The 288,358-nt window shown below is 42.3% G+C and overlaps 3 protein-coding genes, 1 non-coding gene and 2 pseudogenes across 11 annotated transcripts; 3 read left to right on the forward strand and 3 right to left on the reverse strand.

Moving 5' to 3' along the window:
- Nucleotides 1–74,469: 74,469 nt before the first annotated feature.
- On the reverse strand, nt 74,470–213,240 carry EFL1 (elongation factor like GTPase 1). 4 transcript variants are annotated; one of them, XM_030930671.1, is made up of 20 exons: nt 213,091–213,211; nt 212,170–212,279; nt 211,555–211,622; nt 204,456–204,540; nt 191,475–191,608; nt 190,622–190,759; nt 188,524–188,738; nt 181,059–181,182; nt 179,255–179,331; nt 178,402–178,538; nt 177,675–177,797; nt 175,405–175,504; nt 170,294–170,445; nt 169,705–169,871; nt 164,755–164,893; nt 108,578–108,709; nt 102,384–102,531; nt 96,129–97,087; nt 82,969–83,153; nt 74,470–74,809 (listed from the first exon to the last, which is right to left on the reverse strand). In XM_030930671.1, the coding sequence occupies exons 2-20, from the start codon at nt 212,258–212,260 to the stop codon at nt 74,621–74,623; spliced, it is 3,363 nt and encodes a 1,120-aa protein (XP_030786531.1). In that variant the 5' UTR covers nt 212,261–212,279; nt 213,091–213,211; the 3' UTR covers nt 74,470–74,620. The 4 variants fall into 4 exon arrangements, 3 of the variants coding, with proteins under 3 accessions (XP_030786531.1, XP_030786532.1, XP_030786533.1); XR_004057320.1 differs by having other exon boundaries at nt 74,476–74,809; nt 96,115–97,087; nt 213,091–213,240; XM_030930672.1 differs by lacking the exon at nt 213,091–213,211 and adding an exon at nt 212,611–213,003 and having other exon boundaries at nt 74,476–74,809.
- On the reverse strand, nt 118,682–118,845 carry LOC115897950. Its single transcript, XR_004057723.1, has one exon. It is a non-coding gene; the product is annotated as a U1 spliceosomal RNA (small nuclear RNA).
- A 15-nt stretch (nt 213,241–213,255) lies between the features above and the next one.
- On the forward strand, nt 213,256–222,999 carry SAXO2 (stabilizer of axonemal microtubules 2). Of its 5 annotated transcripts, none has more exons than XM_030930675.1 (3): nt 213,256–213,409; nt 216,025–216,204; nt 222,025–222,999. In XM_030930675.1, exons 1-3 carry the CDS (start codon nt 213,357–213,359, stop codon nt 222,248–222,250), a joined length of 459 nt encoding a protein of 152 aa, XP_030786535.1. In that variant the 5' UTR covers nt 213,256–213,356; the 3' UTR covers nt 222,251–222,999. The 5 variants fall into 5 exon arrangements, 2 of the variants coding, with proteins under 2 accessions (XP_030786535.1, XP_030786536.1); XR_004057323.1 differs by lacking the exon at nt 216,025–216,204 and adding an exon at nt 213,616–213,771 and having other exon boundaries at nt 213,271–213,409; nt 222,025–222,116; XR_004057322.1 differs by lacking the exon at nt 222,025–222,999 and adding an exon at nt 213,616–213,771 and having other exon boundaries at nt 213,271–213,409; nt 216,025–216,158.
- Nucleotides 223,000–234,168: 11,169 nt separating this feature from the next.
- Nucleotides 234,169–236,044, forward strand: LOC115897521 (stabilizer of axonemal microtubules 2-like). The gene is given in 3 exon segments (XM_030930674.1): nt 234,169–235,759; nt 235,762–235,874; nt 235,876–236,044. Coding segments are annotated over 3 exon segments (969 nt in total). The 5' UTR covers nt 234,169–235,026; the 3' UTR covers nt 235,999–236,044.
- A 4,175-nt stretch (nt 236,045–240,219) lies between these two features.
- Nucleotides 240,220–246,953, forward strand: LOC104671291 (annotated as a pseudogene).
- Nucleotides 246,954–268,669: 21,716 nt separating this feature from the next.
- Nucleotides 268,670–280,278, reverse strand: LOC104671290 (annotated as a pseudogene).
- Nucleotides 280,279–288,358: the final 8,080 nt, after the last annotated feature.

Consider the following 288,358-nt stretch of genomic DNA (forward strand, 5'->3'; position numbering starts at 1 on the left):
TACACAATCATGGTACATTTGCCAAAACTAAGAAATTACTATTGATATAATATGCCTGGGTGTGGTGGCAAACGGCTGTAATCTCAGCACTTTAGGAGGCCAAGGTGGGTGCATCACTTGAGCTCAAGAGTTCGAGACCAGCCTGGGAAACACAGCAAACCTCGTCTCTACCCCCCTCCCCCTACCAAAAAATTAGTCAGGCATGGTGGTGTGCACCTGTAGTCCCAGCTACTTGGAGGCTGAGGTGGGAGGATTGCTTGAACCTGTGTGGTTGAGGCTGTTGAAATTGTGCCACTGCACTCCAGCTGGGGCAACAAAGTGAGACTCTGTCTCAAAAAACAATGGGTATATTACTATTATCTAAACTACAGATTTTATTTGGATTTTTGTGAATAGACTATAGTCTTTACCCTTTAACATTAAGAATTTCATGTTACTCTTAAAAATTTGAATAAGTTCTTTATATTTTATTTGATAAGTACCCAAACATAAGTCTCTCTGGTCATATATACTCCCCCAAATCTGCTGTTAAATGCATCCTGTTTTCTGACCTTACTCCCTTTACTTTCCTCCTTTTCAAATCTTCCCTCTGTGTCCTCTAGAACAGCAGTCCTCGACTTCTTGGCACCAGGGATCAGTTTTGTGGTAGGCAATTTTTCCATGAACAGGGTTGGGGGCAGAGTGGGGATGGTTTTGGGATGAAACTCTTCCACCTCAGATCATCAGGCATTAGTTTGATTCTCACAAGGAGTGCGACACCTAGATCCCTTGCATGTGCAGTTCACAATAGGGTTTGCACTCCTATGAGAATCTAATGCCACCATTGATCTGACAGGAGGCGGAGCTCAGGCAATAATACTTGCCTGCCACTCACCTCCTGCTGTGCAACCTGGGGGTCGGGGACCCCTGCTCTAGAACATGCAATTTGTTCTGCAGTTAAATTCCTATGTACTCCCTCCCCTTCATTAAACACACCCTCTACCCCTCTGCCTACAGCCCTGCTGCCACCTGGTTCTCCCTAAAGGACAGGACCTGGCCTGAAACTCTCTCAGGAGCTTTCTCTCTCTCTCTCTCTCTCTCTCTCTCTCTCTCTCTCACACACACACACACACACACACACACACACACACACACACACACACACACAGGACCTGGCCTGAAACTCAGGAGCTTTCTCTCTCTCTCTCTCTCTCTCTCTCTCTTTCAGGACCTGGCCTGAAACTCTGTCAGAAGCTTTCTCTGTCTCTGTCTCTGTCTCTGTCTCTGTCTCTCTGTCTCTCTCTCTCTCTGACACACACACACACACAGGACCTGGCCTGAAACTCAGAAGCTTTCTCTCTCTCTCTCTCTCTCTCTCTCTCTCTCTCTCTCTCTCTAGGGACCTGGCCTGAAACTCTCTCAGAAGCTTTCTCTCTCTCTCTCTCTCTCTCTCTCTCTCTCTCTCTCTCTCTCTCTCTCTCACACACACACACAGGACCTGGCCTGAAACTCTCTCAGGAGCTTGCTTTCTCTCTGTCTCTCTCTCTCAGGACCTGGCCTGAAACTCTCTCGAGAGCTTTCTCTCTCTCTCTCTCTCTCTCTCTCTCTCTCTCTCTCTCTCTCTCTCTCTCTCTCCTCCGTCTCTCTCTCTTTCTCTCCCTCTCACAGAAACTGGCCTGAAACTCTCTCACGAACACTCTCTGTCTCTCCCCACCCAACACCGCCCTACCTAGTGCCTGAGAGTAAGGAGTCAGTAGATGTCTTCCTTTTTTAGTGATTCTTCATCATTCAACTTGAGGATGTCTTCTTTAATCTGTGAAGACGCTTCAGAACCAGTTCTTCACTCTGATGTCTACACTTGCTCCACTGAGATCAAATTCAGCCTACTTTGGTTTCTGGATCATAGCTTTCTTGTCTGTCTCCTTCACCACCACTCAGAGAAGATAACCTTGACTAGGACTTTATAGAGATTTAGAAATCATCAGAAAGAACTGACCACTTCTCAAAAAACAACACAAAAGATGGAAACAGCCCAAAGATCCAACAGTGGATACGTAGATAAACAAATTGTAGTATATCCATACAACAGAATATTATTCAACCATTATGTTACTTTTGTAGGGCTGCCAAAATAAAATACCCCATACTAAGTGGCTTAATCCACAGAAATTTATTTGCTCATGATTCTGGAGGTTGGAAGTCAAAGATCAAGGTGTTTTCAGGTTTGATTTCTTCTGAGACCTCTTTCCTTGGCATGCAGGTGGCCATCCTCGCCCTGCGCCTTCACATGGTCTTCCCTTTGTGTGTGTCTGTGTCCTAGTCTCCTCTTCTTATAAGGACACCAGTCATGTTGAATTAGGGACCACCCATATGACCTCATTTAACCTTAATTACCTCTTTAGAGACCCTATCTCCAAATTCAGTCATATTCTGAGATATTGGGAGTTAGGACTCAAATATGAGTTTTGAGAAGACATAGTTCAGTCTGTAGCAACCGTAAGAAGGAATGAAGGAGTGAAACTTGTTATAACATGAATGACCTTGAACAAAATTGTGCAAAGTGAAAGAAGAACCAGACACAAAAGGTCACAGATTGCATGATTCCGTTTATATGAAATGCTCAGAACAAGCAAACCCATAGAGATAGGATGCAGATGGGTTGTTCCAGGAACAGAGGAGGAGGGAAGAATGGGAAGCAACTGCTTCATTAGTACAAGGTTTATTTTGCGGGAATGATGAAAATGTTTTGAAGCTGAATAAAGGTGATGGCTGTATGGCATTGTGAATGTACTAAATGCCACTGAGTAGTTCATTTTAAAGGGTTAATTTTATGTATGTGAACTTTGCCTCAATGAGAACCATGCACATTGCTTCATTTCCCAGGACCATCCTCCTCTTGTCATGATGGTAGAGCCCCGTCCTTGTCCTCTTCCTTCTGTCCCTGGCCTGTCTTCCTCTCTTCCTCCACAGGGATCTTGCTTGATCATTTAAGCTCTCTCAAACTCAAGCTCTCCCTCTCCCCTGTATCTTCAAATTCCCACTCTTTTCCCCACTACAGTGTCAGCATGCTCCAGTCTCTCCTGCTTCGTGAATAATTTTCCCCCCTTCACTCTGCACCTACGCTATTCCTGCCCTACCTCTCTGTCCATTCATAAAAAGATTCTTGAAAGAGCTGTCAGCCGCCTCTCCTCTCTTCACCCCTAAATGCACAGAGCCATTCTGGCCTCAGGCTCCACTTCACCGAAACAGCTCCTTCCATTAGATAGCACCCTTCGTAGCACCCTTCAGGTCCAGCCTAGCTTTCACTTCCTCTGAGAAGTCTGGAATCCCCCAAGTCTGGGATGAGTTATCCTGTTGTTCCCAGAGCACACCATGTGTAATTCAACTTGGGCACCTGTCATCCTCCACTATGGCTGCCTGTTCACTGCCTGTCTCTCTTTCAAAATGGCCAGCTGCTGAAGGGACGCGCATCTGCACTTTAAAAAATGCTGTACAAGCAGCACCAGGAAGCACTTGGTGTGTTGTATACATGGAGTGATCACCCATACCTTTCTAGGTGTCCCAGCAATACTTATCAAATAATCCTTCATTGCCTTCTTATTCTAAAATATTGAATATTATATTCTTATATTTAGCTGGGTTTATGTGTAGATATTTTATTCTGTTCCATTGATTTATATTTATTTGTTTTCAATGTTTGTAAATGTATTTTAAATATAAAATTTTTAATAATTTCATTGTAAATGTTTCTTCCCTCTGTCTTTTAAAACAAATTTTGGAATAATGTTATATATTTCCAATAAGAGATCTCTTGGCTTTTTAATTGTGACTATATTCAATCTAATAAATACGTCATAAGTAAAAATCATTTTCCAATAACTTTAATTTTTATTTTCGTGGGTACATACATGTATAAATTTATGGGATACATAAGATGTTTTGATACAGGCGTGCAGTGTGAAATAAGTACATCATGGAAAATGGGGCACCTTCAATAGCATGTAGCTTTCCCATATGAAGCATACTATTTTTATTTATTTAAATCTTTATTTATACCATTCAATAACATTTTATATATTGTTTTCTTTCTATGGAGTCTATAGATAAACTGGGTGCTGAGTGCTCCTTTCATTATTTTGCTTTGAAACTTCTTTATATATATTATATGTATATATTCAATCATGTGTAAAATATTTCATAATAAAAAATAAGATGCCAGTCACATCTCAAGTATTTATTCCTTTGTAATAAAATACTTTTATTGAATTTGCAAAGGTGGCTATCTTTAATAATTTCCTTCAAGTGTATTCACTGCACTGTATTCAGAATGCTTCTTTGGAGAGAGATATATATAGTTTTCTTTGAGACAGGGTTTCACTCCCATCACCCAGGCTGGAGTACAGTGGTATGATCTCAGCTCACTGCAACCTCTGCCTCCCAGGCTCAAGCAATTCTCCTGCCTCAGCCTCCTGAGTAGCTGGGACTACAGGTGAACACCACTGTACCCAACTTTTTTTTTTCTTTGTAGAGATGGAGTTTTGCCATTGTTTGTCAGGCTGGCCTCGAACTCCCGGCCTCAAGCAATCTTCCCACCTTGGCCTCTCAAAGTGCTGGGATTACAGGCATGAGCCACCGTGTCTGGCCTCTTTGGACATATTTATTGTTCATCTAATAAGGTATGATATTGTGTCCCCTGAAATGATGACATCCTAGTTTCTCTTTCCAATATTATACTACCCTTATTTATTTCTCATGTCCAATTACGTTGCCTGTTCCTTGTATTGCTTGAATCACTCCTCCCCATCAGTCTAAGATGTAGAAAAAGCAAATCGAAGATTCTGATGGGTGTGTGATCTAAACTTAGTCAAAGGCAAAAGAGCAGTTGAGAGTCTGTGGATTCTTTATTGATGATGGCGCAAAGGAGGAGCGTTCCCAGATGACGGTCGGGCAGTTGTTAAGAAAGCGTTTCTTCCATTTCCACTGATACAGACGTTAGGCTGTTAAATCCATGTTCAATTTTGACAAGAAGGTTAGTCTCAAAATCGGAACACTAAGCAGTATACAAATATGATTCTAGATTTCATTTTTGTACTAAATGTTCTTTAATCTCAACAGCCAGAACTGTTTGTTTTTTAAGTTACCAAGCTATTTATGAATTAAGAAAGATAGACAAATTATCTTCTGGCAATAAATATCTCCTGTCTGTTTTGAAGCCCAGCCTATCCACATCCTCCTGAAGAATGCCTAATCTGCAGTCACCTAAATTGCTAGCCTCTCTGTGCCTCAGTTTCCTTAAAAAGTCATTGATTAGATGACTGTCATATACTTGCAGAAATGTTGATATACATTGAAAATACACTTCCTGTTGGTATTAGCTTAATCGATAAACTGATAGATTGATCAATGGATTTTTGATGACACCAAAACAGGGACAGTTGTTTCCGTAGGTGTGATTGCCAGGGGTTAATGAAATGCCATGTGAGGCACTAAACTTAAGGCTCACTAGCACTAGAGCTTCAAGGCTAGTTTTTCCTTTTAAATAAGTACTGAGGTCTAGGATTTCAGAAATCACTACTTGAACACATCAGTAAACATCACCTCTTTTGTGAAGCCTTTATAAGTGCCCTTTGGACATAGAACTTCACCTCCCTTCCTGAAGACCACTTTGTATATAACTCGATGACTTCACCCTCCACCCTGCATAGGATCATCTCTTTACTAGCTGCTTTGTTCCCACAAGACTGTAAGTGCTCTGTAACGCGGTGCCGTGGCTTACGACCTTTCTGTAAGGCTGTAAGCCTCCAGCGGTGTCCGGAGCCATGAGGCCCGGAATTAGCTGACCTCTGTTGCTTGATCTCCGCAAAGCGGAGACAAGAGGGCACATTCCCGGGTTCTTTATTTACAAACCCTTCCAGCGCGCGCCCAAAGCTTTTCCCGCGCGCGCCTAAGTTTCTCCCGCGCGCGCCAAAACTGTTCCCGCGCGCGCCAACCTTTCCCGCGTGTGCCAACCTTTCCCGCGCGCGCGCAAACATTTTCCCCGCCCAGGAAGATATGCAGCCCAGGGCGCAGGCGCGATCCCGTGCCCGGGAAAAGTACAAACCCACGGCGCATGCGCGATTGTAATTTGAGAAGACCTGGCCCCCCGTCACCGCCCTGGCCCAACCTCTTCCCCTGCCAGCCTATATAAGGCATGACCCTACACTCAATAAACGAGACTTGATCAGGCTGTTTGTCTTGTCTCCATTTCATGTGTTTTCTTGTCTCCTCCATTCCCACTCCCCCTTCCAGGGCCCGTTCCACTGTCCTGCAGGTCGGGACACCTGGCGCCCGAACAGGGACCTGGACACGGGGGAAAAAGTGAGGAAGAAGGCACTAAAGTCGGCCGAAAGTGAAAGTGGAAAGAAATTCCTCCGGACGTCGTGGGAGCCTGCCGCGTTGGAACCAGAGGTGAGTAACAGTGTCTGATTATGGGACAAGAATTAAGCCAGCATCAAATTTATGTAGGGCAATTAAAAGAGGCTTTAAAAACACGAGGAGTAAAGGTTAAAAGTAATGATTTGTTTAAGTTTTTTTGATTTTGTAAAAGAAACCTGCCCTTGGTTTCCACAAGAAGGGACCATTGATGTAAAGAGGTGGCATAGAGTGGGAGACTGTTTTCAAGATTACTATAGTACTTTTGGACCAGAAAAGGTTCCGGTGACAGCTTTTTCTTATTGGAATCTAATCAGAGATATAATAGATAAAAAGGAAAAAGAAAAAGATCCTGAGGTAATGGCGGTGGTTACTCAGACTGAGGAAATATTAAGAGGCAGCTCCCAAACCAACCTCGAAAAATCCATACCTAATAAAGAAATAGACCTTATATTGCTACAAAGTGACGAGGAAGAGGCTGGGGTCCCCTCAATGACAAATATAGAAACATCAAATAAGGAAAAGTTCAAAAAATACCCAGTTTTACCTACAACTAATGAAAGCAAAAGTAAAAATAACCTTAACTGTTCAGAAGTAAACTGGGATAATTTAGAGGAAGGGGCAGCAAAATATTATAATTCTGACTGGCCACAAACTCTTACTTATCCCCCTCCCTATAATAAGGCTTCTGCCCCCGCAGTTATGGCAGTAATAGACCCAAAAGAGGAGCTTAGAGAAAAAATTGCACAGCTTGAAGAGCAAATAAAGCTCGAAGAACTACATCAGTCTTTAATCACTAGATTGCAGAAATTAAGGACAGGAAGCTGAGAGCGTTCAATACCCTAAAGGAATAGAGAAACCCTCTCACCCTCAGAGACCTGGACAGCATGTCCCAAAAGGAAGGTCGCTTGGTAGTAGGGATAGGGAGGATTCCTCTCCTCGAGATGTTTTTCCAGTAACGGAAACTACAGATACGCAGGGTCGAGCCTGGAGACACCACAATGGGTTTGAATTTACTGTAATAAAAGAACTAAAAACTGCTGTCTCACAATACGGAGCTACTGCCCCGTACACCCTGGCCATAGTCGAATCTGTGGCCGAAAATTGGCTCACTCCCATAGATTGGAATACCTTAGTTAGAGCAGTTCTTTCCGGAGGCGACCATCTGATTTGGAAGTCAGAATTTTATGAAAATTGTAGAGATACGGCCAAGAGAAACCAACAAGCCGGAAATGGTTGGGATTTTGATATGCTAACTGGCTCGGGTAATTACACAGAAACCGATGCTCAGATGCAGTATGATCCTGGACTGTTTTCTCAAATCCAAGCAGCAGCTACCAAAGCCTGGAGAAAACTTCCTGTTAAGGGGGATCCAGGAGCCTTGCTCACGGGGGTCAAACAAGGACCTGATGAGCCTTTTGCAGACTTTGTACATAGACTTTTAACCACAGCCAGCAGAATATTTGGAAATGCCGAGGCAGGGGTGGATTATATAAAACAGCTAGCTTACGAAAACGCTAACCCGGCTTGTCAGGCAGCAATCAGACCTTATAGAAAGAAAACAGACTTAACAGGTTACATCCGCCTCTGTTCAGACATAGGGCCCTCATATCAACAGGGTTTGGCTATGGCTGCTGCCTTTAGTGGACAAACCGTAAAAGACTTCCTCGCTAGTAAAAATAAGAATAGCAAGGGGTGCTTCAAGTGTGGAAAATTGGGACACTTCGCTAGGGATTGTAAGGGAGAGCTAGCTAAGACCTTAGAGGCAAAAGCTCCAGGCCTCTGCCCTAGGTGTAAAAGAGGAAAACATTGGTCCAACGAATGTAAATCTAAAACTGACAATCAAGGAAATCCCCTAACACCTCAACAGGGAAACGGATTGAGGGGCCGGCCCCAGGCCCCGAAACAAGCTTATGGGGTGGTCAGTTTTGTACCAACCAACAACAATCCGTTTCACAGCTTAGTAGAGCAACCCCAGGAAGCACAGGATTGGACCTCTGTTCCACCTCCCACACAGTATTAACCCCTGAAATGGGACCCCAGGCCCTAAGTACGGGTATATATGGGCCCCTACCCTCAAACATGTTTGGATTAATCCTGGGGAAAAGCAGCGTCACCATGAAAGGCCGACAGGTCTTTCCAGGAATAGTTGATAGTGATTATATAGAAGAAATCAAAATCATGGCCAAGGCTATTGACAACATCATTATCATTCCTCAAGGGGATAGAATAGCACAGTTACTCCTGTTACCATTGCTAAAAAGAGCTAATAAAGTCCAACCGCCCCTAAGGGGAAAGGGAGGGTTCGGATCCTCAGACATCTACTGGGTACAGCCCATTACTAATCAAAAACCCTCTCTCACCTTGTGGCTAGACGGAAAGTTATTTACAGGACTGATAGACACAGGGGCCGGTGTAACAATTATTAAACAACAAGATTGGCCCTCCAGTTGGCCCACTTCAGAGACCTTAACAAATTTACGAGGAATCGGGCAAAGTAATAACTCTAGACAAAGTTCCAAATACCTCACCTGGAGAGATCAAGAAAGTAATTCCGGTCTCATTAAGCCATTTGTTATCCCTGATTTGCCTGTTAACCTTTGGGGTAGAGATCTTCTCTCCCAAATGAGGGTCATGATGGGTAGCCCAAATGATATAGTCACTGCACAAATGTTGGCTCAGGGCTACCACCCTGGAAAAGGGTTAGGAAAAAGAGAAGATGGCATTTTACAGCCAATCCCAGCCATAGGAAAATTGGATAAAATGGGGCTTGGAAATTTTTAACCGTGGCCATTGACATGCCTGCACCCCAAAAATTTGCTGATCCAATCACTTGGAAGTCAGATGAACCCGTTTGGGTTGATCAGTGGCCACTAACCAATGAGAAGCTTGCCGCTGCCCAACAGTTAGTGCAGGAACAATTAGAGGCAGGACACATCACAGAAAGCAACTCTCCTTGGAACACCCCCATATTCGTCATAAAAAAGAAATCTGGAAATTGGAGACTCTTACAAGATCTAAGAGCAGTAAATGCTACTATGGTCCTTATGGGCGCCTTACAGCCAGGGCTACCCTCTCCGGTAGCAATCCCTCAAGGATATTTTAAAATTATCATAGACCTTAAAGATTGCTTTTTTACAATTCCCCTTCATCCTACTGACCAAAAACAATTCGCCTTTAGCTTACCATCTGTAAATTTCAAAGAACCAATGAAACGATACCAATGGAAAGTGTTACCTCAAGGTATGGCCAACAGTCCCACCTTGTGTCAAAAATATGTGGCTACGGCCATACACTCAGTTAGAGAGACATGGAAACAAATGTATATTATACACTATATGGATGACATTCTTATAGCAGGAAAAATGGGAGAACAAGTTTTACAGTGTTTTGCTCAACTCAAGCAAGAACTAACCACAGCGGGTTTACAAATAGCTCCAGAAAAAATACAACTACAAGACCCTTATACATATTTAGGTTTTCAAATAAATGGACCTAAAATTACAAATCAAAAGGCCGTTATCCGTAAAGATAAGTTACAAACCCTCAATGATTTCCAAAAGCTCCTTGGAGACATAAATTGGCTTCGGCCTTACTTAAAACTCACCACAGGAGACTTAAAACCCTTATTCGACACCCTGAGAGGTGACCCCAACCCTAAGTCCCTTAGGTCGTTATCAAAAGAAGCTCTTTTATCACTTAATAAAGTAGAGGCGGCCATTGCTGAGCAATTTGTTACTAACATAGACTATTCACAGCCATTAACCCTTTTAATATTTAACACAACACTAACACCTACTGGTTTATTCTGGCAAAATAACCCTATTATGTGGGTCCACTTGCCTTCATCTCCCAAAAAGGTATTACTCCCCTATTATGATGCCATAGCAGATTTAATTATTCTAGGGAGAGACAATAGCAAAAAATATTTTGGAATTGAACCCTCTATGATCATACAACCTTATTCTAAGCCACAAATCCATTGGTTGATGCAAAATACTGAAACGTGGCCGATTGCTTGCGCCTCTTATGCCGGTAACTTAGAAAACCATTACCCGCCAAACAAGCTTATTCAATTTTGTAAGCTACATGCTTTTGTCTTCCCTCATGTCACCAGTAAAACACCTTTAGACAATGCCTTATTAGTATTCACTGATGGGTCATCCACAGGAACTGCTGCATATACCTTTGCAGACACCACTGTTAAATTCAAAACCAGCCATACTTCAGCTCAGCTAGTAGAATTGCAGGCCCTAATCGCAGTGCTGTCAGCCTTCCCTAATCAGGCCCTTAATATTTATACTGACAGTGCATATTTAGCTCACTCAATACCTTTACCTGAGACCGTAGCACAAATCAAACATGTGTCAGACACAGCCAAGTTATTTTTACAATGCCAACAATTAATACATGACAGATCAACACCTTTCTTTCTTGGACATATTAGAGCTCATTCAGGATTACCAGGACCTCTATCCCAGGGCAACCAACTGGCTGATATGGCAACTAAGACGGTAGCCATAGCTACAAATACAAACCTAGCCCAAGCACAGGCTATTCATGTCTTACACCATCTTAATGCTCAAACTTTGAGACTGATGTTTAAAATAACTAGAGAACAAGCAAGACAAATAGTTAAACAATGTCAGACCTGTATAACATACCTGCTAGTCCCTCACTTAGGAATTAACCCAAGAGGACTAGTTCCCAACATGATTTGGCAAATGGATGTCACTCATTATTCAGAATTCGGTAACTTAAAATACATCCATGTATGTATAGATACATTTAGTGGATTTATACTGGCCACCCTACAAACAGGCGAAGCTACCAAACATGTGATAGCTCATTTACTACACTGTTTTTCCATAGTTGGAAAGCCTAAACAACTAAAAACAGACAATGGTCCTGGTTATACATCCAAAGCCTTTCAAGACTTTTGTCTTAAATTACAAATAAAACACATTACTGGAATTCCCTATAACCCTCAAGGACAAGGAATAGTTGAAAGAGCACACCTATCCTTAAAAACCACCATTGACAAAATAAAAAAGGGAGAATGGTACCCTACTAAGGGCACCCCAGAAATATCCTTAATCACACACTTTTTATTTTAAATTTTTTAAATTTGGACAACCTGAACAGATCAGCAGCCGATCGATTTTGGCATTCCGAGTCCAAAAAACAATTTGCCACGGTTAAATGGAAAGACCCCTTAGACAACACATGGCATGGTCCAGACCCAGTGTTAATCTGGGGAAGAGGCTCAGTTTGTGTTTTTTCTCAAACTCGTGATGCAGCCAGATGGCTACCAGAGCGACTGGTAAGACAGGTACCTAATAATAACCAATCCAGGGAGTGATTTTCTCCCTGAGAGTACTCTTTTCCTCTATTGCAGAGATGAACTTCAACTACAAGCCCCTCTGGACCATGGTGCTGATTTGCCAAGCACTCCAGGTATATGCCGGCTTTGGTAATCCCCATGAGGCCCGTAAATATATACGACAATGATACGGTAAGCCCTGTGATTGTTTGGGGGGATATGTGACCTCCCTTCCAAATACATACATCTCAGCTGTGTCCTGCTCCGCTTACACAGCATACCTGTCTAGTGACTCTCTTAAGTGGAGGTGTGTGTCAACCCCAAGGATATTTAGCGGAGGGGATACCACAACCTGCCCTTGTGACACATTTGAGACTGCTATGCATAGTTCCTGCTACACTACTTATTTAGAATGTACCTCTGGCGGTAAAACATACTATACTGCTATCTTAACAAGATCTAGAACCCCTACTATAGGGGCCAATAGTGTCCCTACAGTTGTAGGAAGTACCAATAACCTTATATCAGCTGGCTGTACTGGAATTGTAGGACAGCCTGTCTGCTGGAATATTCAACCCCCTCTTCATACCTCTGACGGAGGAGGACCACAAGACAAGGTCCGAGAAATTAGGGTATACAAAAAACTTGAAGAGTTGCAAAGGTCCCTGTACCCGGAAATTCACTACCACCCCTTGGCCTTGCCCAAAGCCCGAGGGAAAGAGAAAATTGATGCCCAGACCTTTGCCCTCCTCACGGCTACTCATAACCTGCTTAACAATTCCAACTCTAGTCTGGCTGATGACTGCTGGCTGTGTCTGCAATCAGGAGATCCCGTTCCTCTTGCCATACCCAGTAATAACTTAAATTATACATCCAGTACCCCTTGCACCATAATTCCTCCCCTTAAAGTACAGCCTTTAGAATTTCCTAGTTCCTCTTGCGTCTACTCCCCTCCCCTTAATAACACTTACGACCTCGATGTAGGATTCAATCAATTCAATAATTGTTCCACCATAGTAAATATTTTCCAATCGCTGTGTGCCCCAAACAGCTCGGTTTTTATATGTGGCAATAATAGGGCTTATACCTATTTACCTACTAACTGGACAGGACGCTGTGTCTTAGCCACACTTTTACCTGACATAGACATTATCCCTGGAGACGAACCTGTACCTATCCCAGCCATAGATCACTTTTTAGGAAGAAACAAAAGGGCAATACAATTTATCCCCTTACTTGCAGGATTAGGCATAACTGCTGCCGTAACAACTGGGGCTACAGGCCTAGGGGTTTCTGTTACTCAATACACCAAATTGTCTCGCCAACTGATCTCAGATATGCAGGCCATTTCAAGTACTATGCAAGATTTACAAGATCAGGTAGATTCTCTGGCAGAAGTAGTGCTCCAAAATAGAAGAGGCCTAGATTTACTAACTGCAGAACAGGGAGGCATCTGTTTGGCTTTACAGGAGAAGTGCTGTTTTTATGCCAACAAATCCGGGATCGTCAGGGACAAAATCAGGCGTCTACAAGAAGACCTAGAAAAACGACGAAAGGAAATAACTGATAACCCGTTTTGGACTGGGTTCCATGGACTCCTTCCCTATCTTATGCCATTCCTGGGCCCCCTGCTTTGCCTATTGCTTTTACTCTCTGTAGGACCTTTGGTTTTCAATAAGCACATGACATTCATTAAGCAACAAGTCGAGGCTATCCAAGCGAAGCCTATACAGGTCCATTATCATCACCTAGAACAAGAAGATCGCGGTGGTTCATACTCACACCCATTATGACCACCTTCCCTATGCGCTGAACTGGACAGCCAATGACGGGTAAGAGAGTATCATCTCTCACTAACCTAAGACAGGAGGGCCGTCATAAGCTACTGCCTAATCCCATGACGGGTACCAGTGATGAGATGCATTACTCCAACCTAAGACAGGCGCAGTTCTCGAGGGACAATCTTCTAGCCATAATTATATATAAAAAAGGGGGACCTGTCCGGAGCCATGAGGCCCGGAATTAGCTGACCTCTGTTGCTTGATCTCCGCAAAGCGGAGACAAGAGGGCACATTCCCGGGTTCTTTATTTACAAACCCTTCCAGCGCGCGCCCAAAGCTTTTCCCGCGCGCGCCTAAGTTTCTCCCGCGCGCGCCAAAACTGTTCCCGCGCGCGCCAACCTTTCCCGCGTGCGCCAACCTTTCCCGCGCGCGCGCAAACATTTTCCCCGCCCAGGAAGATATGCAGCCCAGGGCGCAGGCGCGATCCCGTGCCCGGGAAAAGTACAAACCCACGGCGCATGCGCGATTGTAATTTGAGAAGACCTGGCCCCCCGTCACCGCCCTGGCCCAACCTCTTCCCCTGCCAGCCTATATAAGGCATGACCCTACACTCAATAAACGAGACTTGATCAGGCTGTTTGTCTTGTCTCCATTTCTTGTGTTTTCTTGTCTCCTCCATTCCCACTCCCCCTTCCAGGGCCCGTTCGACTGTCCTGCAGGTCGGGACACAGCGGGCACGGAGAGGCTGCCTGGATAACTTTTACTAAATAAATGAGAGTGAGTGGGTGGGTGAATAAATGAAGTCAAACCTTAGTTCTGTGGTCTAGAGCTGCACTGTCCAATACAGTAGCCACCAGCCACATCTGGCCACTTAAATTAAAGTTCGTTGAAATTAAGTGCAACTAAAAAGTCAGTTACTCAGTTGCACTAGCCGCATCTCAGGTGTTCAACAGCCATACGTGGCTGGTGGCTACCATACCGAACAGCACCGATTACAGAACATTCCCATCATCTCCAAGTGCTTTGGGACAGCACTAGTCTAGAGGAAACCTTGTCTTTATTAGACACATACATATGCACACAAGAGTTAGAAGGGCATCCCGTGGAGTTACCAGGAGAGTCACCTCACCCCAACAGCTTTCACTGAGTCATTGACACATAAGGCATTACTGCTCTTGCCTGGGGGAAGGAAAAGTTTCTAGAGGAAGTTAAAGGGGATCCTGTGTTCCTAGATCCCTTCTACTCTCTATTTCAAACATCTCAGGGAACAAAATGCAAAGCAAGACTCCGCCACTGTGACATTGGACAGGATTTCATTTCTTTCCCAGAAAATAAGGCTTTCATTGTATTCCCATTATGCTATACTTCTGATTTATGAAGGGAAACCCCCATGTCTCATATGTTAAATCATCTCTACTTATTTAAGGCTGGGAAGGGGCTAAAAGCAGTGGGTCCACAAACAGGGTGTGACCACCACAGATGCCTGCCTGGAGAGCCCTCATGGAGCCCATGCATTCCCTGCCCATTCCAAACACTCTTTGTTGGGTGATGTTTGCGCAGATGTTTTCAAACGTTCTGTGTCTTTGTCCCTGGAGCTTGATCTTAAGCTCTGTTCATCCACCACCCCACCTGCTGAAGGTCTGCTCATTCAGGGCAGATGCCTGACCACCAAAACGACAGCCCTCTTTAGCCAGTTATGACTGTGCTCAGACATCGCCAAACCCTCCCATTCCCTTTTTGGAAGCAATAAGCAATGGTTAATGTCTGCACAGTGTGTGGGATCAGAAAACCCCTGAGGCAGCAGCTAGATTCTTAATAAAAATTCACGACGGCCCATAGAAGCAGCAGCTTCTATGAATGGAAGGTTTCACATGAAAAAGACCTCAGAATTCTACTCAACAGCAAATGCCATATGAGCCAAGAATGGTCACAATCTTAGGCTGAACAAATAGAAGGGAACATCTACATCAAGAGAGTAATTGTTCCACTATGCTTGGTGCTAGGAAGATCACACCAGTGTAGGGGTGGAAGCAACACTTCAGAGGGGTCTAGAGAGGAGGACTAGTTAGAAGAAAAATGGAAAAGATGGTCAGAAACCATTATCTTTGGATGTGGAAAACATCTTAGCTGAGATTGCTCTGGACAGAATAAGCATTCAAGAAAACTCATCAAACTGAAATGATGATGCAGTGGATGTCAACCAACAGGACGCAATCTGGCAGCTTTAAACTTAAAGTTCTGCTTTTGCATTCCAAAAAGTGTATTTGTAATAGTAGGTGCCTAAGAGTTTCAGATGACCACAAATTCATCATAAGGCAATGGCACAATTTGAAATGTTAGAAATAAAATCACATGCTGGGCGTGCTGGCACATGCCTATAGTCCCAGCTACTCAGGAGGCTGAGGTGGAGGATCACTTGAGCCTGAGAGGTTGAAGCTGTAGTGGGCTATGATTGAGCCACTGCAATCTAGCCTGGATGAGAGAGAGAGACACTGTCTCAAAAGATACATAGATAGAAAAATAAATAAATAAATAAATAAATAAATAAATAAATAAATAAATAAAATTGTAGGCCAGGCATGGTGGCTCACGCCTGTAATCCCAGCATTTTGGGAGGCCAAGGCGGGTGGATCATGGGAGGTCAGGAGTTTGAGACCAGCCTGGCCGATATGGTGAAACCTCATCTCTACTCAAAAAAAAAAAAAAAAAAAAAATTAGGTGGGCGTGGTGGCACCCTCTTGTAGTCTCACTTACTTGGGGGGCTGAGGCAAGAGAATCACTTGAAACCAGGAGGCAGAGGTTGCAGTGAGCCAAGATCACTCCACTGCACTCCAGCCTGGGTGACAAAGCAAGACTCCATCTCAAAAAATAATAAATAAATAAATAAAATTGTAAATGTCCATTACTGATATGGGATGAGCAGGGGTGGCTAACAGTGTCCCCTGTACCTCACATTTGTCAACCACATCCGGAGAACACTGAAGACCAGCACTCAGTTCCAAGTATCACCTTAAGAAAAGGGCTCAGAGGAGTGCAATCAGGGTGGTATGGGCTGGAAGTGTTGAGTCTGGGGGGAAATTATTAAAGTATCGGTAAGTCTCCACAGATCTTTTAAAAGTCAACTTATAAGGGGGTGAGTAAATATACAATTTGATTTTGACAATTAACTGTTCTTAATTGAGAGCTGAGCAAAGAAAAGAGATATTCCCCCTCTTTTCTTCATGTTAGAGGCACTGTGCTAAAGGCATGGATAAGTCCATTTAGTCCTTAGAATAACCCCAGCAGGTAGGTGTATTATCATCATTTATCATCATTTTATACATGAGAAAGCTGCTTATTAAATATTAAGTTCAAGGCCATATAGCTTGTTAAGCGGCAGAACTAGGATTTCAGCTAGGATTTGTCATTTGCCTGACAAATGACAGTCCCCTTCCTCCAGGAAGTTTTCCCTGATTGTGCCTTAACCTGTCTCTCCCCTGCATCATCTTTCCCCTCAGACTCCTTTCCTTTCTCCTTTACCAGTTCCTCCTTCTGTCTCCATCCACTTCCCATGGTTCTGACCCCTTGTCCTCTCCCCTCCCTAAAACCCACCCAACTTTCATCTCTCTCTGGTGGTGAGTCCCAACATTTTCTCCATAGCTGGCCATCTGCCAATTCCTATTTCCACATTCTTACCCTTTAGTGCAGAATTTTATGACTGGTAGATGTACAAGTTATCCAGAATGACTGAACAAATTAATCAGTATTTCTAGAACATCTACTAGGTTGAGAGTGTCCAGGAAACAACCAACATTAAAAAAATAACAACAACAACAAAAAAAAACAGGCAATAATCATTTGATTGTTAAATAGTGTGCTCTATGCCAGATTGGCTAGTATTCAGTCCCTGACTTCCAGGAACTCCCAGTCTATTGGGAGAAAAAAGACAAAAACGTGCTAACAAATAATTTTAGATTTCGTGGAGTGACACAATAAGGACACCAAGGGGGAAGACCAAGGGCTTGCAGAGATGTCAAGGATAATCTTCTGGAGGACTTTGAGAGGAAACAATGTAGGGAGGGCATTCCAGGCAAAGTCTCATTGGAAATAGAGGCTATGGAACTCTGGGCATGAGACCTGCACATCTCAGAGATGTCAACACAAATGGGGTGATATCTGGTGTTAATCACAGGACTCAAATTGTCAACTAACAACTAGCATGGGTGAGGAAGGGGTGGTGAGCATTGAGCACACGACCCCCGTCACTCATGCCTATTATTAATTGAATCTGTGTATTAGAATAAGCGCCCACAGAACGTTTGGAGGGAATTTTGATGGTACGTGCTGATTAGTTGGAGATGCACACTTCATTCTAGGACTGTATATTATGGGAATACTCATTGTTCATTCCAGCATTTTTTTTTCTTTTTCTTTTTTTTTTTTTTTTTTTTTTTTTTTTTGTTTTGTTTTGTTTTTGAAATGGAGTCTCACTCTGTTGCCCAGGCTGGAGTGCAGTGGCCCGATCTCAGCTCACTGCAACCTCCACCCTCCAAGTTCAAGCGATTCTCTTGCCTCAGCCTCATGAGTAGCTGGGATTACAGGCACCTGCCACCGCACCCGGCTAATTTTTTTTTTTTTTTTTTTGTATTTTTAGTAGAGGCGGGGTATCACCATCTTGGCCAGGCTGGTCTTGAACTCCTGACCTCATGGTCCACCTACCTCAGCCTCCCAAAGTGCTGGGATTACAGACAGGAGCCACCGCACCCAGCCCACCTTTTTCTTTAATAGTGGAACATTAGAAACAATGCAAATGCCTTCCAATAAGGAATGACTTAATAAATGATCAAACATTCATACAATGGATTATGATGCAGCTGATAAAAAGAAATGAATTAAATATGGATATATCAACTTGGAAAGATATCCATGATATGTATTTTTTAAAAAACAGTTGTAGATTAGTATGTATAGAGGAATATTGTTATGTTTGTGTGTTCATTTAGAAAAGGATCTCAAAAGATATGTCTCAAACTGTAAACAATGGTAGACTCTGCACCTGGGGAAGTGAAGTGGAGAGAGGGGAGACTTTTGCTTTTTACTGTATAGGCTTCTGGGTTGCTTAAAGATTTTGCAACAAATGTGTAAAACTTTTGTAACATAAAAAAAAATGAAGCAAATACGAAGATGCTAGCCTGTAATTAAATTAAGTAAAATAAAATAAAATATCTGCTCCATTTCTTCTCCACAAGGGTCTCCCATCTGCTGAGTCTGAAGAGCCTGAACTAACAGCAGATGAGGAGGCAGAAACTGCAGCAGGTGACGTCACTTCCTTGGTGCTTCCCATGGCTGAACTGTGGTGAGCAAAGCCAAGCCTTGCAGCCCCAGTTGGAGAGGGCCAGGCAAGCAGAGCTAGCCCAGACTGATGGATCGATTTTCTGTACTTAGACACGCCCCAATCCTTGTCCTTCCCTTTGCCAGCCAGCCCCCATTTCAGTAACTGTCCCCCACACCCTCCATCCTTGTCCCAGGATGCCAAGCAGGCCTCTGCCTTTTCCCTCTAATGTCACTCTTGGGGCCTGATCTCTTCACTACACTGGAAGTCTTTCTTCTTCTTTTTTTTTTTTTTTTTTTTTTTTGGAGATGGAGTCTCCCTCTGTCACCTAGGCTGGAGTGCAGTGGTGCTATCTTGGCTCACTGCAACCTCCGCCTTCCAGGTTCGAGTGACCCTCCTGCCTCAGTCTCCCGAACAGCTGGGACTACAGGCACCTGCCACCACGCCTGGCTAATTTTTGTATTTTTAGTAGAAACGGGGTTTCACCATGTTGGCCAGGATGGTCTCGATCTGCTGACCTCTTGATCTGCCCGCCTCGGCCTCCCAAAGTGCTGGGATTACAAGCATGAGCCACGGCGCTCAGCCCAGAAGCCTCTCTTCTTACCCTGCACAGATACACACAGAACATCAGAAGCTAGAACCACAGTATTAATGAGCTATTCACTGTATAAACACACAGGCAAGTAACACATATACTGGAGCGATGCCTGGGGATACACAATCTCTGAGCAGCTACACACACTTAGGAAACGCACCAAAAAAAATTAGGCTTCTTTCCATAATGTTTTCCTTGTAGCTTCTTCCTGGAAAACACAAAAGGGTCATCTCAGCTTTGGTCCGGACATTCCTTTTGCCAAGTCTGTGCGTGAGAATCTGCTGCATGTGGATCTTTCTCCTCACTCCCAAGCTCAAGTCTTTCTTGCTTGACTACTTATGGCTAAATTAGAAATATAGTGGGTCTGGTTTGGGAGGCTGAGGTGGGAGGATCACCTGAGGAGTTCGAGACCAGCCTGGCCAATACAGTGAAATTCCCGTCTCTCCTAAAAATACAAAAAATTAGCCTAGCATGGTGACGGGCACCTGTAATCCCAGCTACTTGGGAGACTGAGGCAGGAGAATTGCTTGAACCCAGGAGGCAGAGGTCGCAGTGAGCTGAGATCACACCATTGCACTCCAGCCTGGGCATGATAGAGCGAGACTCCACCTCAAAAAATTATACACACACACACACACACACACACACACACACACACACACGCCTGGGAGGAGCATGAAAAATACTTGAGACCACATGTTGGCCCTTCTAACTAGAAAATATTCATTTAGTGTTTGCATCCATTCCTGGAGTCTTTTACATGCATTCCTCTCCTGCATTTACTCGCGACTCTATTCCTCCTTCTATGTCAATACCTCCTTTCCATATAGCAGTCACTCTCTAGGCTTCTCTGTGCACTTGAATTTCTTTTCTTTTTCCTTCTTTAAAGAATGTTTCAGTGGCTGGGTGCGGTGGCTCATGCCTGTAATCCTAGCACTTTGGGAGTCCAAAGTGGGTGGATCACAAGGTCAGGAGTTCGAGGCTAGTCTGGTCAATATGGTGAAACCCTGTCTCTACTAAAAATACAAAAATTACCTGGGTGTGGTGGCGAGCACCTGTAGTCCCAGCTATTCGGAAGGCTGAGGCAGGAGAATCGCTTGAACCCGGGAGGCGGAGGTTGCAGTGAGCCAAGATTGCACCACTGACTCCAGCCTGGGCAGCAGAGCAAGACTCCATCTCAAAAAAAAAAAAAAAAAAAAAAAACAAGTTTCAGTTAGACCCTTTTAAATGAAACAAAGAGGGTCTCAAAATTCTCACCGACTAAAGTCACCCAGTCCCATTAGTATTCAGATCTAGCTCCAAAGTCATCCCAGCTGATCAGCACTCAGAGCCTCACTAGTTATTAATTCATTCACAACCTTGACCACATGAAACTGGTTCGCAAATTTTCATCTCAGAACCTGCATTGCACTCCTGAGTGAGTCGCAAAGCTCCACTTCTCCAGCAGGAGACCCTCAACAATGCGGCACTGCCTTGCAACTGTGAGGGAAACTGTCTTCCCATCATCCCCCTGAGCAAGCACATAAAATAGCCAGAGAAGAAAGGGAAGAACCAGTCTAGGAGCATCTGGGCATCTGGACAGAAAGGGAACCCGAAGCCCCAGGAGAACAAAGGAACTCATCTGAAGTGAAAATACTACACAAGAACCCATCGTCTATCTGGTCATCTAATACACGTCCACCTTCAGTGTCCAGCAGGAATGACAGACCGAACCCTTACATCCCTTACCTGACGTCATGCTCACCTCCCTGTGCCTGAGCTCTTAGACGTTTGAGATGTGGCTGGGTGCGGTGGCTCACACCTGTAACCCCAGCACTTTGGGAGGCCGAGGTGGGTGGATCACAAGGTCAGGAGTTCCAGGCCAGCCTGGCCAACATGGTGAAATGCTGTCTCTCCTAAAAATACAAAAATTAGCTGAGTGTGGTGGCATGCGCCTGTAATCCCAGCTACTCAGGAGGCTGAGGCAGGGGAATTGCTTGAACCTGGGAGGCGGAGGTTGCAGTGAGCCGAGATCATGCCACTGCATCACAGTCTGGGTGGGTGACAGAGCAAGACTCTGTCTCAAAAAGAAAAAGAAAAAAAAAGGAAATTTGAGAGGTGATGTGTTCAGAATTCTCACCTGTTTAGAGCTAGCTATGCAGCCAACTGGCTATTTAAGATGTGGCCAAAGCTGCAAGTGAGTAAAAAGGTTTCTGAGCAGCCAAGATATTAAGAAACAATATATATTTCATCCACTGAAGCTTAATACCCATATTCAAAGGTGAGCCTCCCAACCTCTCACCCAGAGCCCATGCATGCTTGCATAACAGGCCCAGACTGGAGTGCAGTGACGTTATCATGGCTCACTACATCCTCAACCTCCAGGGCTCAAGCAATCTGCCCACCTCAGCTTCCTGAGTAGCTGAGAACACAGGTGCACACCATGCCCTGCTAATTTTTTTTTTTTTTTTAAGAGACAGGGTTTCACCATGTTGCCCAGGCTGATCTCAAACTCCTTGAGCTCAGCAGTCCACCTGCCTTGGCCTTCCAAAGTTCTGGGACTATAGGACTGAGCCACTTCTCCCAGCACTTTTTTATTTTTTAATTTTTAATTATTATGGGCATATAATAGGTGTATATATTTATGGGGTACATTTGATTGTTTCCTTTGCTGTGCAGAAGCTTTAGAAACCTTTCTTTTTGCTTCACCATTCTTAGCATGTGGATTTCATCTTCAAAATCAACTCATAATCACGAAATGGCTGCTGAAATACAAGTCATCACATCTAAATTCCAGTCAGCAGGCAAGAGGAGAGGGAAACAGCAAAAAGGCATTCTTCTCAATCCCTTTCAAACAGCTCAATTTTGCTTACATCTCATTTGCCATGTCTCTGTGCAAGAAGAATGGGAAATGGAGCTTATTACTTCAAACCCCAACAATACAGAGGCTCTGTTGGCAAAGAAAAAAAAGTAAGAGATATTGGGGAGGCAACTGCTACAACCAGACGCCATGGATGATGTAGAGATAAGTAAGACACAGCTCTGCTTTCAAGGAGCTCAGGCTTTAGGGAGAATACTTTCCTCCCAAATGGTTAAAATAACAATTATTTCTCAAGACACGAACTTTCATCAAAATGAAGAGACTCAGTAATTTAGTGCAGCTCTTTCCCAGAAGGTTCATGACTGCTGAGACTTTTGCTGAGTTTGCTTTGTTTGCTTTGTTTTCATCAGAATCACATTTCTTCTATGGAATCTGCCCAGGCGCTGCTCCCGTCCAGCAGCATTTACACTCCTCATAACTATGGGATAGGAAATGGGAGAGTGTCTTAATGATAGCAAATATCTACAGCAGTTGTCAGCCAGATTTCCTTGAAAGACAAATGGCATGCAGAGGCAAAAGGCATTGTATTCCTGTCTGTCTGCCCCACCGCCCCGCCCCTTAGGCTTATCCTAATCTTAGTTAGGTTGTGAGTATCAATGGCTGTCTCTTCTTTTGTGGCAACTTTATAAAGAGAAGAATCCTCCATGAGGGGTGTAAACCCTCTGAGTATGCATTATGCGGCTCCAACTCCAGACACACAAGAGACGCATTTTTCTCTCTCTGCCATTTTGAGTAAATTTGAGGTTTCCTTAGATAAGGTGAATGTGGTACACTTTGATGGTTTTCTGTCTCAGAGGAAAGGGGTGGATTTTAAGCTGGTTTCTCCTATTTCTGTCTTGGCCAGAGGTAGGAATTTCCCTTGAGTAAGATAGGAATAGAGGAAGCCAGCTTAGACTCCAACCCAAACCACCTGAACCAGTGGTGAATACCTCACTTCTGGCACATTGTACCCCTGCCATTCACCTGTGCTACCTGCCTCTGATTCATCAGGTCCATCCTGTAGGTTCAGTGATAGGAAGCCCTGGAGAAAGAGTAGAGTGCCTGGGGCACATCAATGAGAAGTGGGAACTGGGGACACAGGAGAAACATGAGCAGAGTCCAACCAGACACCCACGCAACTTTGAGAATGAATCACACATCATAGGAGATGCATCTGACCCATTTTTCATTCATTCATCTTTTAATGAGAGCATTCCTGCTGGGCAGCAGATCAGCCATTAGACACACAAAGTCCCTGCCTTTGTGGAGTGGGGAAGAAGGTACAAGGAGAGCTTGGTGCCCGGCTCAGTCCCTCATGCCTGTAACCCCAGCACAGGGGGAGGCCAAGGCAGAAGGATTGCTTGAGTCCAGGAGTTTAAGACCAGCCTGGGCAACATAGCAAGACCCCTTCTGTAAAAAAAAAAAAAAAGAAATTAAATTAGCCAGGTGTGATGATGCATGCTTGTGGTCCCAACTACTTGGGAGGCTGAGGTGGAAAGATCACTTCAGCCCAGGAGATCAAGGCTGCAGTGAGCTACGATCATACCACTGCACTCCAGCCTGGGCGACAGAGCAAGCTCCTGTGTGGAAAAAAAAAGAGAGAGCTTGGTGGGAGCTCAGGGAGAAGCCCCACACTTGGACCGATGGTCACAGAAGCCTTTCTGGAAGAGGTCTCCCAAACTGGGTTCTGAAGAATGGATGAGGCAAGCAGAGAAGGGAGTGAGGCAGAGGTTTTGTGGATCAGTTAGATTGGAGTCATGCCTCCAACCAGCTGAGAATACATGGATCTGGGTCAGGAGAGAGTTGGGGAAATGTCCCAAATCCTACCTTCCTTTGCTGCACCCCATAGCTCTGAGGACAAAATGTGGTTGTCCCTGCAATAAATACACGTAAGTTTCCATTCATGAGCAGAAAGTGACATAAGAAAGAATGAGAAGCCTTAAAAAGATAGGGGGGCATTATCTTTGGAGGTTTTCTTATCACTTACAGCAGGGAAACAAATCCTTTTCATATGCACTTCTTCAGGAAACCCTGACAGGTACTAACTGTATTTGACTCATAGTAAATCAGAGCACAGGAGAGGAAAAGTGACTTTCTCAAGGTGACCCAGCCAATTACAGACAAAGATGGAGCCAGGTTTCGGTTTTCCAATTCATGGGTGAGGCCCGACACGGGAGTTTAAACTAGTGGTTAGTTAGCACAGGGACTATGGAGTCAAGTGAATCCAGGTTTGAATCTCAGCTCTACTACTTACTCATCTCCCGGAGCCTTAGTCTTGTTGTCTGCAAATTTGGGATAACAATTCCACCTTCACAGAGGGATGCTGTGAGGCTTGAGTGAGATAATACATGTCTATAATGCACTTCAGACTGTGCCTGGCACTTGAAACTATTCCATCATTGTTGTTGTTATTCAGTAAAACACCTGGAGGGGGCCCTGTTGAACAGCTAATCTTAGGAACACAGCATGAGGACTGGGAGTTAGATGGAGGGCCAGTCAATGGAGTGCAGACTGTGGACTTGCTTGTTTTTTCTTTTTCTTTTTTTTTTTTTTTTTTTTCTTTTAACCCCAAACATCAAAAACGCTGAGTTCATCCTCCCTCCAAAACTGAATGCGAGCCAAGTCCTGGTCCACAACTGGGGGTTGAAGGAGAATTTAAACCACCCTCTGGTGGGCCTGACTGGTACTTGTACCAGCGTGAGACACCCATGGTGGATACAAGCCGGGCTGCTGGGTTTTGGGCCCTTTGGGCTCAGTGACTTAGGCCACACTTTGCAGCCCTGCTCTTCCTCCTCCCTTGAGCACAATCCAGCCCCTCCAGCGGTCAGACTCTGCGGCCCAGGAGTGGGGCAGCTTTTGGCAGGAGATCAGAGCTGTGGCCTCAGGCAGGGGCATGGACAGGAGCAGGCAGGAGAGGTCCCAGCCATGGGTGAGGGAGGTGGGAGGGAGGGAGAGACATCTCTCTGGGCTCTGCAGAGCCAGTGCCCAGGCAGGCCAAAGGTTTGACTCAGCCCGGCTTCTTCTTCTGGGTCCTCATCACGTGTTTGTGGTCTGGACCACAGGCCCCAGGGACGACAGTGTTTGACCGTGAACTACACACAGACAACTCCTCCATTCCATTTCTGGTAGAGTCCTGTAGGATTTCTTGAAATCTCGTTCATGTGGTTGCTATGAACCAGACACTCTTTCAGTTCTAAAGTTCAAATGTAGCTTTTTCTTTAGAAAAAAAAAACAAAAAAAACCCCAAAAAACTGCCACAATTAAAAGTGAATTTTGTTTCTATATAAAGGAAAAACAAATAGTGCCTTTTAAAAAACCATAGCCCAATCTGGAACCTGAAATATGAGACTGATATGTAAATATGCATACCCTCTTATAAAAATAGGGTGGTTTTGGTTTATTTATTTTTCCCCCTTCATTTGTTGAATGTCATTGAAAATCCACCAAAAGCCACCCTGTAATGAGCAGAGTGAGCACAACACTATTCACACCTCTCCTTGTTTACAGCAGATAATTTTTTTTTTTTTTTTTAGACGGAGTCTCTTATTGTCACCCAGGATGGAGTACAGTAGAGCGATCTTGGTTCACTGCAACCTCCGCCTCTCAGGTTCAAGCGATTCTCTTTGCCTCAGCCTCGCACGTAGCTGGGATTACAGGTGCCTGCCACCACACCCAGCTAAATATTTTGTATTTTTAGTAGAGACGGGGTTTCACTATGTTGGCCAGGATGGTCTCAGACTCCCGACCTCGTGATCCACCTACCGTTGGGATTACGGGCATGAGCCACCATGCCCAGCCAGCAGACAATTTTTAATACAGGGAATGGATATCGAGCTGCTGACAGGGACATGGTTTGTTTTTGCAAAAATTATCCAGTTACCCATTTTTTATTCTCTAGTGGGGAGGTGAATTTCCAAAGTCCCAAACAGCTGAAGTGGCCTGAGGGAGACAGTACTCCAGGATCTACCAGAGGGTTTTGAACGAGGGGCACATGGGAAAGACTTGGAGGTCTGTATCCTCTTCAAATTGGCGCTGAGATTGTGCTTCCCCCAGGTGGAGACTGGGAACTTTCCCCTCAAAGGCGAGGCCACTGCATTGCATGGAGCTCAGGTGCTGTTCCCCACTTCTTCTCTGTGTGGTTCTGACCTCGTTATTTAACATTTCTGAGTCTCTGTCAAATGAGATTGCTATGCACTCAAAGGTGTGCTACAAGGACTAAATGAAAACATGCTTGTGCAGCCAAGAAGGAACGTGGACACTCACTGGGTTACTCATGGAGAGGAGTCAATTCTTGGCCCTCTGGTAGTTGGGACTTTCATGTTTTTTAAATCTCAAACAGATTTGAAAACAGGAGCAAGAATAATCAGGAGCAGGGAGTAAATGAAGAAAAGGGAGCATCTTGTAGTGCCAAAAAGAAAGTGATCATCCACACACACACACACAGAGAGAGATGGGAGTATGCAAAGGTGCAATGGAGCCCATTGAAAGACCCCCCCAGGGTCAAAGCAGGAACAGTTTGAACAAATAAATCAATAAAGTTGCATTGGATTATAACCCAAAGCATACAATAAATACCCATGAGTCCGTACCATTGTAAATACATGACTGAATAAATTAATAAATTTATTAACAATTTAATAAATTTAGTAATGTGCAAGAGACAAATTTACCATGCAGGCGAATTCTACAGAACCTTTGTGGATACTCCATTCTTTAAGAGATAGAGCGTGATTCCCCACCTTGCAAGTGTGAGTTGTGTATGGGGGCTTCCTCCCAATGCGTACAGCCTGGAAAGAGGGGATAAAAGGAGTGACTTGACAGAGAAGGAAGCTGACACGCATTCCCTCAGCCAGACTCTCCAGGCCAGCATCCACAGTGATAAATCATGCTGATAGCATGCAGCTTCTTTGTGGCAGGATGAAAATGACACTTTACCTCTGCCATCTTCCTTGAAAAAACCCATAACCCCAGTCCAAGTGGGAGTAAATCATCCAATAAATTCCAGCAGAGGGGTGGCCTACAAAATACCTGACCAGCAATCCTCAAAACTGTCAAGGTCTTCTAAAACAAGGAAAGTCTGAGAAGCTGTCACTGCTATGAGGCGCCCAAGGACACCTAACAACCCAATGTGGGATCCTGGATGGGAACCTGGCACATGAAAAGGACATTAGGTAAAAACAAAGGAAATCTGAATAAACTGTGCACTTTAGTTAATAATGATGTATCAGTAGAATCGTATTAATTCTAACAAATGTACCATACTGGTATGTAAGATGTTACTAACAGGAGAAATTTGGTGAGAACAAAAAGCAAGGTATATAGGAGCTGTCTTATCCGCTCAATTTGTCTGGAAATTTAAAACCGTTCTAAAAAACAAAATCCATTAATTAAAAGAAGAAGGAGGAAGTGAAGGAGAGTTCATTCTTTCTTTTGACATGTCTCAATAAAGGGTTGGCCTGAGGGAGGCCATGGCCAACATGCCAGGTGAGGCGGGCTCAGACGAGGGAAGATGTGATATCCTTATATACACCAAAGTTGTGGAAAGGTGGTCAGACCTCTGAGGAGAGCCAGGGAAAGGAGCCTGTGTCAGTGACCCAAGTCCACAGACTGTTTGCTTGCCTCATGTTCAACATCAACACACAAGGCGGAGCATTTTGGGGTCATTAAACGTAATTCAGTAAAGGAGGAAAATGTCTTTGCCATTTATAACCATAATGCTCTTCTAAGGAAGGGACATCCTGTCCTATAAAGATCCTTTTGTTCAGCCAAGCACCTCCATGGATTCAGATATGCCTGGAGCCAAATTTGGAAGATAACAGGAGAGATTGGAAGAGAAGAGAGAGGAAAAACCTAGCAAAGTGGCAGAAGGCTGGGGGCTCCACAGATCAAGGGCAGTGAGAAGGCTCCTGGGAGACTGGTTGAAAGGGCTTCTGCAACAGGACTCTCAAAGGTGTGGCTTTAAGTCATTTGCGCTCAGTTCTACCACGTGAACTTCCTCGGTGGCCCACAACCCATCAATACATGTTCTGTTGACATGACAGCCCAGGGCATCCCCATTTGCTGGGTTGGGCAGGGAAACAAGGCAAAGAGTTTATTTTGGTGCCTATTGGGGTAGAGATAAAGAAGCAACTGCAGGACACAGAGCAGGAAACAATAATTCAGTAGGTGAATTCACAGAAACTGGCTATCGGGTGAACAGAGGTCCCCAGGGGCCGTCTGGCACATCTTCGGGGAGAGTTGAGCCTTCTGTGTATCCTTCCTGGAAGGGTTTGTATTGATCAAATAGAGAGCAGAGGCCAGGAGATGCCAGCTGATCTGGGCTGGAGGACACGAACTCAGTGCAAGGGGACTGGGTCTATGTGGTCAGCATGGCTGGGTATTCCATGTTCACATGGGCCTGTGGCCTTTCCGGAGAAGATAGGAGCCTGGAACTTGCAAATACACAACTCTCAGAACAGGCCGGGTGTATTGATTGGCTCGCACCTGCAATTCTGGGAGGCTGAGGCAGGCAGATCACCTGAGATCAGGAGTTAAAGACCAGCCTGGCAAACATGGTGAAACCCTGTCTCTACAAAAAAATTAGCTGCATGTGGTGGCATGCACCTGCAATCCCAGCTACTCTGGAGGCTGAGGTGGGAGAATTGCTTGAACCTGGGAGGCAGAGGTTACAGTGAGCTGAGATTCCTCCACTGCACTCCAGGCTGGCTGACATAGTGAGGCTCAGTCTCAAAAAAAAAAAAAAAAAAGAAAAAAGAAATAAACGAAAAGAACAGGCCCTGCACCTAGTAGGTCTTCAGCACACCCTAGTTCCTCTCCCACCATAGCTCTGCCTAAAGAATGCACCAGCCTGAGTCGTCCCAGAGAACATGGTGCAGTGCTGTTTCTGTATCTGGGTGTGTGTTTGCTGTTGCTGACAATCAACTCTCGTGGGTAACAATTGAACACACTATTCACTAATTAACACCCCCCAGAAAATATCTGTTTTTCTTCTTTCTGGTTGATTTTTGAAAATGGACATCACTAAGTAGCTAAACTGATGGTGTGTGTTGTGCGTGTGTTGGCAGGGTGGGGAGTAGGAGAGCAGGGAGGTACCCAGGAGCAACTGATTTAAAATCCCCACCACCACCTGCACCACACTGCCTGGCACATAACGGGCATAGGTTAGGCTTTCAGTAACTGGTGGCTATTGTTGTTGTTGTTGCGAGGAGCCACTGGAGGGTTGGGATGGGAGATGGCAGGGAACAAACACCAATGCTTCCATGTTGAAAGGTTTACCGATGGCAACGCAAAGGACGGCAGAGAGCTCTGGGAAAGAAGGGGCCCTAGAGAATCAACAGTGGTTCAGAGTGGGCGGCCACAAGTCAAGGTGGAGGAGGTCAGGGCAGATATGAGTGAAGATGAGATGGAAATGACAGAGAGCCATGATTAGGGGACAGGGTCCCCAGGCGGCTGAGAAAGGGAGCATTTGTGGTGTTTGGTGCCAACCACAAAGCTCAGGTGTGGTCTTACCAGCTCCCAAAACAGCCCGGCAGGTCAGCACCTGGGTCACACTTCCTGAGGTTCAAAGCCCTTTTTATAGATTCTTCCCCTCCACATACCTCTCTGTACCTAATGACTTTTTACACATGTGGCTGCTAAGCCAGGGCCTCTGTCCCAGCATGGATGCAGTTGTCAGCAGCAGGGCAGCGCTCAGGCCCATCAAGGTATTTGCCGGATCCTAGCTCTGTCTTTCTGTATCTCATCCAGCCCTCAGGGAATCTGTGAACTCTGTCCGCTGACAGTCAAAGAGCACCTCATTCTCTGTAATGAGTTACTTCAAAAGTTCCCCCAACTTTCAACTCCCAAGCAAAGAGGAGCCTGCCCTCCCAGGCTCATGTTGCAAAGCCCTAATGGATCTTCTGGAAATTTTTTGGCTAGAGAGCTCTCCACACTTGTCCCCTGCAGAAAAAAAAAAAGCGACACTATTAACCTTTGGGGTCAAATTGTCAGTAAGGAAATCTCAGGCATTAGAAATACAGTGCTAGTCTCCTCCTGTCTGCAATATGTGATATCTAATATGTACCATGTAGGCCGGGCGCAGTGGCCACACATGTAATCCCAACACTTTGGGAGGCTGAGGCGTGAGGATCACTTGAGGTCAGGAGTTCAAGATCAGCCTGGGCAAAATGGTGAAACCTGCTCTCTACTGAAAATACAAAAAAATTAGCCGGGTGTGGTGGCAGGCGCCTGTAATCCCAGATAACGGGGAGGCTGACACAGGAGAATCGCTTGAACCTGGGAGGCGGAGGCTGCAGTGAGCCAAGATGGCACCACTGCACTCTAGCCTAGGCTACAGAGCAAGACTCTGTCTCGGAAAAATATATGTGCGTGTGTGTGTGTGTGTGTGTGTGTGGTGGATATGTAATACTATCAAATATAATATGTAGCATATAATGTGTAATACGTAACACATAAATGTAACCGTGTGTGTGTGTGTGTGTGTGTGTGTGTGTGTGTGTGTGTGCATCCCAGGAACTGGCATATACTAGGTTCTCAACAAATATAACAAGTATTATTTTTTAATTCAATCAAATATACTATACCACTTTTCTTTACAATAAAATTTTTCTACAGCAAGAGAAATTCCAGCTCCCTGTCAGATCTATTATTATGCACTTTACTCATTGTGAGGAGTTCTTAAGTTCTAACAAGGTAAAGAAGGTCTACTTTAGTGAAAGAATGAAACTTCCTTACTGTTCACTAACCTACATCTCAATTACCTCACAACACATTTGCAGCATGTACCCTGTCAATGGTAGGGAAGAGGAAGGTGTGACCACAAAGATCGAGGAATCTAAGCTGGCCAAGGTTTGCTTCTTTACAGCTCACCCTTCCCAGCATTTAAAAGGAAGGCAAGTGGGGTCTAACCCATAGCCCACGCTGTTGGTCCTGCTCTTTGTTGGAGCATCAGTCTCACGTCCTCAGTACCCTCTGTACTTTTCCAAAACCACCACCACCTGAATATATTTTTTTAGAACTTCTCTAACATTGAGCAATGGGGACACTGGGTATTGTCAGTTTTCTTAGATTTCAAAGGAAAGTTTCAAGACATTCTCAGAAGCAAAAGATGGGGGGATGTGGAGGAGGTCAATGTGATTTCAATTCCATGGTTAGAAAAATTATGAAGGAGATAAGAACATAAAGGATACAATACTGAGCATGGAGTTTCCTTCACTCCTAATGATGGTGATGGAGGGTGGCATGGGAGTGGAATTGTCCATGGAAACACAGAGATTCTCAAGAGCATGGAGTAAGGGGCAGTGCCGGGACATCCAATCCAAGTTGCTGTCTATAAGCTCGAAGCCTTGAGTCCCCTTTCCTTCAGTACCCAGATGTTCACATGGATTTAATAGGAATGATTCTCTAATCTATGCTGGGAATACTAGCAGAACATGCCCCAACTTCTTTGAAAACCCAAGGAGTGTCAGTCAGCAGGAAGGGGGGCCAAAAAGAGCTGAGGAGAAAGATCCCCTACCCACCTGCCATTCTTCACTTGGGAAGGCCAATCCTGCAGGGAAAGAAGGTAAAGGAGCCAGCAGAGTCCTTCTCCTGACCTTGACTCAAAAAATAAATGGAGGTCGGGCACGGTAGCTCATGCCTGTAATCCCAGCACTTTGGGAGGCCGAGGCAGGCAGATCACCTGAGGTCAGGAGTTCGAGACCAGCCTGGCCAACATGGTAAAACCCCGTCTCTACTAAAAATACAAAAATTAGCCGGGCGTGATGGTACAAGTCTGTAACCCAGCTACTCAAGAGGCTGAGGCAGGAAAATCGCCTGAACCCAGGAGATAGAGGTTGCAGTGAGCTGAGATTGCACCCCTGCATTCCAGCATGGGTGACAGTGAGATTCTGTCTCAAAAAAAAAAGAAAAGAAAAAAAGTAAAGAAAAAAGAAATGGGATCTTGGAATCCTGAGTGAGGAGCAAATCCTAAGCTCGTGTTGCCTCCAAATTGGTGCTTTGTAATCTGCTTTTGTGGCATGTACCATTGAGAACATCTCCCTATGTCCATAAATGTATATCTACAACATAATTTTTAATTGTATGAATGTGCCATATTTGATTTAATCAATCCACTAATACCAGACACAGATTTCCTCCTAATTTTTCACTATAATATATAGTGCTGCCAAAAGTCTGACAAAAATATCCTTACCCATTCGTCTGATTACTTCCTTAAGAAAAACTACACATGGAATTACTAGATAGGCACATTGATAAGACTACATTTGAAAGACCGTATTGCTAAATTTCTGTCCAGAAAAGGCATAGCATCTTACAATTGCATCAGTGACACAGGAGAATGCCTGTTCTCCCCCCATCCTCACATTCACTGAAAGGGACTTACCATTTAAGATAAAAATGCTTGCCTGAGATTTTCGAAGTGCATATGCATATGTCCTTTGATATACGAACTGCTCTTTTAGGAAACTACCCTAAGGAAACATTCTTATGAGTTTACAAAGATATATGAACAAAGACATGCAATGCAACAGTGTGGTGAATAACTAGCCAGTTTCTGCTATAGAGTCCCTTTGGCTACTGGCTAAGAGACATCCCGTCTAAATCCTGTTACCTTGTCTTTATCAAGGATAGCACTAGTTTTCCCACTTCCTCATATTAGTACCATTAGTGTCATTATTATTAGTATGTAGAGCTCAATTCTTTTCCTCACCCTCCATATTCAGATGCCAAATAGTAATGCTTCCATTGAAATACCATTGGTATGCTTTGCACAGTCCTGCATTCCTGGGGCAACCGCCCTCATAGCCTTTGACCCCAGGCTCCCTTATTCAATCAATCAGATGTATCACTCGCAAATCAATCTTTCTTAAAAGCAGCTTGTGACACACCACATCTTGGCTCAAAAACTTTTAGAGATTCCCTATTTGTCACCATGTGAAGTCACTGTCCTGGCTCTCCATTAACATTACTCAGCTCTCTCCCCCTAACCCTTCCCCAGCCCTCCTTCCTCAGGCCCCAAGACTAGAATCTAAGAAGCCAGCATCCAATCTATTAGCAAACAAACCACACCTGTGAACAACCTTGGCTCTCCCTCTCTCCCCACCTTGTTTCCTCCCACCTCCACTCCTGGCCCTAGCCATTCTGGAAAGACCTGGAATACTTAAAGCATTTTAACATCTTAAATGCAGGAAGGGAAGGCACTATGAAAAGCAGACATCCAATCCTGGCTGAGGCTTGACCTCCCTATCCTTGGTGCCCAAAGTTATCTTCATCTACTCAGCCTAGTTTCAAATTTCATTTCCTGACTCTGATAGTACACCAATTAGAAATTCATGTAGATGGGTCACAAATGTTCTTTTACGTGTAAATACTTTCCAGAGGGTTAAAGTATGAAGAACTGAGAATGAGGTTGTTAGCTTAATCAGAGCTGACTTCAAACTCAAAGCAGCTATCCCATGGACTTGGGGACTGGTGAGGGTGTGCTGGGATGCCTGGTGGGCGAAGAGTAAGGTTGCCTTTGCACAGCAAGGAAGACCTAAGGGATATGATAGGGTGGGGGAGGGGAAGGAGCCCCCCCAAAAGAAAGAGCATAGAAAGCAAAGCAAAAGGATGCCAAAACTTATTTTGCTTACATAAAAATTTCACTTTACAGGTTAAGCATGAATCCAGAAAAGGAAACGGAAATCCTCTTCCTAGTCCTCTTTCCTCTCTTTTCTACCCTGGGTACCAGGAGTGCTACAGAGTGGGACAGCTCAGGCAGCTGCAGGTCCTGGCTTCTTCCTCACCCAGGCAGTGCAGCATCAACACAGTCACCACAGAACTCCTCTTCAGACAAACAAATGAATTTTCCAACCCAGTTGAGTGCACTTTTCCCAAGTGTGCGGTGAAAAAGCTAAATGACACTTTGTGAATGGGATCCTTAAGCTACATCACACCAGGCACTTGGTTTTGTCCTTATAGGTGCAAATGGGGCTGGAGTCATTTGATGAATTCTGAATGTTCTAAGGCTACTTTTCTGGAAGGGTAAACGGAATCTTTTAGATGCCAAGACCTTTTAGAATAATGACCCCATGAGCAATCTCAGTTTATTTCAGAGGAGGAAACTGAGGTGCAAAGGATTGAAGTAACCTTCCAGAGGGTACACAGCTGGTGAGACAAAGCCTGGGCTGGGTCCCAAGCCTGCCTGACTCCGGACTCCCACACCCCACAGTGATACCAGAATCACCCTGAAAATGGGAAACATGCTGCAGCTGCTGTCCTGATTCTAGCCTCTGACCAGGAGAGCTGGATTGACTGGGAAGCCAGTGAAGCTAAGTTTCAGGGCCCCTGTCTGCCCGAGGCCTCTCCCAAGGCCCCGCACCAAAGTTTCTATTTGTGACTTTGTTTTCTTAGAAAAAACTCCTCAATTACATGAACCTCAGGCCCTACAAAAGCCTGGATCCACCTCTGCTGACAAGTAACTCCTTAGAGGACTTGAGTTTTAGAAGGACAAGCTCTAAAAGCATCTCTAGATAGCCTCCAGAACCCTGTTGGTGTGACTCTGTTTGGAACTAGGTACAGAAGACCCCAGGCAGATGGACTGGCCTTTGGAGATTAAGGAAGACATCCCAAAGCAGCTCAAATGATCTCTGGTGCCTGACCTTTGAACATCCAGTTTATAAACACATCCAAAGTGGTTTCTTTCCTGTCTTCATTTGGGAGCTTCTATAGACTTCAAATCCCATTTGCGTGGCCCAGGCCCATCGATAACCTCCGCCCACTCAGTCCATTGTCTTGTGGGACCAGAAGCCTGAGGGGCATCTCCAGGTTAAGGAAAGGGGGTCGGGGAATGTGCAGAGGGAGGGACAGCAGGAGGAGAGAAAGACGTGTCTAAAGATCTGGAGTCAGACGTCATCACGTGTGTGTGGACACTGGAATGAATTTGGTGTGAAGGAAGCTGAGACTGAGACTGGAGGGGCTATGTCTTAGCCCATTTGGGCTGCAATAGCAAAAATGCCATAAACTGGGTGGTTAAAAAGCAACAAACATTTCCTTCCTTCTTTTCTTTTCCTTTCTTTTCTTTTCTGTTTTTCTTTCCTTCTTCTTTCTTTTTTGAGACACAGTATCATTCAGTCACCCAGGCTGGAGTGTAGTGGCACCATCCTGGCTCACTGTAAGCTCTGCCTCCTGAGTTCAAGCCATTCTCCTGCCTCAGTCTCCCAAGTAGCTGAGATTGCAGGTGCCCACCGCCACGCTCTGCTAAATTTTTTGTATTTTTTGTAGAGATGGGGTTTCATTGTGTTAGCCAGGATGGTCTTGATCTCCTGACCCCGTGATCCACCTACCTCAGCCTCCCAAAGTGCTGGGATTACAGGTGTGAGCCACTGCGCCGGGCCAAGCTGATTTATTTCTTACAGTTCTAGAGCCTGGGAAGTCCAAGACCAAGACACCAGCAGATCCAGTGTCTGGTGAGGGTCCACTCTCTGATTCACAGATGGCTTCTTACTGTGTTGAAAAGGCAAGTGAGCTTTCTTGGGCCTCCTTGATAAGAGCACTAATCCTATTCGTGAGGGTGAAGTCCTCGTGACCTAATTATTTCCCAAAGGCCCTACCTCTTAATACCATCATGTTGAGGTTTAGGATGTCAGCATATGAATTTGGGGATGTGGGATGGGTGGGGGGTCCCAGACAGCAGTCTGGCAGAGGGAAGAATATGAAGGGACTTTTACATCATGTTCAGGGGTTTCAACTTTAACCCCCAAAACGAGGAGCAACTTAAGCAAGGGAATGACATAAAGTAGTCCTCCCTTATCTGTGGTTTCAGTTACCTGTAGTTTGCTGAGGTCCAACAATATTCAGTGAAAAATTCCATAAATAAACAACTTGTACGTTTTAAATTGCATGCCGTTCTTAGTAGTGTGATGAAATTTCATGCCACCCAGCTCCATCCTGCCCGGGATGTGAATCATCCTTTTGTCCATCGTATTCCTGCTGTAGACATGACTCAACCCGCCCATCACTTAGCAGCCGTCTGGGTTATCAGATTGACTGTCATAGTAGCATAGTGCTTGTGTTCAAGTAACCCTTATTTTACTTCATGGTGGCCCCAAAGTGTAAGAGTAGCGATGCTGGCAATTCAGATATGCCAGAAAGAAGCTGCAAAGTGCTTCCTATAAGCAAAAAGCTGAAAGTTCTCAATGTAATAAGGAGAGAAAAAGAAATCATATGCTGAGGTTGCTAAGATCTACAGTAAGAATGAATCTCCTGTTTGTGAAATCATGAACAGTGTATTGTGTTACTAGTTCTGTTTTGGTATTAGTTGTTGTTGTTACTCTCTTACATGCCTAATTTATAAATTAAACTTTATCTTAGGTAGGTTTGTAGGTATAGGAAAAAACATGGTGTATGTAGGGTTCAGGACATCCACTGGGGGTCTTGGAACGTATCCTCTGTGGATAAGGGAAGACTATTGTACTATTTTATTTCTCATTTTGAGAAGACCACTCTGGCTACAGAATGGAGACTGTGGTTCAGTAAAGAACATGGCCATGCCCTGCACCATGATAATGCTGGCCTACATCCAGGCAGAGGCAAGGGGTGGGAAAAGTGGATGGATTGGAGCACACTCTCACCACCGTGACCCCTGGAGTTTTTTGTGTTGAGAGGGATTCCAGGAACCAGTGTGTGGCTGGAGGGTGGCCAGTGGGGGAAGTTCCTCCTGCCGTCTCTACCTTCCCCTTCTCCCTTTAACCCGGGTGGCTCTACTTTGATATGTTCTCTGTGTTAGGGTACCACACAAGTTTCTGTTTGAGAAGGAAAAGCCTATTTCTAAATGTAAGTTTGGAAAAACTATTGGTTTGGGGGAATATTCAGGAGATAGATGAGAAAGGACTTGGTGATTGTGGATGAGTGAGGGAGGCAAGGTGGGAAGAATGACAGGGGAGGAAGGGGGTGCCATTCACTGTGTGGGGAAATGCTACAAGAGGATCCAGATGGTGGGATCGGGAAGGTGATGTGGAGTCAGTTCCAGACTTTTGCCCTGTGGGACCTCAGTAAGTGTTGGAGTACACTGCCTGCTGGGCAAGGGAACCAGAGTGGTGAGAGGTCATGGGGGGTGCTGGGGCAAGAGGAGCTCATGTGTCAGGGGGATGTGTAGTGGTAAGCTCCCTCCAGGGCCTCCTGAAGAACTCACATTTGGCCCCCAGGAGGAGTGGCCCATGGGCTCTGGCTACCAGAGGTATCCCAGCCAACTGGGAAACTTCAACAGCTCAAGGTAGGTGAGGGAATGTAGTCTCCTTTCCTCCACTACCTCTACCCTCTGTCCTGACCTTGACCACTCAGGGGCAGAGGCGAGCAGAGGAGGAGGGTAAAAGCAGAGCATGCCATCTCCTTCCCCTCCCACCTCCTTCCAGCCAAGGCCAGGACAAGGCCAGGGCAAGATGAGCTCTCTGTTAGATAGGAAATAAACACTGCAATCTGGACCAGATGTTTTCATACTTACAGGTACCCAGGGAGTTTTGAGATCTTCCAAGATGCCATCAAGGAACTGAAAAGTGCTGTCCAGCTGCAGTGGGGGTTTTTTAAAGGTAGTTCCAGGTCTGTACCCCACTGAGTTCAGACTGTCCAGGGAACCACTGACATTGTTACACATGTGTACTTCTACCTCTCTCTCTCTGAAGTATTATTTCATGTTAAATATATCTTAATATAATTATAGTTATGTTAAATGTATCTTAATATAATTAAGATAATTATGTTAAATGATGTTATGAATATTAAAATTATAATTTAAATAATATTCTAATATAGACAGACATTTAGTTTCTGAACCATTTGGGACCACGTTGAAAACATCATTTTCCTTTATCCCATTTTCCTTCAGTGCCAGAGGGGAGCAGATCAGTGAAAGGTTGTGGGTGGATGCTGGGCCCGGAGCATCCCCATTTCCTAGAATAAGAGAGTTCTCTTCCTGTAATCCCAGCACTTTGGGAGGCCGAGGCGGGAGGATCATGAGGTCAGGAGATCGAGACCATCCTGGCTAACAATGTGAAATCCCGTCTCTACTAAAAATACAAAAAATTAGCCGGGTGTGGTGGCGGGCGCCTGTGGTCCCAGCTACTCGGGAGGCTGAGGCAGGAGAATGGCGTAAACCCGGGAGGCAGAGCTTGCAGCTGAGATCACGCCAATGCACTCCAGCCTGGGTGACAGAGCAAGACTCCGTCTCCAAAAAAAAAAAAAGGATAGTTCTCTTAAATAACTACAGCACCAACATAGAAATCAGGAAATTTAGCATTGACACTATTAACTAATGCATAGCCCATAAACAAATTATATCAATTGTTCCAATAATTTTTGTTTGTTTGTTTGTTTTGTTTTCTTAGGTGGAGTTTCACTCTTATTGTCCAGGCTGGAGTGCAATGGCATGATCTCAGCTCACTGCAACTTCCACTTCCTGGGTTCAAGCGATTCTCCTGCCTCAGCCTCCCAAGTAGCTGGGATGACAGGCATGCACCACCACGCCTGGCTTATCTTGTATTTTTAGTAGAAACAGGGTTTCTCCATGTTGGTCAGGTTGGTCTTGACCCCCTGACCTCAGGTGATCTGCCCCCCTCGGCCTCCCAAAGCGCTGGAATTACAGGCATGAGCCACCACGCCAGGCCCCAATAATGTTCTTTATAGCAATTTTATTTCCTGGCTGAGCATTCAAGCCAGCATCCCCCATTGCATTGACTTTTCAGGTCTTTTTAGTCTCCCTTAATCTGGAATTGTTCCTCAGTCTTTATCTTCCATGACCTTAGCATTTTTAAAGAATATAGTCCAGTTATTTTACAAGACGCCCCTCAACTGGGGGTTGTCTGACATTTCCTCATTATTAGATCCAGGTGTTGCATTTTGGGAATGCAAAATCCCTAGAAGTGATGTTGTTTTCTCAGCACGTCATAGCAGGATGCAGATGAAGTGGGCCTGCCCCACCATGGGGTTCACCACCTGGTTAAGGACAGATTTTTTTTTTTTTTTTTTTTTTTGAGACAGGATCTCACTCTGTCACCCAGGCTGGAATGAAGTGGTGCAATCATGGCTCACTGCAGCCTCAAACTCCTGGGTTCAAGCAATCCTCCTCTTGAGTAGCTGGGACTACAGGCATGTGCCACCACACTTGGCTTTTTTTTTTTTTTTTTTTTTTTTTTTGGTAAAGACAGGGTTTCCCTATATTGCCCAGTCTGGTCTTGAACTCCTGGGCTTAAGTGATCCTCCCACCTAAGCCTCCCAAAGTGTGTGAATACCAGCATAAGCCACTGTACTCTGCTGAAGGACGGATATTTTTAAAGAAAATTCAGATCACACTGAATATGCTGTTTTATTAACTCCTTTTTCACTTACATTATTCTAAATATTTGGCAGGTTTTAAATATTCTTATAAAGCATCATTTTTTTTTTTTTTCGTTTTTGAGACAGAGTGTCTCCCAAGCTAGAGTGAAGATCTCAGCTCACTGCAGCCTCGACCTCCTGGGTTCAAGCGAACCTTCTGGTCTCAGCCACCGTGAGTAGCTGGGACTGCAGACGTATGCCACCATGCCCCGCTAATTTTTTGTACAGACAGGGTTTCACCATGTTACTCAGGCTGTAGCATCATTTTAATAGCTGCATAATTTCCATGGTGCACACATTGTGTTTACTAATTGTAACTCCTATTGTTTTGTCAAATTTCAACATTTTGCCAAGTTTTGCTACCATTAACAATGTTGCACAGAACATTTTTATAGATAATTCTTTATGTCCATCAAAGATTATTTCCTAAGGGAAAATTCCTAGAACTAGAATTAGTAGTCAAATGTTATGCTTTTTTTTTTTTTTTTTTTTTTAAGATGGAGTCTCGCTCTGTCACCCAGGCTGGAGTGCAGTGGCGTGATCTCAGCTCACTGCAGCCTCCGCCTCCAGGGTTCAAGCAATTCTTCTGCCTCAGCCTCCCTAGTAGCTGGGACTACAGGCGCCTGCCACCATGCCCAGTTAATTTTTGTATTTTTAGTAGAGATGGAGTTTCACCATATTGGCCAGGCTGATCTCAAACTCCTGACCTCATGATCCACCCACCAGGGCATCCCAAAGTACTGGGATTACAGGCATGAGCCACAGCACCTGGCCCTGGTTATGCATATTTTTAAGGCTAAATAGTGCCATTAATAGGGCCCTGCCACATGAGCATTGTTCAAATTTCCACTCCCCATACTAGTGTACGCAAGGGCCCATTTTGCCATCTGCCTCCCTTTCACATAAGGTTTGGTCATTTTCCAAAATCTTTTGTTGCTTTAATTTGTGTTTCTTTAATTAGAAAATTTGACTTTTTTTTCATATATTTTGAGCCATTTATGTAACTCTTTTTCTTGAGTTTTCTATTTATATCCTTTGCTTGTCTTTCTGTTGAGTCTTCCTCTTTTGTTAAAACATATGTAGATTTCATGGTTACTACTGTACGAAAACTTTGTAAATTCAGTTTTGAGTTCTTTGCTGACTGAAGAGTCCTGTGCTTTTTGTTTTATTTTTGTTTTAATTTCCACATAGCATTTCCTTTACTGGATTTGTAATTAATTTTTCAAGTTGTATCTTCTAGAAAAAGAGCAGGACCTGGAAGCAGGAGAGTTGAAAGGTCAAGAGCACAAGCTTTGGGGTCAGGCAGACCTGCTGCTGAGTCCTGGCTCTGCTGGGGGACTTTGGTAGGGGTGGGGGTCCCACGTCACTGGGTCTCTGTTTTCTCATCTGTAAAGTAGGAGATAATAGTAGGGTCCTGGTGAGGACTAAGTGAGACACTGTGTGCAAAGGGCCTGCTGCACGGCCCTCAGTCAGCGTTGCTTGCGACGATTGTTCATTATTGTCACTCAGTCGCCTGAGGGGAACATTCAGAGAGACTTATCAGCAGGACATGTACAAAGGGGACAGAAGAGCAGATGCAGCTTCCAAGAGTGAGCTGCTGAGGATGAGAGGTGGGTTTCTCAGGGAAGCTTGAGGGTGGGCCAGGTCCGTGGCTTGTTGGGCAGTGTCTAACATTGGTGTGCTGCAATGATTCTTCTAGACGTTTAGTCACAGGACTGACACTGTGCTCTCAACCCTGCTAGGCTTGAAGTTAGGGTGTCTGAGTGAATACATAGTTGTCATTTTGATGGGTTCACTTTCTACGCTGCACAGACGACATTGTCCTTTGGTGACATTCAATAGCTTCTTAAGGTTCCTAGATGTAGATCTGCAGCTGTGGACTTGGAGTTTTAACCTAAGTCAATAAGCACTTATGGGCCTCTAAGTGGTGAATGAACTTGGAAAACACTGAACCTAGTGTGCAGCACATAGTAGGTACTCATCTGCAAGATACTTCCCTTTTTCCCTCCCTCTCTCCCTCCTCACCCTCTTCCTCAGGACGCAGCCGATGACCTGAAAGAGCATAAGCCAATGTCCGTCCCAGCTCTGGTCCTGCTTCGTGCCTGCCTTGTGATATTGGGCAAGTTGCTCAACCCTGGACTTCTCCTTTCTCCTCCATAAAACATGGCTTTGGGAGCAACTTGCTCTCCAAGGGCCATTCCAACTCTAACATTATAATTTTATCATATGGAATTTGGCATAATTGGTTATCTCTGAACACTTACACTTTTTATTTTTGAGATGGAGTCTTGCTCTGTTGCCCAGGCTGGAGTGCAGTGGCGCAATCTCAGCTCACTGCCAGCTCCGGCTTCTGGGTTCATGCCATTCTCCTGCCTCAGCCTCCCAAGTAGCTGGGACTACAGGCGCCCGCCATCACGCCCAGCTAATTTTTTTTGTTTTTTTTTTTTTTTTGTATTTTAATAGAGACGGGGTTTAACCATGTTAGCCAGGATGGTCTTGATCCTAACCTCATGATCTGCCTGCCTCGGCCTCCCAAAGTGCTGGAACACTTACACTTTTAGGGTATTTGTACACATACACGAACCAAAACAAGAGGCAGGAGGTGCAAATAGTCCCACGAACAAATGCTCCAGGATGTTGAGGAGACATCCTTCCCTTGAACCTCTCTTCTCACCCAACCTGCTTTCCAGACCTTCCTTCCCTCCTGGCTAAATGCCCTGTAGAAGCGCTAATGTGTCTGTGTGCCCCTGGAAGCCAGGCGTTCCCTGGAAGCACAGCTCTACTAGTTAACTACTTGTAAGACCCTAACTATGCTGATGTTGAGGAAAGGGCTGAATTCTTTCCAGCCCCATGGTGGAAATTTAAAGAAAATAATGTGAGAGCTTCACGGATAACTGCACATTCATCACCACAAATGGTGCCATCCCAGAGACAAATATGTAATAGTTCAGAACTTGGGAAAATGGCCCAGGACTGAGCCATGCTAAGAATGGGAGCAATTTGGCTGATACATAGCTGCCCTGTGGTCCATCAGGGGAAAAAAAAAGGTTCTAATTACCCAGCCACAATCCTGTATTTAGATGTAAAAGGGAGGAAATAGCTGAGCTCTGTTCTAGTCACAGACATGCCAAACAGGTCAAGAGAAAAGCCTTCTGCCCAGACCACTGCTGAGCCCACGGCTGGCCTGGGCCCAGGCTGCCCAGCCGATGAGCCTCAGATGGACCTCCAGAAGGCCACAGAGGCCCCACTTTATCCTCTGCCTATTTTGCCAGGACATTGGCCTCAGACAATTTCCTCCTCAAAGTTTCTTCACTCTCTTTGGTGTTCTGTCTCATGCAAATCTGTTGGGGATGGGAGGAATTAAGGACAGGGAGATCAAATGACAACCCCTGCCTCCTCAGTGATTAAATAAAATCAGAGCTCATCCATATGGCAGCGGCACTTCTGACCCGGTCCAGCATTCCTCCCTCACCCTGTGCTTTCTGAAACTCTCATGCATCTTCCAAATGTCACCTGCTGCCATGAGGTCAGCATGGATGAGGGTCAGCCTGGATTTCCCATTCTACTAGGCTGCCAAAGTAGTAGAGACAAGCTTCAATCCTAAGATATTTAGGACCTGACAAATACCCCATCTCAAGAACTTACAGACTTTGGGAGGCCGAGACGGGCGGATCACGAGGTCAGGAGATCGAGACCATCCTGGCTAACATGGTGAAACCCCGTCTCTACTAAAAAATACAAAAAACTAGCCGGGCGAGGTGGCGGGCGCCTGTAGTCCCAGCTACTTGGGAGGCTGAGGCAGGAGAATGGCGTAACCCGGGAGGCGGAGCTTGCAGTGAGCTGAGATCCGGCCACTGCACTCCAGCCCGGGCGACAGAGCGAGACTCCGTCTCAAAAAAAAAAAAAAAAAAAAAAAAAAAGAACTTACAGAAACCTCAGCATGGACAGCCTGGAGTGAAAGGATGCTTACTTCCTAGGAAGGGCATTTCTTTCTGCTTGGGAAATGCTCAGCTGTGCCTCAGTTTCCTTTAGTCTTCCTCTGAGCTTCAGGTGCTTGAGACTGAGAGGCTTTCCACACTTCCCAGAAGGGGCAGACTTGACGGTACTCCTTGAGCAGCTATTGCAGATCCTCACCTCAGACAGTACTGATAGAAACACCCACACCTGCTCACAGGGGGTCTGGGCCTTCCTAGTCAATCATCTTCCCTTTGGGGTGTAGAGGTTGGAGAATGAAACAAAGATTGCATAGCCCTGGTGAAAAGAAAAGGAGAAATTCAGGGAGGAGGAATGAGGGATCCTCTTTCTTGCCTGTGGGTGTTAGCTTGCCTCCCAACCACACTGACACTTGCTGTGCCATTGATTTGACTTTTCTCCTATCTCAACAATAACAAATCATTAAAAAATCAGTTTATCAAAAATATAAAATGGAAACACATGTGCGTGTGATATTTTCCCCTTTTCACAGCCTAACAAAGTAAATCCCATCTCTGGTCACTGTCGCCCTGCCCTTCCTTCCTTGGGAGCTTCTGGGTCTGCCATTTTGGTTTCTGAGCTGCTTCTCTTCTGACAAAACATGATTCTGTCTTGAAGAGGCGAAACAATCGCAAGAGGGCCTAGCTGATTTTTTTTTTTTGAGACCGAGTCTCGCTCTGTCGCCCAGGCTGGAGGGCAGTGGCCGGATCTCGGCTCCACTGCAAGCTCCGCCTCCCTGGTTCACGCCATTCTCCTGCCTCAGCCTCCGGAGTAGCTGGGACTACAGGGGCCCCTCACCACATCCAGCTAATTTGTTGTCTATTTAGTAGAAAAGGGGTTTCACTGTGTTAGCCAGGAGAGTCTCGATCTCCTGACCTTGTGATCCGCCAGCCTCGGCCTCCCAAAGTGCTGGGATTACAGGTGTGAGCCACTGCGCCTGGCCAAGCTCATTTATTAAATACTTAATTGCATTTAGAAAGGGGCAGGAAAATTGTTTATAGGGGATAAAGAAGAGATTGAGAGTGGGAGTGGGAATAGAAGGGAGGGAGTGACAGGCCAACCGGAGTTGGGTTCAGAGAGAGTTTCTCTTGGTTGTTGGGGTGAGAAATTGAGAAAGAAAGAGAAGCTTTTTTTGTTTTTTTTTTTTTTTTTGAGATGGAGTCTCATTCTGTTGCCCAGGCTGGAGGAAAGAGAGGCACTTTAAGGTGGCTTTGGGATGTGACAGTTGTGAAGAGCCAAGGTAATGGGAAAACAGAATGTGTGGGTTGTGAACCTCTCCTTCAACAATCTTTGAGGGTTCTCAGTAAAGATGCAGAAAGAAAACTCAATCCCTGACCAATAGTGCTCATCAAAAGCCACCTCCAGAAAAATCTTTAAAATGATCTCCTGGCAACCTCCCATGTCTCTGAATTCCCAGTAGGTAAGTCACATCTCAGTCCCTAGAGTACACTCATCTCTTCAAAAGTGACCCATGGCCTTGTGGCATTGGGCTGGGGCTGGGTTGAGCAAAGAGGCCTGCTCCCTGCATGCTCCACCAGTTCCTCATGACCTGGGTAACACATCCAGGAGAGCTAAGCCTCCAGAAAGTGTGTCCTCAGTGAGCTTTGGAACCACTGTTAGACAGATAAGGAATAATAGCAACAACAGTAACAATAAAGGGCTCTTATGATGTGCTAAGCATTGGGCTAAAGGCTTTACTCTCACCTCTCAGTCCTTACAAAAGCCTGGAAGCAGGGATATTATCTCCTCTTACAATGAGGAAATTAGGGCTCAGAGACGTTGAGTGAGTTGTTCAAGTTCACCCAGCTTGTAGATGGTGACATCAGGATTCAGACACTGAACTCTCTGACTCTAGTTTCCAATTGCTTATTCATTTTGACACAGGAGCACACTCATCCCCTATCCATTTCTTGGTGTGACAGATGAGGAGGCCCAGGCACAGGGAGATTAAATCACAGTCCCAAGGTTACACACTCAATATTGGTGGCGATTGGACTAGAACCCTTACTTCTTGGCTTCCTATTTGCTCTTTTATCACAGCACCCTCCTCTTCCTATCCCCTGCCTGAGAGATTGGCCTAAAGCTTGAGAGCTCTGATTGGATGGGCAGGGAATAGGGTGGGACTGTGGAGCAGGATTTACCCTGGGGGATGAGCAGCCCAGAGAATGTGGGTTCAGTGGCAGGGAGGGATTGAGATGTGCCCAGATTGTCTTGGTTTTTCCCAAACCTTTCCAGTTTTAGCACTGAAAATCCTGCTTTCCAGAAAACCTATCAGTTCCAGGCAAACTGGAACTGTTGGTCCCTCTACCAGGGCCTGAGCTGGCAGCAGCTTCCTGATCTTCAGGACTGAGGTCAAGGCTTTTCATAACTGAGGGGTCTTTTAGAGCCCCAAGACCTGACTTGGGACAGCCAATGAGATGTCAAAAGGTTGCCCAGGCCTTGGCTGGAGGGATCAGTCATCCAAGTCAGATCACAGTGATAAGGATCTTAAGGGCTGGTGGGCATTTTAAGCAGCATTTAGTTCAACCCACCATTTGAAAGATGGGGACCCTGAAGTGCTAAACCCTCTCCTGAGATTCTGCAGCACGGGAGGTGTAAGAGTGGGACTAGGTCTCCCAGGAAGCCAAATCCTCTGCTTTGCTTAACATGTCATATGGCTTTCCTTAACTTCTCATGTGTCTGGAGTAGTGGTTCTGAAAGTGAGGTCACTGGACCAGCGGCATCAGCATCACCTAGGAGTTTATCAAAAATGCAAAGTCTCTGGCCCAAACCCACCGAATTGGAAGCTCTGGGAGTGAAGCTGAGAGTTCTGTGTTTTAATAAGTTCTACAGGTGATTCTTGATGCAGGGTCAAATTTAAGAATGTCACTCCTAAGGCATGGGTTTTCCAGAAGACTGACCTCCTCTGATATGGTTTGGCTGTGTCCCCACCCAAATCTCATCTCGAATTGTAGCTCCCATAATTCCCACATGTTGTGGGAGGGACTTGATGGGAGATCATTGAATCACGGAGATGGTTTCTCCCATACTGTTCTCATGGCAGTGAATAAGTCTTACAAGATCTGTTGGTTTTATAAGGGAAAATCCCCTTTCATTTGGCTCTCCTTCTCTCTTTGTCTGCCACCACGTAAGACGTGCCTTTTGCTTTCCACCATGATTGTGAGGCCTTCCCAGTCACGTGGAATTGTGAATCCATTAAACCTTTTTCTTTATAAATTACCTAGTCTCTAGTATGTATTTATCAGCAGCGTGAAAACAGACTAGTACATTCTAAATGGCAGTATTGTAAGTTTTCATGCTTTTCCCCAAGTCCAGCATGGGACCCTGCTAGGGGCTGAATGTTTATGTCCCCACAAAATTCATTTGTGGAAATACTAACCTTTAAGGTGATGATATAAGAAAGTGGGGCTTTTGGGAGGTAAGTAGGTCATCAGAGTGGAGCACTCAGGAATAAGATTAGTGCCTTTATAAAGGAAGCCCCAGAAAGACCCTCATCCCTTCTATCATGTGAATTTACAGTGAAAAGATGGCTTTCTATAAGCCAGAAAGAGGGCCCTCATCAGACATAGAATCTACCAGTGCCTTGATGTTGGATTTTCCATCAGAAAGAAAGAAAGACGAAAGAAAGAAAGAAAGAAAGAAAGAAAGAAAGAAAGAAAGAAAGAAAGAAAGAAAGAAAGAAAGAAAGAAAGAAAGAAAGAAAGAAAGAAAGAAAGAAAGACAGAGAGAGAGAGAGAGAGAGAGAGAGAGAAAGAAAGAAAGAAAGAAAGAAAGAAAGAAAGAAAGAAAGAAAGAAAGAAAGAAAGAAGAGAGAGAGAGAAAGAAAGAAAGAAAGAAAAAAAGAGTGTCCTCCCTGAGGGGAGAGGAGGCAGGGCCCACTCTCCAAAAGGGGCATCTGTTCTATGACTGCTCTTTATGACCAAATAGAGATTGTTAGGACAGCATAGAAAAGAGGCTAGAGGAAGTGGAGGAACCCAAGACAGTAGAGAAAGCAGGCAGAGGATGGAAGCTGTTCTAAGTGATCAGATCCCAACCCAGCCAGGCCTGGCCCCTGACTGTTTCATGCCTTGCTGTGAGAGCTCCTGAAGCTGCTGTCCTCAGGAAGTGTCACCTGAACAAACTGACCACCAGGGAACATTATTGAAAGCAACTTGCCCAAACAGATCAATATTTAATTTCTAATGAGCAATATTCAATTAGATCCTTGATTTGACTGATGTCTGATCATTCGCCTGTAACCACTGCAGGCCCTTTGCTCCCCTCGGGGGCCAAAATGCAGCTGATATTACAGCCATGATAACCTGAGTGTTCTATCCCATAGTCTCAATCAAATAGTAAGGCTTAGGGCAGTGGTTCTCAACGTGGATGAATTTGCCCTCAAGGGGATGTTCCACAGTGTCTGGGGATATTTTTGTTTGGCACAACCAAGGGATGTTACTGGCACATAGCGAGTAGAGTTCAGGGATGCTGCCAAACATCCTACAATGCACAGGACAGCCCACAACAAAGAATTATCAGCCCAAAATGTCCACAGTGCTGAGGCTGAGAGGCACCGCCTTAGGGCCTCCTCTGTTTGTCAATTACAGTTACCTCTGTGATCGTCTCCCTGATCATCTCCAACTGCATGCACTCTTAGAAGCATCCCTGCTCAGGCAACACCCACACTCCCATGCTCACATGCACACACACCCCTTCACAGCATTCATCACCTACAATAATGCAGTCCGAACCCTGCAACTGTTTTTGTTTTGTTTTTGAGACAGAGTCTTGCTCTGTCACCCAGGCTGGAGTGCAGTGTCACCATTTTGGCTCACTGCAAGCTCCACCTCCTGGGTTCACGCCATTCTCCTGCCTCAGCCTCCCAAGTGGCTGGGACTACAGGTGCCCACCACCACACCCAGCTAATTTTTTGTATTTTTAGTAGAGACAGGGTTTCACCGTGTTAGCCAGGATGGTCTTGATCTCCTGACCTCGTGATCCGCCCACCTTGGTCTCCCAAAGTGCTGGATTACAGGCGTGAGCCATGGCGTCTGACCAAACCCTGCAACTGTTTAGGGCTCTGCAACCCCTGGGCCCACATGCCTTTCCAACATTTCCCCCCATTTCACTCTACTCTCTGAACTGCTGTCCCTACCCCAGTGACTCTCAAACTGGAGCATGCAACAGAACCACCAGGAGGATTTGTGGAAAATGCAGCTTACTGGGCTCCATCTCCAGAGTTTCTGATTCCGCGCAATTTGCATTTCTTCAGACAATGCTGTGGACACTGGTCTGGGGACCAGACTTTGAGACCCGCCATCCCACATCAACTTGCCCTCTTCACCTCTGATCTTGGCGTCCGGCTGCTCCTGCCCAGAGTACCCTTGTGCTCACATCTGAGTTCCATCCTTGGGGTCTGAGTCTAGTGCTACCTGCTCTACCAGGTTGTCTCTGATGCCCAAGTGGAAGAAATGTCTCAGCCGCTGCACTTTCTCAGCACTGTTCACCACTCTGTAGCAATTTTTTTCTTCTTTCATTGACAATTTATTATTATTATTAGTTTTAGACAGAGTCTCACTGTTTCCCAGGCTGGAGTGCAATGGTGCAATCTCCTCTCACTGCAACCTCTGCCTCCCAGGCTCGAGCCATTCTCCTACCTCAGCCTCCCAAGGAGCTGGGATTATGGGCACGTGTCACCCTGCCTGCCTAATTTTTGTATTTTTAGTAGAGACAGGGTTTTACCATGTTGGCCAGGCTGATCTTGAACTCCTGACCTCAAGTGATCTGCCCTTCTTGGCCTCCCAAAGTGCTGGGATTACAGGCATGAGCCACAGCCCCCAGCCTCACTGACAATTATTTTAAATCATGCTTTACCAATCAGGCACACACAAGAGGAGGAGCTGGAGAGGGTTTAATGACAGGGACTATTTACAAAGGTGTGGGCAGAATTAAGGGACATTAACAAGGATGACAAAGCACCCCAGAGCTAACTGTTAGAAGTCAAAGCTACTCTGAGGGCTAGGGACAAGAAGCAGCAGGCACTAGAACCAGGAGAGGGTCACCTGACTGGAGCTGTGGCCTTGAAAAAAGAAGCACAGAGGTTGCCAGATGACAGCCTTGCAGGTAGGGAGCTGGGGGAATAAACACCCTGGCCTCTCTCTCCTCCTGCCCTCTGATGTACTGTGGGTGCCTCCCACTGACTGAGCCCAAGAAAACAGGGTAGAGAAACCTCATGATGATGCCCACACAGGCCAGCCTCCTGGGGCTCAGAGCAGGTAGAGAAGGGCACAGAGAGATCTCGTGGGGCAAACAGGGGGTCTCCAGCATCCCACCTTCCTCCCTACTACCCAATCCTAGAGTATAGAACTATGTCAGAATTGCCTCTGAATCTATGACAAGCCCAGGACCTCGTATCATATAACAGATTATTAATAAATATTTGAGGAATTAATCATTTATCATTAGCTGGTGTGCATGTCTGCTGATGAATTCTCAGACATTTTGTGGAATGTGGTCACTCAGAATATTCTAAGAATGTTCCCAGCACCACAGGAAAACCTGCCAGCCAAGGCCCCATGACATGGCTGGGAAAACCAGCTTGTCATTTTTCCCAACTCCATACACCCATTTCTCACTTATCTATCACTTTGTCGTTCAAAACAAAGAATAGAAAGTAAGGAGTTGCGATTTTCTCAGCTTTCAAGTAATCAAAGAAAACACCAAGGAAAGGAATCAACAACAAGGGTATCAATGTTTTATAAGTGAAATATAACCAAACTGAAATGAAAGGGGGAACAGTGACTGCAAAACATATTTGCATTAGAAATCACCATCGGTTTACATCCACAGAATTCTTATAAACATGTAAGGAAACAACTAGAACTTAAGACAGAAGTGATCTACTCTGGCACTACTGGCTACCATTTATTGAGCATTTACTATATGCTGGGAACTGTCTAAGTGCTTTATGTATTTTATCTCAAATCTCACAGCTAGTGTTTTAACTATAAACTATTATCATTTCCACATTACAGATGTTGAAACTGAAGCACTAGGAAGTTAAGCAAATTGCTCAGGTTCTTCTATCCAGAATTTAAATCCAGATCTGCTTAGTCAAACACAATTCTCACTAGAAAATAGGTAGTTAAGAGTCAAAACACGAATCACCAAAAAAAAACTCAGATTCAATGACTGTACAAGTGCCATTTTAACCTACAAAATGAGCAAAGTGCTTTTTAAAAAGTATTACGAGGCGCTTCCGCTGCTGAGGAGGCACTGGTGAAAGGTGTACTCCCATAGCTGGTGCCGTGAACGATGCTTTCGTATAAATAGTGGCTTCCTCCAAAGGGTTGGGGTGAGGGTGGGGTACAGCATCCATCAGCTGACTGAGTTTATCAGAGACAAGATACAGTTCTACTGAAGACTTGGGACTGTGTGCCTCAGGGTCTAGAGCCCAGACAGAGGGCACTGCTGCATTCAGAGCTGTTTCCTTTCCCAGAAGACTCGCTTCATCTGCTCCCAAGCCAGGCTTTCACTGACCTTGAAAAGGTCACCCTGGTCCCAAGGGTGACAGACATTGAGCAGGTGGAGTGAGGTAGCAGGGGTGGAGGAGCCACCTTGAGAGCATTACGCCCACCGCAGGCTAGAGAAGTTCCCTGTCAGGAATGCCAGGCACCGCATGGGGCCTCTAACCTTCCCCATTTGGATGTCTGGAAGCAACACAGGGGCCGAGTACATTCACTCCCTCTCTGTTATCTCCCTGCTTGATGCTGGCTCTTTTTCTATTCTTTTTTTTTTTTTTTTTTTTTTTGAGATGGAGTCTTGCTCGGTCACCCAGGCTGGAGCGCAATGGTGGTGATCTCAGTTCACTGCAACTTCCCCTTCCCGGGTTCAAGCAATTCTCGTGCCTCAGGCTCCCCAGCAGCTGAGACCACAAGCACGCACCATCACACCCGGCTAATTTTTGTATTTTTTAGTAGAGAAGGGGTTTCACCATGTTGGCCAGGCTGGTCTCGAACTCCTGACCTCAAATGATCGGCCCGCCTCAGCCTCCCAAAGTGCTGGGATTACAGGCATGAGCCACCATGCTAGGCCTATGTCACCTCTTTATTCAGCAGACTACAGTCCTGTGTTTCAATCCCACCTCTGCCACTTTCACTCTATTCTGTCTCAGGCAGGTCACTTAAGCTCTCATCTCCCTCCTCTACAAACACAAGTGCCTGCCTCACAGTTCTTTTTTTTTTTTTTTTTTTGAAGTGGAGTTTCGATATGTCACACAGGCTGGAGTGCGTGGAACGATCTCAGCTCACTACAAGTCTGTCTCCTGGGGTTAAGCGATTCTCCTCCCTCAGCCTCCTTAGTAGCTGGGACTATAGGCATGTGCCACCATGCCTGGCTAATTTTTGTATTTTCAGGAGCGACGGGGTTTCATCATGTTGGCCAGGCTGGTTTCAAACTCCTGACCTCAGGTGATCCGCCTGCCTCAGCCTCCCAAAGTGCTTGGATTACAGGTGTTAGCCACCGCCCCCCGCCCTGCCTCCAGTTCTATCATGAAATAACATACATGAAGTGTTTAGCAAGGGCCTAACACATTACAGGGACTTCATAAGTACCAGTTTCCTCTCCTACCCCATCCTTATTTTTATCCTGTCAACAAATTAGGGCAAAAGCACCTCTGTGGGTCTTCATTTTATATGATAAGGCCCACCTTTTTGGGGCTTTAACTTCCCTTACATTTTTCTGATAGGGCCAAGTGACTTGCTGGAAGCTGCTTCCAGCTCATGAAGTCAGCCGGGGGCCAGGCAGGGCAGTACGGCAGGGCTCCACCAGAGGGGAGCAGAGAGCTGGGGCTGGGGCTGGGGCTGAGCAGGTGAACCTCAGCAGCAGAAAGGAGGCAGACGTGGCACATAGGCTGGGGGAGATCTCCCGGCTCTATCATTAGAGGCTGAAGGTTTGGGGGTGTGGACTGGTGTCACTCAACTGAGGACCCCAGAGGCAAAGACTTACATGAGGGCGAGTCTTGAGTCAAACAGGAAGTATTCCAGAGTCTAGGAAAAACCTTCTTTAGACCAGGGAATAATCACAATAGCTGCTATTGATTGAACATGTTGCTCTAGAAAGGCTATGTCCTTGGGGGATCTTAAGTCAGTATATTTTCATCCAAGGTGATGGCTAGTGCCAAGCCTAGTAGACCCCAGCCCTAAAGTTCTTCTAGAATGTAGAGAAGATACCCTAGCAGTCAAGGGGATTGCAGCCTAGGGAAGGGAATGGCATGAAGAGGAGATTCTTCCAGACAGGAAGGGGAAGTAGAAATCCTCCTATTTCCCCTTGATGGACCATGGAAGGGAGAGGGACAGAGGAGGAGAAGCAATGGCTGAGACACAGGTATCGTGGCTTCCTTGGCCAAAGTCCCAGGATGTGGTGGAGTGGGGTGAGGATGTCTTTTTTTTTTTTTTTTTTTTTTTTTTTTGAGACAGAGTCTCGCTCTGTCACCCAGGCTGGAGTGCAGTAGCGTGATCTCCGCTCACTGCAAGCTCCACCTCCTAGGCTCATGCCATTCTCCTGCCTCAGCCTCCCGAGTAGCTGGGTCTACAGGTGCCCGTCACCTCGCCCGGCTAGTTTTTTGTATTTTAGTAGAGACAGTGTTTCACCGTGTTAGCCAGGATGGTCTCAATCTCCTGACCTCGTGATCCACCCACCTCGGCCTCCCAAAGTGCTGGGATTACAGGCATGAGCCACCGTGCCGGTCTAGGAAGTCTTGAGGTGACAGATGTCTTGAGGTGATGCCACCAGTGGAGGGGTTTGTGTGTGTCATCTGGGCTGGGACTCTGGGTAGAGACCCCATTGTATGGAGCGGCCATCTTTACATGGAGCAGCCAGAATCAAATGGAGACCCGACTGGGTGGGTTGGAGAGGTCCGAGTTAGAGTTCCACAGCTTTCCCTTGGCATGGAAGGGGTCAGAAGAGCCAGTGGAAGGGACCTGCCATGCTAAGGGGCAAAGTGATCCCACGATGAAGGCCACAGAGTGTTTAACTTGGTAAGGGTCAGGTGGAGGGTGCATCTGAGACTCAGAAGGCCGAGCACAGTGGTGAAAAGCTGGGGTGGGGGCAAGTCAGTGAGGGAAGAAGACAAATTTCAGGTTCATCTCCATACTCCGGGAGAGAAAAGCGGGAAGTAGCCCATGGACCAGGCATCCCTGCCTCTACCTCCCCCTCCTTCTCCAGTTCTAGCCACTCCCATTTCCCCTTCACTGTAGCCACACCAGACTCCAGCCCTCAGTGCTGCCTTGCTGCCTTCAGCCACAGGGCCTCTGCACCTCCCTTCCCTCCTCCTGTCACACTCAGCTTCCTAGATCTTCTTGGCTTCGTCATTTTCCTCTCTCTCATATTCTCTTTTATAATGTTACTCATTTTCTTTGGTTGTAACTTCTGCATTTATCTTTGCGGTTCTTTAACACCTGCTTCCTCCACAAGATTTTAAGCTCCACAGGGGCAAGGGCTGTGCTTGTTTTCTCTTATCATTTTGTGCCCAGCCCCCAGCACAGACACTGGCAAGCTATAGATCCTCAATCAGTGTTTGTTGAATGACTGGATAAACAAGTAGCGGAATAAATGAATGGATGAATGATCTGTGATGGTTTCTTTGCAGGGCAATGAATTCTCCATTCATTTTCAGAGATGTGTCCAGCACCGAAGGTCGGGAAGGCCAGAACAGTAATGGTGCAGGCTCCAGCTCTCACGGAAGAGAGTTGGTCTTTCCCCATGTCAGACTTGCTCTGCCTTTACCTCAAAGTCAGGGCAGCATTTTCTTTCTCAGATAAAGAAACTGAGGATTTCTAGAGTCTTTGGGTTTTGTTTTCAGCATACAGGAAGAGTAAGGAGGACAGTATAATATTCTTTGGAGAGGTTGTATTTTAAAATACAGGCTCACGCCTGTAATCCCAACACTTTCAAGGCTGAGGTGGGTAGATTACTTGAGGTTAGGCGTTCAAGACTAGCCTTGCCAACATGGTGAAGCCCTATCTCTACAAAAATACAAAACAATTAGCCAGGCTTGGTGGTGCACACCTATAATCCCAGCTACTTGGGAGGCTGAGGCAGGAGAATTGCTTGAACGTGGGAGGCAGAGGCTGCAGTGAGCTGAAATCATGACACTGCACTCCATCCTGGGCAACAGAGCAGGACTCCGACTCTAAATAAATAAATAAATATTAAAGTAAATTATCATTATCATGACAATTTACCCCCAAATACTTCAATTGCACCTCTAAAAAATAAGCATACTTCCCTACTTCACTTCACTCCTAACAAAATTAACCACAATTTTCCTTTTTTTTTTTTTTTTTTTTTTGAGACAGAGTGAGACTCTGTCACCCAGGCTGAAGTGCAATGGTGCGATCTCGCCTCACTGCAACCTCCGCCTCCTGGGTTCAAGCAACTCTCCTGTCTCAGCCTGCTGAGAAGCCAGGACTACAGGTGTGTGCCACCACGCCCAGCTAATTTTTTGTATTTTTAGTAGAGACGGGGTTTCACCATGTTGGCCAGGCTGGTCTGGAACTTCTGACCTCAGGTGACCCGCCTGCCTCAGCCTCCCAAAGTGCTGGGATTACAGGCATGAGCCACCAGGCCTGGTCAGTTTTCTTCATATCATCTATCTTGGTTCGTTTGTGCTGCTATAACAAAATACCTGAGACTGGGTAATTTATGAAGAACAAACATTTATTTTCTCATAGCTCTGGAGGCTTGGAAGTCCGAAATCAAGATGCCACCAGGTTTGTGTCTGGTGAGGGCTGCTGTCTGCTTTCAAGATGGCACCTTGAACAGTGAGTCCTCTGGAGGGGTGGAACACTGCATCCTAACACGGCAGAAGGTTGAAGGGCAAAAAGGATAAACTCTCTCCATCAGACTCTTTTATAGGGGCACCTACTCCCATTCATGACTCAACCACCTCCTAAAGGCCACATCTCTTACTACTGTTGCATTGGGGGCTATGTTTCAACATCAGTTTTAGGGGAGACAAAAACATTCAAACCATAGTATAATCTAATACTCAGGCCCTAATCACATTTCCCCAGTGGTGCCTAAAATGTCTTCTCCAGTTGGTTTCCTGGATGCAGGATCCAATCAACATTCTCACCCAGAGCAGCTCATTTTGAAAACTAACTCAAATGTCTTAATTCAGACCATATGCTTCCCAATGTGGAATACGGAGAGAACCAGACGTCTTCCATTTACATTTCAGCAACCTCAGTCCTTTTTCAAAACTGCCTTGTGCGGTGTGGTGAGCAGGTCCAGGAATGAATAGCCACAAAGCCTAGATATGCAGTGATGCAGGGCTCTGCAAACACTCCAGGCGCCCAAAGGCAGTCACACAGAGCAGGCGACATGCAAGCTGCACCGCAGAGGAGCAGAGAGATGAACCACAAAGAAAGTATTTTCTCTTTCTACGTTTCTGTCCTGGAGACCTCACAGAACAGAACCTGGAGACTACTCCAGATGGCGCTGCCCTAGGCAGGGGGCAAGAGGCATCAATGTGAGTCCAACCCTTGGAAAGCCACCCACTTGAGGGAAAAAGTCCCTTCTCCATCCAGCTGTTAGTCCTCATGAAGCTCTGTAGGCTCAGCCCTGTCCGGCCTTCTTGCTGGAGGCCTGGGGCCAGGCAGAGAGGGCTGCAGACACAGGCAGGTGCCACCACAATGTTCTGGTGTTCGGGTTGGAGCTATTCACATGACCAGCTGTGCCAGGAAAGTTTTTTGTTTTTTAACTTGATGGAAATGTTGTGGTTTTCACATTGTCTTGGAACAAACAGGAGGATGGTTTATCGTCCCGAAGAATGTATCTGCCGAATTGTCCTTTGGTTGATTCTCTTGGGTTTCCAAGTTATGCCTTTTCCCGTTGGGCAGCTGAAGGAGCACAGCTTCTCCACTCACCCCGTCTTCGGTTCCCTTGTCTCCACTGTCAGGAAATTCCACCCTAAATACCCTAACCCTCTCCCTGTGATGATGGGATTTGCACAGACTGATGGGCACAGGACTCTTTCCAGTCACTCTCTGTGCTCCAGAAAAACTGAAGGCAGACTGGAAACATATAAAATACCTGCAGGAGCCCCACTCACCAGGTGAGGACAGAGGCGGGCATTCACAAGGCCATGATTCCACTTCTGCTTTGGGCCATGGTTACCATTAGGCACATTCCCCTAGTCCTTCAGGACAGAGCCCTTCAGGACAGAGCGCCAGGAAGCCTGTGGGAATCAAACAGGATGGGAAAACCTCTCTCTCCCCTCCTTCCGCCCCATTTAGATCCAGATACTACCTCGTCGCAGGGGCCTGTCCTGTGCATTGCAGGATGTTTAGCAGCTCCCCAGACTGCACCCACTGGATGCCAGTATATTTCCAGACAATGCCAAATGTTCCCTGGGGGACAAAATCACCACCAGTTGAGTGCTCCTGTTTTGAGTCTTAAACAAAGGACCCATTTGTAACACCAGGAAAGTTCCAGGACCACTCACACCAGCTGAGCGGAGCAGTGTTGGGAGAACCTCAAGCCAGGCATTCTCAGTGTCTTGTTCTGTGGAAGGGAAATGCAGAGCAGCTGCCAGGCCAGGTCTGTCTTTAGCCCTCCATTTCCCTCTATTCACATAGGGGAAGCTGTGCCAGAGCCTGGGCTTATGATCTGGAGGAAACAATACTGTCACTGAGACAGGATTGATGGGGCATTTTCCTTCTGGAAGTGCTGATCCATGAATCATTTCCAAGCAAACCACCCACGGCATCCCCACTCCCTCTACTCTCTCCTCCTCTCTTCTTTCTTATATCCTACCTCCCCAGCCGACATCTAGCCTAGGCCTCTAACTCTGTCCACCCCTGGGCTTGACCCCACACTGGACAGTTTCTCTGGTCACAGTTAGAATAGCCACGAATTGCCCTCATGGGCCCTCCCACCACTTTTACTGCTCTGTTACCTCCTTCTCATTTCCCCAGAGGGGCTGCAGTGGGGTGAGAGCCCTGCATTAGAAAGCCAAAGGGCCTGGGTCTGAATCTGAACTTTACCAATCACCGGGCAGGAAATTCAAGTCATGCATGGAAACCCCTTAGCACAGTGCCCAGCACACGGAGCAGTTCTTACATGTCAGAATGGGTTTTTCTCCCTCCCCCTTCCCTCTTCATCTATCTGGGATAGTGAGGCAGCCCCTTCCTTAAGAAGCACAGGAAATACCCACAGGATTGTGAACCTGGTTATGTCTGCAAATGCCACCCCAAGGCCACTCTCCTCCTCTCCCCAACCATTGCAGGATCCACAGCAGGCTGCATTCAGGGTTCCAGATGCAGCCAACGATGGAGAGCCTACTCAGGAGGAAGAAGGAGTGAGAATTAAAGGAGGTGGGTCTGAGGGGACCAGGGAAAAGACACAGGAAGTCAAGAGAAGCGGTTCCTCTGATAAACCCTGCTAGAGGAGAAGGAAGATGGTGCTGGTGGCCTTGAGAATCAAGGGCTGAGAAACCAGGCTTGCTAAGTGTGAGCACCTGGAGAGGAGAAGCCCCTGGAATAGGGGGAGGGGCCACACACACTCCAAGCCTCCCCCATGGACTCCATATCAGGGGTTAGACTGGATGACTCAAAATGGACCATTTTATACACTCTTCCCATCTTCTGTGGGTACATGAATGGCCTTGGAGGAAGCACTGTTGGGGCTTAGACCATATTCCCTATTCCTTCCAGCATGGTGTTGGTGGGTATTACCCTGGGTATCAGAAACGGGAAGCGGTTGATTATTATTTCCACTGAGGTGAAAATGCAGGATCTCCTAGAGGAGGTCAACCTTCTCTAAAGCTTAGCCCTCCTTTTGTGCCTTCTTCTTGCCTCTCCCAGTCCCTCCTGCCACGAAACCTGCTTTCCACCTCACTAAGAACATCCGGCCTTCTTGTTCTCTGGCTTCTCAGGCCCCTCATGGCCTTATTCGTTCCTCCGCTACCTGGGCCTCACTAAGCAGCCTAGACTCACTTGCCACCTCCCACCCCACACCCTGGCTTCCATGACCACCCTGTCATCTCTGGCCTCACCCTCAGCTCCCCCTGCCAGGTGCGACTTATTTAACCTCTCTGTATCTAGTTTCCTCAAATGAAAGGTGAGCGCTCATGCCAGACAATTGTCAGGAGGTACTGGCATGCCTGCCATGTGGTAAATTATCAGTGATTTTGGAGTATTAATTGTTAAATGCAATTGTCAGGAGGCATTGGAATGCCTGGCATGTGGTCAATTCTTAGTGATTTTGGCGTATTGATTGTCAAATGCTTGGTTCAGCGCCCAGCGCCTCAGGGCTCAGTGCATGGCAGCTGCTATTATTGTGTGAGTTCTCTGATTTGCCAAGAGCGAGGGCAGCTAGTGCTTTTGGAGCCAGCCTTGTTTTTACACACAATCCATGGGGAAGACTCTCCTAAGATGACCCGAGAGAATGACAAACTTCTTGTGTTACAGCAAATAATGCATTTTCTGGTGTCTTCAACCCCTTGACCTGGCTGCCTTGACCATGGGTGCAGCCAAAATCTGAGAGAACCAAATTAAAAACAGAGTGAATTAAAGGAGGAATAATTACTTTCTACCCCAATTTTAAAAGTTCAACTTTATAGATAAAGATAAGGAGAGAAAAACCAATAGTCAAATAATCAGTAATGCTTGCTCCTCTGTATCTGTTTTCCATGTGAGAACAAGAATTTGTAATTATAAAAAGACTTGATCAAACATTTTCCTATTTGGTGAAAGATGGCAGCCCCAACATCATAATCTATGGGGAGGCAAAGTCTGAGGCCACACTGCGTATGGCTGGGGCCTCACCTGGACCACTCTGGATTCCAGCATCCATGCCACCTGCCATGGTTCATGACATCCATTCCTTGGAACATTGGGGAGTAGATTCCAATTGACCAGTGTTAGGATCAGGCAACTGAGAGGCTCACAAGGGCCCTCTGTGATACAAGAACATAAATGATGAGACATCCCAGGTCTCTCTGATGCTAGCTGTGTGAGCAATTTTATAAACCAATCTGTGCTTTGGTTTTCCCATCTATCAGAAGAGGTTATCTGGAGTTATGGTGACATTTAACAGAGGCAATCCACGTAAAAAATAAAGTGCCTAGAATGGTATAGAGCATAGGGTAGGAGTTCAAAAATAATATTTAGTATCAATATTACTAGTCTTATCATAAAAGAGCTGACTCGTAATGTGGCAGAGTAAATACATTTTGTGTGAGACAGGCACATATCTCAGAAAGACCCTCTATTGTTGGGAATAACCCCCCCCAAATCTGGCCACATACTGGCCCCAAAACTGGCCATAAACAAAATCTCTGCAGCAGTGTAACATGTTCATGATGGCCATAACACCCACACTGGAAGGTTGTGGGTTTACCAGAATGAGGGCAAGGAACACCTGGCCCGCCCAGGGTGGAAAACCGCTTAAAGGCATTCTTAAGCCACAAACAATAGCATGAGCGATCTGTGCCATAAGGACGTGCTCCTGCTGCAGTTAACTAGCCCAACTCCTTTAATCGGCCCATCCCTTGTTTCCCATAAGGGATACTTTTAGTTAATTTAATATCTATAGAAACAATGCTAATGACTGGTTTGCTGTTAATAAATATGTGGGTAAATCTCTGTTGGGGCTCTCAGCTCTGAAGGCTGTGAGACCCCTGATTCCCCACTTCACACCTCTATATTTCTGTGTGTGTGTGTCTTTAATTCCTCTAGCACCGCTGGGTTAGGGTCTCCCTGACGGAACTGTTCTCGACACTCTATAATATTAGGTAACATCAGCGTGCTCTTTTCATCTCTGTCCCCGCCAAAACTGTGTGAGGGTATCAGTTCTCTAAGATCTATATTTCTTGTACATAAGTAATGTTAAAACTCAGATGGAAGTCAACCAAGGGTCATTACATTTCATTTTTATTTTAAAAATTTTTTTGAGATGGAGTTTCACTCTTGTTGCCTAGGCCCAAGTGCAATGGTGCGATCTTGGCTCACTGCAACCTCTGCCTCCTGGGTTCAAGCGATTCTCCTGCCTCAGCCTCCCGAGTAGCTGGGATTACAGGCACCTGCCACCACACCTGGCTAATTTTCTATTTCTGATACGGGGTTTCACCATGTTAGGCAGGCTGGTCTTGAACTCCTGACCTCAAGTGATCTGCCTGCCTCAGCCTCTCAAAGTGTTGGGATTACAGGCATGAGCCACCATACCTGGCTGGGTCTCTACATTTAATGAGAGAATTGTGTATTTTCCCAAAAGTGGTTAAGATTTGGAAAGCATACCATTTGTGTAAGCTGAACTTTGCCAGGCCACACTCTCATGGGGAAACAGAAGGAATGCCATCCCTCTGCCTCCTGCCTATCTGCTATTGCATGACCTTTAGTTCTTGGAAAGGGGGCCATGATTTTTGCTCAGTTCTCTGAAAGTATCTTAGAGGTGAGTCTCTCAAAGTATAAAAATGGAGCTGTGTTCTCTAGAGCACACGGTGTGTTGAGACCAAGCTGTGCTCTGGGCAGATGTGGAAGAGGTGGCCTCTACTCTCTCTTGGGCTGCCCTTTGTATTAGAGGAAGGAAACTTCACTGTCTCATCTCCCAGGGGCTCAGAGATTTCATAAGGTAGCTTTTCAGTGTGTGTTTGCAGCCTGCAATGAGTTCAAAGAAGGTTGGGCCAGGAGACAGATCTGAAAGGCAAATCCCAGGTGAGCTCATGAGAATCAGCAAGAGAGATGGCAGGCCTGACCCCAGTTTCTGACTTGTTAGGTCTGAGGTGGAGTTGAGACTATACCTTTCTGATCTCCTCTCAGGTTATGCTGAGGCTGCTGATCAGGAGACTACAGCATCTTTGGAGAACCCCTGGCCTAGGACTTTATTATTGCATCAAAGTGTCTGCCCAAGTTCTCTTTCTAGAGAAGACCTTGGGATCTGGGGCACATGCATGCAAGGGACCTTAATTACTCTCATTCTTGAAGATGCAGAGAGCTTGGTGAGGAGTCAGCGGCCAGCTAAACTGGCTGCTTGAATCCTACAGCTGGTGACAGTGGAACTGGATATGGTGTGCATGTATGTGATTCTTGGAAACCAGCAAAGGAGATGGTGCGTTCCACTGAGGGTGTCACCCAATCGGGATCTACAGCTGTCGATTTTCAGATGTGCTCCAAAGACCCCCTAGGGGTTCCACGGACGCCACCAGGAGCAGCCGACTACTTTTGGGCCCCGGTTTGAGAGTCTTCAAACACGGCAATTCCACTTTGACAACTTTTACGTTGGAACATCCATGTTAGGTTTCTTCTGCAGAAAGCACTTTGGCTAAGTCAATCAGAATGGCCTGGAATTCGGTAGCCTCCATGTGTGCCCATTTTAGGAAAGAGCAGACATCACTCAGCTTTCCATATGGAAGGGGGTGGAGGTGGCTTAAGTTGACACAGGGAAACGAGGAGGACAGGTTCTTGTCTGTGCAGCCAGGCCTCCCGGGAACCTAGGGGAAGAGTCACGAGGTGCCAGGATTGGGAGTGCAGCATGGCCAAGTTGCTGGGAGGCAAAAGTGAAACGTGTTTAGGGTTAAAGGAGGCCAGAGGACTCAGCAGCAGGAGCTGAGCACATGGCTTCAGTCTAGTGACTTAACAACTCTCTCCACCTCTTCCCGGGACGCTTCTCTTTTCTCCCTGTTTCTCTCTTCCAACTGGCTAATTATCACTAGGCTTCCCCATTCAAATTCCTGAGAAACACGGCCAGGGCCTGTTCATCAGCTTTCCTTGGTCTTTCTACTTGTGACACAATCCTGTGGCTCAGAATGCAACCACTCCTGTGCCAGAAGAACCCTGGGGCTCCCAACCCCAGCAGAGGCTGTAGAGGGGCCACAGATTTCCTTGGAACGGCAGCAGGTGATATAGGCAACTGGGACATCCTGTCTGTGAGGGTTCCCAGGCATCGTGACTGACCTGCCTGAAAGCCTGACTGGCATTGTGCTGGCCTACCTAGGACATTCAACTGCTTGCTTGCCAGGCTCTCAAGGCCTTCTTCCTCTTGATGCAGTTCCAACAATGTCCATACCTACCACAGCCTATTTCACATGCAGATGCCGGTACACACAACCCCTCAGTTGCTGGTTGGTAGGATCCATAAGTGATGGTGCGGGACTACATTAGTATTTTATCTTACATAGTCATGCGCTGCGTAATGATGTTTTGGTCAACAATGAAGTGTATATACAATGGTAGTCCCATGAGATCATAATGGAGCTAAAAAATCCCTGTCACCTAGTGATGCCATAGCCATTATACCATCGCAGTCCAACACATTACCTTGTCTATGTTTAGATTCACAAACACTTACCTTTGTGTTATAATTGCCTACAGTATTCAGTACAATAACATGCTATACAGGTTTCTGCCTAGGAACAACGGGCCACAACATATAGCCTAGGTGTATAGCAGGCTATACCATCAAGGTATGTCTAAGAACATGCTATGATGTTTGTGCAATGATGAAATTGCCTGAGGATGCATTTCTCAGAATGCGTCTTATTTATTTATTTATTTATTTATTTATTTTGAGACGGAATCTCACTCTGTCACCCAGGCTGGAGTGCAGTGGCACGATCTCAGCTCACTGCAAGCTCTGCCTCCTGGGTTCACGCCATTCTCCTGCCTCAGCCTCCCGAGTAGCTGGGACTACAGGCACCCGCCACCTCGCCCAGCTAATTTTTTTGTATTTTTAGTAAAGATGGGGTTTCACTGTATTAGCCAGGATGGTCTCAATCTCCTGAACTCGTGATCCACCTGACTCGGCCTCCCAAAATTCTAGGATTACAGGTGTGAACCACCGCCTTGTCTTCAGCTGAGACAACCCTCTGTAAAGTCTTCCAGAAGCCCCAACAACAACTTTAATTGACATTCCATTAGCTGCCCAGGTTAGGGTGGGCAGCCTGCCTGTATCCCCATTATTAAGTGATGCACAACTATATGATTCTTTCTGATTACCAAAGTAATACATGTTGGATGTGCAAAAGTAAAACTGTATAGAAAAAAAATTATGTAGAAAGAAAAAGTGCTCCCTAATTAAATCCATAGTTGATAAATTCAATAGGTTTGTGACTATGTCTTCAGAGTTTTTCTAGGCATTTTATTATTTTTTAGAGATGGGGTCTCACTATGTTGCCCACGCTAGAGTGCTGTGGCTATTCACAGGTGTGATCATAGGCACACAACCAGCCTTGAACTCCAGGCCTCAGGTGATCCTCCTACTGCAGTCTCCTGAGTAGCTGGGGCTGTAGGCATGCACCACTGCACCCAGCTTCTAAGCATTTAACAATGTGTGCATATATTATAAATACATAATAAAAATGAATTCAAACAAAATATAGTTTGTAACTTGGCTTTTTACATTTCAATATATCTTTAAATTCTAGATCATTAAGTAGAGATCTCCCATCTTTCTAATGGCTATTAGTGATCCACTGTTCAAATGTATCATAGTTTAAGCAAGTCTCCACTGAGAGACATTGGAGTTTTTCCATTTGGGGGCTATTATACACAGCCTGGTTTGGATATATCTGTGTTGTGTACATGGTTTTGTAGGAGAGACTGCTAAAAAGATGGCTAGCTTAAAGTGTATGACCATCTTACATTTTAACACACATTACCAAATTGGGCAGGGCCTCTTACTGACGCTGTTTGTCAGTCAGAGCCTACAGTTGCCAACAATATCTGCTCCTCTCTAGCTCCCTTGATATCATGTCCAGTTGTTAATCCTCATCCTGCTGCTACCTATGGATGGACTCAATGGACATTTAGCCAATGCTACCACCATATTATAAAAAATAATGACAGTTGGCGAGGGGCGGGGGGAGGGGGATCTCCTTAGAAGGAGCTACAGATACAGCAAGGAGCCAGATTAAGCTGTTCAGAACTGATGCCAAAACTCTTATCTTAATATTTTCTTTGGAAATTGAGATTCCTTTTAATAGTTAAAGTTGCAGGTCTGAAAATATTTTGATCATTAAAAGTGAACCAGACTAAACTTTTCAGGGCACTGCACAGAGCAAATATGAAACCAAGAGCATGATCCCCGAATACGCTTTCTACAAGCTGCTATTTTAAAATGTTAATTTGTCTCACTAAATCCTAGTAACTGATTTTGAAGAGCCTGGATAGAGTCAGATCTGAGTTAACAACTGGGCTCAATGGGGCAAAGACTGCTGGTTAGCTAATAACTATGCTGCCCTTCTCCCCTCTAATGAACTCTAAAATGGACATGTTTCCCAACCTACTGTGCCCACCCTAACCTGGGCAGCTAATGGAATGTCAATTAAAGTTGTTGTTGGGGCTTCTGGAAGACTTTACAGAGGGTTGTCTCAGCTGAAGACAACCTTTTTGCCCTTCCTACCCAAAATATGGAAGTAAAGTTGAGGGCTCCAGTAGCCACCAGAAATCACAAGCAAACTTGAGGATGGAAGCCGTCTGTAGGGCAGTGTATCAGAAAGACAGAAAGAACCTTGGTCCCTGATGACTGTGTAGTCAGTCACCCTACTAGTTTTGAACAGCCTCCGTCAGATTTATCCTATATGAGAGAAACAAACATCTTGCTGAAGACTCTTACTTGGGTTTTTGTTCTATGCAGTCGAACAGAATTCTAGGTGATATATTTCTCTACTTACTAGGTTGTGTGACCCTAAGAAAGGTAACTCCATCTCTTTGGGCTTCAATTTCTGGAGATTGGGTAATAAACAGTGGCCACCTAATGGGGTGGCTCTGATAAATGAGAGGACATGTACTTAAGGCAGTGGTTCTCCAAGTTGGTCTCACATTAGAGTCATCTGTGGAGCTCTTAATCTCTTGATGCCCAGGCCATACCCAAAAACTCATTGAATCTGAAATTCTGGCAGTAAAGTCCAGGCATCAGTGATTTTTAAAGCTCCACAGGTCATTCAAATCTGCAGCCAAATTTGAGCCGCACAGGTTTAGGAGACCTCAGGCTGTTTATTGCCGAGGTGCAGGCTTGCTTGGCCTTGGCTGATGGGTTAGTGGGACAGGACCTAAAAAAGTCTATTTGTTGGGGATTCTGAGGAACCTTCTGGGAGAAACAGATACAATGACAAGGTGGCAAACAATTGGTTGAGTAATAGAAGGGAGCAATAATTTTGAGTATAGCTGATGATACTATTTGAATCTGTCCCAAGTTGGGCTGTAAGGGCACCTCTCTGGATTCTAACAGAGAGCAGGTGCCAAGACGCCAATTCACTCAAAACTCCACAAATCCTTGCAACACAGTGCCCACTGCTTTGAGACTTCACCAATAAAATGCAAAGGGGAAAAGATTTAAAAAGTCCATTTCCACAGCTCTGGCAGCAGCATGGGATAGCAAAAGCTGGCAAGGGACTGGGGTGCAGGTGAGAAATAGTGAAGATGTCACAGGTTGGGGAGGGGTAGGAGCAGTGGTGCCCCTTCAGAACAGTGCCCGGAGAAAGCAGATTTGATCATGAGCCTATGTGAGACACCCTTGGGAGCCCCCTGAAATATTTGGGAGTGGGAGGAAGGGGCTGGAGGTCCTACATTAACAGGGCCATTAGGCCAGTGATCTTGTCAGACTGGTAAATTCAGGTTACATATGAGTAGGGCTCCTTGCACATTACTTAGGAAATCTTAACCTTTTCAGGGGAGGAAAATAGCTCTCAAAGAGAGAAGCCCAGAGACCAGGAGGTCTCAGACTTGACAGTACTTCTGCCTTTTTCAGAGAAAAAGTTGCCCAGTGATCACCACTTTTTCTGTATTGAACTCCATTCCAAATGCTAAATCCTATTAATTTGGAAGAACTGGGGGTGGGGTTGGCAATTAAAAAAAAAAATACTTCGAAGCCTCTGAAAATGGCCAAATGAATTCACCTCTAATTGACATTCTCAAAAGTGAAGTTGTTTGAATAAAAGAAAATGCCTTTGAAAGAAAAAGTATATGAAGTGGAAAGTGTGTATTTTCAATGATCTCACATGAAACACATGACAGAAAAATTCTCCCAGCACTGATTTTTCTAGATATTTTCTTTAAAAAAAAAAAGATAAAAGAAGGAAGGGGGGTATAAAAACTCACAACTAGACAGCTCATAAGGTCACTTTTTTTTTTTTTTTGAATTAGGGCAAATAAAAAAGGAAACATCTAAATCTGATGTTCAAACAACCTTTTCCGTTTGATCCAATCCTTTCTCCTTAAAAGTACTTTTATAAGTGCCCCAGATCTCTGAGCTGGTAAAGACACTCCATTCCTCCCTTTCTGGTCCCTACTGGGTTTGAAAGGCAAACAGCTCCTTCCTTTGTCCATCAATATTCTGCCCAGAATGAACACTATATGGATGCTCTTTAAAAAAATTAAATAGATCTTTTTGCCAGTTCTCTCACCTTCAGTTTGAGAATCCCAATCCTAAAACAACCGTGTATACATTCAGAAAGACTTAAGAATTTCTATATCTACTGTGAAGTAAAAGAAAATTAATTACCCAAATGATGCTTTGCAAATTTTACTTAACATGAGACTCAAGATGAATAGTGTGCATTTTAATCTGTAAGTCACGAAGTAGTTAAACATTTCAAAAAGTGAAATATATTATTTTAAATGTCAACTGAAATCTCAGCAGTGGTTCTCAGACTGGAGCATGTGTCAGGGTTACTTGGAGGGCTTGTTAAAATACAGCTTGCTGGGCCCACACCCAGAATTTGATTCAGGAGATCTGAGGTGAAGGCTGAGAATCTGCATGACTCACAGGCTCCCAGGTGATGCTGATGTTGCTGGTCAGGGGATATCGCACTTTGAGAACCCTGCTTTGTAACTTGTCCACACTACTCAGACTTTTCCCTCAGTAAGAGTCACATATTGGGAGAAGCACTGGAATGCGAGCCAGGAGACCTGTGTTTTTGATGTAGTTTTATCTGACTACATGTATATTCGTAGCCTAGTCACCACACTTCTACTAGGATTTGCTAAGCAAGGCACAGAATGGTAGGAAAATTTTTACACTCAAGCGGCTTTCAAATAAGTAGATGGGGTAAGACCCATACACAAATCACTACTCCACTTATCAGAACATGGTGGATACCATAAAAGAGATAAAAATAATATGGGCTTCAGATAAAGACAAGCTCAAGTTTGGTTAGCCACAGGGAAGGTGACATCCTAATGAAGATGGCACTAGAGACAGATTTTGAAAGATGAAGAGGAGACAGGGCAAGGGTGTGGGGACAATGGGGAACCACCAGACATTTTTTGGCGGGCGGGTGGCATGATCAAAGGTGTTATCTTGGTCAAGACTCTTCATTACTTGTGATGGACAATTGAAATTGATTTAAACAAACAAAAGGGGGAACTTATTGTCTCATGAAACTAAAAGTCCAGGGGTAAGGTACAGAATTCAGATGCTCAAAACAATGCTATCAGAAATTGGTCCCTCCTCATCTTTCAGCTCTACTTTCCTATGCTAGCTTCCTTCTCTAGTAGGATCATGTCACGTGACAAAGATGGCTGCCAGCAGCCCAGGTGTTTTTATTGACATAGCAGTTTTAATTAAAAACTGTGGTACGGCCAGGTGCAGTGGCTCATGCTTGTAATCCCAGCACTTTCAGGGGTCCAGGTGGGGAGTTCACCTGAGGCCAGGAGTTTGAGACCACCCTGGCCAACATGGTGAAACCCCACCTCTACTAAAAATACAAAAATGAGATGGGTGTGGTGGTGCGCGCCTGTAATCTCAGCTACTCGGGAGGCTGAGGCATGAGAATCACTTGAACACGGGAGGTGGAGGTTGCAATTAGCTAAGATTGCACCACTGCACTCCAGCCTGGGTGACAGAGCAAAACTCCTTCTTAAAGAAAAAACAAAAACAAAACAAAAACAAAAAAACCAAAACTGTGGTGCCTCTTTCCCAAAAGCCCTGAGGCTGACACTCCCTGGACCATCTTGGGTCACACATTCATTCCATTGAGGCCAAGGAACTTGAATGACTGTCCAAGCCTGGATCATATGCAGGTGTGGTATGGTCAAACCCATGCAAACCTCATGGACTGAGTAGAGATGATGTGATTTCCCGAAAGCAAAGCAGGGTGCTGTTTCCAAAGGGTCTCCCCTCCTGCCTACTGCACAGGAGAAAACTTAAGAGTTACTGTGGATATGAATAACCCAAACCTAGGATCCAACAGGTATCGAGGGACCCCTATTTAACAAAATGTCCCTCCCAACTCTCAAGTCCTTTGCCAATGGACTTCGTACAACTTGGCATCGGTCCCTTGGAGTCTGGTCTAGGGCAGCTCCCTGGGCCTTGTCCCCTCTTACAGTCTCTCTTCTCTATAGCAGCAGACGTCCTGCAGGGTGAACTGTTCATTTTGGGGGTGGGGTGGGCACGTGCAGAGGCGAGCTCCTCTAGACTAGGTTTTGAAAGCCATTTCTGATGTATCTGTTGCCTCCAAATGTCCAATCAGGCCAGGGCAGGGGCCGTTCATCCACTGTACAGATTTACTCCCTCAGCCTTGAAGCCCACTGTCACCTTCCTAGAAGGCTCTGGTCCTTCCCTGTCACTGTGCGTGCTGCTCATCAGGTTCCTCCTGCTGGGCTCAATTCACTGGGCACCAGGATGCCTGTGCTGCCCCACGTGGTGGGTGCCCTGGGGGCTGTTCCTGAGTGACTGCAGCACCCACACTTGCTGCTTTTCTATGAACTGCTTCCTCTATGGTTCCCTGTCCCTCCTGTTCTTTGAAAGGAGGGAGGGGCCACAGTGGCAGAGGTGTTGAAGAGGTGCAGGGGACTGACTGAGAGTAAACTTTGGCTCTGGCAATGAAGGCAACAGGTGCCTCCAAGAAAGTCAGTGTGGAGGAATGGCTGTGTTTGGCGGGCGTGGCTGGATGGGGAAGATGAAGATCAGTGTGTTGGTGAGTCTTTGGACAGACTGGTATTAGGGTCCAGAATGGAGAGCAAAGAAAATGAAGCCAAAATGGGGTTAAAAAGTGAGAGAAATGGTGGGCTGGCAGTTGTGGGAAGACAGGTGAGAATGGGGCACAGTGGAGTTTAAACTTTCCAGGTCTGAGGCGAGGTCCAGAGTAGGCATGGGTGCTGCTTCCAAAGCAGGGGGGAGAGAAATGGAGTTGGGGGTAGGGTTGGTTCAGGAACTGGGAATGCCAGGGAGGGCCACGCAGACAAGAAATTGTTTCTTGTTCAACACTTGCTAGGTCAAGCCCACATGGTGCTGCTAAGCACTTCCCAGGAGCTCCTCTTTCAACTGTCACCAGTGACTGTTGGGGATTCACAAGGAATGAATGAAGGGCAGCTGGCAGCCCTGTGTGTACGTGACACTGGCACGGGGTGGGCGGGCTTATTTGCTTTGTTTTGAGTAGCAGGGCCACTGTCCAAAAGCCAACTGCACTGGGGTCCTGAGGTAGCCAGTCCCACCTGCTATGCCTTGGGGACAGACAGCTCCTAATCTGACAGGGGCATTGACTATAGTGTAAAATCTGACCTCTAGGAAATGCAATGGAATAGAGTGTAGGCCATCCTCCTTCCCAGGCCTAGACTGTTCAAGGCTAGCTGGACAGGAAGGCATCATTAGAGAAAAATAAAGTAAATATGTGGTTTGAATTTTTGTCACACTAGATTAACTGATTCTTTAATTGGTCTGAATTCATATACCTTCTCAGTGCATTTGCACTGCCTAATAATTGTAATAAACACAGCAACAACAATTCTTTTTAATATATTGGGCACCATATGCCAGGTACTGTGTCCTAACACTGATTATTTCATTTACTCCTCCCCATAGCATATGGGGAATTATCCCCTATCTTAAATATGAGGTATGTAAGGCTTAAAGAGATTGAGTTGCCCCGTGTTGGCTAGAAGTGACAGAACCCAGGACTCTCTTGCTTCTCAACTCTTGTCTCCTTGTACCTGATCCCATCGCTATATAGTACAACATCAGGGCTTTGTGGCTCAACTGGAATGTTTTCCTCAAAAAGACAACATAACTAATTCTTTGGAAAAAGTTCTACAATTTGAAAATAGTGGAATTTGTAAATTAATAAATACAAATTCAAGATCATTGATTCTGCAAAAAGGCAGAAGCTGCAGCTGAGGTAAAAAGGCATTTAAAACTGCATATTAAAGGTTGATTCTTTCGATGAGATCACAGTGAAATCTGGGACAGGAGAATTAGAACTGTTATGTCTTTTTGCCATGAACTTGAATCATACAAAATAATCTTAGGCATAGGCAGATCCAAATACCTGGCAGAGATGTATAAAACCCACAGGCTAAATGTGATTCCCCAAGCCAAACAATCCCAGCCCTTGAGGGTGGTGAGGGTGAGGTGGACCAAGGGAGGACCTGTGGGGCTGAATCCAATGGCCTGGCTCTCTGGAATTTCCTCAGTAAGGCCAGAAGGCCCAGAGGACCTGCGGCTGGTAACAAATCCCATCCCCATTATTCACGATCAAGTCTGTGCCCTCACCTCTGGCCCAGAGATGTCCAAGTTGGGAGGCCAGGCCCTTTCTGGCATTTCTGGGGGAACCTTTATTTCTCTTCCTCCCCCTCACTCCTTCTCGCCCCTCTTCTTTGGTAGGAGCTACCTTGGCTCCCTAAAGGCTATTGCAAATGGCTCTGCTTGTGACCTGCAAGACGGATTTGCCACAAAGTGGAAAATTTATTCCTAAAACTAGAAGATGCCCTCTGGGCTGCAGGCCCTTTATACATAAAATAGGATCAAAAGAAGGTCTTAGTGCTTCCATGGTCTGTTTCATCCGTTCATTATCTTGTTTTTAGAACCTGATCTAAATTATTGTCTTTGGCCAGGTGCGGTGGGTTATGCCTGTAATCTCAGCACTTTTGGAAGCGAGGTGGGCGGATCACTTGAGCTCAGGCATTTCAGACCAGTCTGGGCAACATGGCAAGACCCTGTCTCTGCAAGTAATATAAAAGTTAGTCAGGCATGGTGGCATACGCCTGTAGTCCCAGCTACTAGGGAGGCTGAGATGAGAGGATCACTTGACCCTGGGAGGTCAAGGCTGCAGTAAGCTGTGATGGCACCACTGCCCTCTATCCTGGGCAACAGAGTGAGATCTTGTCTCAATAAACAAACAAACAAACAAACAAACAAATTCTTGTCTTTATTTTGATGAACTGTTTTCTAGCTCAGAAAGCGTATAATGTTCTTTGCCTTAATAAGCCTGGGCAACAGAGAGAGACCTTGTCTCAATAAATAAATAAACTCTTGTCTTTATTTTAACGAATTTTTTTATAGCTCAGAAAGTGTACAATGTTCTTTGCCTTAATAAGAAAGGAAGAGTTTGACTACTTAACAACGGAAGACCTTCTAATTCCCAGATTTGATAATCTATTCACCTGAAGGGCTTTGACTCCTGGGACAAGCTTGCCATAGCTCTGAGCCTTATTTGGCTTTTCTAAGGTAGGAGAAAAGAGATCTTTTACATCCAGATTTCTATTCTCAGCTCCAAGTACAAAGGTTAACCTGATTTCTGAAATCCATTATTTTTCTAAACTTACCGGTCAGTAAAACTGAGTCAGTCCAGATAATGATTTTGAACCTTGGACATTGGTAGCTTTACCTAAGTTCAAGGCACAGAATAGAAATAAAGATGCCCCCAAGTCCTCCTCTACCATAGTGAATATTCAGCATCTACTGATGACTTCTCTGATCCTAACAGTATCAGGCAATAATCATGGGAATCTTTGTGTAATGCACTACAGCAGGGCTTACCAAGAGGTACAATGGAATGAAAAATGGGAGCGTGGGCTGTGAACTTAACTTTCACCAGGCTCTAATGAATTTCCTTACCCCTGTTTCATACAAGTGTGAGTATCAAATACATATAAAAAGTCCCTGACCTGGAATTCGAGACCAGCCTAGACAGCATGGTGAAACCCTATCCCTACTAAAAATACAAAAAATCAGCTGGGCATGGTGGCACGCACCTATAATCCCACTTACTCAGGAGGCTGAGGCAGGAGAATTGCCCTCTCTGGTGCCAAGCATTCTTCACTAAAGTTCCAATAGAAGGGAATTTTCCTTCCAGTCTATGGAAAATCTGACACAGGAAACAGCCTCCCTGTCAGAGGGCATTGGTGATGGTCTCCAGACTGCTTGCAGCTCATCCTCCAGTAGGGGCTGGAGCCCAGGCCCTTCCCAGAGTCTCCTCCCCTCACCCACCGACTCCAGGGATGGCTGGGAAAAGGCATTATGTTGGTGTTGTCTATGCCTGTCCCCTGAGTAGAAGGATAGCTACCTCTGGACCCCAATGCAAAAAATTCTCCAGGAGTGAGAGCCCTGGTTTTGTGGCTTCCTCAACCTAGCCTTCCTCACTGTCTCTGAAGCCTATCTATAAATGAGTATACAAAGCCAGCCCCTCTGTAAAAGCCAGCCCACTTCTACTTGTGGACTGACAACATTTTGGTTGGGTTCTACTGAATTCAACAACAGAGGCTAGGGTTTGGACATGGCATTGGACACAGTAAAAACGTAGTCTTACTATGCTGTCACAGAAGGGGACAGGGTTTCAATGAGGTCTCATCATGAATTACACAATAAGGTAGATTATTTAGACGGTAGATTGGCTCTATCCCTTGGTCTGCCTCTTTGTGGCCACTTTCCTGCTCATTATTATCTCCCTCAAACATGGAGAAGGAAGAGAGACAATCTCTCAACTCGAACATGTCACTTCCCCCACACTGGCACATCTGTCAGGGCCCAATAGACTGCAGAAAGAGGATCTTTTTCTCCAACTTTTTCTGGGTTATGCCTCTTTTCTCTATTAAATGCAAAATTTGCTGATCTAAGTCTAAGTATACATTCTATAGCACATCTGGCAGTTTGAATGATGTTATTTACAAATGCTATAAATTGAAGTTTTTCCTATGTTATCAAAGTTTTCAAATAAACCAATAGATGATATAACTCTCCTAAACTAACTCAGCTATTATAATCTGTTGAAATTAAACAGACAGTAAATTATCCAGCCACATTTTCCCCAAAGTCTAGGTCAACTAGATTTGACTAGCTATGCCAGGGCTCTGAAGATTTAAAGATAAAATGTCTACAACTAGTGTTTATTAAGAAAACTCATTGAAGTATTTTAAAAACAAAGTCTGGTCTGATAATTTTATGCTATGAAAAGGAATCCTTCTTTTAAGTGGCTATAAAAATTATGCAACATCAAAAAATATAAAATCTATTTTTGTCTGAACTGCATTTGTTCCTTATATGAAGATCATCCTGAAGGAGGCAACTGAGATTTAGAAAAAATATTTACAATAAAGCCATAACCTCATGCACATTAGCTAAGTAAGGCTAAAAGGAAATAGCAAATAAAATTATAGAAATTTACCTTTTTTTTTAAAAAAAAGAAAAAGATATACGGATAACTCCCATTAATACTGATTTAAATAGGAATGATAAAATTTATGAGTGGGTGTAAAAGCAGAAGATTTACAGGCTAACTATTGAATATGATACTGTTTTGCTAGACAACACCATAAGATGGATGAGCTGTAACGGTGACTTGGTTTATCTAAAAAGCAGCTGCTCTCTCAAGTATGCGGTCTTTCCAAACAATGTTAAATGCTGTGATTCACTGATTAAATATGAAATGTTTCCACTCTGAAATTCACACATGATGTTTATGTGGACGATGTATTCAGAATTATGACACTGTGATGACAGGCAGAAACAATGTGAGTCCCGGAGTGGCTGCTCAGTGCAGAGGAGACTGCCCACTGTGGGTCTGCACATCACCTCCCCACCACCAAGTGGGTAGCCCTGACCACACATCTTACTGCTGGGGTTATACACAGGGCAGTCATAAATCATCACTGCAATATTTATAACTTCTTGCCTTGAACCAGAACCAATTAAAAACACACTTGGAGAACATGTTCTCTAACATCCTCTTTAAAATATTTATATGGATCAACTTTATTAAAAGTGAATAAACAGAGATAATGTGGCAAAAAGAAATTTTCCCAATATTAAACCCTTGATGATACTTTTTAATTCACTATAAGGAAAAGAATCCACCAATAGTAGATAGCTACTTATTTTTGCTGAGTGTCCTCTGCTTTTCTGCATGCTCCACAATCTTTTCTTCCACATAGAGCCCCTTCCGCTTTCGTACTGCGTTCATGTACTTCCGGGCCTGGTTCTCAGAGTCAGCCTTCTCCCCGAAGTGCAAGTACTCCTCCTCAGTAGTTGGCACCCAGAAGGGGTCACTGGGAATGATCTTGTAAAAGAAGATGACAGAATGTGCAAGGTTAGGCATTTTTAATTTCAAACCTTATTCACTGAGCTCCCCAATTCATATAGTCTTAGTTAACGAAAAAAGTTAGGCAAAGAACAGCTAAGCTTGCTAGGAATGGTAGGTAGTAAGTATGAAGAATTGGCCAGGCGTGGTGGCTTACACCTGTAGTCCTAGCACTTTGGGAGCCAAGGCAGGCGGATTGCCTGAGCTCAGAAGTTCGAGACCAGCCTGGGCAACAAGGTGAAACCCTGTCTCTACTAAATTAAAAAAAAAAAAAAAAAAAAATGAGCTGGGTGGGGCGGCATGTGCCTGTAGTACCAGCTACTTGGGAGGCTGAGGCAGGAGAATCGCTTGAACCCAGGAGGCAGAAGTTGCAGTGAGCCAAGATCGTGCCACTGCACTCCAGCCTGGGCGACAGAGTGAGGCTCCATCTTAAAAAAAAAAAAAAAAAAAAAAAAGTATGAAAAATCATGGGAGGTGTGAACAAATGGAAGTAGAGTCAATAAAACTTGTAACATACATTATTATTCTTTGCTCATAATTCCAGTTCATAACACTAAGGAAGAAAACTATTAATTTTTAATAATATAATTTTAAAAAGCTTTCATTTTTGCTAGGATATATCTGAGTGTTAATATCTTTGCCATCAATATTTTGCCTTTGTCCTCAACCTCAAGAAAGATCAACACATGTAACTACACTCTTACTATTATTACATATTTTTTTTATTGAAGAGACAGAGTTCTGCTCTGTTGCTCAGGCTGGAGTGCAGTGGCGCAATCATAGCTCACTGTAGCCTCAATCTCCTGGGCTTAACAGATCCTCCTCCCTTGGCATACCAAGTAGCTAGGATTACAGGTGTATGCCACCATGCCCAGCTAATTTTTAATTTTTTTTCTGGAGGTGGTGGGTGCATGACATTGTGAATGGAAAAAATGCAGCAAAATGTTTACTTTAAAATGTTCAATTTTGGGGGAGGCTGAGGCAGGCAGATCACCTGAGGTCAGGAGTTTGAGACCAGCCTGACCAACATGGAGAAACCCCGTCTCTACTAAAAATACAAAAAATTAGCCAGCCTTGGTGGCGCATGCCTGTAATCCCAGCTACTTGGGAGGCTGAGGCAGGAGAATCTCTTGAACCTGGGAGATGGAGGTTGCAGTGAGCTGAGATCACGCCACTGCCCTCCAGCCTGGGCGACAAGAGTGAAACTCCATCTCAAAAGAAAAAAAAAACGGTTCAATTTTAGGTTGGATGAATTTCACACCTCAGTATATTATTTTTAAAAAGACAGACTTAAAGAAATTTCCCTGAATACAGAATACGGCACAGAGAGATGGAGATTAGAAAAAAAAAAAAAGTCTGAAAGGAAAGTCAAAAGCCATCAAGTATGTACAGGGTATATCTAACAGGAGTTCTAAAACCAAAAAACAGAGAACAGGATGAGAGTCTTCAGATGGAAAAACTTCACTGAGTCTGGACCAAGATAATAAAATAATCCACCCCTTGTGACAGTGTTGAAATGCTGGAAATCTGTGGGCACCTGCATCTCCTGAGGCTCGATTCTGACCTACTAGACACTATAGAATGGGAGGTGTGAGCCACAACTATGCTTCTTGCTCTTGAACAAAGGTTGGAAACAAAGCAGCTGCCTGTGTCCTGGTACTGAGGCAGGTACTGAGAAAATCAGAGAGAAAAGCCAGATCATCTAGAGAAGAACATGAATCAGACCAACGAGAGGCTTCGCATCAGCAACAGCAGTTGCCGGTACACAATGAAGTCCTTCAGAGTGCTAAGGAGCCCCAGTGTGAGCCTACACGTCTTTATCTAGTTAAATAAACCATTATCAGCGAACCAAAAAAAGCCTCTGTTGGACAGACTTTAAAACATATCTCATGGACACTCAACAAAAGAACTAGAAATATCTTTTAGAAAAGAGTCCCTGAAGGAAAGGGCAGACAGTAAGAAGTGGGAACAGCCAGGGGGGCACAGAGGCATTATCAGCACTAGAGTAACAATTCTGGTGGGTGACAACAAGTCTACAGAAGCAGTGTCTTGAAGGGAACCCCATTAGAGGTTTGGCAACAAGGGGCAGAAAAGGAGACAAGGTCCAGGAATTGGGTGGGGGCGTGGGTAGGTAGAATGGCAGACAAGGGCGAATGGATGGAATTTAGACGAGAAACTGCAGTAAGAAGGAGGAGTGGGGAGGAAGCTCGGTCCTGTGGACCTGGCCATCTGAAGGGGTTCTTCTGGGTTAGAGGGTGTGTGCTACAATTTTGTGGGCACAGCAGTTCCAGAGACTCAATTCTAATTCACTAGCCACTGGGCTTAGGATAGCAAGGCTCATTCTAGACCATTCACCAGCAGACAATGTCACCATGATACCAGCCGGGCTGAGTCAGTGTGGGCTCAGGGCCTGGGCAGGAGGAAGGGAGGGAAGGTGGTTGCCACTCAAAACAGCCTGACTGGTCAAAAGCCACCCACCCAGGGTGAAGGTAGGTGTAGCTATGTAGGGGAAGCATGAGGGAGCCTGTGGTAATGGAACAATTCTGTATCTTGATTACATAAAACTACATATGTGATACATTTTTATAGCACTACAGACACTATAGCACTACAGCACTATAGCACTACAGCACAAACTCCCATGAATATACAGAGCAGAAGAAAGGGAGCCTGCATCTTTGATGGTGTTCCTGAGCCATGGATCAGCCCTAGTTGCTTAAACAATTACTATTCTGGCATTATGGTTCTTGCAGCTGAAAACACTCATCATCTATCAACTGATACAGGGTTGTTGTGAAGACTGAAGAAGATATATGAAAGTCATATGGTAAGGCACCTGGCACATCCTAGATTTGTCTGGCTCCAAAGCCTGCCCTTTGCCATGTTTGCAGACTGCCATGAAGACTGAGTTTAGCCAAACATAAATTGCACAATGGTACTAGCTAAGTCAAGTGCGTATATTATAACTGGTGAAACCCGAACAAGCGCTATGGGTGTATCAATGTCAATGTACTATAAGAGATGGTAACATTGGGGAAGGAGGGGTGAATGGCGCATAGGACCTCCTTGAACATATTTTTTGGTAAAAACATATGTTTGGTAATATATTTTTTGGTAATTTTTTCCTATGAAAAAAAAAACTATTGTAATTTTTTTAACACTTTTTTTTAAGACACCCGGCCACAAGTTATCATTCTCTTTTGTCTGAAGGTAAAATTCTCAACATTTGTAAGAAACACAAACTATTTTCAGAATTGGTTATTCTGCTTTGCTGGTGGGAGGACAGGGTGAGACGGGTGGGGTCTGTTCCTCATATGTGAGGAAACAGGCAGAGAGAATGCAATGAGTGAGAAGAACCAAGTGAGTCTGTCTGGAATCAAACCCACAGAGTGAGGAGTAGGGGGTTGGCACTTCACTGAATCGAGGAGCAGGCACTGAGGCCAGAGTGAACGTGGTGTGAGGGTTAACTGCACTGGCTCTGGAGCCAGGCAGTTTCCCTTCAATGCCAGTTCTCTACTCGCTTAGCTGTGCGATCTTGGGCAACTTATTTCCAATCATTTATACCTGGGTTCTCCTATTTGTAAGGATGGAATGTTAAAAGTTCTAATAACATATGACTAGATGAAGACATCTTCACTACTTTTGCATCTGTGTGGAGAGCCTGAAGCCACCTGCCTCAACACGCCCAACGAACTCTGAGGACAGGGGAGATGGAGTAACACTAGAGAGCTTGAGGCTGGTTTTGAATTTCCTTAGTGGAGCAAAGAAAAAGCTACCCTTTTATGGTTGTCCAGCTTGTGCTCTACAGAAAGGCCCCTCCAGGCCACAGAGAGGGGCTTGATATCAAACTGAAGAAAAAGGTGTTTTTTTTTTTTCTTTTTTTCCCTCACTTCCTCACCCAGAATTCAGTGGCCTAGAGTAAGAATGTAGTTTTGCAACCCAACAGCCTGAAGGGGATGCCATTTTCGAATCATAAGAAGGCACCCAAGTGCAAACTGTTGCCCTAGGCATTAAGGGAAAAGAAAGCCGAGAAGGAAAAAGCTCTGGGTGCTCCATTTCAATTTTTTGCCCAGTTTTCACTATGATTACTGCTGGCAGGTGGAAAATACCATGTCCAAAATAAACTTGTTTGGTGGTATTGTAATCACTTCACCCGGTATGAACTTTAGCCCACCCCTCAGGGTAATCTCAGTAATAAGTGGCAAATCTTGAGGTTATGCTGACATATATGTACAACAGCACTGGTTGGTAATATTTTTTCTTTCTGTGTCTGTTATTAGCTCCTTTTCTTCCTTTTTCATAGAAGGGTAAAACATAGAAAGAGAAATTATGAGATTGCTGACTTCAAAGGTTTCCTCATGGAAAAATGCCTGTAATTTTATTTTCTCTATTTTTTGAAGCACTTTCTCTCAAAAGCTCTTGATTGTAAATTATATGGTGTGGTAGAATACAAATGAAAAGAAGTGCCTTGGAGTGAGAAGCCATATCTCAACAACTGTGTTATTTCTAAACCTAACTATGGGGGAAAAACCAAGACAGCCAAAAAACATCAGATCAATGACATTTAATTATAATGTAGTTTTTAAGATTTCAAAAATTTGAAGCTTTTGGGAACAGGACCATGACAGGTGGCAAGGACGTGGCAGAAGGATGGTACAAAACTGGGGCAAAACTTTTCTTGAGAATATTTTTCTCTCAAGTTATTAAGAGACTTATTTTTAATAACAAGATGTAGCTAAGTCAGAAAGTAATATTTTTTAAAAGTATTAAATGTGTAAGATCAATTTTAAGATTTTTTTTTTTTTTTTTAATTTCTGAAGGATAAAGGAGACAGACAACCATCAAGGCTTTCAGGTAACAAAAACTGCCTATTTGGTAAAATCTTGCTGTTTTTATACTAGTTGTTCCTAAACATCCATTCTCTACCTTTCTTTGGTAATAGATATTTCAGGTAGGCTTATAGCCACCTAGATTCAGAAGGTGGAAGGTGGAGGCATACTTTTCCTATAAGGAGCTAGACAGTAAATATCTTAGACTTTGCAGGCCATATATTATTTCTATCACAGCTACTTTACTCTGCTTAAAAGCAGCCATAGAAAATACATACATGATTGGGTACAGCTGTATTCTAACAAATTTTATTTATCAAAACAGACAACAGGCCATAGACCTAAAGACTACACTTCCCAGCCTCCTTCTTAGGTGGGGCCTTGTTAGATGTGGTCAGATGACTGGTTTTGGGCATTGGGATGAGGGTGAAGTAATGTGTGCAAGATTCAGTTTGTGTCCTTAAAGGGAAGGAGTATATCTTACTCTTCCTCATCCCTATTCTTATTGGCTGGAATGCAGATGTGATGGGGGAGGTAGAACAGCCACTGTGGACAATCAATGGGAGCCAAGTGTTGAGAAAGGCAGCAAGCCAGAAGGGGCCTGGGCTCCTACCACAGTGAGCCACATGTCAGCCCTAGTCTGCCTCCCTAGACTCAAAAGAGAAGTAATCTCTGCCTTATTTGAGCCACTATATTTTGGGATCCCTTTATTAGAGCAGTCTTACCTGCTTCCTAACATATCAGACAACTAAGAAATGAAGGGAACATCATACATTTTTCTAAAAAAATATGCTTTATAAAAATTACTTTTGAGGATAAGACTGACTATAAAATGATGAGATTTTAAAACAAAAAAGAATCTACAAATTCAAATGAATCATTCTTCCAATAATGATGCCGTTCAACAGCTTTGAATGCCTATTCGGGATCTGCATTTACAGACAATCCCAGTGATTACTTAACCTATATCCTCTTTGTTCTGAGCAAACATACTATAACCCAGTTTTATGCACAAGTGTTAATCAAGGCCATCTTCATGCGATGGACTTCTCATCTCTGAGATATTCAGAAGCATGACTTGTTAATTCTGAGGGCAGTTTGCAGCAATGGTAATGCCAATGAAGAAAGCATTCTCCCTCTCAAGGTCATTAGGTCGAAGTGGACTGAATCTCTCTAGTTCTAAATATCATTTAGCTGTATTGCTTTGCAATCACACATCTGGTCACTAAAACCTGTGGTAGAGGATGTTGTAATGATGTTTTCATTAGAGCCATCAGTAATATATTTACACTACAGACATAGTTCCTATTTTTCAGGCACTGCCTTTTAAAACCCATCCCTTACATTTCTCACTTGGTTTGTGTTCTTATATCAAAGCTGAATGCCGAAAACCAAAACCAAAACCAAAACTAGAAAGTTAGAATTTTGGATAAATGAGAAATTACTACCCACAAGCACAGGAATTAAAAAACAAATGTTTGGTGGGTACTGTTTTCTACATAATGAAATTCAGCAATATCTCATCAGATATGATAAGCCAGCAAAGCCATCAAAACACCATTAAGTTTTCAGAGAAACATGCAAAAGTCAAGGAAAGATTCATAGTAAATTACTGTTAAAACCTAGAGTTTGTACTGACCAAAAAAATGTAACCTAAATCATAGTATTAACCTTGGTTCTGCCAAACATTAAGAATGTGACTTTTTTTTTTTTTTAAAAAGAGGAAAAGCAGACACAATGGAGTGCTCTCGACTAACAACTTCACTTGCATCAGTTTAGATGATATGAACTTGTTGAATTCAAATCAAATTTGCCCCGTCCAAAGTCAATTTTTCTAAAGTGCCACCCTTCTTTACTTCACTGATTCACTTGATTATAAATTTTGTTTTAAAAAGAAAGTTCTCCCTCAATTATTCTCATTTTCCATTCTCTTCTAAATTTAAACTCTTCTTAAAGTGTTCTGGAAAAACGGACCCATCAGGCTAAAGAAAGTGAGAAAGATAACAGCTTAGCATTGAAGCTAAATCATGAGTTTTGCTGAAATAGAGTTTAAGAAAAAAAAACCACGGATTATCTGTGTGAAGCCCCGTGCAATGAATGCCACACTGCTGAGAGCAAGCCAAAAGGAATGTGGTATAGACTCAGAGAATGATCTACAAGGAAATAATCTACGCATCAGCAAGGGCTGGTCAGCCACAATGTCAGGCACTAGGTTACATATTTGACCTAGGGGTGAGGAAAACTCAGGGAGGGTCCATGATTTGTCCAAATAAGTAGAAGAATATTTGAAACCAGGACTTTCTGACTCCAAAGTCAATGCTACTTCCATTACCTTACAAGCCTTCATGGTAAAAGGGAATAATGTGAAGTCATTTCAATTCTCTGTAAACAACAACAAAAACTGCTTTCTTAAAACAATCTTTCTACTTACATGCTTGAGTTTACAATTTGATTCCTGACCTTAGGCTTTTTCTTGAAAAGCAAATTGTTTTTTGCACATGCCCTGCAGTTTGCTTTTACCAGCCTTTTCTCATGCGGCACCTTCTAATTGAATGTCCTTCTTCTTAGCTGGTTAACGTCTACTTTACGGATATGTTCAGGATGGCTGGTCTGACCTTACCTTTACCTCTTGTTATTATTTTTTCTCTAACTTACAATAGTGTGTTCACAATCTTTCCTTCTCCCCCCAGCAATGTGGATCTGTTAAGTTTTCCTTTCTGATTACAGATAAGGTTTGCCTTTTCATCTACCTTTACCTACACTGACAATGAAGGGTTCTGAATAGCCGTTTCATTCCATTCTCATTCCACAACACCTGAAAGCCATGGAAACCTTGAATCTCCATAATGGGGACTGAAGAATACACAATACATAATAATTTAAAGCTACCCCTTGCAAGAAGTGTAACTGTTCCCCTCTAAATGCTGTAAATATTTTTTTTTCCCCAGAAGAAAATATTCTTAAAATTTCACATTCAAAAGGCCTGTGATTTTCTTCTAAAAATCTAAAATATATATTTGGATAAAAAAGGATTAAATTTTCAGCATCTTAAATTTTATATTGAATAAAAAGAACAAACGAGAGTGAGTGTGTGTGTGTGTATATATATGTGTGTGTGTTTATTAAAAAGCACAGATGATCTCAGGCTCATTCAATCTGGATGAAAAAGCCATTTGCTTTCTTCTGTCCATTTGAGCCATAGGAATGCCAAATGGCATTATCTGTGTTGTTTGCTACTCTTTGCCTCTTCCGTAGTGAATGGATCCATAGATGAGAAGGAAAGGAATGAATGGGAACTTGGATTTTTACCTCCCAATGGCTGAATACCAGTTGCGGGCTGGCCAGGCCACTTGTCCTCTTCCTGATTTCATCAGCAAAACCAAAGCTTTCAGCAACAGGCAGCACAGCCTTGATGATGAACATGTCTGTTCCTTCTTTCATTTCTTCTTGAAGTACTCGACCTTCTCTCTTTGACAAGACAGCATAGACTCGACCTGTAAAATCATAAATATTTTAAAATCATGAATCAGTCATATGGCTTGAGCCACACCAAGACATGATTACCCATATACTCTGTAACAATCCACTAATGATTAAATTCGTTCTCAATAATTTTGGTTTACAAAAGTAATGAACGCTTTTTAAGTGTTTATTTAAAAAGCATGAGATTTTTAGAAAAATTAGAAACAAAAAATAACAAAAATTAAATCACCCCAAACTGCACTGCTGCTCATAGACAAACTCCACAAAACAGCATGAGAAGAGGGAGATTTGTAAAAGGACCTTTCAATGTGGTTTCACCTATGAGCTATCTTTGGGTCTAAAATGCAATGATATGAGTGTGACTGGGCTTTGTTAAAGTTTATTAAATATTAAAATATTTTAATAATTATGAGACCTTATTGATATGCCAATGATAATTAAGATGGCATAGGCTATTTGGGCTTAGTAGGGAAGCAACTGGCATTTTTATACCAAAAATTAAAACCACACACATAAATATTTGCTCATAGTTTTCTTAAACTGGTAATATTTAAGTGGCATGAGTATTAAGTGTTTTATTCCCCTGAAAACTGATAGGTTTGGAATCTTTAAGGTCTGGTAACAATTTCTAGTGCCACAGCACAAGAATTCCACTAGCAAATTCTCTGGGATGACTCTTTTAATTCGTCTTTAGGCACAATTCTGCCTCACACTCAGGAGGGAAACATCTTCCCCTCTGACTGGTGTTCTGTATGAGTGTCTCTGGGAATGCAATATATTCTTTCAACTAGTAAGGAGAAGAGACCCTGCAAAGAATAGAGATACACTGAAAATCAAAGACAATGATGTAACCAGCAGATACTCTCACTAAAGCCTCCTCTTTCACCTGCTGCCTAAAAAATAATTTTAGTTACATAAGTGATCTATTGCATATATTATCCTTAAACATTTACAAGACTGCTGTTAAGCAGAGCTAAAGTATCCTTTGACCACCACTGAGTCCTGGACCCTACTCTCCTAACTGCCAAGGTGATGAGTCTGGAGTGTCCACGACCCACTCACCTTTATTTATTTATTTTTTAAACTAGAAACTGAGGACACAAAGCCAAACTGTCTGACTCCCAAACTTTTCTCTCTGATTCAGATTTCCCCCTAGTGGCGGTTATTAGGAAGGGTAATAGGAAACAAATGGCAGAAAATCTATTGTGTCACAAGGCCTCAAGGAAAAAAAAACTAAACTCTCTGATAAGCCTTCACCATGTTTAGGTTTAGCTTAAAAACAAACAACTTAACACTCCATTCGTAATGAATGGTACCCCCTTTCCTCTTGTCTACTTCCCCAGCTAGCTATTACATTTTCTCCTTCCTTGCTTCCTCACATCTCTTAAACAGGTAGCTTCTCATTTCTTCACTATGTGCTCTTTCGTTAACATCTAGGCTCTCCTGTGCTCCAGAAAACTGCTTCCTTGAAATTACACAATAATTTTCATATTCCTAACCTAAATGCTTTTTTTCTCAATTTTCATTCTCTGTGATTTCTCTGTGGTATCTGAAGCCACTGATTAGTATCTCCTCTGTCAACTGTCTCCAATCTTACTATTATTCTCCTTATACTCCTGGCCTTCTGACCATCATTCTCTTTATTTCAGTATCTCCTGAACTACTTCTTATGGATATTCTTTGAAGCTTCATACTCTTTGAACAAACTCTCTACTCAGCAAGCCAACTAATTTATAATTTGTGTGGTTTAAACTAATTTTATGCCTGGGACTCCTAAGACCATCTTATCTAAGCCAGGCCTCTCCTTGGATCTCCAATACCACTTTACAATGGATGCCAGGGCATCTCTGCTGTGAGAGCCAACTTCCTTTTAAAATTAACACATCTGGCCGGGCGCGGTGGCTCAAGCCTGTAATCCCAGCACTTTGGGAGGCCGAGATGGGCGGATCACGAGGTCAGGAGATCGAGACCATCCTGGCTAACACAGTGAAACCCCGTCTCTACTAAAAAATACAAAAAAAAAACTAGCCAGGCGAGGTGGCAGGTACCTGTAGTCCCAGCTACTTGGGAGGCTGAGGCAGGAGAATGGCGTGAACCCGGGACGTGGAGCTTGCAGTGACCTGAGATCCGGCCACTGCACTCCAGCCTGGGTGACAGAGCAAGACTCCGTCTCAAAAAAAAAAAAAAAAAAAAAAAAAAAAAAATTAACACATCCAAGAATTTATTATCCACTTCAAAAGGCAACTCCACTCTCCCTATTCCAACCATTTCCCCATCATTCATACCAGAAACCTCATAGTTACAGAATCACACAACAGTGGGATAGAAGGAAACTTGAGGGTCAAGAAGTTCTACCAAAGTAGCTGTTTAAGCTCTCCTTGTATACTCTAAAACTCACTTCCTCCCAGGGCAGCCCATACCATCTTTGGATAACCATAACAGCTAGAGAATTCTTGAGTCCCAAATATGTTCCCCTGAAGTTTCTGACAATCAGTCCTAGTTTTTATCACATGTGACAAGTTTAATCCCTCTCCCACAAATTATCCTGTAAGCTACTCAAAGACAGCTATCTTGTCTTCACTTTTCCAGGCCAATCTTGCAGTGACTACACCTGTATTTCCTGTTTTATCGTGGCCTACTTGAACTATTTGAACTACTATGATTTATCTACATCCCTCTTGGTATTTGGTACCTGGAAATGAAAACAATACTTCAAGTACAGTCTGAAAAGCTCCCAAAACAGCAGAATAATTATTATTTTCATTAGTGATCCCTTTTAGTTATATATTATTTGAGATATATATAAAAAAAATCTTACCATAACACCTAACATGTGTGAACTAGTAATCTTTACTCCCCTATCTCATTTGAAGAAACGTTTTAAGAGCCAGGAGCAGTGGCTCACACCTGTAAACCCAGCACTCTGGGAGGCTGAGGCGGGAGGATCACTTGAGGTCAGGAGTTCGAGACTAGCCTGGCCAATATGTTCTCCATATCGCCACTAAAACTACAAAAATTAGTTCAAAAGGCAACTCCACTCTCCCCATTCCAACTACTTCTCAACTACTGAGCATGGTGGTGCATGCCTGTAATTCCAGCTACTCCAGAGCCTGAGGCAGGAGAATCGCTTGGAGGAGAACTTGGGAGGTGGAGATTGCAGTGAGCTGAGATTGTGCCATCGCACTCCAACCTGGGAAACAGAGCGAGACTTGGTCTCCAAAAAAAAAAAAAAAAAGAAACGTTTGAAGGTAGTCTACGGAAGTCAATACACAACAATAAAACACCAGGGGTTAAAAAGAATGAGGAAAGTGGGGCCAACAGACCATGAACAAGGGACCAGTGGGGACAAGCTGACTGACTGCTGCTGCATGGGTCATGCCAGCAGGCTTAGATCAATAATTGTAATTGAAACTGAATGTAGTTAACATGTAATTTTGATCCATTCAATTTTAATTCCATGAAAACTATATCTTGATACTGGGGCACAGTGGAAAATACTATAATAAAACCTTCCAAATACACTTGGCTCTCATGATAGGTGTGTCCAACGCTTGGATGCATTCAAAGACCCTAAATGTGCCACTATTATCACTGAGAAATTAACATAGCCATATCAATAAGAATTTCTGATCATGTGGCCCTTGACTGCAAATACGTTCAGACCCTTTCCATTGGATATTTGTTCCATCATGATCACTCGTTAGTTCAGTCACTTAAATAAAGATCAGAGTTGGCTGAGTATAGCGGTTCATCACCGTAATACTAGCACTTTGGGAGGCACAGGTGGGAGGTACACTTGAGACCAGGAGTTTGAAACCTGCCTAGGTAATAAAAGAAGACCCTGTCTCTACAAAAAATTTAAAAATTAGCCAGGTGTAGTGGTGTGCATCTGTACTAAGGCACTAAGTAGCTAGTACCTTAGTAGCTGTGGGACTAACGCAGGAGAATCATCTGAGCCCAGGAGTTGGAGGCTGCAGTGGGCTACGATTGTGTCACTGCACTCCAGCCTGGGTGACTAGGCAGGACCCCGTGGGAGGGAGGGATGGAGGCAGGAAGGAAGCAAAAGAGGGAGGTACCAGAGTACCCTACTATATGAAAGGAACCAGAGAAGAGGAATTCATCAAGGAAAAAAACAGCAACAAAAAGCTTAATCAATTGAAACAGTTCTGATCAGGGCTCAACTATTAATGACTACACTATAAATATCTCAGCCTGTATTCAAGGCAGTAACCCACCCCCCTTCAGCTTCTCTAACTGCCAGACTCTAGAGTACACAGGGTACAGCCTCTGTACTCTAAGCCAAGGTATACCACTCACTGTCCACAGTACACATTTGAGGTTTTGCCAACTCTGAGCTCATAGTTTCTTCAACCTAGAATACTCTTAGTCCAACGCTATATTCAAATCCTTTTCATCATTCAAGGCCCATTCAAAAATAACTAGTTCCATGAAGTCTTCTCTGATACCCAAGCTAAAAAAAATCTCTTTACCATTTGGGTGAACATTATCTGTTCTTTTACGGCCTTATGGATTCTCATATATACATTTTCTTCTTCCATAATATTAAGATTAACCTGTAGATTCTACAGTCTTGAAAGCTGGAAGTTTGGCAATTAAAGGTATGTTGTTTTTTCCAGAATTTAGGAAAGGGAGTAGCTGTTCACAGTAACGTTTTCTTTAACAGTAAACAATCAGGAAACAATGCAAATTTCCAATTTCAGAATGATAGTTAAGTAAACTATATCACATCCAATTGATAAGATTACATGCAGAGGTTAAAATGAAAATTACGAATTCTAAGCAGCCAAATGAAAGCATGCCTATAAAATAAATAAACCTAAAAAGCAAAATATTAAATTATTTCTATCATAAGGTTACAGCTATGCAAAATGTACTATTACGGACAAGCGCTGTAAAAGGAAATGGGAAATAAAGTTGGATTCCAAGGAGAAAGAGCTTTCTTCACCTTGTGATTCGTTATTGTTGGTAACACTTCTGCAATAACTTTAATTAAAAAACACATACAAATAAATTGGTAGGTACTTATTCTTATACACCAGGTCACACTAACCTTTTCCTTTTGTCACAGAGCTATGACTTCTGAATCAGACCAACATGGTTGACAGGATACAGATGCGCTTCAATCAAATAGGAGATAAAGCATGCTGCAGACACAGTGGGGAATGTAGGCTGGTTGCTACTACATAGATAGATCAGCTACAAGTTTATAGATAATTGATGTTAACAGGTCAAACCCACTCTGGAAAGTGGTCCTTAGTGAGTCTGCTAGCAACTCTGTGTTCTATTATAATCAGTGACTTAAAAAAGAAGGCATAATGATCAAATCCAAAGTGGACATGAAGTTGGCAGGTAATAAATACTGTGACACGGTCAAGATAACTGGGCAAGGACCCCAATTTTTTTATTTTTTAGACAGAGGGTCTTGCTATGTTCCCATGGCTAGATTTGAATTCCTGGGCTCAAGCGATCTCCTGCCTCAGCCGTGCAGCTGGGACTATGGCATACGCTAGCAATGCCTGGCTAGGACCCGAAATGAAAATTGTGTTAAACCAATCAAGTGTCCAGGATTTGACAGGTCAAGCTGCTGGAGACCAGCCTGCGCAACATTGTGAGACTCCGTCTCCACAAACATTAAAAAGTTAGCAGGGCATAGTGGCATGCCTGTGGTTCCTGGAGGCTGAGGTGGGAGGAGCGCTTTGAGCCTGGGAGGTTGAGGCTGTGGCAGTGACCCATGTTTGCGCCACTGTTCTTCCTAGCCTGGGTGACAGAGTGAGCCCCTGTCTCCAAAACAAAAAAAAAAAAAAAAAAGGAAGGTCATGCTGAACAGCAGTTCCTATAAAACCAACTAGAAATGAGTTTACTTTAGGCTTAATAGTAGTCTTCAATGTGCTATGGTATAAAGAAAGCCAACTTAATACTAAGTTGCTGAATACAAAATTATTTCATCAATCAAAGCCCATTTCCAGAGACCTACTGTTTCAAATTTTGCTAATCCCAATTTCTCTTAAAGCTTCCCTAGAAAACCATGTTTGTGCACTAAATTCAACTGTATTTTACTTTCCAATTATTTTATATAATTAAGCTTTGTCACCTTATCTCTCAAAGCAGGAATCATGTTTAACACAGTATTGGCACATGCAGCTCATTAAATCTTTGTTGAATTGAATTACAAAATGTTGAGGAAATGTAAAAAGAACCCTAAGTATAGAATAAGAAAAGGTTTAAAGGCCAGGCGGGTGGCTCACGCCTGTAATCCCAGCACTTTGGGAGGCCGAGGAAGGAGGATCATGAGGTCAGGAGATGGAGACCATCCTGGTCAACATGGTGAAACCTTGTCTCTACCAAAAATACAAAAATTAGCTGGGTGTGGTAGTGTGCATCTGTTGTCCCAGCTACTCCGGAGGTTAAGACAGGAGAATCGCTTGAACCCGGGAGGCAGAGGCTGCGGTGAGCTGGGATCGTGCCACTGTACTCCAGCTGGGTGACAGAGTGAGACCCCATCTCAAAAAAGGGGGGGAAAAAAGGAAACAGCGAGGCCGGGCACAATGGCTCACGCCTATAATATCAGCACTTTGGGAGGCTGAGGCGGGTGGATCACTTGAAGTCAGGAGTTTGAGACCAGCCTGACCAACACGGAGAAACTCCATCTCTACTAAAAATATAAAATTAGCCAGGCGTGCTGGCACATGCCTGTAATCCCAGCTACTAGGGAGGGTGAGGCAGGAGAATAGCTTGAACCCGTAAGGTGGAGGTTGCGGTAAGCCGAGATCGCACTGTTGCACTCCAGCCTGGGCAACAAGAGTGAAACTCTGTCTCAAAAAAAAAAAAAAAAAAAAAGTGAACAGTGACACTTATTAAGAATGTTTCTGATAAAGTACATGTGTTCCAACAACATTGGCATTTATTCCTATGTGTAAAAAGATTAAAAATATCTCATATATTCCATAAATATACCTACTACATACCCATAAAAATTAAAATTATTCAAAAATAAAAATTTAATAAAAGGAAGAACTACAATAATCATAGCTGTAATTAAAACTTTTAACTAGGCTGGGTGTGGTGGCTCATGCCCGTAATCCCAGCACTTTAGGAGGCCGAGCTGGGTGGATCACCTGAGGTCAAGAGTTTGAGACCAGTCTGGTCAACATGGTGAAACCCCATCTCTACTAAAAATACAAAAAATTAGCCAGGCATGGTGGCGCGTGCCTGTAATCCCAGCTACTTGGGAGGCTGAGCCAGGAGAATTGCTTGAACCCAGCGGGGTGGAGGTTGCAGTGAGCCGAGATGGTGCCATTGCTCTCCAGCCTGGGCAACAAGAGCGAAACTACATCTCAAAAAAAAAAAAACAAAAAAACAAAAAAACAAAAAAACCCAAAAAACTCTTAACTAGTACTATCTAACAAAAATAAGTATTTTAAAAATGTGAAGTTATTACCAAAGATTTTTAAAAAATGAAGAGCAAAAAAAAGGTTAACAGATTAGAAGGAAAAAATACAAAAAGAATTCAATGACAAGCAGGTAAAAGCTCAACAATAATCAAGTTAATTACAGGGAAATTTCATGGGTAAAAAATGATAATAAACCACATCTTTAGAAAAGTGGATTTTAGAAGTATAGAAGGGCATTTTCCTGAAATTATTTCCCCGGACAAAATGATTTTGAGATTATTTTCCTACAAAATGTCCCATTTTGACCATATGCAAGTCTATCCATTTATAGAAGGATTTCTTGTTTTAACAATCTATGTAGAAAAAACTAAGTTTTAAAAAAAGACTAAGGAAATTCATTTTGCTAAATAAAAAAGACCTGAAATCAACTAGTGCCGATTCTTAGAGAATCAAAACAATAGTCAGCAAAGTCTGAAGTCTTCTCAGAAGATCTCTGAATATCCAGACAGGAAGCAAAAGGCCTTAGGAACACAGAAGTTCTTTTCATTTCTTTCCAATTGAAGGTGTTGATTTAGAAAGAAAAAGGAAAACACAAGTGAACAGCTGACTGCATTGATAGACCCTGGACACTAGAAATTGGTTATCAATATAAAAGAGCCCCTCAAAAACAAAAAGAAAACAGGCCTCAGAGGAGATTCTCCAGTCTAAGCAAGAGGACTTCAAATCAATTTGAGAGAGAGAGAGAAAAAAAAAAAGCCAGACTGTCTCCAAATGTAACTTCTTTTAAGGCAGTGGATGTGGTAGTTGGTTGGTCTCAGGGGCAAAGCATTAAGACAGCTGACCAGTGACAATGGTACAGAGACTGCATACCAACCCACATACACACAGTTGCCACACAGAGGGTAAATAAATGGGGCTTCTTAGAGGGCAGTGAGGCCCAATACAGTGACATTTGTACCTGGGTGAGGCAAGTCAAAATGATCCTTTGCTCCAGAGAGAGAGGGTTAAAATACATATTTCTTCCTGGAAAGTGGCAGAACTGACTCTGATGGCCAGGTGGGGAGTGCCAGGATAAAAATATAAGGATAGGATGACAAATGATATTTTGAGGTATTATCCTAGGGTGGCCTGGTCACATGCTGTGTCCAGGTGGTGATTTCCTAATAGAAATGAGAAAATGAACACAGAGTGGTGACTCAACAGGGGTGACTCAACACTCTGCTAGGAATTCAGTCTGATAAACACCAAAAGCTGATTCTGGCTTCACGTGTTGTACTGAACATTCATCTTCTCAGAAAACAAAGGACAAATGCCACTCCAAATGAATAATGTAGAAGAGATGGCAATCTGGGGAGAAAACAGGTGTTCCCATTATTTTGGGAGGAAATACATGTTCCCATTATCTTGAGAGAAAGGATAGGCACAGACCTATGCGGGCCCTGGACTTCAGAAAGGATCATTTTGGCCGGGTGTGGTGGCTCACGCCTGTAATCCCAGCACTTTGGGAGGCCGAGATGGGCAGATCACTTGAGGCCAGGAGTTCGAGACCAGCCTGGCCAAACAGCAAAACCCCATCTCTACTAAAAATACAAAAAAAAAAAAAAAAAAAAAAAAAAAAATTAGCTGGGTGTGGTGGCGCATGCCTGTAATCCCAACTACTCGGAGGCCAAGTCAGAAGAATTGCTTGAACCTGGGAGAAGAAGGCTGCAGTGAGCTGAGATCGCACCACTGCAGTCCAGCTGGGGCAATAGAGGACAGGAAAAAAAGGAAAAAAGGAAAGACCATTTCAAACACAGAAAAAAAAAATACAACTAATACACACCATGACACCATGGGTTCTAGGATAACAGACCCTAAAATAAAATTCCTTTGCAGAGTAATAAGAGAGTCTAAAAGAAATCAATCACGAATGATTACAATGACAGTAAAAGGAAGAAAGCCCCTCCCCAACCCGTATTTTAAGAGGACATGCACAGTAGACGGAAGAAGAGGATACCAACTCAGGTGGATCAGTAGCATGTCCAAGATGCTCAAAATCAGAACAAGCTGAGTGTATGTACCAAAGTAAAAGAGCTAAAGACAGTGCAAAGAGCTTTTTCCAATACAGGTTGAATATCTCTTCTCCAAAATGAGTGGGACCAGAAGTGTTTTAGATTTTTCATTGTTTTAGATTTTGGTATATATGCATTATATACTGTTTGAGCATCTCAAATTAAAAAGTTCAGGCTGGGCCCGGTGGCTTACACCTGTAATTCCAGCACTTTGGGAGGCTGAGACGGGCAGATCATGAGGTCAGGAGTTCGAGACCAACCTGTCCACCATAGTGAAATGCCGTCTCCACTAAAACTACAAAAATTAGCCCGGTGTAGTGGCACACGTGTGTAGTCTCAGCTATTCAGGAGGCTGAGGTGGTAGAATTGCTTGATCCCAGGAGGTGGCGGTTGCAGTGAGCCGAGACCATGCCATTGCACTCCAGGCTGGGTGACAGAGTGAGACACCATCTCAGAAAAAAAAAAAAAAAAAAAAAAAAGAAGTTTCAAATTTTAGATCATTTGGGATTTTGGATTTTCACATTTGGGATTCTCAACCTATATTTTCAAAATAAGGAGACATGTCTTGTGTACAACTTACAGAAACCAGAATCATGTTACAGAGGATAGCAAGAAAACAGGGGTTCACAATACCTATGTTACCTATCATTCTCTTCAGTAAGGAGAATGGTGAACAAACTACAGCAAGGGGAACAAGCTGAAGTGGGAGAACACTGAAGTTCAGGATAGCTCAGAAGTTGATGACTAAGTACTTAGCCTTCTTAAATGAGTTCAAGTCTCCAGGACCAGAATTATATCTCACAATGTTAAGAGAATCTGCCCTTTTGAGAAATTAGAAATAGTAAGGTAGGTACCAGACTACAGGAAAAAGGTAAATAATGACTAAACTTTTTGAGGATATAAACACTGGGTTCCGTAAATTGCAGACTAGAAAGCCATATGCTATTTTTCTGTAGCATTTTAAAGAAGCATTATAGGCATTTGTTCATGTTTATACAAGTATGAGGTAAATCTTGGGAGACAACAGGGACTTTCTAATACAAAACATTAACCTAACCTTTTTTTTTTTTTTAACATGATTGGTAAGCTGATAGTTTACCAATTATCAGGGACTGTTGAAGATGTAAAGGACCTTAACTTCATCAAAACATTTGATTTTCTACCTGAGTTTTATTTCTCATCAGACAAGGACACATGAAAAAAATGAGTAAGAAATCAATGTGTTAAGATGGTGATGATGTGACTTCTTTTTCTTGCCATTAAAATTTTTCTCCTGTAAACTGTTGTAACATGAATTATGTTATATAACTTAAGAAAAAAATTAAGTATATAGACTCAGTACTCACACATAAAATATAGGAGTTCATACAACTACATAATTTCTATAGTCTAGTCAATTACCAAAAATTTGATTCTGCTCTTTGGGGAACAGAATAGGAAAACATAACTTTTTTTTTAAAAAAAGAAATGGGATTGATTTGACTTCTCACATGAATTAATGAGAAGATGTAATTGCTAAATTTCATTAAAAGAAGAATGTTGTATTTCACGTAGGAGGTAACAGTGTAGACACAGACGTGTTCTCTACTGGTTGGAGGGTATGTGAGGTGCTGTGTTCAAATACAGTTGCTTTAAGAGGGATGCTGACCCAATAAATTATGTCCAAAAGACAACAACTGAAATGGTGAAAGGATACAGAAATCATAACAGAAAAATAGGTGAAGGATTTGGAGAGTTTTTCTCCTGGATATAAAACTAGAAAACTAATGATTTCCTTCAAATACATAGAAGTGTTATTGCATGGAAGACAGATGATTGGAAAGTAACAGGTGACCAATATTTTGCTCAATATAGGAAAAAACACCATTAAATCATGAAGCTGGCTGTGCACTGCCCATCAACAGAAGTCTTCAAATAGTGGTGGTATAAGCATTTGTCGGGGTAGGAGAGACTGGAGAAAAGCTCTTAGGTCTTCTTCAAAGATGTGAGGGATTAAGATTTCTTGATTTTTAACTCTTACTTCCGCCTTCTTAAATTAAGAAAATTCTCAATGAAAATGAAAAATAGTATCTGAGAATAGTCTAGATTGGTGTTTCCCAAACAAATCTACAGATTCCATAGCTGTTAATATGAATGCTGTATTCAAATAAGGTTGAGAAGCACTGTATATGACATGCCGTATTTGGAGATTTGATTCACAATGCACACTGGCCTTAACCCAGCTATTTTTCAAATGCTGCTACTGATGCTCAGTTAGTCTCACAAAAACCTTAATGTGATGCAAGCCTAAATTTCTTCTGGACAAAAAAAAAAAAAAAAAAAAAAAAAGCTTAAATTTCTGCTTTCAGGAATTAATCAGCAAAAGAACCTTCCTAAAAAGAATGTAATTAACCACATATTGACTCAAAGGGCCTCAGGGTTAGAGGAAACTTAATAATTTGGCCGACTCTCTCATCCAGGGCTCAATCCTCCTTTATATTCTTTTCACTACTGAAACAGTTCCATGATCTTGAGAGAATAAGAGAACTACTGTGTGCCAGGTGCTGTTCTGGGATCTGTATTTAAAAAAATTGTGTTATTTTAATCTTCACAATCTGTATGATTATCCTCTTCATTATAGGTAAAGAAAGTAAGTCTCAGTGAACTAGTATCAGTCAAAAGTCCAAAGAGCCACTAAGTGCCAGGGCTTCACATCTCCTGAGATCTTAAAGGCTGCTTCTCCCAAAGAGAAAAAAATCAGGAATAGGATTTGATATAATGGTTAGTAGTGACTAAAGCCCCAAATAATTTTCTTTTTCAGAAAGGACCCAGAATTCACAAAAACCCTTTTTTGTTATGAGTACAAGAATGTTGCCTTATTCTTTGATCATTTTCAGAACAACTTTGGTTACCCAGACTGATATGCTTATTTGCTTGAGATAAAATGCGGCACAGGTTTGGATGGTAACACATACGAGCAGTTTAAACTTCATTTAGCAGACCTCTCATTACAGAAAGGATTCTATTTGTTGCAAAAGAAAAGATCTTTAGTAGTCAGGTTTTTCCCCTCTCAAGATTTTAATATTTATGACATCTGGCTTTCAAAGATCTTACTTTGTTAGTAAATCAGAAGATGGTATAGCTTCTGCAAAACACACTAAATGAATTTAAGATTTTTGGGTCTGCCGGGTGCAGTGGCTCATGCTTATAATCCCAGCACTTTGGGAGGCCAAAGTGGGTGGATCGCTTGAACTCAGGAGTTCGAGACCAACCTGGGCAACGTTGTGAAACTCTATCTCTACAAAACATACAAAAAACTTAGCTGCACATGATGGTGTGTGCCTGTAGTCACAACTACTTGGGAGGCTGAGGTGAGAGGACTGCTTGAGCCTGGTAGGCAGAGGCTGCAGTGAGCGGAGATTGTGCCACTGCACTCCAGCTGCGGTGACAGAATGAGACCTTGTCTCAAAAACAAGATTTTGAGTCTAGGAGACTTCACTGTTATTCAGGGCATTTCTTACTATCTTTACCTTTTTTTCCTTACCGAGAACATCACCGGTGGCCATGATGTCACATGTGTACATGGCTGCCATGAGGCGCTGAGGTTTCACTTGCAGTGCATAGCGACATGCTTCTTTCATAGTGGCAATTAGCTGTCCTGAGATAGGTCCATAGCAGTCAGTGAGTGGAGATTCTCCTTTCTGGGATGTCCTCTTCTCAAAGGCCTCAGAGCAGCCATCTTGTAGCTCTTGGTTTTCATTTCCACCAGAACAGGTTTCATTTTCCTCCTGTCCCTCTTTTGCCAGATCACTTGCTCCTTGTTCCTCAAATTTACTTAGGTCCCATTTTTCCAGAATAAAACAGACACCCATGAGAGGCTCCTCACACATGGGGCCAGAGAGGGTTGCCAGTTGGAAGCCACTTACAATGCTATTGCCCAAATCTCGGTATCTACTGGCTTCTTTTGAAGCTTTGGCAGCTGGACCTGTCCATATTGAGTTCTGAAAGTCTTCACTTTTATTGACTAGTATGTTGGGCCCACATTTTCTTGGGCCAAATGACCAGATTTGGTCAACAATGTTCCTCCATCTTCTCCCTGTTAGGTGTTGCTCTAGTTTTCCTTTGAATTCCCAAATTTTCTCTTGGGTCTTCTGATGAATGACCTGAGTATTTTCACCCTCATTCAAAGAGGATGTCAACTGCTCCATAGAACGAATCAAATCACTATTTTCCTCCAGAATCTGGGTGACTTCTTCTGGAAGGGGCATGGCGCGAACACTGAGCGTGGCAAGTTTATTGGGAGTTGTTATGGTGATTAGTCCAACAGAGTCAACTTGGATTCCTTCAGGGATTTTGTTTTGATCTTCTTTCATTTGGCGTATGACTGCAACTTTTTGCTGTTTGCCTATTTCTTCATTGACCATGTCAACTTTTGGGGGTTTTGTGATTGTTTCTCTGAATGGAATAATAGGTTCAGATACACTGATATGAATCTTTGCAAACCTACAGACAAATTCAAGAGAAATAACAGAAGGTTAAAATCAAAACAGCATCAAAGCTCCTGTGCAGAAATTATCACACAGTGGAGATTCTGTAAAAACATAGGAACATAAAAATTATCTTACTATGAAAGATCTGCAATTTACATTATATCACAATTCAAAAACTGCTTTCTTTCTGGTTGAAAAGACTACTTCTAATGGGAATATACCTCCAGGGAAATCCTTGCATGTACTGGAATTTCACTCTTTTTTTTTTTTTTTTTTTTTTTTTTTTTAATTTTCAAGATATATAAACTACCCCTTTAGATAAGAAAGTTTTGAACAGAAAATAAACGTTTTAATATATGAAATATGAATTCTTTAAAACAGTATTTGCCAATCTAAGAATGTGGACAAGAAAAGCTCAATGATTAAAACTCTAAATAGACATAGGATCACAGAACCTCAGGATAGCTAGTCAAATCTTCACAATGTATTTGGTTTTGATAACGAGGCTTATAGCAAGGCTAGCATGATCCATGAGTTTGTCTGGAGCAGCACTTTCCAAAAGAACTTTCTGCAATGGTAGAAATGTTCTATATGTTTACTGTGATTGCTGAGCCCCTGACATGTGTCCAGTACAACTGAATAAATTTTTAATTTTATTTAAATTTAAAAAGGCATATATAGCTACTAAGCATTTGAAATGTGGCTTGTATGATTGAAGAACTATATTTTTAATTGTATTTGATTTTAAACAGCTGTATGTGGGTAGTAGCTACTCTTCTGGACATCATAGCTCTTGAGCCCCAGTCTGCCATCAAGTTCAGAAAGTCCCTTTTTCCACATAATATCAAGTTTGATACTGTTGTATATTGCATATTTACAATCTTGTTAAATATTCACAGGATATACAAGATGGACTGGACATTGTATGTTTTTAAAACTACTTTGATATTCAAACCTGACAAACACAGTATATATATACTGTAGTTCAATCTTACCTAAGAATTCAGATATAAAATCTAAGATAAAATAAAAAAACTAAGGATATGCAGGTGTGTGCATTAAAAAAACTTATTATGTATGAGGCACTGTGTTAAGTGTTTTACATGTAGTATTTCTTTAGTAGGCACTAGTACTATCTAATTTTGTAGAACAGGAAACCAGATAAGAAATATTAAGTAACTTCTCCAAATAGCCTGTAAGTGGAGAAGCTAGGATTCAAATTTAGGTCTGACTTCAGAATCCACACTCTTGGTCATTATGCCATACTGAAAAATGGAGTTACACAGTACGTTAAAGGAATAATTTACTACAACACTATAAAGTTTGTATTATAGGTTATATGAAAATTAATTTGTATTAGAAGATCTGTTAAAATAATACCACATTAAAAATGTCAAATAATCTATGTAGCCACTTTTAAATATGCTAAATTGGCATTTAGTAAGATTCAATACCTATTCTTGATTTTAAGAAAAAAGCCACTTAAAAATCTTAGGAATAGGAAAATATTTCTAAAATTATCATTACATAGGGAAAATATGCTCATATACTTAGAACACTCAAGAAAATCAACTGCAAAGCTACTGAAACTATGAGAGAGTACACATCTACGACACTGCCCTCTTATTCCTGTAACATAGTCAAAAAAGCTATGAGCTACTTTAGTCGTTCTAATTCCTGAAGCTCCCAAGAAGTCTCCTGTAGTAATCATTTATATGATTGATTAAAACCACTCCAAGCTGTAGAAGGAAGTGTGTGATGGTTGCCACGCTTACAAAGCACCTCAGGACCAAAGGTTCTTTAAGTCCTAGCAATGCAGAGCCTCTGATTACACTAAAAAAAGTGCAGTAGGCTCAGGCTACATCACGGCAATTTCCTGTGGCTTCCTGTTCTGATTATTACTACCTTGAGATCTGGATGCTAAGAATTCTGACAGTTTCTCTGGCCTGGAGACAACAAATAGTCTCCTTGTCTCCCATTCCTGGACATAGTCTATTCCTGAAAAAGTGTGTAGAAGTTGAAAAAGATTATATACTACCAAAAGGTAGGCTCTGTCCTATGAGAACTAAAAAAATTCTATAACATTATACACATTCTTAATGTACGCATAATTATGAAATGTAATAGTCATACAGAACAGTGCACAAAACAAAAATCTACTTATCTATGATAACTTACCTCAAAGTGAACACCCATGTAAACTACATGGTATAGTCAAGAAACAGAACATTCTCAGCCCTCAGAGGGCCCCAGGCTGCCTTTTCCCAATGCCATGAAGTATGAAGGTAACTGCTACCCTGATTTTTATTGTAATATCCTCCTTTTCTTTTTTTTTTTTAAATCACCTAAACATGTAACCCCTTATACTCCACAGTTCGGTTTCGACTGTGTTTCTTTTTGTTCTTTTTTTAAAACAGGGTCTCACTGTGTCACCCAGGCTGAAGTGCAGTGGTGTGATTATAGTTCACTGCAGCCTTGAACACCTGGGCTTAAGCAATCCTCTTGCCTCAGCTTCCCGAGTAGCTGCACCACCTGCCCTGCCTGAATAATTTATTTTTATTTTTTTTAGAGATGAGGTCTTGCTATATTATCCAACCTGGTGCACTACGTTTTGAACTTCATATAAATACAAACAAATACTTTTTGTGGGAAGTGAAGTGGCTTCTTTTGCTCAACATTATATTGTGAGATTCACCTATGTTTTATATACTTGTTGTTTTGTTCACTGAGATCATTCTATAGAACTCCATTGTATGAACATGTCTTTATTTATTTATTTATTTATTTATTTATTTATTTATTTATGCATTTAAATGTTTGAGTTGTTTCCAACTTTCGGCTACTAAAATTTTATTGCTATGAGGCCAGGTGAGGTGGCTCATGCCTGTAATCCCAGCACTTTGGGAGGCCAAGGTGGGTGGATCACTTGAGGTCAGGAGTTTGAGACCAGCCTGGTCAAGATGCTGAAACACTATCTCTACTAAAAACACAAAAAATAGCTGGCCGTGGTGGCGCACACCTGTAGTCCCAGCTACTCAGGAGGCTGAGGCAGGATAATTGCTTGAGCCCAGGAAGTGGAGGTTGTAGTAAGCTGAGAGTGCACCACTGCATTATAGCCTGAGCGACGTGAGTGTCTTTTCTCAAAAAAAAAAAAAAAAAATTGTTGCTATGAGTATTCTTGATGCACATTTGCCTAGCTCTGTGTTGTGTATATATAGAGTACAAATGGGAGATTTGCCAAGCCACAGGAAGTGCCTATCTCTCATCTTAGCAGATCATACCAAATCATATTCCAAAATAGTTGTACCAATTGATATTCCCACTAGTTGCGTAGGTGAATTCTTGTTGTTCCACATCTTTGCCACCATTTGATAACATCACTTAAAAAATATTTAACCACTCTAGTGGGTATGCAGAGGTATCTTACTTTGATTTTGAATAAGTTGAATAGTTTTTCATGTTTATTGGCCTTTGGAAGCCTCTGTTATGAAGTAGCTCTTCAAGTCTTTGTACAGTTTTTCTATTGGATTGCTGCCCTTCTCATTTATTTGTAGGAATTCCTCCTATATTGGGGATATAAGTCTCTTGTCTGTTACAAGTGGTACAAAGGTCTTCTCTAACCCTGTGGTCAGCCTCCTTATTATCTTAATAGTGTCTTTTGATGATCAAGCTTTTCCTTTGTCATTGGTGCTCTTAATATGCTATTAAGAAGCTTTTTGCTACCCTGAGGTCTTGAAGATATTCTCTTATACTATCTTCTAAACACTTCATGGTTTTGCTTTTTACATTTTAACCAAGAATCCACCTGAAATAAATTTCTGAGTACATTATGAGGTAGGGGTCTAGTTTCTGGCATCTGGTAGAAGCTTCTACAGAATCCCACATAAATGCTGCAGCAGTTATTCTTTTTTTTTTTTTGAGACGGAGTCTTGCTCTGTTGCCAGGCTGGAGTGCAGCGGCAAGGTCTCAGCTCACCACAATCTCCGCCTCCCGGGTCAAGTGATTTTCCTGCCTCAGCCTCCCGAGTAGCTGGGATTATAGGCGCACGCCACCACACTCAGCTAATTTTTGTATTTTTAGTAGAGACAGGGTTTCACCAGGATGGTCTTGATCTCCTGACCTCGTGATCTGTCCGCCTCGGCTTCCAAAAGTGCTGGGATTACAGGTGTGAGCCACTGCGCCCGGCCAGCAGCAGTTATTCTTATTCTATTATTAGTGCCAGGTGTTGTTGTATAGTTACTACTGCCACCAATTTTACTGTGGTATAAAATTAAGTGAGATAAATAGTGCTTAACACAGTGACTTATATAATATTTAATATATAATTATATCAATCATTTATAATTATTTTAGTTATGATTATGATTATAGTCCCAGAAATTTTAAAAACAAAAGGAAGGAAAGCAATTACAGGGCAATTTAGAATTTTTTCTACTAGTAAGCATAGAAATGTATATTAATTGTGAATATCTTTCATTTGTCTTCAAGACTGATGAAATTTTAAAAAAATGATAAACTACGCAAAGTTGCAAAAGTTTGAGAAAAGAGGCACTTTCCAATATTTATTGCTAGTTAAAATGTAAATTAGAACAGCCTTTCTTGAGGAAAATATGGATCATAACCCTTAAAAATATGCATACTTTTTGAGTTAACTATACTTCTAGAAGTTTATCTTAACCAAATAATCAGAACTGTGTATATAGATATTTGTGTATATTTTAATACGCACAGGACAGTGTGGATTTATGAATCTGAATGTAATGGTGGTTATTTCTGCATAGTAACTGAATGATTCTGTTCCTTCTGTATTTTCTTAATTTTTGCAATAAACATACATTATCTTTGGAACAAAGAGGAAAAATGCCTGTTATAAAAATTTGGGATGCCCATTTTATAACACATATTGTCTTTATAGAAAAATACAAAGATTTCCAGAAGGTTTACATTGTAAAGACCACATCAATAAGAGAAGAAGTCTATGCTAATTACATAGCCAACATTTACAAAATAATATTTTGTTGTCGTGGTATTTTGTGTTTTGTGTACATGCTTAAAGTAAAATACATATACAGAAAAACATTTTATGACTTAAGCTAAAATGCAAAATTATTCAAGTGTAGGCAGTGAATGCCAGTTTTCAGTTATTAAAAATTAAGTCTACAATCGAATAACTGTTCACGTCTGAATTAAGGGTATTTCATTTTTCTCCAAAAATAAGCCATAGTCTAAGTTCAACTGGTTTAGGAAACACTAAAACATCCCACTGATTGAGAGCTATCATTTCTCCATCACTATCATTTTCACCTAACCTTTCTTTTAAGTCATCCAGGCATCGCTGAAGGTGGACTTCTCCTGCTGTGACTAAAACGTGCTCTCCCGTTTCCTGAATTAAAATCTGGACACAGGGATCAGCCTGGTTTAACAGTTTCATTCCTTTTACGAGCTGAGGCATTTCACCTAGGTTAACAAAATGAAATAGATTAAATATGATATAAGAACTAACACAATTCAAAGACAATGGTTCTGGCTACTCAAGGGAAAATTACATTGAAGTAAACTCTTAAAACAACAATTTATTTTTCTTCCAGATAGTGCAGTGACATGAAGAAAACTACCTTCTAGTAATTTTTTTGTACAGATAGCAAACATGACACATCTGCAAGCTTATCATCAAGACTCCCAAAGCTCATCTATATTACTTCTTCAAATACTCTGCAGATATAAGCTACCATCTTTCTACTTGTGAATTCAGGTAAATCTTGTAACAAATGTACACATTATATACCTAGAAAATAAACAGAGTATTTCTTCAAACATCACCTATAAAATCAACAAATAAGCAACAGAAACATTTAATATAATATTCAAGAAACTGTACCAGAGCCTCATATTAAAAATAATTATTTGTGAAACTGCTCGATAGAACTTGGGTTTTAGAATACCCTAACTAGCTACTTTACCTAGTGAGCTAAAGGGATCTTCTGTATTGTATTCTGCATGTGTTTTTCACATATAATTGCTTTTACCCTATAGTTCCTGGGAGTTGAGAGTAGGGATGGGGACTGTGATCTACATCTTGGGTTTAGCTACTTTTTCACCCCCTTTCCACATACCCAACTGCTACTGCTCCCTCAAGGCAGGTCCAAGGAAGTCTCCTGCAATGGCCTTAGCAGAAACTTTGGTCTTGAAGACACTTTTATGCAGTCTTGTTTCAGTTCTACATTTGAAAAAAAGACTTAGCAATTCCTCAATGCTTGGTTTTCAGCATGCCAAACAGACAAAATCACAGGAACTTTCTGCAATGCAATGATTTTCAACATGCCTTATAAAAGTTGATTAACTGGGAGCAGGAATATTAGAACTTCTATACCTATTTATTTTTGAAATAAAGTTCTAATAATAACTAACGTTTCACAGCACTAACAATGTGCCAGACAAGCAATTTACATATATGAGCTCATTAACGATTAGGTGGTATGATTATTGTTCTCATTTTATAGATGAGGAAACAGGTATAGAGAAACTAATAAACTTGTGTTCAAGGTCCCAGACTAACTAAGTGGCAGAACCTGGTTTAGAAGCTGGGGCAGCCAGCCACAGAGCTCATGCTCTGTGGATGGATGTCAGCACCCTTATAGGTCAGGTGATCAGAAGCCACATACGGAATGCACAGAATTCCAAGGGAAGACGGGAAGTAGGATTTCACTATGTCCAGGGTTGACAGAAGCACCTTCATTTGTTCCTTCTTGGCATACTGTAATTTTCTTTTGCCTAATTAAGTGGATTTACAGATATTATCTAGTGTTAACTAAGCCTTCACAGAATTTTAAACCTGGCTTAAAAGGATTCCTGCAAAGATATCACTGACAATACTATAATACTAATAACACAAGCACATGGGAATAATAAAAAAAGAAATGGCAAGGCTTTTTGTCAGCTCTCCATCAAACAAATTATAAAGTAAAAACAATGGCTACCACCAAGATGAGATCCCAACAAATATTTTTGAAAAAATATATATACACTTAAATTTGTCTCTTCCAGGTAAAATAAAGGTAACAGTTTAACAATAAGAAAAGTTTTTTTTTTTTTTTCCAAAAGAAATTTAAAACATGGAGACAACATTTAGAAATTAGGTGTTTGAAAATGTTGCCGCTGACAGTCATTTGGTTGCCAAAGATAACATAAATACTTCATGTATAATGTATAAAAATCTCTTAAAATTTGGAGGGTGATTTTCTTAACCTGTTCTTAAAATCACCAAATAGATAGTTCAATAAAGATATAAGAATTAACAAAGCTTCTAAGTAGTATAAGAAAAACGGACTGCCATCAGGAAAACTAGATAGTCACTATCTACATTTTACCAAAACCTTTTAATAATTGGGAAAATGGGAATCTAAAATCGATACCGTGATTTAGTAAAGGAAGCCAATGAATCATTCTTCCCTTTGGACTATGTAACTTTGTGAGGTGGCTTTTCCAGTGATAATGGTCATTAAAATCAAGTGCTTTAACAAATGGAACCTAGAAGCTGACCTTGGAATGGCTATATCACGAAGTGTTCAGGCAAGACCTTCAAAAAGAAGAAAGCATTATTGTGGTAGCCAGCCTCCAAGATAGCTCCAATCATCCTTGCCTCCTGATATTCACATTCCTGTGCAGGTCTCTCCAACTGTGAACCATGGCTGGTCTGTGTGACCAACAGAAGAACACTGTGGAAAGGATGATGTGTGATTCCCAAGGCTAGTTCACAAAAGGCATTATAACTTCTGCCTTAGTGTTTTGGAATGCTGGCTGCAGCCAATCACCATGCTATGCTGCAGGACACTCAAACAGTCATGTGGAAAGGAAGTGAGGTCCCCAGCCAGTACCAACTTGTGAGCCCATGTTTGGAAGTACAGTTAAACCTTCAGATGGCTACTGCCCAAGGTGATGTATGACTACCACTACTTGAGAGACACAATGCTGAACCCTTCCAAATTCCAGACCAAGGGAACTGTGAAAAATAAGTGTTGTTTCAAGCCACTAAATTTTAAAGTAATATGTTACATAGTATTAGATAACTAAAATAATTATAAGCCATAATCACAAATAAATACTATATATACTTATATGTACATACTGTATGTATCTTCATCAAACACAAATACAATTAGGTATTTGATTTTTCAACTCAATTTTTAAATAATTTATATTTTGTGCTTCATAATGTATATAAAACATTAGCACAAAAATTCATCTATCTATATAAGCATAGGTGTCAAAAATTTTTTTTAACTAATATAGATAAAGGATAAAACAATTCCAGAAACAAATTACTCTGATCTCAGATAAATAGGATTTCTTGGATTCCCACAAATGAAGATCCAACATTGTTTCTGAGGCAGAGATCTGTATCCTGACTTCACTGTTTCCTAACTGTATGGCCTTGGGCAAATTAATTTAACTTCTCTAAGCTTCAGTTTTCCTCATGTGAAGATGAGTATAAAAAGAGTATCCTAATGAACAGGGCTTTTGGGAGGATTAAATGAGATAATCAATGTAAAATCCTTAGTACAGTGTGTGGAATACAGTAAGGATCAATTATAATGAAGAAAATAATAATTGCTTTGGAACATTTGTAGTTCTCTGTGTTGAGTTTGTAGTTGACCTGTGGGCATGAAGTAGAGGGTGGCTGCCATGACATTTTGATCCCCACTTGGGAAAGTAGAGAAAGAAAAGTGGAAGAACAAATACTCACGATTTGCTTCTCTCCAAAAGAAAAGAAGCAAATTGTTGTCTTCTGGATTAACCTAGTTGTCACACACAAAAAAAAAAAAAAAAAAAAAAAAGACAGGACCTGGGGATATGTGGTCTATTCAGGAAAAACAATGGATGTGTCCAGTGCCTCTCAGAGGCAGTATTACTGGAAAGTCTTATAAGAGAGTGAAATATCCCAATAGTCGTCAGACATATAACCTATGAATAAAGGGTTCACTGCCCCAAAATAAGGATGACATAAGTTACTAGGGAAAAAGAGTAAACAGACAATAAATACCCTCTGAAAGCTCATAGGAACAAGGAAGGGAAGTTTCCCCAGACATTCTGAATGTAAAATAACATGTGGACAATGTGAAAATACCAAGAAGGCAAAATAAAGAGTACAAAGTTCAGACACTGAAAAATCAAATGGGGTGCTTCAGTAACACAGTCAATAAATGCATGGTAAATCCAGTAAAAACAATATACTTAATGGGAAAAAAATAGCAATACTCCTTTTAAAATTATGAAGAAAATTATGTGCCCCTTCTAACCATTTTAGTTTATTTTTCACAAAGTTCAGATAAATTTAATGAAAACACACATGAGGAAGCACACTTTGGCCTCCAAACTGATAATCCTCAATAATTCTATTTATTAGACTATCTCATTTATGGAAAGGAAAGGAACTTAATCTTACTATGAGTCAGCTTTAGGACAGGAAATACACTAGATACTAGAACCCTTCATCTCATGTGGCCAGTCCTTCAAAGAAGCTGGTTCTTTAGAGTTGGGCTTTTACTTAGCTTCCATAACAGATACCACAGACTAGCACATAACCATAACAAAGGCTTTTAAAAATTATAAATTTCTATTATTAAAATATCACATCTTAGGCCAGGCACAGTGGCTCACACCTGTAATCCCAGCACTCTAAGAGGCTGAGGTGAGAGGACTGCTTAAGCTCAGGAGTTTAGGACCAGTCTGGGTGACATGGGGAGAACCCATCTACAAATAATAAAAAAAATTAGCTGGGCATGGTGACAAGTGTCTGTGGTCCCAGCTACTTGGGAGGCTGAGGCAGGAGGATTGCGTGAGCCCAGGAGGTCAAGGTTGCAGTGAGCCGTGACTGTGATTGAGCCACTGCACTCCAGCCTGGGTGACAGTGAGACCTTGTCTCAAAATAAATAAATAAACAAACAAGTAAAATTATGGCTTAAATTATTATTGTTTCTTATTTGTAAAATGTATGTGCAAATGCAATAGAGAAAAACTAAGTAAGAAAGAGGATACGAATAAATAGTAGAAACATTTAAGAATAAGCCATGGTTGCCAGACTCAAATATGACAACTTAAATAAAACTGAGCTTTCTTGTATGTATTTTGAAGGACTGAACACAGTAGACGTGGTTAAAGCCAGCCTAGTGAGTAGAATAAAAGAACAAAATCATGAAAGGCCAGGATCTGGACAAGCCTAAAAGAGGAAGCATGTTTTACATAGACTGGGATAAATCCATGCAGCAACCAAGGCACTGTGTCAGTCCACAGTGATGGGCCACAAAAAATTCCTATCTCGAGGCTGAAGGCAGATAGCTATTTACTAGGGCTGGCACCAAAGGTCTGAGGTCCAGTCCTCCAACTATCTGCCCTGGGGATCCAGGGATCCTTAATGGCTAGGGGTATGTCTTAGAATTTGAGAGAGCGATGAGTTCAGAAGGCTTAGCTCTGGGGAGAGGAGGGATACATATGTTCAGGAGCAATGAGGCCATTATATACCTCAACAGAAAACTACCATTTTACCATTTGTTCTTTGGTTTCCTTAAAGCGTGGTCTGGAGATTCTTCACTGACAATCACTAGCACTGGAATAGCAAAGTCACAGTGATTTAGGATTAGTGATAGTCAAGGGACGTGAAATACAAAAGTGCAAAAGGATTGACCAGGTAAATACTATAAGCCAAAGACTAAGGAGTTGTTGTTATATGGTCAGGCATATGCAAATGTCAGGTGGCCAGCAGGAAAGCTGCAGAAAGTTGTTTCTAAACAGATGGGAAATTCTCAGTGTCCAGATAATCTGTCAAACCTAGAGGGAACAGGCAAATGATGGATTCTGACCCAAGGAGCTTGAGATAAGATTCCAGATAAGAAGAAGTCACCTAAAACATGAGCTTTGGCTGGGCACAGTGGCTCATGCCTTTAATCCTAGCACTTTGGGAGCCCAAGGCAGGCGGATCACCTGAGATCAGGAGTTCAAGACCAGCCTGGCCAACTTGGTGAAACCCCATCTCTACTCAAAACACAAAAATTAGCCAGGCGTGGTGGTGGATGCCTGTAATCCCAGCTATTCAGGAGGCTGAGGCAGGTGAATCGCTTGAACCAAGGTATTAGAGGTGGCATCGAGATCACGCCACTGCACTCCAGCCTGGGCACCTCAAAAACTAAACTGAACTGAACTAAACTAAACTAAACAAAACATGAGCTTTGCTAAGCTACAATCCTATGCCAGGGTTGTGGAGGATGTAGAGATGTCCCTGTCTTTGCCATTAAGAAGACGCAGTCTCCCTGGACAGCAAAGGTACCTGTAACCACGGCATGTTCCTAAGACAGAGGTTAGATGCCCTTTGAAGAGTTGCTTCTACTATACACCTCAACGAAAATTCATTATATACTGCTGAAACAAGTCATGAGGAATCAAATACTAAATACATGCTATGCTTTAAAAGAACAATAAACATATGCTTTTAAAAACAAGGTTATCTTACTTGGATGTTTCGGTTCAACAGCAACTCTCACAATAGGAGTGGCTTCGAAGTTGAGTGGTATAAATGGTGGGCAGGATGGCAGGCTACACAGTGTTGCAGATTTCAGCACAAAATCTTGAAGGCCTCCTATTCCTGTAGGAAGAAAAGATCCATGCGGTCAATAAAGGATGATAAACTCTGAATTTATGTTAGAAAAACAGCAGCATCAACCCAGTATATGTGTCACAGGGCCAAATGCTTCCAAAATGTTGCAAGAAATGAGGCAGACCTGCACCGTTTTTTTTGGGTTTTGTTTTGTTTTTGTACACCTGGATACCATTTGATTGCTGTCAAAATACAGAAATTCTGCCTTTTGTTTCCCACATGTACAAATCTTATTACATCAGATTGGGCTAATGCATACCTACTCCGACCACAGAAACGATCACTTCCAGACATATTTGTCTGAAAACACTGATTATTTCTAACACTTAGTTGGTTTTAAAAAATATATTAATTTGATGAAGAAGATGGGTCTCTACTGAAATAATCTTTTGCCAAATCCATTTGCATGAGTAAAGGGAATTCAGAAACTTAAAATGTGATGTTGCTATGTAGTATGTTACCCTAAGCCACCCTCCACACTTCCCCTATTTTAGAAGAGAATCCTAGTCAACCCCTTTCCCCTGCCATACACTCACTTCAGGCTTTTGGCTGATGATTGCATGAGACTCTGAAGGTTGCATATTTGTCTTTGAGCAGATGGAAGCAAAAAGAATGTCTTAGAAAGAGTGATAAGGGGCCAGATGCAGTGGCTCACACCTGTAATACTAGCACTTTGAGAGACTGAGGCAGGCGGATCATGAGGTTAGGAGATCGAGACCATCCTGGCTAACACAGTGAAACCCCGTCATTACTAAAAATACAAAAAATTAGCCGGGCACGGTGGTGGGCGCCTGTAGTCCCAGCTACTTGGGAGGCTGAGGCAGGAGAATTGCTTGAACCTGGAAGGTGGCGGTTGCAGTGAGGTGAGATAGTGCCACTGCACTCCACCTAGGCGACACAGCGAGACTCCGTCTCAAAAAAAAAAAAAAGAGTGATAAAGAGGTATACTGTATCTCACACCCAGAGTATGAGTAGACAACATTTTAGAACAAATTAAGAAACACATACAGAGGGCCAATGCAGTGGCTCATGCCTGTAATCCCAGCATTTTGGCAGGTCGAGGAGGATCACTTGAGGTCAGGAGTTGTAGACCAGCCTGGGCAACACGGTGAGATGTCTCTCTACAAAAAATTTAAAATTTAGCCAGGCATGGTGGTGCACACCTTTTTATAGTACCAGCCACTTGAGAGGCTGAGGTTGGAGGATTGCTTGAGCACAGGAGTTCAAGACTGGGTGACAGACTGAGACCCTGTCAAAAAGGACAGTAAAGTATAGGACAGGAGAAAGAGAGAGAGAGAGAGAGAGAGAACGAGCGAGCGAGAGAGAGAGGGGAGAACACGCACACACACACACACGGGCCATTTTTGTGCTTTTGGGTTGAGGAAAGGAAATAAAGAAAACCACTTTGCTGCCCTTAGTTGACCAATTGATGTAAAGGTACAGGGCAATGGGAGGCCACCCAATCACACATCCAGGCTGGTGGAGGGGAACTGAAGCAGAGGCTTCAGGTACACAAACTTGGAGGATAATTTAGATGTTTTTTGTTGTCTGACCACACAATATGGAAACCTCCCTCTTAACATCCACCTGAACATCTACCCTCTGACATCCACCAGAATTTACCACCTCACTACATTAACAGACAGCTCCAACTTTAAGAAAATTTTCCTTGCATTATTCTAAAATCTGTCTTTCCCCATCTCCATACATCGTTCTTAGTTCAATTCTCCAAAGGTTCACAGAAAATGTGCTGCTTCTGCTTTCACAAACTACCTTTTGGATTTTGAAAGCATTTGTCCGATCCTTTTAACTCTCTTCTGCCTCACATTAAGTATCAGTAGCTCCTTTAACTATTCAGCACAGGACATGATTTACAGACCTTTTGTGTGCACGGGATCCTCTTCAAACTAAAGTTTCCAGGATGTTAAATTCCTCCTGTGCCTCCAGTGTACTTCTTTGGTCAAAGTCTAAATTTCTTATTATTGTACTTCTTAGCTCAGCACACATAGTGATACCTAGCTATAGCTTCTTGATTACATCTCCCATTGGTACTATGATGTAGCAGATCTGGATCTGTCCACGTTTCCACTAAGTCTGCTAGAAATAACATCTCCCAAGAGGCTAAGGATTTAGGAAAACCCCATAGTAAATATTCCCTTTCAAACCTCATCTATCCTGCTTCTGACCTCTGACCAGCATGCATTTCCTTCCTGCACACAGAGCACATGGTTTCAATGAAAAGATAAATGCTGATCTTTCCTCCGTATTGCCAGGTATGCAGACTGCAGATGGTCAGTATATTTTAAACACTGTCTTTTTGAACTTCTGGTTTACATTTGCTGTTCCAATTACCGAATCTACTCTTGCTATTTAGATATGCCCAGATTTGCTAACGTGAATACAATTCTCCCAAAAAACAAAAAGTCAAGACCACAATGTTCATAACTAATATTAGAATTTATGGAAAAAGCAATGCTCCAAAGATAGTAAAAACTTCACTACCTGTACTACATGTCAACATTTTTACTTATTTTTAAATATAATTTTAAAACCTAGGACAGGGAGGACCATTAAGATGATCTAGATGAATCACTATAAAGTGACTTTAAAATCCCTTTTGAGAATTTCTTGATTTGCTATCAATTATTAACTGCACAACTTGTTCTATACACAAAATACAGTCTGAAGCAACTTTTTGTTTTTAAACATAACATCAGCAAGTACAATCTTGAAAAAAGACATTATACCCACAATCCCACCATTCTAATATTGCCACTATTTTCTTTTTATATTTCTCTTTATTGTCTTCTTTATTGTCACACATAATTTACAGTATTGTAATAACCCTAAATTTCTTATCCTTTTTTCTAATTAAATCATGTGATTTTCACTTCAGTCACTTTAGTGAAAATTATAACAATTAGGGACAAAGAATTCCTTCACAGAAAGCACATTTGCTAAAGCATTTTTCAACTGGAATTGGGGGATGAGAAGTATGTTCCCTCCGCGTAATCATTTCAGAATTCCCAGGGTAGGAAGAGTGACAGCATGAGGGAATAAAATCCAAAATTAGTGTGCCATTGATTTGTTTTTAGTCACTATATTTATTTTCACATTTCATGGATTATAGAGGGCACCAGTATTTTTTTGTTTATCAAAAAGGTACATGTAATTTACAAGAAATAAGAAAGCAGGTTGAGGAACATGGAGCTAAAGCAATTTACTAGATGCCAAGAATTCTAGTTTTTATAGAAACACCAGTACTTTTGTCTGATTGAAGATAAATTATCAAACCCAAGCCCTTTATGATCCTGATTTTTCTCTATACAACAAATAAAATTAAATAAATTGGCATGTGAACTCTATGTTACAGACTGGAATGACAACTGAGTACATAGGTCCTTGTTAGACTGTACACTATACCCTTCAAATTCCTCATAATCAAAAACCAGTATTTTGTAAAGACTGTTAAGCCAAATTTTTTTTTTCTAGGCTGTCCCTAATGTTTCCCTTTAAAAAGAATTCCAGAAACAAATATTATGGAGAGTATCTTTTATGATATGAGACTGAAAAAAATTGTGTGGGGCTTGAGAGATGAATTCACCTTCTGTTGAAAACTTTTTTTGTATTCTTAACAACTCCCTGTTGCACGGGTTTAATCAGTCTAGGATGACGTTACACTGGCAAGCAGGAAGATGGTAAAACCAATAGTGAATACTAACACTGCTTTCTGGGGGTGAGCCTGTTAGCTGTCTGGATAGGGAACAGAACTACCCTCTTCAGGCAAATTTGGATTTGTAAAGTGCTCTTTCATTGCACTATTACAATTTAATTCTAACGTTATTAGAATTTTTAAAATTTGTGGGAAAAAACATTAAAATATGGTCTCTTAATCACCAAAGTTTTATTTCAAACTGACTTTAACATTCTTCACCCAAGAACCATCAACCTGTTCCTATTAACCTGTTTAGGCTGGAATTAATGGATCTCTTTAAACCTTTGCAGTAAATGCAAGTCATATGTCATGAACATCCATACAGCCTCATGCCTGTTAGAGAAATGAACATCACTTTGGAAGAGAGATGAGGATTTTTTTAAAGTACAAGTTCCCCAAGTAGTGGGAATCTAGAGAACCCTTAGTTTTGAAAGACCATCTTCTGCTCTAGGCCCCTTTGCATTTGGATACCAAAGCAGCCCATATCCTCTGTTTCCAGTTTTATGCCTTGGTTCTGTATCTTTCATCAAAACTCAGATTCTGTGCTCTTTGACTCAACTACAAAGAATAACAGGGTATCCACATGCTTTATAACTGTTGTCACCCTTTTCCAAGCCTGTTTGGCCAGTATCTCCAAAGTGGATCAGTATTGCTTAGCTAAGGTTTTCAGAAGATGGGTCAAGTCTGCCCATCATGCTAAACAAGTCCATTAAACCAACTGCCCTTTAACTTCTTGGTGTTATAATAGGCCCTTGGGAAAAATCTTGCAACAATGACATCACTATGTCACAAATTTTTTTCTTCTCATAGGAACAGACTGAGCTAACACTTTTTTGTCTGTTTTTGAGACGGAGTCTCGCTCTGTTGCCCAGACTGGAATGCTTGTGGTGTGATGTAGGCTCACTGCAACCTCCAGCTCCCGGGTTCCAGCGATTCTCCCACCTCAGCCTCCAGAGTAGCTGGGATTACAGGCACGCGCCACCACACCTGGCTAATTTTTTGTATTTTTAGTAGAGGTGGGGTTTCACCATGTTGGCCAGGCTGGTCTCGAACTCCTGACTTCAAGTGATCCACCCTCCTTGGCCTCCCAGAGTGCTGGGATTACAGGTGTACTAATAGTTCTTACACATACTACTTCAAGATCTGTGGGCTCTTTTCTCAGAAGAGAAACTACACAGGAAATGAGAAGAAAAAGTAACACCTAAAGAACCAAAACTCTTTTTTTCCTGGAGATATGCTGGCTTACTATCTTTGTATTTGAGAAGAGGTAGAAACTTGCCCCTCAGTGTCCTGAACAAGTTAAGAGTTTTATAACTGTGTCACTGTAAGGTCCCAATTTATGTCCCAAGAAAGGATCCTGAGATAGTCAGACCACCATCATTCTATTAGGTACAGACTGACCCAATGGAGCTTGGTTCTCACCAAGGGAATAACACGGTTTTCAGTGTGGGGGTATAGAATTGAAATAGTGGAAGAAATTCCATCTGGGGCTTGGAAGCAAAGTAGAATGCCTGAGTGGGGCCTGGTATTTTATCATCTCTTGGTGTGTCCTAATAGGACAAAAAGAATCTACAGAGCATCTACCCAAAAAGGATCTACCCACACTCACAACTATATGATTTTCTTGGTGAGAATGAAGCTCCAATTGGGTCAGTCTGTTCCTAATAGAATGGTGGTGGTCTGGCTTTCTTATGATCCTTTCTTGGAGCATAAATTGGGATCTTAAAGAGGAATTAGAGAGAACTGAGGTAGAACTGCCAAGTCTTGGTGGTTTGTTAGGAGCTCAGAAGAAGGGACAAGAAGGAAACAAGAATAAAATCCAGATTCCTGGCATGGACAATTAGACAGATAAATTACTAGTTCAAAGCAGTTGTCTATTCTTCTTTCAGGTTTATAATTTTTATTATTTATATTAGTTTTTATGTAATAAACATTTGAACTCTTTCACATTTCTTTCTCCAGCCTATAGTTTCCCTTTATATTTTGCTTCTATTTTTTTCTCTATAGTAACTTTTTGAGCTTTTTCCATTTGGTGTCTAATGGAACTGTGCTTTCAAATAATTGATAAACAGTTATTCAACTTTCAGGAAGCTGTGCTTTCAAATAATTGATAAACAGTTATTCAACTTTCTGTTAGTCTTTCAATGAGTTCAGTTTTAAGGGCAAGGACCAAAATGGGCACTTCATAGGTTCCTCAATGAATGAGTGCACATGAGCACAGCTGCCATCTTCACAGAGTTTAAAATCTGGTGAGGGACAAAGGCAAATAAACAGTTAATTACGACACAATGTGACACATCTTATAATAGGAAAAGTACACTTTTTGTTCATGTGAAGACAGAAACTGAAAAGGTAATGGGCCTCCTGGAGAAACTGGCATTCAGGAGTATGGAAATAACCAAACAGAGGACATGGGAAGGAGTGATGAGGTGTGGAAATGGCACCACTAGATGTCCAAGTGAGAAACCAAGGTCAATGTTGACAGCTGCAGGGTGGAGCATTAAGGTACAAGTGAAAAGACTTTTCCATCCCATTCATTTTCTTTTCTTTAGTCAACATGCATTCTTGTTATGTTCGATTTGGAATCCAAGGAACTTGAATGTTATAAAGTTCTAATCTTCTGCAATAAATGCAAGTAGTGGCAGTGGTGGTTATAACAGTCAGAGTTGCAGTGGTTTTATTCATAGATTTGTCAATCAGATTTAAGAGTTCTTTTGGAGTATGATATAAATTGCATATTTAATTTTTTTATATATTGTTAACTATAAGGAAAATTATAATAACTTCTTTATGAAGCACAAATTCATATTCAGGATCAGATCCATTTATGAGTTTTGTATCCTGTCCCATTTACCTAAATTTATATTTTATATAGTAACACATGGTTTCAAGTGATACTCCTTTAACATGTGCTGCATTCCAATACAAATGATTTAAATAAATGGGGGAAACACACAAGATTCAGCAAGTCAGAAGCACAAAATGCTTAATATAGTTGAAAACAATGCTGGAAATTTGTTTTAAGACAAAAAGAAAAGGGGAAGAAGAGATACAGCTTTACACAACCACGAAATCATAACTGAATTCCTTCTGCCTTTAAACCCTAAATATTTTCAAATAAAATCAGGAAACAGAGTCACTTCTGGAAGAAATGGCAACTTCAGCACAGGTATACAAATGGTCCTGATTGAAATGATCAAAGAAAGAGAAAACTAAAGAAAACCTGAATGAGTAGGTGAAACTAGAGAAGGGCACCTTGAACTGTATGCTATTTTTGTTAGTCATGGATCAGATTAAAGGAAAATATTAAGGGTCAGTTCATAACTCTCTTTTTGAGCAAGTGGCACAACCTCAGGGGATAAAAATACATAGGCAGTGTAGTGACAGTGGTCTGTTAGACAACAGATCAATGGAAAAAAATGAAGAGCCCAGAAAAAGACCAATACGTGTGGGAATGACGAAGGGGCAATAGTGGCAGACAGGTAAGACTATTCGGTAAACAGCATTGAAACCATTAGCCAATGCAATGGAAAAAATGATATAATTGCATCTGTGTCATATACCATCTAGAAAAAGAAATTTCATATAGATCAAAGACCTAAATGTGAAACATAAAACCTGAAAGCACAAATCATATGATACCATAAGACTGAAGATTTGTAAGACTCACTATATTCTTTAAAAAACTTCAAAATAAAAGATACCAAACAGACATGGGAACAACACACGCTGTGGACTACTAGAGAGTGGGGAGGGAGGTTGGTTAAAAAACTACGTATCAGGTACTATGCTCACTACCAGAGTGATGGAATCCGTACTCCAAACCTCAGTATCATGCAATACTCTCATGTAACAAATCTGCACACATACCTCCTGCATCTAAAATAAGAGTTGAAATTTATACACACACACACACATCCCGCAAAGATAAAAGCTGCAAAGTAAGAGATGCTTTCACTGTCTAAAGGAGACAAAAAATTGTAAGTATATAAAGAACTAGTACAAATCAACGAAAAAAAGCAACCCAATAGGAATCTAGGCAAAGAATATAAATAAATAGTCCAAGAAAAAACATTAAAAGAAAAGAAAGCCTCAGTCAAAAAACATTAAAAAAAAAAGAATCTCATTGATAATAAGGTAAATGCAAATTAAAACCAGATACTATTTCACACCAATACAACTGGTATGAGTCTGAAGAAACCATGTGTTGGCAAGTATATGCAGCAAAAGTAGGTCTTGCGCACTGTAGATGAGAACAAAGATTGTTACAACTATGAGGGAGAATAAGCTGCAATGTTCATTGAAGTATGGCTAGACTATTCAACTCACCAAGGTGATTTCTAGTTGTATACCCCAGAGCAGTGTTGAGAACAGGCACAATTGTGTACCAACAGCACACCACCCACAGCCATACAACCCCTCTCTAGGTGATTTAGTGAGTGACTGGTGGGGGCGTTTCTGATTGGGGCCTGCTACTGGCAGTTAGTGAGCAGGGGTCAGTGGTTTGCATGTGTGAAAATGTCCTCCCGTATAAAGAATTACCCTCTTTGTATAGCTTTTGAATATTCTGCTGGAAAAATCTGTTCACAATAATCTGAGTTTAAATCTAATTCAATTTTAATAACAGAATTTTCTGTAGTTTAATATACGCCGAATTTTCAGAAATGGAATTACCACATAAATCAAAGGAAGAACAAGGTATTCACCATTTTATCGACAGCCACTCATGGTGTATGAGTCATCAATACCATACATCTGTATCAAGCTAAATCTGTGAGTGTCACAGAAACATGGTGACTACAAACATCTGACTTAACTCATGTAGTCAAACTGGAACATTTATATACTAAAATGCACATTATTTTATTGTAAATCACCTCCCTTTTATTTATCCCTTAAAAGTATTATACTGATATTTTTGAAATTATGCAGGCAGGCAGATTATTTGATCTTTGAATTTCATTTCTGGGTAGTAAAAGTGATGTCAGAATATTTGTTATGAAAAGAAAGTGGGGTTTGACAGGGTTAAGAAGTACCCCCTAGAAAAACTCATCTATGTGCACAAGGAAAAAAATGTTCAAAGGTATTCACTGTAATGCACCTGTCATAGCAAAAAACTAAAAGCACCCTTCAATATCCACCAAGAGAAGATTGAAAAAATAAATTATAATGAATTCACACAATGGAATCAACATAGAAAAAAATCTGTAAAACATAAAACAGTACAATAATGGCAAGTTACAGAAGGTCATGAAAAATATGATACTATTATGGAAAGTTTAAACATTAAAAAAAATATTGCTGACAGACACCTATTGAAATTACAAATAAGTTTTAAAGCACTGGGAGAGAAAATTACACAGCAAGTTTAAAGAAGTGGTATGGCTGGGGAATCTGGGAGTTATTGATGGGATAAGGAAAGGATATAAAGGGACTTAGCTAACATTTAATCAGGTATAAAGAGAGTTGTACAATTACAGAAAAACATTAAAATTAGTTGAGTCTGGATGGCAGGTACATGAATGTTCATTATATTATTTATTGTCTGAAATACTTTACAATTTTAAAAAGTTAATGATTGTTACATTCAGCTCCTGGTTTTTATCTTTTTCTTTATTCCTGTAATTTGCAAATATTCTATAATTAACTTATGTTTGTAAAAAAGTATCTTTCCTCTTTTAAAATGTGTGTACTTTAAAATTACAACTTTAAATGCATACATAAAATATGTAAGAAAAAAATATACACATAGAAAATAAGCTGGAGGATATATTCCAAAATGTCAATAGTGGCTATGTCTGGATAGTGGGGTTAAAGATCATTTTCATTTTACTTTTTCTATATTTAAACAAATGGTCACACCAAATGTACTATTGTTATGATGATAAAAATATTTTTTCTTTCTTTTTAAAAAATACATTTGGGCCAGGCACGATGGCTCATGCCTGTAATCCCAGCACTTTGGGAGGCTGAGGCAGGTGGATCACGAGGTCAGGAGATCGAGACCATCCTGATCAACACGGCGAAACCCTGTCTCTACTAAAAATACAAAAAACTAGCTGGGCAGGGTGGCAGGTGCCAGTAGTCCCAGCTACTTGAGAGGCTGAGGCAGGAAAATGGCATGAACCCAGGAGGCAAGACTTTGCAGTGAGCCAAGATCGTGCCACTGCACTCCAGCCTGGGCGACAGAGTGAGACTCTGTCTCAAAAAAAAAAAAAAAAAAAAAAAAAAAACTACATTTACTTCAGGGTAGAGCACGAACCCAGTTCCTCACTACCACAAATTATGCAGTCGAGTTTCCCACATTTGGGGAAATCGCAGGGGATCAGCACACCTGGAGTGTACTGAATAAGCCTCACCCTGGGAAACCACCTTTGTGATTTTGGTATCTCCCCTACCAAGTAAGTATCTATGATGATTAAAAAAAAAAAAAAAAAAAAAAAGCTTTAAAATAACCAGAAGTTAAAAAAAAAAAAAATAGGCTTTTTGTTACTTCTGTGCCTTGAATGCTCACATTGTTTGATGGACCTGGGATTATACTGTAAATAGATTACATTTGCATTAATCAATTTAGATCCTAGAAACTGAAACTGTGGTCTCACCTCTGGATTACCAGACTTGGATTTCATGGTGCCTCGTGTCCACAGAGGGAGTCTTGGATTCCTATCTGATAGGGAAGTGGAATGTTTCTTGCTGTTAACCAAGGTCCTGAGAGTAAGGAGTCTTAGCCTTCAGTTTAAGAAGGCTGTGTTGAACCTTAGTCCCACTGCCAAACCCTAATCTCCAGATCTACTCACAGGCCACCGTGGAATTAGATGTGGGCCTGCATCACCCGATGCCACCCCTGTGTCCTTTACCATCTGTAATGATCACTCTTCCAAAGGTTAGTATTTTCTACAAAGTCAATTCAGGAATTATGGAATTTGGAGGGTCCTGTAGAATCTTACAGTCTAGTAACACTGTGATTTCCTTGAGGGCAGGCTCTAAACAGTTGCTGCAAGAATATGTCATATATCTTCTATGCTTTTTAGATTTACTTCACTAAGTGTCTAGTAACGACTTATATTTATAAATTCATGCTGTGCACCATGGGGGAGACAGAGATGAAGGCAGAGATCCCACATTCTATTTTCTCACATTTTCTTATTGTAAGTGCTCCTGAAGCATTTTTACAATGCAGTCACATTATTACTGTGTATTTATTCCAATCCCTGAGCCTTGAAGCTTGGGATTTTTGAGACTATTGCCCTATGTCTGCATCTTTTCTTTTTTTTTTTTTTTTTTTTTGAGACGGAGTCTTGCTCTGTGCCCCAGGCTGGAGTGCAGTGGCGCGATCTCGGCTCACTGCAAGCTCCATCCCCCAGGTTCACGCCATTCTCCTGCCTCAGCCTCCTGAGTAGCTGGGACTACAGGGGCCCGCCACCACGCCCAGCTAATTTCCTTGTATTTTTAGTAGAAACGGGGTTTCACCGTGTTAGCCAGGATGGTCTCGATCGCCTGACCTCGTGATCCGCCCGCCTCGGCCTCCCAAAGTGCTGGGATTACAGGCTTGAGCCACCGCGCCCGGCCCTATGTCTGCATCTTGATGTGGCACAGGTACTGACTATGACATTGATACAGCTTACTTGAAGAAACTGAATTCCTAAAAGGCAAAAGTAACAATATTAGAATATTAACTAATTTTTAAGCAAATACTGATCATTTCAATTCAAGTCAGTATCTTTTACAGTGCATGCATTACTTCCTGGTGAGAAGCAGCAACTTTCAAAGCAGTTCTGTTATTGTGGACTGAAAAAAAAAAAAAAACAACCTTCACATTTTCTTTCTCACTTAGTAGATCAATGAAATAACCAGAACTACAGGTTGAATTTTTGGTATTAATACCATTTTCAATATGAATGGGGTTTTATACTATAGCAGTTACGGGTTTTGATTTTATGTTATAAAAACACAGTATTGGCTGGGCACAGCGGCTCACGCCTGTAATCCCAGCACCCTGGGAGTCAGGAGTTAAAGACCAGCCTGGCCAACATGGTGAAACCCTGTCTCTACTAAAAATGCAAAAATTAGCTGGGTGAGGTGAAAGGCACCTGTAATCCCAGCTACTCGGAAGGCTGAGGTGGGAGAACTGCTTGAACCCAGGAGGTTCAAGACCTGGGCAACAGAGCGAGACTACATCTTAAAAACTGAATTTTGAAGACTACTTAGAAATAAAGTAGAATATGTAATTCAATGTAAATAGGATTATATAAATAAAAATAGAATAAGAACTAAAATGTAAACTGTAGGAATGCCAGTATTGAGATTACAAGTAATCTTTTAAAATAAAAAAAATGTAATTTTTACCCGGAAAAGTTATTAGACACAAGCTACCATAACCTTTGAATTAAAGAGCTGCCATTATTGAGGATGTAAACTACACAAACTGATTGGCAATGGCGACACTGCAGTACAGTGGGGATGTGATAACGGTTTTAAGTCAACCAGATATCTGATTGAAAAAAATAACTGACATTGACTCCTACCTTACATCTGTTACAAAAACCAGTGTCAGATGGACTACAGATCTAAATACGATAAGTAAAACAAAAAAAGCTTAGAGAATAACAACACAGAATATCGCCATGACTTTGGAATAAGCAGATTTCTTAAACATGACACAAAAAGCATCAATCTTAAAAGAAAAAATTGAAAAATATTAGATTATATTAAAACGAAGAACTTCCGTTTATCAAGAGACATCATTAGAGGGCAGCAAGATAACTTGCAGAGGAGAAAATATTTGCAATACATATACTCAACCAGGGACTTTTATGCAGAATATATAAAGAATGCCTATAAATCAATACAAAAAATGCGGAGAATCTAAAAGTGGGTAAAGACTTAACAGGCATTCCACAAATCAGTAAACAACAAAGGTCAATATATAAATGAAAAGGACTTTTTGCTTCTCTAGTCACCAGCAAAATCTACGTAAGATACTACCCCATACACACAAAAATGACTCAAATGAAAGCAAAAACAAGTAGGAACAAAGATATAGAGCAACTGGAACTTTCAGATACCCTTGGGGGAAGCATAAAGTGGTACATTAACTAAGCTTGAGCATATGCCTACTCTATGACCCAGCAATTTCTTTCCATCAGAAAGCATAGGCATATTAACCAAAAGACACATGTAAGAATATTCAAAGCGACAATATTCGTAATAGTCAAATACCGGAAATTACTTAAATATCCAACAACAGAAGAGTGGATAAATAAACTGTGGTAGTCACACAGCACAGCAACATGAATGAGCAAATCACAACCATGTGCCACGACATGGATGAACCTCATAAACAGAATGCTAAATGAAAAGTGCCCAACACAAGAGCACATTCTATATATAAAGCTTAAAATCAGGTAAATCTAATAGGGTGACGGGGTGCGGTGGCAGTAATGAGAAAGGAGCTTGGCTTTTGGGATGTTTGGGATGTTTCTGTTTCTGGGTCTGGGTACTAGTTACACTGGCATACATTCAGTTTATGAAAATTCATCAAGCTGTGCATTTAAGATTTGAATACTTTTCTATATGCATATTATGCATCAATAAGTTTACTAAAAATGTTATATGACACAAATTACATGGGTATTTTAAGTGTTTCTGAGTCTTTTAGAGATGCTAATAACTGCAACTAATAAAAACAAACCATTTCAGAACCTATTAAAAAAAAAAAAACTGGGCCGGGCGCGGTGGCTCAAGCCTGTAATCCTAGCACTTTGGGAGGCCGAGATGGGCGGATCGCGAGGTCAGGAGATCGAGACCATCCTGGCTAACACGGTGAAACCCCGTCTCTACTAAAAACTACAAAAAACTATCCGGGCGAGGTGGCGGCGCCTGTAGTCCCAGCTACCTGGGAGGCTGAGAATGGCGTGAACCCGGGAGGCGGAGCTTGCAGTGAGCTGAGATCCCGCCACAGCACTCCAGCCTGGGTGACAGAGCGAGACTCCGTCTCAAAAAAAAAAAAAAAAAAGAAAAAGAAAAAAAAAACTGGCAGCAAAGGGGAGGGCACATGGTTTGTCTCCTTGTATCAATTTTCTCTACATCCTCTAATGACTGATAAAATGTGGCTTTCACTGCGAAGTCTTTACACTGATTCTCCTGGCCAGGTCTGTCCTCAACCAAATCACTTCCTTACTCAAGTGCATGTAACCAGCCTCCTCCTGGCTGCATACTTCTGTGTACACTCTGGCTCCTGACATTGTGGTTCACATCAAGTTTGGTCTTTTAAATATCCATTGGAAGATGCTCAAAAAGGCTTAGAAAACTGTTCTTTGATTTTGGTCTGCTTCAGTTTTTGGGAAAGCAAAACAATCCCCAGCACCACATGCTTCTCTACAGCTGCCTTTATTTATTTATTAAAAAATATCCAACACATTACTCAAAGAATTTCCAAGTGTCTCCTTCCACTTTTACCATCTGCCACTGCCAAAATCTAACCACTAGCAGAGTAAAATAATCTCAGCTCACATCATGGGAAATATTTCTTTGGCTCTGAGAAAACCAGAGAGCAAAATGTAGGCTAGGAAAATAACGTGAAAGTTATTTCAAGTTGATGATTTCCACAATGTGGAACGTGATGGCCTTGTATATGTGACTCTCTGAATAAAGACCCCAAAAATACTGTGAGGTAAGATTATCATTTTTAAGTGACCCCAAGTAGAAGACTCATAAAGCATTTTCACGGGAATCCCCTTTACTCTATTGAGGTACTCAGGTGTGTCTTCTCAACAAGCGTTCTTCAGACTTATCAGCAACAAACTAAAGAATTCCACTGTAATACGAAGCAAACATGCTGATAGAGCATCTTTGAAGAAGCTTTCAAAAGACAGACTAACGCAAAGAATTTTTTCAAGGCTTCCCAGCCTATGACTACCAGTGAAGTTAGATTAATAATAACAATCAAATCACACTGGCTCTCTGTCTCCACCAGTTCATACGGGGCCTTATTTGGAATGTGTTCATCAACTAATCTGGGCATCCTAGTGGAGATTCCTCATGGGCTCAAGAGCTCATACTTACCATAGATACTTAATGGGTTGTCAGGGTACCCAAACTCTGCAATGGTTTCTGGAATAGTGGAAATGCTCCTTTCTTCTGCCTCACTCTCTTAGAGGAAAAAAGGCATTGCTGTGATCCAATGTCTTACAGAGGTCAGTTCTTCCAGGTTTTACTCTTACCTTCCAAAGGTCTCAATCAGGGGAGCAACAGGGCTGGGCCAAAAGGCAAATCAAGTGACAGGCAGCACATCATTCCTCCCTCTTGAGACTAAAGCTTGACTACTGGATTACCCTGTCATGCCTGGTTTCTTCTCCCTTAGGAGGAATTTCATTCCAGGAGGTACTCTAATCACTTTCAAGAGCTCATTCTACCAATTCTCTGGACTTGCCCCTCCTCTGAACCCTAGAAAATAATACAGTCTATACTGAAGCTAATCCATAACTATTTGCATTACTATTCTCCATAAAGAAAATGGGCTTAGCATGGTGGCTCACACCTGTAATCCCAGAACTTTGGGAGGCTGAGGAAAGAGGCCCAGGAGTTCAAGACCAGCCTGGGAAACACAGCAAGACTCTCTCTCAAAAATAAATAAATAAATAAATAAATAAATAAATAAATAAATAAATAAATAAAAAAGTAAAAATCAGCCAGGCATGGTGGCAGGTGCCTGTAGTCCCAGCTACTCAGGAGGCTGAGGCAGGAGGATTACTTGAGCTCAGAAGTTCGAGGTTACAGTAAGCTATGATCGTGCCACCGCAATCTAGCCAGGGCAACAGAGTGAGACCCTCTCGCTAAATAAATAAATTAAACAAATAAAAAACAGAATGGCTCATGGGATTTGGCTTATGTGGCAGAAGAGGTGGCAATACTTCCTAGTACACTCAGGTAATGAGAAAAGCCTTCAGGGAGATATGGAAGCAGTCAGGTTTCCAGACCCAGTACCTTATCAGGTAAACAAAATCATCTCTAAAATGGTCTGTTTTAGTCAACATGAATTATTTTTTTAAGCTGTGCAAGCAAGTTTTATAGTTTGATTGTAAAATAGCACTGTCTCTGATTGATTTTAAAGACAGAATGACAAAAATGTAAACTCCAGCAAGTCCTCAGATCTCACCTACTCTACTAATGAGGAATCTGAGGGTAGCGTGGGGAAAGGCACATCCCAGACCAGATAATCTCTGGCAGTTCTGGAGACAGCCCAGTTTTCCTGACTTCTAGGCCAGTTTTTTTTCCTCTGTGCCATGTTTCCTCAATATCTCCCAGATAAGAAGGCTATATTTTCTAAGGCCAAGTCATAATATATCCTCTCCTTTTCACAATCATTGAAATCTCCTTCACAGTGGTCCTCCCTCCCTCCACTGAAAGAAAAGTAAAAATGCCAAATCTAGCTGGTAGAGAAGGAGAAGGGAGGCAGACTAACTGGTGGGAACAAAGAGGCAGGGGTCCACCCTCACTTCTATACAGCTGGTTATGCACAGAAACGGGGAGGGGGGCATCAAGGTGGAGAGGGTGAAGCAATAATTCCAAAAAGACCAGTGTCTAAACCCAGAATCATCCTTACAGAAAAGCAAAAGAGTTGGGCAAATAAATACTAGGTCCCTTGTCTACAAATATCTCTCTATGGGTGAAACTGGTTTAAAATTAACATCAACTGGAACCCTGAAAGGAAAAATGAGGGACTAAGTACCTTGACAATCTAAACACAATCAGGCAAGGAAACTGTGAGAGAGTACTAACTCTATTCTATCCCAGCTTCCACACTTCTACTGATCACACATAGGAAGACCTCAGGTGTTGCTTCAGCACCTCCGGCTTTGCTATCTTCTTTCCTCTAATCTCTTACCTCTTCCCCATCCCCACTCCCCAACTCCTACTCACTATGGCCTTACTGTCTCTCTACTCAGATACTCACCAGAATTGCTATATTTGGCATCTAGTAGATCCTTCATAGATACCTGTTGAATGAATGAGTGAACCCAATTTGTGTTACAGATCAAACGAAAAAATGAAGCACTAACTGTGATTAAACTGGCAAAAAAAAAAAAAAAGAAAAAAAAGAAAAAACCACCACCACAACAAAATATACTGATTACCACTGGAACACTGCCTCAAACAGGAAACACAATGACCATGGCAATAGACTAATTATCCATTAAAAGGGACTGGTTTTAGAAAAACATAACATTCATTCAGCCACGAGAAAAAATATAGTCAATCTGAATGTGACAACAAATTCTATGATCCAGAAGTAAAAACTACTAAGATAAATTTTGATTTTTATAAAAAGTAAAGTAGAATAAAATAACATTAATCATATAAGATCCCTTCCTCTCCCCTTTTAACATAAAAAGGTATACTTCTCGGTAGCTTGGTAAGAAGATAAACATGGTATATAGGTAATTTTTCTTTTTTTTTTTTTTAAGACAGGCTGGAGTACAGTAGTACAATCATGGCTCACTGCAGCCTCTACCTTCCTGGGCTCAGGGGGGTTCTCTCATCTCAGCCTCCTCAGTAGCTGGCACTACAAGCTTAGGCTACCATGCCTGGCTAATTTTTGTATTTTTGTAAAGAAGAGATTTCACCATGCTATCCAGGCTGGTCTCGAACTCCTGGGCTCAAACAATCTGTCTGCCTCGGCCTCCTGAACTGCTGGGATTACAGGTGTGAGCTGCTGCACCTGGCCTAAAATTTTTTTTTAATTGACCAGTTATCACGAATATCAGCTAGATTCTTAAAAAGTCTTTCATAAAAAATATAGAAGGGATAAAATGGTATCCCAAGTTACTTTAAGCTCTAAATACATAGGGTCTTATGATTCTATTAGCAAATTTCCCTTTCATTATGGCACATTCTGTAACTCAATATATAGTTTTTCCTAAATGTAACTGACTGTGACAAAATGATCTCCAGATGACCAGTAAGACTGAAGTTAATTTATATTTCTGCATTTTGCATATCCACAAAAATAAATTTTAAAGCTTCTGAAAATCATTTCAGACAAACTTTGTGACTATACTTGACATGGGATGGACAGAAAAGTATCTGTTACCTGATATACATTTACTATCCTCAGCAACCATGTGAACACAGAGCTCTAGAAGTAGAAGCAGCTTGGCAATTTACTTGCTTTAAAACAACTTGCCTGCAATGTGGAATCTCTTTCATAATATCCCTAAGAGAAGATGGTCATGAATTCTAACTTATGTGTGTCCATGTGTGTGTGTATGCATGTGTGTGTGTATATATATGAATTCACTTATTCATTATGAACATCTCCTGCATAACAAGTTCTCTAGTAGGCCAATGAACATGACACTACCTCTACCCCTCGGCTCTTCCTGGTTTTCCTGTGTTATATTCAAATCACATTTTGTATTATAACACCATTGCTTCTAGTTTTACTTTCTGGAATAACACAAGCCTTTAAATTCTTGAAAGCTGGCTATCACATCTTCCCAAATACTTCTTTTTTCATAACCTCCGGTCCCCTAAAAACTTCCAGTTCCCTCCATGTTCCATGTACAAAATTAATAAAATATTGCACTTAGGTCAAAAAATCAGCTGTGGCTGGGCACAGTGGCTCACACCTGTAATCCCAGCACTTTGGGAGGCCGAGGCAGGCAGATCATGAGGTTAGGAGTTTGAGGCCAGCATGGTCAACATAGCAAAACCCCATCTCTACTAAAATACAAAATTAGCCAGCTGTGGTGGCACACACCTGTAGTCCCAGCTCTCAGGAGGCTGAGGCACAAGAATCAGTTGAACACAGGAGGCAGAGGTTGCAGTGAGCTGAGATCACACCACTGCACTCTCCAGCCTGGGCAACAGAGCGAGACTCTGTCTCAAAGAACAAACAAACAAAGAAAAAACCAGTTGTACAAACAGGCATATTTCTAGGCTGCTATTTGTTTGGAAAAAGCTCTTCGGTTTGTGGTTGACAATACGTTTGGTGTGAGCTAATAGTCTGAAGTAGCTGCTAACTCAATCTTAGGTTTTCTTTCATGAAGCACAAGGACAGTTTACAAAGTAACAGGTTCCTTTAATGGTCACCTATATCTGAAGTATTATTCTGTTAGGAAGGACAGGTTGGGCCAAAGAGGATGGCAAGTTGCCTATATATCATATTTTACAGGTATGAAGGACATGGAGCCAAAATGTGGTATGAAGTCAGATTTAATCACCAGAACAGTCAGCCAGTGAAGGCACCAGCGTACAATCAGGAGGAAAATTAGGCATCCAACCTTACGCCAAGATTGGAGCTGCTCTGGTACTGGGGCATTTTTAGAGGGTATGAGGTGGAAAGACAACAAAGAAGTTTGCAGGTGAAAAAGCCCAGCAAGGAGGGAAGGGAATTGGGAGGTGACAGCCCACCTGATACCAAGGTTTACTGAGAAGGAGATGGCAAAACCAGGGATTTGTCCAGAGGATTTTACCATAGAAGCCCTCTGGCTATATACTCAACAGCAAAAAGTACCAACTTTTTCAAATGTAGGCAGAAAGAAAAGTTCTTATTTATTATAAAATTATTATTTTATAATAATTTTGTCCTTAAAGTAAACTTGGTGTTCTTGAGTAACTCAAACAAAGCATTGCATATTGCAGGATACATCTGCTTAATCTTCAAACACATGAGATAAAAATGAACTTGGCAACAAAGTTTGTTTTTTAGCAGGCAGCTTTCTCACTCCCTCCTTTGGGATGTTAATCTCCTTATTTTGGGGAGAAATCCTTGCCTCCTCCGGATCTGGTTATAAGACACCACTTAGGGGCATCTTTCAGGATTAATAATCACTGGCCCAATTGTCCTTGCTCTGCTGAATATGTCACACTACCGCCCCACAGAGAGCAACAGGGGCTAGCCGAGAACAGGTTTGTTTGGTGATAACTTGAACCACCCTCCCCTAAATCTGACAGAAGGAGCTGGGAGAAATGTAATAATAAAGGTTCTAAAGATGGTCTAGCAAAATGTATTCTGTAGCTCTGAGGAACTGAATATTTAGCCATTTTGAATATTATCACTGGATTTACAATAGGCCCTTGTGTTCTCTGTGAATAGGGTCAGTTGGCAGCTAGTTACGTTTCTTAGGGAATTATTGAAGTCAGCATTAAAATAAAACCAAACACAGGATTCCCTAAAAACTGCAAAGCACTGGGAAGTCTGCCTAGAACAATATCAGGTCATCTTACAAGTCCAAGAGCAGAATACTTGAGCAGCACATATTAATAATAGAGGAATCACCTTTCAACGGTAGCTAGAACTGGTCATGCCTTCATGCTTGTGTCCATGGTTTTGGTTTACTTTCTATGGGGCTTCAGAACTCTGGGACTTCAGAGGTGGGTAAAGATGTGAAGCAGGCTAGAGAGTGGCTAAGAAAAGTGACCTAGTCTTACTATCACTATAATCAGTGGTTAACAATTATTTTTAGCCAAAATATTTCATCATCTTTGAACCTCTTTGAAAAGTCATTATAAATGTCTATCTTAGAAAGGTCCAACTGCTATATTACTGTGCAAAAGATCTGTAGTTGAGATACATAAGGTTCTGGACAGTAAACAATAGTCCTGGTACCCACAGGAAACAACAGAAGCGTGAGGTAAGTAATAAAGCAAACGGTAGCACACATTTACAGCAACCTCAGAGAGTGATTTAGAAGCATTAATTACCTCCAGGAAAGGTATTCTAACAATGGAAAAGACAAAATCCTTCAATGCGGTTGACCTGTGAACCATAAGCTCAGTTGCCTGGTGGAAGTAAGCATTAATTACCACAGTGAGTCCTCTCCCTGAGAAGGAGAAGGAACCTGTTCCTTCTACTACCCCGTAAGTCACATTTCATATTAAAGCAGCACCCACCTGTCACATTTCACATTAAAGCAGCACCCACCTGTACCTTCCCAGCAGGACCAACCACAAAAGGAAACTAAAAGCATAGTCTAAAATGAGATGAAGAACAAACTGCCCAAGTTAGCATAGGTATTTTTCAGTGCTCTCTAGTGCCCTACTAAATGGTTTCTCCGGCATTTCATGTTCATGTTATTTTGGGAATTTCCCCCCCAAATTTGGAGAAGAAGTGGAAAAAAAGATACTCAGGTAAACTGTAAGGAAGAAAAGGAAAACTTCCAACTCCCAAATTCCTCACAATTTGACAGATAAGGGATTATTAGATGAAATAGAGTGAAACAATCTACGGTGAAAATACATGCAATCATAAAAACAAAGAAATGTAGAGTTTTATTATCTGAGGATTTAGAGACAAGAACAACTTAAAGAGTAGTGTGAATAATAAGTCCATTGTTTAGCTAACAAATAGGAGACCTTCATTTCCCCAGGCTGTGCTAACGTGAAGCAAATGCTTTAGTGAAGGAAAAAGAAAGATATCTATTTTTATATCCACTGCTACAATGGATTTTGTCTCTTAGAGATAAAGTTAAGTTCTGACTATTTACAAATGAACTCACAACATACATATTACCCCAACCCAGAAGACATGCAAATTCTTAGGAATGTTTCATGTGTGGCTGTGTGTGTGTGTGTGTGTGTGTGTGTGTGTGTGTTCCTCAATTCATAGAGTTAAAACACTGGGTCACCTACTTTCAAAACTAAAAAATTAAAGTTAAAATTGTATCTCTACTCCATACCATAAACCAAGATAAAAATCTAGATGGATTAAAAAGTGACACATATGTGTAATTATTAAATAAAATTAAAATGCATGTCTTCATAAATGAAAAAAGTAAAGAAGAAAAAAGCTAAAAACCCAAAAACAAAAAATCCAACTTGTAAAACTTTAAAGACATTCAGAAAAAAATTTTTTAAAATTATATCTTTTCCCATAAATTTTTACTTTTATGGCAAAAAATCAAATAAAGTTAAAAAGCAAGTCAAAAATGGAAAAGAATGATCAGAACACAGATGAATAGCTTCAGATAAAAAGATTTTACCAATAAATCAGAAAATGAATACCACAATTTAAAAGCACAGCCAAAGAATACAATTAAAAAAACATAAGTGGCCAACTTAGATATAAGGTAGTGTTCAACCTCTTTAATAGTAAAAGCAAATTTAAACTAAAACTCAGTACCTTTAGTTACTGACATATTCAGGACTCTATTGTTGAAACAGTTTTGCAGCATTTTTTTCCCTAGAAAATCAAAGGGCATATTTGCATATGGAAATTAATTAGCCTTGAAAATTATACAGTATTTTCTTACAATTTAAAATCTCTATTTCAAATCTCAATTTAAAATCTCTTCATTCCCACTCATTCCTAACTTACTTGTTTTCCCCTTTCCTCAGTGAGACATTTAACTATTGTACTCATCTTTTTAAATACATCTGCTATTTACTTATCGATTCCAGTATATTTTGTTGTACAAAATTTAATTTTTGCTTTTTTCTTTACTAGCATCTTCTTTTTTTTTGTAAGGGGGACTTGTCATTCTTTCTCTGATTACCTCGGTGGAATGAATAGTTGATTTTTTTTTCTCACTAAATAATAAAAGCAAAGGCTAGCTTTTTATACTCAGAGTTTGGGAATCACATCTAAAGGCTTTGATATGTTGAATTCTTACTTTTGTCAATTTTTAAATCCACACAGGCACACTTCTTTCCATCTTTAATTAATATCTATAAAATGCAGGGGGTAAGGCCAAAAAGCAATAGCGGGGAAAGGCCATTAACATAACACAAAAATATTCTAGCCTAAAGTACTATATTGTCTGGCTTTTTAGTAAAGCCCAACCTAAAAAGCATATCTCTTAACCATATAAAACGGCAAAAGAATGGATGCTCTGGCAGTTAAATACTCTCTCACAAACTGAATCATTTCCAAATATTAGGTGTTCCAGTCTCACTGTGTTTTGATATTATCAGAAATGTCAGCCACTTTTTTTTTTGGTCCATTTAAGCATTCATTATCTTTATTTTTAATATAATTAACTTGATTATAAATTTATGTGATTTAATCTTTAATAATGGCCAAGTTTAACAACCGGTTAACAATTTTCCTGAAAATTTAGCATCTGCTCTTATGAGCCAACAGTTTTCCTTTTCCATTTCCAGACCTGAGTGTTCTATTCCACCCTTTTGGAGGTTCTAGTCCCACATGACTTGGTGTTGGTCTTTTTCCTGTATCTGTTTCTAGTCTACAACCTCCACAGTGCTTGAGTCCTCTTTGATGATCGAGGCTTGTTTTGCTCTAAATTGCAGGTCCCCTGGAACTGACATCTCATATTGTGCAAATAATTTCAATGATTCAGGTGCTTGTTAGGTAGTCTTTTGAGCACTCCCTGACTGGAATCTCAGCCTGTAGTGATTTTAGACTAATTTCTAGAGGTACGTTGTTTTTCATTTCCTTGAACTCTGAGTAGAGATCACCATGCCCTTTGGATATTTTGTTATACCTTCCTACGGAAGCTATTTTTATCAATTTTTAAGAGTAATTGCAAAAACGTTCTTTATTATACATCATCTTACAAAGCAAGTTTGCAGGGGATGATAAGCGCTAGTGCTACTGTAGTGTTTTCCTACAGAGGAGGCACTTGTCAATGAGCAAAGAGGCCAACACTGTGACAAATACCTGGAGCTTCAGTTTCACTTCTTTCTAATAGGGAAACAAATATTGTAAAATAGGTGTAATTTATCCTAAAGCTGTTTGGTTAAAGTGAAATGTAAATGTTTTAAACCAAAGGATTGCTCTACTCTGTAACTGCAAACTTAATTTCTACTTTGCTCTAAGAGTGACTTAGGAGACTGTATTTTAATATCTAGCTGATTAGAATTATTTTGAACATCTTTTTATTATTAACTTTGAGTTTTAGTTTATTTTGGTCAGAAAATAAATAATAGTTTATGCAGATTATATTTTGGAGATTTTATTAAAACTTTTCTTGTGACCTAGTAAATTCAATTTTTAAACTTAATTTCCACTTAGAGTACAAAATTTTATATCTATTACACCAAGCTTATTGTTTATATTATTTAAATATTCTATTTTCATATTTATCCTCTACCTAATTTACATGTCAAATTTTGGAAGGCATGTCCAAGTCTTCTCACACAATTTCTATTCTGTAAATTCTAATTTTTATTTTAATGTTTTGCTTTATATGCACAGTATCTAAAACGTCTGGAGGAGGGAATACTTTTTAAATTTTTATATTTTACTCTTTTTTATCTACTTAATCTACTTTAACTTAATCTCAGTCATATTATTCTATGGTTATTTTTTGGAGCAATATACACTGAGATTTTGTTCTATATTTCACGGTAATAACTATAATAATGAAGTAAACGGCCCTGTGTTTCCAGACTTTTAGGATACTCTGTAATTCAGTGCTACTTTACTTGGGACATAAAGACTTATGACCATTATAAGTTTAGTTCCAACTGTATTTTTCTTTAATAAAATATAACTCTTTGTCCTGTTGAATGCTTTTCCTCTTGAAATTTCGTCTACCTAACACTAAATTTGTATCTTTATCTTTACAAAATTGTTCACTTTAAACAATTGTTGTCTTTATCTTTTATTTTCAAACTTTGAACTGCTTTATTTCACATGGTTCCTGCAAACAGCATGATTCTCTTGAGTTTTTTGGAGTGCCCAATCTAAAGAGTCATTCTCTTTTAATTAAGTTGTTAAGTTCTCTCACATTTCCTGTGGTAATACATTTTGTCTTGGGTCTAGCATACTTCCATTTTCTTATCTTTTTCATCTTAGTTTTTTTGTTATGTTTTATTTTACCAAATGAAGTTTTCTTCATTCTTTTTTAGAAATCTTCACTTAGTAGGAAATTACATATCCTATTTCTCTCTCTGACTAGTGAGTTCCTTAAAGAAAATCTAAATCTATCTGTCTCTACCTGTATCAAGAACAATGCTATAACTGCTGCTTCCTCATTGGGAAAAGTTAAAAATTCACTATCTTTTAAGTTAACTTTTCTTTTACCTTACAATCCTACTCTATCTACTTTCTAGGTTTTGTTAAAACAAAGATTCTACATTCAGATTTTTTAAAACAATGTGCATCTTCCCTTTCAACAATTATTTTTAAAAAGACCTAAACTTGAGAAACTATAAAAACACTTAGTTGGCTTAACCTGTACACATTAATAGTTTCGTTGTTCTCTATTCTTTCCTCTATGCTGTTTCACATTATAATTCATTTCTTGGTTAGCTGCAGTACTATTTTAAGTAGTTCTTTGTTAAAATGAAAGGTGTATCAATGGTAAACTTGGTGAGATTTTGCAACGTTAGAGAATGTGTTTATGTTTTTTTCTTTTTTTTTTTGCTCATACATTCAATCATTCTACAAATACAGTCATGCATCACTTAACAACAGGAACACATTCTAAGAAATGCATCCTTAAGCAATTTAATCACTCTGTGAACACAGAGTATACTGACACACAAATTTAGATGGTATAGCCTACTACACACCTAGGCCAATATGGTGTGTAATGCTCCTAGGCTACAAACCTATACACCCTGTTACTGTAGTGAGTACTATAGACAATTGTAACACAATGGGAAGTATTTCTATATCTAAATATAGAAAAGGTTCACTAAAAACAGGGTATGATAATCTTATGGGACCATCATCATATATATGTAGTCCTTCACTGAATGAAACATTGTCATGCAATGCATGACTGTATTTACTGAGTATGTATCATGTGCTAAACGTTTTTCTAGATACAAGAGGTACAGTAGGGAAGAGTAGAAAAAAATCACTACCCATATGGAGCTTACATTCCAAGAGTCTAGAAGATTAGACAATTCATGAATCACATGTTTTTTCCTCTCAAAATTCTGCAGCCAAGAAGAGATGCTTGATGTTGACTTGACTTTCTTTTCTTTCTTTTAACTATTATTTTTTAAAGTGGGCATCCTGCTTCAAACCATCTGGATGTTCTGGAATATTTTCTTTAGTCTTCAAATTCATATTTTTCTCTGGATTATTTCAAGGTCTAGGTTAAGGGTCTTCTTTCTCCCAATGTCTTTCCTGTACTCCAACTATGCCTGTTACTAAGGGTGTTCTTCCGATGAGAGCGCAAGTCCTTAAAATCTCTCTCTTATTATTCTTTCCAGTATAAACACACACGCATATATACATTAGCATATACATTTATTTATATTGAATTCTCTGTATATATTTTTCATGTTTCCAGTCTTTTCACTTAAAATTTTCATGTTCTGGGCTAAGCACAGTGGCTCACGCCTGTAATCCCACCACTTTGGGAGGTTGAGGTGGGCAGATATCTGCAGTCAGGAGTTCGAGATCAGCCTGGCCAACATGGTGAAACCCTGTCTCTACTAAAAATACAAAAATTAGCCAGGCGTGGTGGTGCGTGCCTGTAGTCCCAGGTACTTGGGAGGCTGAGGTAGGAGAATCACTTGAACCTGGGAGGCGGAGGGTGCAGTGAGTCAAGATCACACACTCCAGCCTGGGCAACAGAGTGAGACTCTGTCTCAAAAAAAAAAAAAAAAAAAAAAAAAAAAATTCACGTTATTTTCCTTTGAGTTCTATCAGAATTCCTTTATCTTTCTTCTCATTCAGTGATTCAGGTTTCTTCAGTATTGAATCTGTTCCTCACTGCTTTGTTTTAAAATTCTGTAACCAAGTTTTTAATTTCCAGTAACATTTTCTGTTCTCAGTTCATTTGTTTTCCTTGACTATCTGCTCTGATTTTAATCAATGCAATGCCCTCTTAATTCTACTTTGAGTAATAACTCATTTTTCTCAGTTTTCTCCTGTTTTGTACAAGAAGTCTGTTTCAGACAGGAATATCACTTCTGTTGGTCAAACTGGTCTTTACTTTTGAATACTACATCTTTCTATATGTCCATGGATTTGTCTATGTTCATTTCAAGAGAGGGAAGTATCCATGTTTGTTTTGTGAGTCATACAAAGTTGTGCCACATAGTGTGTAAGTGTTCAAATCAGTGGTCTTCATAAAAAAAAGGGGGATAGATCCCTTTATTTATTTGCCATGTTAGTGATCCAATCATTTGTATAAAATAATTTTATTTGCCATGTTAGTGATCCAATCATTTGTATAAAATAATAAGGGGCTGGCAAGTAGAACCAGAATAAGGGATTTTACTTTTGTTCCAAACATATATTCCAGGTCTTGAGTAATCTAAGTGATAATACTGATAAATAGGAGTATCTATTATACAGGTATTACGTATGTGTATTATATATAGATATATAATTCATGTATATCTGGATTTATATGTGTATATATACAGATATATATGTATGTATGCAAATTAACTTTAATATCTACAAAACACTTAAATATGGATATCAGATCACAAGTGCAACCTCAACAATGCCCCCAATATATATATACTGGGCGGGTATTATTTTATTCTCCAACATTCCTTGATTTTTTTTTCCATCTTATTGCCATCCCTACTGTAATCAAAAAAAGGGGAGTTTATTTTCTCAAATAATTGCTTAAAATTCCTTTCCATCGCCTCAGATATTTAAATAAAACTCAGTTTTCATTGTCCCATCTTTTCTCCTTGGCTACTTCCCTACTTTTCCCTACAAATATTATGCATTATTCACATTGCAGTAAGTTACACCCATTAAATATAAAAAAGAAGAACAACAGAAAACACCCTGAAATCTCTGGGGCTACTAATTTCTAAAAAGATTAGTTCAAGCAGTAAAGTTTTCTTTTATAAAAAAGAAGTTTAAAGTTTCATCACTCAAATGTAGCCTATCTAAAACACCTGGAAATGATTTCAAAGTTCTCAAAGTCACTATTCTAATAGGTATTACTTCCAACCTAACCATTACTGGCCTTTGAAATATAGAAGCTAAAAACAGACTGCACAGATCAAATACTATAGATAAAAGCATTTTGAAAAGCATACGGTACTATGAAAACATAAGGTGGTAGTATTAAAAATCGATTTGGACATGAAATCCCAAACTCATTCATTTCAGTGATTCCATAGTGCTTGGATGAGGGTAGAAAATAGTGAGACTTTCATCCAGATTCAGTTCAGCATCTTACTGGGATCATTTCAGGCCAGTCAGCTGTAATCAAATTACACTCCATCCAGACATAATTAGAAACAAACTGAGGTTTTGGTCAAGTGCCACAGGTTTTTCACTCAAGGCCATCATGCTCACTTTCTTGGAAGACACTTGGAAATTATGTGATCAAAACTGAAAGTAACTTTTCAAGAGGTGTGTGTGGTCTTTCTGACAAAGAAGAACTTTATATTTGCAACTGACTTAAAATCTCTGGCTGTAACTAATTAGTGATAAAATAACAATAATGAACATGGAATACAAGCTAGAAGAAATCTTAGACTCTAAAACACACGTTAACAGAATGAAATTTATAATATCTGCTATTATATCTCATCTATCAAATATAGCCAAGAATATGGAAGAAAAAAATTGTTAAAGATACGCCTAGTAGGAATTTTTAAAAAACATCTGCTGAGACAAAGAAGGCTGGGCATACTGCATGTAAAAGTAAAAATACAGGCCGGGTGCGGTGGCTCACGCCTGTAATCCCAGCACTTTGGAGGCTAAGGTGGGCAGATCATTTGAGGTCAGGAGTTCAAGACAAGCCTGGCCAACATGGCGAAACCTCATCTCTACTAAAAATATAAAAATTAGCCTGATGTCGTGATGGGTGCTTGTAATCCCAGCTATTCAGGAGGCTGAGGAAAGAGAATAGCTTGAACCTGGGAGGTGGAGGTTGAAGTGAGCCGAGATCGCCCCACTGCACTCCAGTCTGGGTGACAAGAGTGAAATTCCGTCTCAAAAAATAAAATAAAATAAAATAAAAATACAGTAAGTAAAATCAGGTGTTTTGAAAATGTATGGAACCTACTGAAATAATCAAAATATAAGCAGATGAAGCAGATTTAGCAGTGACAAAAATTTGAATTATTCAGGGATAACCACTTCTTAGTAATCATGCAGTCATACTCACTGCTTTAAGCTTAACTAAGTGCTTTAATAAACATTACATTGAGGGGGCGGAGCAAGATGGCCGAATAGGAACAACTCCAGTCTCCAACTCCCAGCGCGAGCGACACAGAAGACCGGTGATTTCTGCATTTTCAACTGAGGTACTGGGGTCATCTCACTAGGGAGTGCCGGACAATCGGTGCTGGTCAGCTGCTGCAGCCTGACCAGCGAGAGCTGAAGCAGGGCGAGGCATCGCCTCACCTGGAAGCGCAAGGGGGAAGGGGATCCGTTTTCCTAGCCAGGGGAACTGAGACACACAACACCTGGAAAATCGGGTAACTCCCACCCCAATACTGCGCTGTAAGCATACAGGCATTCCAGGAGAATATATCCCACACCTGGCCGGGAGGGTCCCACGCCCACGAAGCCTCCCTCACTGCTAACACAGCAGTCTGCCGCAATCTATCCGCAAGGCAGCAGCGAGGCTGGGGGAGGGGCGCCCGCCATTGCTGAGGCTTAAGTAGGTAAACAAAGCCGCTGGGAAGCTCGAACTGGGTGGAGCTCACAGCAGCTCAAGGAAGCCTGCCTGTCTCTGTAGTCTCCACCTCTGGGGACAGCGCACAGCTGAAGACCAACAGGGGAAGTAGCGGGAGCCGGTGCAGACGCGAACGACTCTGTCTGACAGCTTTGGGGAGAGCCGCGGATCTCCCAACGCGGAGGTTGAGATCTGAGAACGGACAGACTGCCTGCTCAGGTGTGTCCCTGACCCCTGAGTAGCCTAGCTGGGAGAAATCCCCCACTAGGGGCAGTCTGACACCCCACACCTCACAGGGTGGAGTACACCCCTGAGAGGACACTTCCAAAGGAAGAATCAGACAGGTACACTCGCTGTTCAGCAATATTCTATCTTCGGCAACCTCTGCTGCTGATACCCAGGCAAACAGGGTCTGGAGTGGACCTCAAGCAATCTCCAACAGACCAACAGAGAGTCCTTCTGACTGTCAGAAGGAAAACTATCAAACAGGAAGAACACCTATACCAAAACCCCATCAGTTCGTCACCACCATCAAAGACCAGAGACAGATAAAACCACAAAGATGGGGAAGAAGCAGGGCAGAAAAGCTGGAAATTCAAAAAATAAGAGCGCATCTCCCCCTGCAAAGGAGCGCAGCCCATCACCAGCAACGGATCAAAGCTGGTCAGAGAATGACTTGGACGAGAGGAGAGAAGAAGGCTTCAGTCCATCAAACTTATCAGAGCTAAAGGAGGAATTACGTACCCAGCGCAAAGAAACTAAAAATCTTGAAAAAAGAGTGGAAGAATTGACAGCTAGACTCATTAATGCAGAGAAGATCATAAACGAAATGACAGAGATGAAAACCATGACACGAGAAATACGTGACAAATGCACAAGCTTCAGTAACCGACTCGATCAACTGGAAGAAAGAGTATCAGCGATTGAAGATCAAATGAATGAAATGAAGCGAGAAGAGAAACCAAAAGAAAAAGAAGAAAAAGAAATGAGCAAAGCCTGCAAGAAGTATGGGATTACGTAAAAAGACCAAATCTACGTCTGATTGGGGTGCCTGAAAGTGAGGGGGAAAATGGAACCAAGTTGGAAAACACTCTTCAGGATATCATCCAGGAGAACTTCCCCAACCTAGTAGGGCAGGCCAACATTCAAATTCAGGAAATACAGAGAACGCCACAAAGATACTCCTCCAGAAGAGCAACTCCAAGACACATAATTGCCAGATTCACCAAAGTTGAAATGAAGGAAAAAATCTTAAGGGCAGCCAGAGAGAAAGGTCGGGTCACCCACAAAGGGAAGCCCATCAGACTAACAGCAGATCTCTCGGCAGAAACTCTACAAGCCAGAAGAGAGTGGGGGCCAATATTCAACGTTCTTAAAGAAAAGAATTTTAAACCCAGAATTTCATATCCAGCCAAACTAAGTTTCATAAGTGAAGGAGAAATAAAATCCTTTACAGATAAGCAAATGCTTAGAGATTTTGTCACCACCAGGCCTGCCTTACAAGAGACCCTGAAGGAAGCCCTAAACATGGAAAGGAACAACCGGTACCAGCCATCGCAAAAACTTGGCAAAATGTAAAGACCATCGAGGCTAGGAAGAAACTGCATCAACTAACGAGCAAAATAACCAGTTAATATCATAATGGCAGGATCAAGTTCACACATAACAATATTAACCTTAAATGTTAATGGACTAAATGCTCCAATTAAAAGACACAGACTGGCAAACTGGATAAAGAGTCAAGACCCATCAGTCTGCTGTATTCAGGAGACCCATCTCACATGCAGAGACATACATAGGCTCAAAATAAAGGGATGGAGGAAGATCTACCAAGCAAATGGAGAACAAAAAAAAGCAGGGGTTGCAATCCTAGTCTCTGATAAAACAGACTTTAAACCATCAAAGATCAAAAGAGACAAAGAAGGCCATTACATAATGGTAAAGGGATCAATTCAACAGGAAGAGCTAACTCTCCTAAATATATATGCACCCAATACAGGAGCACCCAGATTCATAAAGCAAGTCCTTAGAGACTTACAAAGAGACTTAGACTCCCATACAATAATAATGGGGGACTTCAACACTCCGCTGTCAACATTAGACAGATCAACGAGACAGAAAGTTAACAAGGATATCCAGGAATTGAACTCATCTCTGCACCAAGCGGACCTAATAGACATCTATAGAACTCTCCACCCCAAATCAACAGAATATACATTCTTCTCAGCACCACATCGCACTTATTCCAAAATTGACCACATAATTGGAAGTAAAGCACTCCTCAGCAAATGTAAAAGAACAGAAATTATAACAAACTGTCTCTCAGACCACAGTGCAATCAAACTAGAACTCAGGACTAAGAAACTCAATCAAAACCGCTCAACTACATGGAAACTGAACAACCTGCTCCTGAATGACTACTGGGTACATAACGAAATGAAAGCGGAAATAAAGATGTTCTTTGAAACCAATGAGAACAAAGATACAACATACCAGAATCTCTGGGACACATTTAAAGCAGTGTGTAGAGGGAAATTTATAGCACTAAATGCCCACAAGAGAAAGCAGGAAAGATCTAAAATTGACACTCTAACATCACAATTAAAAGAACTAGAGAGGCAAGAGCAATCACATTCAAAAGCTAGCAGAAGGCAAGAAATAACTAAGATCAGAGCAGAACTGAAGGAGATAGAGACACAAAAAACCCTCCAAAAAATCAATGAATCCAGGAGTTGGTTTTTTGAAAAGATCAACAAAATTGACAGACCGCTAGCAAGGCTAATAAAGAAAAAAAGAGAGAGGAATCAAATAGATGCAATAAAAAATGATAAAGGGGATATCACCACTGACCCCACAGAAATACAAACTACCATCAGAGAATACTATAAACGCCTCTACGCAAATCAACTAGAAAATCTAGAAGAAATGGATAATTTCCTGGACACTTACACTCTCCCAAGGCTAAACCAGGAAGAAGTTGAATCCCTGAATAGACCAATAGCAGGCTCTGAAATTGAGGCAACAATTAATAGCCTACCCACCAAAAAAAGTCCAGGACCAGATGGATTCACAGCTGAATTCTACCAGAGGTACAAGGAGGAGCTGGTACCATTCCTTCTGAAACTATTCCAATCAATAGAAAAAGAGGGAATCCTCCCTAACTCATTTTATGAGGCCAACATCATCCTGATACCAAAGCCTGGCAGAGACACAACAAAAAAAGAGAATTTTAGACCAATATCCCTGATGAACATTGATGCAAAAATCCTCAATAAAATACTGGCAAACCGGATTCAGCAGCACATCAAAAAGCTTATCCACCATGATCAAGTGGGCTTCATCCCTGGGATGCAAGGCTGGTTCAACATTCGCAAATCAATAAACGTAATCCAGCATATAAACAGAACCAAAGACAAGAACCACATGATTGTCTCAATAGATGCAGAAAAGGCTTTTGACAAAATTCAACAGCCCTTCATGCTAAAAACGCTCAATAAATTCGGTATTGATGGAACGTACCTCAAAATAATAAGAGCTATTTATGACAAACCCACAGCCAATATCATACTGAATGGGCAAAAACTGGAAAAATTCCCTTTGAAAACTGGCACAAGACAGGGATGCCCTCTCTCACCACTCCTATTCAACATAGTGTTGGAAGTTCTGGCTAGGGCAATCAGGCAAGAGAAAGAAATCAAGGGTATCCAGTTAGGAAAAGAAGAAGTCAAATTGTCCCTGTTTGCAGATGACATGATTGTATATTTAGAAAACCCCATCGTCTCAGCCCAAAATCTCCTTAAGCTGATAAGCAACTTCAGCAAAGTCTCAGGATACAAAATTAATGTGCAAAAATCACAAGCATTCTTATACACCAGCAACAGACAAGCAGAGAGCCAAATCAGGAATGAACTTCCATTCACAATTGCTTCAAAGAGAATAAAATACCTAGGAATCCAGCTTACAAGGGATGTAAAGGACCTCTTCAAGGAGAACTACAAACCACTGCTCAGTGAAATCAAAGAGGACACAAACAAATGGAAGAACATACCATGCTCATGGATAGGAAGAATCAATATCGTGAAAATGGCCATACTCCCCAAGGTTATTTATAGATTCAATGCCATCCCCATCAAGCTACCAATGACTTTCTTCACGGAATTGGAAAAAACTGCTTTAAAGTTCATATGGAACCAAAAAAGAGCCCGCATTGCCAAGACAATCCTAAGTCAAAAGGACAAAGCTGGAGGCGTCACGCTACCTGACTTCAAACTATACTACAAGGCTACAGTAACCAAAACAGCATGGTACTGGTACCAAAACAGAGCTATAGACCAATGGAACAGAACAGAGTCCTCAGAAATAATACCGCACATCTACAGCCATCTGATCTTTGACAAACCTGAGAGAAACAAGAAATGGGGAAAGGATTCCCTATTTAATAAATGGTGCTGGGAAAATTGGCTAGCCATAAGTAGAAAGCTGAAACTGGATCCTTTCCTTACCCCTTATACGAAGATTAATTCAAGATGGATTAGAGACTTAAATGTTAGACCTAATACCATAAAAACCCTAGAAGAAAATCTAGGTAGTACCATTCAGGACATAGGCATGGGCAAGGACTTCATGTCTAAAACACCAAAAGCAACGGCAGCAAAAGCCATAATTGACAAATGGGATCTAATTAAACTAAAGAGCTTTTGCACAGCAAAAGAAACTACCATCAGAGTGAACAGGCAACCTACAGAATGGGAGAAAATTTTTGCAACCTACTCATCTGACAAAGGGCTAATATCCAGAATCTACAAAGAACTCAAACAAATATACGAGAAAAAAACAAACAACCCCATCAAAAAGTGGGGAAAGGATATGAACAGACATTTCTCAAAAGAAGATATTCATACAGCCAACAGACACATGAAAAAATGCTCATCATCACTGGCCATCAGAGAAATGCAAATCAAAACCACAATGAGATACCATCTCACACCAGTTAGAATGGCAACCATTAAGAAGTCAGGAAACAACAGGTGTTGGAGAGGATGTGGAGAAATAGGAACACTTTTACACTGTTGGTGGGATTGTAAACTAGTTCAACCATTATGGAAAACAGTATGGCAATTCCTCAAGGATCTAGAACTAGATGTACCATATGACCCAGCCATCCCACTACTGGGTATATACCCAAAGGATTATAAATTAGTCTACTACAAAGACACATGTACACGTATGTTTATTGCGGCACTATTCACAATAGCAAAGACTTGGAATCAACCCAAATGTCCATCTGTGACAGACTGGATTAAGAAAATGTGGCACATATACACCATGGAATACTATGCAGCCATAAAAAGGATGAGTTTGCGTCCTTTGTAGGGACATGGATGCAGCTGGAAACCATCATTCTTAGCAAACTATCACAAGAAGAGAAAACCAAACACCGCATGTTCTCACTCATAGGTGGGAACTGAACAATGAGATCACTTGGACTCGGGAAGGGGAACATCACACACTGGGGTCTATCATGGGGAGGGGGGAGGGGGGAGGAGGGAGGGATTGCATTGGGGAGTTATACATGATATAAATGATGAATTGATGGGTGCTGACGAGTTGATGGGTGCAGCACACCAACATGGCATAAGTATACATATGTAACAAACCTGCACGTTATGCACATGTACCCTAGAACTTAAAGTATAATAAAAAAAAAAAAAAAAAAATGTAAAATGGTATACCTGTATAGAGCACCTACCATGAATAAAATTTGCAGAAATGTAAAAAAAAAAAAAAAAAAAAAAAAAAAAAAAAAAAAAACAAACAGGCACATAAACCTTTACAATTTACAAAATAAAAGTTTCTGATCCTTTCTAAAAAAAAAAAAAAAAAAAAAAAAAAAAAAAAAAAAAAAAAAAAAATAAACATTACATTATTTGGGTTTCACAATACCATGAGGTGGAAAGCCCTGTGAACTTATAAAGAGAATAGCAACAGTAATTAATTTGAAACATGACAAAAGAGAATGTGAGAAACTGCCAGGGACAGAGATTATATACACTTATAGTACAGTGGCTCTTGACACTGTGTAAGCAAGAGCTTAATACATATCTGTTGAACTGCACCAAACTGATAACACATTCAATACCACTTTTATTTAAAAAAAAGAAAGAAAGAAAGAGGTAGGCAAAAAAAGTACAAAAGCATGTGTGTGAGAGGAGCACTATAGGAAAAACTATGGAAGGCTATAAGGTGATTTGTGATCAATGGTTATATCAGAGAAGTGGTGGCAAAGACGAGGAGACTTATTTTGACACTTCTTTATTGTCTGGATTTTCACAATAAGCATGTATAACTTTTGAAATTCAAATGAGTAAAACCAAAATAAAAATGTGCCAGCTAAATTTGTTAACAAAGAATGGGTATTGCTTTTAAAACAAAAAATTCAAATTATGTGTTTTTTAAAAACGAAAGATAAAACACCCTAGGATTTTGCTATTGTTTGTGACTACTGGATCCTGAAAATAGAACAGTTAACTTTATGATCACATATACTTGACAGAGATCTTGGTGGAGAAAGAAATTTAGATTCCATTAATCCGTATTGAGCACCATCAAGTATTAGACACTGTACTAAGCAGCACTGCAGTAACTTAGGACTTAGAAAGCACCTGTACTCAATTCATGCACAGCCTTCCTCATATATACCCAATTATATCCCCTTTCAGCTTTACACATAAGCAACCCCTATACTTTGAACACAAAGTCAAAGATAACTATTTTCTACTTATCAAATACTTCTATTCATGAGAGTCCATGGCATTATTACATTTAAGAACAGTTAACTTGTCCTTATTTTGCCTAAACTTGGAGGCACTTAGCTAGAGTAAAATTTGGCAAAACAAAAAGATGACTCATTTTGTCAGGCATTGTAAACTGCCTATCAGAGTATAAGGTGTATTTCGCAACTTAAATTCTGAAAAAGGTCATTCTTCCCTCCCCTGCCTCATAAGTGATTGGCTGTTACTGACTACACCTAGCTTTCTATTACTATGTCTACTTTAAGAGGCCAAATCTATTATTTGGAAATACACGTGGCTCAATCAACTGAAGGTGCTCACAAAAATCTTCAACCTCTTTCAAGAACTCTTTACATGCCGTGCAAACTATTGTTCCATCTGGGCTCTCCCACCCAACTCAGGGCCCTCACTCTCCTCATTCGGGAACACAGTGCTATCGCTAACACTGTGAGCAGCCACAGTGGCTGAACCAGGCTACTCTCTGTCTGTCTCTGCTTGGCATTGGAAAATTCCTTTGTCTTTATACTTAGCAGCAGTGTAATCTTAGAGAAAGATCTTTAATTGGAGAAGACTTTACTGAAAACTTACTTGGGAGTCCCTAGGCGAGTTGAAAACAGATCATTGAAATCTCTTTCGCAGTTGGGTTTGGTCAGTAGAGCCACTGGGCTGACTGGATCTTCAGCCCAAGTGCAATCCCAGTTCCTTTATCGGGAGGCACCTATACCATTCCAGACTAGACCAAACTTCGCTCTTCATTTTGATAAAACCAAACTGCTTCCTAAGATTCATTCCATACTTACTCTTGAGTACTTTGTTCAAAGCAGACTACTAAATACTGTCAGGGACACAAAAATGAATCCGGTGCCATACTCAAAGAACTTATAATATCTAAGTCTTAAATTGGTAGGACACAAAGGAGAACATCTCAGTACTGACTTACATTTAAAGAATGATCAGAAAAACAAAAAGCCGCTATTAATCGAAATAAAATAGGATATACCTTCCAAAACATCAGAGAATGTAAAAATGCAGAAAAGTTTAGTCAAAAATGCACTTACAGAATTATTAAAATCAAAGCATAAAATAATCAAGGACAAAATATATCAGTGATAATAAGGGTGACCACATAGAGCTCATTGTCCAAGTTAGGATTTTAAACAGTGAAAAGAGACACTATTAATAACTTCTCCAAGACGACAGGCATAAACCAGATATCCTCAGCAACCCAGGTTGTGAGGCCTCCCTAGTTATGAAAATAAATAGCTTGCTTTACTCAAAACGAGAGATGGAGTTAACGGGTTCAAATGCTCAACTTCGTCTCTACTTTTCCACAGTCCTGTTTTTGGAATCAAGTAATTGATGAGGCAAAGAAAACAAAATAGGATACACAAAAAACTATATGATGAATACAAAGAACAAAACTATGGATCTGCTACATTTTAAAATAAATTTAAACTTGGTAATGATTTGTGGCCTTGGGAAATACTGTATTTTTATTTCATGTAGCATTCAATATCAATACATTCAAATTATCATTATAATGATACTAGTAAATTGTCACTTTCTACCTGTTTGGGTTTTTCTTAAAGACAATTTTATATTTTAGCATAGGTTTAATGAACCTGGTTTTGGTTATACACTTGTCTAATCACATAAGGGGAAATTTTTCAGATGTATTATCAAAAAAACTATCGATGTATCTGAATTATGTAGAAATCAGACTTTAGTGGGCCAAACTCAAATCCAGAAAACACTCAAAGTTACTCCGAGGAGTGAAGATATTTAGAAAGACCTAAGTAAGACTAATGTTCCATTACCCACAAACTCTTACAGCTGCGTTTTCAGACTGTGAACAGTGCTAGGGCATCTCATGTCTCGACAGATTAATATATCCACAAATGAAAAACACACACCCAACCTCGTTGCCTACTCCAAGTGCTACACCTCTAAACAGATGTAGGCCCTTGGATGAAATTAATTCTTGGTGAACACAGTGAACATTAGAATCAATGAAGATGTACACAAGCCGGTGGCCACATCCTAGAAACTCAAGTTTCCTAATAAGCTGGACCTCCAGTCTCTCTTTGTGATTTGCTGTCCCTCAATTTTCCCACATGTAACCTAGAAACTAAATGCCAACAAACTAATGACTAACTGTAAGAATATCTCCTAGAACTTCCAGACTCCATTTTTCTCCGGCTCAAACTTCTATTCCATTTCTGTGCACAGTCATTCATTTATTCATTCCCACCTGTACTTGAACATGCATCCTAGTAAAGTGCACCCAGGCTCAACATCAGAGATAAGCCTGAAGAATGATGACCCTTGCCCCAGGAGCTCCGAGACACTAACTGAAAACACAAACAATGTAAAGGAATAGATGTTATAAGAGAGATCTATTAAAAGAAGTATAGGAACTCAAAGGAAGGAAGGAGCCAGATGTATGTGTCTGATGCAGTTGGGGAAGGCTTCCAAGAGGAGGTGACATTTGAGCTGGCAACGAAGGGAGAAAGAACACTTCAGGAGAAGAGACAGCATGTGCCGAGACACAGAGGCATGAAAATCGTGGTATAGTCAGAGTGCTGAGAACTGAAGCATAGGGGGGTCAGAAGAAGCAGACAGTGAAGAGTCTCTTTCCAAACTAAGCAGAACTGACAGATCCTCACTGTCAGCTTCTCTCTTCCTTTTGAGGAGCCAGCTATTTCTCTGCCTGTCCTTTCCAATGGTTTTGTCCCTTACAAAGTGAAAGACCTGGGTTCTAGATCAACTCTCAAACTATCAGCTGCCCAAGCTTGGAGGAGACCCAGCCTCTCTGTGAGTCTCTGATTATTTATAGGAGAAAGGGCCTACAGAATCTATGAAACTCAAGGGTTCTATACGCAGAGTGTCAAAAATCATTAGAGCATATTTTCATTTTTAATAATCATAGTAAGTGAGGAGAATCAGTAACAGTATTTCAAATAATTTCAGCTACACAACTATACAGAAAATAAAATTATAGCTAACAAGCAATGGCTGGGATAGTGTAATTTGTTGAGCAAGTCAAAACCCTTTCAGTTTTTTAATACGCAAAATGAAGAGAAATTTACCACTAAAATTTGTTTCAAGGCTTAAGAAAACAAACAAAACTGACTCAGTGAACACCGCGCATGCAGCTGGTACTAAATAAACGTTGGTTAAATCTAATTTGATATATCTTTCAAGTGCATTAATCATTGTGGCATTGGCTGGGAGCGGCTGGGAGTAGTGGCTCACGCCTGTAATCCCAGCACTTTGGGAGGCCAAGGTGTGCAGATCATGAGGTCAGGAGTTCGAGACCAGCCTGGCCAACATAGTGAAGCCTCATCTCTACTAAAAATACAAAAATTAGCCAGGCATGGTAGGTGCCTATAATCCCAGCTACTTGGAAGGCTGAGGCAGGAGAATCGCTTCAACCCAGGAGTCAGAGATTGCAGTGAGCCAAGACTGTGCCATTGTAGTCCAGCCTGGGCAACAGAACGAAACTCCATCTCAAAAAAAAAAACCAAAACTGTGGCATCATTGTTAGTATCAGTTAACAAAATATATGCAAATATAGTGAAACTGATTATGTAAACTGTTTGGAAAGTGAAAATTTACTACTGTCATTTTAGAAAATCAAAGGCTTGTTGTTTTGAAGAAAAACAACCATTATACAACAAATCTACTAATTGGTCATTTTCTTTAGGGCTAAAATAAAATGTTCCTCTTTCCCTTCCACCCCTACCCCCAGGGGATAGAAAATTTACCTTTGAATTCCAAGCATATCTGATTTCTTCCAGCCATTACATAGTCAAATAATAAGACAAATTCAGATACAACGGTGAAGGAATAACGACTTTTACTTCAATTCTACACTTGAATCAATAGACTCAAACTCTTGGAAATATGATCATCAATGCAATTATGTACTGAACTGCTAAATTAACAGTCATCTGGGAAACATAAAACAAAACTAGTGACAATGTGCTTCTAACTGCAAGGGGTTCAGGATATTAGTGACATTTTATATTCTGCTTCATTGCTCACCAAACAGCATACATTTTCATAATAATGCTTTTTCCAACTAGAAACAACCAAAGGTGTCATAACTCAATTTCTGAGATGAAGAGAAAACAAAAATAAAAAAAAAATATATACAGTTGAAACAATGCCTTTAGTAGTTGGAAGAGGGGTAGGAGGGGCAAGAGAATGAAAAACAAAGGGCCAAATTAAACTTAAATGACTGCTGTGAAGTCATTCTTCAGGTTGAAACAGCAGGCTAAATGAATTTCAACTCCTCTATATTAATGATTTGGTCATCTCGAAGCCTCCAGTAATAAAAAGTGCGTGTCTGCCTGCCTGCCTACTTGCCTGCCTGCCAACCTGCCTGCCTGCCTGCCATGTGTAAGACTCTGGGCTAGGCAGGGGGATATAGTCTATAACTTACGTTGAGGAGACCTTGATTGTGTTAATGAAACTTTAGCACAGTGAAGTCCAAAATCTACTTAGCATTCATATGTCCTTCACCCTACAGCTCTTTATAAACAGAATTATAGGCTAAACATTTTACACACAGGCACTGGTGTGGACAGAGCACAGGCTCACCCACGCGCTCACACTGAAATCACACTCTTTGTTCCTTGATCTGATGAAAATTTGTGGGAAAGGCTGCCCCCTTGTGTCCATCTCAGTGCAGTTGTGACCCTGCTAGAGCTGGAACTTTGCAGATGTCTTTTACCATCCCATGATGGCTTCAGAGAGGGGACTTCAGCCTGCTCAACCTCTACCGAAAATCAAGGCCAGTGTAAACGAGAAAGTGCCAATACTTCTGAGCTTGTTCAAGTCCAAGAAAGTCATTCTGGATCTCTCCCGAGGCACAGCCAAGTGAGGCTAGTCCTCATGGATCCAATCAGGATAACTGTTTTGTTTTGTTTAAAAAACAAAAAACTCCTGGTTATGAGAAGAGATCTTTGGAAGGATGGAATTCCTCTATGTCAAATGGCCTCTGGACCTCTGCCTGTCTGAATGTCACTTAAAGCAATCCACAGATAGAGAAGAGGGCACAGAGGGTACTGAAAACAGCAACATAACTAAGAAATAAAGGAAAACCCAAGACATGGGCAGTGGAAAAGGTGAGGAAGGATCCTGAAAAACCAACTAGGAGAGAAAGAAAGGCTATAGAGATTCATCTACCTCAACTTCCTTTTATACAAATGCAGATTCAGGTCTGGAAATTCCCACAAAGTGGCCAACTTGCCAGAGGTACCACCAGTAAAACCAGTGCTGCTTCTCCTATCAGAGGATGTCTTATTTACTAGTTTGTGATCAAAACTGTGAAGCACCTGTAAATAATTTGGAAGACTAAGCACCCAGTATGAGAAACGTAACCTAGTGATCAATATAGAACCAAACAGTAAGAAAAAAATAAATTTGAGTAAATGATCAGGATACAAAATTAAGCCAATAAAGATTTCACTTTTCAGAGGAAAAAAAAGTCCACTGCATTAAAACAAAAACAAAAACAAAAACAAAAAAACACTTTTTTTCTTTTTAAAAATCTTTGGATCCTGAGAAAGGAAGGCTTATAAAAGACACCTTATATTCCTTCCTCCCTCTCTCACATCCCTTCACCTCCAAATCCCAAGTTCAAAAACAGGTAAAATTAGGGAGAGGCTATGTCAACACAGGAAAAGGTCTTGTCCAAAAGCCGAAAACTTTGAAAAATGGAACTAAAGGCCACCCAGGTATATTATGCCACTAAGATAGCAGTTTGTTGTTCCAGAAGTTGAGGGAGAGAAAGAGAGAGAGGGAGAAAGAGAAAGAGAGATCCTGGGCTTCACAAATATCAAAAAGTAAGAAGGCCAAGGGCATAAGTCTTTGTCTCAGGGAAGACCTTCAGGCAAAAGTAGTTCTGGCTGCTGCCTGCTGGCTCAATTGGAGACGGCTAGGAATGCGGTCCGCAAAATAAGACCTTGTATGAAAATGGAAAGGGCTGCTCCCCCAAAGAGACTAGTACTGGGATAATTTTAACTGTTCAAAATCATTTATTTGGTAATAAAAAGGAAACCAGAACAACATAATGCTGGGTTTAAGCTGCAGTCCCAGCTTTAGCTCCCCAGTGAACTTATTTAAATTCACACATATGAATTTATTTTTTACTATAGGAACATGCGTACGTATTATGCATAGATAGAAGTCTGGAAGAATACACCAATAACACCTATAGGAACCAGCCCCAGCAAGGTAACTTACTTGGCTTTTTCTATATAATTACCTTTACAGTAAAAGAGTGGTCATAATTTACCTCTGTACGTAAGGTGTCTTAATGTAGACATTTAATATATCACAAGAGATAAAATCATTTCAAATTCATATAGAATAAATGTTTAAAAATAGCCCCCAATTAAAGCTAAAAGTGAAAGAACCAGATTCAAAAATGAATTATTAATACCATCAAAATCAAACAATACAGGCTGGCAAATACATCAGAATAGAAAACAGTGTCCAGAAACAAACTACAGTATGTGTGGGAAACGTGGTAGTGAAACAGTGGGGAAGGAAGCAGGGGCAGGGGCAAGTTTATTTGATATACTGTGCTGGCACAACACCTATGCATTGGGAAAAAAATTAACCTGAATACCTAGCTTAGGGGTTGCCTGACTCACGCCCTAGAAGGGCTTAGCCAGGCACATGAGAGTTATATAACATAAAACATTCAAAGAAAATTGCAAGAAAGAGTACAAATGCCAAAATAAATGGTAGAAAATAAGAGAATTAAAAAAAAAAAAAAAAAGAGGGAAAGCATTAGTGGAGCTTAAGTCTCTATACAACACACCTATGAGAATACTATACAAAATAACAACTTCAGGCAGAGGCAATTGAGTCTTGCCTTCCCTTGGTAGCAACCTTAGCTCAGGAGACTGGAAACTGGCTCCAAGTAGCTTCTGCGGGGTAATCTTGGCTTTACAGAAGCCTGGGACAACGTTCTCCCCTCCTGTTGACTGGACCATGGCACAGAGGAAAGAAGAGAAAGATACTCAGAATATTTCTGCTTCTCTAACATCAAACAGCCTTGCCTTTTTCAGTCCAGGACATAGCTGGGAGCCTCCCAGAACACACTGAGGGCAGGAAGAACCAGTTAGTTTCAGTGTACTCTCTGAGCTAAACAAAACATCCCCAGTGATAACATCATCTTGGCTGTGGGAGTTGAATAATCTTAACACAATAAAACGTCACTACCCTGATATTCTTTAATAAGAAATCTTCAGACTAAGAAAGTATTTTGCTTTCACCTAAAATTCCAGTATATTTACACTGAAAAGCCAGTGTGTTTACTTCTAAAGAAATATTTCTATACTTTCTATCTCCCTTATGTACTTGAGAATTTTTTTCCTTTTTAAGACAGTGTCCCACTCTTTCACCCAGGCCAGGGTGCAGTGGCACAATCACAGCTCACTGTAGCTCCAACCTCTTGGGCTCAAGCAATCTTCCACCTGGGTAGCTGAGACTACATGAAGTGCCACCATGCCCGTTTTTCTATTTTTCTATTGTTTGTAGAAACGGGGTCTCACTATGTTGCCCAGGCTGTCTGAGAATATTTTAAACCTTGAAGAAATAAATGATGAACACTAAATAGCTTCTGGCTACCCATGTATTCCCTCGCCTAAGCTTATTAAGTGATTAATTTATTCATGCATTCAACCAATATACACTGAACACCCAAGAGATCTTCACCAGGAATAATTAAGTGTGAAGACTTGGGAGGCCCAGTCCTTGGAGAATTTGCAGTTAGTCCTCTCCAAATCAGCAGGTCTGGGTGTTAGGAAGGTAAAAGCTCTGTGCTCATCTACAAAGGAGAGGGGGACTTTCTTCCCTAGGCAAAGATGAGCTAACTCTCCTCACTCCATGTATAAAACCGGAAAAAGGCCAAGTGTTTTTTAAAAGACTCTAATATGTTGTGTTCCAGGGAAGAATCTACATGCTTTCAACCCCTACTGCTCTTAACATAATTCTGGAGGTTCAGTTGAGGATTTTCCTTGTAAATGATATCTTAAAAAATGTATATATTCTTTTAATAAAACAAATTATACTGCAATTGTGTGGGCTGCTTTGTATTTGTGAACCATTATTTTGTTAGAATATCATTTTAGAAGAACATATACCCATTTTTATAGTTAATAACTTCTTGCCAAAAAAAAAAAAAGAACTCAAACTTTCACTCTGAGTCTACCCCACACAGCTCATGGCTTTGTTGATTAGGAATCTGGGACAATATGGTTACTACTGTTTCCTTCTCCACTTTGTCTTTAAGCTTGTATAACACATATGCTTCTCAGTAGAAAACTCTTCTGCCTCCTCCTACTTTAAGCCACAGGTTCTGCATCAGCCACTCCTCCTTCTCCAAAACGTCTACTCGTGGAGTCACACTTCAACCCGAATCTGGAGTGGGGCTCCAACACCAATGTTGACAATTCAGGAGTTTTAAGGATCACTCTTTTTGCCTTGGTTCTCAGAAAAACTAATTCCCACTATCACCTCTGCCATCTCAAACTTCCTCTTAAAAGCTATCAAAAAGTTTTGAATCTTTGCAACACTGAATAACTAGGAATGGAGAGGGAAAGTCAGAGTTTCAGCAACAGACAGTGAATCTGATTTCTTTTCTACATATATTGCTTGGAGGACCTCTTTCAGATCAACTTCACTAGAACAAAAGAGTCCTTTTCCCCCACAAAAGTACTCTCTTCCTACTTTTTTAGTAGCCTACTTAAATTCTTTGGATAAAAAAATTTGCATTTAAATAAATGACATATTTTTTAAAAGTGGAAAGCATTCTTTAATCTTCATAATTAAGTGCTTCACTTATCATTTTCTTTATGTGTGACTTTGGAGGTCTATTTGTTAATGACAATATTTCCCAAGGAAATCAATGATAACAATGATGTTGCTTAATTAACATTTTGCCTTTTGATATTTTTTTGAAACAAAATAATGTGCATCGTCCCACTGGATCTTCAGAGCTGACTTCCATGATCCTCACCTCGCAAATAAGAAACCAAGGATCGGTGAGGTAGAAGAGAGGTTGAAGAGAGGATCAGAGAGGCTTGTTGCCCAGGGCTATAAGGCTAAAAAGTTAGTTGAACTAGAATTTTAACCCAAAACATTCTATTTCCAAATTAAACACTTTTAACTTCTCTACTCAATTATATGGGATAAATTCTGCAGGACACCACCAACAATCTCAGGGAAAGATATTAATATTGTTCCCTAATTTTTTTTTTTGAGACAGAGTCTTGCCTTGTCATCCAGGCTAGAGTGCACTGAACTCTCAGTTCACTGTAACCTCCGCCTCCCAGTATTCTTTAAAGTGGTTGTATCAATTTACAACAACAGTTTACACATGTTTTCACTGCTCCATATCTGTAACACAGAATTTTGTTAGATTTTAACATTTCTGTCATTTTAATGGTTATGAAAGGACAGCTCACTGAGATTTTAAGATGCATTTCCTTGATTACTTCACATCTAATGTCTGCCACATGTCATGCTTCTGGTCATACTAGAAACGTGTTTCTCTATCCAATATCACCTTTCTCCTAATCATATATTTTACATTTTCTGGAAAGACCAAAAGACCTGTCAGGTCTTTACAATAACTGCCACTACTCAAAATTCATACTTACTGTTATAACTGAAAATCACCTTTCCCCCAAGCTATCTTCATAGCCTTTAAAAAATATCCTTTATTTTTGGAAATTTAAAAAAAAAATCTACTTAACCAATTTACCCCTGCCTTACAACTTGCACTCCAACTGGACTATATCAATTTATGGGCATAAGAGAGTGTATTTCCACCTTCTTCAAAGCCCTTTTGACAATCACTTGCTTTTCTGTTGGAAAAAATCAAATCCAAACTTATTAACAAGAAGACTATTGTGTGAACCATGAAGGATATCTTCCCAACCTGCACAAAACCACATAAAAGTCAAATTATTTCCCCATTCTGTCATGTGCTAAAAATACTAAGAATAGAGGTCAAACGTCTCACTATCGGTTCCTTGAGCATGACCTTTGCTTGGCCTATTACCACCCACCTCCTCTTTCCGGCTTCCTATATCTGACATTTGACCGGCTAGTGTCGTATTAGTTTAGCTGAATTCCAGGCTCTGGCCTCTCTGGCCTGCCCAGTGTTGGCATGACAACTATGCTGATAATTAAATACTCAACTCATGAAGTATGTTTCCAGCATATCTTTGGAAGAGAATATGATCTGAAGTCTATTCATTATTATGTGTAAGTTCTAAATACAATTGTTTACTCTTTCAACTACTGTATCTGAAACAGGATTAGTAGGGCCAAAACCACAGATGGAAATGAAGGAACTGCAACAAGTCTATCAGCTGAGTTTGCAGGAGGTGGCTCTATGGCAGGGAGACTGTCCCCTCTCTCCCAACAAGAAGCAAGAGGACCTAACACTTGAGAGAAGATGGCCTCAAGAGCATTTCCTCCAAGCTTGTAACTAGGGAAGCCTCAAGCTATGAACAGCCTATAGTCCCTCTGGCACTTGACTCAAGACAGTCTTATATTTCAATGTCTGTGTAATACTCACTGGACTCCTCAACTCCACTTCTTCCCAGAACCGCATTACTGTCCAATTTAGTCAACGTATCAAATTGACAGCTAGCAAATGCTCGTTGTCGCTTTTCCACGCGTCTACCAGTTTTCAGAATCTTACTCTTTCCCAAACCTTCCTTCTTCTTAACAGACGGCTATGCTCTCTACATTGTTGAGTTGGGAGAAACTATAAACCTCGTATTATTAATCATTTAAGTTGTTCACTGCATCTTTTATTTTTCCTCTTTTCTTACCTGTTTTCCACTGATACAACAAGTAGAATCAAACTCCACTAAATACACAGACACAGACACACACACGCACATGCACATGCGCACACACACATACTCCCTTGACTCAACTATTCCTTCAAACTGTTAACCCATTTTGCTCCTTTCTTTAACTGACAAATTTCAACAAAAACTGTTCCAATTATCTCTAATTTCATCTTCCCTAATTATCTGGCCTCTACATTGTTAAATGTCATTTAAGAGTAAAAAAGGAATATACTCTTTGAAGATGGAGGGGAAGAAAATTCCCATTAAATAATCCTTTGTTCTTATATAATATCTATAGCAGCAATGGGCTTATTAGTAGATAAACAGTTATTAGATTATGAAGCTGTATTAATCTATGTATTCAAAAGAACTTATATAGTCATTGCCAGTTACTTCAGACAGTGAAAAAGAGAATTAACAGACACATCTTAAGTTGTAAAATAAGCATTTTATCAACCTGTATGTTAACAACCTGTTCTGGGTGATAGACAAGGGGACTCCCACCTTCTCATAACCTGCTCAGCAGCTTCAAGGGCTGAAGAAATCAGTAGCATGTCACATCTGTAAAAGGCAACTATAATCCTCTGGTTGCAAAGCGTTGAATTAGAGTACACATAAAAATATGATAAAGAGAATACAGTATATCAAATCAAAGAAATTCAGTCCAAATTATACTAAGATTCAGACCATAAATGATTTCCTTTGAGAAGAAAACAAATCAAATCTAAATTAAAAATTAAAATATAAAGCCATCTATGATAAGCAGGAACCAAGACTTAGAGAATAATACATAATATACTAGAAGACTGTAATATATAAAGAATGGGTTCTTTAAGGGTAGAAGGAAAGATACAATGTAACAAGTCATCAATAAGACATCAAGAGAAAAGGAAAAAAATTCAAGTAATATAGAAACAGAGATTAAATAACTACAGATACAGAAGTAGATAAATATCTTGTCTTAATAAGTATTATCATGGGATCATGGAAAGTTACTTAATCTTTGTGTCAATTTTCCTATCTTTGAAATGTATGTATCTCACTTGGCAGGGAATAAAGAAGATATCACTTCCAAATATTTAGTATAATTTCTAGCACACAGTAAGCCCTAACTGATGTTAATTATTGTCATGAATATAATCAGTATTAATACTGGTCTCCGTTACAAATAAACTGGATAGTCAATCTGATTATCTATGAGTGTGAAGTACCAAAACTGACATAAGAAGCAGTAAAAAGAACCTGAAAGGGACAATAACAATTAACAACTAACCAAATATAGCTGATTTCATGGGTGCTAATATCCAAAATTTTAGGGACCAGAAAATTCCTATGCCATTTAAACAGAATAGAGAACAATAAAAACCATCCCCTAATTTGTGATTTGTTTCATGTACCTGGTATAATGCCGATATCAAAACTCCACAAATACAAATATACACAAAAAACTACAGACCAAACTTACAAATATAAACATTTTACTAAACTACTGACAGACTTGAGTTTGCTGCTCAATAACATATTTGAAATACACTCATCTAATACTGTATTCCAGAAATAAAAACTGGCTTAATATTAGGAAATGTGTTCATTTGATTCATGGCATAAGTGGATCCAAAATAAAAACCTCATATATGTCACCTGAAAGATGTAGAAAAGGCCATTTGATAAATCTCATTATCTACCCATATTTTAAAAATTAACCTAGTAAATAGAAAAAGAAGGATACTTCCTTTTCATTATAAAAACTAGCCCCAATCTCAGGGTAACATATATATATATATATATTTATGTGTATATGTATGCATATATAACATATATAGATAACATGTATATATAAATTCCTCTAACTTAACAAATGAAACAAAGATTCTTATTGCACCACTATTTAACACTGTTCTGAAAGTTGCAGCAGATGCATTTAAATGAAGGCGGGGAAAGCTATATTCAGAGAAGAGATTGTCTCCAAGAGAAAAATATACAGGTTAAAAAAGAGTACAGAAAGTATGATTTTTAAATAAAAAATGCTACTGAACTGTATACTTTTTAAAATAGTTAAGATGGTAAATTTTGTGTTGTGTTTTCTTACCACAATTTAAAAAAATATGCACATATATGGACAGAAAAAGACTGACGGTTACCCCTATAGTAAGCAATAACTCTTATTTAGCTTATCTGCATTTTCAAAGTTGAGAATAATTGATTTCTTTTTTTTTTAAACGGAGTTTTGCTCTTGTTACCCAGGCTAGAGTGCAATGGCGTGGTCTCAGCTCACTGCAACCTCTGCAAACCCCAGGTTCAAGGGATTCTCCTGTCTCAGGCTCCTGAGGAGCTGGGATTACAGGCACCGACCACAGGCCCAGCTAATTTTCTATTTCCAGTAGAGACAGGGTTTCACCATGTTGACCAGGCTGGTTTTGAACTCCTGACCTCAGCTGATCTGCCTGCCTTGGCCTCCCAAAGTGCTGGGATTACAGGCAAGAGCCACTGCACCTGGCTTTATCTGCATTTTCAAGTGGACAAATATTATGGCTTACACTATACCGAAAGTTATCTTTTAAAAAGAACTTTAAAACATTAACTATATATAAAACTGTATTAAAATAAAAAGACAAATTTTGTAATAAAGAAATCAAACAAGAAAACACAAATATACAGAACTGAAAATGAAAAAGATAAAGTTCCCCAGATAGAAAGAATCAAGTATTTTATGCATCAAGCCCAGTTAGTTTTAAAGGTGAACTATTTCAAAACTTTTGAAGAAAAGGTAATTCTTACATCATATACAAATTTCTCAAGAGCAGCACTATACAATACGGTAACCACTAGCCACACATAGCTATTAAGCACTTGAAATATGGCTAGTGCAACTGATGGGTAAACTTCTAATATTATTTGATTTCAATCTATTTAAATTTAAGTAAGTGAATGTAGCTAGTGGCTACCAAATGGAGAGTGCAGCTTTAGAGGGTAGAAAAAAATGGAAAGCTTCCCATTTTAGTATTATGATACCAAGAAAAGAATGGCCATTTTAACTTAAAATGCGAGAAAATTCTGGACAAAATGCTAGTACACTGAACCTGATAGGGGTTGAAAAGAATATGCAATGATCGAACGCTATTTTTTTAACATAGGAATGCAAGGATGCCTTAATAATCAGGAAATTAAATATAATTCATGACATCAATTACAGCAAGGAGAAAAACTCTGTAACTTTGTCTTCAGAGGCTAAGAATGCATCAATAAAATTCAGTATCCATTCCTGATTATTAAAAGAAAAACTCTTTCCCAGCACAATAAATAAGAGATATCATGAATCGACAGGCATCAGCAAACCTGAAACTAAAACACCAGAAGCATTCCCATTGAAGCACAGAAGGAACTAGACAAAATAGCAACTATAATTATTATTATTTACCATATTCTTATAAGCAATATGAAAATAAAAATATGGCACACAACTATAAGGAAAAAAGAGAATAAAATCATTATTATCTGTAAAAGAAAAGCCATTAAAATCAGTTGAAACTCTTAAAACTAAGAAATGACTATTAGGTTTTCACTGATTAAAACAGATTATCTCCAAATGGAAATGTTGATAATAAAGTACATTTAAAAGAAATTCACTACTAACTGAATCAAAAACATAATAAAAGTATCACAAAGTCTTAAGAACCAAATTCTACTGAGCTTCCCTTGAAATAAATTAAATCAAATTTGCTAGTAAAAACCCTTCAAAGGTTTCTGACTCCTAGATTACCCCACGTGACTAAGGATTCTCTCACACACACACACAGATTATCAACACTGACGGAATTCCTACTGACCCAGCAACCAACCATGGCAGAACTAAAATCAGTTCAGAAAAGGGCTAATTAATATTTATTATTTTCCTCATGCTGTGAAAAGAAGAATATCATGTTTCCTCTCAGAATATGTCTCTCAACTTTTAAAGATTTAACCATATGGAAGAGATCTAAAGAAGTATATGAAAAGGCTAAAGATTTGGAATACTAATTCAATTTCCCCTCACATTTTAATAGGAGCCTGCAGCAAATATTTATTTTTAGAGATATTCTTAGCAGGGAACTGAACAAAAGGCTATTGTGTGCTAAAAACATGGTGAGGTCTCTCTGATCCCATCTATAGCAACTTTATAAACATCAGGTTAGAATTAAACAACTTTAAACTTTAAATCAACTATTTCCAGACCACAAAATCTATTCTACACTTATCAGCACATGTAAGTTCTCTAAGTGACTTATAGCTGAGTTCAAATGTGAAATCTGCATTTTTCAAGTGCCAGTAAAAGAACTTTCCTTTGGACTTTGACTGAATAATGCTGAATTGTCCAAGAAGGCCATATAATGTTTTCATTTCCTTTTCCAACAAAAATTTTCATCTGCACTTGATAAATTTACTGACTCCATATCAATTATGATGAAAAGCATATGGGTACCAATCATATTGGCCTCCAGTATTTTCTTATTAAATAGGAATTACAACTTTTTCTCAAAGTTTAACAAAAGTAAAAAAGATGAAGTTTACAGGCCTGCCCTGATCACTACGAACATCTCTTTATATGTGTCCTGTCATGAGTTTGCTAAAATGCAGAAGGAAACAAGAAATTATCTACGATTAGCAATGTGGTTGTTTTAAAACATATCCACAAATACTTTTGACATGCCTCCCATTAAAAGGCACAGTCAGTTCCCTCCCTTTGAACATGGGCCAGGTGCAGTGACTCACTTCTAATAAACAGAATGGGGCAGAAGTGGGGCTGAAAGCTTTGAAGGCTAGGTCATAAAACATGATATACCTTCCTCCTGGCTCTCCCTGTTGGGTCGCTCACCCGTAAAACTTAGCCACCATGCTGTAAGGAAGCCAAGCATCCATATGGAAAGGCCTTAGTTCCACTCCCAGTCAAGGTTCCAGACAACAACTGGCATCAGCCTCCAGACAAGTGCTTGAAATAGCCTCCATATGACTTTAGTCCCGGCTTTGGGCCGTCTCAATAGACACCACGTGGGGCCAGGTGCGGTGGTTCACGCCTCTAATCCCAGCACTTTGAGAGACAGAAGCAGGCAAATCACCTGAGGTCAGGAGTTTGAAACCAGCCTGGCCAACATAGTGAAACCCCATCTCTACTAAAAATACCGGCGTGGTGGTGGGTGCCTGTAATCCCAGCTACTCATGAGGCTGAAGCTGGAGAATCACGTGAACCAGGAGACAGAAGTTGCAGTGAGCTGAGATTGCTCCAGCTCCATTGCACTCCAGCCTAGGCAACAAGAGGGAAACTCTGTTCAAAAAAAAAAAAAAAAAAATAGACACCACATGGAAGAGACAAGCCATTCCCACCAAACCATGCCTGAATGGCAGATGCTTGAAAAAATAAGGACCGTCTTTATTTTAAGTCACTAGGCTTTGAGGGTTTTATTATGCAACAACAGGTAATTGGAGTATATAGATTATTTCAGCCAAATGCAGTCATCTTATTCTTTCCATTTCAAAACTACCTGAGAAGACAAATCTGTTTCAAAGAAAAATAAAAACGCGCTGACATACCTGGTCACAGTCAACTCACCCTAGAAAGCCAGAAGTTGGAACCCCAGCATTTATTACCTGTGGCTGCCAGCTAGCCTTCTCTTGGGAAGTTTTCTTCTCAACCCTTAATATACCAGACTCTTGGCTGGGTGCGGTGGCTCACACCTGTAATCCCAGCACGTTGGGAGGCCGAGGTGGGCAGACTACGAGTCAGGAGTTCGAGACCAGCCTGACCAACATGGTGAAACCCCATCTCTACTAAAAATACAAAAAATTAGGTGGGCATGGTGGCGCATGCCTGTAGTCTCAGCTACTTAGGAGGCTGAGGCAGAAAAATCGCTTGAACCCACAAGGCGGAGGTTACAGTGAGCCGAGATTGTGCCACTATACTCCAGCCTGGGTGACAGAGTGAGACTCAAAAAAAAAAAAAAAAAATCTATATCTATACACACACACACACACACACACACACAAAGACTCTCTGGCCTCTTTTGTCCTGTCTTAAACTTACTCCTAGCTTTGAAAAGTTGCTTTTTTAAAACACCTGGCTTATGAGACGGCTGCTACTGCTAACATATGCTACGTATTTTTAATCAAGGAACAAGTAAACTTTGCCTAAAAAGGTAATTGTATGACTTTGAGGCAGGTAACCAGTTCAAGATGTTTTAATGAAGCCATTAAAATGAGTTATCAATCAAACCAAGCAATCATATCAAAACATTTACTGTTCCTCCTAATAAATACTAGGGAGGGAAATATCCTAACTATTGAAATAAGGTTTTTCTTTAAGAAACACAGCTTAAACGTTAAAAGCTAGAAGCAATCTTGAAGATAATCTAGTTTAGAACTTTTTTTAAGTCACTGGGAAACTGACAAAATTCAGGGAAGATCTTCATGACGTAAGTAAAAAAGGTTTACCTCACTCCATCTCCACCTAGGAGGTCAACCTGCCATTATATAATGACAATTTTAAACTTCAATTCTGTTTGTATTTTACCGAAAGAATTACAAATACAATTTTGTTGGTATTTTACAGCTACAGCAGAAAAATGTACTCCATGCAATGTTATTTAATGCTTTATCTTTAAAGCTTAGGATATACGGCAAATCCCAGTTAGGACAAATAAAAGCATCCCTGGGAATCCACAGTCTTCTTATAAAAAAATTAAAAGTGGCTGTTCTATTTCTATCATAAGAAATATTAGTAATCATTGCTCTAGTCCAAATCACTTGGGAAAATAAGTCCAGCAAGGTTACATAACTGGCCTGAGGCCATATAACTAGTTAGTGGCAAAACTATGGCCGAATTTTGGTATACTCATCCTTTCTAGTCATGAGAGGCACTCAATTAGATTTCAATTAATAAAAGAAACACAATTACTATATGTTTCAATTCAAAAAGCCCCATGAAAGTGGCTGGCTGCATTCCAATTCCTTCAATGTTATGCTCAAAATCCTTCTGGTGGACCATCTTTCTCTTTAATGTAAACAGAACCTTAATGGAGGCACCTCAGGCATCACCAGGTGAATGGAAGGCAAATGCAGCTCTAAGAGTGTGGACTGGCTATTCAAAAGCCATTCACAACCCCAATATCTTTTGCCTTAACTACACAGGCTGAAAGAGTAAAACACTCAATCAATCCCAGGCCTCCTCGGCAGCTAGGAGTGGACATATGACAAAACTACAAAAATGAGAATATATACAGAAGTCACTAGAGAGGCATTTCTTTGTAAATAAAAACATTAAACCTGTTAGAAGGTCTTGACCCTTGTACTCTCTTCCTGTGAGGAATGTGGGTATGATTCTCAGACATGTAAGGCCATCTTGCTTCTATGGGTACAAAAGCCACATGCTGAGCCACTGGCTCCCTGATGACACAGAAGAGTCCTGACACCAGTCCTGGACTGTCCACCCTTGGGCTTCCTACTGAGTGAAGTTTAAGACTATGCAATTGGTTTTCTGGTTACTTGCAGCTAAATACAATCCTAACTCTTAAGGAAATAAATCTGGGTTTTCCTCTTCAATCCATTTTGTCCCAAAGCGGTTGGTTGTCCATCTGGCTCAGTCATACATAAGTCAATTTGGTAAACAAAGATTTAGTCACCTTCATCCTTACCCCATGTTGTGCTATCATCTCACTTTTTTAAAAGGTCAATAAAAGACATCAAGGTATATCTCTTCTCCGAGAATAAATGAAAAATTTTAGCTTATAGTAGGTTTGTCTCTCCGTACCATATGGCAGAGCAAAGGCTGCCTTGGAAAACAGAAGAGAGAGAAATGGTTTCTCTCCTTATACATCACTTAACCTCAGTCCTGGACAGCATCTAGAAATTCAGCAACAGAAAGAAAAAAGAAAACCAGAAACTAATGCACGTCACATTCTCATCCTCTACTAGAGAAAGAACACAAACACCAGGCCTTAATTAGAGAAGATCATATAAAAACCATTCACTCAGCAGAATACCTTCTCTTTCCCTTGAGCATCATGCTGGAGATATACCTCATTTAATCTGAGCAATACAGTAATCTCAAGGAAGGCTTATGAACAAAAGTAGGGTGTTTTCCATTCTTCCAATGTCCTTTTCTGATAAAGCTGGCTGTGGCAGCTTACAAAGATATATCAATTGTTAAGGTTAAATGGCATTTTGCAAAGGGATAGAAGAAAATAGGTAACACTGATGAGAAGCTAAGCATTCTACAAATTTCATGCCAAAAAATTAAAGAAAGAAAAGAATATATTTCTGTAGGTGAATGGCAACATGCTTTGCAAATTTCTTGGATTCAAGTCTATAAAATCCAGAGAAACCATTAGATATTCTGGACCAACAGACTAGACCTTTTTTAAAAAAGTTAAACTTTTTTCTAAAAAGCTGAGGGTTCCCAAACCAAGCAATCACTCAATAAATAGCTCTATAGCTGACAATGACCCTAAGGGTTCAGAATCTAACAGTACAATGGCATACAGTATTCTATAGTATACTGTGGATCCAAGAGAAATTTCTTCATCTGAGTCTTTAGGTTTGCACTAAGAATCTCAAAAAGTGAATCCTGCACATGAGGAGCAGAAGTCAAACAAGTGATAACATTAAGGAGATGAAGAATAATATTTAGAGATATAAACCGACAATCAACTAATCTTAGCAAAGCAATGCTCAAAGGATAAAAGCATTGGGAAGAAAGCAATGAGTTTAAATAGACCTTTACATCAGAATAGTTTCCAACAATTTAGAATCTAATCTGTAGAACCAGAAATGCCTTAGTCATCTAGATTGACTTCATGTGAGCAGGAATTTCCCCTCTCACTCTGAAATAAATGGAACTCCAGCTTAGGCTAGAGCATTGACAAATTACTTAAGCAATACATTTTTAAAACAGCTCCTATAATTCACAGAAAGTAACTGATCTCCATGTTAGTTACTCAAATGTACTAAGTTAAAGACACCAGAAAAAAAAAAAAAAAACTAACTAAAGAATAAAGTTATTCCCTTAAAAAATTTCACTAAATTTTCAGTGACAAGTTAGATAATCTCCTAGAATGGAATAAGGATATAATAAACAGCATCACCCTACCTAGCACGTTTCCTGGAGGTACCTCCTCTAGATATTCCAGTTCTCTTCCCATCAGAAGATACAGGTTTTCCAGAGCACAGTATGCCATGTGGGGGACTGGGGGGAGGTCATCTGGTGGAGCTGAGAAGCCTAATGGTACCTGGGCAAAGAAAAATGATTGAAGACAAGTTAGGAGGCATATGGAAGCATTAATTGGTATTTGTAAAGTTATTTTTATTCAACAGTAACATACGGTATAGCAACATTTCATGTAAACCTGAAATAAGAACATTTGAAATGATGTGATAAAATGTAAGTCTCACTTTATGAATAAAATTTGAAATACTGAAATTTCTCAAACACTAAAAAATTGTCTAGATTCCCATTTAATCATAAGCTTTATGGCTAAGTAATATAAATTCTGTTGCGACCTGGTATTGTCACTTTAGCTGTTCTCCATAACCCCTGGTTATTTATATGAACCACGTCATACACCACTTCTGGTGACTACTGTGCTATTATTTGAACACTCATTATTACTATTATCATTTAAAGTTGTTTTACTCTTATTTACAATGTTCTTCAAGTATTCAACAAGGGCTGGTGCTAGTGCCAAGTAACACATAAAAATAACTTTGGAAGGGTAGTTAGATGTGATAAAAATGCCAAAAAAAAAAAAAAAAAAAAGGTCAGACTGCTATTATATGCTATATTGTTCATATGGAAGAGCATGTTGTGACATATTAGGAACACATTAATGAGAGGACACAGTACATTTACAGCAAAAATATACAAGTACAAGTACATTAGATGTATTAGCTCCCCGTACATCATATTTATTCTTATGGAAACAGTGTCTCAAATGATTCAAATTTTTCATTGTGTGAAGTCTTCAGAAATATATCTACCATATAAATGCAAGTACCCAGAAAGCATTTCAATTAACCAACCAATCAACCAATCTTTGGTGCTCATAGGCCTGGGGTGCTGCCCTAATGCTATGAAGAGAAAAAAATGGCTGAGATACAACATGTACAAAGATTACTAATATCACAAGCACAGAGTGACCAACAAGAAGGTAGTATAGGCAAGTAAATCCATAAAGGTTCAGAGGAAGGTGAGGCCCCTGTGCTAGGGTAGACTCTAGAAACTTCATGAAAATGAAGGCACATGTTACATCTAAATGTATGTGTTCTGACACAATGACAACTCTCAAAGTAGCTCTAAAGATGGGCTGAGAGATAGAAAGATTATAAGAACTGAATGGAATTATCTACACAATATGACCATCCACTTAAAACAAGCTACAAGCTACAGATAAATTATAATTAGTAAGACAGCTTAGCAAGGAGGCAAAAATGCAAGATCAATATACAAAAGTTAATTATACTTCTATAATTAGGAATAGAAAATGCATAAATAGAATAGGAATAAACAGAAAGTATGTCTATTTAAAATGATTTCTAGAATAGCAACAAAATCTAACAAAAGTTAGATTCAAAACCCTTTATAAATGAAACTATAAAACTTCATGAAAAACATTTAAAATGACCTAAATAAATAGATAAATCAACCTAATACATTCATGGATGGAAAGATGCTGTATTACAAAACGTTGATTCATGCCAAACAGGTGTATGGACATAAAGTAATTCCAATTGAAGCCTCAACAGGGCTTTTCATAGAAGCAATAAGCTGGACGTAAACTTGATATATAGGAACAAAGAGTCAGGAACAAACAAGACACTAACAAAGAAAAACATGGTAAAGGGACTTGGTCTTTTTGATGTCAAAACATTGAAAAATGAAGACAACACTGAACAGAGACAGTTAGAGACAACCAGAAAAAATAAAATTAGTCCAGAAACAGATCTATGTACATAGGTAATAATCTGATTTATGACAGAGTGGACAAAGCAAATTAGTGGATAAAGATGGACTATTCAATAATGTTGGAACAGCTGGACATTTAAATGAGGAAAAAATGAACTTGGATCCCTTCTTCACAAACACTGAATTATATATTTAAACATGAAAGGTAAAATAATAAACTTTAGAAGAAAACAAAAGAGAAATTTTTGAGACTTCAATACAGACTTAGTTTCAATTTTCCTAAGATATAAAAAGCAAAGCCCATAAAATAATGATAGTTCGACTACATTTAAATTAAGAACTTCTGCCTATCAAAAGGTACCAAATGGAAAGTAAAAACAAGTTTTACACTGGAGAAGAAATTTGCAAAATTCAAAACTGACAAGGAATTAGTATCCAGAATATACAAAGGACATCTGAAAAGCAGTATTTAAAACAATAAAGTAGCATAATAGAAAAACAGGGAAATGACTCCAAGAACTATTACTATCTTCACACGAGAACACAAGACTGATCAATGAACATATTAAAAGAGTAATAAGGAAAATGTAAACTAAAACTGCAAAGCCCCATATCATACCCATCAGACTGGCACAAATCAAAAGTCTAATAAAACCACATTTGGGGGAGCATGTGGAACAACTGGAACTGTTAAACACTCCTATTGGGAGTGTAAATCAGAACTACTTTGGACAATAAATTGGAATTATCTTGTTAAGCAGAAGATTACCAAGGCAACTCCACTATAGGTATATTCCCTAGAATTTCTTGTAAACGTGCACAAGGAGACATACACAAAAATAATCAAGGTAGCATTCCTTAGATTTGAAAAACAGACAAAAAAACGAAAACAGCAAATATATAGTGACCAAAAAACTGTATATACAAAATGTACATTTAAGTAAAGGAATCCTATGCCACACTGAACAATAAACGAATTATGGGAGTAGGCATTAACATAGATTAAATTCACAATGTTAAGTTAAAAAAAAAAAAAAAGGCAAGTTGTAGAATAGCTACAGTAAAATTCCATTTATACAAAGTTTCAAAAGCATGCAAATGTGACACTACTCTTTAGAAACATACACTCGAGTTGTAAAATCATAAAGAAAAGCAAGAGAAGGATGTGGCAGACAGACTAAAGGTGCCCCTCCCATGATGCCTGCTTTCCCATGTTCACACCTTTGTTTTGAAGCCTCCTTCCCGAGTGTGAGTGGGACTTGTGACTTGCTTCTTCTAAAAAAACAGAATATGGCAAAGGTAATGAGATGTCACACTGTGATTCTATACCATCATACGGGACGCTGTCTTGCTAGGAGACTCCTTCTAGTCTCTTATATGGCTTGATGAAGTAAGCCTCCAAGTTGGGAAGGTCCACATGACAAGAAACTGAAGGTGGCCTCTAGGAGCTGAGGGCAGCCAAAGGCCAGAAAAAATCTGGGACTCTCAGTTCTACAGGTGCAAATATATGAATTCTGACAACAACCTTTAGTGAGCTTGGAAGCAGGTTCTTCATCAGTCAGTCCTCCAGATGAGAATGCACCCTGGCCAACATTCTGGTCATGGGTTTGTGAGACCCTAAGGAGAAGATGTGGCTAAGCCATGTGTGGTTTTCTAACCCACAGAAACTGTGAGATGGTAAAATGTGTAATGTTTCAAGCTGCTAAATGTGCTGTAATCTGTAATATGCAGTAACAGAAAACTAACACAAAGGATGAACACAAATTCTGGGTAGGGGTTACTTTGAGGGTAGGTCTGAAATATTTCAGGTTTCTTTTTTAAGCAGTTGAAATTAGGTTTTATGGTGCTCTGATTACTGAAATAAGAAGCTATTTGAGCTGTCAATGTATTGTATCATTCCTGCTTAAGACATGAGACACATAAGCAACTGATTTCAACCTGTAGCAAAGACATACTACGCAGAGATAAACCGGATTGTTCATGGAATCTGTAATGCCAAATAAATCAATGTTTCACTAAATAAAAATTTCTTGCTCATTTACCTTCACAAAAAAAGAAAAAAATTAACTGATACTTGACCCTTACTGATAAAGAGCAAACTATCAATTACGTCCAAGCCAAGATAATCACAGATAAGTTTTTATACAAATTATCACTTTCAGACTCCCATAAAATATAACCCTATACACACCAAGTGCTGTGATCTTTCTTGCTAAATCAGAACATGCTATAGCTCAACAAGGACTGCTTAACTGCCATGCAGCACTGCACTCTCCAAGGATTAAACTGCTAAAACTCATGGAATAAGCATTCAAGGCAAAGAAAAACCGACGACAGATTTTCTTCAACTGCTACCTCCTTCTCTTTCACTTGTAGCCAAGTACCAAAGCTCCCCTGGTTTATCTACAGACAGGCTGCTTCCTGGACAGAGAGGAGCACGTGTTTCTATGCTCATGATGCTCCATGGTGCCAGCTGACAATTTCCTAGCTTACTGCTTTGTGTTGATCCAGACTGGCTACTTGAACCTCTGGCACTGTCTTCATCCTATGACCTCTATTATTTAATTACGATATCATTACAATGTATATATCTTGCTTACTTCCAAAAATGTTCTGAGACATCTCTAGCCTGTGATCTCTGTTTGCCCCTTGGCTCAGGCATTTTTAGATGCTGCCTGTTCACCTACTTACAGACCCTCCTAACCAGACTCAGGGTCAGTGTGCCATGCAACTCCTGCCTATCCCCTGCTCACGGCCCACACCTTTGGCCTGAGCCAGCTAGTTTTTGGATCTTCCTATTTCTCAAAGATTGGCCATTGCCCTGGCTCCAGCATGACATCTGCTCTTATCAGTTCTTTTCTCTAACCGCAAGGTGATTCTTGCCTAGAAGAGAAAAGCCTTATAATTAAATAAGGCCTGAAAATTTGGTCCACATACCGTTTGGTTTCCTTAATGCTACTGAGACATACATGACAAACGTTATCAAAGCAACACAAACAGAGATACACAGTCACTCAAGTGTGCCTTTCCAGAGACAAAATAAATCTACCAATAAGATCATCGCCAGTCCCAACAAAATGTGAAAAGATACCAGACCCTTGAGAAACAATATCTAAATATTTTACTTTCAATTCTTACCCTTCGTAAAAACTCAAGAGGACTGTATTTGGGCCCTAAGACGAAAATTTTCTTTCCTCTTCGAGCCACACCACTGAACACTCGAGCAAATGCAATAAAAGACTCTTGGTTGTCTTCTTCCTGGAGCACAGGTTTAGGGGTCATACTTTCCACCTGTTGCTCTTCATCTGCCAGAAACAAAAAGATAATTAGTGCCAAGAATGCCCTCTTAATTCAAGAACTGTCTGGAAACACGAATATGATATGTTTGGTCCAGTTTCAGAAAAAAAAGAAAACAAAACCAAAACACCAAGAAAAACACCAAGAATGGAAAGAATATTGATAAAAACTATGATTAAAGCTTAAAACGTGGCGGGCGCCTGTAGTCCCAGCTACTCAGGAGGCTGAGGCAGGAGAATGGTGTAAACCCGGGAGGCGGAGCTTGCAGTGAGCCGAGATCTGGCTACTGCACTCCAGCCTGGGCGACAGAGCGAGACTCCGTCTCAAAAAAAAAAAAAAAAAAAAAAAGCTCAAGAACTAAAGGATGAGTGTCCCAAGTTAAGCAAAAAGGCAAACACTTTGCAACAGAGCCTACTTAGGAAAGCTATACCTCTTGGCTCCTCTCCTTTTGGACATGTTTCAAGGGCACTGCCATCTTGGGTGGGCTCCAAGGGTGCCTGTCCCTGTGCTGCTGCAAGCTTCTCTGCATGCCTTTGTCTTGCACGCTCACGTCTCTGAGCAATTTCTTCTTGAGTGAGAGGCCTATAGGATATCACAAATATGTTATCATCTGGCAACATCAAGCATCTCTCAGTTTAGTCAAGCAGGGAAACAGCAAGTATTGATATGGCTGGGTAAGATGAAGATTGGTCCCAGCTCCATTCCAGGCAGTTTTCTCCAAGTCCTCTCCCTGTCTGTAGCAACAGAAGAGGGCCTATCAGCCTCTCTCTAATAATGCTATGTCCCAACTATTCTGAGCTTATGAACTGATATGCAAGAGCCCAAGTCCCTATCTGGAGCAATGTACAATAGTATGGAACCTTTCTCAGATGCCTATATTCCTTCTGGAAAAGGCAAAGAACAGGAAGAAGGAAGTGAAAGAGTGACAGATATCAGGGTTTGGAACAACCCTGGCAGGGAAACAAGCATAAGCCTTAATAACCAGGGTTCAAGAGGAAGGGTTCAAGGTCAGGATGAGTACTGGCAATTCATCAGTACTAGAAGGTCAAACTGAAATATCAGCCACTGTGTTAGACCCAAGAAGTACCATCACAGAAAAGGCAGGGTGTGGGTGTATATGTGTGGTTTTCCCTGGGGGTGAGAATGAGAGGGGGTGGAGAAGGTAATTAAGCTATTTTTCCTGAAGAATTACCCTCATGTCTGTCAGGATATAGAGAAAGCATTCAGAGTTTTAATACTAAAAAGTTGTTGACAAAAGGGGAGCACTAAGTTGAATACAAATTCTGTTTGGGAGTTCGGGTTTGGAAGGTAGAAACCAGGCAGGTAGACTGTTTCCTAGGACTTGGCTCCCTTCCCATGTAGGGGTCCTTATGAACCTACCTGCATGCTCAACCCCAGCACATGAACAAGACCAATCCGTGTCCCAAGGCTGATAGAATAACAGCATCTTTAGCCCTATACTCCGGGACTGAGCATGAAAGCACTCAGGCTAATCCTATGGTCCTAACTTTATGCTCCAGCTCTGGAAGCTGGACAACTCTTCCTGGTCCCAACACTTTGTGCCTCTCTCCCATGTTGTCCCTCACCTTTGACATTATGATTCCTGCTTTATTTCCCAAGCTCAGACTTCACACCTAACTGATAACCTTCATCCCCATCTTGCCATGTCATATTCCCCTCCTCTCTCTGTAAGCCATGGAAGCCATGCAGGTAGCCATTCTGCCTACTTGCCTTCCAAATGGCCACATACCTGTAGGGCTCCTGATTCAAAGTGGCCTAACTCCTTCTACCTTTCTAGTTCATGTAAGCTAACCCGGAAGGTGACTGCTTAAATCGTTGACTGTCCACTGCTATACTCTTCAGATATCTTCCTGCTAGACAAGACTTCTCTAGTACTAGTGTCTAGCACTAGACACTACTTCTGCCTTCCTTAGCATCTGTCCCTCAAAATCAATGCATTTAGTTCCAAGAGCAGGCCCTTCCACTTACACCCACTCTGCTGCAGGTCACTGGGCTGTGCAATAGCATACAAAAACATGAGAAACAATCCTTGAGCCTGGCTTGGTCAGGTGCCTCATTAGGCAATCAAAACCGCTGGCACTAGGGGGCCACACTACCACTGCAAGAGACAAGCTCCTCATTACAGGAAGCTCTAAATGTCAGAACTTACAGGAAGCTCTAAATGTCAGAACTTTCAAACACAGAATGAACTCTGCTTCCTCACAATTTCTAGCTATGGCCACAGTTCTCTCCTCTGGAGCAACATCTAACAAACCTACTTCCCTCCCCTTTCCTTTGAATCACCTGCATTCATGCCTTCCCTGCCTCCCTTCTTTTCCCCAGGCTGAGTACTCCAGCTGTTCCTTCAACCAATCCTTAGACAACTTTCCTTGTTTCTAGACTTTTGCTAAAAACTCATAAGAATATCTGAAAAGTGTGAACTAAAATATAAATGCAGAACACATTTTTATTGTTAGAGTAGAAGGGAAAAAGTATCAGAGGTATCTACTAGTATCTACAGAGAAATGGTCTCTTCCAACGGGTTTATCACTATGATCCAGAGACTGTGTTAATCACTTTACATATATTATAGCACATAATTTATCACAACCATTAAATGAAGTAGATACCATATTCCTATTTTACATACAAGAAAAGGAAGACTTTGAAAACTTCAGTAATTCGACCCAAAGTCACACAGATTTTAAATGGAGGAGCCATCACTCAAATCCAGATCTGTATGGCTCTAAAGTCTATGCTCATTATCACCAGGTTATGTCTTTCCTTCAGGAGGAATTAAAGATGATAAAATCGTCATCTTACAAAAATGTGATTTCACTTAGTTTTAGTGAAAAAAGAAGTGTATTTGTTCACCTTGCAGATTAAATCCTCATGTGCCTAAGTTCATGAAGTGATCTGGAATAATCAGCATGTATGGTCATTAAGTAAGCATCAACTGTATAGATGCTTGCTGTCTGTCTATGTTTCTATCCATCCATCCAGTTAACAACTACTGTGTGCCACGCACTGCTGTGGGTACTGGGAATGATGGTAGAGGGGAACAAAGCAGATAGTGATCAGAAGGATGTGTAAAAAGTAACCATTGTGTGTCCAGCATTTGCTGAGAACAAAAAGAAATGTAATTACAAGAAAATGGGGCCCTACTAGTGAGGGAACAGCTGTGACTGGGAAGTTATTTAGGCTATAGTTAAACTAACCATAGACTTCTTGAAGGGACAATAGTCACTAATACTGAGATGAAGGAGACCAGAGGTGAGAATGTTGACTGAAGATTCAAATGTCAGGTTGGAAGGTGAATCTGAAGAAGAAAAGAGGCAAGAACACAAGAACAAAGGATAAAGTCCTGTAACAGTCCCACACTTCATTTACACCCAAAGCGGTACTGTTGAGCAGCGAGTAAAGGTCAGTGTCTTCATTAAGTTAGGGAAAAATTTTTAGGCTTTGCGGATGCCGAATCCCATTTCCTGCCTTACTTTTCTCCCTGGCGCATATCACTAATACACTGCACTCTATACGAAAGGAAAATAATACTCTGTTATTCCTGGCTTGGGTATCTAATACAATGGAGATGAAAATGCTATCAAACCAACTTCCCAAGGTACATTTTCCTAAATTTAAAAAATAAAACTTAAACGAAAAAAACTATCAGCTAGAAGATGGAAAAGAACAAAGTAATGGTGATGACCTTACCCAGGTATACCTGAAAACACTGTATTATTACGTAACAACTGTTGAACCTGATATACTGGTTAAAAAACAAATAACAAAAATAAAATCAATAAAACAACTTCATGGAATAGAATGGATTGCACTATCAGAAATATACTAAAATCAGAAAAACATAAGATGAATTATTAAGAAAAATGTTCACAGAAAATGTGATAGTAGAGGCATAATAATACTATTATTCATCAGCAAGAAATGAAGGATGGGTAGAGGTAAGAATTTTAAATGATATAAATACATGTATTTCAAATCTTAACAGCAAATTTTCCAATTCTCTGATATTCCCTATGATTCTGCCAGAATCTCTCAGATACTCCCAATGGCCAAAAAACATTCAGTATCCTAAAATTGTTAGTACAAGAAATTGCTACTGAAATATTATCTGGGAGTAGCCTAGATACATAATTAGGCATTCATTCGCTCCATTATTCACTCATTTACTTACTCATTTAGCCATTCATTCACCCATTCACTGCCCTGTTCATTCCCCCATTCAGATATTCACTCATTCATTCTTCATTTACTCACCCATCTATTCTTTTACTTATCCCCAGGGCAAAAATTATTGAATACACCTATGTCCAAATCACTAGGGAAGTACTAAAAAACAATGCATAATCTTTCTGCTGAAGGACAAACAGAATTTTATCAGAAGAAAAGAAGCCTTCTCAGATGGAGGAACAGCACAAGTAAAGATATGACATTTGTTCAGACACTAGTATATTAGAGAAACAGAAATAAAAATCTAGTCAAAACATGTTTTGGGGTCAGGTCACAGTGGGTCTGAAATGCCACTAAGACAGGTCAAGTTTATTTCACAGGCTGATGATCTGACCTTCAGTCACTCACATATTATTTTCATGATTTCTGCTATGTCTGCATATTATTTATTTAATACTTATTTAAATGCACAAACATTTTGAACTCAATAAAACTTTAAAATCTCATCACAGTAAAGGCTTTATCACTTGACATACACAGGTAATACACACAAATAAACATTAAAATAAATATGCCAACTAAGTAAACTAAAACTTGTTTCCCTAAGTACCACTGAAATCATCACCAACACTTCACACTTGAATCCAAACTGCTCAAAGCAGTGAGAATCATTAAGGGTTTTGAGCAAGAGACATATCTTCATAGCTGAGTTTTATAAAGATCACTCTAAAGGAAGAAAGGCAAGTGCATCGGTGGAACTAAAGATGGGGCAGAAGAACCAGCTAGGAGGTTGCTGCAACAATATCCACAAGACATGATCAGAATCTAAACTTGTAGGGAAAGCAGCAGAGACAGGAGGGGATCTCACATAAAAAATAGGAAATGTAGAAGAGATAGATTCCCCAAGACTCTGGAACTTGAGAAATATCCCTCTCCTACACCCACCACACCCGTGCACACATAATACACACGGGGAAGCAGAGATACTCATACATTCATAATCTCTACTGAGGTAGACAGAATTAGATGAGACAAGGCAGGCTTAGATTAGAACTCGCCTGACATGTTCAACAAAAGTTAACTCTTGCTACTACTACTAACGCCACTCTTCAAACTTACATCACTTCAATTCAAAATCCCAGAGCTGCTTTCAACAGCTTTCTCCTACAGAGGTATCACAAAAGGATATATTACTGTACAAATTGTATGTTACCCTGGGGGTTGGCTTGAAATGAACTCTGGGTTGAGGAGGAAAAGCATTATCTGTGCCCCACCCCCACCCACACCCCAACTATATCCTACCAAACATATACCATATTCCTAGCCCAGCCCCAACTTTCCCACTTCCCTTACCTTGGCTTATTCTGAGGCAAGGCCTTAGCATCAACTGCAAACATTTTGGAAACAAATATGATAACTGGAGCAGTCTCCTCACTTCCACATTTCATAAAAGCTAAACAAATAGGAAGTAAAAATGTCACTATCTTTCCCATTAGTAAAAAAACACATATTTTTCTGGAAAATGATTAAAATGTTTAGAACATTGCATTATCTAAATGCATCAGAAGTCCATAACTTTTTCTAACTATGATAAGAATTTTAATTAGAAAAGGGTAAGATTGCTAGGAAAGAATAGCAGAGCAAAAGCAAACAGAATTGGCAGAAATAAGGAAGGAAAAGCAAGCAAATTTGATGGGGTGAGGGATCTCATATGAAAGTTAAAGCTACGCAATGAGGTTAAACACCTACTATAAGCACTAATACATTTTTCACTATATCAAGTATAGAAAAAATAGAATTGAGGAATGTTACCAAAGGCCAACAATCAGCAAGGTAGCTTGTTAACAAGATATATAAAAATCAATAGCTTTTCCAATCCCCCACAATAACAAGTTAGAAAATAAAATGGACAAAAATACTGTATTATGATATTAACAAATTCTTAGAAATAAATTAAGATTCAATATTAAGATACCAATTCTCCTTAAATACACAAATTTTAACGCAATTACGTATTAACATATGAACATTTTCCTTAACCTATATTGGAGGTAAAAAACCATTGATTAATGAATTTTTTTAAAACAACTCCATCACCTCACGTTAAAATAATTTGTATACAAAGAATTCAACAGTAAAATTTAAAGAAGAAAAAAGAAAGCCACAGGAAGTAAGAATCAAACATGTATCAGAAGTCTTGCCAGTGGAAGCTTTGAATGAAGAACAGAATGACATGCCCTGACTTATATCTTAAGAGGATCACTCTGTTTTGTCTGCAATATTGAGAAATCACTAACAGGAATCAAGAGCAAAAGCAGGGATACTAGCTGTTTTGTTGTTATTGTTGTCTGACTGTTTTCTCAGACGGAGTCTTGTTCTGTCACCCAGGATGGAGTGCAGCGGCATTATCTCGCTCACTGTAACCTTCGCCTCCCAGGTTCAAGTGGTTCTCCTGCCTCAGCCTCCCAAGTACCAGGGACTACAAGCATGTATCACCACGCCCAGCTAATTTTTGTATTTTTAGTAGAGACAAGGTTTCACCATGTTGGCCAGGAAGTGAAAACATTGGGAAATAGCTGAATTCCGTATTTCAAAGGAAGAATAAACAGGATTTGACTGGATGTTGGAGTGTGAGATAAATACAAGGGCCATTGATGACTCCAAGGTTTTTGGACTGAGTAAATGAAAAGATTGAGGTCCCCCTGAGATGGGAATGACTAGGTGAGCAGGCTTGGGGATAAGATAAAAAGTCCAGTTTGGGATATGTTCAGTTGAGATGCTTCTTAGAAAACACAGTATAGGGGGAGTTCTAGATATCAGTCCAGAGTCCAGAAAACAGACATGCTCTGAAGATACACAATTGTGTGAATTATGAGTATGTAGTTGTCATTTAAAGTCTTGAGATTGGATGAGATTATCAAAAGAGGGACTGCAGGTAAAACAGATGAGGATCAAAGACTTGAATCTTACTTGGAGCACCCCAAAGTTAAAAAGCCAGGGAGATGGGGAGGAATCACAAAAAGACCTTATTAAGTATAAGCAGCCAGGGAGACAGGAAGAAAAGCAGAAGCAAGGGAATGGAAGCAATGGAAGCCTAGAAGTCAAGGGAAGAAATTGTTTCAAGGAGGAGCGATCACCTGCATCAAATGCGAGTGGAAGATCTAGTCCTATGAAGACTGAAAACTGGTCATTAGATTTTATGAACCAAAAGTCAATAGTGATGCCAAGAACAACAGTGTAGTGGTTTGGGGGCAGGGTTACAAAAGCAATAGAACTGGAGGAAAAGAATTAGAGAAAAGAAAATACATAGAGACAAATTTCATGGAACCTACGAAGCCCAGAATGGGAGCTTCTTTTCTCATGAGGAGCATGTGTACAGGAAGTCGCTGGTCTCTCATCCTACTGGCTGAGCAAAATGGCTGTAACAAGAAAACCTTTGGGGTGGGGGTGGGAGGCAAAACTGGTGAAATGGTCATTTGTGAAACTGTTCATTTGTGGAAGTGGACATTTGGCAAATTGGCCATTTAGCAAACTAGCCTAGCATTCAGCAAATTGGTCTAGAGCAGCCTGGATGGAGGACAGTCAATGACATGGTATATTCCAACAGGTCCATCTTTCCTTACCTGCTTTCAGTGCTTGAGTTTCTGGTGGAAGAGAGTCAAAGGTTTGTGATCCTGTGCACATCAGTCTCTCCACTCTCTCGGCTGTAATATCAAGGGGACTAGGAAGTTTCTGACACACCATCGCTGAAGTCTGTTGTTAAGGACTCAAAACCTTGAGTCAGTGCCTCCCACCAAGGTGAATATTCACTGTATGCTCTAAATATTGAGGTAACAAAGTCTGTCCATACAGAAAATGCCTGTGCTATATGGCAACACTGCTTTATGCATCACATCTCAAAACATGCACACAATTTCAGGGAGTTCACAAACTCCTAACAGCTCAGAAAGGATCCTCATGACAGATACTTTAACACTGAGACTCATGGAACACATGAGAACAGAGCTTAGCAGGTTGGCTATCGGTGACCTTGAAATGAAACAGTTATCTAACACAAACATCTTATTTAAATCTTAGTGTAAACATTTTTATTTTTACAGTTTACTAAATAAACACAAAAAGAATTGTCTTCTTAAAGAAGTTCACTATTAGTAATGTTAACATAAATTAGTATTAGCGTATTAATTATTAAGGTATTTAATACAGTTTCATGGTAGAACACCAGATAAGCAGAGAAGACTTATTTTGGATTGAATGTTATTTCCAGAGAATTTCCTGGTTGCCATAACGCATTGTTTTTTCTTGCTTTATCAAAACTATTCCATTAAAGACCATTAGAATAAAGGATACCAAGAACAGCATGTGATATGGGTAGCCATTGACTACAAATGGCGTTGATCTGAACTTTAGGGTCTGAATGTCGTGCCTCCCGGGCTCCAATTTTTAATCCTAAAGAAGTCACTATTTTATCAATTTTGTCTTTGTCCCTATAGTAAACACAAGATTGGAGGGCGGAAATGTCATATGCACATAAAAACAGGCAGTGGGGAAAAGGAACCCAACATTATTTGGCATATTTTTATCCTAATGTGTTACTTTTTCAAAAAAAGCTAAAAACGATTGAAGGGAATCCTGCCACAGAAAAAGCCTCCTCAACTTCTACTCTTACACTTTGAAGTGAATCCTTCTTTAAGACTTCCCAGGAAGTACTTCTCCCCAATCTCCTCAAGCAGACTACATCAAGTGGTACAGCAGTCTTACAAATAAGTACTAATAAGTCATTATTTCACCTCAGGAATAACTCAGAAAGTAAATTTACTATAGCAAACTTACACCAGAAAAGTTATTTCCCCACTTCCCCATTAATGATCCTAGCTATCAAGCACCTTTTCTACTTTAATAACTATTTTTTAAACCTGGGTTTGCATTAAAAAAGACCCAATGTTTCTTTCTATCCTTTTATCTCTTCACCTCAGCACTCTATAAAATATTGCTATCCTGTCCCTTCAACATCACCCTTTAGCTGGGTTACATAGACTTCTTTAAATTGCTTCCAAGCCCTGTAATCAACTCATCTGTAGAAGCTCTGTTCACTTTCTCAGTCCATCTCAGCTTTCTGAAGTATGACTCATCAAACTGGAAAGTGAGACAAATTATACTGCCTAAAGATGCCTAAAGGTAAACAACGTCATAAGAGTCTTACTTTTTCAAGACAGCATCATACAAACTCCATATATTTTCCAGGATCAACTGTACAAATAAAGGTTTCTTTCCTTTGGCCTGTACAAAAGAATATATGGGCTTAAATTAAGGTCCTGAAAATTTAATAGGCATTTATATATTCCTTCTTGACATGCTTTTATTATCAATATGTTTCATTTCTACTTGAAAATATTTATTCAAAAATAAAGTAGATGAAAGTAGTTATAAGAATGTACTAAACAGCCAAAAACCACAATTAATAATAATCCACTGTTCTTTTCTCTGGGAACCATAGACTTTACAAGTGACATGACCATTCGTGGGTCATATTACCATGGCTGCCATCAAACAAATACACACAGCACCCAAGCCAAGAGCTAAAACTTCACTCTGCACGTGCAGGCTCTTTCCATGGACTTCAGTCTAAAATTATGTAAGAAGAAACATAAAGCATTCTTAAACATATTTCTAAAAGTTCACAAGGATAGGAAAATTTTGAAAACCCAAAAAACTCCATCATTTCTCTTACCAAACTATGCAGAAAGTTACTAGCAAGAGCACCTTGAGGGGTATACTCTCCCATATACATGAGGTGGGATATATTAATAAATTGATACCTCCTTTCTGAAAAACTATGGGCAACAGTATTAAGAAATTAAGTCATTGGCTTAGAATGCTCAGTTTAAAAAAAAAAGTATCATGAAGACATAAAACTTATCCACAAAGATGTCTATCGTACAATATCAAAACATTTGAAAAAAAACTATGTCCAATCTTAAGAGAATGATTACATAAATCATAGTGCTCTCACAAAATAAAATAACAGTGCTTACTGAATTATTTCATATAATCATCATAACTATCCTATAAGTGCTATTATCTTAATTTTACATATGAAATAACTGAGATAAAAGTCATAGAGCCAATAAGTGGTGGAGCCAAAATTCAAACACAGAGTCAACTCTCAAGGCATGCTCTTTCCCACTTAGCTATATTCATTCCCTTTAAAATATATTGTTTATAAAAAAGCTTTTAATGGCAAGGGAAGATGTTCATGATATGACAAAAGCAAAAGGGCAGCTACATTGTATAAACAGCATAATCTCAACTGAGGGATGTATATATCCATGTAAAAAGAATGAAAGAAATTACAAACATCTACTGGCAGTGCTGGCTTCGATTTTTTTGTTTGCTCTGGCTTTATACTTATGAGTACTTTCTAAAAAGAAATGTATATGATTTTTAATGAGAATAAATTTATGAAATCCTGGTTTTATATCAAAAAATAAAGCTCCAAGAAAAGTATCCTTTGAGGGTATATGACAGCATTCCTACACCACCTTTACCTATAGAAGAAGGGGTTTCAGGGAGCATCCACCTCTCCCGATCTACACTGCACAATGACCAGCATGCAGTGAGATAAGGCTTCAACTGAGACTAGGACAGTGTGAACCATACAGGGATGTCTAGAAGAGACATCTCTTTATGGTGACAGACACAAACAAATGCACGGCACAAAAATGTGTGCCTTCAGGTGCCCAAGATCTAAGATTTTTGGTCTTCTGAAAAAAAAGAAAAGTAAAAGCAGTTCTTTGCTGACTATACCTAAAAGGACTAAGAACTCTATATGAATGATACCTGTATATGAGACGTGTAAGTCTTTCCCAATTATACACGGTAAAAATTCCCTCATGAACTCACCTGCATAAATTAAAGCTGAATTACATTTATTAAAGATATGACAGGATAGATTTTCATAGGGCAAGAACATGACCAACAATCAAAAGGGATATACACCACATTACCTGATCACCCTTCATGATCTTTTTAGCCTTCATATTTATATAGTAATCTCCCCACAAGGTTTTCATAAGAACTTCCTTTTTGATGCCAATTTTTTGACTGTAGATTCTGGCGAAGTGCTCAATTCTGAAAGAAGACCAAATGTTCACGTTACTAATAACAACGATTAGCATAGGTAACATTTGAACATTTCTGTGACAGGTACTGTTCAAACTTCTTTACATGTGTATTACTAAACTTAATCCACTATCCTACAAAATTTCCCCATTTTACAGAAAAGGGTAATGAAGCACAGAGATATTACGCAGGGAAGAAGTGAGGTGGGGCTTTAAATCCAAGCAGTCTGGCTCCAAAGCCCACGTTCAGGTCTACATTAATATGAATTGTAATACATGCTATAGCTTTGTTTCTTAATTTTGCACGTGTAGAACAAGATAAAACTAGGGCCAAAGCCAAGAAAATGCAAGCTCCAGCTGCCCGTCACAACTATGCCAGCCATAAAATTTTATTTCAGCTACTCACTGCTGTGACAGTTGCTCACAAATGAAAGAAACTCTTGAGCCACAACCCGCCAAAACAAGGTTTTTATTATCCTAGATTAATGATAAACATACACACACTGACTTAACTCTCATCAGCCCACAGAGAAACCAGTTACCACCATGGCCTCCCATCACAAGAGGACAGTCAACAGCAACTAAGGGTGCTACATATAGCATCTGCGTTGTCTGGATAAAGGACCTAAGAAACGCCTTTTCTTTAGAGAACAACCTAATTTAATCTAAGGTTTGAGATTAGAATTTTCAAAGTACCAGCATCTTAAAAGATGCCTGCTCAGGAAAAAAAAAAAAAAAAAAAGGATATTCCCAGCTTTTTTCCACACCATACTGAAAGCCCAACCTAATGCAATCACACAAGAAAAGGAAATTAAAAGTATACTGATTAGAAAAGAAGAAATAAAACTATCTTTGTTCACAGGTGACTCTTTAAATCACTCCTCCACAAATGAACACAATGTGAAAGGCTGACAACCACTGGTAGAGTTCCTATGCCTCAAAAAGAAAGCAGGCTCTGCCTTGTTGCCTAACCAGTGGATCGCTAATAAGAGTCAGGCCTCCTCCTGGCTTCCTGTGTTTCTGCACACCCAGAATGGCGCACAGAGCCTTACTTCCAGATGTTAAGTCAGGATACCCCTATCTCTGCGGCTTTTCATTTATCAACACCCAGTTTTGCTAGGCAGGCTGCAACCTGCCATGCAGATTTGCAAAACCAATTCAGGACCTACAGGCAGGTCCAAGGTCAACACATGGAAGGAAACAATAGAAGGCAACCACTGTGGGCTGACTTCCCAGGCATTCTCCAACCTAACTGTAGAAGGGAGCCCTATTCTTTAGCAGTGATGCTCCCTGGGGCCTCAATAAATACAGCTGAAGCTTTGCTCTCCACATTGGCAACTTGGGTCTCTTCTTAGATGGTTAAAACCGGAGCTAATGACTGAGTGATGAACACATGAAACCTGTGACATTTTCTTTCTTTTAAATTTGAATTATTTTTTCACCTGATATAGAACCAATTTTTGTATATCTTTAACTGACACTTACATTCTGACTTTAATTATTCTATTCATATGGTTCATGTCCCTGTCTACTTGGCCTGTGAAAATCTCCCCTAAACCATGTGCCTGCAGAGTTCTACTTATAGTTCTATTTTTGTCTCATGTACTTTGTTGTTCTGATAATTGATAGCTAATTTCTTCACTAGTAAATGTGTCAATTATCTATGCAAAAATGATCCTTATGCCATAATTCATTTACCATAAATCCTATTTTATTGTTAATATTGCCAAATCTCTCTCTTTTCATTCACATTTGGTTGACATAATCTGATCTAAAGCTTTGGTATTTAGCCTCTGTCCATTATGCTTTATGTTTATCTCTTTTACGTAGTAAACTTCTGGATTTATTTTTTTAATAAAATTTCCTTTCTAAAAAATATCTCCTTAATAGGGGATTTGATACATTTATTGGGGCAATCATTTATTGGTACAACTGTTTTGATCAGTTAGATTTCCAGTGTGGTTTGTATTCTTCCAGGATTTTTAAAAAAAATGTTGAGTTGTGTTACCCAGACCGTATTATACATTCTTTTATCTTTTATAATGATGTCAGATAAATATCCTGCTCTTAATTCTGAAAGTGGTAAACTTAAAGATTTTTATAAATAAACACTCTAAAACCCCTATCAAAATCATAAATTATAGTAAGACATTTGCCCATTTGCTAGGCTCTTCCAGTCCACCACATAAAATATTCACACATGTGTACACACATGGGTACATAAATCTTTCAAACTCTTGTTTCTTATCCTTTTCATTCTTTTTCATTCCATAGTTACCACAAAATTTGCTTAACACCAACCCATTCCCCATTACTGCTAGTGCTTTTATTTATTTTTGTCATTAAACAGTTACAATTTTTAAACACTGACAATTTCTAGCACTTCTCCATTCTTGAATTCTATTTTAATTCCTTTCCTCTACAGAGTAACTGCAAACAAGAGTCTAAGAGACCTGCAGACCGATTTATATTCCAAGACTACTGATCTATTCGTTGCCTGTCTTCATGAATGACAACTCAGTCAAGTATGAAATTACTGAACCACACACCCTTTTGCCCTCCAAGCTACGAAGTGGATTACTGTTAACTACAGAATCCTAAGACACGGTTACACAAAGACAAGTAAATCTATTACAAAGGGCTTTTCATTGTCTCTTCTCTCCTGTCCTTATGCTATAAGTTTGGGGACTCAGTTCTATGTATTTAAAGCAAGAACTTAGATTCTTGCTGCTACCCATTCAAGTCAATGTGTTTCTGCTTTTCAGAGCAGACTCTCCCAGATTAACATCAATTAACAGGACAGATTTAGTCAGAAGACCTGGGTTCAGCCTCTAGTCACACTTCTTAATCCTTTCTCACTGCAGAGAGTTTATAGAACCATCCTGCAAATTCTGAAATGTGCTCATTTTCCACTTTTGTGACACACGCAGCTGTCAACTTGGTCTATTCACTGACATTTTAGAGGAAAATGGGAAGGAAAAAGTCTCTGGTGCTTTTATTTTCCACTACTACTTTCCCATAAATTCACATATCAACTTGTTGAGAACAGACACTAGCCGATCTCTAAATCTGACCTTGTCTAATAACAGGGGAACATTCATTTATTGGCTGACAGTATCTAAAAATGTCAGAAGTCAGGGTTCTGTAAATTACCCTTATTCTATCCATTCAACTTTCTCCCCATTCCTTTTCCTTCCACAATAAACTTCCCCCAATTTGTGTGATTGACTAAAATTAGCATAAAACATTAAATTACTTACGAAAATCACTGTAAGAAAGGGACAAGCCTCCCACCTTGTGGTTTACTAGCAGAATGCTCACAAATCAGGAAATCAACAGGTCTGACCCTATTACACGACTGAATGAATCACTGTGAATGAATCTGAAGAAAGCCTTGAAATCATCTTAGCCCAATATTCCTGTTTTTTTCAGATAAGTAAAATGAGGCCTAGAAAGGTGATAATGACAACCCATCAGCCATATATGAAAAGTGCAAATTCTCAGCAGGTTCACAAGTTCTATTTTTATCATATATGCATCACCTCAATTTATTTAAGTCTGGTATGACCTTTCGGGCATCAAATGGACTAAGGTATCTATCATTTATTATAAACAGAAAATTACGATATTATATTACACTGCCCAAGACAAAATCTGGTCAAAGGGAAACTGGAGAACAAGTTCCTGTAAAAAGGAAAATATATTTTAAAAAATGAAGCCAGAGATTTGTTAGGCTACTCCAAGCCTTGCATTCTAGTCAGCTCCTGATCCTTTCTTTCTTTCCAATCCTAAATCATACTGATACATGTTGCATGAAGAGACTCTGTTTTCTCCTAGTGCATCAGTTTTAGTTCTATGATTCCCACAAATTACATGCAATATCAAGCCCACAACTAAAGTAAAGGTCATTATGGTCCCACTATTACTTATCCAAACCACAGACATTTTTCTCAAAGTAATAATCTTTTAACTACATTTGGATTTTTTGATTCCACAAGTCAGAAATTGCTATAGTTAAAAAAACGTGATCAATTACCTACTCCATTCTGAAATCTAATGTCACTGTTAACACGGCCTCAGCATGTACAAATCCAGGAGAGGCAATAAGAAGAAATAAGGATCCTTATACCCCATACGGCAGACACCAGAGAAGAACCATGTCAAAAAAAAGACAGAATTCAGAGTCAGGCAGACATTAATCTTAATATCAGCCTGCCTCTTATTAGTCGAGTGATGTTGAACAAAATTTACTCAATGTTCTTGAGACTTAGATAATAAATAGTAATATCTATTTCAAAGGAGTGTTGTCAGAATTTGGTAAAATAATTTAAATAAAGTGACCAACTCAATATTTAGCACATGTACATCTTCATTAAAGCTAGACCAACTTTTGCTACTGTCGGTATAAAAGTTGATATAAATATATTTGTTCATCTATGTATAAATAACTTTAAGAAGATAAAAAAAACTGACAGGAAATAAACTGAGCTAAGGAATAAAGTGGGATCCATTTGTGGTACACATTTGAATTTACTCAAGAATAAAGTTAAAAATCAATTGTATATAAAATCTGTAAAGAAATGCAAGACTGGCTCAATCTTCAAAAATATCAATCAATGTAATATACCATATTAACAAGCTAAAGAAGAAAACTCATACAAATATATTAATCAATACAGAAAAGGTATGTGACAAAACTGGACACATTCATAATAATGACATTCAGAAAAATATTAGGGGACTTCCTCAACTTGATAAAGGACATCTAAAAACAGCCTGCAGCCCTAACATTATTTCTAATGGTGAAAGACTTAATGCTTTCCTCCTAGATCGAGAACAAGGCAAAGATATCCACTCTCATCACTGTCAGTCAAATAGTGCTGGAAATTCTAGCTAATGCAATCAGCAAAAGAGAAAATAGCATGGAGATAGAAAAGGAAAAAAAAATACAACAATTCCTATTTGCAGACATGATTGTCTCGCAGCAAATTCCAAAATATCTACAAAGAACTTCAAGTGAGTTCAGCAAGGTGACAGTATACAAGATCAACATATAAAAATTAATTGTATTTCTATATACTAGATGTGTGAACACCAAAACTAAAAATATCACTTATAATCATTCAGAAAAATAAAAAATCAAGTGTAAATCTAACTTAACATGTATAGCACTTGTATGCTGAAAACTATAAAATGATCATAAAATAATTTTTTAAAATGTTAAATAAATGGAGAGGCATAGTGTGAGGCACGGAATAGAAAAGATTCAACACAGCAAAGATGTCAAAATTCTCCCCAAATAAACAGGTTTACCAAGCAATTTCCATCCAAATCCTAGCAAGATGTTTTTGCAGATATAGGTAAGATTACTATAAAATTTACATGGAAAGGCAAAGGCCTTGAACAGCAAAAGTAATTTTGAAAAATAAAAATAATGTGGACAGAAATAATCTACCTGATTTCAAGACTTATTAATGTAGCTACACTAATCAAAATTATGTGGTACTGTTGGAAAGACAGACACATAGATTAAAGGAACAGAACAAAACACTCAGAAACAGACCCACACAAGTATGCCCAACTGATTTTGACAAAGGCACAAAAGCAATTCAACAGAGAAGAGATAACCTTTTCAACAAAGGGTTCTAGAGTAAATGGAAATTCAAAGGCCCTCTTCTCCCACAAAAGAAAACCTCAACCCAAGCCTCACACTTTATACAAAAATTAACTCAAAATGGGTCACAGACTTAAATGTAAAAAGTAAAACTAAAACTTTTAGAAAAAAATGAGAGACAATCTTTAGGATCTAGAGCTAGGCAAAGAGTTCTTCAACTTGACTCTAAAATCAAGATCCATAAAAAGAAAAAATGATAAAGGACACTTCAGTCAAATTAAAAACTTTGCTCACTTTGATGGTTGGGAGTGGTGCCTCACGCCTGTAATCCCAGCACTTTGGGAGGCCGAGGCGGATCACCTGAGGTCAGGAGTTCGTGACCAGCTTGGCCAACATGGTGAAACCTTGTCTCTATGAAAAGAAACACAAAAATTAGTTGGGAGTGGTGGTGCGCACCTGTAGTCCCAGCTACTTAGGAGGTTGAGGCAGGAGAATCACTTGCACCTGGAAGGCGGAGGTTGCAGTGAGTCAAGATTGCATCACTACACTCCAACTTGGGCAATAGGGCAAGACTGTCTCAAAAAACAGAACAAACAAAAAAACAAAAAAAACCTTTGCTCACTTTGAAAAACACTATTAGAGGATATGAAGTCAAACTATAGACTGGGAGAAAATATTTGCAAAACACATATGAGACAAAGAACTACTGTTTAGAATAGAAAAAACTCTCAAAATTCAGGAGTACGAAAAAAACACAATAAGAAAATGGGAAAGGATGCGAAAAGACATTTCATTCAAGAGGACCTACAAATGACAATCAGCATATGAAAAGATGTTCAAGGTAACCAGCTATTATGAAAACGCAAATTAAAACCACAATAGCATATTAGTACACACCCAACAGAACTGCTAAAACGGAAACAGTGACAACACCAAACGTGAACATTTGGAGAAAATGGATCACTGACGCATGCATTGCTGGTGAGAATATAAAATGGTACAGTCCCCCTGGAAACAGTTTGATAGCTTCTTTAAAAACTAAACATACAACTACCATATGACTCAGCAAATGTACTCATAGGCATTTATTCCAGAGAAATGAAACTTATGTTCACACAAAAACCTACACATGAATGTTTATAGCAGCTTTACTCATAATAGCCCAAAAAGGAAAAAAAAAAACAGATGTCCTTTAATGGGTGAATAGTTATACTGGGGTACATCCACACCATGGAATACTACTAAGCAACAGAAAGGAACCAACTACAGTATTAACGCATGCAATAACTTGGATAAGTCTCTAGAGAATCATGCTAAGTGAAAAAAGTCAATCCAAAAAAAATCATATATTTTTTGGTTCCATTTCTATAACACCCATGAAATGAGAAATTTGGAGATAAGATAAATGGTTGTCAAGGGTTAAAAAGGGTTTGAGGGAGGGAAGAAAGTAGCTGTGGCAATATAAGGGCAACGTGAAGGAGCCTTGTGGTGATAGAAATGTTCTGTATATTGATGGCAAATGGCAAAGTCCTGGTTGAGGTTATTGTACTACAGTTCTACAAGATGTTATTATGGATAGGAGGCAGTTACCGGGTAAAGGGCACCAGAGAACTCTGTGTATTATCTCTTACAACTGTAGGTGAATCTATAATTATCTCAAAATAAAAAGTTTCACTAAAAAAAACCAATGGCATATAAAATCCACAAGGAGATTTAATCAGATTCAAACAGACTTACCCAAAGCCCCACCCATCTATTGCACTGGTAAACACCACATTTCCCTGTTCTGGAGAGAAGTAAAGCTGAGAATCATCTGTGTCCTCCAAGCCAGTGCTCCAGTCATATACTTGCTCTCCTTGTTCAGAATGTGGATTCACTTGGGATTCAGTCTCTCTCTCTGCTCTTTCTTCTAGGACTTTAGAAGTAAAAAGAGTTCCTGTGAGTGCATTAATCTAGGAGAGATGGTGAAATGGCAGAGTGTCATTCAGATGCTTAGCACACTCACGGAAGGATAAACACTGTTTAACCTGTGGTAGGGCTAGAATCATCCATCAGTTTGGGCTCATTACGCACACATGAATGGAGGTGACATTTACAATCGGTGAATAACTTACATGTATCCATTCTTCCTAAACTCAGCATAACTAAATTCTAAGGCTTTTGGAAGGTCATTTTGTGATTATTAGTTTAAAGTAAATGTTAATGTCATACCCTTAATTTGTTTTTCAGTACTGAGGCCTACTATCACAAAGTACTCATGATTTCCAACCCCACAATCCTAGTTTGTAACCTTAGTCCACTGCCTTGCCATTTCTCACATCGGTTGTCTGAAATGTTCACTACCCTCTTCAGGCCCTCTTCCCAACTCCTAATCCTCAACTACTTTCACTCCCAAATAGGCAGTAATCTTATGTCCTACCTCAGAAAGAAAATGGAACCTATTACTCAGATTTCCTTCAAGTGCCCCACATTTCAATCTACAAGCTCACTTATGTCTGCAAATACCATTGACCTTTCTCCTGCCAATGCAGGGCAGGAGTTATTTTACCTGTTCCTATTTCATTTTTTTTTTTTTTCTGAGGCGGAGTCTCGCTCTGTTGCCCAGACTGGAGTGGAGTGGTGTGATCTTGGCTCACTGCACGCTCTGCCTCCGGGTTCACACCATTCTCCTGCCTCAGCCTCCCGAGTACCTGGGACTACACACGCCTGCCACCACGCCCGGCTAATATTTTGTAATTTAGTAGAGATGGGGTTTCACCTTGTTAGACAGGACGGTCTTAATCTCCTGATCTCCTGATCCACCCGCCTCGGCCTCCGAAAGTGCTGGGATTACAGGCATGAGCCACCGAGCCTGGCCTACCTCTTCCTATTTCTACAGGGAATGATATCCATCCCTCATTCTTTTTCACTGTTCTGCTTTTATTGTTTCCTGCCTTTAGCAAATAAATATACTCAAGCTGCCCTCATCAATGGCTTTCCACTATGTTGAGGAAAAAATTTCAAACTCTTATGCATGGCATACAAGGTTCACCAACATCTAAATCCTATATCCTTTTTCCCATCTCTTGTCACTGTTTAACATAATCTAATTCTTCAGCTATAAAACAATTTGTAATCCTTAAATGGAACACTGTACTGTGCTTTTTCTTGCCTTTATGACTTTGCCCATCATATTCCTTCTCTTTTGAATGTCCTTTTCCTGTCTACCTGGCAAACACCTACTTTACTTCCATCTCAAGGTTTCCATTGTACAACTTCTAACTCATTCTTCCCTCTTGACCTAGACTGGGTTAGATGGCCCTTATCTATGCTGTCATATCACACCCAGGTCTTATCTCATTGTTCTCCAAGTATCTCTTTGTCTCCCCTATTATACTGTGAGCTCCTTGAAAATAGGAATTCTGACCTGTCCATCTTATATTCACAATCCCTAATGCACAATGGACATTCGATAACTCATTTATTCAACACATATCTATGAAATATTTGCTGAATAAATAAATGAATGAATGCTTGGGTAAAATTTCCTCTAATGACAGGTAATAAAATACTATAGACAAGTAATAAAATCCTAATATTCCTTCACTTTGGAACCCAGATACATTTTTAAACAAGAGAGCCTATTGTCCAAGCTTTATATGATGGGTGATTCCAAAAGATGGAGGGGACTGAGAACATGCTTATTCTGTAGCCACTGTTGTAGAATAACACCAACATGTATGAATATGAAGTGGAAAAGTTCACTTTTCTGTAGCAATGGCTCATACCCAGCTTAGTAACTTCCTTATAACTCTCCTTTGAGACTAAATTTTTTAAATACTAAAGATTAAAATACCTGTTCTAAAATATTCTTGAGGTGAGAATAGGCCTCTTGTGGGGTGAATTTCAGTTCCACTATCAAGCGATCTATCTTATTAATCACTAAAACTGGACGGATGTTTTCAAGCCAAGCTTGTCGCAGAACTGCCTGTGTCTGATAAAAACAGAAAGAAAAATGTAAAACTCATGATCTGAATTAAGTAAAGCACATTAGAAAATACTGATTAATAACCACTCTAGACAATGCCAGTCAGACAAAGGTATTCAATAGGCATTCACAAACTATGTATACAGCACAGTAGCAAAGAACTACAGACAAGAAATCATCATTGCCTTTACACAACTGACAGTTTAAGAAGGACAAATAAGGCCGGGCATGGTGGCTCACACCTGTGTCTCAGCACTCTGGGAGGCTGAGGCAGGTGGACAGCTTGAGGCCAGGAGTTCAAGACTAGCCTGGCCAACATGGTGAAATCCCGCCTCTACTAAAAGTACAGAAATTAGCCAGGTGTGGTGGCACATGCCTGTAATCCCAGTTACTGTGGAGGCTGAGGCATAAGAATCACTTGAACCCAGGAGGTGGAGGTTGCAGTAAGCCGAGATCGTGCCACCACGCTAGAGCCTGGGTGACAGAGCAAGACTCTGTTTCAAAACAAACAAAAACAAAAACAAAGTATGTTAAATTAAAGTCATCATCTCTAAGATTCCTTCAGAACTCTGGTGATTTAACTCCATCACAGACTGGAACGTTACCAAATGTGAAATATAAAACCAACGTTCTGATTGTCAGTGAAAAGCCTAAAGTCAGTCAGTTCCTCCTCTTTCCTCACCCTTAACCATTTAAGTATTTTCTCATCACAATCCATTACCTGTGGACAGACTCCTTCCACAGCATCTACCACAATGATGCATCCATCACAAACGCGAACAGCGGTTGATACTTCTGAGGAAAAGTCCACGTGTCCTGGAGAGTCTATCAGATTAATCAGGTACTCCTCATTACCTAAAATACAATTCGTAAACACACATTTTCAGTTCTCCAGGTATACAATGTTCTTCCTCAGGCATTCTAGAATAAGAAAGCTGAAAGCTTCTAAGAAAAAACTGAACAAAGCTAAAGGAGTTGAAAGCTCAATCTAGAGATACCATTCCAACTTTTCCCACTGATGGGACTACTGATTCCAAATAGCATCTATATGAAATGTTAAAGGACTTCATTATTCTAATAGTTACCACTTAAGAGCTTAATGGGAGCCAGCCACTAGGATACTCACTTTTAATGTGCTAATCACATATTATTGAATTCTTTTTTTTTTTCTTTTGTAAATCTTTTTGTCTCCATATATTTACATTTTATTTTTTATTAATTTTGAGTAAAACATTTTTAAAATAAGGTTTTCTATTTCTGTGCCATCATACTGTATTTTATTTAATGTGATTACACTAATTATTCAAATTGTTATTCATGCCACTTACTGGGTGGGTGACTTTTGAAAATTATTTATGTTTACTTAGTGTCTATTTTTATTTCTTTTTTTTTTTTTTATACTTTAAGTTCTAGGGTACATGTGCATAACGTGCAGGTTTGTTACATATGTATACTTATGCCATGTTGGTGTGCTGCACCCATCAACTCGTCAGCACCCATCAATTCATCATTTATATCATGTATAACTCCCCAATGCAATCCCTCCCTCCTCCCCCCCCCCCATGATAGGCCCCAGTGCGTGATGTTCCCCTTCCCGAGTCCAAGTGATCTCATTGTTCAGTTCCCACCTATGAGTGAGAACAAACATTCGCAAATCAATAAACGTAATCCAGCACATAAACAGAACCAAAGACAAGAACCACATGATTGTCTCAATAGATGCAGAAAAGGCTTTTGACAAAATTCAACAGCCCTTCATGCTAAAAACGCTCAATAAATTCGGTATTGATGGAACGTACCTCAAAATAATAAGAGCTATTTATGACAAACCCACAGCTAATATCATACTGAATGGGCAAAAACTGGAAAAATTCCCTTTGAAAACTGGCACAAGACAGGGATGCCCTCTCTCACCACTCCTATTCAACATAGTGTTGGAAGTTCTGGCTAGGGCAATCAGGCAAGAGAAAGAAATCAAGGGTATCCAGTTAGGAAAAGAAGAAGTCAAATTGTCCCTGTTTGCAGGTGACATGATTGTATATTTAGAAAACCCCATCGTCTCAGCCCAAAATCTCCTTAAGCTGATAAGCAACTTCAGCAAAGTCTCAGGATACAAAATTAATGTGCAAAAATCACAAGCATTCTTATACACCAGTAACAGACAAGCAGAGAGCCAAATCAGGAATGAACTTCCATTCACAATTGCTTCAAAGAGAATAAAATACCTAGGAATCCAGCTTACAAAGGATGTAAAGGACCTCTTCAAGGAGAACTACAAACCACTGCTCGGTGAAATAAAAGAGGACACAAACAAATGGAAGAACATACCATGCTCATGGATAGGAAGAATCAATATCGTGAAAATGGCCATACTCCCCAAGGTTATTTATAGATTCAATGCCATCCCCATCAAGCTACCAATGAGTTTCTTCACAGAATTGGAAAAAACTGCTTTAAAGTTCATATGGAACCAAAAAAGAGCCCGCATTGCCAAGACAATCCTAAGTCAAAAGGACAAAGCTGGAGGCGTCACGCTACCTGACTTCAAACTATACTACAAGGCTACAGTAACCAAAACAGCATGGTACTGGTACCAAAACAGAGATATAGACCAATGGAACGGAACAGAGTCCTCAGAAATATTATTGAATTCTTACAATATCCCTATGAGATACATATTACTATTCTCCTTTTACAGGTTAGGAAATTGAAACTGAAAGAAATCAATGCCCAAGGGCCTAACAGTAAGAGCTGTTCAAAGGGCTAACAAAGCAGTTGGCCAAGTTCTTCCCTACAATTTGTCAAAGAGCAGTGTATGAATCTGCTCAATCAAGATTTAGACTCAATTCTACAAAAACTTAAGGAGCAGTTACTATGTGCCAAGCAGTGTGCTATGTGCTTGCCCATTAATATCTCCTTCAATAGTCTCAACAGACAAATGTATTAAACTTATAGTAGGGTGATGATAGATCCTGAGTTGTCTGGTTTTAGCACTGAAACTCCCACATCCCATCAAAGCCCTTAGTCCCAGGCAAAAAAGAAAAAAAAAAGATCATCCTAGGTTATAGAGAGTTATCATTAAACATAACTTAGTATACCATGCAGAAAATTAGTAATGCTATAGAATTCTATATTCATTCCCCATTATTGATAAATTTGATACAATTCTCTTTTAAAGACAGAATAATTATTTGAATGCTCAAACATATACTTCACTTTTGCTCCTCCCCTTAACTCTGAGTTTGTCAACTTGAATGTGCTCAAGAATGACTACAAGAGTTGAGTATCCTTTATCTGAAATCGAAAATGCTCCAATGAGCATTTCCTTTTTGTGCCATGTTGGTATTTGAAGAGTTTTGAATTTCGGAGCACTTCAGATTTTGGCTTTTCTGATTTGGGATGCTCAACCTGCAATGTATGGGACAGTTAAAGAATTTTTCCCCAATATAATTTTAATGACTTCACTTGTGCCCTAGGTGATACAGATGATAAAACACCACCACAACAATAACCACAGCCAGAACTTAACATCTGTGGACTGCCTATTCACGGCTGGCATTGCTCTAAGCATATTACAGAAATTATCTAATGTTTACTTACAACAATCCCCTATAGTAGTTACAACTATTAGCCCAATTTTATACAGCAGGTAACTAAGGCACAGAAAAGTTAAGTATTTTTCTCAAGGACATCCAGCTAGAATCCAACTCTGAGGTTAACTGACTAAGATCACACAATTCAAAATGATAGAGTAGAAGTTCAAATCCATTTAACTCCAAAGACCATACCTCTAACCACTACACTCAGAAGGCAGTAACTTTTACCACACATGCCAAGATTCCACTGCTAATGAATTCCTAAAACACTGGGTGAAGCATTCCCAAGTGTACCGGGGCTCAGTGGGAAAGACAAGACTGCCATCAGTTAGCAACAGACTGTCTTCTTCAGAATCACTCCTCCCCGCTGCCTCCTGGTCTTTTCATGCAAACTGCTTTATGAGGAACCATTACTCTGCTGAAACCACCAGAGAAGGCTCCAACCAGAGAAGACTACGGAGATCTCCAATGAAAATCCAAGAAGTCAAATAATCAGAGCCCTGGAGCAATGGTCCACTGGACCTCAATCGAGCCTTTCACTGTCAGATCTCATACCAGTTTTCTTAGCCAACATTTTCAATAAGTACCATGGTCTCAACCAAGTACACCAGAAAAAAAGGAGCATGTCTAGTAGTGGTCTAGGGTCCTAGCATATAAAATTAAAGTTGTGAGATTCTTAGAATCACTCAGCATCTTCTCAGCCTAAGCCTTTATTTCATAGAAAAACATGCTAATGCCCTCAAAAGGTAAGAGACTGACCCAAGGTCCCAAAAGAACCAAGCCAGAAATACACCCTGGGCTATCGAATGATCTTAGTCACTTCTCAGGTCTTAGATGCCTTCACTCTTTGCAACTGGGGAAACCACACTTGCCTGTTCATTCGGCTGAACTCCAGACTTGAGAGTGGGAGAACTTCAAGCACTTTCCCACCCTTTGTGATACGACCTGGACCTGATACAGAAGTTTCAGAGACTGGGTCTCCAGTCAAGTCCTTTAGAGAGTCTAAAAATGCACTTGTACAGAAATTTCAGGCTTCCTATACAACAGTGCTCTTACCTTTTATTGGAGTTAGACCTTTTAGGGAATACTCAGAAAAATGAATACCTATCTACCTATCTATGCTCCTCTAATTATGCATCCATTTCCAGATTCTTTGAAATTCATTCAGGAAGGGCAAGTTCAGATCTAGAGAGGACTGAAAGCTAGAGATACACCAAGTGTTTCTGTCTGAAAATCTACATCCTAAAAAATAAGTGTCTGATCAAATAATACAGCTGAGAAATACAGCCAGCCTTGGAGCTCACATCACACATACATATTAAAGGTTCTGAGAAGCCCTATGACAGAGTCTGTCCAACTCTATTTAACCTGGAGTTTCTCAAATGTATTTAATGGTGAGAAAGAGGAAATGCCATGGTCGGTTACACAGCTGACAGAGGCTTGGCTCAGCTCTGAGTCAGGCCTCCCAATTCCTCTTTCAATGCCTTTTTCATCTTAACCCTTTCCAAACAACTTTAACCTAAATTTTCAAAGGTTGGAGAAAGAAGTCCCATATCCATTAAAGAAAAAAATCCACAAGCACAGCTCTTCTGCTGTGACTTCAGCCACATTATGTATCTTTAAAAAATGCCACTTACCACTTTTGTGTGTGTGTGTGATCAAATTTAAAAAATATATAAAACCAGTTACGGGGTTTATCATGCTAGATATTATTATTGCTAGTGGAAATTATTTTAAAAGTAGAGAATGCATAACACTTTTCAGGAGATAAAAGTTTTTACATGCTAAATGATCTTTCCAATTGGTAACAAAGTCCTGAAGCTATGTGTTGAATTAATCCCTGTAATAGCATTCAGGGACAGAAACTTCTGCTGCTTTACTTCCCAGGCATTCCAAACTAAACCGCTTCATTTCAAGGCACAGATATAATCAGTCAAGCAACAATCCAATCTTTTCATGTTCCAGGGGGCTGAAAAAAAGTTGGAAGACCTGAAGTAAATTATGGGAGATATCTTCCAGACAATTTCTGCTGCTAATAGGGAGTTACGGGAAAAGAATTCCTCCCTTGCCTATAGTTTTAAAGTGCCATGGATAATCGTCTCACAGAAGGTGCACATTTGTCACTAGTACCTGCCAAAACACCTCTGTATTCAGTAAAACTTCATATAAGGAGTTTAGTGTTCGATTTCCAAAACATTGGAAATGTTCACTAACACATACATAGAAAGCTGATGAGAGAAAACTTTCCGTAAAATAAAAAAGAAAAACTGAAGTTATGGATGAAGATATGAACCTCTTGAAAGTGTCTTTTGTTTCAGTGTATTGGTAGAATATTTTGCCTGACAACAAAAATAACAGAAATACAGGCAGAACGTGAGTTACCTGAAGATATGTTCCTAAATTCCTTATGTATGAACTTATAACAATTATATACATAAATTGTACCCCAACTATAAAGTAACCACAAGTCTCCCTCCTCAGGAAATACCACTTTTTTTTGTTTTTAAGAGATAGGGTCTCACTATAACATTAACGCTGGATGGAGTGGCACAATCACAGCTCACTGTAGCCTCAAACTCCTGGGCTCAAGCGATCCTCCTGCCTCAGCCTCCTGAGTAGCAGGAACTGCAGGCACACAAGGGTAACTTTTATTTTATTTTTTGTAGAGATGGGTCTCAGTGTGTTGCTGTGGCAAGTCTCAAACTCTTGTCCTTAAGTGATCCTTCTGCCTCAGTCTCCCAAAGTGCTGAGATTACAGACGTGAGCCACTGCACCTGGTTTCCTTTTATATCTTAAATCACTACTATCCTTTTATATTTTAAGTCAATGTATAACAATATAAGTTATAAATCAACTAATATGGCTTATTATTTGACAGAATTGTAAAGCTGAGACAGGTAACAGGGTAACTATCTTTATGAGAAGCCTGCCGCAAGGAGAGGTGAAGGGTGGTTGACTCTGATGGTATGTGTCAAAACTGAGATGGGGTCAGGCACAGTGGCTCACACCTATAATCCCAGTGCTTTGGGAGGCCAAAACAGGAGGCTCACTGGAGCCAAGACCAGCCTGGACAACACGGTGAGACCATTATCTCTACAAAAAATTTTTAAAAATTAGCCAGGCACGGTGGTACATGCCTGTAGTCCTCGGTACTCGTGATGCTGAGGCAGGATGACTGCTTCAGGCTAGGAGTTCTGGGCTGCAGTCAGCTACGATCACCACTGCACTCCAGCTTGGGTGACAGAACAAGACTCTTACTTAAAAAAAAAAAAAAAAAAAAAAAAAAAAGTGACATGGGTTAGAAAAGAAAGAGGGAAAAATTATCTAGAAACAACTATGAATAGCAAACTGATTAAGTTTTCTTTTGCTGCACAAACCCAATCCGAAGGCCTCTCCAGACCTTCCTCCAACATGAAACTAGACCACGTACAGACCACTTCTGATTACATTTTGCCTCACCCACTTTTGGTTTTTCTCAGTATAATGCCAGTCCACATCTGTCACCCAGTACTGTGACCACACCCTGAACTCTGATATCACTGAGAACTTCTCCACCTTTGAAGGCCTGCTGCATAGATAGTAAATCTAATAATTATACATCCACATTGTCTTGATTCCTTTGATCATTGGCAGTTTTGCTTGGAAGGGTGTAAGAACCAGAATAAGAAACCCTGGAGTAAAAAAAAAAAGGTTGATGTTTACTTCTTATAATCTCTCTATGCCTAGCATCACCCTGGAGAGAGGGTCATAGATCAAGGATTGATTTCACACTACTAATGTACGTCATTACCATAAGGTGCAGGTCTCATTATCAGAATATTTGAGAGACTAATTGTAGTATAACTTTGACTAAGAAGGGGGGAAGAGAGAGAACATGCAGAGGAATGTGGGGCTGAAAGGATTTATGTATTTTTTAAGACAAGAAAGACTTGAGCATGCTTAAAAGCTGATGGATACACGCCAGTACAGAGAGGTGGAAGACACTGAAGAAAAGATCATTAAGTCCACAGCATAGGTTTTTGCCAGTGACAGGAGGCAAGCAAAAAATGCCCATACCATTACGCTTTGAGATACAGTGGCAAGCAGGTGAGAATTCTTCCCTTTTCTGTGAAATAGAACGTAAGAATGTCTGCTGAGATTGTGGAGGAGGGGATGACAGGTAGGCTGAAAGAGACCAGAAGATTTAAAATAGCTGTTAGGAAGAATGAGCAAGACCCAACAGGGAGAGATGGAAAGTCTGCCAGCAGTTTGGAGGACCACTTGAGAACCTAGTCCAAATACAAGAACGAAGAAGTATAGAGAATTAGCTTTATCAAGAGTTCAAGTTTTGTTGGGAAAAATATGACAGAAGGTCAAGAACCAAAGAGACTGAAGATGCTGGCAAGACTGTCAGTGAAATGACAAATATGGGCTGTACGAGGCAGGAAGTGAATGAAGAAAGAGGCTGTTGGGAGTCAAAAAACTAGAGAACATTATGAAGTCAAAGAATGGGTACCTCATTAGTCAGGTGAAAGAAAGAGCTGGGAGAATCAAAGACTGTAGAGAAGGAAGTATTTAAGTTTGAAATGTCAAAGATGGATAGCTCAAGGTGATGCTAAAATCCAGAAAGCAGTCATGACAATGGGTAAGTGAAGTGGAGAATCAATGTTGTTGAGAGGATAAGACGTTGAAGAAGTCATTTTCGGGGATGGTAAAAGCCATCTTAGAAGATTCAGGTGAAAAGAACAATTATGAGGCTGGGTGCCAAAGTCATTAATGAACAGGAACCATCACCAGGAGCTGACAATGATTGGAAAGGTGAATAACCGGATGGTCTGAGTCTTGAAAGAAGTTTGAAAACTAGGGTAGAAGAATTAACTTTGTCATCAGATCTGTGAACAAAAAGAATGGCAATCCCATATCCTAACCCAGAGATTCATGGAACATGAATGGACAGTAGCATTCACTTGAAAAAGGTACACGGTAGGCAATGTCATCAGAAGACAGCCAGGCAGAAGGAGGAAACGTCAATAAAAAGACATTGAGGATGTAGGGATGTTTGTTTACCTTGGAATGTTTTTAGAGTAAGTTTTGGTAAGGAAGGGAATAATAGGAGATTGAAAGAGGGTGTCAGAATCACAGAGAAACATGGGGAAGAGACTATAAGAGAGGCCAGATCATGTGGCCCACATCGTGGGCAATGACTGAAGACCACAGGGATGTAGGTAGTGCTGGCCACATGATGTCCATAGCAATCCCTGGTGGAAAGGAGTTACTTAAGCCTCAGGAGAAATTATCTGTGGCCTGACTTCCAAGAGACTAATGGTCCAAGTGAATAGCCTGGAAATGTTGGTTCTAGGACTACTACCACATGCTAGAAATTACTCTGTCCTTGGGAAAGTATCTTCACTTCTCTGAACTCCATTTTTGCACATGTGTAAAGTAAGAGTAATACCCATCACAGAGTTGCTGTAAAGATGAAACAAGATCAGGCATATGAGACACCTAGCTCAGAAGTGAACTATCGTGTACCTAGTTTCTTAGGCCTGGCATCAACTGAATGCTTCACAAAGTAAAGCATTCATTGTCTGATGAGAACAAAATCTACCCTTCCGTCAAATGAGGGGTAATGGAACTCTTCCCTCCCAGGCTCACTCTAGAAAGAATAACGCAAGTTAGGACCATGGGTAAACGTTCACACAGCCAGAAGGAAAGGGAAGCTACTGCCTCTGAATGAAAGAGATGACTTTCTGGTACATGCTGGCCTTGTCTGTAACTACATGGCATAAGTCAGTGTCTCCATGGCCTGGTCTTTGGAGTATAAAACCAGAGAGCCACAGAGCTGAAATCAACACATGCGTAAATCCTCCATCTGCCCACAATCACTAACCCTAACAGAGGTATTTACAAAGTGATCAACTTGCATATGGACCTCTTTGCAGAAGGCTGCTGTATGCTTGGTCTCCACATTTCGAGGACATCCTCACTGCATATGGCTGACTCTTGGTGAATCCCAAGTGTACCACCGACCCAGGCTAATAGCTAGACTATATGCCTAAGGTTACACACTAAAAGTTCATAAGCTAAAGCCCACTGCAGTGTGTTCCACAAGGTGTTTTACAATTTTTAAATAAGTTGGCAGCATTTTGATATTTGGAAGATTTTGCCAAACATCCTGATGCCAACTTTTCTTGAAAAAAAAAAAAAAAAAAATTCCCTCTGTGTATCAATCAATCAACTGGAGCTGAATGATACTGGCCCTTACCCCAGGAATCAGAGGAGGTATTCCATGGGTGAGCATAATTCACTCTTTAGTCTTTAAGAGCCCCACCCAAACTGCCTCACTTGTGCAGAGTTGTCATCATGTCAGGAACTAATAATATTGTACTTAAGAATCACATCTGACAGGTATTAGAATAAGTAAGCTATTTGGGGGGGGGGAATAAAGTTAGATATTTACCTCACAGCATGTGCACACGCATATAACTTGCATTAAATATAAAACTTGAGATTATAAAATAACTGGTGGTGAACTGAGAGTGATTTTTATTTCATTTTTGTGTTTTACTGTATATTCTATAACACACACTAGATTTTCTATAGTAAATATAAACTTGGGCCAGGTGTGGTGGTTCACAATTGTAATCCCAAAACTTTAGGATATAGATAGAAGGCTTGACCCAGGAGGTTGAGACCAGTCTGGGCAACATAGCAAGATCCCATCTCTATAAAACATTTGAAATATATATATATAAATAAATAAATTGAAATATACATACATATATACTATATATGCAACATATATAATATGCATACATGTAGATAAACTTTTATATTTACTTAAAATATTTTAAAAGATGAATCAGATAAAAAATTCAAAAGTTCAGGAACAGCAATATTTGCTCAGATATAAAAAATGGTTATACAGTAGAAATGACAGCAGTATTCCTTTTGATGAATTTCAAATTATTTATCCCATGTGAATCTATTTCTGTCTTATGTATCTGGATTCTAGGCTAAAGGATTCAAAGGCATTACATCCCCTTAGGATATTTTACAGAACGTGTATTGTTAGGAATACTTCCTAACTCTTGAGATGACAAGATGTATGGTATCCTTGTGGGTGGAACACAAAGAGAGGTAAGAAACAGGCAAATAAGATTTAATAATATGATCCCAACATTTGTAGCAAATTTTGGTCACAAACGTAAAGATAATAGAGGCTCCATTTTCTCAAAGAAGAATTAGGTTCCTGGAAAATGCTAAGATAGTGTATGACCTTGATGGTTTTCAATACCACTTCTATAATGTGCATGATTTATCTGTTTACCTTAAACTAGAATAAGACCCTATATTTCAACCCAAATAAACATTTGAAAATACTTTTGAAAGCTTAGTAAACTAAGAGTCAGAACCAGAGAAAGGGCTTAATTTGCATAAGAGGGCATTCAGAGTGGGTGAGAAGAAGGGGAAGGCATGGTATAAATAAAAGTCACCTGTGGAGTTTCTTCAACCATCAGGTTTCCCTCTTTTTCTCCCATCTAGGTTCCCCTTCAGACTGTCCCACCTTCATAGCAGGAAATACCCCATTCTGGAGAATCAGTACTAAAATACGGATAAAAACATATCTCATCTCTCAGGTGATCTGAGAGGATATGTCCCAGTCAACATTCCTAACTTCTATCCCCATAAGGCTCTGAATTGTCAAGTGTGCTGACTGCTCAGCCCAAATTCCCTTCTAGGAAGTCATCCCATGCTCACAAGAAACATATTTGACACTTTGTGACTCCACTCCAATCACCACTGATTGGACTAGGAGGTAACTAACCAACCCAAGGGCAGCCAATCCACAGCTGCAACCTCTGCGATGGGTTGGCATGAAAAGATAAGCAGAGCCGCAACCTGTTCTTAAGACTGTGTGTTCAGAAACACAAGAGATCGAAGCAGTAGGCAACAGAAATATGGTGAAAACAGACAGGATAATAGGGTAAGAAGTCAGCGCAAAGTGAATGCACAAAGATGAAGACATGACAGTAGGCAAAAGCTATGAGACAGAGAAAAGACATACAGGATAATAGTGGCGATACAAACAGACACCCAAATCCAAGGACAACAGTGGAGTTCCAGAGGAAGGATCCATAAACTTTTACTGATGTGGTCTCTAGAGCTATCTTAGATCCATAATCAAAATCTGGCTCCAATTTTTATGAGACATCACTCCAATAAGACTCCTGTTTTTCAATTTTCATAAATATTATTTCCAATATCATTTCACACATATGCTTTCAATAATCTATCCCACCCCAACCCAAGCTAGCTTAAGTCTCTGGTCTATGCAATCAAGAAAGCATACCTGGCTGGGGGCGGTGGCTATGCCTATAACCCCAGCCCTTTGGGAGGCCCAGGCGGGCAGATTACCTGAGGTCAGGAGTTCAAGACCAGCCTGGCCAACATGGTGAAACCCCATCTCTACTAAAAATACAAAAATTAGCCAGGCATGGTGGCACACATCTGCAATCCTAACTTCCCAGGAGGCTGAGGCAGGAGGATCGATGGAACCCGGGAGGCAGAGGCTGGAGTGAGCCGAGATCGCGCCACTGCACACCAGCCTGGGTGACAGAGCAAGACTCTGTCTCAAAACGTAAAAAAGAAAGCGTACCTAAAACAATCTGATCTGTGAGCAGCCAAGGTCCAGGTCACAGAGCCCAACAAAATAGAGGTCAGACCATTCAATTCCCAGGGTGCTATAGCAAATTCTGCTACAATACTACACCAGGAAGACAAATGTGAACTGCAGTGGGTGAATTTTATGGTATATAAATTAAACCTTAACAAAGTGGTTAAAGGGGTCAGGAGAGGGGGACTAGAGACAAAGTATAGAGCAGAACAACCAAAACTGACACCTGAGAAATCTTCAAATAAAAACAGACTAATAGTCTGAGTAAGGAAGAAGGCAGCCTACAAATCTCTTGAAGTCTATAAAATGAGATAAATCAATAGACCCTCGACCCCATTCTCTGGATCACAGGATGAGAACATACTCTTTAAAATGTGAGAAGTGGTTTAAAAAAAAATGAAGCATTAAACATTAAACATTGAGAATTCATGTGCCTCAGACCTTCAAAACGGGTTTGGCACAACAGCCATGCCCCACAGAGTACATCTTTTGGTGGCAGTGCCAAAGGTATGACACTTGTGAAGGATGAACCACAGGTAAGTCCATTAGGGAAATAAAATTTATCTTTATTATTTTCTTCTAATTACAAAAATATACATTTTGTGTAAAATTTTCAAATATAAATTTTGAAACTGTGTAAAAATTTCAAAATAAGTATTTTGAAAAGTGCAAGTTTCGCCATAATCTAGCCCCTGCAGAGAGCTACTGTTAAGGGTTTGGTAAGTATCCTTCCAGACACCTTTATCCGCATATATATTTTTATTACCCAAACACATTCATATCTTACAAAAATAGTCTGCAATTTATTTTCTGTCTCTTAACATACCATTCTTCCCTATACAATGACATATATATTAAACAGTAGGTTTAACAGCTGCACAGTATTTCACAGCTTGGATGTATCAGTTTAACCATTCTCCTACTGACATTCAGGTTGTTGGTATTTTTTTCATGAATATAAAAATGTTAGTGAATATCAGTGACATGTATCTCACACACTGACATGACTATTTCTGTCAGATAAATTCCTAGAAGTGTTACTATCAAAGTAGTATCCTCATTTGAGGATAGCAAGCTAGAACTGATCATGCCAGTCTACTTTTAAGTAAATAAGACTCCAAATCTAGCATGCAGGCTAGGCCATGAGGCAGAATAGTAAGGCTGAACCAGCTAAAGTCCTAGGGCTCCTGACTTTCCTTGTGAAGAAATCCATACAAGCACCTGGTGGAGGGGGCCAGTGTGAACTGCCAGTTCTTCTGCCCGCAAGCCAGTCAGAGGCTTCCCTCTGCATCCAAGCCTGGACAGCCTGACTCTGACAACAGATCATGTGGAAAGGCCAGAATAAAACGTAGAATATAAGCAAAGACACTGAGGCATCCAATTAATTCAGAAAGAGAGAGGAGGACATGAAAGATGCAAAGCTGTGTTTCTGTAAAACAGATTGATTTACCTGTAGCATAATGTAGTGAAATGGCACTGGATTTCATAGTGATCCCTCGGATCTGTTCATCTTCTCTGCTGTCCATGTACCTTAACTGGAAAAATACAACATATGCATCTTCACTTCCCAAAGAATTAAAATGTAACATTAAAATTTGCTAATTTAGATTTTTGTTTTAAATATTTAAATTTTTATTTTATTTATTTTTGTAGAGACAGGGTCTCGCTATGTTGCCCACGCTAGTCTTGAACTCCTAGCCTCAAGTGATCCTCCCACTGTGGCCTCCCAAAGTGCCAAGATTACAGGTGTGAACCACCATGCCCAGCCAATACTTAAATTTTAAACTACATAGAGTCTATTTTTTTTTTTTTTTTTTGAGACAGAGTCTTATTCTTTTGCCCAGGATGGAATGCAGTGGCACAATCTCAGCTCACTGCAAACCCTGCTTCCCAGGTTCAAATGATTCACTTGCCTCAGCCTCCCAAATAGCTGAGATTACAGGCATGTGCTAACACGCCTGGCTAATTTTTGTGTTTTTAGTAGAGATGGGGTTTCGCCATGCTGGCCAGGCTGGTCTTGAGCTCCTGATCTCAGGTGATCCACCCACCTCGGCCTTCTAAAGTGCTGGCATTGTGGGCATGAGCCACCACGCCTAGCCCTGTCTCTCCTTTTTTTTTTTTTTTTTTTTTTTAGATGATGGGGGTCTGGAGAAGTGAAGTTAGTTGAGGGGAAGGGAACATGACAAATTGAAAAACATTACCACTAGGAACTCATAAATGTATTCAAATACTGCATACCCTCCCCAGAGTGTTGCTCATCCAAATATCAGCCATGAATGATGGGGCAGGTCAAGAACAGCTTACAGACAGCAACATTTGGGAGAATTCTTTCTAAATATCAAGAACATAGCCTTTCTTTTCCTATTTACAAGCTGTTTGACAAATTCTGAGCAGAGACTGAAACAGAGGTCTCTAGAGGCAAGAGAAGTCTTTATTCCTTTCCCAAATTGATAGATTTTGGATACATCTTTTTTTAAAAAGTAATACAGTAGAAAATATTTGTAGTATGACCATTTCGTTGATGACTTTCATAACACCGTAATACCCACCAATGAGGATCTACATCTCATTCTCTAGACTTTGCAGTGCATCAGTATTGACAGTGGTTTCGTTTAAATAAAGATCCCATCCCTTTCCAACTCCTTAGCCCTAAGCACCAGACTAACCTCCTCCTCCTTTCTCCAGAATGATTTTCCCTTACCCTACCTCCATTCTCTCTACTGTCAAACTTTTGAAAAATTCTTAACCTTTCTATTTACTCCTTTCTTTCATTCAAAAGCACTGAGAATTATCTGTTGATATGAACTGCCACATGTATTCATCCACATTAATTCTGAAATTTTCAGAAAGGCTTCCATTTCCGCAGCTCTGGCAAAATCAAAGCCCTAAAAGCTATCAATGACCTCTGGCCAAACGCAGTAATCATTGTCAATCCTCACTTTTCTTGATTCCAGTGCAGCATAACAGTCACCCTTTGTGTGCATGTGTGTTACATGCATATGTGAAATTCTTCCAAGAGTCTGAAATATCTTAATTTACCTCCATCTCTCCTTAGATCCCATTGCTGGTTTCCCTTCACCTCTCCAACCTCTCAGTCAGTCCTTCCTTCAAAAAGTTTCAGTCCCTTATCAGTCTTCTATAATGTATGTTTTTAAGCACTGGGTTGGTATGAAACATGTGTAATACATAAATAACAACACAATGAATCCCTATGTATGCACCATCCCATTTCAAAAGGAAAAAAAAAAGTTTGTTACTTTTGAAGTACCCTGTGCTCCCGGCTTATAGGTAACCACTATCCTGAATTTTATCTTGATCATTTCCTTATTTTCTCTATACTTTTTAAAAATGAGTGTGTCCCTAAGCAATATATCATGTAGAGTGGCAAGTTTTAAGCCTTCTATAAGACTCATACTTACTATATTATACTGTCACTTTTTCTCTGCTTGATATTGTTTTCCTGAGATTCACCCGTATTGATGTAATTCATTCATTTTTATTACTGTAGGACTCCACTTCACAAATCTACCACACCCATTCATCCATTGTATTACCAGTGGACACGGAGACGGATTCCAGTTTTCTGTAAGTATTACTAAGCTGATATGAACAGTTGTGGGTCTCTTGTACACTCCCTACCAGTAGAATTTCTGAGTTATTAAATCTGCACATCCTCAACCTAACTTGGTATTTCTGGATTATTTTCCAAATACTTGGACTGATCCACAGTGGAATATTACTTTTTTTGATTCATAACCTCAATAGCTGATATTGCTTGACTGTATTTTTTAAGATGGGTGATAAATAGCATCTCATGGTTTTAATTTACATTTCTCCTATTATTAATGGGATTAAGTATCCTTTTACAAGTTTCTTGTACTGGCCATTTAACATTTCTTTTCTGTGAACTGCCTATACAAGGCTTTTGTCCACCTTTCTACTGGTTGTAATACAGATTTATTTTGTTTTGATAAGAGTTATTTATAGTCTCTGAATTATAGTCCTTTGTCAATTACATCTGTGTTATTAATATTTTTCACAGTTACCAGGCTTGTTTTTTCCATTTCTTTCTGGCATATTTGATAAGTATATTCTTAATTTTAAGTAGTTTACTGACCTTTTGTAAAACAGTTTGCACATTTTTGTCTTAAGAAATCTTCCTTTATAGTCATAAAAATATTAGCCCGTATTATTTTCTAAAAGCTTTATAGTTTTGCTTTTAAATAAAAATATCGTAACCGTGCAATTGATTTGTGTGTGGTGTTAATAGAGGTCCAATTTTTTTTCCCACATGGATAACCAATTGCCCAAGAACCATTTGAAAGGTTCATCTTTTTTTTTTTTTTTTTTTGAGACGGAGTCTCACTCTGTTGCCCAGGCTGGAGTGCAGTGGCACACCTCAGCTCACTGCAAGCTCTGCCTCCCGGGTTCATGCCATTCTCCTGCCTCAGCCTCCCAAGTAGCTGGGACTACAGCGACACACTACCATGCCCGGCTAATTTTTTTATATTTTTAGTAGAGACGGGGTTTCACCGTGTTAGCAAGGATGGTCTCTATCCTCTGACCTGGTGATCTGCCTGACTCGGCCTTCCAAAGTGCTGGAATTATAGGCGTGAGTCACCGCGCCCGGCTGAAAGGTTCATCTTTTTCCCACAGATCTGAAATGCCAGCCTACTATTCTAGGCCTACTATTCTGAGCCATCCAGTCAATTTCATGCCTCAGTCAATTCCAGGCCACAGGTTACAACACATCAACACATTCATAGTAAGTCTTGCCAGTGGGTAAGACATATTTCCATACCCTACTCTTCTTTAGTCATGTCCCAGCTATTAATTGGTTTATTTGCTCTTCTGTATATATTTTAAAATCAGCATATCAAGTTGAAATTTTTATATATCTGTTGGAATTTTTACTGGAATTCCTGAATCTATAGATCAATATTTTTAAAATGTCATTTAAAAAATACTGAGTCAGCCAATACATACATATGGCATATCCTTCCATTTATTTAAGTTTTCTCCAATATCTCGTAGGTGGTGGTGGTGGTGGTGTTTTTGTTACTTTTTAAGAGATAGGGTCTTGTGCTATCCACCAGGCTGGAGTGCAGTTGCTGTCACAGCTCACTGCAGCCTCAAACTCCAGGTTTCATGCAATTGTCCTGCCTCAGTTTCCTAAGTAGCTTGGATTATAGGCATGAGCCACCATGCCCAGCACAGGTACATTTATTATGCTATTTAAATGGTTTATGTTTTTAAATAGATAATTTAAATATTATCTATTTATTGCTCACGTATACTTCAACAGTTTTCACATCCTGAAACCTGACAAATTGTTACTAATATCCTAGCAATTTATCTACATTTTTGTTTTCTTCCTTTCCAAAATTCACTTTTTATTTTTCTTTCCAGCTTTATCACTGCAACTAGAACCTCCAGTACAACCTAAAGGAGAAGTTATAACACAATGAGCAGAAGGGTGTGATGGCCATTCTTCCCTTATTCCTGGCTATGAATAGAAACTTTTTTTAACACTTCATCATTGAGCTCAATCTTCATTTTAGGTTTTTTATAATATCCCACATCAGATTACAGAAGTTCTCTTCTGTAACTATGTTGCAAAGAGGTTTTATCACAATAGATGTTGAATTTTACTACGTCTTTATTATCTGTTGAAATGATCATGATTTTCTTCCTTTAATCTATTAATATAGTGAAATTACATGTTAAACCAATCTTACATTCCTTGGGACTAACTCGATTTGGATATGAATAATCATCTTTTTATAGTATGCTGAATTCTGTTTCTTAATGAGGATTATAATTTTTGCATCCATAATCATAAGGTTGGTATATAATTCTCCTGTCTTGTATTATCCTTAACAGACTTTTGGTATCAAAGTTATGCTATCTTCATATGATTTGGAGAATACTGCTGATTGTTGGGTTTTTCTCTGCTATATTTTGAAATGGTTTAAGTAGGACTGAAATTATTCCTTGAATGTTTGGCAGAACTAGAGAGTTAAACCATCTGGGTCTTTTCTTTATGGAAAGATTTTTGCCAACCAATTCAATTTCTTTTTTTTTTTTTTTTTTTTTTGAGACGGAGTCTCGCTCTGTCGCCGGGCTGGAGTGCAGTGGCCGGATCTCAGCTCACTGCAAGCTCCGCCTCCCGGGTTTACGCCATTCTCCTGCCTCAGCCTCCCGAGTAGCTGGGACTACAGGCGCCCGCCACCTCACCCGGCTAGTTTTTTGTATTTTTTAGTAGAGACGGGGTTTCACCATGTTAGCCAGGATGGTCTCGATCTTCTGACCTCGTGATCCGCCCGTCTCGGCCTCCCAAAGCGCTGGGATTACAGGCTTGAGCCACCGCGCCCGGCCTTTTTTTTTTTTTTTTTTTTTTTTTTGAGATGGAGTCTCACTCAGTCGCCCAGGCTGGAGTGCAGTGGTGCGATATCGGCTCACTGCAAGCTCCGCCTCCCGAGTTCACGCCATTCTCCTGCCTCAGTCTCCGGAGTAGCTGGGACTACAGGCGCCCGCCACCTCCCCCAGCTAGTTTTTTGTATTTTTAGTAGAGACGGGGTTTCATCAATTTCTTAAATGACTATAGAATGATTCAAGTTTCCTATTTCTTCTTGACTCCATTTTAGTAAGTTATGTTTTCCAGACAATTTTCCAGTTTAGCACTTTTAAGTTTACTGGCACAGAGTTGTTCATTATATCCTATTAATACCTTATTAACTTCTGTAGCATTTTTCTTTCCTGGTATCACTTATATCTGCCTCCTCTCTTTTCTTCTTGATCATCTTGCTGGTATTTTGTCATTGTATTACTCTTCTTTGAAGTCATTCATTCAAAAATATTTATTTATATATACTATGCTTTGTATATGTCCAAAGTACAGTGAGCCACATTAGGAACATTAGCAGGTCAAAAGTGTCAAATGTTCCTCAACAATGTCAATGAAAAACAAAACAAAAATGTTTCCTAGTCAAAATAATCAAAAATTATCTATATTGCTAGTAACTGTTTCAATTAATAACTTTATATTTTTAGAGCAACTTTACAGAAAAATCAACTGAAGGTTCCCACATACTCTCTCCTTCCACCAACACAGTTTCCCCTATTATATCTATCTTGTATTAGTATATGGTGTGATACACTTGTTACAACTGAGGAACCAATATTGATGCATTATGATTAATTAAAGCCCATAGTTTACATTAGGGTTCACTCTTTGTGTTTGTTAGCTGGGTTAATCTTTTCCAAAAACAAACTTCTGGCTATTCATTGATCCTTTCTATAAAATGTGTTTACTATTTCATTAATTTATGCTTTACTATTTCCTTTCATCTACTTATTTTAGAGTTATTGTACCTTCTCTAAATTCTCAAGTGGGGAAAATATAAGCATTTCATTATTTCACTCAACCTAGTTTTTTTCAGCCTCCTCTAGATAGTATCTTGGGCCAGCTTCCCTCCCAACCCACACATCAATTCCCAAATCGACCTTCAACTCTACTGGGTGTACTCTGTGGATTCAATTTTGCTTCTCCATCTCCTCTTCTCTTTGTTCTCTGTCACCTGATAAGCCCTATTGATCATATCCTAAATTCATTATGGAAACGAATACATCTTTATTTTTCTACTGCCAAGTAAATTATTCCAAGCCCTTTCAACTCATAGCTACAAATAAAGATCTCTTTAATTTTATTTCCTCAAACACTATTTTCAGGCTAGGTGTGGTGGCTCACACCTGTAATTCTAGCACTTTGGGAAGTCAAGGCAGGAAGACTGCTTGAGCCCAGGAGTTCAAGATCAGCCTGGGGAACATGGCAAAACCCTGTCTCTACAAAAAATTAGCCATGTGTGTTTGTGTGCACCTGTAGTCCCAGGTACCCAAGAGGAGGAGGTAGGAGGATCACCTGAGCCCAAGAGGGCGAGGTTGCAGTGAGCCGTGCATGATCACACCACTGCACTCTAGCCTGGGCAACAGAAAGAGATCCTGTCTCAAAAACAAAAATCAAAAATCCACTATTTTCATCACAATCCTCAGGCACAAGCAGCTTTCCTTTGATATTTAGGTTACCTTTTAAGGTCTTCTATAATCTATTCTCCCTGCCAGTATGTTTTCTCTGTCACTAGCCTCTAGGCAAATGCTCCACTCAAATAAAGCACAACACACAAGTTAGCCTTTATCCGTGTTATTTCCGACCACCTGGTAATTTTCCTGTCTTCTCCTCAAATCACCCAACTCATTCACCTACAAAGAATCTCTGTTTCACTGTGAAATCTTCCAAAATTGTGTATCATTTGCTTGTTGCAAAAACTCACTTTTGCACTTATAAAATATTAATATAAAGCAATACAAAGCAATATAGAACTAACTATTTTCTCATCAGCAATTTAATCTTGCAAAATGGATTGGCAGCTTTTAGATGCAGAACAATGTTTTATACCCTTTTGGATCGCTAAAGAACACAGGAAATGGTTCATTACATTGTTGACAGCTAATACTGAAATGCGACGAGTATTTATAAAATAAGAACATACCTTGCCCGCTAGGCGGCTGGAGATGATTCCACTGCTAGATATAAGACAGTCAGTCAGAGTAGTTTTTCCTGTTAAAATAAAATAGGGACATTAATTCAAATCCATGTCTTTCTTAAAAGGGGTCATGGATCATACCTATAGATTTAAAATCTGGTCAGAAGAATTGGTTTAGTAAAGATTTTCAATTTACTTATGCTAGGTGACAAAAGACAAAAGAGATTTATTAGACTTTTGAACAGAATATCATCTAGAAGGACACAGATGCTAGCACTCTATATTGCTGTAATCTTATCTCCAACCCTGTGGATCTAATCACCCTCATCTGAAAAGTTGTCAAGCAACTTAAAGCCATTTCAAAAACAAAAATTTCAAGTTCTGGTTTAAAAAACAACATGACATACTATAAAGAAGAATGCTACTCACTAGGTAACTGTGTTCATTTCAAACGATTTATAGCAAGGCAGGCTTCCCCAACATCACAGAAAACTTTTAAAGGAAAGAAGACTTGCTTCTTAGCAAACACCACTCTCAGCTGCCCACAGCTTCACTCCACTGAGACATACAGAGACAAACCTCCCTTATTTATCAAAACAAGCACTTAAAAAGGATTCTTACCATGGTCAACGTGAGCCAAAACACAAATATTCCTGATGTTGGCAGTGTTTTTCTGGAGATGAATCATCTTATCCAAACTGTTGAGCACCATGGTTACTTATTTCCTGTGACTAAAAATTAAGTAAGTATTAGCCCAGAGGCTAAAGGTCGGGGCAAAAGAAAAAAATAATAAACGCTAGGAGGTGGCAAGGCTTCTCAAACCCCTTAAACTAAGAACCCAGTGAATGTTTATTGATGAGACACACCACCTAGGCCTAAGTCCCGTTCGAGCACTAAAGTCAATATCCTAGCACGATTATACTTAAGGAGTTTGCTCATCCTTCCGGATCCGAAGGCTGCGATGAATCACGCAGCTCGAGGCGGCTGGGTGCAGAGTGACACCAGTAACCCTGCCGGTGGAGGAGTACTCGAGTAAACTTCTCCAGGCCAATTACCACGTACAGGAAGGGTTGCATGCAGGAGGGAGAGAAGATGCTGAAGAAGATGCTCCCTTTCTCTCTTCAGTCTTCCCCCAAGTCCCTCATTCTGACATTCTCGCTAGTCCTCGAGCGAGGTCGAATACCCAGCTTTATTCCTGCCCACGGAGGCCGAACAAAGTTTTGGGTCACGTGCTTATTATCCAAGCAGGTGCACTGCCGGTCTTTCATTCCTTTCTAAATAAAAAGGAAAAACCTCTACACTACATGCCCTTCATTTCGGCAGGGTCCCGGATTCGCTCTCTTTGAGAATCGCTGGTCCACACAGACAGGCCACCGCCCCGGCCCCAGACTGGAAGCGACACTCCGGGGACCACCGCTCCCAGCCAAGGCTCGGCCCCAGCCCCCGTTACCCGCCTCAGAGCCGCAGCGAGCGGGGTCCTCCAAGCACCGCCCAGAGGCTGGCCGAGGAGGATGCCAGTCCCCAGCGCGAACTCGCACTCACCGGCGGCAACAGCCCCACGAGCCCAGCTTCTCCTCTCGGGTCGCAGCCACACCAAGAGCTTCCGAAACGCAAAGATCTCTGCGGGTCCGGCACGCCAGCGCGCCAGGGGGCGGGGCCGGCTGACGCTCGCCCTTTCACCCGCGCGTCTCTGACGCCACCGGAAGCCGGCACCCGGTCTTTTGCCAGGCATCCCTCTGTTGCCTTGACTTCGGCTGGCGCTGTGGGAGTGGAGAAGCCGCAAGAGCTGAGGCGCGGTGGAGGAAGGCATGGGAGGCAAGAGCATGAGGAGCTGGTGTCTGTGTCAGATTTGTACCTGCGGGTAAGAAATGGCTGGTGTAGTGGCGGGCCGGGGCTTGGGAGCCGACCTAGGGCCTAGGTGCAGGGAGCCGGCTCCTCGGGAACCCTGAGAATGGCCGTCCCCCGCAGATCAAGGGACGAGGACGCAGCGGCATCCCCACTTATCCCCCTCCACGAATACTCGCTCCGCACCCGCCGGCTACCTGGGGGTAAAACATTTCTTCGTAGCCCCTGAGACTGCCAATCAAGGATGCAAAGTAAAATGCCACCCAGGCCGGGTAAATAATATGTGAAGCAGCGACGGGATATAATAAGACTCGTGAGTAATGGGATGTGATCCGACTGGGAGAATGCATTTCCACCCCTTCATCCCCCACCACAAAGGTAAGAAAGAACAGTGCTGAAGGCCCTGAGTCTGCAACCCGTATCACACTTTCTTTCATCTGCTTTCTGTCCTCCCACCCAGACCATATTCCCATTCCCGTCCGGCAGCAGTTCTTTGGGATCCGCCTGACTGAAAAGGCAGTACAGTAGTCCCCACCCTGAAACCTAGAATCCAACTGAGTCCTGCCTAACAACCTTCCATCACCTAGAAACAGTCTTCTCCTTCCTCAGCTTCACTGTTGCCCCAGGGATTAGATCATTAGTTGCTAAGTAAATATGAATGTGTCAATCCCTTCGTATTTGGAATCCCCTTCAAAGAAAACACCTGCATGTTGATGGAAAGCAGTTTTTTTGATAGTCTCATAATAAACACAGTTTGTAATTAGAAGTAGATTAAAATATCAACAAATTAACTTTGGGTGTATGAATCTGCAGACAGGTGTGCAGGAGAAAATTTTTACTTTTTTCCTAATTTACATTCAACGCAAGTTCCTTTCTCATTCAACTGTTAGGAAATTCAGTCTTCATTATGGTGAGGGCTGCCCTTGGAATGGTGTGATTTTACTTTTTCTTTGTTTTTGGTTGTGGTTGTTTTGTTTTTTAAGGGTTTTATTTTTATTTTTTGATAATGCAATAAATACACAAGAGGTGTCATAAAAATCCATAATACTGTAAAATATCTATATTATAAAACACCTTCATAATTCTATCTTCCACAGATAAAAATGTTCTTTAAGACTTGTTTTACATGTGCATTGATTTTTTTTTTTTTTTTTTTTTGAGACAGAGTCTCACTCTTTCGCCAGGCTGCAGTGCAGTGGCGTAATCTCAGCTCACTGCAATCTCCGCTTCCTGGGTTCAAGCAATTCTTCTGCCTCAGCCTCTCGAGTAGCTGGGATTACAGGCTCATGCCACCACACTCAGTTAATTTTGGTATTTTTAGTAGATCTCCTGACCTCGTGATCCACCCGCCTCGGCCTCCCAAAGTGCTGGGATTACAGGCATGAGCCACTGCGCCTGGCCTGCATCGATTTTATTTATTTTTTAAACAAAAAGGAGAATATTCAGAGCATACTATTCTACAATCCAGGTTTTTACTGTTTGCAATCTCACCACCTTCCAGTGACCATGCATAAAGGTCACCCTCATTCTCTTAAATAACTGTATACTATTAGCTTATATGATATATTGGTCAAGGTTGTTAGTTATGGATAACATAACCTCCTTTCGTTAGTTTAGGCAAAAAGGAATTTATTAAGGAGTATATATATATATATAGTTCACTTGGAAGAACTTAAGAAATCATTTTCAAAATAAGCTTCCAGGAAAAACTTCCAAAAATTTTACCACAGAACAGGACTGACAAGAGGCCACTGCTTCTGCCATAATCAGAAAATTGCAACAGAGCTGTAGACTCCAGAATCACTCGTCTCTTCCATGGTCAAGAAGCTGCCAAGTTAGAAAACCAGCTCACAAATCAAGATGCCACCTAACAACTTCTAACTCCAATCTCTTGTTGCCTCTATTACGTTCATGCAAGCAAAATAAATGTTGTGCCTTGACTCTCTCCTTATGTAGCTCTGTTCTGAGTCAAAGTATCATGTGAATACATGTAGCAGGTGAAACCTAATTTGTATGTGAAACCTTTCTGCAAGAGCCTGGGAAATTCCCTATTAGTTTTTCAGCTTCTATAGTGTAACAAGACACTAAATTGTTATGAGACACTTAATTGCTGTGCTTCCACCACATAGGGATAGACCATTATTTATAGATTGTTTTTGTAAACACCATTACAGAGGAAACAGTTTTTGGGGTTTTTTTGTTTTTGTTTTTGTTTTTTTTGAGACTGAGTCTTGCTGGGTCGCCCAGGCTGCAGTGCAGTGGCACGATCTTGGCTCACTGCAAGCTCTGCCTCCCAGGTTCACGCTATTCCCCTGCCTTAGCCTCCGGAGTAGCTGGGACTAGAGGCACCCGCCACCAAGCCCAGCTAATTTTTTTTGTATTTTTAATAGAGACGGGGTTTCACCCTGTTATTCAGAATGATCTCGATCTCCTGACTTTGTGATCCGCCCGCCTCAGCCTCCCAAAGTGCTAGGATTACAGGCGTGAGCCACTGCACCCAGCCCAGTTTTTGGTTTTTCAGTAAAGCTCTAGAATTTAGAAACTGTGAGTTTATTGGAGGTCTCTGATTAAAATGCAATTACAACACAAAATGCTTTTTGAGGTTAATCTTTCCATTGATTTTTTGCACAGGCGACATCATTGTCCACATGGAATCACAAGGATTTATGAAAATTCTGGGGTATTTTGCCCCACAACTGAGTATTTGGAAAAATATCCTATGTATGACAATGTTCTTCCAGCTCAGAGTCTTAAACCCAAGCAAGAAATTCGAGCATGCCGTGGTAAAATGGAAGGAATAACTACATTTAAGTAAATATTATGAACTATTTGCTTTATTTATTTTTCTCCCAACTCTTCTGGTGTCAACAAAGTTTTCTAGCTATTTAAATTACTGTTTAGTTGATTTAAGTTGAACCAATTTAATAGGCAACAGACTAGTTAAGTCACGACTTGAAAAAAAAACAGAAAAATACGAATTAAGTTAGGCTGACAAAGTGTGAGAAGAAAAAAGGGATATAAAAAGTTCTATTTTTTTTAACTTCCTAAAATATCTCATATTTATCTACTTTCCACTGTTACCACCACCTAGACCAGGGTGTCGTGTCTTTTGGCTTCACTGGGCCACATTGGCAGAAGAATTGTCTTGGGCCACACGTAAAATACAATAGCACCAACCATAGCTGACGAGCTAAAAAAAAAAAAAAAAAAAAAAAAAAAATCACAAGAAAATCTCATACTGTTTTAAGAAACTTTATGAATTTGTGTTGGACCTCATTCAAAGCCGTCCTGGGCCACATGCAGCCCATAGGCTGCAGGTTGGACAAGCTTGACCTAGAGGAATGCAGTCACTTTATAATAATATCTGAGTCTACTCTAGTTTTTGCAGTTTGATCTGTTTTCAATACTTCAGCCTGCCCAAATGATTTTAAAATGCAAACCAAACCCTATCACTTCTTTGCTTAAAATAATCTTAAACTTTCCCATTGTGTTTAACACAAACCAGAATCCTTATCAAAACCATGTGGAGGCATGGTTTGCTCACTACTTAATTCTCTAATTCACTTTCACTGTAGTGCCCTTTTCACTTTTATGCTCCATCCCATGGGCCATTTTTCATTTCCTTGAAAGTGCCAGGTTTCCCTTATCTCAGAGTCTTCCAAGATACTATTTTCCCTACCTGCAATTTTCCTTCCCTCTCTTAGCTAATGCTCATTCAATCTGTAGATCTCAACTAAATTATCACTTGAATAAGCCTTCTCTGACACTTCATCTAGTTTTCAGATTAGGTAAAATTCTTCTATGTAAGCTCCCAAAGCACCTTCCTGTTATTTATCATTAGATTGGTTTCAGTGTTTCATGAAAGCAGGAACTAAGTTTTGTTATCTCAGCATTCTATTTTTAAAAAACTAATAACAATGCCTACTAGCACATAGTAGGTACCCAATATTTGTTCAGTGAGTGATGAACACAAATCTTCTTAAGCCTATACTTTTCATTTGGACTGACCTTTTTTGATCTCTCTGTATTTTTGTCAGGTAGATTACGTATTATATTTACTCATTATTTAAACTGTTAATGTATATACTATATTCAAGGTACAATCTTGGTGTTAAGTATAAAAATGTCAATAAGTTTATGAACCCCAAATATCTGAGATAGGTCTCAGTTAATTTAGAAAGTTCATTTTGCCAAGGTTGAGGGTGCGTGCTGGTGACACAGCCTCAGGAGGTCCCAATAATATGTGCCCAAGGTGGTCAGAGCACAGTTTGGTTTTATACGTTTTAGGGAGACACACGTTAATCAACATATATGTAAGATGAATATTGGTTCATTCCGGAAAGGCGGGACAACTCAAAGCTGGGAGTGAGCTTGCAGGTCATAGGTAGATAAGAGACAAATGGTTGCATTCTTTTGATTTTCTGATGAACTTCTCCAAAGGAAGCAATCAGATATGCATTTATCTCAGTGAGCAGAGGGGTGATTTTGAAGAGAATGGGAGACAGGTTTGCCCTAAGCAGTTCCCAGCTTCACTTTTCCCCTTAGCTTAGTGGTTTTGGGGCCCCAAGACTTATCTTCCTTTCACAAGTTGAAGTTCCTGCTTCCTAGTGACTTGTACATCATATTTCTATAATTTAGAGTTTTAAAAATGCTCTGTAACAGCTTTAGATTTTGGTGTTTATTTATATTTTTAGTTATTATACTTTAAACTTTCAAACTTTTAGTCTAATATTTCTATTTTTAACATTTCAGGCATTCCTTGCAGTAATAATACTTTGGTGACTCCAGTTACTTGTGTAGGTGTATGGCTCTTCCACAGATGGAAGATTTTACTTAGTCCTCAGATTTTGGTATGCAGTAGTGCCATCTAGAAGTGTTACAATTGCAGATTCCAGATCTCCATCTAAAAGAGCCAGTAGATAATAGAGTGGGTCTCAGGAAACTGCATTTTTAACCAGCATTGCTAGTGATTCTGTTGCCACTGATTCAGTGCAGTAGGTCAGGAACTGGACTGCTCACTGAGGATGACATGGAACATAAAACAGAGACAGTCTTTGCTTTACTGTTGTTTATAGTGTTGTGGGAAAGTCCAGATATGAAAATATCAGATAAATAACTAAGATAATTATGGATTATAATAAGTGAGATGAGGAAATTCAATAACTGGTTGAAACTGATTAAATGGGAATGGTTGCTCTTTTTTCTTCACTTTATTAATATTTCTTTCTTGATGGCTTAATGGTTCATATTAGAGATTTGAAATAAATTTTACAATATTTGTGTTTATTGAACAAAGATTTTGCTTTTAACCAGTTCTAAATGTAGAAATTGAGAACATTTAACCTGCCATATCTTTCTTTTAAAAGGCAATTGCTTTTCAATTCTGAATTTCCCCAGCTGACTTATTCAAATAAGCGTTAATAATTAAAAAAAAAAAAAAGCGAGAAATGTCCCAAAGGTCCAAATATACCAATAAAACTAAAATATTCATTTCTTAAATTGTCATCTCTTCACTTAGTACGACATTGGATCTTTTCTTTATATTTTCACTGGGAAACTAGCAGTATTTCTAAGAGTCATAATCTAGGAGCTTGAAACTCTTGCTTGACTCCTTCATGTTGACTGTGTTGACTATGCAGTAGAAAGTGGATTTATCTGTACAAACAAGGAAGCATTCTGTACCTTTGTATAGTACAGGAAGTGACTGTGCAAAGAGGTGTCTGAACTTGTACAAGATTTTGGATCCTTTATAGCAGTACTGTTGTAGCTCACTTAGATGACTGCCAGAGTTGGCAGGAAGCCTGCCCTGAAGGAATCGGATTCTAGACACATCAAATGTTTCAGGATATATCAGATGAGTAAGGCTGCATTCACCCTCTACTACTACATAGAAAGCGGCTTTGGGTTTGGAGGTATACTTTCTAACACTTAACTAGTCTAACCAGAGAAACTGAGAGTTCTAAGCTTTTGCTTTGCTTTTCCCTTCCTGATTCTCTCACTTCCTGACTGCATTTTAGCCTATTCCCCTCTAGTTAGTATTTGGGAAGAGCAAGGAACAACTGACATGTCTTGGGAGGCAGAGGTATGTGATTTCTACTACTCTTTATTCATTAAATAAAAAATTATTAAGCATTTATTAAACATCAAGCACTATACTAGACACCTGGAATATAGTGGTGACCAAAAGCAGTCATGATCTCTGTGCTGACAGATGTTGCAACCTATTAGAGATGGCAATCAAAAACATTACTCAGAGTAAGTCTAAAATTGGAACAGTGATAAGATCTATGAAGGATAGGCACAGGTAACTTGACATCCAGAACAAGAGTTTGACTTTATCAGGGAACTAAAAAAAATAAGTCAAAACCTAAAGGATGTTAAATTAGCTGGATTAAGGGGGGAAGGAAATGCATTCCAAGCAGAGAGAGAGAGAGTAGCATGTAGCAGGAAGGAGCATGGAAAGGAGAAAAGTATCAAAGAGGGCCAGCTGGAGCAGAGAAAGCAGGAGGAAGCATGGTGAGAGCTGAGGCTAGCGAAGGAGACCAGGCAGAGCCTTTAAGCCATGTTCAGTGTCGTCTATGTCCTTACAGTAATAAGAAGCCATGAAGGTTTTTCTGCTTTGTTTTTTTGGTAGAGGGTGGAGTTGGGGAGGAAGGAAGTTAAGGAAGAGGCTAGGGAGACAAGGGCAAGAATGACCTGATCAGATTTACATGGGAAAGAATTACTCAGGTGCCATGTGGAGCAAAGATTGGAGGGAGAACTAGAGTGGATGTGGGTAAATGAGTTTTGAAAGTTATTGAAGTGATTCAAATGAGCTGTTGCAAAAACTTTGCATATTATGGTAGTGGCAGATGTGGAGAAAAGTGGTTAGATTTGAGAGAGATTTATGAGGCAAAATTGACAGTAGTTGATGATGGACTAGATAGGGGAGAGAATTGAGGTATGAAGGGTGAGTCCTAGATTTCTGACTATGCATCTGAAGCGATGGTGATAGCGTTCACTTAAATAGAGAACGAGCAAAAAGGACCACATTTATTAAGGGGAAATAACGAGTTGATTTGGGACATATTAAGTTTTGAGTTGCCATTGAATATCCAAGAGACCATCATAGATGCTGGTATGGAGCTCAGAGAAGAGGTCTAAGCGGAGATGTAAATTTGAGGGTTATTTCAATCTAGGTAGTAATCAAAGCTGTGAGAGTAGAAGAGTTATCCTCAGGAGTGAACAGTGGATGAAAAGAAGTATGTGGAGGTAGGTCCAAGTCTTAAGGAATGCTAACATGTATTTAATGACAGAGTAAAGGTAGATGAAGTTGCATAGGAGACTGGCAAGAAATAATAAGGAAGTCAGGAAGAGAAAGTTTCCTAGAAACACACAGTGTGGACAATAATGGCAGTTACTGCTGGAGAGGTCAAGTAAGATGAGGATTAAAAATGTTCGATGAATTTAATCACGTGGAAGACATGGTGAACCTTAGAGCTGTATTAGGGAAGTGGCAGTCCTGGAAACCAGATTGAAATGGATTGGAAGTGGTGAGAAAACAGTTAATTAGCCTAAGAAGTTATGTTGTGAATAGAATAATTCAGTGAGGGGTTTGGGTTCTTTGGAGAACTTACAGACATATGCAACAAATATTGATTAATACAAGATAGTTTAATCACAAAATGAGTGATGTGCCAATAGAGTCCAGAAGAAAAAAGCAATCCATGAAGTCTTGGGGTAGTTACAGTAGTGGCTACCATATTGATCTTACTATGTACCAAGCAGTCTTAAAAGCATGTGTGTATATCCTTAAAAACAACTCTGTGAAATAGAAGATATTATTGTCCCATATTATATATAAAGAAACTGGGGCATAAACAGGTTAATGAAGTTATCCAAGGTCCTGCAGCTAGTAAACAACAGAGCCAGGATTTGGACGTAGGCGGTCCGATCAGTCTAAGTTTGTGTTCTTCTCCATTCCTCAGTTTTTACCTCAGTGTCTACAGTACTACCTCTGTCACATAATGTTATATAGCGCCCAGGTTGGCTGCATTACCAGCTGGCATCCATCCATGACAAGGAATTCTGGGAGATCCAAAGATGAGGAACATTCACATCTATAATCTGAATGTGATTTATGTCAAAAGACCAGAGTTACTAATCATTTAACAATAAGCGAGAAAACAGCGTGAATTCAAAAAGAAGAAAGTGTGCCAAAATAGTTTGCTGGAGACTTTAAGTAGGATGAATAAGGACTTTGACAAAGTGGACTCAGGGGGAATATATTTTTTAAACTTTTCAGGTTTAGTAAATTTTACCTGAAATTTTCTTCCAGGTTAGAAAAAAATCAATTACTTGAGGTTATTGTTTACTGAAGATCCAATTAACTGAGATCTATTGTAATGATGTTTTAAAAACTAGGATTTTTGATATATTTACTTTTCTCAAGATGTTTAGTCACTGGATAGGACCTTAGGAAAATTCATTTACTTCTTTCAAGTAGTTTATCAACTATTACCATTTTAATATCTTCTCAGACTTTCCAAGTAAAAAAAAAAGCCTTGACATTTTCCATACTTCTTTGAAATAATTAGAAATAAAAGAAATAAAAGAACTTGTGAGGCTATGTTTCAAATTTATATATTTCAGGTTGGATTATCATCCTTATGAAATAGTTAAACAGCCTCACCATGTGCCAGAAGAATATAAACCAAAACAAGGGAAGATTGATCTTGGTACTACCTACAAACGGGATTTTAATTCGTACAAAGTGCGGCCTGTGACAATAGTCCGGCCTTTGGAGAGACAACAAGTTAAAAAAGGGAAGTTGGACACTGTCCCAACTTATAAAGGTAACTTGCCATTTCATAAATGAAGGAGCCAAAAAACTAAAATTCACTTCCAGCTTTAACATCTAATATCAAATTATAACTTTGGTGCGCTGCCAAACTTAGACTCCATGGCCTAGGAAAGAACATTTCTCTCTTTGGCAGAATAGTATTGTATAGTAACAGAAGAAAATAGACCATTTGTCTGATTGAGAGGTAAAAGACCCACATTCCCATCCAAATTCATCTACTTTATTAGTTTTCGCTGTCTCAAAATGTGAAAAACAAAGGATGCCATTAAACAAGCATTATGTCACATTTGTCACTTCGTGTCACATTTAGTTGGCATTGTTCTTTTCTTCCCATCCTAGAAAAAGTTGAAATGCTTCCGATAGTATTGGGATCTTTGAGGTCAAATAAATAGCAATGCTCTTCTCCTTTCAAGTCCTGAACCAACCTATAAAGCAGAAGAGTTATCAGATAGAGAAGCAAAATATTACTTTTACACTGATAAAGGACAAAATAGAGAATAAAGCTTTCATCTGTAAGCAGGCGATTCCTGATACTGAACCTCAGAATTAGATAGGCTTATCTACCCCGTGATAGTGCCAAATGGGGTCCTGCTCCTCTAAGAATTCTGGCATGGTGGAAGGGTGTGAATACTTTCTCTTTACAGGCAACTGATTTAGAGGAGTACGAGTTGAGCCATGTGTGTTTTTCTTTCCAGAAACCTGTTTTTTTGTTGTGGTTGTTTTTGGGTTTTTTTGAGACAGAGTCTTGTTCTGTCGCCCAGGCTAGCGTGCAATGGCACGATCTTGGCCCCCTGCAGCCTCCACCTCCTGGGTTAAAGCAATTATCCCACCTTAGCCTACCAAGTAGCTGGGATTACAGGTGCACACCACCACACCCAGCTAATTTTTTGTATTTTTAGTAGAGATGGTGTTTCACCATGTTGGCCAGGCTAGTCACGAACTCCTGACCTCAAGTGATCCACCCACCTCGACCTCCCAAAGTGCTGGGATCAAAGGCGTGAGCCACTGCACCTGGTCCAAAAACCTGATTTTAAAATACTCTAGTACTTTTGAGGAATGGGGTCTTTGTTTTTTTAAAATAGGCTCCCCCACTCCCAAAATGGAGGCTTACTCTGTTGCCCAGGCTGGAGTACAGTGGTGCAATCTTGGCTCACTGCAACCTCTTTCTCCTGGTTTCAAGCAATTCTCCTGCCTCAGCCTCCTGAGTAGCTGGGATTACAGGCATCCGCCGCCACACCTGGCTAATTTTTGTACTTTTAGTAGAGATGGGGTTTCACCATGTTGACCAGGCTGGTCTTAAACTCCTGACCTCAAGTGATCCATCCACCTCAGCCTCCCAAAGTGCTGGGATTACAGGCGTGACCACTGCATCTGTCCTAAAAATAGGCTATTTTAGGCTTATTTTGATTTTGATTTATGATAGTAGGTATTATTTTTATATCTTTTTATTAATAATGTAATTACATGTATAAGATTACATTACTTCCATTGGTTATGTAAAATAGCTGAATGAATATGTCCTAATATAAAACGCTTTTGTAAGAGTGATACCATCAATAATCAAAGTAATGATTCATACTTTATTTAGGTAATAGTTAAATGCATACTTTTTCTTTAAATTTCGTGCTTACCTGTTCAACAAGTAACTAAAGTGCAGGATATCAATATACTTTCATCTATAAGCCTACCCATTAGAGAGGTCAAGAAAATGTTTTTTCTGTTTTTTAAATCTTTGAGCACATAACATACTACACAAAGAACAAATTGTGAAGACTATATGAATGTTGAAGAAGTATAATTAAATGTAGCATAGAGCAATTGCTGATATAGATTTATATGCACAGAAGAAAATGTACTTGTAAAATTTGACATAAAGAATAATTGATGAAGATGAATTTGGTCTTTTTTCATTTGTTTGTTTTTTGAGTTGGAGTCTTGCTCTGTCACCCTGGCTAGAGTGTAGTAGCACGGTCTCGGCTCACTACAACGTCTGCCTCCTGGGTTCAAGCAATTCTCCTGAATCAGCCCCCTGAGTATCTAGGATTACAGGCACGAGCCACCACGCCCGGCTAATTTTTATGTTTTTAGTAGAGACAGAGTTTCACCATGTTGGTCATGCTGGTCTTGAACTCCTCACCTTGCGATTCGCCTGCCTCGGCCTCCCAAAGTGCTGGGATTACAGGCATGAGCCATGATATTTGGTCTCTTATACAATCATATTAAGATTTTCTTTTTTTCTACAAGATCCATAAGAAATATACCAGTAATACTGTTGTCCCCTGAAGCTGGGAACATGTACCCAACACACGCACACACTTAAACCAACACTACTAGCTTTCCATGACCTGAGTTTCCTGTAGATTCCGATACTTCCACTCCTATGGTTATAGTTCAAGGATAAGGAATTTTGACTTCCTCTGGCATTCTCACTACTGAACTTTCTTAGTCAGCAAAGGTGATATTTTGTATTTCAAGTTTTCAGGCATGAGACAACAAAAACACTAAGAGCCAAGGTTCTACTTCCATACTCTGTATGATTGTACTGCAGGTTTTGTAGATAGCCTATTTAAGAACAATTCTACAGCTGAAGAGAAGTCACAGTGGGAAGATACTCTCACTCTCCTCCTTTGGGAGGCCAAGGTGGGTGAATCACAGGGTCAGCAGTTCGAGATCAGCCTGGCCAACATGGTGAAACCTCATCTCTACTAAAAATATAAAAAATTAGTAGGCGTGATGGTAGGTGCCTGTAATCCCAGCTACTCAGGAGTCTGAGGCAGGAGAATCTCTTGAACCTGGAAGGTGGAATTGCAGTGCACCAAGAACGCACCACTGCATTCCAGCCTAGGCAAGAGTGCGTTACTCTGTCCAAAAAAAAAAAAAGTATTTGAAATAAATGAAAATAGAGTCACAACATACCAAAACTTCTGGAATGTGGCAAAAGCAGGGTTAAGAGGAAAGTTTATAGTGCTAAATGCCTATATAAAAAAGATAGAAATAGCTCAAATTAACAACCTAACCTTGCAACTAAAAGTACTAGCAACGTAATAACAAACTAAACCCAAAGCTAACAGAAGAAATAATTACAATCAGAGCAGAACTGAATGAAATGGAGACCCCCCAAAACCATTCAAAGGATCAGTGTAGCAAAAAGTTCATTTTTGAAAAGATAAACAAGATGGATAAACCACTAGCTAAATTAACAAAAAAAGACATTGAAATAAGCACAATCAAAAATTACGAAAGTGACATCACAATTGATCCCACAGAAATACAAAAGATGCTCAGAGAATATTATGAACACCTCTATGTACACAAATTAGAAAGTCTAGAGGAAATGGATAAATTCCTGGAAACACAAATTCCCAAGATTGAACCAGGAAGAAACAAATCCTGAACAGATCAATAATGAGTAAGGAAATTGAATCAGTAAAAAATAAAAAAGAGCCCTGGACCAAATGGGTTCACAGCTGACTTCTACCAGACATAGAAAGAACAGCTGGTACCAACCCTACTGAAAGTACTCCAAAAAATTGAGGATGAGGGTCTACTTCCTGGCTCACTCTGTGAAACTAGTATGATCCTGATACCAAAATTTGACAAAAACACAAAAAAGAAAACTACAGACCATTGTACCTGAACACAGATGCAAAAATCCTCAGAAAATACTAGCACACCAAATCCAGCAGCACATCAAAAAGTTAATTCACCACAGTCAAGTGGGTTTTATTCCTGGGATGCAAGGATTGTCCCACATATGCAAATCAATAAATGTGATTCACCACATAAACAGAATTAAAAACAAAAATCATATGATCATCTCAGTAGATGCAGAAAAAGCATTTGATAAAATCCAACATCCCTTCATGATAAAAACTCAAAAAAACTAGGCATTAAAGGAACATACCTCAAAATAATAAGAGCCATCTATGACAAACCCACAGCCAACATCATACTGAATGGACAAAAAACGGGAAGCATTCCCTTTGAGAACTGGAACAAGACAAGGATGCCCACTCTTATCACTCATATTTAACATAGTGTTGGAAATGCTAGTGTTGGAAATTATGTGTCTTCACTGACAATGTAATTTGTACCTGGGAAACCCTAAAGATTCTACCAAAAGACTCTTAGACCTAATAAATGAATTCAGCAAAGTCTGAGGATAAAAAAATCAATGCACAAAAATCAGTAGCATTCTATACACCAGTAATCTTCAAGCTGGGAATCAAATCAAGAACATAATCCCGTTTACAATAGCCACACTCACAGTACCTGGGCATACATCTAATGAAGGAGGTGAATGATCTCTGTAAGGAGAAGGAAATCATAAACTATAAAAATGGAAAAGCATTCTATGATCATGGATAGGAAGATGCAATATCTTTAAAATGTCATACTACGCAAAACAATCTACAAATTACCCAATATAATAATAATTTTTTTTTTTTTTTTGCAGAATTAGAGAAAAACTATTCTAAAATGTGTATGGAACCCAAAAAGAGCCTGAATAGCCAAGGCAATCCTAAACAAAAAGAATAAAGCCAGAGGCATTACATCTCCCAACTTCAAACTGTACTATAAAGCTACACTAACCAAAACAGCATGGTACTGGTACAAAAATAGACCAATGGAACAGAATGGAGACCCCTGAAATTCAGTCAGACACCTACAACCACCTGATCGCCAACAAAATTGGCAAAAATAAACAATGGGGAAAGGACTCCGTATTCCATAAATGATGCTGGAAAAACTGGCTAACCATATGCAGAAGGATGAAACTGGACTCCTACCTGTCACTGTATACCAAAATTAACTCAAGATGGAGTAAAGGCTTAAATGTGAGACCCCAAACTATAAAAATCCTAAAAGAAAACCTAGGAAATACTCTTCTAGACATTGCCTTAGGCAAAGAATTTATATTTTAAGTGCTCAAAAGCAAATGCAATAAAAACTGACACATGGGTCTTAAACTAGAGAGTTTCTGCACAGGAAGAAAAACTATCAACAAAGTTACAAACAAGTTACATAATAGAAAATATTCACAAACTATTCATCCAACAAAGGACTAATATCCAGAATCTATAACTAAGTTAAATAAATCAACAAGAAAAGATAACATTAAAAGATAGGCAAAGGATGTGAGAAGACAGTTCTTGAAAGAAAACATACAAGTAACCAACAAACACATGAAAATATTTTCAACATCACTTATCATCAGAGAGATGTAAATGAAAACCACAATGAGATACCATCTCATACCAGTCAGAATGGCAATTATTTAAAAAATAAAAATAAATTAAAAAAAAATGATGCTGGTGAGGGTCCAAAGAAAATGGAACACTTATGTACTGTTGGTGGGAATACAAATTAGTCCAGCCCCTTTGGAAAGCAGCTTGGAGATTACTCAAAGAACTAAAGGTAGAATTAGCATTCAACCAAGCAATCTCATTACTGGGTATATAACCAATGAAAAATAAATCATTCTGTCTGCACTTGTGTGTTCATTGTAGCACTTTTCACAATAGCAAAGACATGGAATCAACACAGGTGCCCATCAATGGTGAATCATAAAGAAAATGAAGTATATATACACAATGGAATACTGTGCAGCCACAGTAAATCATGTTATTTTCAAGAACAAGGATACAACTGGAGGTCGTTATTCTAAGCAATTTAACACAGAAACAGAAAACCAAATACTGAATGTTCACACTTACAAGTGGGAGCTAAACATGGACACAAAGATGGAAACAATAAACACTGGAGATTCCAAAAGGAGAGAGGGAGGGGAGCATGCAAAGGTTGAACAACTACCTGCTGGGTACTGTGTTCACTAATCGGATAATGGAATCATTAGAAGCCTAAACCTCAGCATCACGTAATATACCCACGTGATAAACCTTCACATATAATCTCTGAATCTGAAATACAAATAAATGAAATAAATGGTATGGGGAAAACTGAGTATCCACATGTGAAGGAATGAAATTGGAGCCTTATTCCATAAACAAAAATCAATTCAAAGTGAATTGAAGTCTTAAACACAAGACCTGAAACCATAAAATTCCTAGAAGAAACCATGGGAAATGTCCTTGACTTTGACCTTGCCAGTGGTTTTTGGATATGACTCCCAAAACACAGGTAACAAAAGTAAAAATAGACAAATGGGTTCATCCAAACTAAAAAGTGTCTGTACAGCAAGGAAACAATCAACAAAAGAAAATTGGAACCTATGAATTGGCAGAAAATATAAGCAAACCATGTATCACATAAGGGGTTAATATTTTAAAAAGGAAGACAACTTAATAGCAAAAAAAAGGGGGGGAGATTAAAAATTGACCAAAGTACCTGAATAAACATTTTTTCCAAAGAATACATACAAATGCCCAATAGATATATGAAAAGATACTCAACCAATCACCAGATAAATGCAAATCAAGACCACAATGAGATATCATCTCACACCAGTTAGGATGTCTGTTATAGAGAAGATAAAAGATAGCAAGTGTTGTTGAGGATGTGGAGAAAAAGCAATCCTTGTACTCTGTTGGTTTGAATGTAAATTGGTATAGCTATATGGAAAACAATATGAAGTTTCCTCAAAAAATTAAACATGGAATTTTCATGTGATCCAGCAACTTCTCTGGTGTAGATCCAAAGGAAATGAAATCAGTATCTTGAAGAAATATCTTCACTTTTATTTATTGCAGCATTATTCACAATAATATAGATAAGAAACAACGTAAATGTGCATCAATGAATAAATTGTAAATATTTGTATGAACATATATATAGTACATATATATTATATATTATGTAATAATATGCATAATGATGTATAAATCTAAAACAGTTGAATACATAGAAGCAGAAGATAGAATGATGGTTACCAGGGGGCAGGGAAGTGGCGAAATGGGGATATATTGGGCAAGAGGTATCAAGTTGAAGTTGTATAGGATGAGTAAATCTAGAGATCTAATGTACAGTGTCATGACTATAATTAATAATACTATACTATATACTGGAAATTTGCTGAGAATAGATTTCAGGTGCTCCACACACACACACACAGACACACACAGACGCACACACATGCACACACACACAGGTTACTGTGTGGAGATGAATATGTTTCTCACTTTAGTAATCATTTTACTGTGTGTGTATACATGTTAAAAACCAAGTACATTTTAAATATATACAGTGTTTATTTAAAAATAAAATTGACTCTATAAAAAGAAACTTTATAATTGAGAATTTAAAAAGCAATAGCATGAAAAGTGAAATTGCCATACTAGACACCAAAATGAGATCTCCTCAGGGGAAGACATTTACTACAAAAATAGTGGAGCAAACAGTGGTTCAAGAATTTGTATACTTGGTAAATTATCACTTCAGGCCAGGCTGGGAATGCATCAGACACTAGTTGGTATTGATATGTAGAAAGAGGAGGGAGATTCTGAAAGCTGGTATGAAATGAATAAAAAAGCATAGAATCAGAAAAAACAGTTATTCAGTAGACATAGTGAGGACCAGAAATTTTCAGGGATGAGAGATTGGGGCGTAATTCTATGAAGGTAGATTGAGATCAGTTTGGGAAGAACCTTGAGTGCCAGGCTGAGGGGACTTGACATAAGTATAGATTTTTTTAAATCTTCTTTGAAGGACATCAGACAGCTGTAGAAGCAAAATACAAAAATTTCAGAGAGCTAGGAGCCCTTCCTCAGTGAGTTGATATGGCCAGCCATTTACTTCTCTGGGAACACTTGTCAAGTCCTAGGCCTGTGCTGAGGATTGAGCTTGGCATAAGCAGATAAACTCTAGTAGAGGAAAAAGAAAGCAGTGGAACACTTGAATTTGGGCTGACAGGACTAATTGAAATCTAGAAGAGCCCCAGATACATGGTTGGTTTTCAATGTGAGACATTCACTGAGTGTAAGGGAGGGGGTATGTTGTGCTGGGAGACTGGGCCAGAAAAATTCCAGAGGAATATCCCACAGTCTTTTTTGGGAGTAAATGCTTAGGAGACAAAGCTCCACTAGAATGAGGGTCTTACTACAAACACACCTCGAGTCTTGTTCTTGAGACATTTGAAACTAGAGTAACTAACTGAAGGTGCCATTGAGCACTGATCTAGCTCAGATTCTGGTAAGAATGAGGTGATCTCCCCCATGTACTAACATAGGAAAGAGTAAACTGTCTCCTGTTGAAAATAACATTGATTTTAGTTTTTATGATTCTCTTATACACAACATCCAGCACATAGTAAAATGTTATGAGGCCTATGAAGAATCAGGAGGTACTTGAAGAGATAATGGTCAAGACTTTTCCAAAATTGAAAGAATCAGCCCACAGATTCAAGAAGCTCAGCAAACTCCAAAATAAACACATAGGAAACCATCCTGGACAACTATTGTCAAACTTCTGAAAACCAAGTAAAGATAAATTCTTAAAAGTAGCAAGTGAAAAACTATTCATTATCTACAAAAAGAAAAAGTTATATCTGACTTTTAAACAGAATGATATGTGACTTTTCAATACAAACTATGGAAGTTAAATGACAATGATACAACACTTTAAAAGTGCTAAAGGTGTGAGAAGGATCTAGAATTTTAAAGCCAGCAAACCTGAGAATTGTATATCTAGTAAAAATAGCCTTGAAAAGTTAAAGCCAAGTAAAAATGTTTTGAGACAAAAAAAGAAAAAGCTGAGATACCTACTACAGAAAGTGTTAAAGGGCATTCTTCAGTTAAAAGGAAACTTATTCCAGATAGAAGCATGAAATGCAGGAAGGGATGAAGCACACAGAAAGGGTAAATATGTGGGTAAATATAAAATAATATTGACAACTTAAAATTACTATATTATGTTTTTACACAAATATAAAAGTAAAGTATGTTAGAACAGTAGTACAAAAGGCAAGAGGATTTAAATAGAATTAAATTGCTTACAGGTTCTTCCATGCTAAAAGTGGCAAAAATATTCATTTACTTTTGAGCCAGAAAAATCTCATAATAAGTCAAACATTCATTTTTTATGTTTAAAATATAGAAAAAATTCTAATAGTAAAGTAGAATAATACAAATGCCATTTATTAATACAAAAGAAGGCAGGAAATAAGGGTTATGGGAACAAAGGAGGGAAAAATCAAAAGCAAATAGCAATACAGTCAACTTAAGCCCAGCTAGATCATTACATTAAGTGTAAGTGAACAAAATATTGTGATTAAAACTCAAAGATTGATTTTTCACACATTAAAAGATTTTTTTAAATGCCAATAATTTACAACTTACATAAAATGGATAATTTTTTTGAAAAATACAATTTAACAAAAGTAACCCAAGAAGAAATAAAAAGTCAAAATAGCCCTATATCTGTAAAGGAAATTGAATTTGTAGAATTCAAGGTGTAATTTTAAACCTCGCCTTAAAGAAATCCAGAATTTTCAGATTCTGTTTAGGATGCAGAAGGCCAGAAAGATTATATTCCCAACATAAGAATAAGAAAAAGCCAGCTAATCTACAAAATCATAACTGTGTATGAAAATCCTTTAGAAAGCTGAGATCACAGGTTAACCAATTAGCCTGACATTTAATGAAAAACAACTTCCACCCAGTTGAGACAGGAGGTAAGCACTGTTTCACCCAAAGCTGGGCATGGAATGAAGACTAGCTGTTACACAGGTGTATAAAATAATTAATTTACATATTTAATTGCTAAAGACTTGAGTGTGAGCTACTGTGAGAGCATAGAAGCTCTGAGAACTTCAGACACTAAAGGGGGAATTCAAAACGACTCATAGACTGTTCCCTGTGGATGTTCATTGTGTGATCATCAGAAGATTGGGAGAAAGGCTGGAGACCACAGAAAGTTTCCTTCATAGTGCAGGCATGGAGAGAAGAATGGTTGTTGCAAAGAAGGAAAAAAAACAACAATAAAACAACAACAACAACAACAACAACAAAAAAAAACAGGAAGCTCCATTTGGATGCCTCTAACCTACAGAACAAAAATGGATTAATATCCACTGCAGAAGAGGCATCACTGTCACAGCCCCAATGAATAGGTGAAGATGTATTGCAACTTGATGAAAGATAAAGAAAAACAACAACAAGAAGCAAAATAAAACTGAACCTTGAAAATGAAGAAAGAAGAGGAAACTGTCTTGGGACCAACAATTAGAGACCTACTACCTCAAGTGAAGGGGCAGGTGCACTGAGAGAGCCCTGCTTCTGAGACCCAGGGGCACAGGGCCTGCCTAAGACTGAAGCTGGACTGGGACAACAGAGAAACCACCACACACCCACCTTCCACTTCCCAAACAGAAGATTCTAAGCTTCAAATATACAAAGCAGCAAAAACTTAAAGTACTAACACAAGAAATGTAAAAATATGCATTTGTAGTTGGAGACTTCAACACTCTCTTTAAGTAATCTGTAAAACATAGACAGGTAATAAAGAATATAAAGACCTGAACAACACTATCAACAATTTGTCCAAATTGACATTTGTAAAGCACTTCTGCCAACAATAACAGAATACACATTCTTTTCAAGTGCACATGAAAGCTTCATCCAGATAAACTATATTTGGAGTCATGAAACAAACCTTAACAAATATAAAAGAATTGAAATCATGCAATGTGTGTTTTTGATCATAACAGAATTAAATTAGACATCAATAATAGAAAAAATGTAGAAAAATCCCCAAATATTTGGAAATTAAACAGCAAATTACTAAATGTTTGTTTTTTCCTTAAGTATCATGAAACACTAAAAACACATGATAAAGATTATGGTGTTTTAAAGGTATTGCTAGAATGTTATCAATAAATATTCCAGAACAGATAATAAGTATTCCAGGCATATGAGCATAGGCATATTTATGGGGAGAAAATCAATTTTCTGCAATTAGCTAGAACTGACATTCATACTATTGTATGCTATTACATCCATCTCTCAGTGTCCAAATTCTTGCTTCCATTTTGAAAACCAAAGCTGGTTTGGTGAGGGAAAATATTGTCTTCTGTTTACTCTCTTACAATGAAAATCTGTTTCCTCTTGTGTGGTAGCAAGAATTCTCCCTATATGATTGTGTGGAACTGTAGATCTTTAATAACATCTGTGATTTCTTTTAGCTAGTGAAAAATCTTGTTATACTTTTATACTTTTGTTTGCAAAGAAGAGAGATTCCCTCATGGTGCCTCAAGAAAAAAAGACTCTGGTAAAGCTTCAGGTGAACTGAAAATGGAAAACTATCAGGTGCCAGGGAGCTTCAAGGAAGAGCTTTTTCCCTTCATCCCCGCAGTGAGCTACATGATTTCTCTCACAGCACCTTCACTTCCCTTCACTCATCTGCTCTGACTGCCACTTTCCTAACTGGCCACCTCTGCCTAGTTATCATTTTTGTTTCTTTACAGGTCTGTTTTGAATGTGACTTCAGCTTTCCATGGCTCTTCAGCACTACCTCCTGGAATCCTTTTCAATTCTCCCATTTCTATCTCACTCATTATTTTCAATTTTAGGTTTACAAGAATAAGAGTGCTTGATCTAGCTCATCTTTTCTGTCAGTTTGTCTTCAAGGTCTCTGCTGGCCTAAAGGTCACCTATTCTTGAGTCAGGTGCCCTCTCTCATCCAAACATCAGTAACTTGATCATTTAGTCCAAAAGTTGGCCATTTTGGCAGAAATGGATAAACATTTTATCTCGTTGAAGAAGATATCCACATAATGTTTTCAAGGTTTGACCTTTCCTGTAAATACTGCATAGACTTTAGTTCTGATTTTAGTATGTTATCTTGTATAATAAATTTCTTTTATAAATTAATTTTGGTATTTAGAAATACATATTTTGAGGTGAAGTCAATTTTCTGGTATTTCCTAGCTTATTATCTTCCTCATCTAGAAATAGAAAACACAAATAATCCTTATTTGAAATATAAACATTTCAGTTTTAGTGAAGTGTACCATTACCAACTTGTAATGATATTACAAGTCATCACTCTGTAGACACGAGAGTGAACCAAAATGCTCCACAGTCTAGGTAAACTGCAGGAAGTAGGCTTAAGGTTATTTAACTTCCAAACCCCAGATCTTTGCTCTGATGGTCACTTCAAATTCTACAATTTCAAACACCTTTGAAGGCATTCAGTTAAGGCCTCTGGCCTCTAGATGGCCCTCTATCTTTTGGGAATGCCTTAAAGTCCATTTCATGAGGGAAAGTTGAAGCCAGAGATCTTTCTGGGATAGCGCAAGTTACCCTGTATCTTTGCTCAAGGAGTTCTTTCTGTAGCTTCCTAGAGTATACCAGAATTAAAACTTTCTCTCCTTTGATGAGTCTCTCCAAAGCAAGGAGTAATGTCTGTATTACTTTTGTCCACACATGAGGGCACTTGATTTTATTTCAAGCCCTGGATTTTAGACATACTTTAGCATTTTGTGAGTTGTACTTAAAATCCCAACCACTTCCTAGGAATACAACTATAGTCTCCTAAACTCTGTCCTCACCTACAACACAGTCCTTTTGGCTTTCAAGAACTATCCACAATCAGGCTCAGATATGCTTTTCCTTTGTTATGTAATCAGATGAAACTGAAAGTGGAAAGTTATATCTATTAAAGTGAGGAGCTGGGTAGAGGGTGGAAATGAAGAAAAAGAACAAATCTGAAAGAAATCAGAGAAACTGTATTCTGATACTATTGTTTAGATTTCTAAAGGAAATGGAAAGATGTTTGGCAATGAGAGAAATCAGTTATGATTTTTAGAAGATGGTTGTTTTCTTCAGCATTTAAAAATGATTTTACTTTGTTTTAATTTTCAAGATGATTATAGAGCTTATGACCTTCATAAAAGTGAACTTTATAAGCCAGAACAAACTTTCCACCCCCCTACTGTGAAATTTGGAAATTCAACTACATTTCAGGATGACTTTGTTCCTCAGGAGATAAAGCCTAGGCAAATCTTTAAACCCTCTTCTGTGGTCAAACATTCTACAGCCCCTTTTAATGGCATTACAAGTCATCGCCTTGATTATATACCTCATCAGCTTGAACTCAAGTTTGAAAGGCCAAAAGAAGTTTGCAAACCAACTGACCAACACTTTGAGGATCTCACAACTCACCGGTATGACTTTCAGGGTCTTATTGGTGAAACTGCAAAAATTTGCAGACCTGTACACACCAGAGTGACCCAGAATGCTCACTTTGAAGGAAACACTGAATTCCGTGAATGTTTTCAACCATGGGAAATCCCATCACCTGAGGTCAAGAAAGTACCAGAGTATGTGCCTCCTACAGGTAGCATGCTATTAAACAGCACAAGCCATCCTGACTATGTTCCATGTCAGGCCAACCATGTAGTTCCCATCAGGCCAGTTTCTCAGAGAAGAAGTAACAATTTTCCTTTCCTAGGAAAAAGCACCATGAAGGAAGATTTTCCAGCATGGGAAAATGGTCATCAAGGACTTATTAAGAAGCAGGAACAGATTCCCAACCCATCTGGAAAATTTGATGGTTTGAGCACTTTCAGATCTATGTGCCACACAAATTGATTCCAACAGAGAGTTGCAAACCTTTAAATATTGCTTTTAAGAGTTCTGTTCCATTTGATGATGTGACCATGTACTCTGTAGAGTACACACCGAAAAAAACAGGAAATTTGCCCAGCAAGTTACTCGTCTCCTCCAGGTTATATTTTTGAAAATGCCAATTCCCAAGGTCATAAATTCTTTCACAAAATTTCTCCCACAGTGAAGACCTTCTTCTAATAACCAAAATATGCTTAAAAGGAAGCTACTAGCAAGTAATTGTTTTTCCAAGAGAAAACTCAATTTTTGTAGTGAAAAAAAGGATATAATAAATCATTTTTTATATTTTTAAACAAGAAAATTGGAAAATGTATTATAAAAACTCAGAATCTTAAAACCATTTTGTATTGATATTTTAATCAAGATTGTTCTTTAATATGCATTTCAGAAGGTTCAATAATATACATTCCCATGTGAACTCTTAATATTCAACATACTGCTTAGTAGCTTGTCCCTAGTCTATTATCATTTGTAATTCTGTTTATAATTATGGCAATTGTATGGTTATTCATATACCAGTTGTCATTTATCAAGCACATCAGGATTATCTAGAACAACATTGAAAATGATATGTGGATTCCTCTTCCAAGATAATAGGATTCATTTTACTCAGGCTTCCGTGCATCTACATAGCATCTACTGAGTCAAGTTTTGGTTGGTGGTATACAGACTGCTGCACTGCTCCTCACCATGTTCAGGTTAGCAAGAGGCACTGTGGTGTGGCAAGGAAAGGCTCTGTGTGCTGGGAATCAAAGGACTTGAGTTCAAGTTCTAACTAATTATTATTTTTAGAGACAGGGTCTCACTGTCACCCGTGCTGGAGTCCAGTGACGTGATCACTGCTTACTGCAGCCTCAGCCTCCTGAGCTCAAGTGATCCTCCTACCTCAGCCTCCCAAGTAGCTGGGACTACAAGGGTGTGCCACCACATCTGGCTATTTTTTTTTTTTTAATATGCTTTATAGAGACAGATTCTTGCTATATTGGCCAGGCTGTTCAATATATTGGCCAGGCTGCTCTTAAATCCCGCCTTGGCTTCCCAAAGCACTGGGATTACAGGCATAAGCCGCTATACCCACCCTGAGTTCAAGTTCTAATAATATAGATTTCTATTTGTATTACCTTAGACAATGACTCTGAGCCTCAGTATCTTTATTTGTAAAATGATGTCTGTTCTCAAAAAGAATTTGTTTTAAGCATCAGACTATATGGTACATTTTAGTCCTTAAAGTACAAGTATAAATGTAGAGGATTGTTAAAAAAATCACTCAATCTCTTTTTGTACTTGTTTTCTCCTTTTCAAATGAGGAAAATTACTTACTCAATCCTCATTTTCTGGCCTGTAGCAAGGATTGTAAAATAACCTAATTTGCTTTGAGCTTCTGAGTAGTATGTGCTTCTGAGAGGAGTCTTGTCCTTTAAAACTTCATGAGCACCTGAGAAATTGTTAACAGAGAATGGGAAGCTCAGAATGGGATACATACAGTGGTTTGAGTAACAGTATTGCAGAAAGGAAAAAGTATTTGCTAGGGTAGTTTTAGGAAGTTTCAGGAAGACTGACAGCTCTGAAGAAATCTTTAGGGTAAATGTAGGTAATTTTGCACCTAATTGCCATGCCAAGTCACTGTTGAGAGGCAGAACCAGCCCCCGCAGGGGGCATAATCACCTCGTTCACCTCTTCCAGTGTGAAGATAAGTGCTAAGGAAAGGAATGATGCCAGGAAGTATAGTAGAAACACTCTATTGCATTGAGAAATGCTAAAAATTTCCTAATGAATTAAACTCTTATTGGGTGGTTTCTTTTTTTAAAAAACAAATTAAATAATTGCATTATGGGAGAATATGATTTATTTCAGCATAAAGTGAATTTTAGTCCTTCATGGCTTCAGAATTATTCCAAAACTGCTCTATTGAAAATCATCAATATTTGGTTATTTTAATCGTTCAAAAGTAATTTGTTCTTATTTACATTTATTAGTAAAAGTATGGTGTGTGAAACTTTATATTTCTATGCAACATTAATAAAATCAATAAAAGGAATAGATTTTCAAGAAATCATTTCTGCACCTAATTTTTTTTCGAAGAGAGCATTTTAATAAAATCTTGTCTAGGTTAACCCATACATAAGTAGATGTTCTTACTTTTTAAATACAAAACAATATTGTATAATCAGAATTAAAAATAAGGGAATACTACAGCATTCTGTCATCCTGGCCTATATTCCAATGCTGGATATTCAAATCCCTCTGTAATTTAATGGGGTGGTCACCTCTCTGGACAAAGGTCACCCTTAATAAGACATCTACTAGAGTTTCCAGAGGCAATTTGCCATGGGATAAAGACTGAAGATGAATAATGGTGTTTCCCCATAATCTAACACTCGGTATAACAGGTGTGAAAATAGAGATTGAAACAGGGAACAATGCAAGACATTCAGCCTAGGAGTTCAGGAAAGTCTTCCTTATGGACAGGATAGACAGGGGAGCTGAATCTTGGAAGATAAGTTAGAAATTTCCAAGAAAAACGGGAAAGTGGGAACAGCATAAAACTAGGTACAGAGGGACTCTATCTCTGTGAAAGAGTTAAAGGAACTTCCAAGCTATGTTGGTGGAAAGCTAGCAATCCCTGATTCATTCTCCTGCTAGGCCACCTTGAAATACTATGCGGGAACTCACACAAAAAAACATTTTAACAGGGCTGTGTGGGCGGCAAGACACCCAGGTGCTGAGGCAAGAGATCGAGGGTACGAGCTGTTCCAGTACAATAAATTATTATAAAATAAGAATAGTTATACTAGATATAAATAGATGTGATTATGTATGAATATCATTAATCATTAGTTTGTGGCAATTACTCTTTACTCCAAATTACTCTTTACTCCAATATTATAATAATCCTTGCTCTACAATTATAACTTAGGAAAAGAGCCAGGCTTCAAGGGAGCCTGTGACTCTAGCCAAGTCTGATTTGCATGAGAAAACGAGGCTGTGGAGGGATAGGGTTGAGGGCCTCATTACTGGGCCAAACAGGCAGAAGGTTGAGAGCCCTACAGCAGGGCTGAACAGGGACAGGGTTGAGATAATACCGGAGGGTTTTTATAAAGTTTAAATAAGCCAAGTACTTAGTACTGGCCTGTCCCATGGTGTCCCTGGAATACTGTGAGTGCTCAAGCTTACCACCAAGCTTGTTGACCACAATCCTCAGGAATCTCTCATCGAAATCCTCTGCTGATTCCACACTCAGGGTGCAACTTCACACAGCGAGGCAGAGCCCCACATTGGGTGCCATATGTAGGGTCCAGCCCCACAGGGTCAGTGGGTTTTTCTCCCCATATGCAGAGACGAGAGATTGTAGGAATAAAGACACAAGGCAAAGAGATAAAAGAAAAGACAGTTGGGCCCAGGGGACCACTACCACCAAGACGTGGAGACCGGTAGTGGCCTTGAATGCCTGGCTACATTGTTATTTATTGAATACAAGGCAAAAGGGGCAGGGCGAGGAGTGTGAATCATCTCCAATGATTGAAAAGGTCACGTGAATCATGTGTCCACTGGAGAGGGGGCCCTTCCCTGCCTGGCAGCTGAAGCAGAAAGAAAGAGAGGAGAGAGAAAGAGACAGCGTACACCATTATTTCTGCATATCAGAGACTTTTAGTACTTTCACTAATTCACTACTGTTATCTAAAAGGTAGAGCCAGGTGTACAGGATGGAACATGAAGGCAGACTAGGTGCATGACCACTGAAGCACAGCATCAGAGAGAGATAGTTAGGACGCCGGATAACTGTGGGTCGGCCTGACTGATGTCAGTCCCTCCACAAGAGGTGGAGGAGTAGACTCTTCTTTGAACTCCTCCGGGGAAAGGGAGACTCCCTTTCCTGGTCTGCTAAGTAGCAGGTGTTTTTCCTTGACACTGATGCTACCGCTAGACCACGGTCCACTTGGCAACGGGTGTCTTCCCAGATTCTGGCATTACTGCTAGACCAAGGAGCCCTGTAGTGACCCTGCCTGGGCATAACAGAAGGCTCACACTCTTGTCTTCTGGTCACTTCTCACTATGTACCCTTAGCTCCTGTCTCTGTATGGCCTGGTTTTTCCTAGGTTATAATTGTAGAGCAAGGATTATTATAATATTGGAGTAAAGAGTAATTGCTACAAACTGATGATTAATGATATTCATACATAGTCATATCTATTATCTATATCTAGTATAACTATTGTTATTTTATATATTTTGTTATACTGGAACAGCTCATGCCCTCAATCTCTTGCCTCGGCACCTGGGTGACTTACCACCCACACTTTGTGGTTCAGGAGGCCTTGAGGGAAGGGCCCTGGCAGTGTGTACAGAGGCCTGGGATTGGGGTTGGGGTTGTTTAGCCAGCTGGAGTGCCCAGGAGGTGAGATGAGAGAGGCTGGGAGGGCCTCTGCTGCTGGCGGTGGGTGGAGGATTGGCTGAGCAGAGAGGGGAGGCTAGAGTTTCCTACAGTTGTAGGACTCTGTGCCCCTTCCCACCTCTCCTCCTCTCCTGGCCCAACCAAGGCTTCTCCAATGGGTCTTCCAGGCTGCGCCCCCTCCATCCTCCCGTCCCATCTCTAGCGCGGCCCCGGGCACCCCACACCACCACATGGCCTGTGCCTGGATGACCCTCCTGCCAAGGACATCATCGACTTCTCCTCAGTGCCACCTGGCATCCTCTATGATGTGAGCCACCAGTGCCGCCTCCAGTACGGAGCCTACTCTGCCTTCTGTGAGGACATGGATGTGAGTGGGGCGGGTGTGGGTGTGGGGGTGTGGGGACCCAGCAGGAGGGCTCAGGGGACAATTCTCACCAGCCCATGGATGCCAGCCTGGGAGTAACCTCACCTGGCCTGGGCTGCGCTCCCGAGTGATACTGTGAGACATCAAGTGACCTGTGGGAGAGGCCAGGGATGGGTGGCCACAGACCCAGCTCTGAATTCTGGGTCAACCATGGACAAACTGTGACACTTTGGGCAAGTCCCTTAGCCTCTCTGGAGCTGGCTCATAAGAGGGAAAAGGGACCCCAGTGGGGAGGGTCTATTTATCCCGGAGAAGATTGCCTGAAGTGATCTTCTAACGGGAGTGTTTCCAGAGGAGGGGCTGGGCCGGGAGAGGTGGGGACAGCTGGGGATCGCTCTGAGCAGCGCGGCCCCGGGCACCCCACACCACCACATGGTCCGAGGAGGAAAGTGGGAGCAGACACACAAGAAGGGACCTCTGGGGGTCTGAGGGCTCCTGCCATGTGAAGGGGTGCCCAGGGGACCCTTGGGGACAGGGAGGGGGCAGGGTGGGTGGTGGCGCTGGGAGGGGGTGAGGGTATGGCCCATGCCCTCCTCCTTGCAGAATGTCTGCCACACACTCTGGTGCTCTGTGGGGACCACCTGTCACTCCAAGCTGGATGCAGCCGTGGACAGCACCCAGTGTGGGGCGAATAAGGTAAGGGATGTCCCCAGTCCCAGCGGTGGGTGTGTGAGATGCCAGACCTGCTGTAACCAGGCCCTGGGGTCAGCCCCGGCTCACAGTCTTGCTTGTGCTCCTAGCAGAGCCCCGCACTCTCTGCAGCCCAAGGCCCCATCTGCAAAGTGGAGGCATTGGGGCCAGGGCTTGATTCCATGATTCCCCAGGGTGTCTTCAGCTGAGTCAGCATGCAGGGTGTTTTACTCCCTGCTCAGCTCCTCCCTGTGGTCTGAGTCACAGATGATTGTGATGATTGTAAAGGGGCCTCTCTCACCTTCCATCCTTCCCCTCTGTGCCTTTCTCAGCCTTCCTACCCACCTTGTTCTGACTAGGGTGAGGATTACTGATAGGCTGGGGGGTGGGGTGGCTCTACCTCCATCTGTAGTGGTGTCTCAATGAGGAGTGCATGTCTGTGGGCTGTGGGTCCAAGGCCATGGATGATGGCTGATCTGGCTGGAGTGCCTGGTCCATCTGCTCCCGGAGCTGTGGTGTGGGCGTACAGAGCGCCGAGCAGCAGTGCACACAGCCTACGTGAGTGTGGGGCCCAGGGTGCCCTGCGCAATGGGACAGAGGGACCCAAGCAGTCAGCCGATTGCAGGAGCTTGGCTCTGTCCCAGCCCCTGGCTCTGAGAAATGTCCTCATAATGGTCAGTCCGAGTGTCCAGGCCACCTTGAGTCACTTTCAAGCAATGTTCTGGGGGCTGACAGGGTCCCCACTGCTGACCTCTTTCCAGAGAGGGGGACACTGAAATCCAGAGATTGGAGAGACTCATCAGAGGCCACATGGCAAAGCAGCTGCTGGCTGGAAGGAGGCAGGAGAGGGCAGTAGGGAAGAGCATGGGTTCCAGACCTTAGATGGCTCCAGGTTCGAATCCCATCTTCATCCTTTCTCTGGGCCTCATTTTCCCCACCTATATAACAGCAGTGTCCATCCAGTAAAGTTGTAGTCAAGGGCAAATGCAGTTTTTGCAGGCCAAGCCCTCAGTCTTGCAGCTTGTCTATAGGGGGCACTCAGCAGGAGGGGCTTGGTGGCCTCAGAGACATAACAAGAGTCTGAGATGAGACTGGGGTCAGCTGGGAGGATGGGCCAGCACTGAAGGGATGGCCTGAGGTGTGTGACTTCACCTCTCTGGGCCTCTGTTTCCCATCTAAATGGGGTGGTGTGAAGATCTGCTGAGACATAGAGGCCAGTGGTACCATAGACCTGAGGTACTACCCGGCTAATCTTCACTTCAGGAGGCCACCCGGAGCAGGCATGGTGTTCACAGCCAGCCCCACCCAGGGCCCTGTGCTTATCTAAGACTGGCCTGTGGCCCTCCCTGCCTCTTGACCTCCAGGTCTGAGCTGGGTGGGGGCCAGAAACCCTGGCCTAGATGCGGAGGGTTTCAGGAGCTGTGCTTGGTCAGACCTCTCAGCTGGCTGAGGCCCTGGGTGCTTTCTTTAGACCCGGGCTGGGGTACTGCCACCAGGAGGGAGGCTGAGGATTCAAGGGCTTGTTAGGATGCTGGTATCATGGGCTGGAGACTTGGAGCAGTCCCTCCAGTCAGTGCCAGTCATGCCTGCAACTTGTCCCAGCTTTTCAACAGCCCTCTGCAGAGGCAGCCCCAACCTCACTTTATACAGGAGGAAACTGAGGCCCAGAGGCTGGCTGAAGACTTGCCCATGGTCACACAGCAGGTTGGGGGCAGAGCTCAGGCTTCCTGCTGCCACCTCCCCGCAGGTCCTTACAAACAGGGAGGGTGTGTCTGGGCCAGAAGGTGGGCAGCCCAAGGGAGGGAAGTATTGTGCACAAAGCTGGGCGGCGGGGATCTCGGGGTGTGTGTGCAGGAGGAAGCTGCTTGCTCTGGGCTGTGGCCAGGCAGTAGTATTCACCAGGCCCTGGGGCCCACCCCGCTCATCCCCACAGACCCAAATATAAAGGCAGATACTGTGTGGGTGAGCGGAAGCACTTCCACCTCTGCAAGCTGCAGGCCTGCCCTGCTGGCCGCCCCTCCTTCCGCCACGTCCAGTGCAGCCACTTTGACGCTACTCTCTAAGAGGGCCAGCTGCACACATGGGTGCCCGTGGTAAATGACAGTGAGTGCTGCCTCCCATGGAGACACTGAGGCTCAGAGGGCTGCGGGTGTGTGGGTCCAAGGTTACCCTATGATGCAAGCAGGAGGCCCAGTCTCCACCCCAAGCCTGGGCCACTCCCACTGTCCCCTGGGGCTGCTGCTCACCCCTAGCTCCCCAGTCTACGACCTTGCAGATAGCTACCAGTCCAGCCGGAGCCTCCAGCATGTTGGTGCTGCTTGGGAGCCTCTAGCCTGCTATGGATATGTGTCACAGAGTGGTCTTCCTGGTGGCCTCCACACTCCTGCCCCAGCTGTTGCTGATGGCTCTTCTACTTGGGCCTCCAGTGAACCCCTGCGAGCTGCACTGCTGGCCCTCAAATAAGTACTTTGCCAAGAAGTTGTGGGATGCTGTGGTAGATGGCACCCCCTGCTACCAGGTCCAGGCCAGCCAGTACCTCTGCATCAATGGCATCTGCAAGGTGTGCCTGGTTATGAAGAGGCTCTCCCAGCACTGGCTGCCCTCAGCCCCACTGGCGGGCCCCAGGTTCTCTCCTGGGTCCCTCCTGGTCCTCTTCAGGCCACCCTCCCCATGCTCTACCATTGGATTTCCCAGCCCCCACCCTCTATGATCTCTAAGGCAAAGCCCCTGCCACACCTCCTGGCACTGGGGACCCCTCCCAGTCAGGCCTCACTTCCCTGCATCTCCTTGGATGCCTGCACCAGCACCACCCCAAACAGGAAACTGGAGCCCAGGCAGTGACTTGACCTCTTGCTGGCTGGCTGACCCCAGGCAGTGGTTTGCTCCCTGATAGAAGGGGTTAAATGAGGTGGCACAGGTGACATGAAGGGCTCTGAGCCCCAAAGAGTAGTACTCGGTATTTGGTAACAATTTCTATTCTTATTTTTAATAACAATGATGGCCTCTCCTCTTTGCCCATGTCCCTAGCCACCTACTTGTCCCTGCTTCTTGCCCTCTAAGCCACTGGTGTATCAAGGCCTGGGCTCCGAGGAGGACCAGCAGGGAGGTGCCAACCCCCAATGCCTTCCCTGCATGCGCTGGTCAGGAGTGCATCAGATCCCCTGCCTGCCCGCGGCCTTTGCAGAACTCTTCCCTTCTCTTGTCTCATGTGATGCTCATGACGTGCCTTTAAGGGAGGGGTGGATCTCCCCATCTCACATCTGAGGAAACTGAGGCTCAGGGAGGTAAAGAAGCTCACCTGAGTCGGAGGCACAGCTGGGGTGGGGCAGGGCCAGAGAGAGGCCTCCTGACCCCCACTCCCAGCTTTCTCCTCCTGACCCTGGCTGGCCCCCAGGACTGGGACCACAGAGGGCTGACCACCAGCACCAGGGGCCTCCCCTCCTTGTGTGTTGCAGAACGTGGGCTGTGACTTCAAGATTGACTCCAGTGCTATGGAGAATCGCTGTGGCATGTGTCACAGCAATGACTCCACCTGCCACACTGTGAGTGGGACCTTTGAGGAGGCCGAGCACCTGGGTATGGGGTGGGACTGCTATTGGGGAGGGGTGTGCTCTTCACCTGGTGGCCCCTTCCCCATCTCCCCTGGGCCCCTGTCCTTCGTCTTGTGGTCCCCAACCAGCCTAGAGATGGCTAAGCAGGGAAGCCTTGCTGGGGTAGAATTCTTGCAGGAGTCAGGGGACCCCTGGCCCACATGCAGAGACCTGTCCCCATGGGGAGTCCTCCCGTCCCAGAGACCCCAGGCAGGGCCAGCTCGGCTTGCGTGTGGCCCCTGGGCCTTTCAAAGAATGGTAGTCTCCTCCTGAAGCTTCTGAGATGCCTGACTCCGTGCCTTCACCTCTGGTCTGTTTTGCACACGTTGCTCAAGTACTAACTGTGTGCTAGGTGATGGGGACATGCAGGTGAAGTGCTCAGTCCTGCAAGGGGACAGAACCTTCTGGTGTGACCAGTGCAGTAGAAGAGGCCCAGAGGGCTGTGGGAGCACCAAGGAAGAAGGTCCTGGCCTGGGGAAGTCAGGGAAGGTTTCCTGTAGGAGGTGGAAGTTGAGCTGAGTCATAAAACTCAGAAGAGATGGAAGGGGACTTCCAAATGGAGGAAAGAGCTTGCACCAGAGCCTGGAGGCAAGAAGGGAAGGCAGGACCAGCTATGGGGCCTTGAGCACCAGGCTGAGAAGCTTAGACTTCATCCCGGAGAGCAGTGCACTGTGTTGGATAAAGCACTGGCCCTGGAGGCTGCTCATATCCCAGCAGGACGCTCATGCACGTTACTATCCCTGTCTGCCTCACTCTGCTCATCTGTAAAATGGGGATAACGATAGCACCTAGGAAGGGCTGTTACTCATGAGCTTACACATGTGAAGTGCTGAGAGTAGTGCCTGGCATGTGATGGAAGTGAATGAATAAAAGCAGGCCGCATGGGGATGAGGAGGTGTCCCAGGAGAAAGGCCTGAGCACTTTGGTTTTTTCAGAAAGAGAATGCCAGCCGGCCTTTAGTGTAAGGGATGGATCCAGCCTTGTGATGAGACCAGCTTAGGTCCCCAAGTGAGGGGTGATGGGGCATGGCCACGGGGTCAGGATATGTGGCACCTCTGCGAGGTTTTGGTGGTCTATGACCACCTGAGCAATTTGGGGAGCTCAGACTTTAAAGCTAATGGTGAAATCTTTGGCATCAGCAGGTGGAGGCAAGTGGGGAGAGACATGAGGGAAGTTGGTGGGGATAAGCAACCTTTTCACCCTGGGCACAACCTACCCACAACCCTTGGCTGACAGAGTATGTGGATGTGGGGCTGATCCCAGCCGGCGCACGCGAGATCTATATCCAGGAGGTGGCCGAGGCTGCCAGCTTCCTGGCACTGCAGAGCGAGAACCCAGAGAAGTACTTCTTCAGTGATGGCTAGACTATCCAGTGGAACGGGGACTACGAGGTGGCAGGGATCACCTTCACATATGCACGCAGGGGCAACTGGGAGAACCTCACATCCCCGGGTCCCACCAACGAGCCTGTCTGGATCCAGGGGCCTGCCTCCCAAGGCCCAGGCGGGGGGAGCAGAGGCGGAGTCCTCAGGCCCAACACCCCTCATGGCAGGTCTCGTCCTGGAGGAGTGAGCCCTGGGTCAGTCACAGAGCTTGGCTCTGAGCGAGGCCCTCCTGCTGTGGCCTCTACCTCGATTTTCTCATCTTTAAAATGGCCCAATCATGTAGCTGCAGTTCACAGAGGTGGCTGGGGTCGGCTCCTTTAGGACTGGGTGGATGGAGAAGACACCTCGTGCTCACAGGCTCCTGCCTGCCCACCCAGCTGCTGTTCCAGGAGAGCAACCCCAGGGTGCGCTACGAGTACACCATCCACAGGGAAGCAGGCGGCCATGGCGAGGTCCTGCCACCCGAGTTCTCCTGGCACTATGGGCCCTGGACCAAGTGCACAGTCACCTGCGGCAGAGGTGAGAAGTGGGGCAGGCACAGCCCCGCCAGCAGGGGCTTCATCTCTGGACAGGGATGCTGGCTTCAGCTTCTAGCTCACTGCTGGGCCACCACGGGTTTGGAAGTTGGCTTCTCTGAGCCTCAGTTCCCCATCTGTGAAATGAGGCTGGCAACTGCCCCATGTCCCAGGCCCACTGGGAGGGTAAATGGATGAGGCAGGTGGGTGCTGGCTCACGGCGCGTGCTCAGTGTGATGACAAAACGTGCTCATTATGATGACAGAACGAAAATGGAGAACTGGACAGATACCTTCCAAAGCTAGGAAACCCATGTTATCTAATACAGCTGTATTTTATTTTATTTTATTAATTTTATTTTATTTATTTTATTTTATTTTATTATATTATTTATTTCACTTGAGATGGAGTCTCACTCTGCCGCCCAGACTGGAGTGCAATGGTGCCATCTTGGCTCCACCTCCCAGGTTCCAGTGATTCTCCTGCCTCAACCTCTTGAGTAGCTGGGATTTACAGGCACGTGCAACCATGCCCGGCTAATTTTTCATTATTAGTAGAGATGGGGTTTCACCATGTTGGCCAGGGTGGTCTCGAACTCCTGACCTCAGGTGATTCGTCCACCTCGGCTTCCCATAGTGCTGGGATTACAGGCGTGAACCACTGCGCCTGGCCTAACACAGGTGTCTTTAATTGGATAAACGTGAAAACCAACACATATATTTGCAGCACTAGACATTCGGGGAATTGTCTTTCAGCAAATTGGCTGCTTCGCAGGTGGACTACTTGGGAGTGTCTGCAGAGGCAAGTGCCCCATGGTGGCTGGAACAGACAAGGATTCTTTGTCTCAGGCAGGAAGTCCCAGGTGCACAGTCCAAGCTGGCAGGATCTGGAGCTGACTGGCTCTCAGCCACACCATCCTTGCTACAGCAGCCTCCCCTCACTCCTCTTGTCACAGATGGTGTCCTCCCTTCCAGGGCTCTTATCCTGTACTGGGCAGGAAGAAGGAGAGGGGAAAGGGCTGACTCCCAGCGAGGGACTTGTGCCTTTTTCTCCCCAGCCAGGACTGTGTCCCAAACCCCCCTAGTTGCAAGGGAGCGGCAGTGGGTTGTGTTTTCAGCAGGTCTCATTGCTCCTTGAACTAAATCAGAATCTGTTGGTGAGGAAAGAGGGGGACGGGTGTGGAACTGGCAGCTCAGGGGAGGGATAACTTACAGTCTGGACCACAGGGTGGGGGTGGAGCCAAGAAGGCAGAGCCACCTGCAGAGGGGGTCCTGTGGCTGGGCCTCAACAGGCAGTATGGGAGTAAGTGTCTGAGGTGAGAAGCGTGGCCATGCAAAGGCCCCAGGATGGGCAGTGGCAGCAAGTGTGAAGGACAGGAACAGTGCCAAGGTTGGTGTAGGGGTGGAGAACAGGGGCTGCCCCTTGTTGCCCAGTTTCTTTTCCAGATATTCTCTGAGCCATTGGGAAGGGTGTGGACGGTGGGACGGCCTTGACGCCATAACTGGGTTTGCATGCTAGGAGCAGATGGCATGGATCGAGCTATTAGGATGTGCGGGGCACGGGCCGAGCCTGCACATGCAAGAACACACGCAGTCCTCTCTCCAGGGCTTGGAGGAGGCAGGATTGTTGCTCCCACTTCCCAGAGGAGGATGCTGAGGTTCAGAGAGGCCAAATGAGCTGCCCAGGCATCTCAGCTAGGAAGCAGAGGGTCTGGGCACCCAACCCACTAAACCTCCACACTCTGCCACCCGTCCAGGGGCAGTCAGAGGGGAGGCTACATAGGAGAGGGTGTGAGTGAGGACAGCAAGGAGGCGATGGTGGAGGTCTGCCTTCATCCTGACATGGGGAGTAAGGCGCTGGGAGAGTCTAGCAGAAAGGGTGTCTTTGGGTCTTGGGCGGTGGGCACCTGGGTGCCAGTCCCAGGCTAAGCCCCATGGCCCCTAGGTGTGCAGAGGCAGAATGGATACTGCTCGGAGCAGCAAGCAGGGCCCGTGGACGAGGAGAACTGTGCCCCCCTGGGCCAACCCGATGACTGCCAGAGGAAGTGCAGTAGCAGCCCTGCCTTGCCAGGTGAGCCCGCCTCCACTCCGCCACCAACTCCCCACCCCCAGGCATCCTGGGTCTGCCACAGGCCCCTACATCTGGGTCCCCAGGGGCCCTGGGGAGGAGCAGAGGGAGCCAGGCTTTCATTCTTTTCCCACAGCTGAAGCACCAGCCCCCAGTCCCCGTCACCCCAGCCTGGGCCAGCCTGGACACCTGTGGTCCTCCTCTTTGGGCCCCTGGATGTGGAAATAGGCCTCAGGTCACACTAAGTTTCCCTGAGGGGAGGGTGGCAGGAGCAGAGGGGCTGTGCCATGTCACCAGGCTTTGAGGGCAGGACACTTACCTGGGCTTGGAGCTCTGGAGAATCATCCACTGGCCTCAGCCCCAGCTCTGCCCAAACCCTGAGGGCCTGGAAGCCCAGCCTGGCCCTCCCTGCTGGTGAGCCTGCTGATGCCACTCATCTGATGCCACGGTGATGCCACCCATGTGCCCTCGCCAGGTGATGGGCAGGTGAGTGGCAGCTGTGCTCCAGCTCCTGTGGGCCTGGGGGCCTCTCCTGCCGGGCCATGCTCTGCATCCGCAGCATGGGGCTGGATGAGCAGAGCGCCCTGGAGCCACCCGCCTGTGAACACCTTCCCTGGACCCCTACTGAAACCCATTGAAACTGCCATGTGCCCTGTCCAGCCACCTGGGCTGTGGGGAACTGGTCTCAGGTGAGTGTGGGATGGGAGGGGGCCCGCCTCCAGCTCCACCCTTGGTCTTTGGCTACAGGTAGGCAGACAGCCTTCCTGGAGCCCTCGTGGGTAGGAGGGAGCCTGGGCATTCCAGGGTCCGGCCCCTGACTCTAAAGCCTCAGGGATCAGGAAGCCCCTAGCAACCATGTCCACAGCCATGGCCTTGAGCTGGGCAGGACCAGAGAGGGCTGTCTGGGGTCTCTGCCACTCTGACATAGGGCAGTGGACAGGTTACCCAGCCATGCCCCAGCATCCCCTGGCAGCCTGCCTCCCAGCCTAAGCCCCTCTCCCTGGCTTCCCTTACAGTGCTCAGTGACATGTGAGGAGGGCACTCAGCACTGAAATGTCCTCTGCACCAGTGATACTGGTGTCCCCTGTAATGAGGCCCAGCAGCCAGCCAGCGAAGTCACCTGCTCTCTGCCACACTGTCGGTGGCCCCTGAAGGCTCAAGACAGCTGCTCCTCCAGCCATGAGCTCTTCAGTGAGGCTGACTTCATCCTGCACCACCTGGCCCCAGGCCATTCACCTGCCTCATCACTGAAGCCAGCCACCATGGGCAACGCCATTGAGGAAGAGGCCCTAGAGCTGGACACGCAGGGGCCCGTGTTTGTGGATAACTTCTACTATGACTACAATTTCATCAACTTCCACAAGGATCTGTCCTATGGGCCCTTTGAGGAGCCCGATCTAGACCTGGAGGGGACAGATGATCAGACTCCCCGACCAGACAGCCTTCCTGGTGTGCCTTCCATGTGTAGCCCTGTGCCTGCCACAGAGCCTCCTGCAGCCAAGGAGGAGGGGCACCAGGATCTTGGTCCCCTAGCCCTTGACTCAGCCACGCTGGCTGCTCCCTACCCCCACCCTCAGAGCAGACCCCTGGGAACCCTTTGATCAATTTCCTGCCTGAGGAAGATGTCCCCAGGGGTGCCCCAGATCTTGAGTTCCTCAGCCTGCCCTGCAGGTGTGAAGTTTGAGGCAGGAATGATGAGCTTGGGGGGATAAGGGAGCCCAGCAAAGGCCAGCGGCAGAAGCGGGTGGAGGAAGGGCCTCAGATGGGCAGGACAGCTTCTGCCGGGCCTGTTTGGAACTCAAGGGTTCAGAAATCTCAGATTTGGGCCCTGAGCTGGGTCCTGGAGTCAGCTGGGCCAGCATTTGAGTCTTTGTCCCACTGGCTGCTGAGTGACTCTGGGCAGTTTTCTTTGCTTTGCTGGGACACTGTTTTCTCATCTGCAAAACTGGGACAGCTTGGGAGAGGAGGGTTGGGAGGATTAAATGAAGGAACTCAATGAAGCACAGGGCCAGGCACAGCATGACACTGGCACAGACTCAGTTTAGGGTTTTCAGACCCGCACCTAATAACAACGAAGCCTGATGGGCTGGGCCTCGGCTGTGAAACCTTTCTCCTCCCCTCCTGCCCATGGGCTGCTGCAGGTCCTCTGCCCTGTCCCTCAGGCACAGTGTTGTCTTGCCCATATCTCTGCCCACTGCTGCATCAGGGTTCCATCCCGGGGCCCCTGCCCAGGCCTCTCAGGTGTGTCCCGTGTGAGGGGCTCACTGCCCTGCAGCCCCGTGGGCTGTCCCACTGTTCTCATGCCCCTCCCCTCTGCAGGAGCCGATTCCACAAGTGAGAGTGGGGTTCCAGCACCAAGTGGGCTCTAGGAGTGGGACCAGGTCCTCCAGGAGGCACCGAGGGGGTGGCTGGGAGCAAGGGCAGGCCTGTCAGGCACAGGGATGGTTTCTCAGAGGCCCCCACTGCTAGGGCTGGCCCGGGAGACACACATTCCTTCCCTGTGTTCCACAGTGCTCAGCTCCCTGTGGCGGTGGTGTCCAGTGGCGCCTGGTCAAGTGTGTCAACACCCAGATGGGGCTGCCCGAGGAAGACAGTGACCAGTGTGGCCACGAGGCCTGGCCTGAGAGCTCCCAGCCGTGTGGCACTGAGGATTGTGAGCCTGTCGAGCATCACCGTGAGTCCCCTGACTCCAGGCTCTCTGCTGAAGTGAGGTGGGGTGGGGAGGGTGATGGGGAAATGGGGTCATCAAACCATTGCATCCACGGCACCGGCTGGCTCCATCTGTAGTCTGGGCTCAGTAGCCACGTGGCCACTGAAAATCCTGATGCCACAGGATGCCATGCCAGAGGCTGTGCTGTGCTGGGAGTCAGTCAATGGGATTCCCAGTCACACAACATCCCGCTGGCAGCTGTCTGACCTCGGGGGAGTAGAGGGAGTGGCCCTGGCCCCTGATTTGCTGTGTGAACCTGGGTAAGCTCTTTCCCCTCTGGGTCTCAGTCTTCCCATAGTGAGACGAGGGATGTCCCTGAGGCTGTGTGAAAACTGGGCCTGGGTGAATCCCTGTCCCCAGCCCTGGCCTGTCTGTTCTCCAGCCAGAGGACTGCCTAGAGTGAGCAATGGAACCGCAGGAAGGGCCTCCCTTCCAGGGTCCTGATAATCCAAGTGGTTGGGGGTTTCCTGGAGAGCTGGGTCCTGGTGGAAGGGCCTGAGCTAGAGGTGGTTCTGGATACCCCACCACTCTCCCCACCTCCAACACACACACACACACACACACGCACCCACCCACACACACACACTCACACACTTGCTTCCTGAGTCCCAGCCGCTCTCAGCAGTGCTGATGGCAGGAAACAGGGTGGCCCTGGAGTCTCACCTAGGCTCCCCTCACCAGCTGAGTGGCTTTGGGCTCCATTTCCCTCTCAGGGCCTTCATGTGCTGAATAAAGGGGCCACAAAGCCCCATCCTTCCATAAATGAGGTCTGGGCATGAAGGGCCCAGCACTGTGTAGGCTCAGGAAAGGCGACTTTTTCCTCTCCCCGAAAGCCACTGTCATCCCTAATTACAAGGTCAGGGAGAGGGCCTGGGACCCCCCTGCCAATCTAAGGAATCCAGAAGCTGTGGTGTGAGGAGCTGCGGTCCCTGTGCTATTGGCTTTCTGCTCTCTGCCCCTAGGACAGAGGCCTCAGTCAGGGCACTCAAGCTGGCATTCGGGGCCCCCTGCAATCTCGCCAGTCTGCCTTCTCCCCTTGTCCAATGCAGACTTCTCTACCTGTGCTGGCTCCTGGGCAGTCCTTATTCGGGCTCAGAGTGGCCCCTGCCATACCTCATTACCCTGCCTCTGGCAAGGGTGGCCTTCCTGCCTCAAACTCCATTACCTCAAGGCCCAATGGCAGTGCCCCCACCCTGTCCCGCCTGCCTTCAGCATGCACCCAGCCAGCATCTCAGAGCACTCCTGTGTGTCACCTAAGCTGGGTGCTGGCACCATGTCTCTTACCTTCAGGGCTAGGGTGGTGGGGTGGTTATGATCCCAGGGGATGAAGATCAGATGGGGCAGAGAACAGGAACTGAGGCACCTGGGGGCCTAGAACCAAGGACGGATGGCCCAGGAGGCTCTGGGCTTGCAAGGTCTCCCAGGGGTGGGTGTGAGTGGGCTACAGGGAGTGGGCTATGGGTGCTGGTTAGGTGGCTGAACTAGAAGCTGTCCTAAGTGAGGAGTTTTCTGCCACCAGTGAACAGTGGAGGGGCGGCTGGGAAGGTGTCTTGGACTTTGAGACCCGGAATTCCCAGGATGTCCTGCTGGTCTGTGGGACAGTTGGCAGGACATGTGGAAAGCCGGGAAACTCCAGAGTGTGTGGTCGCTGCAGTGACACAGTGTGGCCACATCCATTTACTGTGGAGGTGGGGTTGACAGAGGGAGCCAAGCCCAAGAGGTGAAGCAGCTTGTCTGAGGTCACCGCAGGTGACCAGGATACAGACCTGCAGATACGCGCTTTGGAGCTCTGCCTGGAGCTTTGGTGGAGGAGCCTGCCTGCTGCCTCGTGCCCTCTGCTGAGCCTGGGGGATGCCTGCTGCCCTCCTGCTCCTCCTCCCCAGGGAGGTCTGCTGGAGTAAGCAGGGCCCGGGCAGCAGTTGGGGGCTGTCAGCAGTGGCAGTGGCATCAGGAGAAAGGCCAGGAGGCTGAAAACAAGCCACTTCTCCGAATAGCTCTGATAACCTGGGGCAGGAGGGCCCAGCCAAGCCTCAGCCCTGACGAGGACAGCCTGCAGCCAGCCTCCCTCCCCAGTGGGCCTGGGCTCAGTCCCTGGTTTCGGCTGACAGCCTGTAAGGCCCACTCTCTCTAGGCTTCGTGGCCCACCTGAGAAGTGGGAGGCTGGTCTGGGAGATGGGACCCTGTGACCCAGAACCCGAGGCTGAGTACAGTCCCTGTGGCTGGAGGTGGTCACGGAAGCCTGGCAGGACAGATGCACTGGGACAGGGGGCAGTGGGGGGAGTTGGGGGCAGAGGCCGCTGCAGGCGGTGTGGCTTTTCACCTGCTCCTCTGGGGCAGATCTGCAGGGGGCAGAGCAGCAATCGGGTACGTGAGAGCATGGCGTCTGGTGAGGCACGGAATGCCTTGGAAGCTGGGGGGCTGCTGCCCAGGGAGGCCTGTCTGCAGAGGGTGGGGTGCTGGGGGCAGGAAGGTCTTCTGGGCAGGGGCACAGCTTGGCCTTTACTTGCTGCCTGCCTATAGCTCAGGTTCCCAGCCTACCCTGGGGCCCCACTCTGTGGTCCTCCGAGACCTGTTCCACAGGGATTGAGCCCACTTTGTCACTTGCAGGGACTGCCCCTTGGAGTGGTAGAGACTGGGTCCCCCGTGGGCTCCTCCCTGGCCCTGTCTGTTCTATCTGTTGACTCTTCTGGAAAAAGCAGGCAGAGAGGGGAAGAGCAGTCTGGCCACCTGTGCCCTACTTGTCCCCACGTGTCCCTTCATCTCTGTGCCCAGAGATAGGGCTGGGCTAATTGCCACTGCCTCAGAGTGGCCCGTTTCCCACCGCCAGCCCCAGCAACAGGTTCCTACCATGCTGATTGATGGTCCAGCACCTGGCACCTGCCTACCCACAGCCCCTTCCCCTCCCATAAAATCTAGTCCCATGGAGCCAGACAGTGGTGCCCACAGCAGGGAAGAGAGGGGCGTGAAGGTGCTTTGAAAAGGGTGCTGTCCTGGCCAGGGGCGGGAGGCTGGGGAAGGGGCAGACACTGTCCTCCCAGGCCCAGGCCCAGCCCTGGATCCAACCCTGCCCTCTGTCTGTGAGCCTTGGACTAAGCCGTTGACGATTTCCTCCTCAGCCCTCCCCTTGGAAGGTGTTACACCCCTTCTCCAGGTGGGGACACTAAGGTTCAGAGAGGTTGCCCTGCAGCCTACAGGGGTCACCTCCCACATTCTGTTCTCCAGCATACGACATCCCTGGACAAAAGGGGAGTATGGCCCTGGAGCCTGCATGTGGCAGCCATGCACACCCAGGGCTGGGTGTATGCTGAGGATGGAGTGGACACCACTGAAAATCACTCCTGACTGGGCACAGCGGCTCCCAGCACTTTGGGAGCCTGAGACAGTCAGATCACCTGAGATCAGGAGTTTTAAACCAGCCTGGCCAATGTGGTGAAACCCCGTCTCTACTAAAAATACAAAAATTAGCCAGTTGCGGTGGTGGGCACCTATAATCCCAGCTACTTGGGAGGCTGAGGAAGGAGATTCGCTTGAACCTGAGAGGCGGAGTTTGCAGTGAGTTGAGATTGCACCTTTGCACTCTGGCCTGGGCAATAGAGCAAGACTGCATCTCCAAAAAAAAAAACAAAAAACAAAAAACAAAACAAAACAAAACAAAAAACAAAACAAAAAAACAAAAAAAACAATACTCCTTAAGGACTGAGACCAAGAAACAGTATCAGAGGCTGAACCTTTTTGTGATGAATGTCTGTCCCAGGACTTGGAAGGGAGGGAGGGAGCGCGGCCAGGGCGGCTGCCTGAAGGTGCCTGTACTGCTGCTCCCCAACTCAACATGCTCAACTCATTTCACACCAACACGCCCCATCCTCAGAGGAGGAGCCCAAGGCTCTGAGAAGAAGTAACTGGCCCAAGGGCACATGTCCTGTTGACCCAGGCCCATCCTAGGCTCCGACTGCCCACCTCCAAGTTCCAGGACACCCTGAGCAGGTGGAAGAGGGAGAGGACCCCAAGCAGGCTGCAGCTGTGGCTTTGCACAGAGAGGGCAGCCTGCCAGAGGTCATGCAGGAAAGCAAGTTGCTGGGCAAGCTCGCATGAGTCCCAGCCCTGCTGTGCTGCCCGAGGGTGGAGGAGTGTCAGGCGTGCTTCCTGTCTGTCTACAGCAGCCCAGCTGACCCAAAGAGACCCTGGGGACCCACTCTCTAAGTCATGGCTTCCCAGGCCTTAGTCAGAACTGCCTGTGGTGGCAGCCCCTTCCAAGGGGTGGGGAGCAGGGCCTGCTGACTTGCTCCTGACCCACACACTGAGCCAGTCCCTGTTGCAACTCTGCCGCCACTGCTGTGCTGTGTGACTTCAGGAACCCCCAGCCTTGCTGAATCCATGTCCCCAGAAGAGAAAAGCCTGCCAGGCCTTGGCCTGCCCTGTCTGGGAATCTGTGCTGGAGCCACCCAAAACACCCTTATGGGAAGACATTTGATCTTCATCATTCTTGGGTGTTTTCCACTGGGCTTGTCCCCAGTGGCAGCTGGGCCTGAGCTGTCAGCCCAGGCAGGAGACAGACAAGCCTGTGACTCAGGCAGGGCATGGCACAGCTGGTGGAAGGAGATGTGCCTGTTCTTTGTGGCTGGGTGGCGGTTTATCAGGACATAGGGAGTCTCCAGCTCCTGGCTTTCCCATCTCAGTGCCCCCAACCTGCAGCTTGGCCATGGTTCTTGGGGCCTCCCAAGGCTGCCCCTGTTGGCAAAGGCATCCTGACGCACCCACCCCAGGGTGAACCAAGGGCAGGGACACCCAGAAACACCATGCTGGAAGGTCAGAGAGCCCCTCCTCACCCCCCAACACCAATAAGTCCTTGCCCACCCTCCAAGACCTTGGGGTGAGCCTCATCACTAGTGACTATAACGGAATTTCAGTGCAGAATATCATACAAATTAGTTTATTTCTTCCTTAGTATTACAGTTCCACAATGTAACTGGAAGGTCAGCACAGGAGCTGCTGTGACATAAAAAGAGAGAGTCACCTGGTGCCTCCTGAAGTCCTCCAGTCGCCCAGCAGCAGTGGGGTGCTCAGTGGCACACACTAGGTCTCTGTATGGCCTCCCACCTGCAAGGACTTCCCCGGGCAGGCCCAGCTGCCCAAAAGCCCCGGAACACACAGGAAGACAACACTATAGAATGGCGGGTGGGAATCTGTGCAATACCAACATGTAGTTAGAAAACCCAACCAAACATCTGTCTAGAATACTTCCTATATCAGTATACTGTAGTTGAAACCAGAACCGTCTCAAGCCATCAGCAGCCTTGGTGGCTAGGCTACCATAGCCATCAGCAGTGCCGCAGGCTACCTGAGGTAAGAAGTGGGCCAGCCCGCACATCACATCAGCAAGTCAGTGAGAGTCAGGGCCAGAGGGAAGAGCAACTCAGAGGCTCAGGCTGGCACAGATACAAGGGAGTCACACACATAAGAACTTGTTATATAAAATAGATATGTGGAATCCAGAAACACCTTGGGCAAATAGCCTATAAAAATATAAACTGTAGTGAAAGCACACAAAAATATTAACAGAGGTTCAGCCCATCAAAAAACCCCATCCATTTAAAAGTTGACAACTACCAGCAGGTGTGGGGAGGGAGCTCCCATCAGTCCTTGTGTGCATATTTGGACAGGCCTTTGGGTTTCCCAGCTGGCAAAGTCCCCCTTGCAGGGGCCATGGGCTGGGTGTTGTGGTGAAGGTTTGGAGGAGGAATAGCAGTGTGGGGCAGCCCCTGCCAGAAGGGCCTCCTGCCATGGCAGCCAGTGGAGGCCAGGGACTTTCAGGGCACTGGAGGGGACAGAGCAGCTCTTTCCTCAGTGACATGAAGTGGGGAAGTGTTAGCGCTGAAGAGTGAGGCCACAGTCCTGGAAGGAGGAGTTGGCTCCATATTGTTCCCCAACTGGAACCAGGGAGAGCTGCACTCTATTGCTTCCTGGACATGCGGCACTTGATTCCAGGTAGGAGAACATCTGAGAAAGTGTCCCCAGTCCCTTTCCTCCAGGAACTCTCCTGCTCTCACACACACACTGCCCGGCAGCTGCTGACAACAGTCTGGAAACACGAACATACCACCGTGGATTGCAGCCATGACGGGACCCTGGTCAGGTGCATCTCTTGGCAAACTGGACAACAAAAACCTGTCCCTAAAGGCAGTGTCTTAGCCCCAGGACATGGCAGTGTGTGCTGGCATGTTCTAGGGGCCATCAGCTTAGAAAGTAAAACCTGAGGGCAGCTGGTGCCGGCCCACGGGCCCAGCCCCATTCCTGCTGCACCTCCTCAGCAGCCGCCCCCCAGGCTGACAGTTGTCGTTTCCGATGGGCTTAGGGGGTGGGAGGTTCCAACACTTGATTAGAGCAGACTGCAAGGCCCAGCTCACAGGATAATTTCCTGAAGGAGTCAGACCTCAAACTGCTGCTCTGAAAGGCAAAGACAATGACAACACTCATTTTTGTTGCCTGAAAAGAGGCAAAGGCTTTTGGCTAAATATAGAGGCCAGCCCCTCTACCCAGTGAAATGTTAACCAGCTCCACTAAAGACATGAAGCTGGGGCTCAATCTAGTGTGCTGAAATGCCAGCTTTGCTGTGACACTGCTAGAAAGTAGACAGCAAAAGTAATAGGAAAAAAATATTTCTTAAAATTGCATTCCACCGTTGACTTGGAATCCCGAACCGTCGTACTTGGTGAATGATTCCCACAAGTCAAGAAATGCATTCCACAGAATCTCACCGAGCCACGCCAGGCATGCAGCAAGCTGGGGACAGAGCAGCCCAGTGATCTGCAAATGCAGGCTGGCCATGAGAAGTGAGGGTGGGTGTCTGGGCAGCCAGGCCCTCCCCATGCAGGCTGGGAGCCACTGCTTGGAAGGGTTGTGTGTGGAAGAGCAAAGGTTATTCTAGAAATGGGGCATGGCTAGCAGCTTAAAACCACTGGTGGGAGGTTCACAGGCTTTCTACAGTGGCCATTTCTGAACAAGGGATGTGTCTGCCTTTCTAAGGCAGTCCCTTTTCATACCGACCTTATGCCTGAGGCAGCAACCCTCCGGCCTACAGGTGCCTGAAACGCAGTGGGCATCCTTCACAGCACTGCCATTCAAAACCACACACCACTGCTCACTATGTACAGGAGAGAAAACATAGGGAGACACCCAGCAAAGCAAGGTTTCGGGGTCAGAGCACCGACAGGCTGACGGAGGCTGGAAACAGGCTCTTGCAAATAGCCACTGGTAAGCCTGAGGATCCACCAATCAGGCAGAAAGCATGACTGAGATACGTGTAACCAAAAGCATGGCATGGAAATGGCTGTAAACAGATGAGACCTCCCACCCCTGCCCCCGCACAGTGGGAAATGAGGAAGTGCAGTCTGGCTTTGGACATCTGCCCAGCAGATTCCCAGAGGCCACACACGTTACATTCTGGCTTTTAAGCGTGCTTTCACCCTTTGGGCACATTTTGGTTGTGAAGGTAGGAAGAGAAGTGTCTCAAAGTCCACTCAGGTATCCTCCTCCTCGTTGCTAACTAGCTCACCCTTGTCAGGGCTGGTGTCCTGCTCACGCAGGAAGTCCTATCGGATGGCCTCTAGCTCGGTCAGCTCCACCTGGACCTTCTCCAAGTGGTAGGCGCGTCGGTTCCAGATCTGGCATAGGGAAAAGGGGTTCAGGTCCCCAAAGGAGATGCTGATCAGCTTCATGGCAGGATCCAGGAAAGAGACAAGAGAATCAGCAGCACTCCCATGAGTGCTCACACACAGCCCTCACGGGCACAGCAGGTGGCCTGAGGCAGGGTGGGAAGAGCACTGGCCAGACTGGGGGTCTGATGTAGAAAACGAGGCCCATCTTCTGCAGAGAGGTGACAAGGAACAATGGCCCAGCCAGGGGCAGGCTCAGAATGACAGCCTGGACTCCAGCTCTGCCACATGCTTGCTGTGTGACTGAAGTCACCACCTTTTCTGGCCTCTGATTCCTCATCTGCACACTTGGGATAACAGTAGTGCCATCTCCTAGGGTGTGGGATTACTTGAGTTCCCATACATAAGCACTGAGAAGAGTGCCCGGCACTTGCATAGTGATGGTGGGTGCGGGTGTGTCTGCATCCTCTGGCAGGCACGAGGTCTGGCACCAGGCATGAGTCTGGGACGTCTGTGTCCCAGGACTGATTGACTGGGAATGAACACAGGCCCAGGCAGTCCTGGTGATGACTGTCAGACTCAATCAGCAATGTGATAAGTGTCCAGATGCAGTCTACAGAGAAATGTGCAGTTCGTGGGTTTCATATTATCCCCAGCTCAAGGCTCCAATTTACAATAAAAATGTTAAGGTTGTGATCACTTGCTCCTAACCACTGGTCAGTGGCTTAATAAAAACAAAACCAAAAGCTGTTCTGAGGCCTGGCTATGGATTTGTAGCACTAAGGGGTCAGCCACGCTGGTCTCTTGGGATCACAAAATAAGCCAGTTCCTCCAACACAGGGCCACCATCTTCCCCTCTCTGGATTCTGCCAGGCCCTAGATGCTCTGCATCCAGAAACAGGGGCTCATTCGCTTTCCTGTCATCCAAAGCCCCAACAGATACACCAGCACCAGGAAAAGCTGTGATGAAACAGAAATGCCCTGAAGGACTTCCTGCCTGTCCCCATCAGAGCAGGCCATTTGCTCCTGCTGCCGTCAGCTGCCTGGGCTCCTGTCAACACCAGGCACACACAAGGGTGCAGCCTTTTATGTTTCCAACACCACTCCCTGGACAGGCTTCACTCTCGTCCACAGGCTCAAGGTCAGAAAGGCCAGCTTTATTTAAATCCTGAATTCCCCTGCATGTGTTCTAGAACATGGGAGCATCAGAGAACAGGGAAGGCCCAAGCACAGGGGTCCCCGCATGTGGATTTCTCAGGTTCCACCTGCTGCCTGGCTCTGTAGACCGGGCTGCCAGCCCCACCAGGCGGGAGGAGGCTTCGAGTGAATGGGGCACGGGGTCCCCACTCACCAGCACTTTCTCCCCCACAGCTGTCAGCCCACAGCCCCCACAAACCTCAAACCTATGGCGCTCACCCCTTCTGTGCTGCAGAACGTGAGCCCAAAGTGTAATTCTTCATTTGCTCCTCAGTCAGGAGCTGACAGAGGCCTCTGAGCCCAGGCTGGCACCTGAGAAACCAGACCCCACCTCTGCCTCAGGCCTGGAAGGTTCTGCTGGGAGATGAGAAGGTGCCTCATGGTTAGATAAATTTGGGAGATGATGCTCAGCACCTTGAAAGGCTCCCAGAAGTCCTGCTGCAGAGCCTGGTTCAATCCTATTTAACCCCTGTCTCTTGAATGCAGCTGACCACACAACTCCCCCACTGTGTTTCTGAAGGCCAATCACTGTGCTGCAGGACTGGACTCCTTGCAACCACCAGTCTGGTTGCATTAAAACACTGAGGCTCCAGCCCAGAGGGGGTTATGGGCCCCTGCAGTCTTGATAACATCGGGGAGTCTGATGCCATGGCCTGGCACTCCTTAAAGCACCTGTTGGTCTGGCGACCCCGCTTTCTAAAGCAAGCTGCAGGGGAGACCATACCAGGAGCCTCTCACAAAGAGGCGCTGCAGGACCACGCAAGCCCTAGCAATGTGGGAGGGGCCAGGTCGGCCTGTGGTGCCAGGGAAGGGGAGGGCACTCACCAGAGCCATGCCCTCACCTCCACACCTCCTGGCAGCACCTGGGACCCAGTACAGAACTGAGGGCAGCAGCGCTCCCAACACAGCCCTAGCTGCAGCTGTCCGCGTGGGCGAGCTTACTCCATGTCACTCTCAGCAATCCTGACCCAACATGAGATGAACAGAAACTCTCCAGGCTCACACCACAATTCAGAATCAAACTTTCCCCAGCAAATATGTTTCTCATATCCTTCCTCATTTGGCAGAAATCAGGGCACTGTTGTTGGTGCTATTAGTAAGCCTGAAACTATTACAAACCCACTCCCAATAAAAGACCCTGAAAATAGTGACGACCTCCAGCATGGCCTCAGCCAGCACCTCAGCTCCCTGTGTCCAAATCAGCTGTCAGGGTCAGAACAGCCAACAGCTGCGGACGTATGGAAGAAGGTGGCTCAGAACAGCCAAAGACAGTGTGGCCAGGGAAGGTTTCTGAACACTTGGCCGCCTAGGCCAGAAACCCAGGGCTCTTCCAAGTCAAGGATCACTTGAGCCCAGGAGTTCAAGGCCAGCCTGGGCAACATAGTGAGACCTGGTCTCTACACAAAAATTTTAAAACTAGCTGGGCTTGGGGGTGGCACGTGCCTGTAGTCCTAGCTACCTGACAGGCTGAAGTTGGAGGATCACTTTGAGCCCAAGAGGTTGAGGCTACAGTGAGTGGTGATCTTGCCCACTGTACTCCAGCCCAGTCACAGAGCAAGATCCTATCTCCAAAAATTTTTTTAAAAAACTGAGTAGACAGGTGTCCTGGTGGCATGATAGATCCTGGGTCCCCTTCCAGATCTGTGACCTTGGGCAGCTGACTTTTCCTCTGGACCTCAGTGTCCCCATCTGAGTGAGAAAAGGTGGTGGGGAGGCAGATCTTCAAGTTGAAGCAGTGTAAAAACCACATCTGAAAAGCCATATTTGGGGCTCCAAGTCCAGCACACGGTCTCAGCAGGGCCCAGTGGGGCAGCCAGGGCAGCACAGGCATCAGTTCCCAATGTCCTTCCCTCTTTGCCCACTCTCAGACCAAGAAGCTCATCTTCTCAGAGCTGCTGTCCAACCTGTACTTGCATGGGGATCAGAACACGCTGATGGAGGAGTCAGCAGAGCAGGCACAGTGGGGCAATGAGATGCTGCACATGTACCACATGCTGATGGAAGTGCCCAGCATCATCGGTGACACCAACACAACCACCATCAGAATGCCCACGGGGCCCATGGATGTCTCCTGGCTGCAGGTGCAGAGTGTCTCGGCTGGACGCAGGTACCAGGGCTGGCCCCCATGACCTCAAAGTCCCCCAGCCTCCATGACTGGGCCTGGGGGCTCTTGAAACAGGTGCCGTGCCCAAGCTGGCAGATGTGAGTGCTCTCTGGAGCTGTCAGAGCAGAGAGCTTGTGGTTTATGGTGTAGGGGCTGGGAGCGTGGAGGTGGTTATGTGTGGGGCTACACTCTAAGGTGGCCAGAGACCTAGGAACATCATCCTGGGCATGCTGTACCTGTTGTGCAGTCTGAGTCATGCTGCCAGGGCAGGACATCCAGCTCCCAACCTGGGAGTGCCAAGAGCCAAATCCACTGCAGAGGAGGGGTGATTGTCAGAGTCCCACCTCCTCTATCTGTCGGCAATCCAGTGGCGATCTAAGTGAGAGTCCCATGCACACGGTCATCCCACAACACACTTCACAGACCAGGAAGGGACACACAACCCCCTTCCCTCTCTCCCAGGTACCATCATAGCTGCTAGCATGTGACCAAAGGCAGGGTCCCTGGCCCCCGCTGAAGTACTACCACCGGCCAGCAGGCTCACGCACCTTGGTCTGTTGCTCCTAGGGGCTGCCTGTGCTATTCAGCCAAAGGGACCACAGTGCCTGCTGGCCCAGCTGAGCTCTACCTAGCGAGCCCGCCTGCCACTTCTGCCACAGACTCTCCCTCTTCTGCTTTTCCCAGCGGGAAGGGCCCAGCCTCACCTATGCAACCTGCAGCCCCTCTGAGCCCAACCAATTGAGGCTCCCCTCTTAGATTTATAAGTCTATGGCCAGTGGCATCCAGCTACCTGCCCTCCCTGCCTTCCCCAGGCTCCCTTCAGAGGACCCTGGGCTTTCTGACTGCACAGAGAGAGGCCTCTGGTACTCACTCCAGCCATCCATCCCTTATAGCTTCACCATTTTAGTTCAAGCAGTGTTCCTTGTCTATCAGGTCTGGTGATTGTTGGGTGGGGTTCCCCAAGCAAGAGGTGGCCCTGGGCCATGGTGACCAGGGTGACCAGAGAAGAAAGAAGCCCAAGGGAACTGAGCATTGGTCTGAACTGTGGGTGCACTGCCTGAATGCCATGGGAGAGGCGTGTGTGGGGTGTGGAGGGCCGCTGCAACCCCCAAGCACTACCTGTGAAGCTCCAGGTCCTCCCTCCATCTTCCTCCCCTTTCACTTCCAGCCCCTCTTTTCCAGGATCCTTGCCAAACCTGCACCTGCACCCTTCCTTCCCTGAGCCTCCCACAGCTCCCGCACCAGTGCTCTGTGCTTGCCTCACCAGCTCTGGCTTTTCTTTAACCCATTTTCTCTCTGCTTTCTCTCCAACTGCCAGCTGAATGGGTCAGGCAAGTCCATTCTGTCTGGAGAGCCCCAGGCCCCCATTCAACCTCTAAACAGATCCTCCTCTTCTCAGAGGCCTCCCTTTCCAAGCCTGCCTGGGCAGGTGTCCCGTGACTTGACATTGGCTCCCCAGCCCCAAAGTCAGCCCCTTTCATCCTTGACTTAGTCTATTGTAGTGCTGAGCTGACACATCCAGATATGACTGTTGCTGAAAACTTGTGCCTCCTCTGTGGTATGCCCCTGCCCTGTTCTATAAATAGCTATATATATACACACACACATATGTGCTTGACCACCTCACCTCTAGAACTGGGAATCAGTCACCATGCTGTCATTTTGGAGGCTTGTGGCTCATCAAGAGAAAGCTGTCCCCCGACATAGCCCCTCCAAAGTGCGCCACCTCCAGTGAGCCTCCCTGTCATGCTCGGCCTGTGGACAGCCAGCCCCCACCATCCCTCCCACCCTCCTCCAAACATGGGGGTGCTGTTCAGGCAGCCGTGTGGCCTGACAGTCTCTACCAGTCCTGCTGTCCCTCGGCTGAGAATCAAACCCATTTCTGGATGATGGGGAATGTGTCGTCTGCTGGCTGTGTTCTCTGTGGAGCTCAGGGGAGGGAAAAGGTCAAGCCATTTCTAGGGTGCTGTTGGGAGCAGTGAAAAGGCCAAACCCTTTCCAAGGGACACTTCCTGGAAAGCCCCTGGAGTTTAGCTGGCTCTTATCCTGTGAAGCCAGCTCGGGCCATTAGCAAGCAGGGCCATGAACTCAGCCTGGAGGAAGCCTGCAGGGCACCTGTCACTCTGGAGGGAGAGACACAACAGGCCACCCAGTGCAGACAGGAGAGGGAGGCAAGGGGACAGAATGGAAGTTGCCTGGGGTGGATAGAAGTCAGTGGCCTTGGGTGCTGGTATCTGTCTTCCTGGCCACCACTAGATCAGGCTTCTGAGCCTGTTGGCTGTCAGGGCTGGACTGTGCCCCATAGGCACCATGGCAGTCCTCGTGAAATCCACCAGGTGTCACCAGGCAGCATACACGTAACAGGCCTGGAAGGTCCCCAACAGCCATCTGGACATGCTCAGACATTCTGGGGCTCCTCGTTCAGTGGGACAAACTGCGGGACCCAGTGAGGGAAACGGAAGGATACCAGGCCAAGCAGTATGGCTAAATCCATTTATTCCAAAATAAAAAGCAAAAAAATAACAGGAGTCGCATCACCAGGGAGCCACAACCTGCCTCCTTCCTCACTCCTATGCTAGCAATAAATAAGTTTCCCAGCCACAAATGCTTAGAACCTCTTCCTCATATGCTAGCTCCAACCTCTGCTAGGTAAGATACAGGGGGTGGCCCTACACCCCGGAATATACAAAATGTTACACAGATACTGTATGTACACTGGGGAAGGGGGTCATCCCAGCAGCCTGTGCCCTTACCTGGTCCCCACTGTCCCACCTCAGCTGCCTCTCTGAATAAGAAGATGGGAGATCCTTGAGGGAAAAGTTGTTTTGGTGAGAGTAGAGAGGCCATCAGGCCTCCTCCAAACAAACCAACTCCACCAGCCTCTTGCTCTTAAATAACAAACATCATCCAGAAATTTAATGACTCAGCCCTGCTCAAGGTGGCAAAGGGTCTGTTTGTCTTCCTCCATTAGACAGGGGTCTTGTCTCGTGACCCTAATGGTAAAGAGGTGGTTGGTACATGGTGGGGGCAAAGACTCCAGACCCACTACTCTAGGCTTATGCTGATAGGGGCCTGCTTTTATTTACTTTTATTATTATCCCATGACATTTTTTGAAATCCCATAACTTTTTTTTCATAACTTTTTTCCACTTTTGTTTTGTCACAACTTTTCCACAGCATTTTCATCCTATAACTTTTTCATCCCACAACTTTTTAAAATGCCCATTACTTCTTTTTAGTTTGTGTTCTTTTAATAAACACACTTGCATAGTTACAATTTTGTAAGAATAAAAACTGATGAGCTCGTGCCAAGAGTGCCCAGCATTTGCACAGTCTCAATACCTTTAATACTATAGTTTTCAAGACACACTAAATTTTAAGGCAAAAATGGCAGTTTGCAACAATTTCATAATTTATTGCATTACAGTAGCATCACAGCAGCTGTCAATAATGGCACTTTAGACAACAGTCTTTCAGTATTTCCATTATACATTCTGTTTATAAAAATTCATAAATTGGTAAAAGTAATTCTAAGAAAACTTTGCAAATAAAGCTTTAGACTGGAATTGCCATTTCTTTCTCTACTTTTCCTTCCCCCAGTTTCTTTGTTTTAAACAACAGAATTCATATTTTAAAATGTTGTAACTTATTTCAAAACATTAACATAGCAGTTACATTTTTGAATGGTTATATTATTTTAAAGTGACTCTGTAACATAAAGTTTTAGAGAAACTACTATGGATAGGGCTGATCACGTTTTCACATTTTCTAAAAATCAGCATTGGTTTTAGAACTGATTATTTTCATTTCTGGAAAATCTATCAGGTTTAATCAGATACTTTAAAAATAATGACCATATATTGCAATCTTTAAATAGGTATTTTGATTCTTTACTTCCTACAGAAATTCAAATTTATTCAGTTGAACTCACATTTTAAAATTCTATATTTCTGATAAACTCTAAACTTCTAATGTTGTCTTCTAAGCAAATTGAAAGCTGCCTTATACTGAATGATGAAGAGAACAAATACTTGCTGAATGAGGTATTGCAAAAGACTTCATGCACTTTGATGAAAGACTTAAGTTATTGTGATATGATTTCCATTCTTTTTAATTTTGTCTTAAACATATGACAAAATACCTACACAAAGAGCAGTATTTCAGCTAATACAGTACATTTATTTTCCAAATTGACATTCAACTTCAATATGGCAGTACGTGATTTAATCCATAGGTCCCTGATGAACACATTATTGTCAGTTTGGTTACAAATGCTAAACGCGATCTGAAGGTCATTCCTAGTCATTTATATGTGTCAAAGTAAAAGTGAAGTGATTGGAACTATAAAAATTCCTTTGAAATAATATATCAATGTATTAGTATATCAATGTATTAGATAAAACCAGTTTCAGAATGATAAAGAAAAACTGTTAGACCAAATAAAGTGGCTAATTAACAGTGGTACGCTTTCTAGCCTGAGGGTTTAAAATGGACTTAAAGTAACTGTCTTTCAAGTGAACTCAAATAATGCGAAAACGTCAAGTTCACAAAATAGAAGGCAAGAACAGGAACTTAAGTCCATGAAGTTTTAGCTGTTAATTCTTTCCCAAGCATCATAAAGTTATTATTTAGGCAATGTATGACTGAAATAACTCATTCATCATGTATAGGCACATTAACATAAATATGGCACAATATACCTCTAACTGAAATCGAGAGGTATAAAAACATATTTTACTGTTCATAAATAACTTTGTGAGGAAATACAATTCTGTGAATGTGTAGACACATTTCCTCATAATACTGTGACATTCACAAACAGTAGATTGCACTGCAGTTTGTAAACATTTTAAGTTGCATAAACATCTCCTTGATTTTCAAATGTAATATAATACTGTCTACTAAAACTCCTTTTTGTTTCAACTAAGTACTCTCACATATATTGATTTATAATAATGGTTGTTATTAAAGTGTTTTCCATTCAAAGAAAAGAAGCAAATTCCTATGTCAGAGTAATCAATGTGGTTGAAGAATAGCCAGAGAGGTCTAGATGGTAAAATCAATCTTCTAGCCTCAAAGAAGCTCCATGAACATAGAGGAACGCCAGGTGTCACACAGCTTTCCTTCACTCGAATTCATTCTTGACTAGAGCCTGTATGCCTGTTCCAGGGACATTTAAACTCTGAAAGGATTTCTTATTATCTTTACTAAGTACATTAAGAAGAATGCCAACCAGTGCCCTTTTGTGTACTGGGACATGCAGTCATGTGATTAAAACAGGTAACATGGACTCTGACTTTAAAATGTATTGTAGATATAAAATGCTCTAGGCTGGAAAAGGTTTTCCACATCCACAGTCAATGATGGGAGTCTTTCATTCCTCAGATAAAATCCCTTTTTAGGTCATTGGCAAAGAGTACAATTGCTGCAGCTCATGATGCAATATCTTCATAAGCCCAGAGCACATACAAATCCTAGGGAACTACCATAGTACTGCACTCATTCTTGGCACAAAACAAATGAAACATATTCTATCCTGCACACACTTGCCACAGCAGGCCACTTTCCTCTTCTGTGAGATTTAAAAAGCTCCCCAAAATGTTATTACTCCCATCCCCAATACACAGAAAATAGGGGAAAGGCTGTTTCCAGTTCTCGGCCTTTAAACAACTCTAAATGTCAGTACTCACAGTGGAATATTATAAAGTAATAAACAGTGTGCACTTGAGGGCAAACCACATATTGAGCTAATGAAGAGCTCACTGTGATTAGGATCGGATCAAACATAGTATCAGAACATAAGCAAATTTTATCTGAATTCCATAATGAATATACATGCCGCAATAACATCAAAAAAAGCATGGCAGCCTATTCCAAACCAGCAAGAATAATTTTGTGCAAATAGTGGGTCTTTGTGTGTTTGAACTCCCACCAGGTAAGGGCAAACTCGATATGTGAGCTAATGACTTACAATTATCAAATTAAAAAACAAAAATGCTAAAGGATGCCAGAGTGAACATCAGGAAAAGATCCACTCTCCCTTAACTTTCTACAAATAAATTTAAACTAAATTAGAAACACAAATAAACATGAGTGGCTCTAACATTCAAATGAAGTAAATGAATTGTGTGGGAGACTAATCCCAAAGTTTTCTTTCTTTTTTTTTAAATTTCTTGACCAGGTCTTAGATGATTATGTTTATCTCCCTGTTCTCAGTTGCCCAGTAAAAGAATGGCATGCAGGGTTTGCTGGCCAAGCCTGGGTGCTCGTGGGTGTCCTGCATTACAGGAAGCAGGTGCATGATCTGCTGTGCAGTGGGGTAGTCATGGGGAGAACCCTCCCTGGCCTTTCCTGATGCAGCCTCCATGCTGTCGTACAGGCTCACCTCATAAAAATCTTCGGAGAGAGGGAGGCGGGGATCTCAGTGCAGGGCCAGCTTCCCTGCTCCTGCCTGCCCACCCTGTCTGAGGGCTCTACTCACCACCCTGCTTGCCAGCAGCCCCAAGTTCCTGGGGGGCTGGAGCCCCTGGAGCGGGCTCATTAGCAGGGTTCTGGACAGCAGTGAAGAATTTGCCATGCCTCTCGTGGTTGCCCATGGGTGGCAACACCAGCTCCTGAAGTTCCAGAAGATTTGCTTGAATGGAGGGGTGCTCAGCTGCCACACCAGAGACAGTGCCCATGCCCACCCCCACCCCTGTAGAGGTGTTGCACACCCTACCTTCATCTCTTCCTTGTTCTGGGCCAGCCTGATGACATCCTCCATCTCCCAGTGCCGCATGTTTGGCACCACCCCTTGGCTCTCATATACTGTGACATACTCTCCTGCAAGAAGACAGGGCTCAGACACTGGGGCCCCTCCATTGGCCTTGCAGCTTCCCATGCCATGCCTAGGTCTCCCGCTCACTCATGCCGTCTGTTGCTTCAGAGAGCTGGATGAATCCAAGCTCTAGGTTTTCCACCTGTTCCTTCCCATCTACCTTCTCCTTCGGGAGGTCCATAAAGCCATTCTGGAGCCAAAATAATGGGGTGACCTGTCTCAAGAGTGACCTGTCCTGTCCTGCCACCACTTTTCTTGGCTCATGCCAGGAATCACTCACCTTCACCTTCTCCATGGCCTCCTTCAGGGCCTGGTAACTCTCCCCACACACAAACTCACCCCCAGTCCCTGGAGCTGAGTCCTCTGCCTCTGGCTCCTTCCAGGCTGAGTCCATCAGGTAAACCAGGTGTGGGCAGCACAGCCTTTGCACCTACCGCTGCCCACATAGCCGTGCCTGCTCCTCCTGGGCACTGGCTCCAGGGGAGTTGAAAAATGCCACTTGAAGGCAAGAGGTGAGTATTCTTATAGGGGCATACACAGAACAAATGGGGCAGGGAGGTGAAGTGCAGCCCCTTCCCTTGGGGCCTCAGAGAGTGCACCTGTTGGTCACAGGTGAAATGGTGTCTGACCACTGGCTTCCAGAAGGGATGAGGGTCCAGAGAAATCAGAAGGCAGGGAAACCAAGAGCATAAGGGAGTCTGGGAGGGACCACAGAGGAAGGTGGCAAAGGGGAGGCGGGAAAAGTCAGTCTCACCGTGGCCTCCCAGCTCTCCTGGTCCTGTGGGATACTTGGCATGGGCCGAGGTGCCTCCTCTTCCTCACTGTCCAGATGTCCTCCTCCATCTCCTGTGGGGAGGTGGCCAGAGGGGTCCTCAGACAACCCAACAAGGGAAGTACTGTGGGCCCACCTCTGTCCCCACCCTCACTGTGTAACCCTGAGCCAGCCCCTCCCCAGAGGGGAATAAGCTGCTGTTCTTTATCTTTCCTTTTAAGAACCAAGATCTTGCTATATTTCCCAGGCACAGTCACATTAGTGGTCAGTGCGGGAGTTCTGACCTGCTCCCTCTCTGATCTGGGCCAGTTCACTCATCCTTAGGCAACCTGATTGCCCCCTTCTCTGAGAAGGTCACCATATTGATGCCGAACTCAGTGCAGACACCTGGTTGGCACAATGACCAGCTGTTCTAAAGGTCTCTTCCAATTCCTCAATCCTATGCTGCTAACAATCCCCTCTTCCTCCTGGGGCTCTCTCCTCTTCCTCTGACTGGTCTCCTGTACCTTCTCCAGGGAAAGCCATGAGGCTCAGCTGGGTCTCTAGCTGTTGGTTCTACTGGCTGGCAGCTTCTAGGTACTCCTAAGGGGACGGAAAACAAACAGAGTGAGAAGGCATGGAGGTTGCCAGGTCTTCCCCCTTGGGGCTCCATCCTCTGCAACTCCCTCCCCTTGGTCTCCTGCTACTTTTGGTGGGCCATCTCAGCCACCGTTTTGCCCCGAGCTTCCTGCTGCTGCAGCTGGTCCATGAGCTGGGCCTGCAGCAGTAACTGCCTGTACAGCGCCTCTTTCTCAGAGGTCAGCTGCTGATAGGTGGCCACCTACTGCTGCAGGTGATCCAGGTACTAGTCTCACTGCTGCTGCACACTCTGAGACTCTTGGCTCTTCAGCTCCACTTGCAGGAAGACCCTGGGCATGAGGGCACATGGTGGCTGGCTTCCAGATTCTGGGCCCATTAATAGGGTAGCGAGGGCACTGTGGGGCTCTGTCACCTGCCCAGGCCTCTGGCCCCTTGCTCCAGGCCTAAGAGACTTCCCACTTTGCCTAGAACCTCATGCCTCCTTCCCCAGCCTCAAATCTCATGTCCTTCTTCCCACCATTTAAACTGTAGACCAGTTGGTGGAAAAGCAGAGGGAGCCAACCACCATCTGCTAAGTGTGCTACATGCCTAATGTTTCCATGTATTATCTCATTTAATCCTCAGAACCTCCATAAGGAAAATGCTAACTTCCTTTTGAAGTTAAAGAAACAGAGACTTAGAGATGAAAAGTAGTTGAATGGTGACCAGTGGAACCGAGACCAGAATTCAGTTTGAATCTAAGGAGGCTTTATTGTTTTGTTTTGTTTTGTTTTGTTTTGAGACAGAGTGCCACTCTGTGGCCCAGGCTGGAGTGCAGTGGTGCAATGCCAGCTCACTGTAACCTCCACCTCCTGGGGTCAAGCGATTCTCGTGGCTCAGCCTCCTGAGTAGCTGGGATTACAGGCATGCACCATCATGCCTGGATGATTTTTTGTTGTTGTTGTAATTTTAGTAGAGATGAGGTTTCACCCTGTTGGCCAGGCTGGTCTCAAACTCCTAACCTCAAGTGATTCTCCTGCCTCAGCCCCCCAAAGTGCTGGGATTACACGCATGAGCCACCTTGCCTGGCATAAGAAGCCTCTCATACCACTGTCTCTTTCCCTGTGATTGGGAGAATCCGTGCCTCTACCTGGGATGATGATATCCAGACCTGGGAGGAGCCCAGGGCTACCCACCTCTAAAAGTCAGAGAGCAGGAAGCAAGAAACAGTCATAGGGCTGCCCTGGAAGGTGCTGGGGTCACCTACCCCCCAGCTGGAGCTGCCTTTGGCCTGGCACCTCCCCTCCCCAGAAGCTGGTGCCTGCCGCCCAGCCCTTCTTGGATGGGGTGGGGCTACCATCTGCCTCACCTCGCTCAGCTCCTGCAGCTCCTTTACTTGCTGTTCCAACTGCAGTGCGCTCTGGTTTTCATTGTTCTGGACAGAGAGAAGCAATCAGTGGCCAGCCACTGCAGCTGAAGACCCCAGAACTTGGTGTCTGCCTCCCATGTCACCGGGAAGGGTGGAGGCAGATTAGAAAAATCATCCCCTCTCCCCTACAGCCATCAGAGCAGGGCATGGTGAGCTCTGGCTCACAGGTGCCTTTAGAAGTACTATTTCATGTGAGGGCTACACTGCCCCATTTTACAGGTGGGGAAACAAAGTCCTGGAGGGTTAGGGATAAGGGCAGGCTCCCCAGGTGGGGCAACCCACCTCGAAGCTGCAATGTGGCTCAGCCAGTTGCTTGTCAAGCTTGTGGTTCTGGGAGAGCACGAGCCTCTCCTCCTGCTTTCATAGCCTCTCCTCCTGATCCCACAGCCTCTCCTCCTGCTTTCACAGCCTCTCTTCCTGCTTTCATAGCCTCTTATCCTGCTTTTTCAGTCTCTCACCCTGCTCCCATAACCTCTCCTGCTGCTTCCGAAGCCTCTCCTTTTGCTCACGCAGCCTCTCCTGCTCCTGCAGCCTCCTTTCCTCCTGCTCTCGGAGGCTCTCCTCCTGATCCCAAAGCCTCTCCTTTTGTTCCTTGCTCAGGAGACCCAAGGCCTGATTGTTTTCCACCTGGGATTGGAGCTTTCCCTCCAAACTCTCCACCAGCAGCTACAAGATGAGGCCAGGCACCTGAAGAAGAGAGTTTGGAGGGAAACTGTCTTCTTCAGGTGCCTGGCCTCATCTTGTAGCTGCTTCACCTCAGATATCTCTGCTGGGGGTGCTGGGGACAGGGGGTTAGCTGAGAAAGGAAGCAGACAATAAGCGCCTCTGGATTCCCCACCCACCCCCCACCCAAAAAGAAAAAATAAAACCCTCCTCTTGATGCACAGCTCCTCTCAGGTTTCACAAACTTGGCCTCACTACTAATGATTCCTTGCACCTGATGGTAGCCAATTGCCAAGTCACTTTCAGATAGAGAGCACTATGGGTGGCTGACAATGGGCACTCCTCCCTCTTTGCTGATGGGGACACTGAGGCTCATGGAGATGACATAATTTGCTGTCTCCTGGCACAGACCTCTTTCCCTCTGCCTCAAAGCCATTCAATCCACCCACCTCCCTGGGGCATTCTAAGCCACCCCCACAGCCCTCTGATGCCAGTCCTGCTCCCACATCACACCAGCCCCATCTTACCCATCTGGGTTTTGAGTTCGGACAAGCTCCTCTCCAGCTCCTGTATCCGATGTATGTCACGCTTCTCCTCCTTCAATGTGCGAGCCTACCCAAAGCACAGAGGGGAAGGGCCCTGGAGAGAGGGGCTGGTGGCTGGACAAGCTACCATCTCCCTCTCTGCCCCCACCTCCACAAAGCCCAGACCCATGACCACCTCTGGCTTTACTAGTCCCATTTTACAGATGCCCAGAAAGATGCAGTGACCTATCTAAGGTGGGGGCTGAAGGGTCAGGTCTCACCTCCACCGACATTTTCCACATCCTCTCCTGCCACCGGGCCCTCTCTCCTGTTACATGTTGAGCATATTCATCTCTCTCTAGCTGGACTTGTTTAAGTGACCCTGTCATCTGCGAGAATGGGCACAGAAGTTAGGAAGGGCTGTCACTGGTCCTCAACTGCTCCTGGCCAGCTGGGGTCATCTTCCTTCCACATCTCTCCTCTGCAAAGCCTCATCTGTGTCACATGTGCGTTCAGCAGCACCCGCTCCTTTGAGGACTGCCGTAATTGCCGCTGGAGGACTGCTTCACTGTGGCTTGAGGACTGGATGGTGAAGAGTGAGAAGTTTCGATCTGGGGAGCCGGGGCAGTGCCCCTTAAAAGGGCTAGGGCTAGACTCAATATACAACTCGGTCAGTAAAGATCAAGGCATTTCTGAGCCCATGGCCTGGTTTTTAAAAGAACTCAGTAAAGTTGGAAGGGACAGGAAAAGAGGTCGCATTTACAGCTGGCTAACAGAGGCCCAGAGAGATCAGATAATATTGCTATTATTATTACTGTTATTACTACCACTTTGAACCTTTACCAAGTGCTTCGCCAGGTACCATGCTAACAATCCCATTTAATCCTCACTACCACCATATGAGACAGTTACTAGGATTACCTCTATTGTGTAGATGAAAAACATGTAGTATTCGAGGTTAAGTTCTTGCCTAAGATCACTTAGACAGAGCTGGGATTTGAACACCCAGGTCTATCCCATTCTCTAAGCCCATTTTTCTTGCTGGGGGTGGGGACAGAGATAGGAGGGGGAAATTAATCTTTTGTTTGCTTTTTGAAAGGATGATACATTCGCATAGTCCAAAACTCAGAAGGTACAGAAGGGAAGTGTCTCCCGAGCACCCTGTTACTCTCTCCTGAGTTTTTTTACAAACACTTGCAAACATGTTTTATGTACATTATCATAGTACACACACACACACACACACACACCTTTCCTCTCTCTACAGAAATGGTAACATAGTAAAGGTACTCCTCTGTACCTTCACAGTACAAGTACCCAACACCCCACCTAGGACTTGGCCAAGGCCACAGCCAGGTAAGGGCAGGGCAGGCACTTGGCCTCTGAGCTCTGTATCCAGTGCTCACTCCCCACAGCGCCCCCAACTTACCCACAGTAGCTGACTTAGCCCCAGGCTGCCTCTAACAACCATACACAAAAGCAGCTTGAAATGATCCTGCTGCCTTCTGGGCAGGACACTGCATCCTGCAGCAGAGACCTTTAGGCTCACTCCTCTATCTGTCAAGCCAGGCTGCAAAGGGATGGGGCAGCTGGTTGGACTCACCCTGTCCTCTTCCTGCTGCTGTGTAGACACAGCAGAGAGAGCCTGCTCCAATTCTTGAATACGCTGTAAGGAGGATTGCAGGTGGCTAGCCAGATCCTTGGACTCTCCTGTAATGACAGAGGTTGAGATGGGGTCCAACGGACTCCCCCTAAAGACCTGTCAAAGTGCCAGGTTAAAGGATGACGGGGTGCCCAGATTCCCACCTTCAAAGTGTCTGGCAGCACCTTTAGTATGTTAAAGGGTGGTCTTCAAGTCTGCCTTTTCCAATGTGAGGATGTTGATTGTCTGGAATTGAATGTTTGGGAGAAAAACCAAGCAAGTGCTGAAAGAGAAGGAAAGAAGCATTCTCTGGAGGACAGGAGAAAACTCCCCACCCTCCACTCACCTCTAACTGCTCCATTTGTGCTTTGTGTATTTCATTGTTTGCTTTCTTTTCCTATAGGAAGAGGAAGACAAAGCTCTTACCATGGGGAGGTAGAGAGAGCGCAGCAAGAGACATACCCCCAGAATGCCACCAATGCCCCAGGACAGGTCCACTCATGGGACTAAGTTATCAGGGACCCTATGGAGATGGGATGGAATCTGAGGGGTGAGCCTTCTTCCCCAGGCTGGAAGTGGGTGAGATGAGACTGGCCACTCTACATCTGAGTGTCCCCCAAACCCAGCAGTCATGTTGTGAGCAAACAAAGAAATCACATTACTTCTTCCAGCTGACGTTCCATTTGTTTCTTCTGTTGTTGCTGTGGAGAGGGTCAAATTCAGGTGACTAAGGGTGGCCCCTCCAACTCTATTCCCCAGACCAGGAAGCAGTAGTCAGGGCCAGGAATGGATTTTAAAGGCAATGTTCTCAGACCCAATGGCAACACGAACTGGTCAACTCTCTTCAAGCTCCCAAGGACAGAGGATTTGGGTCTTTGTTGGTTTTTGCCCATAGACACAGAACTCAAAGTCTGAATCTGGATTCTCTTGAAAGGACAGTAACATAAATCTCTAGAGATGGAGTCTGAGAAAGGCCCACCCATCTGCCAGCTTGTGATTTAGAAAGGTGCATTCATTCAACAGACATTTACTGAGCACATATGGGCCAGGTGTTGTTCTCCACAACAGATATAGGATGGAAAAGGACAGACAGGAGCCCTTGACTGTGAGGTTTCCATTCTAGGGCCCTTTAAATCTCGGACTCTCAGAGCTAACAGAGACCTCTGATGCCATACCTCCCCTCGAAACACAAGCCCAAGGAGAAGAGGTGGTTTGTACAGAATCAAAGAGCAAATTAGAGACAGAGTCAGAGCAGAAATTTGGGGCCCCTGACAATGAGTCAGGCTAGTGCTTCCCCGACAGGTGACAACCCCAGGGTGTATGTGGAAAGGACTAGAGCAGGGGTGTCTGGAGAAGAGAGAGCTGGCAAAAAGGGCAGTGACAGAAGAGCCATGCCACATGCTCCTTGTTCTGGGGTCCCTCCAGGTGAGGCCTGGGTGCTCCAGCTCCTCATTTGCCCTTGGCACCAGGGGCCCCCAGCCCTTTTCTTTAGGGCCCCATGGGGAAATGAAAGCCTAGGACTGGCAGCATGGAATCAGGGGACCCCACTGGACTCTTACCAATGATTCTATGTTTTCATTGAGGTGACTGATTGTTGCAGAGCTTGACTCCAGAGCTACTGCTAGTTCTTGGTACCGGCTCTGAGGCGCATGTAGAGAAGATGAGTTGAAGGAGGACTGCAGGGAGAGGTAGAGAGAACAATCATTAGGGCTGGGGTGTATGTGGGCTCTCTCAACTGGCAGAGGGTCACCCAGCCCCTGCTGGTGAGAGGAGGTTGGAGGGCTGGCCTGCAGTATCACTGCACCTTGGCCTAGGGCCTCTTACCTCCAGATCCTTCAGGGTAACAGATGATGCAGGAGTGATAAAAATGAGAAATTCAAAAAAACAGAAACTTACATGGGAAACAACTATAAATATTGAGAAACTATAAAAACAGCAAGGGGCTGGGCACGGTGGCTCACACATGTAATCCCAGCACTTTGGGAGGCTGAGGTGGGTGGAACACTTGAGGCCAGGATTTCAAGACCAGCCTGGCCAACATGGTGAAACTCCATCTCTACTAAAAACAAAAAGATTAGCTGGGTGTGGTTGCAGGTGCCTGTAATCCCAGCCACACAGGAGGCTAAGGCAAGAGCCAAGATCGCACCACTGCACGCCAGTCTGGGTGACGGAGTGAGACTGTCAAAAAAATAAAAAATAAAAAATAAAAAGCCCCAAATCCCACATGCTTGCTCTGTGTGTTATTCCCAAGTTACTTTTAAACTTTAAGGTCTCACCATTTCCAAGATGATAAAAGATGCAGGGAAGGAAAAAACCCAATCAATCAAGCAGGTGAAGAGGCAGACATAAACAGGACAAAGGTTAATGGCAGCAACATAAAATAAGCCAGAGGCAAACTATTCCCCAAACTAAAGTAGCCTCAGGGGCATGCACAGCTGGAGACAGCAAGCCAGAGAGGGATCTCAACACTGCCTAACCTTCCACTTGTCCAATGGGGGAGTGCTACCCCATTGGAATGGTTAAGGTTGGACACAAGCACCTTCCAAATGTCCTGAATCTACAGGAGATGACAAGGGAGAAACAAGGACAGGGAGAAAGACAGAAGTGGCTTAGAGAGAAACAAGAAAGTCAAGGTAGGAGGAAGATGTGGGTTCAGGAAATGAAATGCTGAAGAAGAGCAGAGGAGATTAAAACCATGGCCTGTGCCATTCTTCCAAATGGCCACCTGCTGCCTTGCCAGGGGCAGGAACAAATAGATGGAAAAGTCCCCTGAGTGATACAGTCACAGAGTAGAGTCACCTGACCAATGCAGCTCTTAATATGCTCACTGGATCCCTTTTCTCAGGCCCAGGATGTGGGTGATGAATCTGGTAGAGCTCCAGATCTCCACCTCCATTAAAAAACCAGACTTCTGAGTAAGGATTCACTTGAACTAAGGGGGCTCCAGCTAAAAAATAAGTTTGAAAGACACTGATCTTCTCCAGTATCATCTTACAGAGGAGGAAACTGAGGCCCAGGGGAAGAAGTGATTTTTCTGTGATCACCCAGCAAGCTGGTAGCAAGTTAGATCTTCTCTTACTCCTAGTGCCTGGGGCTCTCCTCACCACAACCTGGGCCCCCTTCAGTAACTCCTAAAGGGACAGCCTGATGGCAAGTGGCTGTCCTCATTGGCCCAGCTTCCCCTTGAGACGGGGGTTGAGGAAAATCAAACAGCAACGACCATTTCCTAGGTATCGTGGGTGTTTACAGCAGGCTATGTACTAGGGATTACCAGAAAAACAACAACAACAACAACAAGGAATCTCATTTAAACTTCACAAATGGAAGTCAAACAACACTACCCCTATTTTACAGATGTGAAAAGACAGGCCCAAACAGCTCAAGCAATTTGCCATAAATCAGATCCCTAGCAGAGGGAGAGGCAGGATTCAAACCCAGAATTCTCTACAATTACACAGCAATCTCAACAATTACCCTCTACTGCCCCTTGGGCCCCCTGTCCCCAGGAGCCTGGCCAGCCAAGACTCACATCCCCAGGAGTGGTTATCTCAGGGCTACTTCCAGGTTTTTTCTTTTTTGTCTTCACTCCTGCTGGAACACCAGGGCTGTTCCTCTGCTGATATTCTTTTAGCTGTGGGAAAGAAGAGCAGTAATACTCATGAGAACTACCAGCCCCTACAGCCACATCCTCCTTTACAGTTTTTCAAAATACTCTTATACACCATCTGATTTAATGCCACCAACAACTGTACAAGGTGTTGTCACAATCACTTAGTGACTGAGAGGGATGGATATTATGGGCAAAAAAAGGAGGGGGGCAATAACAGAACTTAAACTCAGTCTTCTGACTCCAAGCTCTGGGGTTTTGCCACGAATCAGCAGCTGCCAGGGACCAAAACCAGAGTCAGAGATAGAAAAGTAAACATTAAGTAGGCAAGAACTGCACTCTGTGGTTTAGTCATACATCCTCACATGTCTGTTGGTGTGAAGAAGTGCACCAGTACCTTTCAAACTTTTATAACAATGTGTCCTCATGGCAGAAGGCAGCTTTTTTGTTAAATCTGGAAATTTTTCAGAAAGAGGACAACCCAAGTCTCATTTCAGAGAGAAGTCTGGTATACTCTTAGAAACCTATGTGACTGTCATCCCTAAGTACATTAATGTTTTTTCTCTCTCAAGAGAATTGAGGGAAACTTATGCTTCAGAAAGATCTCCCACATTTATCCCATGGCACTCAAAGTACCCCAAGTTGAGATGATATGAGGAAGATTCAAGCTGTCAAGTTCAGTTTCCCAGGATCTATTCCACAGACGATGAGCAAATCTCACTTCAGAGACCACTGACTGAAGGGCAGTCTGGTCCCAGAACTGTGGAGAATTAGAATATGAAGTGGAGAACTCAGAAAAAAATGTTAAAGTCTCTCTGAAGAGTAGAAGCCCGGGAGAAAACCAAACCAAACCCGTTCCCCCATTGCCACCCAGAGATACTGTCAACGTTTTGAGATCATGGGGGATATGTAGGCTTTTCCCACTGTCAATGTCTATGAGAAGGGAATAAGGCAGCCTGTAACCTCTTGTTCCTAGGTCCCATATTCCCCATTCCCCTTCTAGCTGGAAATTTGTGCTGCAACAAGAGGAACCAGAAATAGGGTGAGAATGCTCAGGGGACTGGGTCATAAGATCAAAGGCTGGTCTTGCAGCAGTAATGACAGTTCCTAGGGGGACTGTGACATCACTACATTCCACTTCTCCTGGGGGTGGGAGGAACCCACATCAGTGCAATGGCTGAGTCACTGAACCACGATGTGGGAAGGTGACATAAGGCTGGGACCCAGGTCCTTAGAGACACCAGTCCAAAGAGCTCAGGGAGGTCGGGCTTGGGTCAGCAGGAGGGGAGAGCAGAGTCTGCAGCAGGGAACCCCACGAATCACCAGCCCAAAGTCACCAAGGGATGACTGGTGATGGGGGGGCTGGGGCTGGGGGACCCAGGTCCTTGGAGAGGTGATTCCAAAAAATCCAGGGAGGTCAGGCTTGGCATAGCAGGATGTGAGGGCTGAATATGGAACAGGGAGCCCCAGGAGTCACCCGCCCAACATCACCCTGTCGTGATTGGCGAGGTCAGGGGCTGGGCTGCTTGGTGAAGTGGGGGCTGACTGACAAGACTTTGGTGAGGGGAGCCCAGAGGTGCCGGGGTTGGGTGGCCTAGTCTGGTATTTCTCAGGACTGGTATGGACTCTGGCAACGGTTTTGTCCTTGAAGGGGATCTGTGGCTGGGTTGGGGGGTCCATGACCTGGTGAGTTTTACCTTTTTCTTGGCTGCTGCCAATTTGCTCTGTCGAGTTTCTTCTAACATCATGGGGTGGGGAGGGAAGCAGGGTTGGGGCCACATCAGCGAACACCTCCAGTGACCTACCAGGCAGCTGTGCCACTGAGCCAGAGGAGGCATAACCAGGGAACCACTAGAACATAGAATGGGGGCGTGGCCTTAATGATCCAAGTCTATTGGTCAATGAGGAAGATGAAAGGGAAAGTAGGCGTGGCCAGGCAGCAGTGTGTCCAGAGGATCCTGTGGCATCACAAGGAAAGTTGACCATGCAACTGCTGTCCCTTCCCACTTTGGGAGGGGGCGGGGCCTGCCTACTCCAGGAGAGGAGAGGGGCCATCCAATGTGGGAGAGGGGAGGGGCTGGCTTTTGCTTTAAAACTTTAAAAATAAACTTTAAAAAATATATGTGTTTATCCTTTGTATATATGCGTGTCTGTGTGTGTGTGTGTGTGTGTGTGTGTGTGTGTCTATGTGTTCCTCCAGAGCTGTCTTCATTATCCAGCATCCATGGATGATGATTTTGGCCTATATCCACCATTCATGGATGATGATTTTGGCCTATATTTTTCATCTTCAGATGGAGTACAAGAATTATCAGTATTACCTCAATTGAGACACAAATCCTATAAAAACGGAAAATCCATAGCATGTTTGATTATTAATGAAGTAGACTGTATTATCCAACACTCCAATAAGGTAAAATAATCACAATGATTTCTCTTTTTTGGAAAAACATTATTCTTATTCTCCTACATTATTAATTTTTTTTTTTAAACAAGAAGCATGTCTAGTATCTCTAAAAACACAAAGCTTTTGGGCTGGTTGTGGTGGCTCACACCTGTAATCCCAGCACTTTGGGAGGCCTAGGCAGGTGTATCACCTTAGGTCAGGAGTTCAAGATCAGCCTGTCCAACATGGTGAAACCCCGTCTCTACTAAAAATACAAAAACTAGCCAGGTGTGGTGGTGGGTACCTGCAATGCCAGCTACTCGGGAGGCTGAGGCAGGAGAATAACTTGAACCCGGAATGCAGAAGTTGCAGTGAGCCAAGGTCATGCCACTGCACTCCAGCCTGGGTGACAGAGTGAGACTCCACCTCAAAAAAAAAAAAAAATAGTAAAAAAAAAAAAGAAAATACAAAGCTTTCAATTTAATAAGCACTCAAAGCTCTTCACCGGTTGAAGGCAAATACAAGGCCTATTTTTCTAGAATCACCTGGCCTTTCTAAGCCTTTCAAATGAAACTGAATTTCTCACTTGATACTTGGCTATGATTTGCAATCATGAAAACCAAGAATTGTGCTGTGTCACTGTGTATTGCTTGTTACCTGAATTCCACACTAGACTGGGATCAAGGGTTGAATCTTTCATGACTTCCTCCATAATCTGTGTACTTCTTTTCCCACACAAAACTAAGCTTTTTTCTAGAGTTCTGCAATTTACAGTTAGTAGACAGGAGTGGTTCTCAAAAATGTAGCCTCTGGACTAGCAGCACCAGCAGAACCTGAGAACTTTTTATAAGCGCAAATTCTCAGGCCCCAACCTGGACCTGGTGAATCAGAAACTCTGGAGTAGGGCTCAGCAATCTGTGCTGCAGTAATCCCTCCAGATGTTCAAGCACCTCTAGGATACAGCAGGTAGAAAAATGTTCCCTTCTGTAGGTCCAAAGCCAGGGATACTATATGTTCTGTCTTGATATGAAACAATGACATGTAATTAAAAGACATAAATCTCCTTCCTAATCCCACCCTCCATCCGATGTGTTTTATTTTTATGAGTTAAATAAGAAAACAAGCGGCAGTCAGAGATTCTGTCTAAAAAGGGTATTTACAAGTGTCAGTTCTCATCCAGCCTGATCTCACTCAATACCATTTACACTCTCTTACCTCTCAAGTTTTTAAAATGTGCCTTCACAATGTAAGTTGCAGGCACACTAGCAGTTCTATAACAAAACACCAAGTAGATCAGAATGTCCAAACTTACTAGAGAAGAAAGGTGGTATCACTGCCTATATTTTCAAATTGTATTCAACAGGAAATGTAAGTTTTGAATTCTTTCACCTTCACACTTCCAAGTTAATAGAATTAAATCAGAATACTTTTTTCTTTCAAAGCCAGGCAAAGTTTTACTGTATTACTTCTTGCTTTAAATGGATATAAAGCAGAGTCCTGGTAGGCACATTTTCTATGCCTGCAAAGATGCAGAACTAAACAGTACCATCTGTTCAATATTAAAACAAGTCCTGTAAACCTCGGATGGTGAGTGTAATACTCCAACACTAGCACCAAAGCCTCAAATATGAAAAGATACCAAGAACCCCTTTAGCAAACAAAATGAGCTGTTGGCTGGAGCAGTAGTTCACACCTATAATTTAGCTTGTCAATAATTTGGCAAGCCAAGGTGGGAGGATCACTTGAACTCAGGAGTTCAAGACAAGCCTGGGCAGCATAGTGAACTCACATCTCTACAAAAAATTTTAAAAATTATCTGGGTGTGGTGGCACACACCTGCAATCCTAGCTGCTTGGGAGGCTGAGGTAGGAAAATTGCTTCAGCTCAGGAGTACAAGGCTGTGGTAGCTATGATCATGCCACTGCACTCCAGCCTTGGTGACAGAGCAAGACCTAGATAATTATAGTCTGTCCTGCTCCTATTTACATTAAAATCACTAAGATAAATGCTTTCAATCAGCAGGATAAAAATTAAGTGAAATGTGACTTTGGAGGTTGGCCAGAAAATAGCAATGGAGAAACAGGCACTTCCCACAAGAATAAAAATGGCCAATAAGCATATAGAAAACATTCAAAGTCAGGTGCAGTGGCTCACACCTGTAATCCCAGTACTTTAGGAGACCGAAATGGGTGGAGAGCCTGAGGTCCGGAGTTCAAGGCCAGCCTGGCCAACATGACTAAATCCTGTTTCTACTAAAAATATAAAACGTAACCAGGCATGGTGGTGCACACCTGTAGTCCCAGCTACTTGGGAGGCTGAGACACAAGAATAAGTTGAACCAGGGGGACAGAGATTGCAGTGAGATGAGATCACACCTCTGCACTCCAGCCTGAGTGACAGAGTAAGACCCTGTCTCAAAAAACAAACAAACAAACAAAAAAAGCACAGGTAAAATTGTGCCTATAACCAGGAGAGAAATAAATCAATGGAAATAGGCCTAGAAATGACAGAGATGATGTAATTAGCAGACAAGGATATTAAAAATATTATAAATATGCTCCATATGTTCAAGAAGGCTAAAAAGTTTGAACATGATGAGAAGAGAGAAATGGAAGATATATTGACCAAAAAAAAATTAAAAAAAATAAACACTGGCTGGGTGAAGTGGCTCACGCCTGTAATCTCAGCACTTTGGGAGGCTTAGATGCAAGGACTGCTTGAGCCCAGGAGTTCAAGACCAGCCTGGGCAACATAGGGAGACCTGTCTCTATAAACAATTTAAAAATTAGCCAGGCATGGTGGCACACACCTGTAGTACCAGCTACTCAGGAGGCTGAGGCAGGAGGATCACCTGAACACACTAGGTCGAGGTTGCCATGAGCTGTGACTGCACCACTGCACTCCAGCCTGGGCAACACAGTGAGACCTTGTCTCAAAATAAAACAAAAAGAATGACTAGAGATGAAATAGTTACCTCTGCAGATATGGGATTAAAAGCAGTTGAAGTCAGTGAAGCTAGGTGTGGTGGCTCATGCCTGTAATCATTCCAGCACTTTGGGAGGCCGAGGCAGGAGGACTGCTTGAGGCCTGGAGTTCGAGACCAGCCTGGGCAACATAGTGAGGTCTCATCTCTACAAAAAAACAAAAACAAAAACAAAAACAAAAACAAAAAAAAAAAAAAGAAAAAAGAAAAACTGAATAAAACATTTTCAAAAAAATTTAATGAAGACAAAATACAGACTTTTTCACACAAAAGCCAGGCTAATCACCAGCAGGCCTGCACTCTGAGAAGGGTTACAAGCAGCTCTTTGGTCAGAAGAAAAAGGACACTAGATAGAAATTTGGATCTACACAAAGGAATGGAGACCACTGACATCATAAATACATGGATAAATCAAAAAGATCCTATTTTCTCATTTTTTGATGTCTAGAAATACTTGAGGCAAAACTAGTAACATACTGTGGGGTTTATAACATGTGGAAGTAAAATGATGACAAGAATAGCACAAGGGACAGGTGGGGAAATGTAAGAATACTACCATAAGGTGGCGGTCACAGTTGAGGGAGGTGATAAATCTCTGGGATTCCACCTAGAATACTGCATTGCTCCTGGAAGTGGGAAGAGGGAGTTTCAGAGACTTCCCCCGGGCTCTTCCTACTGTAGTGGCTGATACCTACAGCTCAGGGAGTAAAGTAAGAGCTCTGTTACTTTCTAAGCATACTTATATCAATTGCATATTTAGGGACAGATAAATGACAACCAGATGGGGCTGCAGCCTCTTAATCCAGGGATCCATTTATTACCTAATCTTCACACATCTTCAGTCTTTTGGAGAGGGGACATTGTGGCATTGTGGGTCTTCTGGTGTCAGGGTCAGCTCTAATCCTATATAAATGGTCCTCAAACAATCTGGGTATTCCCTTTTCATCAGCTACAGTTACTTTCATCAATGACCCCACATCCCTTTGGAGAATAATTAATGAATACCATGTGGTAATGTTGCAGGATCTTTTTCCAAGAATACCCAGCCTACCCTACAATCAATGAGCTATAGGTCTCAATTGTCTCAGTCTGAAAACTGGGTAGGAAATTGTAACTTTTTGTTGCAGCCTTCTGCGTGCCAGATCTTATTGTTGTTGTTTCCTGAATACAAAGATCAGGAAATATCCTAGGGCTCACACCTGTAATCCCAACAATTTGGGAGGCCAAGGCAGGAGGATTGCTTGAGTTCAGAAGTTTGAGACCAGTCTAGACAACATAGCAAGACCACATCTTCACTAAAATTAAAAAAAAAAAAATTAGCCAGGCATGGTGGTGCATGCCTGTAACCCCAACTACTTGGGACGCTGAGGTGGGAGAATCACTTGAGCCCAGGAGGTTGAGGCTGCAGAGAGATATGATTGTGTCACTGCACTCCAGACTGGGCTACAGAGTAAGATCCTGTCTTCAAACAACAAAATACCCTAGTCAACTGCCTATATAACTCTCCCCAGGAATGCCATCAGTTTTTACCCAATACAACAGATCCCTGGAGGTCAAGGCATCCTGGTTATCACTCTAGCCTTCCTACCAATTAAGTTAATTACATCCACCTTGTTGATGATGCTGAATTGCCACCACCTGGCATCTGCTGTTCTCACCCTCCACCATTCCCACTGACAACACGAAGCCTTGTCTCACGGCAGCACCTCCTCTTGTCGATCCTGGACTACAAAGGATAGTGCCCTGAGTCTCGGAAAGATTCAGGTGCCCTTCTCACTAGTGCCTTCCTTGGTAGCCTAGATAGGGGAGTTCCTGTGAGGTTTCCAAGGGCACATAGTCAAGTGGTGGATTCTGAATCTGCTGGCATATAACGAACCATTCCAACATTCCTACCTCTCTATACTTTCCGGCTTCTTTGATGCTTTGCAAATGCAGTTCTATAATCTCCACCTAATTCCCTGCAGCAACTGTTCCATCCACATTTCAAGGAGCCACTGCAGCGCATGTTAGAGCCCCAAGTGTCCTTGCCAAGCCATTAAATCCTGAGAGTGCTCCCACTTCAGTGTATTCTCGTGTATACAGCCTTTAGTCTCCCCATGGTCCAACATCCTTATGTCCAGTCCTCCATCTCCTCTCCCAGATTCTGCCAGTACACACTCGGCAGCTACTGCAGCATTTTTGGCAAAAAATCATTCTCCCAGAGCAGACTGTGCTTGTGACCTTGGGCCATGATGAGGAATGACCATAGCCTGGTGTCAATGTGGGGCAGCAATGATGATACACCTTATCCTGCTGTAAAGCCTTGTTGGAGGCTCTTTGCCTAGTCTCCAGGCAAGGGACAGCTGCCCTTCTCTTAGCAAGGAAAGGGGGCTACTTCTTTTAGCCCAGAGCATTGAGTGGAAACTGGAGGTTCGAAGTTCTCAGATGTATCTACTTAAGTTTCCCCATACCAGATATCAGGATCCCATTGCTCCTCTTCCCTCCCCTCCCCTCTTTTCTCTCCTGTCTTTTCTCTTCTCTCCTCTCTTTTCTCTTCTCTCCTCTCTTTTCTTTTCTCCTTTCTTTTCTCTTCTCTTATTTCTTTTCCCTTCTCTTCTTTTTCTTTTCTCTTCTCTTTCTCTGTCTTTCTTTCTCTTTCTTTGTTTTTCACATGGGATCTCACCCTGTCACCCAGGCTGGAGTGCAGTGATGTGATCTCAGCTCACTGCAACCTCCACCTCCCTGGCCCAAGGGATCCTCGGTCTCCTGGGTAGCTGGGACCACAGGTACATACTACCACATCTGGCTAATTTTCATATTTTTTTATAGGGATGGGATTTCACCATGTTACCCAGACTGGTCTTGAACTCCCAGGCTCAAGTGGTCCTTCTTCCTCAGCCTCCCAAAGTTCTGGGAAAATAGATATGAGCCACTGCACTCACATCTCCTTTTCCTTAAGTAATTCTAAATAAAAAGATTAAATCATAAAATAAAATTTGTATATTTTGGGGAAATGACACAAAACTGCCATGACAGCTGAAATTAAAAGACTTTATTTCTTGATTTTCTGCTGTGTGCACGTGTGCGTGTGCACACTTGTCCTTGGTTGGCGCCCTATGTGTGTACCTGCTGTAGCTATTGGGTCAATCTGCACAATGTCTGACTCCACAATTTCCAGCAAACAAAAGCTCTACATGGCCTAATTTTCAAGCAGTCGAGACTGAAGCAGCTGTCTCCTTCTGTTTTTAATTTGAATTAAACTGCCAGGCTGCACTTGTGTGGGAAACTGACAATATTCAACAAGAAGTTTCCAGGTGAGGCCTGTCACCCTCCAGTGTAACTTTAGGGCCTGCTTGGTAGGGGGACTGGCTTTGGCTGGAGGCTGGGTCAAGAGGGCTCTCCTGGCATGGCACATTCCCATCGTAGGGAGGGAACTCTGTTGGGAGCATGAGATGGACCAAGAAGACCCATCCATTAGGAAAGTGGCCCTTGGTCTGTCCAGTTTTAGTGGAGGAGGGTGATTGGTGCAACAACCACTTCTGATGGGAAAACTAGTCGGAGACATGGACGTTCATTGTCTTTACCATGTGTGCCCCACCAGGACCCAAACTGGAGAGGTGAAAAGTTCAAGAAGACAGATCAAGAGTGGTGGACATGTCATGACTGGCCAGGCTGGGATCCTCCCACCACCCCTTCGTCCTGCCCTCTGGAATCCTGGGCAGGCTGGTGGAAGTCCTTTTTGTGGTCTGGGCTTCTGGCCAGGATGCTTATGGCTTCCTAACACCCATGTGGGGCAGCCTAGTGTAAAGATCCTGAAAATAGGGGAACAGCAATTGATAAAGTGAACCCAAGATATGACTAAAACTATCTCTGATGGCAAAGCCTTTGATGCTGAAGAGTCTGACTCATAGAAAGATGGCCCTGAGCATGGCACCTCTGACCAAATCCCTCACTCTGACCTACTGAGCGTATGAGCTTAGCCTTGCTCACAGTCGTGTCTGGAGGAAGATCTCATGGAGTCCACTCGATAACTGCACTTCCTGTGTGCCTTTCACAGCTGATTCCACCCACACTGTCTTCTACCACAGCCAGCCCAGCCCTGCCATGCCCTGCCATTGCAGTTAGGGCTCTTTGGGGGTGAGTGACAGAAAATTCACTTGAGTTGCCTTAGGCAAGAAGGAAAGTTCATTGGTCAGTAAGTTAGCCACGTGCAGGGCAGGGAACAGCTGGGCCTCAGGAATACCTGGTTTCAGAGTCACCAGTGCTGTCAGGATTTGCAGGCTCTTTCCCTTGTCTCTGTCTCCACCTCAGTCTGCAGATCAGTTATGTGCTCTCAGAGAAACTTTCCCCACAAGGTTGGAGTCAGGCTATTGGTAGCATGAGACTTCCATCTTCCTGGCTTTGCCCCTAACAAAGGATGGTACTCCCCTCCATTAGTTCCTATTCAGAAAACTCCAGAAGAAAGTTTCTGTTTGGTGTGGTCTGGGTTGGCTGGGTAGCTGGGACACTAAAA

Source organism: Rhinopithecus roxellana, chromosome 5 (assembly GCF_007565055.1).
Source record: "Rhinopithecus roxellana isolate Shanxi Qingling chromosome 5, ASM756505v1, whole genome shotgun sequence".
NCBI lineage: Eukaryota > Metazoa > Chordata > Mammalia > Primates > Cercopithecidae > Rhinopithecus > Rhinopithecus roxellana.

What these genes read in the sequence shown, in the direction of transcription:
- EFL1 (XM_030930671.1), bottom strand. Translation starts at nt 212,260, where the DNA reads ATGGTGCTCAACAGTTTGGATAAGATGATTCATCTCCAGAAAAACACT. An exon ending in TATGATGCTGTCTTGAAAAA is followed by an intron (nt 178,539 to 179,254) that starts GTAAGACTCTTA and finishes TGTTTACTATAG; the next exon opens with GGACAAAGACAAAATTGATA. An exon ending in AACTCAAGCACTGAAAGCAG is followed by an intron (nt 175,505 to 177,674) that starts GTAAGGAAAGAT and finishes CTATTTGTTTAG; the next exon opens with CTTTTATGAAATGTGGAAGT.
- SAXO2 (XM_030930675.1), top strand. Translation starts at nt 213,357, where the DNA reads ATGGGAGGCAAGAGCATGAGGAGCTGGTGTCTGTGTCAGATTTGTACC. An exon ending in TGTCAGATTTGTACCTGCGG is followed by an intron (nt 213,410 to 216,024) that starts GTAAGAAATGGC and finishes TTTTTTGCACAG; the next exon opens with GCGACATCATTGTCCACATG. An exon ending in GAAGGAATAACTACATTTAA is followed by an intron (nt 216,205 to 222,024) that starts GTAAATATTATG and finishes TATATATTTCAG; the next exon opens with GTTGGATTATCATCCTTATG.